This window comes from Nycticebus coucang, chromosome 20, assembly GCF_027406575.1.
Source record: "Nycticebus coucang isolate mNycCou1 chromosome 20, mNycCou1.pri, whole genome shotgun sequence".
Classification (NCBI taxonomy): Eukaryota; Metazoa; Chordata; class Mammalia; order Primates; family Lorisidae; genus Nycticebus; species Nycticebus coucang.
In genome coordinates this window covers 59,055,730-59,336,129 of record NC_069799.1, presented here as the reverse complement: position 1 = coordinate 59,336,129, position 280,400 = coordinate 59,055,730, and the positions used below count along the sequence as shown (strand labels likewise).

Below are 280,400 nucleotides of genomic sequence, written 5' to 3'. Positions count from 1 at the left end.
GTTAAGCAAAAAAAGAAAAATTATCACAGCTACAAAAAAGATTGGGAGGGTGGGGAAAAGTGATACAGCAGAGGTTGCAGGGCTCTATGTGAAGGTTTGTATGTCACATTGAGGAGTTTGGCATTTATGCCTTAACAAGCAGTTTGTCAGATTTGTCTTTTATAAGTTTAGTTCTGGTGACAATATTGGAGCCACATCTTTAGTTAATATGTTATTGTACTAGTCATGCCTCATGTTGAAAGCAGAGGGAATGTTGCCAAAGACAAGAACTTGATGTGATTTAGGGTGTACCATGGAGAAGAAGAAGCATAAGATTTCTACTTTGGGGGACGGGGTGGGTACTGATGCTACTAACAAGTTTGGGGGTGAGTTCAGCTTTGGCAATGTTAAAATTCCAGACAGCCGGACCTTCTACCTGGGTGGTAATTGAAAAACTGGTCCGGAGCTTGGGATAGGGTAATTCTCAGAGTTTGGGATGCAAATGTGGAGTCATCAGCATGAAAATAGTATTTGAATCCTCAGTTGGAGGGGAGATTAACCTGGTGGGATAGCTCAGGAAAAAAGTTAAAAGACCTTGGACAGAGCTCTTGGAAATCGAGAGGTGGAGCTGGCCAGAGGTGATCTCTGCTAAGTCTGTAGGAGATAAACAACCACAGAACCAAACTCTTCCTCCCCCTACACCCTCACTGGGATGGGTCTCTCCACCAGCTGCAAAACAGCTGGAGCACAGGGTGCAAGCCACAGATGCCTCAATTCATTTGCAGCCAGGATGCAAGCTTGGCCCCAGCTGGTCCCGCGGACCTCTCACCCCTCCCTCCCTTTGCCCTAGACTTGAGCTGCTTTCTCTCCTGCTGAGACTGCCCTCTCTCTGAGTCCTCCCCTAAGGATGCAAGAGAACCCCATTCCAGGGAGCCACCTCCCCTGGATTTTCAGGCTCTGTTGTCTCCATCTGAGTGATGGTTCCCCTGGGTTGCATTACCTGGCTGAGGCTTATTAAAAATACACATTTAGGGCGGTGCCTGTGGCTCAAAGGAGTAGGGCGCTGGCCCCATATGGCAGAGGTGGTGGGTTCAAACCCAGCCTCAGCCAAAAACTGCAAAAAACAAACAAAAAAACACACATTTACCTACTGGAAAAGTTACATCTAGCAGGTGTAATGGGTTGAACTGTGTATGCTCCTCCCCCCCACCAGGCAAACATGTTTTGACGTCCTAACCACTGGTACCTGTGACTGTGGCCTTATCTTTGCAGATGTAATCAAAGTACGATGAAGTTGTGCTGGATTAAGACACACCCTAGATCCAGTGGCTTGTGTCCTTGTAAGAAAAGGGAGATTTGGAGACAGCAACACAGAGGAGACACTCTGGGAGTCCAACCAGGTGAAGACCAGGGCAGAGAGTGGGTGACAGCACACCGTGACCACCAGCAACACCAGAAGCTAGAGGAGGCAAGGAAGGATGCTTCCCTAAAGCCTGTGGAGGAGCCCGGGCCTGCTGACACCCTAATTTCACATGGCCAGCCTGTTGAGAGACTACAGTTCTGTGGTTTTAAGCCACCACGGGAAAGGACTCCAGCAGGTCTGAAGTGTGTATGGTGACCTAGGATTTATCAGGTTATCAGGCTCCCTGGGTAATTCTGATGCTTTTGAGGAGCTGCCCTAAGAATTCTGCTTCCCCTGAAACCCAGAGGGATGAAAGACTGCCTGTTCTGCTGCAGCCCACATTCTGCCCACCCCACAGCAGCTTTGGTGACATTACTTTCCTGTGGCCTGCCTTTCTCATCCAGGCTCTTACTGTCCAGCATATGCCACCATCTGAGCCATCTTGTCCATACACAAGTGGCCAAGATCTCATTGTGGGGTGGGGGGCATTCCCATCTCACATCCCCTCCCTCCCTCACTCCCTCCCTTCTTTTCTTTCTTTTCTTTTCTTTTTTTCTATCTTTCTTTCTTTTTTTTTTGACACAGTCTCACTCTGCCACCCTGGATGGAGGGCCACAGCATCATCATAGGTCACAGCAACCTCAAACTTTTGGGCTTAAGTGATCTTCTTGCCTTAGCCTCCTAAATAGCTGGGACTACAGGCACCCACCATAACACCTGGGTAGCTTTTCTATTTTTTTTTTTTTTTTTAGTAGTGGGGGGAGGTCTCACTCTTGCTCAGGCTCGTCTAGAACTCCTGAGCTCAGCAATCCACCTGCCTTGGCCTCCCCAAGTGCTAGTATTGCAGGCATGAATCATCACGCCCAGCTCATCCACTTCTTTCTTTAAACCCTGTACTCCAACTCAAGGGGACCTCTTGTGTCCAAAGTGAGTGGCCCCTTTATCCTTCCATCCAGCCCAGACCCAGCAGTTGCTGTTAGTCCTGCAGCCTCCCGCTCTGCCCTATTCTGTGACCATCTTCACCCCCAAATGGCCAGGCTTAGGTCCCGCTGTCCACTTTCTTCCAAGTCCTGTCACCAGCCAGGAGAAAACTCAGATCATGCTGTTATGGATGTGTGTGCTTCAGTGGCAGTTGGACTTTTCCAACAGCTCAAAAATCCTTGAGTATGTTGTTCCTAATCTTCCTGATTGTCCCCAAAGGTCCGTCCACACTTTACTGCTTTCAAGAGCAGATGCATCTTAAGGAGAAAATGGATGTCCTTGAAGGAACTCCCTTAATTCCCTCCCCCACCTTGCCCCACCCACTTCTGCTTCTGACCACCAGGGTGAGTGTCTTAGAGGGAGGTCTGCCCTCGGTTTGTCCAAGGCGGGTCCTTGCCTGCACCCTGGTTTCTACCCCCAATTATAGCTTATCTTGCCCAGGACTGATGACTACCCCTCTGTGCAAAGCATTTGACAGCATCTTCTCTAGAATTCTCCCAACAGACCCCAGAGGAAGAGACTTTTACATACTTTCCTTTCAGACTTACGGAGTAACTTGCCCAAGGTCACTGTCTTTGTTTGGGTTCCTCCAAAGCATACCTCAAGGCTCGGCTCCTGTAGCTCAAGTGGCTAAGGGGCCAGCCACATAGCACCAGAGCTGGCAGGTTCGAATCCAGCCCGGGCCTGCCAAACAACAATGACAACTATAACCAAAAAATAGCTGGGCGTTGTGGCGGGCACCTGTAGTCCCAGCTACTTGGGAGGCTGAGGCAAGAGAATCATTTAAGCCCAGGAGTTGAAGGTTGCTGTGAGCTGTGATGCCACAGCACTCTACCCAGGGTGACAAGCTTGAGGCTCTGTCTCAACAAAACAAAACAAAACACACCTCAAGACAAGACATAGGGAGAAGGGATAATGTGGGAGGTGATTCCAGGAAATGTAAATCACAAAAAGTAGGCAAAATCACACAGGGAAAGAAAAAAGCCAGAAAGAAAGTTAAGAGCTGGATGTGGTGGCTCACTTGTCATCCAAGCACTCTTGGTCAAGGCAGGTAGATTGCTTGAGCTCAGGAGTTCAAGACCAGCCTGAGCAATAGTGAGAACCTATCTCTACTAAAAACAGAAAAACTAGCCAGGCATCGTGGTAGGTGCCTATAGTCCCAGCTAACGGGAGGCTGAGGCAAGAGGATCTCTTGAGCCCAAGAGTTTGAGGTTGCTGTGAGCTGTGGTGCCACGGCACTCTACCTAGGGGGACAGAGTGAGACCCTGTCTCAAAAAAAAAAGTTAAGGAGTAGTGTGCCCTCATCAGCAACTGGAGTTCAGCCCTGTTGGGGCCAATCCAAGACACCCCTTGGATTGCCATCCCTTGGTGGCAGGCAGAATGGTGGCCCACACAAGGACATCTATGTTCAATCCCCGGAAACTATGTTATAAGAAAAGGAAGAATTTCAATTCAGTTCAATTTCAGCTCACTTCCCTCCCTCAGCAGATAGAATTAACTTTGCTAATCAGTTGACCTTAAGATAGGGTAATTATCCCCCAGGTAATCATAAGCCTCTTTAAAAGTGCGAAAGGGATTGAAAGGGATTGAGAGAACCAGAGAGATGATAGCATGAGAAAGATTCAGCCTCATATTGCAGGCTCTAAAGACGGAGGAAGGGGCCATAAGCCAAAGGAAGCAGGTACCCTCTAGCAGGTGGAAACAGCAAGGCAGCAGATTTTCCACTAAACCTCTGAAAGAGGATGCATCTGAGAGATCCACACCAGACTTGTGACCCACAGGACTGTCACGGTAGCAGCATAAAACTATTTAATTTTTCAATGCCTGCCTTTGGCAGACAAGGAGATGTAGCCTTTGGCCTCCCATCTTCTGTTGGTTAAGCATTGTCCTCTGGTCATAGGATCTGACAAGACTGAAAACTTCAGGGCCCAAAAAGCAGCCACGGACTGCCAGGCAGGCAGATGATTGAGGTGGGATGCTGTCTGTGGTCTGTATCCTGCAGCGTCAGGGGACATAAGTGGTGGGCCAGGTGTCAGTGGTGTTGGCAGGTCCATCACAGAGCTGTAAGCAGTGAAGGCACGACTCAAGCTTGTGCTAACTTTGGAGCCCATGCACCTAGCCTCAGGGCCACCCTCTGCCATGAAGGCCATTCAATAGTCTCACTCTTCTGTTTGAAGTTCTCTGGGTTCCAGATCAGCTCTCGCCTCACTCTCTTCCTCTTGGCTACTTCTGAATCTTTTTTGCTGCCTTCTCCTTCACTGCTCATCACTCCCAAGCACACACCTCCAAAACCCTTCACAATCTAGCTTCTACTTTTCTTCTCTAATCTAAGCATCAGAAGGTGCCCTCTGAGCAGCTTGCAGACTCTGGGCTCATGTCCCTTCCTCAACTCAGTGTCCCAGTAAGTAGGATGCCTTTGTTTACACTTCTTACCTCCTTTGCCTTCTGTCTGATGAATGAGAATAATAACCAAACCTGTAAGATTCAGTTCCAATATTCTTCTCTTTGAAGGTCTTTGGAGACTGGATGCAGTAGCTCATGCCTGCAATCCTAGCGCTCTGGGAGGTCAAGGTAGGTGGATTGCTTGAGCTCAGGAGTTCAAGACCAGCCTGAACAAGAGCAAAACCCCATCTCTAGGCTTGGCGCCCATAGCTCAGTGGTTGGGGTGCTGGCCACATACACCGAGGCTGGCAGGTTTGAACCTAGCCCAGGCCTGCTAAACAGCAATGACAACTGCAACAACAACAACAACAAAAATAGCTGGGCATTGTGGTGGGCACCTGTAGTCCTAGCTACTTTGGAGGCTGAGGTAAGAGAATCACTTAAGCCCAAGAGTTGGAGGTTGCTGTGAACTGTGACGCCACAGTACTGTACTGAGGGCGACACAGTGAGACTCTGTCTTAAAAAAACAAACAAACAAAAACTCATCTCTACTAAAAACAGAAAAAGCTAGTTGTGTGTAGTGGGAAGGGGGGGTGCTATAGTCCCAGTACTCAGGAGGCTGAGTCAAGAGGATTGCTTGAGCCCAAGAGTTTGAGGTTGCTGTGAGCTATGACACCACAGCACTCTAACCAGGGTGACAAAGTGAGACTCTGTCTCAAAAAAATGAAAGAAAGGAAAAGGGCAGTGCCTATGGCTCAGTGGGTAGGGTGCCGGCTCCATACACCAGGGGTGGTGGGTTCAAACCTGGCCCTGGTCAAACTGCAACAAAAAAATAGCCGGGCATAGTGGCAGGCGCCTGTAGTCCCAGCTACTTGGGAGGCTGAGGCAAGAGAATTGCCTAAGCCCAGGAGTTGGAGGTTGCTGTGAGCTGTGATGTCACAGCACTCTACTGAGGGCAACAAAGTGAAACTCTGTCTCAAAAAAAAGAAGAGATCGGGTGGCGCCTGTGGCTCAAGGAGTAGGGCGCCGGTCCCATATGCCGGAGGTGGCAGGTTCAAACCCAGCCCTGGCCAAAAAACCAAAAAAAAAAAAAAAAAAAAAAAGAAGAGATCTTGGATAATCTAGGGAGAATGAACCTATGTTTGGTGGGCAGAGTAATGGTCCCCCCACTGATATCCTTATCCTCAGAACCTGTGAATACATCACGTTACAGGTCAAAAGGGGCATTGCAGATGTGATTAAACTAAAAATCATTTTTTTTTTTTTTTTTTTAGACAGAGTCTCACTATGTCGCCCTTGGTGGAGTGCTGAGGCATCACAGCTCACAGCAACCTCAAACTCTTGGGCTTAAGCGATTCTCTTGCCTCAGCCTCCCATTAGGTGGGATTACAGGCACCCTCCACAACACCCAGCTATTTTTTGTTGCAGTTGTCATTGTTGTTTAGCTGGCCTGGGACAGTTTTGAACCCACCAGCCTTGGTGTATGTGGCTGGGGCTGTTATCACTGTGCTACAGGCGCTGAGCCTCTTTTTTTTTCTTGTCTCACTGGGTAGAGTGCCATGGAGTCATCATAGCTCACACCAACCTCACACTCCTAGGTTTAAGTAATCCTTCTGCTCAGCCTCCCCAGTAGCTGGGACTACAGGAGCCAGCCACCACATCCAGCTAGTGTTTCTGTTTTTAGTAGAGATGGAGGTCTCACTCTTGCTCAGGCTGATCTTGAACTCCTAAGCTCAAGCAATCTACCTGCCTCGGCCTCCCAGAGTGCTAGGATTACTGGCATGAGCCACCTCTCCGGGCAAGTATCCCATTAATTCATTAATGCTACTGTAATTTCAATAATCATCATTCATTTTCAACTGTGGTCTTTTATGCTCTTTGGTGAAACTATACCTTTTTTCTATCTTTTGGCAAAAAAACCCAAAAAACAAAAAACCAAACTTCTTTGTCACAAGAAGTTCAAGGCATGGTCTTGACACTTCTGTGTTTGATCTCAGAAGGAGTGAGGTCATGATTTCACGTCTTCATTAAACAAAGGATGCACCAGAGAGTTGGCCATAGCTAAGAAGCCTTTCAGGGACCCCTGGCCCCACTCTCAGGGGTGCTTACTGTGTGGAGCTCTGCAGTTAGGCCCAGGGAAGATCTCAAAGAATCCTGTGTGCCAGAGTGGTGACAGAAGCAGGAATGGCAGTCAGTCTAGGCATGACGCCAGAGGCATCTATGGTGATGATGATGGACAGAAACGTGTCCCAAGTGTGATGCAGTGAGGGGAATATTCTCCACTGAAATACAGTTAATAAGATGCTTTCTGGCTCTGCACTTGTGGCTCAAGTGGCTAAGGTGCCAGACACATACACCTGAGCTGGCGGGTTCAAATCCAGCCTGGGCCACTTCAAACAACAATGACAGCTGCAACCAAAAAATAGCCGGATGTTGTGCCAGGCACCTGTAGTCCCAGCCACTTGGAAGGCTGAGGCAGGAAAAACGCTTGAACCCAGGAGTTGGAGGTTGCTCACAGCTCACAGCAACCTCAGACTCCTGGGCTTAAGCAATTCTCTTGCCTCGGCCTCCCAAGTAGCTGGGACTACACGTGCCCGCCACAACGCCCAGCTTTTTTTTTTTTTGGTTGCAGTTGTCATTGCTGTTTGGCAGGCCCAGGGACTCGAACCCGTCAGCTCCAGTGTATGTGGCTGGTGCCCTAGCCCCTTGAGCTACAGGTGCCGAGCCCACTCGTGTATTTTCTTTGATTTCATTTTCACATCTTCTCTCTTCTTGCCTCTACTTACTAGAATGAAGTTTTGCATATGAGTTAAAAAAAAATGCTGCAGAGCCACTCTGCCACAGCGTGACCTTGCAGTCATTTCCAGCTTCCTGTCCTGCAGGGTTCTGCAGTTTAACAAATGAAGAGTCCAGGTTACCTAGGTTCAGGTGTGGGGGGGGAGGGATTTCTTCACATTTTTTTCTGAATTAAATGTAATTGACTCTCCTTTGTCCCCAGTGCTTGACAGCGTCTGCCTGTGGTCATGTCATGAATGAATGAATGATGATTATCCAAAGCCAGACCCTCCTCTAGTATTTATTGGGTAGAGGGAGGGGAAGAAGGTGGGAGGTGAAGAAAGGAGAGATGCAGAGAAGACGAGTGTGTGTGACTGTATGTTTCAGGCTGACTGATAAAGTCCAGGAAGAATCGAGTCTGTGTCCCACCCAGGACATAATGAATGTGCCAATCCCCGTCCCTCTGACCCTTCACGTTCCCATCTGCCATAATCTACATGTGGCCATCTTTCCTGGTCAGAGATTCCACCCCACCTGCACCCAGGTGGAACAAAGACCACATTGACGTCACAGAACCAGGACTCCATTTTCCTTTTGTTTTGTGCCTTGGAATAATGTTTCATCTTTGGGTCCTTAACTTCTCACTGACTGCTCTAAGAAATTATTATGATGATGATTATTAATTTTGAGACAAACTCTCAGTATGTCGCCCTCAGTAGAGTGCCATGACGTCACAGCTCATAGCAACCTCAAACTCTTGGACCTAAGCGATTTTCTTGCCTCAGCCTCCCAAGTAGCTGGGGCTACAGGGGCCCACTACAACACCTGGCTATTTTTTTTTGTTGTTGTTGTTTTTGTTGTTTTTAGCAAGCCCAGACAGGTTTGAACCTACCAGCCCCACTGTATGTGGCCAGCGCCTTAACCCCTGAGCTACAGGCGTCGAGCCTGTTATTATTATTATTATTTATTTTATTTTTTTTTTTTTTGAGAGAGAGTCTCACTCTGTTGCCCTGGGTAGAGTGCTGTGGCATCAGCTTAATTCACAGCAACCTCAAACTCTTGGGCTCAAGCGATCCTTTTGCTTCAGCCTCCTGAGTAGCTGGGACTACAGGCACCCACCTGCACATCCTGGCTACTTTTGCTATATTTAGTAGAGATGGGGGGTTCGCTCTTGTTCAGGGTGGTCTCAAACTCCTGAGCTTAAGCAATCCACCTGCCTTTGCCTCCCAGAGGGCAAGGATTACAAGGGTGAGCCACTACGCCCAGCCTCTAAGAAATTATTAAATATTGGATCCAGATGGGGCACAGTGGCTCATGCCTGTGATCGATGTCTGGGAGGCCAAGGTAGGAAGATCCCTTGAGCTCAGGAGTTCGAGACTAGCCTGAGCAAGAGCGAGACCCTGTCTCTGCTAAAAATAGAAAAAAAATAGCCGGGAAGTCGGTGCAGGCACATGTAGTCCCAGCAACTTGGGAGGCTGAGGCAGGAGGATCACTTGAACCCAGCAGTTTGAGGTTGCTATGAGCTATGATGATGCCACTGCACTCAACCCAGGGTGAATGAGTGGGACTCTGTCTCAAAAAAACAAAAAAATGGATGCAGAGCTAAGTCCTGGATACGCTAACTAGAGCTCACCATTTCCAAGCAAAGGAGCAGCTACTTATTCACTTTGTTTCCAATGTTTAATCCATGGCAGGCTTTACACTTTGCGCTAAGATACACCATCTCCCTTAATTATCTCCTCTGGTCAGAGGCCACTTGTGAAAAGAATTACAAATTGAGTTCATCCTGCCCAACTGACTGTCCTTTGACACCTGCCCCGACAGACGTTGCTGAGCTGGCCCTCAAGCTGAACTTGGTTCAGGAACAGACCCGGCTGTGGAGCCAGACAGGACGCAAGATGAGGACAATAAATAAATAATAGTGGAAGCAAAAGAGGTTTCCATTCTCTCTGTGCACCCACATCTGGGACACAGGGCTTGTTTCTGTTTGGGAATGTCGTTCAGGTCTGACCTCCTTGGCTGGAATTTCTCTGAGCGCAGCTGGTCCTCCGCTGTCCTTCATGGTGCTCTGTTTTCTTCAAAGAGAGTGAGGGGGAATGTTTCCTTTCTGAGGCTTGGTAGGGGGCTCCCAGTAACATAGGCACCCTTGTGCTGGCCAAGCAGCAAGCTGCTTCCCAGCCTGGCGCGCCTGTGACTCACCGATGGGGAGGCATCTCCCTGATAGTTTGTTGGTGGCTTCTTGTTGATTCTATTTTTCTGAATATTGCTCAAATCTACCTGTTAGGTAGGTAGGTGGGAACATCTCTTCTGGGGAAGGAGGATAAGGGCAGAGCCACCAAAGCCCCATCTTGGTACCTCCCACCTAAAATCTGTCCCAAGTGATTGCTCACACCTGGGGAGGAGGGCCCACCCTACCAATCTACCAACCACAACTTAGCCAGGCCAAGTGCAGAAGGATGCAGAAGACTCTTTAGCCTGACAGCAGGCGCAATAGTCTTGAAGGTGACCTAGAACAGCTGGTGGCTAATTATCATGTCCCCCCACCCCATGGCTTTTAGAGAGGCTCATAGGAGGTCCATATGCACAGCGAGCCTCTGGTTCCAAGATGACCTCTGAACCAGGTACCTGACCCAGGCCATTTAAAAGAGAACCACGGGGGGCGGTGCCTGTGGCTCAAAGGGTTAGGGTGCTGGCCCCATAGGCTGGAGGTGGCGGGTTCAAATCCAGCCCTGGCCAAAAACTACAAAGAAAAAAAAAAAAGGAGAGAGAGAACCGTGGGCTGTAACCTTTACCTCTTTACCTACTTGCCTTGATAAGGGCTCATTCGCTGTCTGTGGGGAACAGATTTTGTTCTGAAAGCCTATATCTTTCTTATTCTGTAAACCATTTTTTCTCTTTCTCACCAAAGAGAGAAAAGAAAGAGCATTTGTGTCATGCTTGCCCTACTTTGGGGTGTCTGGTCACTTTGGACCAAGAGTGCTCCAGGAACTGAGGACCCAGGCAACTGCCTTGACACCAACACATACAATTTTGTCCTTCTCCGAGGGTTTTACCTTTTAAATTGTTTGAAACCTATTTTATTTTATTTTTATTTTTGAGATAGAGTCTTGCTCTGTTGCCCAGGATAGAGTGCTGTGGCGTTATGGCAGGTACCTGTAGGCCTAGCTACTCAGGAGGCTAAGGCAGAAGGATGGCTTGAGCCTAGGAGTTTGAGGATGCTGTGAGCTGTGATGCCACTGCACTCTATCCAGGGCGACAGAGTGAAACTCTGTCTCAAAAAAAAAAGTTTCCCCAGGAGTTGGAGGTTGCTGAGCTGTGTGACGCCACGGCACTCTACCGAGGGCGATAAAGTGAAACTCTGTCTCTACAAAAAAAAAAAAAAAAAGTTTAAACCAGGTTAAAAGACAAGTCACAGAGTAGAAGTAGATATTTACACCGCATAGAATCAACAAAGGAATACTTTCCAGAATATGTAAAGAATGCCTACAAATTAATAAAGAAATCTATGTCCAATAGAAAAATGACTGAGATATGAGCAAGGTTTCACAACAGAGGACAACCAAAGTGCTGAGAAATAAATGAGAAGATGTTCAGCCTCCCCAGTCATTAGAAGAATGCTAATTAAAATGAGATAACATTTTATATTCACCACATTGGCAAAAATGAAGAGTCCAGTGAGTCCTGACCAAATGCTGTCAGGAACAGGAATGGGGTGAAATTAGAGCTTTCTTATGCTGATGGCAGGAATAAAAATCAGTAAAGTCATTTTATTTTTATTGATTTGTTTGTTCTTTGTAGAGACAGGGTGGTCTTGCTATGTTGCTCTACCTTGTCTTGAACTCCTGGCCTCAAACAGTCCTCTCGCCTTGGTCGCCCATAGTGCTGGGATTATAGGCACCAGCTGTGGCACGCAGCCGGTAAAACCATTTTCAATGATCACATTAATGTACACAGCTATGATTTAATAAAAAAAAAAAAACATTTTCAAAGAGCAGTTGGATGCTGGCTAGCCAAGGTGAAGATGGATACGTCCTCTGACCTCTTAATGCCTCTTCTGGGTGGTTTTGTGCACACAGAGACACATCCAAGGATATTTGTAACAGTTAAAAATAAAAAAGAAATTTCCATCCGAAAGGGAGGGGAAAAACATTGCATACCCATGCATGAGTTTTTGTATAGCAGTTAAATGATAAAACAACTTAAATGTGTTAACATAAGGAAATCTTAAGACATTATGTTAAGGAAATTGTTTAATGAGTTAGGCTCTTCAGTTTAGGATGAAGAAAAAGTCCCGGAGGTGGATGGCAGTGATGGTTGTGTACCAGTGTGAATACCCTCAATGCTCGCAAATGGCGCACTTCAGTTAACATGGTACATTTTACGTGCTGTAGATTTTATCACAGTAAAAAAGCATAATGTTAAGTGACGAGATCAAGCACTCTGTGAGACACATTATAGGAGGCCATAGGTGATGCTTACAAGCAGTAATAACACTGCGAGGTACTCCCTAAACGTGTGCGTCTGTGATAAACGTAAAAAGGCAGGATGAGACGGAAACCACAAAATGCAGGATAGTCTGACTTCTTGGAGGGAGAGGAAAAAATCTGGAGGTTGACTTGATCTGTACCCCTTTTTTCTTAAAAAAAAAAAAAAGTAAGAAAATAAGATGTTTGCACAAAATAGGTATTATATTCTTCTTATTGTCACATCTGCAGGCAGGATCAATTTCTCCCTCCTATGACACCGCTACACTTTAGCCCTGGCAAAAGAGTGAGACCCTGGCAGTGCCTGTGGCTCAGTGAGTAGGCTGCCAGCCCCATATACTGAGGGTGGCGGGTTCAAACCCAGCTCTGGCCAAAATGCAACAAAAACAAAAATAGCCAGGTGTGGTGGCAGGCACCTGTTGTCCCAGCTACTCGGGGACTACTATTATATATATGATATAGGCTTTCTCTGTCCCATGCTATATGGCTGTGGGCATTACACCTGAACAGGTCTTTTTTCTTTTCTTTTCTTTTGGAGACAGTCTCACTATGTTGCCCTCGGTAGAGTGCCATGGCGTCACAGCTTATAGCAACCTCAAATTCTTGGGCTTAAGCGATTTTCTTGCCTCAGCCTCCCGAGTAGCTGGTGCCCGCCACACTGCCCAGCTATTTTTTTTCATCGCAGTTGTCTTTGTTGTTTAGCTGGCCCGGGCTGGGTTTGAACCTGCCAGCCTCGGTGTATGTGGCCAGCGCCCTACCCATTGAGCTACAGGAGCCCTCCATCCCGACCAGGTCTTACCCATAGGTTTCTGGAAGGCCATTTATGCTTCAGGCACCTTGCCAGGTTCTGGGTATTCTGTGATGAACAAAGCAGGCCTTGCCAGGATCTGGGTACTCTGTGATGAACTAAGCAGGTATGGACCCTCCTCTTAGGTGGCATTTTCCTTCCAGAGATGTTCTTCTTTTCTGAGACAGGGTCTCACTCTTTTGCCAGGGCTAGAGTGCAGTGGTGTCACCATAGCTCACTGCAACCTCAAACTCTTGGCCTCAAGTGAGCCTCCCTTCTCAGCCTCCCCAAGTGCTATGATTATAGGTGTTAGCTGCCATGCCCAGCCTCCCAGTGATGTCCTTGTACAGTGGTCTTCAAAGGGTGGTCCCTGGACCAACAGCATCTACTCACCCAGGAACTTGGTGGAAATGCACATTTTGGGACTTCACCTGACCTAGGGACTGAGACGCTAAGGGTGGCAGTCTAAGAGTTCACCAGCTGCCCCGGGTGATCCTGGTGCACACTCAACTTGGGGAATCACTGCTCTCCTATAATGTAAAGAGCATGGCCTCCTCCTTTCTGCATCCAATCTGAGGCAAAGGGGACAAGGGTGTTCTCCAAAAGTTGCTGAAGGGTCCCAGAGGTAAAGAAAATATGCCATAGTCATGGTTGCACATGTGACCTGAGGAGGAGCCTGCACTCTGACTGGGTGCTGGAGAGTGGCCAGCTCTTCCCTCCAGCCAAGCTCTTTGGATCTTCACTCAATGCTGCTCACACAGGGTCACATTCTGCATGTCACCAACCCCCTGCGACAGAGTTCAAGTCTTTCCCAGAGGTTCTGCAGCTCCCATGGAAAAGTGGCACACAGCCATGTACCTGGGCTCACCACTGTGGATACGATACCCAGCTCCTGCCTGGTCAAGACATCCCGCCCCCTTCCTTAGTTGGGCTAATCTTAAGGCTTTTAGTGACCTGGCCCCCTCTGCCTTTCCTCTCTCTTGCTTAAATTATCTCAAGCTCCGGAAAACAGCTTGTTTTCTTGCTCATTGAAGATACTCACCTGTTCTTGTCTCAGAGGCTTATATTGTATTTTATTATTTTGTTTCTTCTTTTCTGTCTGGAATGGCTTCCCTCTGTGACCATCCCCCGCGCACGCACATAGCTTATCATTTCAGATTAGCTTCAGCTGCCATTTCCTCCTTCTCTAGCTGGAAGCAATTGCTTCTTCCTGTGTGTTCACATAATACAGACCTTCCCCTGTAACCCACCCGTTATCTATCACATTCCATCTTGGGGCCTAAGTTGTTTACTTAGGTCGCCTTAGGCTGTAAGCCTCTAACTCAAACATCTTAGTCAAGATTCTTTAATAACATCGAGTACATTTCCAAATTCAAGGGAAATAAATAGGTGCATTTTGTTTTGTTTATTTTTTCGAGACAGTCTCACATTGTCACCCTTGGTAGAGTGCTGTGGTGTTATTGTAGCTCACAGCAACTTCAAACTTTTGGACTCAAGTGATCCTCTTGCCTCAGCCTCCTGAATAGCTGGGACTAAAGGCACCTGCTATGATGCTGGGCTAGGTTTTCTTTTTTTCTTTCTTTCTTTCTTTTTTTTTTTCCTTTGACACAGAGTCTCACTGTTGTTGCCCTCAGTAGAGTGCTGTAGCATCACAGCTCACAGCAACCTCAAACTCCTGGGCCCAAGCAACTTTCCTGCCCCAGCCTCCCAAGCAGCTGGGACTACAGGTGTTCAGGCTATTTTTGTTGTTGCAGCTGTCCTTGTTGTCTAGCTGACCCAGGCCAGGTTTGAACCTGCCAGCCTGGGTGTATGTGGCTGGTGCCTACCCACTGAGCTATGGGCGCCACCTTTTTTTTTTTGAGACAGAGTCTCACTATGTTGCCCTCGGTAGAGTGCGGTGGCATCACAACTCACAGCAACCTCAAACTCTTGGGCTTAAGTGATTCTTTTGCCTCAGTTTCCCAAATAGCTGGGGCTATAGGTGTCCGCCACAATACCCAGCTATTTTTCTGTAGTTGTCATTGTTGTTTAGTAGGCCCGGGCTGGGTTCAAACCCGCCATCCCCAGTGTAGATGGTGGGTGCTCTAACCACTGAGCATGGGCGCCAAGCCAAGTTTTTTATTTTTAGTAGAGTTGGTGTCACCTTTGTGCTCAGGCTGGTCTTGAACTCCTGAGTTTAAGAAATCCACCCACCTCGGCCTCGTGGTGTGCTAGGATTATAGGCATGAGCCACCGTGCCCAGCTGTGCCTCCAAGAAATGTATAAAACCCAGTCTCTCATCCTCAAGTTCCTGGAGATCTAGGGAGTGGAGCAGACTTCTATGAACTAGGTAACAGCTGTCCTAGAGCTTAGGACAGGAGGAGACAGGGACTGAGGCTGCTTGTGAAGAGGAGTGGAGACAGGAAGAGTTGGTGGGGAAGGGGACACTGGAAGCTACCGGAATGATGTGACCTCATAAAAAGGAAGTGCAAAAGGACAGAATGCTGAGAAACAGCAGAGTCATCCTCTCCTACTTTAGGTGGGAAAGACAGAAACTTGTACACTGGGAAAGAGGGCAACACATACAGTTTCCCAGCAGGCGGGGGAAGAGTATGTTTCTATAAGAATGGAGCTGTGAACAGCACCAAAAGTCAAGTAGGCAGCAAAAGGTCACAGTTACTACGAGACTGATTGCAAGGACCACACAAAGTAATCCTGAGACCAAAGGTAACAGCTGTGCCCTGCAGGGTCTCCCAGGGAAAGTACTTCTTAGAATTGACAGCCTGGTTGCTGTTTGAACATCATCATTTCAGTGATTTAGAATGGTGTTTTTCAATCGGAGGACTGCAGATATATTTTTAAAAGATTTATTATTATTATTTTTTTGCCTATCTGTAAGAAGAATGTGTATTAAGACGAGACCTGGGTGTTTTGTGCAGAGTCCCACTTTGGCCAGTAGGAGGCAACATTAGCTAGTGCTCAGTGTTGGGATCCCTGGTGCTGGAGTCAGAGCTGGGGAAGGGGAGAGGAATAGCCTATGGGTCCTGGGCTCACGCTCCCTCCTCTGCATCCTGCACGAGGCAGGAGTAAACGGACAGCTAGACATCTTCAAAACAGGAGCTGCTGCGGGAGTGCCAGGCACCCCTGCACAAACCACAGCCGAATATGACACCATTCTCTCCCCTGACCTGGCCCGGGGAATGTGAAAACTCAATGCTTTTTATAAATAATCTTGTTCCCTTTTTTTTTTTTTTGAGACAGAGCCTCAAGCTGTTGCCCTGGGTAGAGTTCCGTGGCATCACAGTTCACAGCAACCTCCAACTCCTGGGCTAAATCGATTCTCCTGCCTCGGTCTCCCAAGTAGCTGGAACTACAGGTGCCCGCCACAACACCCGACTATTTTTTGGTTGCAGCCGTCATTGTTGTTTGGCAGGCCTGGGCTGGATTAGAACCTGCCAGCTCAGGTGTATGTGGCTGGCGCCTTAGCCGCTTGAGCCACAGGCACCCAGCCTTCTTTTTTTTTTTTTAAGTTTGCTTTCAACTGGCTTTCACTCATCTAGGTTTGAAGGTTTTTATTTTATTATTTTATTTTCTTCCTTTAGCAGTTCTCTTGTCCTTAGCCTCCCAAGTAGCTGGGACTACAGGCACCTGCCACAATGCCCGGCTTTTTTTGTAGAGACGGGGTCTCCTTCTAGCTCACTCCAGCTCAGGATGGTCTTGAACCTCTGAGCTCAGGCAATCCACCCGCCTGACCTCCCACAGTGCTAGGACTACAGGCATGAGCCACCACGCCTGCCTGATCCCATTTTTGTACATGGAAAGTCTGGTATGTCAATTCACAAAAGAGATAAAATGTAAAGTTAGGGGCTCAGTGCCTGTGGCTCAAGTGGCTAAGGCACCAGCCACATACACCTGAGCTGGCTGGTTCGAATCCAGCCTGGGCCTGCCAAACAACAATGACGGCTGCAACCAAAAAATGGCCAGATAGGTGTTGTGGCGGGAGCCTGTAGTCCCAGCTATGTGGGAGGCGGAGGCAGGAGAATCACTTGAGCCCAGGAGTTGGAGGTTGCTGTGATCTGTGATGACAGCACTCTACCCAGGGCGACAGCTTGAGGCTCTGTCTCAAAAAAAAAAAAAGTAAAGTTAGGGAAAGATGATTTGGATATGTGGAGTGTAGATGTAATTAAACTAAAAGAAACACAGGGTGGCACGTGTGGCTCAGTGAGTAGGGCGCCAGCCCCATATACTGAGGGTGGTGGGTTCAAACCTGGCCCTGGCCAAACTGTAACTAAAAATAGCTGGGTGTTGTGGCGGGCACCTGTAGTCCCAGCTGCTTGGGAGGCTGAGGCAAGAGAATCGCCTAAGCCCAGGAGCTGGAGGTTGCTGTGAGCTGTGATGCCACAACACACTACTGAGGGAGACAGAGTGAGACTCTATTTCTAAAAAAATAAACAAATAAACAAATAAGGGCGGCGCCTGTGGCTCAAAGGAGTAGGGTGCTGGTTCAAACCCAACCCCGGCCATAAACTGCAAAAATAAATAAATAAATAAACAAACAAACAAATAAAAGAAACACCACACCAAACTTGTATCTGTAGGTATGAAACAATAGAGGAGCACTCTATAGTATAACCTTAGCACCTGGAAATTGTCAAAAACCAGTGGTCAGGCCAGTTGGCTCATGCCTGTAACCCTAGCACTCTGGGAGGCCGAGGTAGGTGGATTGCATGTGTTCAGGAGTTGAGAACAGCCTGAGCAAAAGGGAGACCCCATCTCTAAAAAATTGTTGGGTGTTGCTGTGGGCACCTGTAGTCCCAGCCACTCAGGAGGCTGAGGCAAGAGGATCTCTTGAGCCCAAGAGATTGCTGTGAACTGTGATACCATGGCACTGTACCAGGGCACAGAGTGAGACTCTGTCTTAAAAAACAAACAAAAGGGTGGCGCCTGTGGCTCAGTGAGTAGGGCGCCGGCCCCATATGCCGAGGGTGGCGGGTTCGGACCCAGCCCCGGCCAAACTGCAACCAAAAAATAGCTGGGTGTTGTGGCAGGCGCCTGTAGTCCCAGCTGCTTGGGAGGCTGAGGCAAGAGAATCGCGTAAGCCCAAGAGTTAGAGGTTGCTGTGAGCTGTGTGACGCCACGGCACTCTACCTGAGGGCGGTACAGTGAGACTCTGTCTCTACAAAAAAAAAAACAAAAACAAACAAACAAAAAACCCACACAATTATATTACTCTTGAATACACTACATCTGCCATTGGTCTGGTGCAGACACTGCAGCTGGACTGTTACGTCTGATGTATTTGCAAATCTCTTCCCAGAGGCAGCAAAGCCTACTGGAGAAGCCAATCAGCCCCTCTCTCCAGCTGTGTGACCTCAGAGACATGGTTCAGCTTCCTCGATCTCCTAAGCACTTGTAAAATTGGACCGATTATAATAGAACCAACTTGCTAAGCTTGTTGGTGAGTTCGAAAGGAATGTCTGGTACACAGTGAACAATCAAAAAGTATTTGGCCTTTTTTTTTTTTTTTTTGAGACAAGATCTTGCTCTATCACCTGGGCTAGAGTGCAGTGGGTGGCATCATCATAGCCCACTGCAACCTCAACTCCTGGGCTCAACCAATCCTCCTACCTTAGCCTCCAGAGTAGGTGGGACTACAGGCATGTGCCAACTCGTGTGGCTAATTTTTCTTTATTTTTGTTTTTTCTTTTGTAGAGACAGGGTCTGACTTGTGCTCTGGCTGGTCTCAAACTCCTGGCCTCCTGCCTCTGCCTCCCAAAGTGCTGGGAGTACAGGTGTGACCCACTGTACCCAGCCTATATTTGGTGTATTATTAGTGGCTGGATGTTTGTCCCCTAATCAAGACTATGACTTGGGGTATTGGATTAGATACCATCTGAATCTCAAATTCTACAATTCTACGGGGTACAATGATTTGATAAAATGTACTTTCATTTTGGTTTTGCTAAGCATGTGGACACTTCATGTGAAAGAAGCTTTTGTGGTATGAATGGTGTTAAAGCTGTCAGAATAATGAGCCACATCCTCATAGGCACAACTCCTTTTTTTTCAATAAATTAACTTCTTTGGGAAGCATCTGGGTAGACACTCCCTAAGTGGGACTCCAAGCAGCTCAAGGGAATTAATGAGTGTTTGGGGACCCTGTGAAGGAAGATGATGAATAGACAATCAAGCATGATGTTATGTGAGGAGTGACTCTGTGGTCACATGTGTTTGGAAACCCTGCCTGCTACAGGCTCCTCTTAGGGACTCACAATGCACTTTAGTGTATTAGAAGCTCAGAGCAGCTTTGTCCAATGGAATTATAATCTCAGTCCAATAAAAATATAATGTGAGCCACAGCTGCGCTTTAAAATTTTCTAGCAATTATGTTGAAAAAGTAAAGTGAAACAGATGAAATGAAATTTTTCATTATAATTTTTAATTAATTAATTAATTTTTGAGATGGTCTCACTCTGTTGCCCTGGGTAGAGTACAACATAGCTCACAGAAACCTCTGACTCTGGGGCTCAAGCCATTCTCTGGCCTCAGCCTCTGGAGCAGCTGGGACTACAGGTGGCCACCACCATGCCCCGCTAGTTTTTCTATTTTTAGTAGAGATGGGGTATCAAACTTGCTCAGGCTGGTCTCGAACAGCTGAGCTGAAGTGATCCATCCACCTCAGCCTCTCTGAGTGCTAGGATTACAGCTGTGCTGGGCCTAATTTATTTATTTATTTAAAGATGGAGTGTTGCGGGCGGTGCCTGTAGCTCAAAGGGGTAGGGCACCGGCCCCTTAAGCTGGAGGTGGAGGGTTCAAACCCAGCCCCGGCCAAAAAAAAAAGACGGAGTGTTGCTTTGTCACCCTGGCAAGGGTGCTATAGCTCACTGCAACCTCAAACTCCTATGCTCAAGAAATCTTCCTGCCTCAGCCTCCTGTATGGCTGAGACGATGTCTAGCTAAGTTTTCTATTTTTTTGAAAGATGGAAGATCTCACTCTTGTTCAGGCTGGTCTTGAACTCCTGACCTCAAGCAGTCCTTTCATCTCCACCACCCAGAGTGCTGGGATTAGAAGTGTGAGTTACAGGTGTGAGCCATCTCAGCGGCCTTGAGATGAATTTTAATAACATATTTTATTTAACCCAATATACCTCCAAATGGTATCATTTCAACATATAACCAAAATTAAAAAAATTATTTAAAATGTCTTACTAAGTCTTTGAAAAATGATGTGTAGTTTACATCTGGGTTTATCTCAATTTGGCCTGTCCATATTTCAAGTGTGTTCAGTAGCCACAAGGTGCTCCCCATGCAAAGGGAATTGCGCTGTAAAAGCAGGAATTGAAGCCAAATAGGCAAATTCGGCCATCAGGAAGGGTGTCAGGGTCCAGCTGATCAAGAACAGTAAGAAAATCACAGTCTTGGTACTGTGATTTCTGGAATTTTATTGAGGAAAACAATGAAGTCCTGGCTGCTGGGTTTGGTAGAAAAGGTCATGCTATTGGTGACATTCCTGGAGTCTGCTCTAAGGCTGTCAAAGTAGCCAATGTCTCTCTCTTAGCCCCATACAAAGGCAAGAAGGAAAGATCAAGATCATAATTTTTTTTTTGTAGTTTTTGGCCAGGGCTGGGTTTGAACCCGCCACCTCTGGCATGGGGCCGGCGTAGTGATAAATTTTCACATGCAAAACTACAACAACAAAACCCAACAAACTGCAAATGATATATATTTAACAGCAGCTGTTTAGCAAGAGACAACTTTAGTTCCCCGTCTCCTCCCAGTTTACTGGTTCCTAACCTTTACTTTGTGTCTTCAGGCCAACATTCTCTACAGCCTCCCATCCTTGTCCCATTTTGGACCAGCTTCCGTCCCCCCAACAGAGGCAGTGTAGACACCACGCTTGTAGCTCTTATTCAAAAAACTTGGAAGTACTTGGTCCCTCCTCAGCTGGCTCTGAAATATTTCCTCTCACATGCCTCTGCAAAAACGTTTTATGATCTGGTGTATTAATCAGTATTGTTCTTTATCAGTGCTGTATAATTGTACCACGAACCATGATCATAAGTCCAAAGACCTTTCTCTGACCCAGTGCTGATAATTGCATTATCTAGGTGAGGGGGAGGCATGACTTGAATCAGACTATGAGTTTTTTCAGAACTTCCAACCTACCATAAAACTTATCCGAAGAGTGTTTGCTTTTCTCTGTCAATTATTTCTCTTGATTTAAAGTCTGTAAAGAATTTAAAGGTCAAATTGCCCTCTAACGTTACTAAATGGATATCTCTTTTTGTTATGAAATGAAGGTGCATAATTATTCCAGAGAAATTTCAAGACACCAGATCTGAGCAGGTTGCTCTCTGGCAGGTGCTTCTGAGCACTGCTTTCCAGTTACCTTCTCCAGTGGACAGTGGAACATTACTAAACTACTGTCTGATTGCTGCTCTTGGAAGGCAGCAAACATCTGCGCATGTCAGAGGAACCTGTTTTATACAAACGTGCACGGCTTATGTGAGGTCATTTTGGGATCGGTGTGCAGACCCAGGCAACTGAGTTGGAACCACAATCTTTCAATAATTTTTTGACCTGGAAGAACTTTCTGAAGCCAGGATTTCTCTTATCTTTTCCCTTTCTTGGCTTTAAGAAAAATATACTTGCTGGGCATGGTGGCTCGTGCCTGTAATTCTAGCACTCTGGGAGGCCGAGGCAGGTGGATTTCTGGAGCTCAGGAGTTTGAGACCAGCCTGAGCAAGAGCAAAACCCTGTCTCTACTAAAAAACTAGCTGGGCATTGTGGCAGGCTGAGAGGCAAGAGGATGGCTTGAGCACAAGAGTTTTGGGTTGCTGTGAACTATGACAGCACAGCACCCAGGGCAACAGTGAGACTCTGTCTCAACAACAACAACAAAAAAAAAAAAAAAAAAGAAAGGAAGGAAGAGTAAAGAAAAGAAAAGAAAAATATATTTGTATTTTGTTGGTTGCACTTTTCAAAAGTCTCTTGTCTGGTTTTTGGTGCCTGAAACAACATTTAAGGCAAAGAGTGTTAATTTTGGTTACTTACTTCCTGGGCTTGAGGTTACTTACTTTGCTTGGACAATGGGGAGAAGAAAGCTGGGCAGGAAAAAATGGCAGGTAAAGAGAGGGGTTAACAGTAACATGTATACAAGGTAAAAAGCCCCACCTTCTCCCATTTGGGCCTGTCTACACCAAAGCGGGGCTCCTGTGACCCCTTGTTGCTTCTTCAAACTTCCTTTCTTCTCCTGATTAGTGTTTGCTCTAAGAAAAGAAGCTGGCCGAGGTAATTGTATATCTGATATGGGTCTAGTGCCCAGAATATATAAAGAGCTCTTATATCTCAACAATAAAATGACAAGTAACCCAATTAAAAAAATAGGTAGAGGCCCTAAATAGACATTTCTCCAGAGAAGATACTACCAAAAAACAGCCAGGCATTGTGGCGGGCACCTGTAATCCCAGCTACTTGGGAGGCTGAGGCAAGAGAATTACTGAAGCCCAAGAGTTTGAGGTTGCTGTGAGCTGTCATGGCCAATAAATACATGAAAAGATATCTACTCAGCACCATTAGTCATTAGGGAAATGCCAATCAAGGCCTCAATGGGGCACCACTTCACACTGGGATAGCTAGAATCAGAATAGCAAGTGAGGCGAAGGAGAAATGCTGCATTTAATTTTCTTAAGACCTGCTTTCCTATTTTCCAAAGTGGCCACCTCATTTTACATTCTTACCAACAACATATGAAGGTTCTTCTAATTTCTACTTATTAGATATGTGATTTGCAAATATTTTCCCCTACTTTATGGCTCACCTTATCACTCACTGGCTAGTTTCCTTTGAAGCACAAAATGTTTTAATTTTGATGAAGTCCTATTTATCTTTTTTTGTACTTGGTTGTTTATGTTTAGGATTGTTATTTTATTTTTTTGAGACAGAGTCTCACTATGTCACCCTCAGTAGAGTGCTGTGGCATCACAGCTCACAGCAACCTCTAACTCTTGGGCTTAAGTGATTCTCTTGCCTCTGCCTCCCAAGTAGCTGGGACTACAGGTGCCCGCCACATGGCCTGGCTATTTTTTTTGTTGTAGTTTTCATTGTTGTTTTGGCAGGGCCATGCTGGGTTTGAACCTGCCAGCCCAGGTGTATGTGGCCAGTGCCCTAGCCACTGAGCTACAGGTGCAGAGCCTGTGTAGGATTATTTTAATCTACATTAATCTCTTTGCGTGTACTTATGTTTCATTATTATTTTTTGAGATAGAGTCTCACTTTGTCACCCTGGGTAGAGTGCCGTGGTGTCATCATAGCTCACAGCAACCTCAAACTCTCGGCTCAAGTGATCCTCTTGCCTCAACCACCCGAGTAGCTGGGACTACAGGTGCCCGCCACAATACTTGGCTAGTTTTTCTATTTTTAGTAGGGATGGGGTCTTGCTCTTGCTCAGGCTGGCCTTGAACTCCTGAGCTCAAGCAATCCACCTGCCTTGGCCTCCCAGAGTATTAGGATTACAAGCGCGAGCCACTGCACCTGGCCAAGTGTACTTACATTTTAAACTTGGGCTTTACCCTTTGCCTTCTGTACAATGAATGCAGGCCTAAGAATCAAGGGGCAAGAGTGCTGAGGGGCAGGGGGACCACTTAATATACCTCAGTGTTAGGAGACACCGGGTCACAGGCCAATACTGAGACAGGTGCCTTAGTACATATGCGCATGGGCATTGCTCCAGGGTTTGACAAATATGACACACACTTGAGTGAAGATAAACTGGGCTGAAGACTGGCATGAACATCAGGAGTGAAAATATTACCTCTCATACCCCATAGCTTTCCCCTTTCAGCCCAAGCTGGAGAGAGAGCTCCTGCTGTGTCCCTTGCCCTACACGTGCTCCCATTAATCCTTCTGCTCGGAGCCCTCACGTCACCCACCACCTGCCCCATCAAAGTCCTATTGTCCTCCCAGACCATCTCCAGTGCAGGTCCCCATGGAGAGGAACTGAAGTCTCTCTTTTTTTTTTAAGCAAGTTTACTTTTTTGTTTTGTTGTTGCCGTTTGGCCGGGGCTGGGTTCAAACCCGCCACCCTCAGTATATGGGGCCAACGGCCTACTCACTGAGCCACAAGCACCACCCCAGGAACTGAAGTCTTGAGCCTCAGTCCTACTGGGTTGACACCCCCACCCTTTCTGGGGTGTCTCTGTTGTTCAGGTTGGAATGTAGTGGTCGGGTCATAGCTCACTGCAGCCTCCAACCCCTGGGTGTTGAAGAGATCGTCCTGCCTCAGCCTCTGTCTGGGATTACAGGTACAAAACACCACACCTGGCTAATTTTTAAAATTTTTTTTGTAGAGATAGGAGTCTCTTTATGTTGCTTAGGCTGGTCTCGAGCTCCTGGCCTCAAGAAATCCTCCCACCTCAAAATCCTGCGCCACTCCCAAAGTGCTGGGATTACAGGCCCAAGCCACCACCCAGGCTGATTCTGTGTATTCTCAATGTTGTGCAACCACTTCTATCTAATCCTAAATGTAGAGGCCCCACACCCCTTAAGTAGTCCCTGTGCATCTGCCTCCCCCAGCCCTTGACGCCCTCCCACTGTGTTCCATCTCTGTGGATTCACCTGCTCCGAACATCACATCTAAGTGGCATCATGCAACATGTGACCTTTTGGATCTGGCTTCTTTCAACACTGCTTTGAAGCGTAGCCATGTTGAACACACATTGGTATGACATTCCTTTATTTATTTATTTATTTTGCAGTTTTTGTCCCAGGCTGGGTTTGAACCCACCACCTCCAGTATATGAGGCCAGCGCCTTACTCCTTTGAGCCACAGGCGCCACCCGCAACATTCCTTTTTAGCTGAATAATATTCTATCATGTTGCCCTCCTAATATTTTAAAAGCAAAGTTAAAGCTACTTATTCCCTGTCCAGACCTGCTTTTTCCACTAGCCTTTCAGTGCATTATGTAACTGCCTCCTGACCAGGGCAGAATGTTGGACTAACAGGAGTGACCTGTTACTCACCATAGTCAAAGCTGACTCTAATTACTCATATTATGGAAGCTGTCCCAATTTAACTCCACTCAAATGGCATCACGAAATCTGGGTACTATGAGAGATCATTGGCAAAATAGAGATGAATGAAGCCTCTACATGGACTCGATTCACGTTTGAGGCTCGTCCCACGCCACCACACCTGGACTCCTGTCAAATTGCAACCACCTTCAGTGAAAACATCCGTATAGCCTGCACTCTGTCTCGTGGGAAAAAATACTCCCTGGACTAGTCCAGCTGGAAGCACCTGTGATTCTGCAAGTTCTCAGCTTACTTCTGCCTGGAGGTGCTAGAATTTGTTTTTTATTGCAACATTTGGGGGGAACAATTTTTAAGTGCACAAGAAGAGTCAGCAGAAATATCAACTCTGGAGCGATGAGGATGGCGCTGTGGCTTTGACTCCAAAGAACACTTGAGACCTAATGCAGGAGGTCCCCAAAGAGGCGTGTGGGGACAGGGACCCTAGAAAGCTGTGGGTGTGGGTTCTAGCCACAGGCTACATCCCTTTGGGTCTCTCCTGACTTCTGATATTTTCTTTCTTTTTTAAAAATTTTAAATTAATATGAGGGTACAAATTTTTAGGTTACTTTTTTTCACTTCCAAGGTAAAGTGAAGTTGTAGTTGAGCCCTTCATCCAATGGGTGTGCTGACGCCCACATATTATGCCCACGAGGTGAGATCCCGCCCATTGCCCTCCCTCCTCTGGCAATCACTCTCCCTCCCTTCCCCGCCCTTCTCCTTCTCCTCTTCCCCTTGCTAGACTAAATTTGTGTTTTATCATTTGTGTGGGCGTGTAATTGTTCATATCTTTTTTTTCTATTAGTATTGAGTACAGTGGATTTTTTTTCCATTCTTTTTTTTTTTTGCAGTTTTTGGCCAGGGCTGTATTTGAACCCGCCACCTCTGGTATATGGGGCCGGCGCCCTACTCCTTGAGCCACAGGCACCACCCCTTTTTCCATTCTTGAGATACTTTATTGGTTGTAGCTGTCATCATTGTTGGGAGGCCCTGGGCTGGATTCGAACCCGTGAGCTCTGGTGTATGTGGCTGGCGCCTTAGCGGCTTGAGCTACAGGTGCCAAACCTCTTGAGATACTTTATTAAGAAGGCTATGTTTCAGCTCCATGCAGGTAAACATAAAAGATGTAAAGTCTTCAACTTCTCTTATGGCTGTATACTATTTCATGGTATACAGATACCGCAGTCCATCCATTCAAGGGTTGCTTCCATGACTTGACAATTATGTTGCAGCTTGGCCGGGGCCGGGTTTGAACCTGCCACTCTCAGTATATGGGGCCACCGTCCTAGCCACTGAGCAACAGGCGCCACCCAACTTGACAATTATGAATTCAGCTGCAATTAACATTCTGGTGCAAATGTCTTTGTGGTAAAATGATTTTTCATTTCTTTCATTCTTCCTCATAGAAACCAAGGGCTCCCCACTACGAAGGTGAAGAGTAGGATAGATTTTTAAACAGAATTTACAGTGACAGCTGAGGAGGGAAGAAGGGTGAGATTGGAGAACGGCAGGAGGTAATTGAGCCATTCAGAGAGCAGATTCCCGAAGGAAGAGGACTGACCTTTCAAAGCCTCAGTTTAATCAGGTGAAAACTAGAAGCAATAGCTGAAAAGCACCACCCAACATAAGGTGCCAGTAGAAAATGTCAGCATTGGCTTCACGTACTGGTGATGCCATAGCAAGGGAGTCAAGATAGGCCACCCTGGGGGCGGTGCCTGTGGCTCACTGGGTAGGGCACCAGCCCCGTATACCAAGGGTGGCAGGTTCAAACCCGGCCCCTGCCAAACTGCAACAAAAATAGCCGGGCGTTGTGGCAGGAGCCTGTAGTCCCAGCTACTTGGGAGGCCGAGGCAAGAGAATCACCTAAGCCCAAGAGCTGGAGGTTGCTGTGAGCTGTGACGCCACAGCACTCTACTGAGGGTGACAATGTGAGACTCTGTCTCTAAAAAATATATATATAGGCCACCCCAGATCTGAAAAGAGTTCTCTGCCCTCCCCACATCTGCCTAAAAACAAGGCACAAGTTTCTCTTTGTGAAGGTGCCCTTCTCAAAGGAATAGGAGAGCGACTCCTCGCAGGAGAGGGAGAGTTGGCACTGGGAGGAGTCACATAAACAGACCTTACTAAAATAATCCTGTCTGCCATTAGCTCCTCCCTATGTACTGTAATGACTACCCCACCATTTTTCTTCCCTAAAGCCCAAACCCCTTTTCTTTCCTTTGTTGAAAGAGTATTTAAGCCTCTGAGTCTAACCACTTCTTAGAGTTTCACTTCTTTAATATAAGAACTCTCTCTCTCTATATATATATATACACACACAGCTTGGAGCCGGTAGCACAGTGGTTACAGTACCAGCCACATACACCGAGGCTGGAGGGTTTGAAACTGGCCCGGGCCTGCTAAACAACAATGACAACTGTAACAAAAAATAGCCAGGCATTGTGTCGGGAGCCTGTAGTCCTGGCTACTTGGGAGCTGAGTCAAGAGAATGCTTGAACCCAAGAGTTTGAGGTTGCTGTGAGCCATGATGCCACCAGCAACATAGTGAGACTCAGTCTCAAAAAAAAAAAAAAAAAGGAATTAGTGGGAATAGCTTTCTTCTAATAAGTTCTACTTATAGACTCAGACTCTAGAAAAAGCATGTTACTACAAGGGAGAATTGATGACACACCTTAAAAAAAATGGGGCGTTAAAAATAGGAGACCCTGATTTAATTTTGCAATTGTTCCACACCGGGGGGTGGGGGATGGGGGGGGAAGAAAACAAGCACTGAGAAATACAATGGTTATGAAAGATGCTCTTTTAGTATGCCTAACAAGGCGCTGCCATGCCAGCCAAGGAAAATATTGAGTTGAACTGGGGCGTGGACAGAATGGAGGCTTGTGTGTAGCAAGGAGATGGTGGAAAGATCTTACCACCTTGGAGAGCACAGCCAGGCTGCAGGGTTACTGAGCCGCATCGGGCAGTTGCACAACCTCCAAACACATGTTTCCAAGCCCTTAAACTTGGTCGCCAACTCCTGAGCTCAAGCAATCCACCTGCCTCGGCCTCCCAGAGTGCTAGGTGTGAGCCTCCACCCAAGTCTTAAACTTAGGACTCCTGAGAGTGGTCAGGTGGCCACTGGGGTGGGGTTGCAGGACATTTCTTTGGGGAGGTGGTGAGATGGTATCTCTGTCACTTGTGGGATCAAGGCTCTTTCACTTTGCCCAGGATCAGCCTAGAAGAGGTGGGTGGGGACACTCAGATAGTGGAGACGGGAGTTCAAAAGAGAAAGAACCCGGGATTGGACTGTAGTACGGATCCAGGGGAAGTTTGTTCGGCTAAAAGGAGGAAGAGAAAAGAAGAAAAGAACAATGCATTGTGTCAGGTAATGTAACTGTGATCACTTGTGAGAAAGAACTGAGAATCTGTGAGCATTCTTTAATTCTCTTCTGGCAAAAGTTTCAGCCAAGCCGAGGCAGATAAAGGAATCTGGGGCTGATGGCCAAAAACCAGAGGTGAAAGAGGCAGGAAGAGTTCAGAAGTGCAGGAAAATAAAAGCAGATTATCATCCAAAGATTCTGTGAACCAGAGAAAAGGTGAAATGACAGGAGGGCCTGGGGGGGGAGAGGAAAGTGACGTTCATGGTGGGGCTGGAGGGAAGTCCAGGTGGCCTGCTGGTGCATGGGTTGAGCAGTTCCCAGGGGTGCAGGTTAAGGGGCGGTGCTTTCCTTCTCCCAGAGCACCTGGTTAACCAGATTAGCTCTTCAACCAGGCCAGACCAGAGGGGAAAGTGGAGGACTGTGTTTCTGGGTGGGCTCCAGTTTTTACACCATGCGAGAGAGAATGCCTGCTGCAGTGACATGTTGCTAATTTTTTGTTATTGTTAAAAACGTTTAAATGCAAAACAATTTAAATTTTAAATGAAACCACCCCAGGTTTGCACAGGAGCTCAGAGCTGGCTGTAACAGAAGAAAGCAGAGAGGCAGAGGGTTAGCAGGGAGGAAGTAAGCTGGGGAGGGCGAATTAGAGAACGACCAGGAGACAAATCTACAGGAAAATATCAACAGCAAGGAGACAGAAGGAGCCCTGCAGACATGAAGGAAGGAAGGAAGACAAACACAGGAAGAGTAAAATCCAAGAAAAAAGGGTAGCGCAGCTCCCAATTAAAGGTGGAAACATGGAAGTTCCCTTCAGGGCAGGGTGTCTAAAATGTTAATGAAAATGATGACACACAAAACTCAAGCAAAGAATTTTTTAAAATATAATTTTTATATTTATTTACTTATTTTTTGAAACATAGTCTCATTGTGTCGTCCTGGTTAGAATGCCATGGAGTCATAGCCCACAGCAACTTTAAACTCTGGGCTCAAGCAATCCTCTCACCTCAGCCTCCCCAGTAGCTGGGACTACAGGTGTCACCGAGACACCTGGCTAGTTTTTCCTATTTTTAGTAAAGACATGGTCTTGCTATTGATCAGGCTGGTCTCGAATTCCTGAGCTCAAGGGATCCATCCTCCATCTTGGCCTCCCAGAGTGCTAATATTACAGGCGTGAACCACTGTGCTTGTCCTGTCAAAATATTTTAGCTGTTTGACTTTTTTTTAAAAAAGAATCCAGTTAAAGTTCACTCGTGACGTTTGATTGTTTCTGGAGAATCTATAGTCTTTCCAGCCCAACCTCATCTTTTTTTTTTTGAGACGGAGTCTCACTCTGTTGCCCTGGGTGAAGTGCCCTGGCATCATAATTCACAGCAAAGTCAAACTCCTGGATTTAAGCAATTCTCCTGCCTCAACCTCCCAAGTAGCTGAGACTATAGGCACCTGCCACAATACCCGGGTCTCAGTCTTGCTCAGGCTGGTCTCGAACTCCTGAGCTCAAACAATCCACTCCCCTCAGCCTCCCAGAGTGCTGGGATTATAGGCGTGAGCCACTGTGCCCAGCCTAAACCCATCATCATTTTTGACATGAGACAAATACTTTTGGGATGAGGTGATTTATCCAAGGCCATTACAAGGAGGAGGTGCTCCATCTCACTTAAGTAGGGTTTTTATCATGAGGATTCTTTACATTTAAAAATAATTTTAAAATGGTAAGTATCAAAGATGTCATCCTAGCTTGGGAATTATTACTCCTCTGTTAGCAACGCAGAGGAACCCCCATGATGTGTCAGTACACTCGACAGCCACAGGTGTTAGTTTGCAACCTCACAGACCCCACGCAGAGGCAGACGCAGTACAGAGCAGGTCCCAGACCCTCTGTGTCTAGTGCAGTGGTTCTCAACCTTCCTAATGCCGCAGTATATTTTCATTGTTGAAAAGGGGTCGCAACCCACAGGTTGAGAAACGCTGGTCTAGTGGCTCATGGGATTTGGCTGACTTTTGAGCCCTATTACCTCTCTACTGCTCTGCTGCCCCAAAGAACCAACACAGCCACCTCTCAGTATATTTTGAAACATTGAATGTATAAAGTTTACTTATTTATTTATCTATTTATTTATATAGAGAGACAGAGTCACAGATGGTACCCTTTCACCAACTAGTTTCTTGCCAGTATTCTCCATCGTTGGTAGTAGAGAATCAATCAGATGCTGCTTTGGGGAAAGAAAAAATTGCCGGGCAAGGTGAGATCGTCGGCTTTTGACCCTTTGGCAAGCACAGACTAATGGGAATCCAAGGTCACAGTCCGGCAGTAAACAGAGAGCGGAGAACACTCAGCAATCAATGGTGAGGGAAAGGACAGATCATGTCAATTAGGAAAACTGACTGTGCTACCAAGGGAGCCGAGAGGAAGGGTAGAATTAGTTGATTCTTTCCCTGTTTTTTTTTTTTTTTGGTAAACTATATAAAGATGAAGGAAAGGTTGGGACAGAGATCACGCTTTATTTCACTGGTTCTCAACCTTCCTAATGCCGCGGCCCTTTAATACAGTTCCTGTGGGTCGTGACCCACAGGTTGAGAACAGCTGCTTTATTTACCTATGTTGCATTCCAGGATTTAGTGCTGATAGATCATGGGTACCTGCCCAAATGAACTTGCCCCGCCCAGACAGGGTCAAGTTCATGGCCCGCCCAGAGAGGGTCAGACTCATGTCCCCAGGAAATAGGAATGCCACCAATCCTGACAGCCCTAACCCTTTCAATCCCTGTCTGCCATAGCCCACGTGTGGATTTTTCCTGGTCTGGAATCTCACCCCACCTGTATTCTAGGTGGAATAAAGGCCACTTTAATTGCACGAATTGGTTCTCTGTTTTCCTTTTGTCTTGCGTTTCAGAATGATTTTATCCTTGGGTCCAGAACCTGTTTGTGTGGCTCTCACCTAGGGCTTAGCCCTGACTCCCCTGTTCATCCTTTCAGGGACGTCCTAGGCTGGGTTACTTAACATCTCTGTCCTTCTTATCATGGGACTAATGGTCCTTCCTCTTTACTTCCTGTGGTCTTCAAGTGAGAGATAAACAGACCCAGTTTGGGGCTTTTGTTGTCTGTATGAATCAGAAGTCCCAAATATAAAAGGCCTTTAGGGAATATCAAGAAAACAGGAGCGCAAGGAATGTTTAAATACAAACCAACACATAGGGTTGCGTGAGGGTCTGTGTGAGAAGGAAAAAGACCAAACCTATGGGGATTAAAGGGGCCATGTCTCTGGAAACTTCAGCGTTCTTGGGTGAGGGGCTTCACAGCTGCAAGCGTTCCTACACACCTGCCCCCTTTCCTTCCCCAGCAGCAGCTGTGTGGCCTTTCTCTTCCTGGCACCCATCACAGCACCCTGCAATTACTGGAACTGATGATTGTGCTCTGGGCGGGAAGGTGGGCAGAGGGCAAGGACCCCCTGGGCAGGAACACAGGACCAAATGTCAGTTTACGTCTGGAGGGGGCGGGCTTGACCTATTACTCCCTGACAGGTGAAGTCACGGATCCCAAGCTGACATCCTTTCCTGTGTCCCAAAAGCCTTAAAAACAGAAGTAACCGCACAATCCGACAACCAGAAAGGACATATGACAATGACGTTTGTCAGAACCATTCGTAATTGCCGAAAACTGGAAACAATGAAAATGTCCAACAATTGCAAAATGGCGGCATGAAACATCATGTGATATTCTGCGATATTATTATTATTCAACACATAAATGAGTAATTGTTAATGATTCGGGGGAAATGAGTGTGATAAAATACAGAAAAAATAAGATTCTCATCTCACTATAGAGGATTTTATCAACAAGGTAAAATAATAAAGGAATACACCAAATGTTATCATTAATTATTTCTTATAATTATTTTTTAAATAATTATTTCTTTCTTTTTTTTTTTTTTTTTTTGTAGAGACAGAGTCTCACTTTATGGCCCTTGGTAGAGTGCCGTGGCCTCACACAGCTCACAGCAACCTCCAACTCCTGGGCTTAAGCGATTCTCTTGCCTCAGCCTCCCGAGCAGCTGGGACTACAGGCGCCCGCCACAACGCCCAGCTATTTTTTGGTTGCAGTTTGGCCGGGGCTGGGTTTGAACCCGCCACCCTCGGCATATGGGGCCGGCGCCTTACCGACTGAGCCACAGGCGCCGCCCAATAATTATTTATTTCTAATGATCTTTTAGCAGTGACCACGATGGCTGGATTTTCTTGCTTGTGTTTTTTGTGTGACAGATGATAATACGACGTGTAGGTTGTTTTTTGATGTCTACTTTCCACTGGATAATAGAGCTGAAATAAATTTTTAAAAAGGGAGAAAATCCATAGCTAACAAGTGCTGAGACTTAAACTACTGTAGGTATCTTTTTTGAAATTTTGTTTAAAAGCAGTTGAGAAGGGCGGCACCTGTGGCTCAAGGAGTAGGGTGCCAGTCCCATATGCTGGAGGTGGTGGGTTCAAACCTAGCCCTGGCCAAAAACCAAAAAAAAAAAAAAAAAAAAAAGAGGATCTTTTGGGCAGCGCCTGTGGCTCAAGGAGTAGGGCGCCGGTCCCATATGCCGGAGGTGGCGGGTTCAAACCTAGCCCCAGCCAAAAACAGACAAACAAAAAAAGCAGTCGAGAGTAGAATTGAAGGTGACAAAACAATCCAATTTCTTTGCCTCCCTTGCTAAATATTTAGCAATTCCCAATACGGCAAGCCTTTTTGATTGGAATTATGCTCATGATTTATTGAGCAGGACCTCTTCCTTTTTATTTATTTTTTTTCTTTTGCAGTTTTTGGCCAGGGCCGGGCTCGAACCCACCACCCCCAGGTATATGGGGCCAGCACCCTACTCCTTGAGCCACAGGCGCTGCCCAGATCCTCTTCATTTTTACACGTTGTGATAAGATGAATGTGTCCTCCTCACAGTTCCCATGTTGAAGCCCTTCCCCTCCTAAGGCTTAACATTATCCTCACAGTATTTACAGATAAGGTCTTTAAACAGGTGATTAAGGCCAGGTGTGGTGGCTCACACCTGTAATCCTAGCTCTCTGGGACGCCAAGGCAGGTGGATGGCTTGAGTGCAGGAGTTTGACACCAGCCTGAGCAAGAATGAGACGCCTCTCTACTAAAAATAGAAAACTAGCCGGGCATTGTGGCGGGCGCCTGTAGTCCCAGCTACTTGGGAGGCTGAGGCAGGAGAAGAGGAGTGCTCAAGCCCAAGAGTTTGATGTTGCTGCGAGTTATGATGCCATGGCGTTCTACCCTTGGTGACAGGGTGAGACTCTGTCTCAATATATAAAATAAAACGAAATAAAATGGTGATTAAGTTAAAATTAGCTGTGCCCTAATCCAAAATGAGGAGTGTCCTTATAAGAAGGGATTAGGATACAGATGCCGCCAGAGGGAAGATCCAGGGAGGACACGACAGCCACCTGCTGGGTAAAAGGCCTCCCAGGAAGCCAACCCTGCTCACACCTTGATCTTGGACTTCCAGCCTTCAGAACTGTGGGAAGATAAATTTCTCTTATTTAAGACCTATTCTGTAATACGTTGCTATGGCAGCCCTAGCAAATGAACACGCATGTAAACCTAAAAAAAAAAAAAAATTGTATAAATTTCTGAGGATCCCAAATACCTCAAGAGAGTGATAGCTATGCAGCAATTAAAGCCAGGAAGTGGGGAAGGGGGTAGGAGGTGGGTGGGAGTGTAGGGGAGGGATAAGGGGGTGTGGGGCAGGTAGAGGGCACATGGCTGAAGCTTTGTATTTAGGAATAAGTAAAGAAAGAAGATGCTGATTTTTTTCTTTTTTTCTTAAGTGTCAAATATAAACTGCCCTCCAGGGAAGGGCACCCCTTCCCATTCCTGCTCTCTTTGTGTGAGCAAAACTAAAGCAGGACTCACTCAGTGTGAGGAGCCTCGGGTCACTCAGTCTCAGGCCCCCCAGGACATTCCCAGCGCCTGTAACTGGGGTCAGAGGCCTTTCCAGCACACCGGGAGGCCCCCAAAGGTAGAGAATACTGCAAAAGGAAATTCCCATTTGGGGACAACAGGAGGGTGGAATCCACATTTCACAGGGAGAAAGTTTCTGAAGGGCTGAAGGGCACCTGCCTTGGGCTGTCGGGCCTCCCCTGGATCTAAATGACTCCCCTGGAGTCATTTAGATTTTGGGGCCCTGTAGCCTGCGACCCTCACTGTAAACCTAAGGCCCCTCCTGCTCGGGATCCGAGCCGGGTAGGCCTGTGGCCTCCACTGGCCTTCTCAAGTCTGCTGTCCACTTTGGCGGCCCACCTGTCCCGTGCCACAGCTGGCAGAGGATTTCTAACAGTTTGGAACGTGTTTCTCAATGAAGCAAGAAAATATTGATCTCTAAACTGAACCCAAATGAGCGGTTTGCCGGTCAACTCAAACTTTGCCTCATAAATGAGAACTTTCAATTTTCCTCCATCCAACGTCCGCATTTCCTGAGCTGCAGGCCTGGAGTGCCTACGGCTTTGGCTCTGCTCTTGTCAGAGAGGTTTAACTGATACCAGAATGGAGCATCCCCAAAAGAGCACAGAAAACATGTTCCCGACTGCCAAGGAACGGCAGGTCTCTGCCCCAGGTCTGCCTGGCTGGGAATCCGGGCTCTGCCCGCCCTACCTGGAGGATTGTCTGAGGTTCAGGCACAATCTTACTGAGGGCCAAGGAGGAAAAGCAGCTGAGGGCAGGAAACCCCTTGGTTTGTCTTTCCAGGGTGCTATCTCTGGCCACAAAACAATTTTTCAGAGATGGTAAGATGACCTGTCAACTGATAACTGTCCTGGTCCTGCAGCCCCAGGCCCTGTGACGGGAAGTGTCATTTGAATATGGTAAAAGGCCAGGCCCTTACTGCTTGTGGGTTATAAATTCAGGCTTTCATTTAAAAAATTAATTTTTGGCTCGGGGCCTGTAGCTCAGTGGCTATAGACTTGGTGTCTGTAGCTTAGTGGTTAGGGTGCTTGCCACATACACCAGGGCTTGTGGGTTTGAATCCAGCCTGGGCCTGCTAAACAAACAAACAAACAACAACAACAACAAAATAATAGCCGGGTGTTATGGTGGGCACCTGTAGGCCCAACTACTAGGGAGGCTGAAGCAAGAGAATCTCTTGAGCCCAAGAGTCTGAGGTTGCTGTGAGCTATGATGCTACTGTACTCAACAGAGGGCGACAGAGTGAGATTCTGTCTCCAAAAAAAAAAAAAAAAAATTAATAAAAGAGAGAAAGAAAGAAACACCAGAAGCACTTGGAACAGTGCAGGGCATATAGGAAGCATTCAATAGAAAAGAATTTCTTTTTTTATTGTGGTGAAATATATATAGCATACAATTTGCCACTTCATCTGTTTTTAGGTGTACTGTCTACGGCATTGAGTGTATTTGCATTTTCATGCGGCCGGCACCACCATCCATCTCCGAACCTTTTCATCTTCTCAAACAGAACTCAGCACCTATTAAACCCTGTGCCTTTCCCCGCAGCCCCTGGCCCCACCATCTACTTTCTGTCTCTTTGAATCTCACTACTCCAGGGAACTCATGTGAGATCACATAGTCTCTGTACTTTTGGGTCACGCTTATCTCACTTCATGTAATGCCCATAAGGTACATTCCCTTCCTTTGTGAGGCCGGATGGTTCCATCGTATGGATGGACTACAGTGTTATCTATTGATGGACACTTGGCTTGCTTTCCGCCTTCTGGCTATTGTCAATAATACTGCTACAAACATTTGTGTATAGATAGCCCTTTGAGATCCTGTTTTCCGTTCTTTTGTAAATACCCAGAAGGGGACTTGCTGGATCATATGGTAAGTCTATGTTTAATCTTTTGAGGACGTGTCATGCTCTCTTCATAGTGGCTACACATTATCTCATGTTTTATTGATTTTTGTTGTAGTTGTTTGTTTTTTTGAGACAGAGTCTCATTCTGTCATCCTGGGTAGAAAGCTGTGGGGCATCATCACAGCTGACAGCAACTTCAAACTCTTGGGCTCAAGTGATCCTCCTGCCTCAGCCTCCTGAGTAGCTGGGTGAGTACAGGTGCCTCTCAAAACACCTGGCTAGTTTTCTATTTTTGTAGAGATGGGGTCTGATCTCGATCCCCTAAGCTCAAGCAATACAACTGCTTTAGCCTTTCAGAGTGCTAGGATTACAGATGTGAGCCACCACGCCCAGACTCATTCTCACGCGTTGTTTTTTGTTTGTTTTGTTTTCTTCGAGACAATCTCAAGTTGTCGCCCTGGGTAGAGTACCATAGCTTATAGCAATCTCAAACTCTTGGGCTCAAGAGATCCTCTTGCCTCAGTTTTTCTCTTTTTAGTAGAGACAGGGTCTTGCTTTTTGCTCAAGCTGGTCTCCAACTTGTGAGCTCAAGCAATCCACCCACCTCGGCCTCCCAGAGTGCTAGGATTATAGGCGTGAGCCACCATGCCTGGCCCATTCTTATGGTTTTAAACACTACCTACCAGCTGGTGAATTCCAGCTTTATGCCTCCAGCTTTGCACCTCCTCTTGGCTGGGGACAGGTGTCAAACCAAATGAACTTTATTTGTTAGAACAGTTATAGACACCTGTCCACCGTTGCCTACCTGCTCTTGTTGATGAGATAACCCCTGAACTTTATCTCCTTGCTCCGTCATTTTCCCCATCTTGGTAAGTGGCACTAACTGAGCCAGTAGTGGCTCAAGCTGGAAAGCTCCGAGCAGGGCCAGCTTCATAACTGGGGGGCCCAGTGCAGACGGAAGATGTGGAGCATCAGCCCAGAGTAGGGAGCTCAACCCCCTTCCCATAACCCTGAGGCCCTAACCTAAGGTGGACAGGCCACCTGATGGGATGGCCGCTGTTGTACTGGGATGTGTTCAGTACCTCGATCCACAGTGGCCAAGAGCCTTCCACTGGGGTCACTGCAGCTCTGCAATCAGGTCACCGCCACCTCTCTACCATAAAAACCACCCACTGGTCTCCTGCGTGAACACTTGCCCCTTTTGGCCCCCGTTTCACACAAGGCCAGAGCAATTTTTTCTGAAATAGTCTAAATTCCCTGCTCAGTCTTAGAGCATTGTTGGCCTCCTGGCCCCCTGAGAATAAGCTGCAGACCCGTGCCGCGCCGGACGAGGCTGAGCACCCCCAGCCTCCACCTGCTTGTCTGTGTATAGTAGGATGTTGACAGCATCCTGGGCCTCTCATCAGGAGAGGCCAGTGGCACTGTCCCTACCCCCACGTTGTCAAGACCAAAAATGTCTCCAGACATTGCCCAGTGTCCTCTGGGTGGCAAACCTCCAGTGCCATCCCCCCACCCCCACCAATTCTTGATCATGGTATCTCCCCTGCCAGGTAAGTATACCCCACCAATTCCTTAGAGCTACTGCCCTGAAGCTGTGGGGCTGGCCCTTCTCCCCGATGGATGGTCCCCCCTCTCCCTTTACCACCTTTATGCATCCAGTGCTTTCTTGCCCTTCAGATGTCAGCTTAAATGTCACCTTCTTAGGGCCCTGCCCGACCTCTGTACCCATGTGAAGCTGGCGCTCAGCCGCTCTCTCTCAGCTTATTCTATTTTAAATTGCTGCATAAATGCATAAAGGTGTCCACTTGCTCTTCTGTTTAATTATTCATTTCTTTACTCTCTGTACCCCTCATTGGAACATAAGCACTTTGAAACCCACAGCTTAATGCTTCCTGTGCCCTCTTCAGGTGCTTCTTGTTTGATTCTCCCCCTTCTTGCCTTTGTGTTTTATTTTATTTATTTATTTATTTATTTTTTTTGGAGACAGAGCCTCAGGCTGTCACCCTGGGTAGAGTGCTATGGCATCACAGCTCACAGCAACCTCCAACTCCTGGGCCCAAGCGATTCTCCTGCCTCCCAAGCTGAGACTACAGCTGCCCGCCACAACGTGTGGCTGTTTTTGGTTGCAGCCGTCATTGTTGTTTGGCGGGCCCGGGCTGGATGCAAACCTGCCAGCTCAGGTGTATGTGGTTGGCGCCTTAGCCGCTTGAGCCACAGGTGCCGAGCCACTTCTTGCCTTTTTAAATGCCCAACTTTCCCTTTCTTGGCCCCCTTTGCCCCACCCACTCACTGTCCTTTTCACTCTGTCTTCATTCGTATCTTGGACTATACTCCCCTACCTCACTGAGTCAACGTGCCTGTAACAGAGACATGGGCTAGACACCAGGACATGGAGGACGCCTTGGTGAGGCTGGGCCTGAGCAGCGGGCTCTGATGGTGGGGGGTTTGGACTACACAGAACAGGGGCGCCTAAGACACACGGGGCTCCTGGAATTGGCTGGGGCCAGAGGGGACATCCCTGTTGGGAATACTGAGGGTGCTTTATTCTGTTCCGGTTTCTCCTGCACTCTAAGTGGCAGCTTCCTTCTTCTCTCCTGCTGTAGACCAAGCCCTGTGCTTTCGGTGAAGCTGGTGGAAAACATCACTGCCTGCAGCGCCCCCATACGCCCGGGTGAAGAAGTCAGGCATTGAGCTCCAGTGTCTCTGTCCCAAACCCAGACCACTAGGGAGAGGATGCCTTGGCTCAACTTGGGGAGGAATCTGTCCTGACTGTCTACCTGTGCCCTCTAAATGGTGGGGACACAGTGGAGAACTGTTGTCATGGGGCTGATGTTCTGCGACGCTGCACTTGCTCTATGTCTGTTACTCAGCACTGTCAAGAGCCAGGCCCTGGCCCTGCACTAGGACGTGACAGTGAGCAAACTGCACAAACACAAGATTGCCTGTAGTGGTGAGTTCATTCACTGAGTCAGTGGTCTAGATGGTCATATGAATATACAGCAGGGGGACTTGATCCAGTGCATGGAACTGGGGAAATTTAAAACAAACGTAAATCGAATGACCTTTATGTTGGGCATGATGGCTCACACCTATAATCCCAGCACTTTGGGAGGCTGAGGCAGGAGGATCGCTTGAGCCCAGGAGTTGAAGGCCAACCTGGGTAACATGGAGAAACCTGTCTCTGCAAAAACCAAATGAACTTTGTTAGAACCGTTATAGATTTACAGAGAAATCACAAATACTGAAAGTTTCCATTTACGCCACACTCAGTTTTCCCCGTTATTAACACCTGACGTGAATATAGAACCAATATTAATATCATACTATGAACTAACCTCAGGGTTATGGGTCTAGGGAGGGAAAACCACAGAGGTAAGGCGCCATTTTCATCAGTGTATCAAGGGTGCATCATATTAACATGACCTACATCTCACTATGGGTGATCAATCACCTTGGTCACCGGGCTGAGGCAGGGTCTCCCAGGTTCCCCTCTCCCGTTTCCTAGACTTCAGAAGGATGTCACTCTGTGCCTTCTACATTTAAGAAGAGGTGTGGGGACGTAGATGGCACGTTCTTGACTGTGTGATTTATTTGTTAACAGTTTTATTGAGGTATAATTTACATGCCACAAAATTCACCTGTTTTAAGTGAACGTTTGATGAGTTTCAGTAAATTTATGCAGTTGCGCTGGAGGGAACTGGTCCTTGAGCTGACATCCAAAGGATGAGAATGATTTAACTAGGCAAAGGAAGAAAAAGATGGCTGAGGCAAAGATGACGGCTTGAGCCCCTGCAGCGATTAGGGCACATCCAGGGAAGGTGGGTTAATTCTGAGTCATCACGCAGGCAGGATATGTTGCCACTCTTCATTCACTGAACTTCATGTTTCATATTTTCTTCAAAACGCTTAAAAGTCAACAGCATTTTAATACTTTTTTTTTTTTTTTTTTTTGTAGAGACAGAGTCTCACTTTATGGCCCTCGGTAGAGTGCCGTGGCCTCACACAGCTCACAGCAACCTCCAACTCCTGGGCTTAAGCGATTCTCTTGCCTCAGCCTCCCGAGTAGCTGGGACTACAGGCGCCCGCCACAACGCCCGGCTATTTTTTGGTTGCAGTTTGGCCGGGGCCGGGTTTGAACCCGCCACCCTCGGTATATGGGGCTGGCGCCTTACCGACTGAGCCACAGGCGCCACCCAGCATTTTAATACTTGAATGCATAAACTCTGGTTATAGGAAACATGCTATAGTCCATGATGCTCAGTCTAGAACTGCTCAGTCCATGATGGTTTATACAAAGTTTTCCTATAACAATAAGTAAATATTAGGATGGTAAAATTCAGAATGGTCCCCGAGGGAGAATAAAATTGTAATAAAGTTTCTTCTTTTTTCAGGTCTTGTTTCAATGAGAATGTAAAATACCTGTATTATAGGTTTTCTGACGAAGTCCTTGATTTATTTCCCTTTGGAAAAAAACACACCTCAACAAAGTGAGAATGAGAAGGTAATTCAGAGGTAGAAGAAGGGAATGGAATTATACTCAGAAATATGTCTTCATGCAAACTTAGAATCTGAAAAAAAATCCAGCTAGTCAAAATGCAACGAGTCTGTTTCCATGTGTGAGGTATCTGAGAGGCTCTCTCAGGACTTCTGGGGACACTGGAAATCCCTGGCATATATGAGCTCCGTGTTAGTCAGGATAGGTAAGGCCATGCTGCTATAACAAAGAAACCTCTTCTTCTCAGTGCTTTCATGCAACAGACCATTGCTTGATGAGGTCAAGTGGCTCTTGTGGTGGCTAAGGGATCTAGGCTCCATTCATCCTGCAATGGTGTCAGCTTCATCAGGTGGCCTCAAAATTTTGCCATGGAAGAGGAAGAGAGAGTATGGAGGATGACTGAAGGGATTTTATGGCCAGACCCAGAAATCGTATCTGCATTCTTCCAGCTCACACCCCTCTGGTCAGAACCCAGTAATGCTGGCTCCATTTGAGGGCAAGGGAGGTTGGGCAAGGTAGTTTTCCAGGAAGCAGAAAATAAAATGAGATTTGGTGAACATACAGTATTGGTTTTGCCGCAAACTCTTAATTCTTTCCTGATTTTAGAAGAGTACATGCTCATGGTTAATGATTGAAACATAGTTGTATAAAGATGAAACGAATCATTGCCCCTCATTTCTCCTCCCTGTCTGTCTTGCCACACTGCTCTCTGTATTCCACGTGCATGGATGGAAGATCCTTTTTTTTTTTTTGAGACAGAGTCCCATTTTGTTGCCCTGAGTAGTGTGCCGTGGCATCATAGCTCACCTCAAACTTCTGGGTTCAGGAGATCCTCCTGCCTCAGCCTCCTGAGCAGTTGGGGCTACAGGTGCCTGCCATGACACCTGGCTAATTTTTCTGCTTTTAATAGAGATGGGGTCTCACTCTTGGTTAGGCTGATCTCAAATTTCTGAGCTCAAAGGATCCTCCTTCCTCAGCCTCCCAGAGTGCTAGGGTTACAGGCATGAGCCACCACACCTGGTCAGGAAGACCCACTGGACATTTTCCTTCTAGTATTGCTGAGAAGTGCCTGAGTGAACTGTTCATCCAGGAAACACTGCAGGTTGACAGAGCAGTGAGAGTATTTTGCTGGGACTTGAGGTCCGGTGCTTTTGTTTATTTTTTCTTGGCTGAGTGTGGTCTTTGGCAGGAGCTGCAGTGTCAGAGAGACCTGGGTTTGGACCTGGCTCTACCTCCCACCATCTGTGTGACTCTGGACAAGTTGTAAACTTTTCTGAAGTGTTATTTACCTCATATTTAAAACAGAGACCTGGCATCTCTCCCATGTGGTATTTGCAATACTACATAATGAAATCTCCTCTGAAATCTCCCAGATTTCTGGGCATCTACGATGTCTCAGTCTCCACAACCAGAAACCAAGCCAACTAGTATTTAAAATGTGCTCAGTGTGACCAAGAAGCTGGGGTAATCCTGGGGCACAAAACAAAATACATATGATAGGGAGGAAAGGAAGAGAAAACACAGACTGGAAAATGTTAACAGGCCTCTGAGGATCTGGAATATTCATTCTAGAAAGAAAGGAGATGTACAGGGAAATGGAGGGTGGGAGGTGTGGAAGTTATTAGAAACATGTTGAGACTGATGAGGCCACTTTGATACCAATTTGCCTGTTCATTAATTATGCAGAGTTCCCACCAACAGCGGCAGAGTCCTGCTGTGGCAGATCTTGGTTTTAATGACCCAGTGGAACAAAATGTTCAGTGATGCTCAATGCTCGGAGGTAGCAGTGTCCCCCGGGAAGGGACTGGGCCTACTCAGTGCTTTAGTTGTTTTGTAGTTTAACGCAACCATGGTCTGGAAACCTAGAAGCACAATTAAAGGCAAATATCAAATCTTGAGATTTGATATTGAGAGGGTGGTGGGAAGAAACAATAACCGAAAGATTAATACTAGAAAGGTCATATTGAAGAACTCAGCAAAAAGGAGAGAGGACAGGGACTCGAACTTGAAACCTTTGGCATTTCTACAAAATTGAAAAAGGATTTATCAGTACGTGTCTGGTCTGAAATAGCAGAAATCTCTTTAGATATTTTAAAGAGAGAGGGATTTAATGGAGGGAGTTGAGTTACAAAGGCGTAGGAAGGACTGAGAGAGCAAAATGGAAAAAGCGCACATCACCCAGAAATTAGAAACCCTAGGGAGCAAGGCACATATTCCATGTAGTTAAACTCTGGATGTCAAAAGCTTCTATCTTCTGATGTGTTTAGAACGGCTCTGTAGTTGTCCTGGTCTTTGTGCAGCCCATAACAAAGGGTGAAATTATAACCCCAAGGTTTTTACAACACGCGATACCCCAGAAGATGCTCAAGGTGATGGCAATGGCGTGGAGGAAGTAACGTGCCTGCTGGGAGAACTGGCTTGAACAACTTGGGCTGTTGGTTGCTCCCTTGGTGTCACCGTCCTCTGAGTCACATAAGCCAAGGTTTTGCACATGGTGCCTCTCTTCTTAGGTACATTTTGGGGGGAGGGTGGACCTGCGCTCTACAGTCACATGTGATGGCAGGGCTAGCAAATAGTTTTGTGGACTATTTGGATTCTGTGAGTTTTTGAAAGAAAGTGATCTGGGAGGAGCATAATAGTGATTTTGTGGCAGGGCGCGGTGAGGGGCATACCCTGGGGTTCTCCCTTAGGGACACCTTGTTTCCTGGGCTCCTCCATCTTCTTCCTGCTCTCCTGGGTTGTCATTTCCTTCTTTCCCATTGATATAGTTTGGGTGTGAGGCCCCTGCAAATCTCAAGTTCAAATTTGATCCCCGGTGTTGGAGGTGGGGCCTGGTGGGCGGTGTCTGGGTCACAGGGGTGGGTCTCTCATGAAGGGCATGTGCCCTCCCCACGATGAGTGACTTCTTGCTTTGTTAGTTCACAGGAGAGCCCGGCACCACCTCTTTGCTCATTCTTTGTTCCTTCTTGTGCTGTGAGACACACCTGTCGGTGCTTAGCCTTCCGCCTCGATTGGAAGCTCCCTGGAGACCTCACTGGAAGCAGATGCTGGTGCCACGCTTATATAATCTGTGGAGCTGTGAGCGGAATAGACCTCTTACTTTATAAATTACCCAGCTTTGGGTATTTCCTTTATAGCATCCCGAAGGGACCAGGACACCCACTTAGGTCTGCTCCCTCAGCACCGTCCCTCCAGGCCTTCACTGGACAAGGTGTTCCCGCCGGCCTCTTTCTGTCCACATTGTCCACCTTTGTGTACACACATGGCATTAACAGGAAGCTCAAATACGTCCCAGCTGAACTTGCCATTGACAATAGCTCTCTTGGCAGAGTCCGTCATTCTTGTGACAAGGCACTAAATGTACCAAGTTTTTCTGTTGTTAAGTCCCTGTTGCTACTCTGGAGCAGGTGGATTGGGCATTTTCAGAGTGACAGATGTCTCTCCTTTGGCATTTATCCTTTACCTAAGCTGGAAGATTCTGCATCAAGAAACAAATGCTTGGCTCAGCACCTGTAGCTCAGTGAGTAGGCTGCCGACCGCATACACTGAGGCCAGAGGGTTTGAGCCCTGAGCCGGGCTTGCTAAACAACAAGGACAACTGAAACAACAACAACAACGACAACAAAAAATAGCCAGGCATTGTGGCGGGCACCTGGAGTCCCAGCTACTTGGGGGGCTAAGGCAAGATAATCATGTAAGCCCAAGAGTTTGAGGTTGCTGTGAGCTATGATGCCATAGTCCTCTACCGAGGGCAACATAGTGAGACTCTGTCTCACAAAAAAAATAAAAAAAAATAAAAAGAAGAAGAAGAAAAGAAAAAAAGAAACACATGCTTCCTTAATTCTGTGCCTCAGGGTTTTCCAGTCTCCCTAGATCAAGGTCAAGTTCTCTGTCTTAAGAAGCTAATTCCAGACTCTGCAAGGTATCCCACATGCTCCCTGATCTACCCCTGTAGGCACCGGGCTATTCTAAACCATTTTCACTCGTAGCTTCTCCTGTCCCATCTCCCCAAGGAATGTGAAATTCTAGGCCACTTCTTAAGGCATGTGCTCAGGAAGCTGACTGCTACCTCTTCTGAATGTGATGGCTAAGAAGGCCAAGACTCAAGATTTCAGGGGTGGAAGGAAGGAAAGGGCTTGATAAGCTCTCACCTCCGTACTGGGAAGAGAACATTTCCTAATCACTAGAGATGACTTATCACTGGAAACAGCACTGAGATGAATAAACAGTACTCTTCTATCATATATTTCTTTGTTACCTATTCACAATTTATCATCCCTGGAAGTCCAAACTATTCCCTTGTCTTTGTCTAGTCACTTCATAATTTATCACCCTTTGTTAAAATGGCATACAAGCCCTTTAGTCTGATCACTTCTCTCTGAGGCTCCCCACCCAGGCAAAAATATCAACATCAAATAAAATGCTGATGCTTTTTCTCTTGTTAATTTGGCTTTCATCGGTTTAATTTGCAGCCCTCAGTAACAGAACATAAGAGGGTAGAAAAAGTTTTTTCTTCCTCTAAATAGGGAACATGGAGACTGAGGATCACTTTCTTCCTGAACTGCTTTGAAAGTGGAGATTTCCAATGGCAAACAAGCTGCATCTTTCTGCTTTTAAAATCTGGAAGGATCTCTGGAATTGATCTTCAGAAGGCCAGGCAGTAAGGTGTAACTAGAATGAGTTTGTCATTCATAATAATGATCATTTGACTTGTAAGTACTGTGCTTCCTTGCCTCTAAGGTACTGTTCCCTCCTTTTTTTTTGTCCTGGTGCCACCCCATGCAGCTGGTACAGGAATAGAGCCCAGAGCTCGGAAGCCATGAGGTGACCCAGCTCACCCCTACACCCTCACCCCAGCAGAGCCTTCATCAAGCCCAGTTCCCACTTGGTGAAATGACCCACGAGCACAGTACAGAACAGGAGGGCCTGCAGAGGGGTACTGCCAGGACATATGATCACTCTGGTTTAAGTAAGGGCCCTGTCAGGGGCTCTACCAAGGGATATGACCTGCCAAACCGGTTTGTAAACCAGCTCTAGCTGCTTTGGGGTGACTGTGGTGTGTCAGGATGAACACAAATCTAGATGCTCAAACAATTCCCTTGATGTTTGGTTTTCTTTTAACTTAAGAAAGTCTTTCTCTTTTCTTCCCTTTTTATCTTTTGTGCAGCTGGTTCTCAGATATGCTCAGCCCAGCTTATTTATCTTGTGAGCTTCAGAAGGCTCACTCTTCCCTGACCCCCCCACCCCCCACCACCATTGCTCCTTTCCCATTCGATTACATCTTTCCTCGGTAATGGGGTTTTGACTGGCCTTTTGTATAATGCTAAGCCACCATGAGACCAGAATATTCTCCCCTTATTTTTTATCAGGTGCTTTTATTTCCTGAGCTGTTTTTGCAAGCGGCCATGTGTCTGATTTTGCTCGGGGTTGGCAAAGGGAACGGGTATTCAGGGAGAGGATTGGATGCCGTGGTCTGTCAATTGGTCTTTAAAAGAAATAAGCAAAAGTTGATCACATGCTGAAGCTCAGGGACAATGCAGAGCTGCCTCCCAAGAGGCCAATCAATTTCAATTAAGAAGATTAAAAGTCCTGAGCACAGAGAGCTTAGTCACATGTTTCTGGATGCCTCGTTCCTTCAGCAGTCTGAAGCAGGCACTGAGCTCCAGACACAAAAGGAAAAGCCAAAGGGGCTCGGTGTTTCCTCTTGGGGCCCTTCCAGCAGTTTGGCTGAACCTTCTTACCTATGCAGGGCTGACTTGCTCAGTGTAGGATGTTTAGCAGCGCTGTCCCCAAAGCCATGAAATATCCGCGTGGCTCTGGACCTACGCCACTGTGCCAACTAGCCCCAGCCCAACCCTAAGCAAAGCTGACACTCCCCCCCACATCTCAGTGGACACAGCCGACTGTGGTGCTCCACAGCCCTGCCTCTGCTCTGCTCTCTAGGCAGAGAGGTGGCCTTCTGTGCCTCCTGGCTGGGGACCTAATTCTCCCCACTGGATCTTCCTCCTACAATGGTCACTGCAGAGATGTTCCTCCTAGGGTTTCAGACCTTCATGTTCCCTAAATGCCCCCAGCCCAGACCCCTGCGGGGCCAGGGTAGGGGTGGCAGAGGAGGAAAGGGCAGCCTGGCCAGGGCCTGGTTGAGAAGGAGGTGGACAAGGGGGCTTTGGCATCACACAGGCCTGCAGACAGATCTAGGAAGTTGACAATTAAGTTGGAGAACTCATCCTAGAGAAAATGCTGCCTACCTAATCACTGAATGTCACTGTGGTCACCTCACGGTACCCCTCTAGGGAAGCTGTGCACTGGTGCCAACACCTGGTCCACCCTTCAAAGCAATTTTGGAATTCTTTTCCTGGAATGGCCATCAGAGCTGTTGTACAAGTTCTGACAATTAAGTTTGTGACCTCCTCCCAGAAAAGGTGCTACATACCTCATTACTGAGTGTCACCATGTTCACCTTTGAAGTACTCCCTTTGAAGCCACCTGGTGACCGAGTGATATTCAGCAATGAGCTATGTAGCACATTTTCTAGGATGAGTTCACAACTTTTCTTTTTTTTGAGACAGTGTCTCACTCTATCACCCTGGGTACAGTGGCATGGCGTTGTAGCTCACATCAACCTCAAACTCTTTTTTTTTTTTTTTTTGGCCAGGGCTGGGTTTGAACCTGCCACCTCCGGCATATGAGACCGGTGCCCAACTCCTTGAGCCACAGGCGCCGCCCAACCTCAAACTCTTGGGCCAAGCAATCCTCTTGTCTCAGCCTCCTGAGTAGCTGGGACTACAGGTGCCTGCCACAATGCTTGGCTAGTTTTTAGAGCTGGGGTCTCATTCTTACTCAGGCTGGTCTCTAACTCCTGAGATTAAGCAATCCACTCCCCTCATCCTCCCTGAGTGCTGGGATTATAGGGATGAGCCACTGTGCCCAGCCTCAAGTTCACAAACTTAATGTCAGACCTTGTATCTCTGATTCTTATTGGCTCTCCTTCGGCACCAAGTTTAAGCATGAGGTCAACTTTTGTTTATTTCTTTGAAAGACCAGTCGACACACCATGACATCCGATGTGACTCCAGGCATCCGAGTGAGCTTTGCTTTCTGCGTTTATTAAAAAGGAGCCCACCTCACGGGGTTCTTGCCAGGCTCACTGGAGGAGAAGCTCGTAATATCCTTTAGTCAGCCCTGTACTGCAGACAGCGGTGTAGTGACACTGGGCAGGTGGAAGGCGGGCCAAACACCTCAGCAGCTCCTCATCTGCTATGGTCTGAATGTTTCCATCCCCCAAATTCATACACTGAAATCCCCACCCCCACCATGATGGTGTTAGGAGTGTGGTCTTTGGAGGGTGATTAGGTTATGAAGGGGGCGCTCCCATGAATGGGATTAGTGCCTTTCTAATTAAGAGGCCTGAGGGTGGTGCCTGTGGCTCAGTGAGTAGGGCGCCGGCCCCATTTACCAGAGGTGGTGGGTTCAAACCCGCCCGGGCCAAAAACTGCAAAAAAAAAAAAAAGAAAAAGGGGGGGGGGCGGAGAAGGGTCCCTCACCACTTCCATCATGTGAGGACACCGTTAGGAGCCAAACGCTGGGGGGATCTGCTGGGATCTGGGACTTCCCGGCTTCCAGAACTATTACATTTTTGCGGCTGGGAGCTACCCAGTTGACAGTATTCTGTTACAGCAGGACTAAGATGCCTCAGCCGGTTTGTGTATGGTGAGGATTTGATGGACACTCTCTGTGAGGTGTGACCACCATGCAGACGTCAGTTTGTGGGTAGCTAGGGCAGGAGTGAGACAGGCCTGAGCGGGAGGCTTGTGCAGGGAGTAGGAGGGGCCGAGCCTACAGCCAGGTCTGGTTGGCCCTTGAGGGCAGGAAGGAGAAGAGGCATTTCAGCAGGGGAGTAGCCCCAGGCTGGTGGAAACCACAGGTATTTGTTGGGCAGGCAAGCTAAGTGGGTCGAGTGGAAGCCAGCCAGCCAGAGGCCTGGGACCAGAAATGACTGCAAAGACAAACAAAGGGAGACTAAAGCCACAGTTCACTTTGCCTTGGGTGACAGCCTCTTTAGGGACTGGCTGTTCCCCACAGGGGATCTTCTCTCTGCTTCCTGTCTTTTGGCTGCTTTCCTGTTAACAGGACAGCCTCAGGAACAGAGGGGGAGAAGGGAAGGTTCTATTTGCATGTACTTTAGTCTATCTGGCTGCTTGTTTGGTTATCAAAAGGGCAGGAGAAGTGACTGCCCCAAGACCATAGGGTAGTAGCAGAACCCCAGACCCTCTGGCGTGACAGGTGCAGGGAGTCTTATGCAGTTGACTGAAGTCATAGCATCCTGCCGTCCAGTCTGGAGGTGTTTCTCCTGTACCCCCAGTGTCCTCCCTGGCCATTCTCTCCAAATAATTGAGAAATGAATGCCAAAGCTATAGGGTTACTTTTATTGTAAAGATTGGGAATGGCTGTTTACAAACTTGGAAAGCATCTGGACCCTTTTCTAAATCAACAACAAAAATAAGTCTTGTGCAGATCTCACTATATATAAAAAATGATGTTTTTTTAAGATACAAATTTATTTTACACATGTGGAGACACGGAACTTATATTTATTTCAAAGAGGAGAGAAACTACTGCTATACGGAGCTGAAAGATTGCTAAGAAAGTAGGCAGTGGGTTTCCAAAAGGAATCCTGGCCTCTGAGAGGGCCCAGGGTTGTGAGAAGAAGGGGATGTGAGCCTCCTTCTCCTTGGGACAAAAGCCTGTGGGAGGGGCTGGGGACCCAGCTGCTGAAGGGGGTGGACCGGACTCAGCTCCCTATGTCCTGGGAATCGGTTTGGCCATGCCATGTCATGGGAACGCAGGCTAATTTTGATAAAGACCCACAGGAAGAACTGTCTACCGGTCGAGATCATCTCAGACACACTGTGTGGGGTGTCACTGGCACAGACAGGGTCCCAATCAGCTCCCTCTTCTGTAACAAAATACCAGGCCAGGCGGCTTCCGTAACGGACACTGATTTCTCATAGTTCTTGAGGCTGGAAGGTTGAGGAGAGGGGAGCATAACTCAGCCCTTAACAGCCCCTCGCCCTACTGGCTTCAGTTTCATCCACAGGAAAATAAGGGGTGAAGCTGAGAACCCCCAGATTCCTCCTGAGCTTCAGGTTGTTAAGACCCAGTCCAGACCTGGGCTCAGGCTTCCAAGCGATGCTGACATAGCGCGTGTCATGTAATCTTCCCAGATAGAAATTTATTTACATAGCACAGGTAATAATAATAACTTCTATTTGTCCCTCTAGGTGTTCTGAGCCTTCAGTGACGGTTGCCACGATGATGTATTACAAAACCAAATGAATTACTCCTTAGGATGGGTAATCCACAGCAACAAAAAACGGGCTTTCAAATCAAGAGGAGGAGATTGGAACACCTTCTTAACAACATTGGTTTATCGATGCCGTGCAAACAAACAATGTTAGAATCTATTGATTCTCTCTGAGATCTAATAATATGGTTTATTCAGATCTTATTCACAGACCACTTCCTCCATGGGCCTTTCATAGGAACTGAAATTCACCAGTTACAAACAATTGGTTCTACCATCCTTTGAAATCACTGAAGTAGATGTGTTTTAGCATACAAAAGACAGCAAGCTTTGTTTGGGAAGCAAGCCCTATTTGCAAAAAATATCTCACTTCTAAACAAAATTGAAAAATGCCTAATGCCAGCATGGTGGCTCTAGTCTAATCCTAGCACTATGGGAGGCCCAGTGGGGTAGATTGCTTAAGCTCAGGAGTTAGAGACCGGCCTGAGCAAGCGTGAGACACTGTCTCTACCAAAAATAGAAAAACTAGCTGAGCGTTGTGGTGATTATAGAGTCTTTCTTGAGGCTAATCAGATTTAGGACCAGTTCCTATTGACACCCGTGAGCAAATAAAAAATCCAGAAGGAGCGAAGTAACACAACTTAAAGAAACAAAGCTGTTCATTTTCCTTTTTTAAAGCATTGAATCCATATTTATATCACGGAGTCAAATTATTTATACATATACTATAGGTTTTGCATTCCCAGAATTTGTTAGCATCCAGAGTATGATAAATTGTACCTGACTTATTTGTGAAAAATCATCTTAAGATTTTTTTCTTTCCAGTGGAAATATATGTAGATGACACCTGGTGGGGCTGATTGAAACTGCTCTTCAAGTGCAGCCAGAAATCTGGGTATTTAGATTCATGACGGATAGTGAAGAGTTTAATCTTTGGGGCAGTATTATTCCATCTGAACCTCGTCTTCTTCATCTCTAGCCCAAATTCTGAACTCAGGGTTTTTTGTAAATATTAAACGGGAAAATGCATGCGGAGATACCTGAGCCCTCCCAGGGTTAACAGTCCAATAAATGTCAGCTTTTATGTCATCATTATTACAGAGAATCTTTGCATGTTCGTATTTCTTTTTTTTTTTTTTATTGTTGGGGATTCATAGAGGGTACAATAAGCCAGGGTACACTGATTGCAATTGTTAGGTAAAGTCCCTCTTGCAATCATGTCTTGCCCCCATAAAGTGTGACACACACCAAGGCTCCACCCCCATTTCCTCCATCCCTCTTTCTGCTTCCCCCCCATAACCTTAATTGTCATTAATTGTCCTCATATCAAAATTGAGTACATAGGATTCATGCTTCTCCATTTTTGTGATGCTTAAGAATAATGTCTTCCACTTCCATCCAGGTTAATACGAAGGATGTAAAGTCTCCGTTTTTTTTATTTTTTATTTTTTTATTTTTTTATTGTTGGGGATTCATTGAGGGTACAATAAGCCAGGTTACACTGATTGCAATTGTTAGGTAAAGGCCCTCTTGCAATCATGTCTTGCCCCCATAAAGTGTGACAAACACCAAGGCCCCACCTACCTCCCTCCTTCCCTCCTTCTGTTTCCCCCCCATAACCATAATTGTCATTAATTGTCCTCATATCAAAATTGAGTACATAGGATTCATGCTTCTCCATTCTTGTGATGCTTTACTAAGAATAATGTCTTCCACGTCCATCCAGGTTAATACGAAGGATGTAAAGTCTCCATTTTTTTCAATGGCTGAATAGTATTCCATGGTATACAGATACCACAGCTTGTTAATCCATTCCTGGGTTGGTGGGCATTTAGGCTGTTTCCACATTTTGGCGATTGTCAATTGAGCTGCAAGAAACAGTCTAGTACAAGTGTCCTTATGATAAAAGGATTTCTTTCCTTCTGGGTAGATGCCCAGTAATGGGATTGCAGGATCAAATGGGAGGTCTAGCTTGAGTGCTTTGAGGTTTCTCCATACTTCCTTCCAGAAAGGTTGTACTAGTTTGCAGTCCCACCAGCAGTGTAAAAGTGTTCCCTTCTCTCCACATCCACGCCAGCATCTGCAGTTTTGAGATTTTGTGATGTGGGCCATTCTCACTGGGGTTAGATGATATCTCAGGGTTGTTTTGATTTGCATTTCTCTAATATATAGAGATGATGAACATTTTTTCAGGTGTTTGTTAGCCATTCGTCTGTCGTCTTTAGAGAAAGTTCTATTCATGTCTCTTGCCCATTGATATATGGGGTTGTTGGCTTTTTTCATGTGGATTAATTTGAGTTCTCTATAGATCCTAGTTATTAAGCTTTTGTCTGATTGAAAATATACAAATATCCTTTCCCATTGTGTAGGTTGTCTCTTTGCTTTGGTTGTTGTCTCCTTAGCTGTACAGAAGCTTTTCAGTTTAATGAAGTCCCATTTGTTTATTTTTGTTGTTGTTGCAATTGCCATGGCAGTCTTCTTCATGAAGTCTTTCCCCAGGCCAGTATCTTCCAGTGTTTTTCCTATGCTTTCTTGGAGGATTTTTATTGTTTCATGCCTTAAATTTAAGTCCTTTATCCATCTTGAATCAATTTTTGTGAGTGGGGAAAAGTGTGGGTCCAGTTTCAGTCTTTTACATGTAGACATCCAGTTCTCCCAACACCATTTATTGAATAGGGAGTCTTTCCCCCAAGATATGTTCTTGTTTGCTTTATCGAAGATTAGGTGGTTGTAAGATGTTAGTTTCATTTCTTGGTTTTCAATTGAATTCCAAGTGTCTATGTCTCTGTTTTTGTGCCAGTACCATGCTGTCTTGAGCACTATGGCTTTGTAGTACAGACTAAAATCTGGTATGCTGATGCCCCCAGCTTTATTTTTATTACTAAGAACTTCCTTAGCTATACGGGTTTTTTTCCGGTTCCATACAAATCGCAGAATCATTTTTTCCAAATCTTGAAAGTACAATGTTGGTATTTTGATAGGAATGGCATTGAATAGGTAGATTGCTTTGGGAAGTATAGACATTTTAACAATGTTGATTCTTCCCATCCATGAGCATGGTATGTTCTTCCATTTGTTAATATCCTCTGCTATTTTCTTTCTGAGGAGTTCATAGTTTTCTTTATAGAGGTCCTTCACCTCCTTCGTTAGGTATATTCCTAGGTATTTCATTTTCTTTGAAATTATGGTGAAGGGAGTTGTGTCCTTCATTAGCTTCTCATCTTGACTGTTATTGGTGTATACAAAGGCTGCTGACTTGTGGACATTGATTTTATATCCTGAAACATTACTGTATTTTTTGATGACTTCTAGGAGTCTTGTGGTTGAGTCTTTGGGGTTCTCTAAGTATAAGATCATGTCGTAAGCAAAGAGGGAGAGTTTGACCTCCTCTGCTCCCATTTGGATTCCCTTTATTTCCTTGTCTTGCCTAATTGTGTTGGCTAGAACTTCCAGCACTACGTTGAATAGTAAAGGTGACCGAGGACAACCTTGTCTGGTTCCAGTTCTGAGAGGAAAAGCTTTCAGTTTTACTCCATTCAGTAAAATATTGGCTGTGGGTTTGTCATAGATAGCTTCAATCAGTTTTAGAAATGTGCCACCTATGCCTATACTCTTCAGTGTTCTAATTAGAAAAGGATGCTGGATTTTATCAAATGCTTTTTCTGCATCTATTGAGAGGATCATGTGATCTTTATTTTTGCCTCTGTTAATATGGTGGATAACGTTTATAGACTTGCGTATGTTAAACCAGCCTTGCATCCCTGGGATGAAGCCTACTTGATCATGATGAATGACTTTTTTGATGATAAGCTGTAATCTATTGGCTAGGATTTTGTTGAGAATTTTTGCATCTATGTTCATGAGTGAGATTGGTCTGAAATTCTCCTTTTTGTTTGGGTCTTTTCCTGGTTTTGGTATCAGGGTGATGTTTGCTTCATAGAATGTGTTGGGGAGGATTCCTTCTTCCTCAATTTTTTGGAATAATTTCTGCAGTACAGGAATAAGCTCTTCCTTGAAGGTTTGATAGAATTCTGGAGTAAAGCCATCTGGACCAGGGCATTTTTTGGTTGGAAGATTTTTTATTGTTTCTTTGATCTCAGTGCTTGAAATTGGTCTGTTCAGGAGCTCTGTTTCTTCCTAGCTGAGTCTACGGAGAGGGTGTGATTCCAAATATTTATCCATTTCCTTCACATTGTCAAATTTCTGGGCATAGAGTTTCTGGTAGTATTCAGAGATGATCTCTGGTATCTCTGTGGGATCAGTTGTTATTTCCCCTTTATCATTTCTGATTGAGTTACTAGAGATTTTACTTTTCTATTCCTCATTAGTCTGGCCAATGGTTTATCTATTTTTTCAAAAAACCAACTTTTTGTTTCATTAATTTTCTGAATGATTCTTTTGTTTTCAATTTCATTGATCTCTGATTTGATTTTGGATATTTCTTTTCTTCTACTGAGTTTAGGCTTAGATTGTTCTTCTTTTTCCAATTCCATAAGATCTCTTGGGAGATTGTTGATGCGTTCTCTTTCTGTTTTTCGAATGTAGGCATCTAAAGCGATGAATTTTCCTCTCAAAACTGCTTTTGCAGTATCCCACAGGTTTTGGTAGCTTGTGTCTTCATTGTTGTTATGCTCAAGGAAGTTAATGATTTCCTGTTTTATTTCTTCCTGCACCCATCTGTTATTCAACAGAAGATTGTTTAATTTCCATGGCTTTGGGTGGGGTCGAGCATTTTTGTTAGAGTTGAGTTCCACCTTTAGTGCCTTATGGTCTGAGAAGATACAAGGTAAAATTTCAATTCTTTTGATTCTGTTGATATTTGTTTTGTGTCCCAGGATATGATCAATTTTGGAGAATGTTCCATGGGGTGATGAGAAGAACGTACATTCTTTATCTTTGGGGTGGAGTGTTCTATATGCATCTATCAAGCACAGTTGTTCTAGGGTCTCATTTAAATCTCTTATATCTTTGTTTAATTTCTGTTTAGAGGATCTGTCCAGCTCTGTAAGAGGAGTGTTAAAGTCCCCTGTTATGATGGTATTATCAGATATCATATTGCTCAGACTGAGGAAGGTCTGTTTCAAGAATCTGGAAGCATTTAAATTGGGTGCCTAAATATTTAGAATTGAAATGTCTTCTTGTTGTATTTTTCCCTTGACCAATATAAAGTGACCATCTTTGTCTTTTTTGACTTTAGTTGCTTTAAATCCATATGTATCTGAAAATAAGATTGCAACTCCTCTTTTCTTCTGAATGCCATTTGCCTGAAAAATTGTCTTCCAACCCTTGACTCGGAGCTTTAATTTGTCTTTTGAAGCCAGGTGTGTTTCTTGCAGACAGCAAATGGATGGCTTGTGTTTTTTAATCCAGTCAGCCAATCTATGTCTCTTCAGTGGGGAATTCAAGCCATTAACATTTATTGAGATAATTGATAAATGTGGTAGTATTCTATTCGTCTTATTTTGTGAGAGTCCATTGCTTAGTTTTATCTTTTGCATCAGTGTGGAGGTTAGGTTCTGTCCTTTAATTTCTGAGTTCTTACTTTGCTGCTGATCCATTGTGGTGGTCAGTGTGCAGAACAGGTTGAAGTATTTCCTGTAGAGCTGGTCTTGTTGTGGCGAGTTTCCTCAATGTTTGTATATCCGTAAATGATTTGATTTCTCCATCAATTTTGAAGCTTAGCTTAGCAGAGTATAGAATTCTGGGCTGGAAATTGTTCTGTTTAAGTAGATTAAAGGTAGATGACCATTGTCTTCTTGCTTGGAAAGTTTCATTAGAGAAGTCTGCGGTCACTCTGATGGATTTGCCCCTGTAGGTCAACTGGCGCTTACTTCTGGCAGCTTGCAGAATCTTTTCTTTTGTCTTGAGTTTGGACAGGTTCATCATAATGTGTCTTGGAGAAGCTCGGTTAGAGTTGAGGCGACCTGGGGTCCGATATCCCTCTGAAAGCAGTGCGTCAGAATCTTTGGTGATATTTGGGAAATTTTCTTTTATAATATTCTCTAGTATGGCTTCCATTCCTCTGGGGCATTCTTCTTCCCCTTCTGGAATTCCTATAACTCGTATGTTGGAACGCTTCATAAAGTCCCATAATTCTGACAGTGAACATTCTGCTTTCTCTCTCTTCTTTTCTGCCTCTTTTACTATCTGAGTTATCGCAAGAACTTTGTCTTCTACCTCTGAAATCCTTTCTTCTGCATGGTCTAACCTGTTGCTGATACTTTCCATTGCATCTTTAAGTTCCCTAATTGACTGTTTCAGTTCCTTCAGCTCTGCTATATCCTTTTTATATTCTTCATATCGTTCATCTCTTATTTGATTCTGTTTTTGGATTTCCTTTTGGTTATTTTCCACTTTATTAGCAGTTTCCTTCATTGTTTCCATCATTTCTTTTATTGTTTTCAACATGTGTATTCTAAATTCCCTTTCTGTCATTTCTAACATTTCTTTATAGGTGGAATCATCTGCAGTAGCTACCTCATGGTCCCTTGGTGGGGTTGTTCTGGACTGGTTCTTCATGTTGCCTGGAGTTTTCTGCTGATTCTTCCTCATGAGTGATTTCTTTTATCTGTTTCCTTGCCCTAATTTTCCTTTCACTTCCTCTTGCTCTTTAAGTTCTCGTGCCTGTGGACTAAGGGTTACAGGACCAGAAGGGTGAGAAGGATGTAGAGCAAAAAAGGGATGAAAGAAAGGAGGACCGAGTGATAAGAAAATAAAAGAAAAATAGAGAAAGGAGAGGGGGTGGGTAAAAGGAATATTGACGAAGAGAGGCACAGAAAGAGGGAGACAGATCAATATAGGTGTACAGTAGGGTACTTTGACACAACCTTAAAAATACCCCACCTTCTGGGGGTGCCCAGTTGAGTGGTTCCCTTGAGTTCAGCAGCTCTTTGCTAACCTGATCAGACACAGTACCCCACCTCCACCCAGTAGAGAGGATAGACAAAAATGCTATAAATCAAACCAAAACAAGCAAACAGAAAACTTTACGGGATAAAATTGGGTGAAAAACCAAATAATAGCAGTAGAAACACTAGCAAAGGCAGCAATGGGAAATTATAATTGAACTAGAAAAATTGAGAAAGAAAAAGGATCTGTATGGAAAAGGTTGAAATTAAAAAACAAAACAACATCAACAACATCAAAATAAACAAAAAAAAAAAACAACCAAACCAAAAAAAAAAAAGAAACAAAAAAATCACAACCAAAAACAAAGCAGTATGTATATGTTATTGAATATTGTCTGGGCAACACGTGATCTTCTGGGGTATGAGATGTTAATCACAGTTCTGATACGCCTGGAGGCTGCTGATTTCTCAAACCCCAGCAGGTAGATACCCTAAATCTCTCTTCAGCTCACTTAAAAGGCACTTTGAACTTGTAAACTTGCTGAGCAGAAGCTTTCCCAGGAAAGCGCTTGTGGCTGGAATCACTGCTGAAGTGGCTATCTACTTACCCAGTGTGTCAAAACCGGTCTCACTCTGCCCCTGAGGGTTAGGGCTGCAAGGTGGCTCAGACCCCACCCTTGGGCTACTTGGTTGCTGGGTTACCAGCTCCCACCCGATTCTAGCTCTGCGACCCTGAGGGCAGAGCTTGCCGGGGCAGATCACTCACAATGGCTCCCTGTGACCCACAGCCAAACACTGTTAGCTCCATCTGGCTCAGCGGCTCAGACTGGGACCCTAGACAACGGCCAAAGTTCTCCGCACTCCCGCTCAGGCTCTCCCCAAGGCAGTTCAACTGAGTGCCAAGTCCAAAGACACCAAAACAATTCACAGGTAAGGGCTTTCTGGTTTGCAGTCTCGCTGCTACTGAACTTACAGTTGCGGGTGGGTTTAGACGGATTGAACACACGTGACCACTTGCCGTTTTTCCACTGTTTTAGTCCTCCTGTTGGGGTCCAGAAGTCTCTCGCTGACTCCCTGCATCCTCACAGGGGTGATGATAGGCAGATCCCACCAGCCAGAGATGCCTGGAGTCCTATCTCCCCAGACTCATGGTGCCCAGATGCAAGGAAGCTGTTACTCGGCCACCATCTTCCCTGGTGCTGGTCAGAGACTCAGGAGCAGGCTCTTTGCACATCTGCCCAGTTTGCAGATCGCATGTTTGTATTTCATTTGTGGAAAAGAATTAAATTTGCTGGGAGAAAAAAAAAAAAAGAGTAAGTCTCGGGCTCCCATCAGTCCTAAAGAGGGAGGTTTCTCCAGAGTTGGCAGGAGAAAGGGGAGGTTTTGGGGGCAGAAATACACAGACATCTCACTTTTTCTGTCTTTCCCCGTTTAGTTTCAGTATTTGGCTTAAAGATCAGCAGGCCCACCTGAATCGAATGACCACTGCCCAATTTTTTCCAAATTCAATAATAATAATACTAATAATTACATTCTTTTATCCATATCACTGTGTCCTATTGTAGCACAGGAAACTGAAGTTGGACCAATAACCATTGAAAAGGAGGAATCCATTAGCATTAGGATCATTTTGGACTGAATGTGCCCCACCGTCCATTCACAAATCCTAAGTCCCAAGCTGATGGCCTTTGTGAGGTGGTTAGGGCAGGAGGATGGGGCTGTCGTGATGGGACTAGTGCCCTTAGGAAAGAACCTGTGTCCTCTCTGGGTTCTCCACCATATGAGGACACAGTGAAAAGATAGTCATCTGTGAACCAAGGATAGGGCCCTCACCAGGACCCAGTGCTGGCACCCTGATCTCAGAATTCCAGCCTCTAGAATTGTGAGACACAGATGTTTCTTGTTTAAGCCACCCAGTCTATGGTAATTTGTTGGTGCAATTTGCACTGACAAAGAAAATGATTTTTCTAAAACATGAGCATCTTGTTTCTTCTTCTGCCTCAGGCTATTAGGTACCAGCATAGCAGGTTGCTATTTGAGTTCTCTAAACAAACAACTGGTCTGGAATAAAGGGAGATATAGATTTCCCACTTGTCTGTTTCCCTCCATAGCTGAAGACTCGACTTTGAGTCTAGTGCCTCTGGGAAAGACCTGCAGCAGAGGGAGGGAACAGTCTGCTGACACAGACGTGGATGTTCCAATCTGCCTCACACCATGCCACCCTCACCTTTCCTTGTCTAAAGATGACAATTGTGCTGCCGTTTATAGAGTGACTATCTCCAGGGCTTAGGCAGTGGTGATTGGTGTGACATTTTGTTGACAGATTTTATTTGTGAATCTCACTACAACCTTTCAAGGTTGGTTGCTCCCATTTCACAGGTAAGGCAACTGAGGTCTGAGCCTCACAGTTTATAAGAAGAAAAGCCAAGGTTTAGGGTTCAGAGCCTGCCTTTTAACCAATTTATTTTTAATGTGTGATTTTTGGGGAAGGCACTTTTGAGGGTCAGTATCCTCCTACGCATGAGAGAGATAAGAATTCTATCTTGTAAGCTCAGGGAAAATGTTCAAATCAGGGAAATATCATCAAACAGAGGAAAGACAGGCTGAGTGTGGTGGCTTGTGCCTATAATCCTAGCACTTTGGGAGGCTGAGGCAGGAGGATTGCTTTGGGGCTAGGAGTTTGAGACCAGCCTGGGCAACATAGCAAGACCTCATCTCTAAAAAAAAAAAAAATTAACCAGCATGGTGGCAGGTGCTTGTATCCCCAGCTACTTGGGAGGCTGAGCCAGGAGGATGACTTGAGCCTAGGAATTCAAGGCTGCAGTGGACTATGATCATGCCACTGAACTCCAGCCTGGGCAAGAGTGAGTGTCTAAAATAAAATAAAATAAAATAAATAAAAAAGTCCTATAAAGGGTGTATTCTGAGAAATAGACCTTGGGAAACTCTGGCCTGCAGAATGAATTTCAGAATCTCTCCAGTTTCCAAGAACTTCCACCACGCGGCTCCAAGCTTCCTCTCCTACTATGCTGTGTATTCGCCTTCAACTTTTGCCAAACTCACTGCCCTTCAGACTTCTGCCATTGCATGTGCCTGCCTTTCCTCACTTGAGCTTTCTCTCCCATGGGCCACTTTGCTGAGGTGACTGCCACCTCCCTCTCTCTGACCACATTCTCTTTGTCCTTCAAGCCCCTCCCCCACAGAGCCTTCCAAAGTCATCACCATCCTCCAAGTTCCCAATTTTGTTGATTGCTTGATACACTCAGACCAAACACTGCATGGTGCCTGTGGTCTCTCCTAGAGCTCCTGGAGCTTCTGTCGCCCGTTTGTGGGTTTAGGGTTCATCTCCTCACTTATCCCTGGGAGCACTGCCCTTTCCTTAGGTTCTCCCCCCACCCCCGCTTTCCCTGGTGCAGGCCCTGTATACTGTGGGTGCACAACAAATAGCTGCCAGTGTGATTAATGTCGTTGGGACTTGTGTTTTTGCCTCCTGCTGGTGCTGCCTGGCCTTCTGGGGCATGGTGTCTGTGGACTCAGCGTCAGTCTGGAGGGCAGAGTGTGTGGGGTCAGCTGCATTGGTCACATGACTTTCCAGGGAGCACGCAGGGGAGCGGAGAGAGATTCAGAGGAACATGCAACTTGGGCCTAAAAAGGACGTGGGGAAAGGAGTTGGCAGGCTGTGTGGCCCGAGGCAGGAGACAGTTCTGGTGACAGGTCCGTCTCTGCCTCTAACTGCCCCCTGCCCTCTGTGGGCATGATTCCCAGCAGCGTGAGTGTTGAACTTTCCCCAACAGCAATGCTGTCAATTTCCCCGTGCTTGAGCCACATCTAGGGGTTCAGCTGTTCCAGATACTTCTGTAATGCCACCCAGGACTCTCTATCCTGAATGTAAGGGGCGGTGATGCTATCACGGGAAAAACTTTGAATCTGCTCCCATTCATTAAGGAAGAGAAGTCCCACATTATTATGTAAGTCGCAAGTTATTCAGAGTCCACTCCTGGCTCTGAGGCTGGGGCGTGTCCGTCCTGTCTCCCAAACCTTCTAGCGCTGTGGTTCCCAAGCTCTCACGTGTATCGGGTCATCTGCAAGGCTAGTTAAAACACACCCATTCAGAGCTTCTGTGGGGCTGGGCTGAGGAATTTGCATTTTGAACAATTTCCAGGGAAGCTGATGCTGCAGACCTGCAGTCTGAGTCCCGCTTTGAGGACCACTGTTCTGGGGCATCATCCCTTCCTTCCGGCTCCCCCAGCCCAGCCACATTTGGCGAATGTCTCCCAATTAAAGTTGGGGGGGCTCTTGGTGATTTCAGAGCCTTTCAGCATCCTGGGCACAGCTAGACTGCCATTCCAGCCCTCTCCCACGCCCAATTCTTTTGGTGGGAAGATGGACAGGGGAGAGCAAGAGGAAATGAAGGGGAAAAGGGTTCTAGAGATAAATAAATGGTAGAGCCAGTATTTTAAACTCTGGCCATTCTGATCACTCTGCTACGTTCCCTTGGAGACATTTTAATAAAGAATCTGTTCTCAGGTTGAAGACACCAGCCACTTCTCATCTCTGTGTGTGTGTGTGTGTGATTTTCTGGATGAGCTAATTCAAATAACACCCTTACGACATATAATCACGTAACCGGCATCCAACACATTTCCCTGAAGTACACCCTACCACACAGGCTCTCAAACACAATGCCTGGGCTTGGATCTGGGCCCTGCAGCTTCTGAGCTCTGTGACTTTGGGCAATTTATTTGAGCTTTCTGTTACCTGTAAAATGGGCATGATGACAACAGTACTTTCCAGCTTATAATAGAGATGAACCGAATTGCTTGCTACCTGTAAAATACGTATGACAGTGACCGGTTCATTAGCAACTCAATAAGCAGCTGCTATCGCTTCTGGCTCAAGGTTTTTGTGCAAACTCAAGTGCAAAGAACATTGAAAAAGCGAATCATGCAGGCTGGGCCCTCACTGAAGTCATTCTGGATGCTTCTGTCCACTAGGAAGGCTACCTGAGGAGGCTACCTGAGGAGGAAAACAGATGGTAAGAATGAAGGAATTGGAGTCATGCTTAGCTGGTTCTAATGTTGGTTATGCCTCTTTAGAGCTAGAATAAATTGCCTCACTTTTTCCATCTGTTAAATGGGGCTAGTCACAGTTTCTACATCCTAGGTTGGTTTTCAGGATTACCTGAGTTAAACCCTAGGAGTGAAGCATTAGAACAGGGCCTGGCCTGCACTGCGTGTCCAATATACATTAACAGTGTTCAGAGAGAGTTGGGTGCTACACATGCGCCCAAGGGTCACAAAGTACGTCACCTGTTAGGTCAGTGTAGAGTTGTACAGATGAATAAGAAGCCGATGAGGGAATCATTCTGGCCTGAGTCTGTTAGGTTCCTGGACTTATTCGTTACAACAACTCACCCCATGTTTCATTTGTCTTAGGGAGTCTCTCTCTCCACATCCCGAAGGCCCGGACGGTATTGCTTTTTGAACTGATGTGTCAAATGCACTCGCACCTCTGATGGGTTTCTTCTCGGCTTGCAACTAATACAGTTTTTATAAAGCAGGTCTCCGGTTCCCTTTCAAGTTAGGATAGGATATCCTTTTCCTGTTAAGCTGCTGAATGATTTTTTTTCCCTTTCAAAGTAAAGTATAAAACCTCCAGAGTTCTGTAAACAGGACCGAAGCACATATTACTGGAGTAACGAGAACCTGGAAGCTGTTTTCACTGGAGTTCGTGTGATGCTGGACTAGCCAGCAGCCGGAGATAGTTTAAGCTTTTTCAGGTTTTCCTAACTATATCCAAGCTGCAAGTATTACATGTTACATAGAGCTTTTCTTCCTGTGCTTTTATTTTTAATTTTTAGAACATGGTACAAGTTCATTTTAGGTTTTAAAAGTCACATACTACGTACAATTCTACCATTGAGAGATAACCACTGTTAATGATGTCCCTTTATTCTTTTTTTTTGTGTGAAAACATACAAATATTTCTGACATGTGGTCAGGCTGATGGTTAATTAACATCCATACCTTTTTAAAGCTGTAAGTGGCTTTTTTAAAGCTGTAAGGGCTGTTGGAGTATATTTTTTGGACATGTTGCGACTGTGTGTTTGTGCTTACTCACAATGGCACCTAACTTTGTAAAAATAAGTGTGCTTTTGAAATTAAAAAAAAAAAAAGCAAGCTGACCATACTATATAATAGCGAGTATACACAAACATTTCTCTAAGCCATTAAATAGTCGCCTATATTATCAAAAAATAACTTCCCTTTCCCTTTTCAATGCAGCACATGCTCATTGCAGAAAAATTAATTCAGGTAAATAAGAAGAAAATTTGAAAGTATCCATAATCTCACAGAGATAGATATGTTTGCTGTATGTCTTCTTAGACTTTATTGTGTTAGTTTGTGTATTTGAAAAAAAAAAGACTCTGAGGCCAGGCGCAGTGGCTCACGCCTATGATCCCAGCCCTCTGGGAGGCTGCGGCAGGTGGATTGCCTGAGCTCAGGAGTTCGAGACCAGCCTGAGCAAGAGCAAGACCCCATCTCTAAACATAGCTGGGGGTTGTGGCAGGTGCCTGTTGTTCCAGCTACTCAGGAGCCAGAGGCAGGAGGATCACTTGAGCCCAAGAGTTTGAGGTTGTGGTGAGCTATGACATCACAGCACTCTACCCAGGGAGACAGAGTGAGACTGTGTCCAATAAATAAATAAATAAATACTTAGTTTGGGACCTGCTTTTCTCAATTAATTGATTATGAACCTCCATGTATGCCACTTATAATGGCTACACGGTTCCATTTAAGGATGTATTATAATCTAAACTGTTTTTGGACTTGTAAATTGTTTTAATTTTTTTTTTCACATTTAAAAATCATATTTTATATATTTAGTCACATAGGAAAATGTTCCTGAGTTAAAGTGAAAAACAAGTTACAAAATTATATACACATAAAACGAATTTAAAATAATGTTTTCTGTAAGTTAGAATTTATATTTTTACATATAAATAAGAAAAACGTGCTCTTTTCCAGCAAACATATCAAAGTGTTACCAGAGGTCATTTCTGAATAAATTGTTTTAATTTTTAATTTTTATTTTATATTTATTTATTTGAGACAATGTCTCATTTTGCCGCCCTTGGTAGAGTGCTGTGGCATCACAGCTCACAGCAACCTCAAACTCTTGGGCTTAAGCAATTCTTTTGCCTCATCCTCTCAAGTAGCTGGGACTATAGGCGCCTGACACAATGCCCAGCTATTTTTAGAGATGTGGTCTCACTCTGGCTCAGGCTGGTCTCAAACTTGAGAGCCCAGGCAATCCACCCACTTTGGCCTCCCAGAGTGTTGGGATTACAGGTGTGAGCCACTGCGCCCCCGCCATCTTCATTTTTTACAAAACTATTTCAATTTTGTTGTGATGAACATCCTGTGGCTCGATCATTGGAATCTTTGACTCTTTTCTTTCTTTCTTTTTGTTTTTTTTTTTTTTGAGACACAATCTTACTTTGTCCCCTTCGGTAGAGTGCTATGGTGTCATAGCTCACAGCAACCTTAAACTCTAGGCTCAAGCGACTCTCTTATCTCAGCCTCCCAAGTAGCTGGCATTACAGGTGCCCACCACAATGCCCAGCTATTTTTAGAGACGGGGTCTTGCTCTTGCTCAGGTTGGTCTCAAACTCCTGAGCTCAGGCAATCCACCAGCCTCGGCCTCCCAAGTTCTAGGATTACAGGCATGAGCCACTGCGCCCATCCTTCTTTTTCTTTCTTTCTTTTTTTTTTAAACAGAGTTACATTCTTGTTCTGGGTAGAGTGCTGTGGTGTCATAACTCACAGCAACCTCAAACTCTTGGGCTCAAGCAATCCTCTTATGGAAGCCTCCTGAGTAGTTGGGAATACAGGCGCCTGCCACAACACACGGCTATTTTTAGAGATGGGGGGGGTCTCACTCTTGCTCAGGATGGTCTCAAACTTCTGAGCTCAGGCAATCCATCTACCTCAGTCTCCCAGAATGCTAGGATTACAGGTGTGAGCCACTGTGCCCGGCCATATTATTTCTTTAAGATAAATTCCTTCAAGTGGAATTGCTGAGTCAAAGGCTATGTAATGTGAACACTTTTGAATGTATTATTCAAGTGCCTTCAGAAACACTGTACAATTAACACGCCCATCAGTAGAGTACAAGAGTTTCTTTCATTAGAAAAATGCTATGATGTTAGGTTTTAAGTTTTGTCAACTGGCTACCCCAAACATTTCATATTGCTATTTTAACTTTCATTTCTTGATCTAATTTTAGGATTTTTTTTTAGAGACAGAGTCTCACTTCATCACCCTCAGTAGAGTGCTATGGCATCACACAGCTCACAGCAACCTCCAGCTCCTGGGCTTAAGCGATTCTCTTGCCTCAGCCTCCTGAGTAGGTGGGACTACAGGCACCCACCACAGCACCCGGCTATTTTTTTGTTGCAGTTTGGCTGGGGCTGGGTTTGAACCCGCCACCCTTGGCATATGGGGCCGGCACCCTACTCACTGAGTCACAGGCACCACCCAATTTTGTAAAATTTTTGATGTATGACTTAAAAGTTTTTGGTGAATAAAATGAATTAATTTTTCCTTGATAATTTCTTCCTGCGGCATATTTGGAAATTCCTGTCTCTCTTCCAGTTTATATAAATATTAATTTAAAAATTTCCAGTATTTTTACTAGTTTATTTATTTTACCTAAATCCTTGCAACATCTAGAATTAATGGCCACATATAGAATAAGGTAGGGGAGGCTTAACTATAGTATTATTATGGTTATTTTTTGCAGTTTTTGGCCAGGGCTGAGTTTGAACCCTCCTCCTCCGGCATATGGGGCGGGCGCTTTACTCCTTTGAGCCACGGGCACTGTCCAACTATATTATTATTTTTGTAACAGCTTTATTGAGGTAGAATTCACATATCATAAAACTTGCTCTTCTAAAGTGTGTAATTTAGTGGACTGAATGCATTTGCAGAGTTGTGTAACCATCACCACTAATTTTAGAACATTTTTATCATTCCACAAAAAAACGCAGCCCCCACCAGCACTCACGCCCAGTGCTGCTCTCTGCCAGCGCCTGGCAGCCATAAATTGTTATCTCTAGGGATCTGTCTACTCCGGACAGTTCTTATAAATAGGATCATGGACTAGATGGTGTTTGTGTCTGGCTTCTTTTGCTTTTCATAATGTTTTCAAGGTTCACCCACATTAGCATGTATCGATACATAATTGCCTTTTATTGCTGAATGATATTCCAGGGCTGGGATATACCCCCATTGGTCTCTGTTCATTCATCAGCGGTGGGCAATTGAGTTGTTTCCAGCCTTTGGCTGTCACAAATCACATTGCTCTGAAAATTCATGCACATCTGTTTCTGTGGGGCTGGGCACTGTGGCTCCTACTTGCAATCCCAGCACTCTGGGAGGGCAAGGTGGGTGGATCACTTGAACTCAGGAGTTCGAGACCAGCCTGAGCAAGAGCGAGTCCCGCATCTCTATAGAAAAACTAGCTGGGCATTGTGGAGGGTGCTTGTTATCCCAACTACTTGGGAGGCTGAGGCAGGAGGATTGCTTGAGCCCAGGAGTTTGAGGTAGCTGTGAGCTATGATGCCACAGCACTCTACCCTGGGGGGACAGAGTGAAACTCTGTCTCAAAAACCTCCCCAAAGTAAATCTTTCTGTGGCTGTATGTTTTCAATTCTCTTGGGTACATATTGTATTATATTTGGGAGTGCAACTGCAGGTTATATAGTACTCCGTGTTTAACTTCTTGGGAAACTGCCAAACTGTTTTCCAAAGAGCCTGCACCATATTACATTCCCACCAGCAGTGTATGACGGGGTTCCAGTTTCTCCACAATCTTGTCATAACTTGCCATTACGTCTATTTGAGCCACCCTGTTGAGTACAGAGTGGTACCTCATCGTGATTCGATTCGCAGCTGACTGATGACTAGTGATGTTGAGCATCTTTTCACCTGCTCATTGCCTTCTTGACCACTGGCACATCTCCTTTGGAGCAAAGTCTGTTCAAGTCTTTCGCCCGTTTTTAAGCTGGGTTACTCATCTTTTTTTTTTTTTATGTTAAATAGTTAGATTTAATTATTTGCAATGTAGTCATATAACGAAACATTGCATTGTACTTTATAAATTTATAGCTATTATTTGTCAATTATAAAAATGAAACAGATTCCAATAAAAAGTGAAAAACAATTAACAATACTTAAACATTTTATTCAAACATCTATTATAAAAATAGATTCCATTACTGATAATAGCAAGAGCTACCATTTATTGTGTATCCTATTGTTCTTTTTTTTTTTTTTTTATTGTTGGGGATTCATTGAGGATACAATAAGCCAGTTACACTGATTGCAATTGTTAGGTAAAGTCCCTCTTGCAATCATGTCTGGGTTACTCATCTTTTTGAGTTATATAAATTCCTTACATATTCTGGATGTAATTCTCTTATCAGATTTACAATCTGCAGGTATGTTCTCCCATTATGCGAGTTATCCTTTCCTTTTTCTGGTGTCCTTTGAAGCACAAACATTTTTCATTTCTATTTATGTCCAATTTATCTATTTTTTTTTATCACTTGCTGTTATGTCTAAGAGCATGAAGATTAATCCTATGTCTTCTTTTATTTTTCTCATTTTAGCTCTTACATGTAGGCCTATGATCTGTTTTGTGTAAGTCTAACCTTATTTCTTTTTTTTTTAGACAGAGCCTCAAGCTGTTGCCCTGGGTAGAGTGCCGTGGCATCACAGCTTACAGCAACCTCCTCCAACTCCTGGGCTTAAGAGATTCTCCTGCCTCCATTTCCCGAGTAGCTAGGACTACAGGCACCTGCCACAACGCCTGGCTAATTTTTGGTTGCAGCTGTTATTGTTGTTTGGCGGGCCCAGGCTGGATTTGAACCCGCCAGCTCAGGTGTATGTGGCTGGCGCCTTAGCTGCTTGAGCCACAGGAGCTGAGCCATCTAACCTTATTTCTATAAATGTCTAGCCAGTTTCCTGTGACACCATATTAAATAATTCATCCTTTTCCCACCAATTAAAGTGGTAGCTGTGCTATCAATGACTGTCACCAATGTCCATTCTCCCTCTTCTCAGAGAAACAGCATCAAAGTCTGGGCTAAGCACAAGGCTAACCAGAGAGAGACTCTATGTCCTTACTGCTGTGAATGCTAGGCACGGCCATTTGGTTGAGTTTTAGCTGACGGCATGTAAACAGAAGTGATGCGAGTAATCCTTCCATGAGGTTTTCCTAAGGAAATCGCTCCCCCTCCAGTAATCTCTTCCCCTTCCCCCAGTCTTAAATACAGATCCACCAGCTTTAACAACCGGGACAGCAGTAATGTAGCAGAACGGCAGGATGGATGGAACTGGGTTTCTGGAGGACGTCATGGAGCAGAGCTGCCCACCTCCCACCAACCTCATGGCTGTTATGAATTAGAGAAAGAAAAAAAAAAAATCAGTATTTCACTTGAGCCACTTTATTTTGGGGCCCCTTTGTTATAGAAACTCAAATACTTTATGCTAATTATTACACCACCTTTAATATATAGATCAGTTTTTCCTTTCCTTTTTTGTAACAAATAAAATTACACATATTGAAGGCATACCATGTGATGTTTTGATATAATATATGCAGATAAATGATCACAATCAAGCTAATGAACGTATCCATCACCTCACTTACTTACTTTTTTCTTTTGTGGTGAGAATAATTAAGATATACTCTCTTAGGAAATTTAGGTAAAACGATACATTATTATTAACTACAGTTACAGGGATCGGGAGTCATCCTTGCACAATGCCGTGCCCATCTTCTCCGTATTGTTCCACTTTTAGTAGATGTGTTGCCGAAGCGAGTTCTTTCTAACTTTCCCTTCTATTTTATTATTTACCATCCCCACAGCGTCAGTGTCTGCAGTTTTATAATAGGTTTGATTATGGGTGGCAGAAGAAGAGTTAAGTTTCTAAGTCTCACATTTTGGGGGGGGAGGGCAGAGTCTCACCTTGTTGCCCTCAGTAGAGTGCTGTGGCATCACAGCTCACAGCAACCTCCAGCTCTTGGGCTAGGGCGATTCTCTTGCCTCCGCCTCCCAAGTACCTGGGATTATAGGCGCCCACCACAACACCCGGCTATCTTTGCTGCAGTTGTCACTGCTGTTTTAGCTGGCTGGGGCTGGGTTCGAACCTATCACCCTCGGTATAGGGGGCCAGCACCCTACCCACTGAGCCACAGGCGCCGCCCAAGTCTCACATTTTTAAAAGCTTTTTGAGGGGCTTTTCTCTTGCATTCCGTCTTTCAAATGGATTCTAATTTTGTCAACTTCCACCCCCTCCTCATTCCCACCATCAAAGTCACTGGGTCCCTTCTTGGTCTTGAGAGTGTATTCATTTTCTGAAGCTGTCGCCTGCTGTCCTGTCTGCTATCAGAACACCATAATCATGGTGTCTGTGGAGTCCTGGCTAGCAAGTGTGTAGGGGACAGTCCAAAATTTAGAATATGTTCACGGCACCGTGACTAGTGAGCTAGTCCTACTGGGGCAAGGCCCGGGAAGGTCTGGCAGTGGTTACTGTTTCCAGGGAACACTGACATCATTGGGGGCCAGTAGGACGAATATCCTTGAACGGTACATGACATGATCGTGGCAAAAAACACAAAGTCTTAACAAGAGTCATAGCTGCCCCTGGCTACCAGTCCATGTGCTAGGAAGCATTTGTGAGCGGTGGGAGTGGAGGAAGGGATGGGTTCCAGCCACTGAAATAGTTCCCAGGAGGAGGGAGCAAGGTTGCAGTGTTCTTTCTACACGAGGGGAGGGCGCGGTTCGTGTGGGTGCTGTTAACTGAGTCATTCTGACTTTCCCTGTCTAGTGGTTAGGAACTCATCACTTTTGGAGGATACTTAATTCTACAGCGCACAGAGTCAGGGCCCTCTGTTGAAACGTGCTCTCTTTCTTCCTTCATTGCTAGAGTATAGCAGAAAGCCGTTTCCCTAACAGAATATGCCATTAGGCTGCCACTTCATCGAACAATTTAGGATGCTCTATTTCCCTTGTAAAATTGACTTTCACTCCTCATTCACATGGAGGGCCCTCCACTTTCTGAATGTGCAGGCCTTGTGCTGGAGGGTACACAGAGTGGAAGTCAGGAAAGCTGATTTTGGGCTGGGAAGGGTGGCTCACACTGGCAATCCTGGCACTCTGGGAGGCTGAGGTGTGTGGATTGCTTGAGCGCAGGAGTTCGAGACCAGCCTGAGCAAGAGCGAGACCTTGTCTCTACTAAAAACAGAAACATTAGGTGTATATTGTGCTGGGCACCTGTAATCCTAGCTAACTCAGGAGGTTGAGACTGGAGGATCCCTTGAGCCCAGGAGTGGGAGGCTGCTGTGACCTAGGCTGCCACCACAGCACTTTAGCCTGGGGCAACAGAGTGAGACTCAAAAAAAAAAAAAGGAACACTGGTTTCTGACCAACTTTTCCATTTAACAGGCTCGTGTCAGCCTCATTCTTGCAAAGTGTTTAAAGGACTGATCTGAAGTAGCTTAGTTTCAAAGTTTCAGTTTCGAGTGTCCTTCAGTTCCCAGGGAAGAGTTCAAAATGGCAAAAAACAAAACAATTGAGAAGGGTATTTGGTATCCAGCCGAACGGCAGTGTGTGTAAAGCGCACTGGGCACTGCCCCATCTGGGCTCCACTTCTAGATCCTTCTTTCACGCTTTTAAACATTCTTTCAATTTCGTTGGTAACAAAATGGCAATAAATAATAAACACACACACACACATATATAAATACCCACAGATACATGTGCACAAAATACACGTCTATATTATTTGGGGGGAGGGTGACCAATTTCATGCATTTGAGGTTGCAAAATACAACAGATCTGTGTACGTTCCAAGTGTTGCTCTGACTCATTCGTGTCACCAGATTCTCAAGGAGCACAGCCTGCATCTCTGCCAATCCCAATCTGCTGACAGGATTTCTCTGCCACCTATGAAGAGTGGTGGGTGGGTGTCATGAGGAAAGGGACATTTTCGTGACCTAAGACTATGGATATGGAAGGAGGGATAGTGTATTCTAAGGCGTTTGTTCTGTTCCACCATACGGCCACCTGTCTGACTGTCCCAGCCCTTCCCTCACTTGGTGCCAACACAGCAGGGGTGGACGCCTCCTCCATGCTGGAACACACCTGGCTCAGTGTTTGGGCTGATGGGAGAAGGGGAGTTACCTTCTGTAACTGGGAGTGCTGGGAGGCCACAATTCACTGTGGTCGGGCCACCAGTCTTTGTGCTTTGCATTAGTGGAAATTGTGGGTGAAACTTTCCACCAGGCCACTCTTGCTTGGCAAGGGGAAGAAGGAGAGTCCTGAAAGTGTTTTCATGGGGGGCCCGGAATCATCAGGGCTTCACGGATAAGACCTCTGATATCATGAGGCTTATATTCTAGCGTATAATGATCAAACACATGAATAAGCAAGATAATTTTAGAGAGTGGTAAGGGACATGAAAGGTAAAAGATTGGATGGTTTGGTGGAGCCTGGGTGAGTCTCTCTTGGTGTGAAGTTCAGCTGACACCTGAGTTAGGAGACATGGATGCTGCTGCAGATGGTGACTGCTGGTGGTCTGGGACAAGTCTCCTCTCTGGGCAGGCTGTGAGGGATCCACAGGCTTGTGTGCTGTTACTCCCTGTGGCATTCCGCCTCTGTCCCTTTTCCTGTGGCACAGCACCAGGGACTTCATCCTGCTCACCACTGTGCCCCTACAACCACATGGGCTCACTGAAAACATTGGAACCTGAGCTCACCTGCCCTCTTCCTCCAGCTCTCTCCTTGTGTTCCCTAAACTTAATGAGTGCAAATGACACCTCCCTCCCCCAGATACCCAGCCATCAGCTAGCCTCTAGGGCCTGCTGAGTCCTTCTCAGGCTCTGCTTTGCTGGTCTGGGGGCTTTTCCAAGAGATTCTTGGTGGGACTCCTGGCTCCCATCCTCCCCCTCCCAGAGAGCGCTCCTGACATCAGGCAGCAGATGGGTACAAAACAGGAATCTGAACAAGATCTTTTGCTTTGAATGCTTTGGAGGCCACCCCATGGTTCTAAGCTCTCAGGATGATATAGGTCTGGGAGCTGGGCTCACTCTCAACCTCTGCCCCTCCCATCCCAGCCCTGGTCTCCCTGAACCACCATGTCTGGCCCTGGGTGTCCAAGAAATGGTGGAGCTGAACATGGAGGCAGCCAGGGAAGGAGCCAGCTGTGTCCCCTGTCACTTCCTGGGGCCACTCCTATAGAAGGGCTCACATCTAGGACAGGTGTGCTGGTGTCCCCTTCCAGAAAAGCCTCTAGTGGCAAAAAAGGGTCCCCTTACCATTGGATTGGGAAGGCTTTTCAGTTGTCCCCAGCCTACCTAAGGCGAAGCACAGATCCCAGCCAATGTGTGGGGCCAAGGGCGTATCAGTGGCCTCTAGCCAGACAGTCTAATGCGGGCCCCTTATAAGCAATTTAAAAAGGCACAGGGGTCCCACAAAGCTAGGGGACATGGTGACAGAAGGGGAGGGCTGGAGTGGGCTCATCCTGCAGCCCCTGCCCAGCTCATGCCCGTCTCTCCTCATGGCAGCCAACACAAGGGTCCCAGAGGCAGACCCTGAATTGCAGATCTGATCGAGCTGGATTCCAGCAGGTGACAGGTGGGCCGGTGGGGTGTAGCGCCACCCTGTGTTCAAAGAGGGGAAGAGAGCAATGATGTTGCAGCAGCCACTTTGCATCAGGGAAGATTGATTTGTCCTTCAGATGTGTTGTTTCCATAGAAGCAGGGCTTAACCTTTTAAGTGAAGATTATATAGCTACCTTAATTCATTTAAAATTAGGCTTCGAGCATCTCAGTACTTAAAGCTCAAGTCTTTCTGCGGGACTTGCTGTGGCCATTGATCTAACCGCCAGATAGAACCTGCGACTTCCCAGCATTTGAAGAAGTTCTGGCAGTGATTTCATTTTTAAAAACTGACTTCATAAGGAGATATAACTCCTGTGGAAGATCACCAGAGTATTAATAAATACCTTGTAGCTAATCAATAGCATTAACTTGTCTTACAAACACAGGACGACTGGCACACAGGCAAGACACACGTGTGTTCAATTAAAGTAATTTATTGTATTCTTCCAGAATGGACGGAAAGAGCCTCTTGGGAGTTGATATCACAACACAATGTTATACACCATTTTCACAACTAGCCTTGCGCTGAATCCTTTTTTAAAGAACATAGTAATTTAAAAAAAAATCTAAATATTTACACATTAATAAAACATATATACAGAAGATTGAGACGTTATCCATAGATAATGGAATTTATTTATTTATTTTTGCTAAGAAAGCCCTATAAAAAGGATTTCTGAATAAAGTCTGAACAGCAGTCATAGTAAGTAAACACGAATACAATCTCGATTTATAAAATATGATTTTACTGTTGCGGTTTTGATGTGTATTTCCAATTTGTGCATCCATTGCACGTTATCTGTGAGTTGAACATTTCTCACCCCTCAAGTATTGGAAACTCCAAGCTGTGGCCCAGCCTTGGAAGGAAGTGCTTTGGAAGGTTCCTGGTGCACATTGAACAGACCCACAGCTGTAAGTAAATGTTTTTACCTTTACTAGCAACATAGTGATCATACTTTAACAGAGTGAAAGGTCACTGATTAATCTTTTCTATTCCTCAGGGAAATATTTCCTTCTGGGAGGCTGTAGACAAATTTTAAAACATATGCTGGAAAGAAACAACAGCCCTGGTTTGAAGTACTTCAAATTCATGAGGCCACTGGATGGAACAGTGGGACTGGTTTCAGGAGGAGGTTACTTATTCGCCAGACGTGGAAAAGGCTAAAAGACAGCATGAGAATAATTCCTCTGAACCTTCCTTGTAGCTTCAAAAAGGAGAAAAATAAGAGACACGCGAACAGTCGAGATGTAACTTGGCTAGTCGTGAGACTGTTTCCACAAGCTGTACCCAAAATCGGTTCTTTTATCACATTGTGGGGATGCCTCACATCTTCTTCAGTGGATTAGTCGGTCTAGTGGAATACTGATCTGCCCCAGGCACACTCCTAGCACTAGGTGTCCTTTCTTGGTGTGATCAGACACCTTGGACAGTGTAGTAAGGAAATTCCACCTCTACCCAGGGTGGGCCACTGAAGGGTTAACTGGCCCCAAGCAACCACCTGTCCTCACCCTGCTCCCACTTCCCCAACTGAAGGGCCTCTCCAGTAACTTGTATCTCCAACATTCAGTCTGACAACATCAGAGCCAGGGGAAGGTGTTAAACTGCTGGCACAGTTTAAACCCTGGGCCTGGTGGCCCCACCATCCAAATTTCTTTCATGCCAACTTCTGGCCTTTGGTCAAGTGTCAAACATTCAAGGCAATTTGCTTTATACACTAAATGAGGTGTAAGTGCAGTATTTCTAGATAACATGGTATTTGAAATTCACCATCTTACAGAAAAAGAAATCTGGAATCAGTATTTCTGTAAAACACATCCCCACCCACAAGGCAAGGTAACTCTTTAAAATAAATTCAGATTTTCATACATTGGTTTTACGTAAAGTGGAGGGCAAGTCTACTCAGAACCAAATAAGCTATGGAATACCAAGAACCTTTGTGGCCAGTTACCACACAACCCTGGACCACTCAGTTAGAAGCACCTGCTGAAATGGTAGTCAGATATCACGGAGATAACCGATGACTCTGAGTTTTTTCCCTTTTAATTAATGTCATTGTGTTGCTATAAATTAGGTGAAACGTTTGTCTTTCCTGAAAATTCACTTAGTTACAAATGGCTATGTGGTGAGGGGCAGGGGTGGGGGGCAACGATGTTATAAATAATGTCACCTAATAGGTCAGAACTCTCCCGTCTCCCCAAACAACTTTCCCATCTTCCAAGCTGATGAAAGGGTGATTAATTTTGGCTTTCACGACTGCTCTCTGGGCACTGGGAAAAAGCCATGCTCCTTTATACCACAGCAAGCAATTTACATTAAAATAAATATGCTTCAAGGCTCTATATATGCACCTTGTGGTGCTGAATAAAAACGGGGACGAGAGAACCTCTTCTTCATAATGAACAACGAACTCATTGGATCTTACGTTGGACTTTTAAAGGGTAACAAATCAACTCTAAAAATGATTTTTAAAAATCTTATACCGAAGTGGAGGCTCGATTATCACATATTACAAACAAAGTATATGAAACTTTTCAAACGTGACAGGTCAACTTCACGGAACACCCATACTTTGCAGAAACCTGAACCACTACATGGAGCTTTGAGGAGATTCAGACGGAAGAGTTACACAGGCTACTCAACAATGTTACTACCGTGAAAGTCTAGGCAATGAAACCTGGTTCTGTGTCTTCCGTGCTTTCTCTCCTGGTGTCAAATATATTACCTACAACAGAGACAAGAGAATGAAGGGGCAGAGACGCTTCTCTAAGGAGCAGTTGTATACTTTTCTACGGCACGGACACGGCTGGAGCTGGGTGTCCTAGACAAGCGAGAATGTACTGGGACGTGCCTGTGTCTCAGAATTAAGTCACTAAGTTGGTGGCCAAGGCTTTACTTGTACTAAATGAACAACTGTAGGAACAGAAATTTGTAATGATTATTTTTTTAAAAAGCCACAAATGTGTGTTATTGTTACGGTATGCTCATATACTGTCCCGTAAGAGAAAATGGCTAGATAAAATATGAGTCACCCACAGAATAAATTATCATGCAGCTATCAAAATAATGCATATGAAGACTTATAATAGGCTTGGCGCCTGTGGCTCAAGCAGCTAAGGCACCAGCCACATACACCTAAGCTGGTGGGTTCCAATCCAGCCCAGGCCCACCAAACAACAATGACGGCCGCAACGAAAAAAAGCCGGGCGTGGTTGGCTAGCGCCTGTGGTCCCAGCTACTTGGGAGGTGGAGGCAGGAGAATCGCTTGAGCCCAGGATTTGGAGGTTGCTGTGAGCTGTGATGTCACGGTACTCTACCCAGGGTGACAGCTTGAGGCTCTGTCTCAAAAAAAAAAAAAAAAGACTTATAATAAAATGAAAAATGCTTGTTAGGTAAAAGACAAAAACTTGGGAAACAAAACTTTATGAGTTTGATCTCCATTGTATAAATTTTAATAAAATAAATATGGAGAAAAGTATGGGAAAAATAATCCAATAATGGTTGTCTCTGGTGGCAAAATCAATTTAAATGTTAGTCCTTATTCTTTTCTCTTTTTTTTTCCAATTCAGTATATTTTTCTTTATTAATTTTTTTTTGGCCGGGGCTGGGTTTGAACGCACCACCTCCGGCATATGGGGCTGGCGCTCTACCCCTTTGACCCACAGGCGTCGCCCTTTCTTTATTAATTTTTAAAAAGAAAAGTATGTAAAGAATGGCAATTTGTGGCAATAATTTCTAAGCCCAGATGAACATCACTTTATTTTGAATTCAGAAGCCCTATTTTAAATTTTAGACAGCACTGTTTTGATTTCACTTTCTCTATACTTTCAAAATGCAAATTGCTCCCAGTTCCTGGGGTGGCTTTTCTTGGTCACGCGGGCACTCTCTGCACACCTGGCTGCAGCTTTTATGTAACTGCTTCTGCCTCTCCTGCTAGTCCCAGGGTGGGCACTTTGGACACCAGAACCCAACACAGCGCTGGCTCCTGCTAGCAGCTCAGAAAGGCTTAGTGAACAGGGTTGAGGGAAAATAAATTAAGAAAACATGTTTCTCCACTACAGAATCTATGTACGTTTTTGCTAAAGCTTAACCGTAGAAAGTGCTTAAACCTAATGGATCGAAACAAACGCTATTTGACCATCTGACTGTAAACCCGCCCTGGCCACTTTTTGGTCACAGAATCACCTAGGGGCTTACAGCCCTTCCTCTGCCCTTCTGTAACATACAGATTTGGAAGGGAAAATGGCCTTTAAAAGGTATTAAGACATTGTTGACTCTCTAAAAGGACAAACTGTTGCCAGCTCAGATAAATGAGATAATGAAGGTCTTTTGTGGGTGCTTCAGGAATTTGAACTAGTGAGGTTCAAGTTCAAGGATGAAGCTACATGTGCAAGAGAGGAGGAATTCACCACCCGGACGGCCTTAACTGGGGCACAGGTAAGGAGCAGGCGTTAGCAGCAGAAGTACATTCAAAGAAGCCAACCAGACAGGGGATTTTACTGTAGAGAGGCAATTAAGAGGCATGCTAAACTATCAGGATTATTTACTTTTATTACTGCAAAGTTTCGGCACCAACCTGTGACTTCTTCTCCCCTTTTCTAAACGATAAACATTTTTATTTATCATGCTGTTGAGCAATTTTTGTCAAATATCTATGAGCAGTCTAGAGAAAAGGCCTGCAGTCGCGGTCTACTGCTTTCTTCATCATGACCTCCCAGCCTTGGGAAAAATTTGAAAAAGGACTCGAATAAATGAGCTTACACTGCAGAGAACTTCAGGCAGATTAAACGACGAACATTCTAACTGTGAAGACTGAGACAATGAAATGGGATCCTAAAGGGAATCAGCACATCCACCATCTCAGAATCTTTGACAAACATGCAGAGAAAAGCTGGCGTTGGCTTAGGTATAAGAGAGCTATACGGTGTCATGGCTGGGTGTTGCGGGAGCTGGGCCCCGGCCCGGCCATCGACCAGCTGTGGACCTTGGGAAAGTCATTTAGTGTTTCTGGGCCTCAGGCTTTTTTCCCTGTAAAATAAAAGGACTGGATAAAAAGAAAGGATGGGGCTAGAGGATCTCTCAAGTTCCTTCTCAGTCTCAGATTCCCTGACATTGTTTTTCGGTTCCCCAAGGCTCTTCTAGCATCCCCTGTGCTCAATTTTCTCATCTGAAACTTCTCCACCTCTGTGTTCACAAAGGAAAATGCAAGAGGTATTACATCCAGGAGAAAGGCTTTCAAACAATGAAACAAAGCCCACCGTCACAAGACACAGAGAGCACAGGTAGTGTAGACCCCAGAAGCACAACTAGAAAGTACCGTGCTCCGCCAGGGGCCCCCGAGCACCCACTTTCATTTTATGATCTGTAGTTTTTCATGCACCCCGTAATTTCAAGGGGATCGGGCCAGGGGTGATAAGAATACAGCTGATAGGAGTTGCCCTGATGCCCAGAGAATGACAGATTGGGAAGGAACAACAGAGATCACATATTTCAATTCTCTTAATTCACAAACGTGGAACTACAGCTAAACAAGAAGATAAATTCCTTTTACACAATGGCTATCCATGGTGAGAACTTGGTATAGGAGGCAGGTCCTTTTTGCACTATGTGGCTCGCTTCATTTATTGTCCATCCATCTGCTGCTTAGCTACTCAAGGTGTCACACACACGAGGAGACTCTTGTCGCCCCTAAGTTCACTAAGTCGCCCACCTGCACCTACAGACTTGGCTTTTGCTGCCATCTTGGGGTATGTTATATCAAAGAACAAACAAGCTAGGGCAGTTCCCACGCCCAATGGATACTGCACTAATACTTGCTGGATTTTATTAAAAACTTACCCCTCGGGGGCGGCGCCTGTGGCTCAGTCAGTAAGGTGCCGGCCCCATATACCGAGGGTGGCGGGTTCAAACCCGGCCCCGGCCAAACTGCAACCAAAAAATAGCCGGGTGTTGTGGCGGGCGCCTGTAGTCCCAGCTACTCGGGAGGCTGAGGCAAGAGAATCGCTTAAGCCCAGGAGTTGGAGGTTGCTGTGAGCTGTGTGAGGCCACGGCACTCTACCGAGGGCCATAAAGTAAGACTCTTGTCTCTAAAAAAAAACAAAAAAAACAAACAAACAAAAAAAAAAATTACCCCTCTCCCCCCTAAATCTAGAGGAAAAAACATGAGTTGAGCTTTTTCGGTTAGTGATTTCTTGGGGTGTCTGGGTTTTCTGGTATTCTATTGAGGGAAGTCAACAGTCCTGAGACCAACTAAGGGACTAAATTGCTCAACACATGGCTCACTGATCGGACGCCTGCCCCTCCGGCTCTCAGGTATGAGCTAGTACACAGGCAGGAGGCCAGGGTCAGGGGCATTACTTGAAAGTCAAATAATGGGAGGTCAGAATTGTGCCCATGGCTAAACACAGCAGCATGCAGCAAATGCTTCAACGTGAGGCCGCACGTGGCTGATCTGGTCGTAACACTGAAAACCTGCCACGCCGGCTGGATGGACGCGCTGGGTTAAAACCAGTATTCACCATTCTGTGACTTGGTTAAAACAGTATTCACTGGGTGTCCCATGACCAACTGCTTGAGGCTCCAAGGCCTTTTGGAGGAGGTGGGGAGAGGACAGGGTAGATGAATTTGACCACACAAAATTGGTGATCCCTGTTCTAAAGTGAAATCCCAGTTCACATTAAGATATTTTCGAATGTTCAAAGGTTTGGAGAGGCAAAATGTTGTGATACTTAGTTCCTAATATTTTCTTTTCTGAGACTTCTATGAATATAACACAGAGGGCGAGAAAAAGGTAGCATATATAATGTGAAAAATATCCCCGAACATGGGGCCTTGAGAAGCCGCGGATCCTCGGGTTCTGGGGCTGCTGCAGGAGCAGTCTGCTCCAGAATCGGTGTCCCTAGTGTTATAAGTGTTTTCAATGCAAATATCTGTGTGTGCTGTGATTTCCAGCGGGTGGTGAGAATGCAAATGCATTTTATTTACCTATTGGCGGTAGGGAAATGCCGTCCAGTCTTTCATCACCGTCAGCTGCCTCTGCTGGGTACACACATAAAACACAAATCTCATTAGTTTCAGGGAGCTCATTTATTTTACTGAAAATGGTAACACAATTAAAAAACTCCAGTGTTTTTTAACGGTTCTCACCTTTTCCCTCCCTTTCAGTAGTAATGTTGGTTCACAGTACAGATTTTTAGTACCATCATTTAAATTAAATAGTTTTTGATGATAATGATAGAAAAACCATTTCCTGTATGAAAGCATTTTTATTTAAAATTTTTTTTCCCTGCTTGTGATTCTTCCAAGCAATTAAAAACTTTAAATAAATCTAATGAACCTTATTTGATCGATCATTGATGATTATAGTGCATATTCACTTATTTACATAGGCTTAAATATCCACTGTCTAAATGTGGTGGTCACGGAAGGCACTCAGCGCAGTTAACTTCTAAGGCCGAGCTGCACAGGTTATGCCCAGAGCCATTCCCGGGGGACAGCCTACGGAAATCTTCAGAATGAACCATTTTGGAGATGAGTGAAACTTCAGCTCATAGAGCTGCCAATCTCACTTTGGCATCAATTCAGTCATGAAGAAAATCATGAAGAAGAAATAGAGATTCTTCACTTCTATGTTTTTTTTTGAGACAGAGTCTCACTTTGGCGCCCTGGGTAGAGTGTCGTTGTGTCACAGCTACAGCCACCTCAAAATCTTGGGCTCAAGGGATTCTCTTGCGTTGGCCTCCCGAGTAGCTGGGACTACTGGTGCCCACCACAATGCCTGGCTATTTTTAGAGATGGGGTCTCACTCTTGCTTAGGCTGGTCTTGAATTCCTGAGCTCAAGCAATCCACCTGCCTCGGACTCCCAGAGTGCTAGGACTTCAAGCGTGAGCCACCGCACCTGGCCCCTATTTCTATGTTTTAAAATGCAAACCTTTGCTTATCTCTGATAGGTATTTCAATCTTTTCCAAAGGTACATCCTGTTAATGCCAAAAAGAAGGTCCCCATACACCTCCTGATAACTGACGGCCTTGTTAGTCTCCCTGCCCTGCTGGGGGTGGGGAGGACATTGTATTATGGTCACTGGGATGACTTTCGTGGGGCCATCTATGTCCCAGGGTCAGTGGGCCCCTTTGAAAGTCCCCTGTTGACTGCACATGTGTGTGTGGGGACACCTTGTGAGGCCAGACCAGTGAGGGCTGCCATTGGTGCTGACTGGTAGAATGCAAAGCTAATACAATGTTCTTTTACTCCTGTTGTTTTATATACAGTTGGTGCTTAGATATAGCTAGAAACACTCAAAAGATTCCCATCTCTTGTCCATCCCCTAACATCCCGTCCTCAGTTGGGTACACAGTGGCATGGGTGAAAGCCACCCCTGTCTGCAGACCTGTCAGATTCACCACAGGGAGAACTACTGAGAGAAGATGGAATATTCCAATTTAGCGTGAAGAAGATCCGAAACCACTAAAGATGATTTTGTAGGTGAGTATTTAGTGACATAAAAATATTCAAGCCAAATAAGAGGATGGATGGCATGATTTTGTTAACATGTTCATAGAAAAAATACAGGATATACTAAAATATGAACTGTGTAGCCAGACGTTGTGGTGGGTGCCTGTGGTCCTAGCTACTCGGGAGGCTGAGGCAAGAGAATCACCTAAACCCAAGAGCTGGAGGTTCCTGTGAGCTGTGACGCCATGGCACTCTACTGAGGGCAACAAAGTGAGACTCTGTCTCTAAAAATAAATAATAAAAATAAAATGCTAACTGTGTTTTCTTCTGGATGAAAGGTTTAAGGATTTTAAATTTTGTTCTTTAGCTTTTAAAAATTATTTTATATGTTAAAAGTAATAAACATGTTATTTTTAGGTTTAGAAGACATTATTTTCTTCTAGTTGATTTGAGAGAGTTAGAACCATGATCTGCATTTCAGATCTCTCCTTGCCTAGAACTCTTCAGTGATAACAACAGTAACACCCCCTCCCATTGAAGTGTACCTTCCATGCCATGAGTCATTTAGCCCTCAGAAAGCCCCAGGAAGTGGCTCTATTGTTATGCCCACTGTGACAGCTGAGGAAACTGAGAGATGGAGAGGTTATGAAACTCACCTGGGCAACAGAGCCAGCAAGTGAGAATACCAACTGTGTGAACTGGTTCTGTCTGGGCCCGTCATCTCCTTGCAATTAATCCAGACATACCACATGTATTATTAGGAACTAAATTTTAAATTCTTCAAGTTTACTTCATTTTATACTTTAAAATGAATTGGGGGTGTGCTCAGAGCAGGGGGCCTAAAGAACGGCTCCTCTGTTTATAACACGCCCAACAGGAATCTGGGGTGATTGCAACGAGGGGCACAGGAAACTTGTGGCGTCCCTATGAACAAATTCCCTACATGTGAAGAAAAGAAAATTAAATGTATGGGATGGATACTGTATAATTTTTTTCGGCTGTACTGTATATTTGAAAAATTGCCTAAGAAAATTTTCAGAAAATTAAAAAAATAAATTAAATGAATTGTGTTTAGCTGCTTTTCATTTAGTTATAAGAAAAATCAGTTTTGTGGCTCAGTGGCTAGGGCGCTGGCCACATACACCGGAGCTGGTGGGTTTGAACCCCGTCCGGGCCAGCTAAACAACAATGACAACTGCAACCAAACAAACAGCCGGGCCTTGTGGCGGGCACCTGTAGTCTCAGACACTGGGAAGGCTGAAGCACGAGAACAGCTTAAACCCAAGAGTTTGAGACTGAACTGTGATTTCATGGCACTCTACCGAGGGCGACATAGTGAGACTCTGTCTCAAAAAAAAAAAAAATCAGTTTTGGGGGATAAACTGATATTCCTTATATAAATCAGCTATCATCACTTAAAAAAAATTAGAAGTATGCAGTTATGTGCTTTAGTAAGAATGGAATACATATAACCAAATATATACACACATACATTATCCACAAATTAGTGTGAACCACCGGTGTGAACAGAGGCCCAGAGACATGGATAAAGAACAGCGCTGTGAAAGTCACATTCAATTATAACATCTATCTGTAACAACAAGCTCACAATACTTCTTCCCTGGTGAAAATCAACTTGTGAAATTTGGAAAAGACTAAGTCCAATAAAAATGTAATAGCAGTGACATCTTTACTCTGAGATCTAACGCAAATAAAAAATGGTGATTTCCTCTCTGAGGAAATCAAGAATCATTACAGTTACAGAAAAAAAATTATTATATGTGATGAGAGCCCCAAATGAATTTCTGTTTGGGTTCTGGTAACTGCCTTGCAGATCTGTGTGGGGAAGTGCAGACTTCCCTAAGCTGCTGGGTGATGAGTTTGCCCAGGCAGAGTCTACACCTAGTCCCACGAATGGAGCCAACTATGATAAATGAGGTTGAAGCTGTGCAGTAGCTATGAGCCGCCGTCTGTGGTATCCTTTAGACGGAACATAATCAAGACAAAAAGCCCCAGTGCAAGTCACGTTATTGATCCAGACCTCTCAGTTCCTATCAGCATCACTAGGGGAACGCAAGAGGCTCTGGTTTCAGTGTGTGAGGGGCCCACGCCAGTGCTGCTCCGGGAGAACGGTATCTAACAGCATTTGACAAAACTGGGAGACAAACTCTATTTGGCAGGTCACTGCTGATGTGCAACCGTGCCTGCCAGGGTTGGTTTGGTCTTACAAGCGCCTTCTGTTTCTCATTCGCAAATAGAACCTGCTGGAAATGCGGAAGGGAAGGGTCCAAGTGCCCATCACAGACTTCCAGGCAGATAATCTGAGCAACTGGTCAGAAGATAGGATGTCCTGGGGCGGTGCCTATGGCTCAAGAAGTAGGGTGCCGGCCCCATATACTGCAGGTGGTGGGTTCAAACCCAGCCCCAGCCAAAAAAAAAAAAAAAACAAAAAAAAACTGCAACAGAAGTTAGAATGTAATGTGTCATATTCTGATCTGAGGGGGCGGGAGGAGGAGGCTATGGTTTGGGTTCTATAGAAATAGGTGAATATGGGGAAGAGTTGAGCACCTGTGATGTGAATTTTTAATAGAAAGGGGAGAAGGTTAAGGAATGTGCTCCCTGGCGAGTGTGCCTGTGTCTGCTGGAGGGAAGGCAGAGGGACAGACATCAGAACTTACAGTAACTGGTCTCAGCAGTGGACAACAGGAGGGACAGAAAGGTGCTTGTGTATAAAACACAAAGCACGGGGAAGGCGCCAGAAGACCAACACTGAAACTGCACTTCCTTGGCTGGGTGCAGGGAGAGCTACGGGGGGCTGCGTCCAGCAAAGCCACAGGGCAGAGCTGCCTGAGGCCTTGGTGGCCCAAGCCCACCACATTAAGCCCAGAGGGCAGGACAGGAGTCTCCTCCAGCTTTAAGATTTAATGCTGTTTGCCCTGTTGGGTCTTGGACTTTCTTGAGACCTGCTGCTCCTTTCTCATTTCCTGTTGCTCCCCTGGGAAGCCGTCCCACGTGTGTGACCGCTGGCTCACACCGACAGGGAATGTGCCTCAGGACGAATCGTGCTTGAGTCCTGCCCACATCTGAGTTAGACGGGACTCCGGACTTTTCAGTTGGTGCTAGAACAAGTTTTAACTCTGGGGCTATTGGGATGGAATGCATGTATTTTGCATGTGACAAGGAAATACATTTTGGGGGCCAGGAGTGGAATGCTATGTCTTCAATATGTCCTCCTCCCAAAAACACAAGTGGGAAACTTAACCCCCAATGCAACATTAGTAGGTGGGGCCTAATGAGAGGCGAATAGGCCAAGTCAGGACTCTGTGCCCTGAGACAGATTCACAAACTTACAGTGAGGAGGGGTTTGTTACAAAAGGCAAGTTCAGTCCCTTTTCTCCCTCTCTTGCCATTTCTTTGCCCTTCTGCCATGGGATTGACACCCTAAGCAGATGCGATCCTCAATCCCGGACTTCCTGCCTCCTGCACTGTGAACCTACACGATTCTGTTCATTATCAACCACCCGGCCTGTGTTAGTCCATTACAGCAGCGCAGACTGGACTGAGATGGAGAAGGCCTCACACGTTTCCTAGCCCTGACCTCACGGACCTCCTCACATCCAGAACACACTTTTCAGCGCTGAAGTCCTTCCCCCAAATTGTCTCACGCACCACCCTCAGAAGCTCAGACACCAGCTGTCTTGGATGTTTGATTTTTTTCATTGCATTTATTTATTTTACTGACAAATAAAAACTATATACATTTATGGTGTATAACATGTTTTGAAATATGTATAGTCATGAAATGGCCCAACAAACAATTAACATACTTCATATGCTTATCACTTTTCTTGTGACAAAAAAATACTTAAAATCTGCTCTCTTAATTATTTTCCTTTTTTTTTTAAAGGAAAAGTTTTTTATTTTTATTTTTTAATTTTTTTGCAGTTTCTGGCTGGGGTTGGGTTTGAACCTGCCACCTCCAGCATATGGGGCCAGCACCCTACTCCTTTGAGCCACAGGTGCCACCCTCTTAATTATTTTCAAATGAACATTATTATTGACTGTAACCCCCACACTGCATAAAAGAGCTGTCCCCTGAACTATTCCTCCTGTCTGAGTCAGATTTTATATTCTTTGACCCTGGTAGGTACCATTCCACTCTCTGCTTCTCTAAGTTCCACTTTCGTAGATTCTATATTCTTTTTTTTTTTAAGAGACAGAGTCTCACTTTATCACCCTCAGTAGAGTGCTGTGTCATCACAGTTCACAGTAACCTCTAACTCCTGGGCTTAGGTGATTCTCTTGCCTCAGCCTCCCAAGTAGCTGGGACTATAGGTGCCTGCCACAGCACCCAGCTATTTTTTTGTTGTAGTTCAGCTGGGGTCAGGTTCTAACCCACCACCCTCTGTATATGGGGCCGGCGCCCTACCCATTGAGCCACAGGCACCGCCCACTGTCGTAGATTCTATATGTAAGTGACATCATACAGAATCTGTCCTTCTGTACTACATTTATTTTATTTAATATAACCTCCTCTAGGTTCACCCATGTTGTCACAAATGACCAGATTTTCTTCTTTTTAAAGTCCACCATGTATACAGACCGGATTCCCTTCCTCCATTTTGCTGGTGGGCACCTGGGTGACTCCGTGCCCTGGCTGCTGGGGACAGTGTTTCTGTGAACATGGGGGTATAGATCTTTCTTTGACAGACTGATTTCCTTTCCTCTGAATATGAACCCAACTGCTGGGTGGGTTTCTGGATCATATGCTAGTTCTATTTTTAATTTTTAAAGAACTTCCATACTGTTTTCCATAATGGCTACACTAACTTACATTTAAAATTTTAATTTTCAAATTAAATTTAAAATTTAAAACAGAGGTTTGTGGCTTCCTAGAGATAATTATTGTTATGTGATGGGAGAAAACTGACTGCAAAGGGATTCTTCACTGGTAAACTGGCCCACTGTCACTTTGGGAAACATGAGACTTCAAATGACAAAATCTAAACAGTCACAATTCAACTGGTATTCACTTTTCCTGGAAGAATAATACCAGAATTGCCAAGCTCAGAATTTTACACACATACACACACACACACGGCTTAAAATCTCTTTCTATTTGATGTGGTGTTTCTGACAATTTTTTTACCTTGAGTAATCTGTTCTTTTATAAAGTCATGCGGATATAAACAAACAAAAATCAACAGGCAAATAGAAACGAACCACAAAAGAGGGTTCAGTTTTTGCACACAGACACATCACACTGCAGATGAGATTAGCTATTTTTTTCACTCGTACTATTCAAACCAAGCGGCCTGACATAATTTTTACTCTTTAGTCTGAAGAAGAGTTTCAAAATTCATTTGAATAAGACCTGAAGACAGCAAACCATGGGATGTCATATAGAGCTTCTCGTTCAAAAGACACTGAGCTACCCAAGAGCAAAGTATTGCCCTTCATAAAGTCTAAGAATTCAATGAAATGCTTCTGCAATAATCGGTTGCACCTTATTCCTACCTGAGCCTCTTTTTAACCTTCTTCTGGCCAGTTTGATTTGATCCTGCAGAATCTGCACCCAGTCTCTTGGGCCAGGGAGTTTATCCACATGGTTAGCTGTACAGTACTTTTCTGTAAAGACTGAAAGAAAATATGAAACACTATTAAATACTTTAACAAGTTAAATATGCAGATCTGAAATAGGAATGTATCCCCAAGGGAAAAGAAAAAGTACATTTCTAAAGGACGTGAGTTCTGCACTGCCTATCTTCAACACCCTTATTACGTTCCTTTGGCAAAGGTGGAGAGTGGCCGGTGCTGGCTGCATCCAAGGCGTTGTGCTTCAAAATGAAACTGCTATCAGTGCCAAGTAAGTAGTTCATATGGAAGCTGCTCCTTCTACTTCTCTGTCTGTGTGTGTCTCACAGAGAGCGAAGAAAATGCTTCCTAAGGGTCCACTGGCCCCATGACAAGGGTGAGCAAGTATGTGAAAAGATTTCGCTTTTTTGTTGGCAATTCAAAATCAAATGCAAAATTACACAAAAGGCGATGTCCTCGTGGTGATTCCTATCTACTATTTATTTTGAGCACTCAGTCACTGCTCAAAATAAATAATCAGTGCTCGAAATAAACACCAATGCAGTGGGTGTCGTGGTGGAAGTTCCAGCTCTATTTCAGCCCTTGCACACTGCCGAAGCTCCCGGCAAAGAGCTACCCTATGCAGCACACAGAAACCACGGAGGATCCTATGACAAAACAAAAGGAAGGCAGAACAATTATCTCAGGGAAGCGCGCACAGCGTGTGACCGCAAGGAAGGTGCTGGTGTTGACATTTCCATCTCACGCTCGTTCCTGAGCACTTTTTAAGTTGTCTTTTCAACTTGCTCTCCGTAAGGTCAAGATCTAACACACGGTCACATCACACTGCCTCTTCGGTATTTAAAATATTGGTGATTTTAATGTTTTAAAAGGTCTCTCTCAATAAGAAACAACAAAAGAAAATATTGACAGATTCGACTACAGAAAACTGTAAAATTTCTACTGAATGAAAAATAAACATTAGAATGAGAAAAGACAGTTGCATTAACTATGACCCCCAAAGTTCAATATCTGTCACTGGAGAAAAAGCTCGTTGAGAAGTCCCCACATACATGTGGGCAAAACATATTTAAAAACATTAGGAAAAATGTTACACTAATGGATAAACCAAAGAACTGCAAAATATACTTTATTCCTGTGAAGTCGGGAAAACATTAGAAAGCAAATCCATGTACCTGATAAAACCGTGGGGATGTGGTACATACAGACATTACTGTCGGCGTGGAAGGCAAAACTCTTTGGGGAAGTAATAATGCTTTGTGATGGGAGACTCAAAACTGCTAACATCTTGGGACTAGTAACCTCACCCCTTGAAATGTATCCTAAGGAAATAATTTGGGAGAAGAAAAAAAGCCATCTATGTGATCTCTCCTTGGGCAGGAAGAGTTAAATGCTATCAAAAGGGCAGATAGATTTGAGGGGGCTGGTGACGAAGTGGGGGGCTCCCCTTCAGGAAGCTATTACAACAGTCTGAATTAGTGAAGTATCTAGGGCCAGGCATGGTGGCTCATGCCCGTAATCCCAGCACTCTGGGAGGCCGAGGTGGGTGGATTGCTTGTCTAAATTTAGACAAGAGACTACATGTAGACAGCTCAGGGTCAGGTTGAAGATGCTGGGTTGAGAGGCACAGATATATATGTAGTTGCTAAAATAACAAGAGAACAAACAGAAAGCACAGGAAACGCAGTGAAAAGTGCTGAGCGGGGCTGGGGGCCCAGCCAGGGACGGTAAAGACCACCGATGCTGAAAAGAAGAGGGGGACAGAGGTGGCCCTGCAGGAGCCGGATGGTCTGAAGAAGCAGGAAGTGTGGGCTCGTGAAGGCCACCGAGTGGTGGTTCTGATGAAGAGGAAGGGCCAGGGGTCTGAGGGGCAGAAGGCAGTTTAGGACATGCCTGCTGAGGGTCAAGCAGGGGCCGGTGGATGGCCATAAGCAACACACCCGGGACACCAGGTCCAGAGGCAGATGACCAGAGGGCAGGGGCTGAGACTGGGTGCTGAGGGAGGAGCAGTGTGGTGGGAGGACACAGGACCTGTGAGAGGAGAAAGGAACACTGCTAGGGCCTGATGGTTGACCTGACAAGAGGGAAACGCCTCCTACGCACAGTGCCTATTTAGGACACTGAATGAGAGGGCTGGTCCAGGCTCAGGATTTTGCTGGACAATTCTGGAAGAACAGGGATACAAAGCACGTGAAGATGCTGGCAAAGGCATTCCCTGCAGTGGGTTAACTCATGCTCCCCCTTTCTGTCACCCCCCAAATCTGGGAAGGAAGCCAAGCCAGAAAAAGGCAGGTAGCCTTGGAGATAGTACAGAGATCGGGGAATGAAGACGGCAATGGGGTCAGCCAGCAGGGGCCACGGAGCTGGAAGCACCATCCGCGACACTGGAGGACAGGACAGCAGCTGTGGCCAGCGTGCGAGAAGGCCATGGCATCGCTGACGGCACAGGAGGCAGATGTTGCCGTGGACGAGGCCCAGAAACCACGTGGCTGGTGTGGACAATGACAATTTGAGGATGACAACAGAGCCTAGAAGCCAGAGGGGGGCGGACAGCTGTGATGAGGGCTCTGGCAGGAATGCTGACCGCAGCCCCGGCTGAGCTGGGGTGATGGTTGGGAAGCAGAATCAAGATGGGGAGACCGGTGACCAGGCAGACGTGGGGCCTGGGGGAGAAGCCTGGGAGATGTGTGGGAGAAAGGGGAGACATGTCCCTAGAATGCTTTCAAATCTGACACTAGGTTATAAATAACTTCAAGGTTTTCATTTCTTTTGTCTCCCTCAAAGCACCTACCAGAGTGTCTTGTTCCAAGTAAGACCTCAATAAACATTTGATAAACAAACAAACATATATTCCAGTTTTGTTTCTAATGGAAGCAAATACAGGAGCTCACAAATTCAGACTAATTAGGGAAACAGTCTATCTGAATTAGTAGAAAGTTTTAATTAACAAGACATTTAAAGAAACGAAGTCTTATTACATTTAGATGCCCATAACAATGTTTACCAAAGAATTTCCAAAAAGTGCTTGAATTCCTGTTTTAATAAACAAAAAAACCCAGTTTGTATTTAGCAGCCTAATCATTTATAGGAAAATGACTGAACACACTGTCTCAGTAGGTAAACATCTCCTCCCTGGGAACACGACTTAAGACAATTAAATTCCATTATCAACTCTTTCCTTGGATCATGAAACGTCATGTGCCCAAAGCATCACACAAGAGAAAGTAGTGTTCCAAATTAACAAAGTAGATCTGGACTGTGCCATCACTGAAATGACTCCCACACGTGGCAAGTTTAGGAGAGCGAGGGGAACACGGACAGTCCTCTCCCACAATGCCAGGGGCTTCAGATCGCACCTGTCTCATCTAACCTTGAGCCCTCGTATGCTGTCACTCACCAAAAAGGCAACCGTTTCTGGTTACTTTTTTCTCTTTTGGTTAAAACTTATGTGGTTTCGGGCAGCGCCTATGGCTCAGTCGGTAAGGCGCCGGCCCCATATACCGAGGGTGGCGGGTTCAAACCCGGCCCCGGCCAAACTGCAACCAAAAAATAGCCGGGCGTTGTGGCGGGCGCCTGTAGTCCAGCTGCTCGGGAGGCTGAGACAAGAGAATGGCTTAAGCCCACGAGTTGGAGGTTGCTGTGAGCTGTGTGAGGCCACGGCAACTCTACCGAGGGCCATAAAGTGAGACTCTATCTCTACAAAAAAAAAAAAAAAACTTATGTGGTTTCAAGAAATCACTGTCTCCTAGGTCTATGTCTGAAGGCAGAGCCATAGCTTTCTCAAAAAATACCTATACAGATAAATATTTCCACTGGGCACATTACATCGGAACTGAAAAGAGACTTTTAATTAGGATTTACCTACAGAAAACAGAATCCTATTATCTCCACTATAATCAGAGACCAGGTCTGAGGACAAGGCCAAAAGCCTGTCAGTGCATCCGTCGGCAAACCGTGGACACGCTGGTGAACAGAGGGCTGGGGGAGCAGAACGCATTTCTGCCATCTGCATCTATAGCTAGCAGTCGAGCTATTATCCTGGTAACAGTTCCATTAGGAGCAATGATGTGAAGAGAGGTATTGCATTAACGCGCTGGGCTTCCTACTACATTAATAGTGGGTCATTAAGAATCATAGTAGAATAATTTGCATTCATCTTTAGAATGCAATAGGTTCTAAAAGAAATTTCCCTCCTTTCCTATTTTAGTATATTAAGGAGAAGTGAGGGCTAATTTAAAATGACTCCAAATAATTCGAAAAAGTGGAATAAGGCCAATAATTACACTAAATAAAAGAGTTAAAACATCTCTGCTTAATATAACTTGAGGTCCCAAGGGATAGGGAATATATTAAGTCACCAGAGAAATGATAAATGCTCCATCTGATTCAGACACGAATGACTTTTCCCAGATGCTGGCATTCATGCGAACCCTGCCCTTTAATTGTATATAAATAATGAATCAGTTTGTGGTGGGGCTGGGTAGATCCTTCCCTAGGAACGTGGCTTTTCGTGTAATCATTGGTGAACACGACAGCATGTAGCAGGTATGACATGTTGGTGCCACTCCAAGGACAGGCCAACTGGCCGTGCACCCCAAACAGTGATCTATCCACAGAATAGTTACTAAGAGGTTTTTATCAGAAGGAATTTTTTTTTTTTTTTGAGACAGAGTCTGACGCTCTGGGTAGAGTTCCATGGTGTCATGGCTCACAGCAACCTCAAACTCCTGGGCATAAGCGATCCTCTTGCCTCAGCCTTCTGAGTAGCTGGGACTACAGGTGCCTGCCACAATGCCTGGCTAGTTTTCCTTTTTTTTTTTTTTTTTTGAGACAGAGCCTCAAGCTGTCACCCTGGGTAGAGTGCTATGGCATCACAGCTCACAGCAACCTCCAACTCCTGGGCTCGGGTGATTCTCCTGTCTCCACCTCCCAAGTAGCTGGGACTACAGGCACCCACCACAACGCCCAGCTATTTTTTGGTTGCAGCCGTCATTGTTGTTTGGCGGGCCGGGCTGGATTTGAACCCGCCAACTCAGGTGTATGTGGCTGGCGCCTTAGACGCTTGAGCGTCTATTCCTATTTTTTGTAGAGACAGGGTCTTGCTCTTGCTCAGGCTGGTCTCGAACTCCTGAGTTCAAGCAATCCTCCCATCCTGGCCTCCCGGAGCTAGGATTACAGGTGTGTGTTACCACTCCCAGGCTCCTAAGGGATTCTAAATTTGGATTTTTCTGGTTATCTCTGCTGGGAAAAGCAGAATATGGTACAAACTTTGAAAGGAAGTCATTATGTCACACAGACATTTTCAGAAGCAGAAGTAGGTTAGAAGATCTTTAATTTCACTATGAAATCCTCTCAAAACTCTGGCCAGCAGTGACAGCCCAACTTCAGATACGGTGACTCAGTTTTAACTTGTGGTCAAACAGACAAGTGGAAATCAAGGTTTACATTTAGCAATGCTGACAGCCAGGTCCTCATTAGATCTGCTGAACCCCTAGAGCTCACGAAAAGCTGCGGACAATAGTCACCACACAGTAGGGGTCCAGGTGACAAGCAGAGTGACCCAACTGGGGACGACTTGCCACGGGGACTTGCCAAAGGAGAGAGCACCACGGGAAGCAGCTTGTCCTCACATCTCAGCCAGGGTAACACAAGCAGGGTCCCTCCCACATCCTCCTCTTTCCTTAGTCCCTTAAAGCTGTCACGTGAAACATGCCCTTGCTAAGCAGTTTATCTACATCTCACCTGGTCTTCACAATAACCAGTAGGGGCAGTGGTATTATGCCCTGAATCACAGGTGACAAGATCACAGTATGGGCAGGTTAAATAACTGGCCTGAGATCATGAAGCAGATACGAATTATTTTCAACGTAAATAACTTGATTTTTAATTAAAAGTTGTGTATGAGCAGGTGGGTATTGTAAAGCAAACACAACAAAACAAACATGGCTGAATTCTAAACACAGGCAAACCCACAGTGAAGTGAACGCGGCCACGCTGGGGCTGAGAACACCAGCGTCACCTCCAACCACACAGGCTTCGAGTGTGGTGGACAAGAGGAGAGGGAACGGTGTGGGGTCTGGGTGGCCAGGGGAGCACAGGCAGGGGCACTGGGTGTGGAAGCGGGGCCATGGCTGGGACAGGTGCACAGGTATTCTGAACTGAGACTTGATGACTGTGGCCCAAATCTTACATGGTTCTAATAACAACATGCGTATGTTCTTCAAGGATACCTGGTGCATCCTTCCCTACTTTCAAGGTAAGTGGAAACATACCTTGCAGGCTTGATCTCCATCCTGACACTCTAATGAAGTAACAATGATGTGGCAGTTGAGAGTGCAGTGAGAGCAGGAGGCGAAATGGCCGGAATCAGGGCTGGCCAAGGGTCCTCCACATCTCGGGGCAAGGGCTCCTGGTCTCAGGATGGGTTCCCAGAACTCTGACTTTAGCAGACCCTCCAGGGGGTCCAGACCTAACCCCAAATCTAGATGCAATTCCTGAACTTGTAAGAGATTGACGAGTTGATTAGAGAGACAATGAATTCATGTGCGAGATGGGGCAGGATGCTCTTTCTGTGTCTGAAATGTCTCACGAAGGCCGACTGGGGAGCACAGAAAAAGATCAAAGGCAGGTGGGTGGTGTGAGGGCCGGCCAGGCTGCAGACCCCTATGGGGACCTGCTGACCCTGCCCGGGGCACAGGTGACAGGGCAGCTCAGGGGACAGGGCAAAGAGTGGGAGCAAGACCTCAGCAGCTCCATTCTTCAGCATTTCCACTGAGAGCACCACGAGAAATCTCTTTCTTAAGGGAACTTAAGTGACATTTTGCTTGGAAACCAAATAGCCTTTTGAAAGAGAGCGTTTTATACAGGTTGGAGTAAAGTCTGACTTTTTTTTGGTAAGACAGGGTCTTGCTCTCTTGTCCAGGCTGGAATGTGGTGGCATCATCATAACTCACGGTAGCCTCCAATTCCTGGGCTCTAGCGATCCTCCTGCCTCCGCCTCCCCAGTGCCAAGGGAGTGTAGCTTGGACTACAGCTGAGTGCCACCACGCCTGGCTAATTTCCCTATTTTTTTGAGCAACAGGGGTCTTGGTGTTGCTTAGGTTGGTCTAGAATTCCTGGTCTCAAGTGACCTTCCCACCATGGCCTCCCAAAGTGCTGGGATTACAGGTGTGAGCCACAGTGCCCAGCTTTGTTATTTTTAAAGATAGGATCTTGCTATGTGGCCCAGGCTGGTCTTGAATTCCTGGAGTCACACCATCCTTTGGCTTTAGTTTCCTGAGTAGCTGGACTTGGGCACACACTACTGTCCCCAGTATAAATGTGACTCTTAACGCACTGCTGATGGCAAATGACTGCCTGCTCAGATGCCCCTTGGCTCAGCACCCTAAGCAGGCCCTGGCCAGCTTCTCTGCTTTCCTGCTGCAGGCCTCAGGTCACCCACAAATCTGAACAGCACATGGTGAGCCACACGGTCGCAGTCATCTCCTGGGATGTGGAGGCTTCAGCGTGTGTCGTCTCTCACCAGCTCCTGCTGATTCCTATGAAGAGCAGTTACAGCGGACAATGTTTTCTGACTCTGTATACAAACTGGGGAGTTCTTCACATTTGAACCTTAACCTCACTGTGCCCTTACTGTAAAAATAACAGGAATTCATGCAGGAAATTATTTATCCAGTATCACAACGTGCCAGGACCACACTGGGTGCTCACAGCCAAGCTCCCTGTCCTCAAAACGCTCACAGGGAGGTGGAGGTAAGCACAGGTAGAAGCCAGAGCGGTACAGGCACAGCTGCACTTTCAGAAGTCAAGTGCCCGGGCCGCGTCGAAGACACCTTGCCTGCTCTTGGGTGGAGGTGGGTGGCTGGAGAAATCTTTTGGATAAAAGGATGGCTGGAGCTGAAACCAAAGAAAAAGGAGAGGCCAGAGTGGAGAAAGAAGGTGGAGAACATTCCAGACACGGGAAGAGCACGTGCAAGTGTGCAGCAGAGGCCCACCTGCAGGTGCCCTGGGCAAGCAGAGCGGCAGCAATCTCAGCACCACACAGCTCAGGTTTATACGGAGGAGGCAATGAGAACTGAGGCCTCAGGCCCACGGGGACTGGAGGGGGTTTCCGGGTGGGAGGTGGCATTTGAAGCCACATCACCTGTATGCAAGTGTAAGGGAGAGTAAGCACTGCTGTCAATAACCCTGAGCTCCACCAAAGTAAAGTGCAGAACTGCTCCCAAAGGCTCCTTTTGCAACCTGGGCCTGCAGGTTCTCATGGAAAAGAAAGGAAGGGTAACAAAGGCAGGCCCTCTGCAGAGGGGCTCATGTGCACAAACAATGACACACAAGCAAAGGATCCCCCAACCCACTGACAGCAGACTCTAGAAAAGCAGGGTGAGACTCCCCTAACTTAGGGTGAAGCTATGCCAAAATAATTGCGTCTAAAATGATTAAGGAAAATAAAAAGGCCAATTTCATAATGGAATCAAATAGAAATTGTAGAAATTAAAAATATAGTAAGTGAAATTTGAAGACTCAAAGAACAGGATAATCACTACATTACAGTCACTGAATAGAACAGAGAGAGCTGAAGAATTACCCAGAATGTGACACAGAGAGACGAGAGATGGGAAATGTAAGACAGGTTAAAAGACACGAGGGACAGAATAAAAAGGTCCAATAAACACTAACAGATGTTTCAGAGGGAGAGAATGAAAAGAACAAAGGAAATTTAAAGAGATGGTAGATGAAAAATTTCCAGGATCAATGAGCCATGAACTTTAGCTTCCAAGAAGCACAACAACCAAGCAGATTAATAAAAGTAAATCCACACCTAGACTTGTAATGAAAGAACTGGAGAACGCTGAAGGCTGAGAGCCTGAAAACAATCGGAGTGAAAAGAAAGATCATCTAGGAAAGAATAACAGGCTGATCAGATTCCAGCAACAGGTCAGTCCAGAGGACCCTGGAGTATCTTTACATTGTAAACACAACATCATCCTCGATCTGTAATAAATGACCCAATTAAACTCCATGTCATCGTCGGTGGGGAGATAAAGAATTACTAATGTTGTACTTAAGGAGGGAAAAAACCCAGCACAGGAGGACAGAACTGGAGGGAGGAGAAAGGGAAGAGAAGGAAGGAGGATCCAACCTATAAGACTTTAAGAATTATTACAACACCTGGGTAAGAACCACGTAGCCTTAGCTCAGATAAAAGATAAAGATGGGGAAAGGACCAAGTATAAACCTGTGAGGGGGGAGCTCAGTACAGAGAGAGATGGAATTACAAATGGGATAAAAAGATGGGGTCAAATGACTAAAAATAGTGAAAAACAATTAAATTAAATCTCTCCCTGGCATTTTAGGCAAAAGCAAATTCCAGGTGGATTAAAGACCTGAATATAAAACAATAAAACTCAGTTGGAAAAAATAAGAGAATACCATGATATTATCAGGGTAGGGAGGACTTTTAAATATAGGCTCAAGAAAGCAAAACAGAAGAGAAAACTGTCAAATCTCAACAGTGGTAGGATAAAAGACATCACGTGTATACTTCTCAGGAGCTGGAAAATAAGACATGATATCTGCAACAGACAACACTAACAGAACTCAAGTCCGTAAGAAAACAACAGAAAGGAAAAATAGGAAGAGGATGGAAATTTGCAGAGAAAAAAATATACAAGTGATGACAAATCAGAAAGTTTGCTCACTCTCAATAGCAATCAGGGATTCCACCATGGAGGTGCCATCTGAGCCGGACCAGATGGGTGCAAATTGGTCTGAGGACATTGGACGTTGGCAAGAATAAAGGAAACAGGCTGTCTCGCGCCTGGCTGGTGGATGTGTCAATGGCACCCGCCAGTGCGGGGAGCCATGTGGCAATGCCCTGTGGAGCCAAACAAGCTGCTCCTGCACGTGGCCACGCGACAGCCTGGTGTTTCCCTAGAGAAACTCACACCCGCACTCCAGGAAACCCAGATGACCACTGCCGTGGGTGACAGGGAAGAGAAGAACCACCCTGGAGAAAGGTCTTTGTCAACTGCTGGTGGGTAGCAGCTGAAATGGATAAACTACAGTTATAATGCATTGATATGGAACCATCTGTAAAACAAAGGACATGTCCAACAAAACCAAGTTGTAAAAATGCAGTATGATGCTCTGCTTGTGGAAGTGTAAACGCACAAACCCCGTAAAATGAACTCATGCAGGGCGGTGCCTGTGGCTCAGTGGGTAGGGCGCCGGCCCCATATACCAAAGGTGGCAAGTTCGAACCTGGCCCCCGCCAAACTGCAACAACAAATAGCTGGGCATTGTGGCGGATGCCTGTAGTCCCAGCTACTTGGGAGGCTGAGGCAAGAGAATCGCCTAAGCCCAGGAGTTGGAGGTTGCTGTGAGCTGTGATGTCACAGCACTCTACTGAGGGTGATAAAGTAAGACTGTGTCTCTTAAAAAATAAACTCATGCGTGCACACCTAAGACCCACCTCAGGTTTCTGTGGGGTGGGGGTGGGGGCTGGGGAGAGAAAGAGGACGGAAGGCAAGCACAGACAGAGGGGTATGAAGTAACATACACTTAGAGGTTCGAAATCTTGGGGGTAAGGCAGAGAGAAAATGAATGTTGGCCAATGTCTCTGCCACATTCGAGATGAACAGGGAACTGTTATTTCCACATCTGAATCTAAAGACTACTGCTAGTGGGGACAACTGTCAGTCTTCGCCAGTCTACAGACCCAGAACGGTCAGCGCTGACCAGGCCTCATTATACTCCTTATACCGTCTTTTGGGAGAAGCACCAAAAGCTATTCTTAAAGGGGAGTGAGGGGAAGCCTTGGTGATTTGCCTTCAGGGAGTAACAATGAAGACAGGCGTCCTCTCACCCTGTAAGGCTCTAGTGAAACATCACCTTCCCAGACAAGGCCTCCCTGATGGATCAACTGGTAAGTTTTACACCAATGCCCAGTGTCCCTTTAGACGGTAAGCTCAAAGCAAGGGCAGAGATCACGATACCCACACACTGCTGGCCCGTAACAGGCAAATGCGAGCCAATGTATGCTTAGTGAAAGAATCAATCTGAGAAACTTTTCTTTGGCTTGTGAACTTCTTTCGAAAGAACTGAAGGAGGCATTTTTTTTTCTTTTTTAAGTAAATAGCCACAGGATTCATTTCAGATTTGGTTTAACAAAAAGAACTGACACTTACAAATGCACCCAAAAGCGACGCCTTTAAATTAAGGAAATGAAGTGCTGCAAACGATAATGTGTTTACTGATAAAATTAGGGCGCCCTGCTGAATTACACCCCCCGCCTGCACACTGGGCGGTCCCCAAATACTCTGTGTTCATCAGCACCAAACGGGGCTACTCTTTACAGCTGGTTGTTATAACAAGAAGGGCCCCGGACATCCACAAAGTTGATCCCAGCCATATTTATTTAATTCTATGCATTACTATAAAATTCCTGAATCATAGACTATCTAGAGACTTTAGGAATTAGTCAGGCCATGCTTTTTTCTGGAGTTGGGAACAGAGCTATGTCCAAAATACTCCTTTTCACTGTCTCAGACTGCTGGGACTTTGAGGTGTGAACAACCTTGTTAAATAACAATGAGTCTCAAAGATGTTCAGCCAGAATCATCTGGAAGGAAACAACATCTCTCGTTGTCCCCTCATTCAATGTCTCTACGTCTCTACTGCAAAGTGCCGCCAGTGGTTTCTCAAATTAAACAAGGTTAATTTTATCTGTTTAAGGAAGTCCACAGCAGAGCTCATTTCTAGTACAACTATTGGGAAATATAATCAACAATTTCCTTTGATGAGCTCCGTGGAATATTTCAAGGGAATAAATCATATCTGCTAAGTATTAAGATTTGGGCAATAAGAGCTTTGATATAATTGTGTTTTACTCTTTACCCCACTTTCATTTTCACGAAGAAAAATGTTTCAAAATCATAGGTTTATAGAAATTCTATTTGGAAGGCACACTGGGACTACTTAGTAGAACTCACTGATTTGCTTTCTGGAGCAGGAGGCTGAGACTTAAGCAAAGCGACACTTGAAAGACTTGCAAGTCGCCAGCTCAGAGAATCAGGCAAGTGGCACAAATGCCCGTGAACCAGGGCTGCTCCCTGCCCAGCACCTAGCTCCACACTGACGCTACTTGGCTCAGCTGCTCTTTAGATAAATGGGTGAGAAGAAGGTTCTTCCCTCTGCTTTTAAAGCTCGGGTTTCTCAGTCTATGAGCTTTTGAAGCAATTCCATGAGGCAGTGCACCCACGGTCGGGGAGTTTGGGAGTATTGCCTTGAGTACCAGGCCGGTGGTGGTGACACATGCGGGAGGCTCGGGGCCCATCCTGCGCCCCACAACCAGCACCTCCAGCTATGACTGAGGCTGGAGAATGAAGAGCAATGAGTGGGGGGCGCCCACCCACCGGACCAGACTGGTGCCCTGTCCTCTGCCCGCACCCTTCCCTGTAGCTGCTGCTCAAAGGCCAGGGGTGAAGGCACTGGGGTGCCCTGGAGGAGGACTTCAGCCCCTGCTCTTTTTCACACAGAGGCAGCTCCCTTCTAATTGTGATCAGGGTTGGGAAAATTTGGGGTTCACATAATGAGGCTGACGAAAAAGTGCTCAGATTTTATTTGATCCTGTCTTTGAGTCACCAGTTGTTATGATGAATGCTGGAAAAACACATGTATGGATAAGCTACGGATGTGTTAATGAGTTACATGGAGTTTGATCTTTGATACTCAACAATAATCGATGCTTTCAGAGTCCCCACTGAATACAAATTTTGTTTTATATTTGGGATCAGCTTGATGTTTTTTATCAACGAGATCATACTAGCCTCGACTGCTACGCAGCATTTATTTGATCTGTTGCTGTTGTTTCTTCTAATCTTCAAATTTATATTCTGCCTTCTCAAAGTTCAGCTGCCCCTTTCCAACCTGTCATGGACAAGTTGCGTAGTTACCTTGTTATTCAAGTCCTATCTGCACCCAATGTGGTGGAATGGTGTTTTGATGTTTAAGAAACCATCTTTTCGGGCGGCACCTGTGGCTCAAGGAGTAGGGCGCCGGTCCCATATGCCGGAGGTGGCGGGTTCAAACCCAGCCCTGGCCAAAAACCACAAAAAAAAAAAAAAAAAAAAAGAAAAGAAACCATCTTTTCCAGGGAAGATAAATTGTCTGATTCCTCCCTCCCTCGTTCCTTCCCTCCTGTATTCTTTGATCATTAGTTACAGAGCAGTGCTATTTCACATACAAAGCAGATATAAAACATGATCTCTGCCTGTAGGAGCTTATGGTCTTGTTGGGAAGACAAGATGTGCAAACCCAAAGAGGGTGACCACATATATCCTAAGTAGCCCAAGACAGTTCAAGCTTAAAAAGCCCCCTTTCCCAAAGAAATAATGAACGGCACCATTTTTACTCTTAAAAACATCCTGGTGGGGGGCGGCGCCTGTGGCTCAGCGAGTAGGGCGCCGGCCCCACATGCCGAGGGTGGCGGGTTCAAACCCAGCCCCGGTCAAACTGCAACAACAAAAAAAAATAGCCGGGCGTTGTGGCGGGCGCCTGTAGTCCCAGCTACTAGGGAGGCTGAGGCAAGAGAATCGCGGAAGCCCAGGAGTTAGAGGTTGCTGTGAGCCGTGTGACGCCACGGCACTCTACCCGAGGGCGGTACAGTGAGACTCTGTCTCTACAAAAAAAAAAAAAAAAAAAAAACATCCTGGTGGGGCGAAAGGGAGGGGGGTGGGTAGAGGGAGGGGGATCGGTGGGATCACACCTGTGGTGCATATTACAGGGGTATTTGCGAAATTTGGTAAAGGTAGAATGTAAATGTTTTGGCACAGTAACTGAGATAACGCCGGAAAGGCTATGTTAACCACTGTGATAAAAATGTGTCAAATGGTTTATGAAGCGAGTGTATGATACCCCATGATCATATCAATGTATACAGTTATGATTTAATAAAAAAAAAAAACAAAAAAACCCAAAAAAACGTCCTGGGGGGGGCGGTAAATGATAGGATCATCCTCCACATAAACGGTCAGTAGCAAAGCAAAGGGTTAAGATTCATTGCTAAATCTCATATAGTTAAATGCTACTGGGATTTCTTGGAAGGGGCTATCAGTATAGGTCAGGGCATCTACGGAAAGTCTCCTGGTAGACACAGTGAGTGAGACTCAGGCTGAACCTTTAAAGAATGAGTTGGATGTGTCTAAAAGGGAAGAGTATGGTAGCTCCAGGGAGAGAAGCATTATCCAAGGTCCAAAATCCAGAGTGTGATGTGTAAGAGATTGTGTCAGGGCGGGGCCATCTTCCCTGGTACAAGTGCTGGGAGTACCGTCTAAAGAGAGAGAAATCAACTTATGGAGTGGCTGGACAAGGCCACAGTTTGGACTTGATTTCCTGGGCCAAGCGGAGGTAAGTAGGGAGATGATGACGTGAAATCCTGCTTTACACTTTTGACTCGGCTGTTAGTGTGAAGTGTGACCTGCAGGGGAAGGAGGGGAGGGGAGGATATTTCAAGACTCTTTGGCAGAATTTCAAGGACACAGCGATACACAGCTGGACTAAGATGGGGTTGGAGAAGACCAAGAGCACTGAACGAGGGAAGGATAAAAACTCTGAGCTTTCAGACTTGAGGAGTAGAATGTGATCCTTTGCTACAAACAATGTGGTGTCAGATGCCACCACCAAAGTGACCACAGTGTGGGTGAGAAGGGCCACCTCTGACCCTTCAGAAAGAGGCTGACACAGGCCCTAGGCGCTGCAGTTAAGCTGCAATGTCCTGCGTGTCTTGGTCTCACTGTCCTGGTTGTAGCTGAGATTTGTCCCCACTTGGCTGCACCTGGCAAAGCTCACTTGAAATGGTACATGTGGTGAGGAAGAGGTGCGAGAGGGGGACGCTTATAGTAACAAATGTCGGATTTACTCTGTGATCAAAGGGTCACACTGATAAGAGGTTGAGTATAAAAAGGTTTCTGAGAAATACTATGAACTGAACATGGAAAGGTGTCAAAATCTAAGAGCAGGATGCAAGAAACAACCTGGGAACACAGGTAATGCATGAGAAGACCTGACTGGAGGGAGCATTCAGTGGGAAGACCTGACCTAGTGCCAAAGGTAGTCTTTAGTACTGCTGCGACTACAGATGTCCCATGATCATTTATACATGGACTTTTAGGGCAGAAATTAGCAAGTGACAATTCCGGAGTCTCGGGTTTTTGATGCATTCCTTGTATGAGATAGTCAATATCTATTATAGAACTGAATTGAAAGAGCTGCTAGATTTCGGGCATCAATTTTGGGCCCAGAAGCTACAAAGAATGCAATTTGACCAATTGCATTGGACTTACTGTACAGTTCTGCGTCCCTACAAGAAGTAAGGAAAAGAGGAGGGCGTGGCATTACCTTAGGAAGCTGGTGAGTATCTTAGATCAGGCAAAACAATTCGGGGAGTTAAGTAAAAACACTATGGAGAAAACACTGTTTTCTGTTGTCAGGGCCACAGCTAGCCGGCACGGTGCCATTGTGCAGACTAGAAGGGTGTCCTTCCTCAAGCTGCTTTACCCTCATTTGCAGAGAAACTGTCATGATAGACAATTCAACAGTGGTGCCATCGCGCTGTGCAATGCTGAGGCGGTCCTCTTCATGCCACAGAAACTTAGCTTTCCCAGCGAAGACTCCTTTTGTCGACTCTAACAATGGTCTAAAACTCAGATTTTGGGAGAATTCAGTAACTGAGATCTGGAACTGAATTCTTGCAAGTTAATCCACAACTGTTCCCTGTCCGTTATGGAAAAGGCTCACGGAAGATAAAGCCACAAACTTCTCAAGAAATCCTACACGTTCCCATTCGCTCCTAAGTAGCCAAGAGATGGATTTCTAGTTTTGAAGAAGATGAGATTCCCTTTCTGAGTGCCTGGATAACCAGTGACTGCAGTAGGATGAACACTGGACTCACTGTGGCCCCCTGGCTCCCGGACCCTGACCCACGAGGTCTGGGGTAAGATCGAGGGAGCATAAGCAGCCACTTTTAGAAGCACAACTCTGGGTGAAAACCCTGGGGGTAAACTACATCTGTTCCATTTTACGGCATCAGACTCAGGATGTGAAATACTTAAAGGTAAATAGGATGCCGTGGACTCAAAGTCCACCAATGAGAATAGGCTTTCAACAGTCTGGAGGCAAAAGCTCTTCACTCAAAGTTTTACTGAATTTAAGCCTCATTCAACATATTCTGTTCATACAACCTTTTCCGTTCTCTTTGCATTTGATGTGACAAGTTCAGATGTCTCCTATTCCGTGAGGCCTTTTCTTAGTGAGCTTAACATCCTGTGTGCCTCATCCCCATTGAGATACTGAACATTTGATCCTTACTCTGTCTTGGAGTGTGGTTCCGTGTTACGGGTCACTGTTCACATGTCTGTACTAGACTGCACATTCTTTAAGGACCAGGCCAGGCCTTTCCCAGCTTTGTCACCAGTTGCTGGCTCACAGTGGGCAGGTTATACACACTTAGGTTGTGAACAGAAATTTCCCGCCTCTTGGTGATTTCTAGGTTTATGATGTCAATGAAAACATTACAAAGGTTTTAGGGTTCTCATGACTTAAACCAGTATCTGAAGGGTAGCAAAGATCGTATCTTTTGTATCACGCTGTTTGGGGAAGAAGCTGGCTAAATAAGGGCTTCAAATCTGCAGCTGAGGTGACTTTGGCCAGGAGCCTGCCACAAATGGATACTACATTTTCCAGATTGTAATAACGCCACATGGTATTTGTTTAGTGATTCCTAAGTTAGAGATGTACTCAAGTCTGGAGATGCCTTTCTTCTGCTTTGGAGAAGTGGGCGATTAGTAAGCAGCCACGTCCAAAACAAGGGCCCTTGTTTGACACACAGAAAAAACAATTTTAACCAACCCCCTGAAGTTCAAAGAATGAGAGCTGTGGAGACAATGCCATGGTGCCACTTAATCCAGGAGAGAAGCAGTGCAGCCTCAGAAGCAGGGTGCTTGGAGGACAGCTGAAGGAGACTGAGTGTCACAGGTGGGCTGTCCTGTGCCGCTGACATTCTCCCTGACTGTCAGACCCACGGGTGGGAGGGCGCTGCTTCTCCAGGCGGGGTCTGAAAACAATCAGGGGGTTTGTTCAAAATCCAGATTTCTAGGACTACATTATACCAGTGGCACCTCTGGGCATGGGACACAGAACTATGAGTTTTGAATCAATAGCCCAGCTGAGTCCAAAGTATTGCACACCCCAGTAAGAGAGGACCATGGAGGAGGCTAAACATCCAGGGCTCTGCATACAGAGCAGCTGAGATTCCACATGACCTGCTTGGCACTGGGCCTCCAAAAAAGTGGGAAAACACAACAATAATTAGGTGATAGCTACAAACACAGCTGAGAGACGAGTTATGTTTCTGCTGTAATTATGTAGTTGTTACATACTATATCCTGTTTTAAGCAGATCCGGTATGTAAAAATATGAACAGATACATCAACAGATGATTATTCAACTTCCAAAAGGATTCTTGAAGTAATGCCTTCCTCAACGGGTTCCAACTGCCAAACATTTAAACTAGAATTTGATTTACGTACAATTCTGGAAGACGAGCCATCTGCAGTGTTCACCTGCATGCTCCTTCCTCATGCTGTAAATGCTAGAAGAGTCTCAGATGTGTCTCTTACCGAGGGGAGGGATCAGACTCCTACTTTCCTTCCTGGCATGGTGGGGCTGATTCTCACAATCTGGAGGAAAAGACTTGCCCTCGGAGCTCGTAAATCAATTGAAGTATAGGTGTTTTTTAACCAGAAATTCACTCTTGAATATGCTTTATACAAGCAACTAACTGGTCATCTTAAATCCTCAGTATGGCCACTTTCCTAGGGGATAAAGGATCCAAAATGCTAAATTTTAAGATAAAGATTTAAAGGTGAGACACCTTTCTTTTCAAATGTTCCTTTTAAAAGGAGTGGAGTGTGCTAGAAAATGCCTTTGGTCAGAGATTAGGTTAAATCAGGATTTATAGTTAAATCCTGACTCCACCACTTACTAGCTGTTTAACTTCAAGTTAAGTTTACTTAATTTCTCAAAGTCTCAGTGTGCTCTCCTATAAATGGAAATAAAATCAACATTGTAGGCACATTCAAATCTAAGCTAATGTTTCAGCCTTGTTCTTATAAGGCATTCTGAGAATCACAGAAAAGCTACTATCCAGAAATAAATAATAAATCACATCAATTAAAACCTATGTGAGGTCAAACAGAACATAGTTATTTGCTTTTCTTGATTAAATCCCAAGAAAATGAATGCTGAATATGGACCCTGTAAGTTTCTAGAGTTGAAGGAATAAAAGGAGAGGTCTGGGTGGTCATTTCTGCAGATGCTGTGAAAATGTGACATCAAATGCAGTCAGGAACTCTAATATTCCCAGAAGTGCCACTAATTTGGGGGGTGGGTACTGTCAACCACGGAGTGTTCCCTCCCAGAGGAGTTCTGATCCTGCGGCTGCCTGGGCTGTCCACCATGCTGCCTTCTTGGGACAGCAGAAGTTCTAGTTGGCTGGAATGAACTAAGAACGGCCCATCGGGTCTTGTCCTTGATACGCACATCCAACTTCCTTTGCAAGAGGATTTGAGACTCCAGTACAGCCTGCAAGTCATAAACCTTTCTCAACAAATCACCGTAAAGCTGAGCTAGAAATCCCAACTGTGGTCCTACAAATTGCCTTTTTTTTGGACACAGTCTCACTTTGTTGCCCTTGGTAGAGTGCCACGGTAGCTCACAGCAACCTCAAACTCTTGGGCTTAAGTGATTCTCTTGCCTCAGCCTCTCAAGTAGCTGGGACTATGAGGTGCCTGCCACAATGCTCAGCTAGTTTTTGTTGCAGCTGTCATGTTGTTTAGCTGGCCCGGGATGTGGGGTTTGAACCCGCCAGCCTTGGTGTATATGGCTGGCACTGTAACCACTGTGCTACAGGTGCTGAGCCAAGTCTGGTTATTTTTTATAGATGGGGTCTCACTCTTGCTCAGGCTGGTCTCAAACTCCTGAGCTCAAGCAATCCACCCACCTCGGCCTCCCACAGTGCTAGGATTACAGGCATGAGCTACCGTGCCTGGCTACAAACTGCTTTATTGCAAATGTATTTTCTGAAGAGCATTCAGAGATTCAGTGATTCTATCACACTTAGGTAACTCTAACCAAGTCTATCTGCTCTGTCTACTCTGTCATAGCAAGAACTAGATGGAGGACCAACTGCAGCTTCAGCAGGTGAGGGAAACATACCCGGGTACTAACCTCCACTCTGTGTGCTGGGTACAAACCAATTCTGAATCAAATCCAAGATCCTAAGCTTTATCCTCAGCACTAAAACCTAAGACATCCATTAATAAAATTATAAAGTTGACTCTTCCCAGAGCTAAAGTGCTCAGGTGAGTATTTCTAATTAAGGATCCTTTCATCAACAATGACTTGGGTCATACTTAGCGACAAATTTTTAATGAATTACCATTAAGTGTTAGTCACTATAAAACAGATGAGATTTATGGGGAAAAATATGATGTCTAGAAAAGCAGCTAATACTTTATTTTCGCGATATTGTCATGGGGAATATTACCACTACAAAAAGCTTTGTTAATAATCCTCACAATAAACTTTTTTTCCTAGTTGATTTCTTTTTCTGCTTATAGGCATTTTACAGCTTTTCATTCATCTTTTCCCTGTTGTTGTTTTAAACAATCTAATCACCTTTGTTTGAAATAAAAGCAATCCCCTACTGTTATTTTAACTTCCATATTTCCCAGGTAATAAGACTTTTTCAGATTAATGCACTACTGGTATACTGTCCCATAAGAGATAGAGTGAGAAAGACTGAATATTTATATTTACAGAATCTTTTTCTAAGTATGTGGTGGACAGCAACAATAAACAACAAGAATGGCCTTGGCTCTGCTGTGTAGAAAGAAACCATCTTATCACATTCCATTCCCAGATGACTCAGATTCAAAAGACTTGGGTTAAGTTTCTCTTTTCATTTCTACCAATAACAAAAAAACTAGATACAGTTATTCTATGAGGCTTTCAATTCAAAGCTACTTCCCAAAATGACTTTGTATTGTCACGTAGGGTCAATAAACTTTTAGCTGGGGAAAGGACAGTAAAGAAAAAATGCATTAGGGAGTAAGAGAGTTGCATTTAAATTTATATTCAATCTTCATTTCTAATTTTTTATTTTCATTGGCATTTTATTAACTGGTAGTAATGTACAACAATGTTTTAATGGCAATCATTCTAAACTAGTTGTGAGAAGACATGAGGATGGATGTTTAATACTAGACCCATTACGTCAATAAATTCAGGTCAAAGTCAAGATCAAAAAAAAAAAAGTCTGTCCCTATTCAACTCACCTAACAAGTATTTATGGAAACCTAGTCTGTGTAAAGAGATCGTTGAAGAGTATAGGGGAGGAGAACCTTTCCTTCCACCCTCTGAGGGTTCAGTAATTGAGTCTATGAGCTAAACGGATAGCAGGAAGATTAACAAGAGAAAAGGTGTACATATTTATTGTGTGCACAGGGGCATCACAGGAAAGAGAAGTGAATACCCCCAAACCAGCGAGATCTACAAGCTGATGTGTCCCCTTCATGGGGGACACAAGAGGGGCATGTGGGCAATGCAGGGAGAGGACATGGTTTTGGGGAAAGATGAATGGACCCTCAAAAGAAGAACTAACAGCCTATGACAAAGTCTGTGCTTGGTGCTACCTGCATTATCCCCTGTGGTCTGTGTTAACTGCCCCTGGTTCAAGAAATTCTCAGGGAGGAGATTCATGACAACTGAATTCCTTTTGGAAGATCTCTTTCAGCAGAAAGGTGCCTAAAGTAAGGCACCTTTTCAGAGGAAGGTGCCTAAAGTTCAGAGGAAGGTGCCTAAAGTTCAGAGGAAGGTGCCTAAAGTTCAGAGCAAGCTTTGGCCTACAGATGCTGGTCCCCAATGTCCTCAGTGCGAAGTGATCGCCATACCAGAGAGGCATATGTTTTGGAGTGGCATTTAGCGAAACTTTTTCAGGTGCAACTGGTAATAATAAAAAATATTTGAGACAAATCTTGTCCTTATAAAAAAATTATCGGAATGAATCAGGTAACAAGGCTGGCCAGCTAGCATGAACACAGTGTTCTTATGAAAAAGACAAATGAAACAGGGGGATTGCTTGAGCCCAGGAGCTGGAGGTTGCAGCGAGCTATGATCTCACCACTGCAATTCCAGCCTGGGCAACAGAGTGTGATCAGGTCTCTGAAAAAACAACAACAAAGACTAACCTGATACTATATTCATACCTGAATAAAAAGTATAAGAATATACGTCATCACCTGTAAAGAGTTAAATTATAGAGGCCTTTTAAGTTTTCTATATATTTTTTATAATTTGGATATTTTTAGAAACATATTTTGTAATCAGAAAAAAATCAAAATATTATGTCTATACTTTCATGCTATAAGGAAACAGTGAATATAAAATATTTGTTCACTTAGGTTGTTGGTGGCTCATGGGTGGATTTGTCTGTTTTAAGTTACTGCACTATTCTAGCAGAATTTTAATGACAGATTTAATTCAACAATAAAGGAAGTGTATGGAAATTTTAAGTCCTTTGATTTGAATGATCCACTTTATTATGTATTAGGAGCAAAGGCCTCACAGCCATTTTTATTTCTTGCTAAGGAGAAGGGCCATGAAGGAAGTGACGGTGTAGCTATCTCTGTGATCTACTTTTTCCAGCTCTGTATGTTTTCCGGTCTAGATGGAAAATGGGAGAAGTAACCTTGGTCAGTCTGCTTGTCATGATCTGTTGCGTTCCATGTGTTATGTGGGTAACTCCTCTGTTGTCATTAAAATGGAACATGGTCATTTATGGGTCTCTAACTTCCAAACACTTTCATAATGTTAATATGCTGCCCTGAAACAAAAAAAAAAGAAAATTAAAACAATCCTGGCTGTATTTCAGAAAAGCGTCAGCAGCCTTGACCTGTTTCAAGATAGCCAGACAAAATGGAAAAGGGGCCTCATCACTTTAGCAAGTCCTAGCTACCTCACTGACCATTTTTCAGATCCTGTAATCTTGTTTTGTGTGGCTGCAGGCTGAATCATCCCTTTCAGAGATGGCACAGATAGTGGTACTGCTGTGGCTTTTCTTATTTACTACAAATCAACTGTCATTTTAAGTGAAAAAATTCTGATGGAGCTTGAGAAATTTCCTGTTAATGAAGGCTGATGTCCTTCTGGCCGTGAACAAAGGGTGTCTGGTACTTGCTAACTCCATTGAAAAACTGTATTATTTGATAAAGTTAATTGTGGATTTCCAAGTATCCTTTAAGCACTAGCAAATTCATTTATTCATTTTGCAAGATAATGGGAGCAAGTGGGGCAGAGAAGGAGGCTCTCTGTCAGTCCCATTCCACAAATCAAACAACGCAGGGACTGAGCCAGCAAGGAGCATCACCCCCCATCACTTATTCTAGTTGTAATTAAGAGCTGATTCAAAATTTCATTTTCACAGTAGTTGTGTTTAGATGCGAAACTTTGTTTATATTCTTTTTGATAGTAATATTTAAATATTATAGAACCTCTGCAAGTTGACCCCCCAAGGGACTGTAACAAAAGTGGTCAACATACAGAGGTGGTCAACATAGGGAACTAGGCCTCTTGTACTGCTATGTACATGTGGTGTATGTCCAGTCTATGAAAATTCGGTCAACTGAAGGATGTAGTCAGTGTAGGGAGGTGGTCAGCTATGGAGGTTCTGCTATACTTGTATTTCCTAAAGTTACATTCATCAGAGTCCTGAATAAGGGAACTTAAAGTTAAAAAACTAGGTCTAGAATGTGGCATTGGACGTGCACAAACATACACGCACCTGCCTGTTCACTGTCCTTCAGTGGAAAACAGACACATGTTCAAAGGCATTGAGGGAAAGACCCTCGGGGTCTCTGCATGCAGCTGGCAGGACTCCATGTCACAAACCAGAGGGAGCAGAGCAGGCCAGGGATGTGTGGGGCTGCACAGAGTTCACTTAGATTTAAAATGTCTTTGGAAGCAATGATCTAGTAAAGCAACTTTTGAATCTTGCAAAGAACAGTTTTACTTTATTCTTTTTCTAAACCATCATAGCTTTATTCTTATTTACAACTGAAAATTTAAGCTGGACTAATATTTTGGTGATGTTCTTGGAAATCAGGGAGAAGAAAAATACCTTCATTTAAAAGTCACATAAAAAACTTTTTGGTTCTCCAGCAGGCTCTTAAATTAACATCTTAACAAATTAACATCACCTTGAAATAGCAAATTCTAGTGGTACTTGGGGTAGGTTACAGAGTTTATACTCAAAAGCCATAAAAATAGCCAAATGGCCAATGGCAAATGAAATTAGCCTCGAGTCAGTCTGGTATCAGCTGATCTTTATGATACGAAGGCAATGCTCAACAAAGAACCCATAAAATGAAATGACGCAGACCAACCTTTTATTGCACCCACAATATTTTGATCTAGTCCTTTCCGGTTGTCATTGAGTCCTCTTTTCCTCTTCCCATTGGGTAAGGAGTTAGCCAAAGTCTTGTCATCAAAAAACGCACACACCAGTTTTCTAAACAGAAGGCTTCCTGAGCGAGTGTAGTTTGACAATATAGAGTCCAGCTGAGATTTAGGCATAAACACATCAAAGCCTTCAGCAAGTTGCACTTCTGGCTACCAAAAAGAACATAAATATTTCATTAAAAGCAAGATTTGAAGCATTTGACTATAGGCATTTGTGTCCTAAAAAAGAAATCACCAGCTATTAAAACATCCATATCCCACAAATGAAATAGTCTCAGCTTTGTGCGCGAGTTGTTTGCAATTTATAAAACCTATGACTGGTTATAATTCACAAAACAAGATGCTCTAAGTCCAATAGTGAGTCCTGTCAAAAGAAACAGAAAGGAAATAGTCCAGAGAAGGCTGGATGACCACAGAGCTGTATCATGCTAGAGCTCACTAGGAAATGAGCCTTCTGGATGAAACACTTTCATTTTGTAAACTAAGACTCAAAGAGACAGTAACAAAAATGACTTAAATGTAATCCCAATGTGCTCAGCATACTAAATTTACTCACCACTCTCTTACACATTAAATAATTTAACTTCTTTCACCTAAGGGCGCAAATACAGGGCTCCTCCTGGCTCTTTCTACTATGCGAGTGCCTTTTAGCTGTGAACTGTTTCTCTCCCCAATGAAAACTTACATAAATTAATACATAAAATAATTAAAATGATAAGCAGGTCTCCAGGCAGTTTAAATACACTCCCCACCCCTACTTTTGAGAAGAAATCAATGCACCGGTCACACTGCTTCCCTGTAGGAACTTCCCTGTAGGATCTTGGTTACAGGATCCAAAGACCTATGAGGTGTCTTTCAACTTGAACTCTACTGTAGGACCCTAACAATGCCAGCTCCATCAGCACAAAATGAACGTTTACAACGTGGCTCTTCATCTTTCACCCGGCTCATGCCCTTTCTTTTCCTTTCTGAACTCATTCTTGCTGGTGGAGAGGGCTAGACACTCTCTGTTCCTGCTGTTTATTCAATGGACATACATGATTGGATTAATCACACTGTATCAGAATTATTTATTGGATTGCAGCCCTTCCTGACCTGAAGCTCAGACTGTTTGGGACCCAGCACATAGCAGGCACTCAATAAAGTCTTGTTGAGTGGATAACAGTTCCTTAGTCATCATTTAAACTACTAAGTCATTTAATTATTTTTGGTTATAATGTGGTAGCTTTAAAAATAGTAACTTCACCATGAAGAAATGCAATTGGCAAACTTTTATTAGGAAAAAATGTCACAAGTCCCTATCAAAGCTGATTCCCACATCTTGTATTGATCACTTGGCAAACCTGCTACCACATTAGTTTCTAAATCATATCAGAAATGCGAGGATTTGGGATTAGTCTCTCTCCTGGAGAGGAGGAATGATATCTTTGTTTTTGTTTTATTGCTTTTCAACATGTCTGGCATACTACAGTCAAAGCAAGTGCTTGGAGCACAGCTTAAATTATTTGGATGACACAGAAGGGAGTTTAGGCACCTTCAAAATGGAATTTTTGCCTGGATTATCCAGAAAGTCATCTTCTTTCTCTGCCTCACTTTGAAACTCAGCGTTAGGTCTCTAAATGCTTGGTAAATGTCGCTATTAAGCGCCGTGCCATTAGATGTTTTCCCTGACCTTTGCACCTCGCTGCTTGCTGGTGGCAGAGGAAGCAGTCTGGAGCCAGAGGCTGTATCCCTAATTCTTAGAACAGAGGCGGCACAAACCAGGCACTCAGTATTTGAATGAGTCAGTGCAGAAATATGAGGACATAGAGAGCTTCACCATCACATTCTAGTAAAGTTTTTATTTCTAACTAGAATTTCATTCTGCATACCCTATGGTTGCATGTAGAGTTTTTACCCTAAATAAATTGACCTCAGATTTTTGCTAAATATCGTATAAAAGCTATTAAAAAATTGTAAGTTTATCTTCTAGATTCAGCTACTCCCAGCTATCGGAGGGTAGAAGGTCTTAACTGACTTGTTCACCTAACCCCCCAGTGTGACCCTGATGCCATTAAACGCCTGCCACCTGCCGCGGGAGGCACCCTCTGGGATTCATCCTGTGGAACCAGAAGGCGGCAGGCAGAACCAGGCACTCCTGTCTTCTCAAAGACTCTGTGGTATCTTCACGCTGCACTTGCTTAGCTGTGTGTTTGGGCTTCTCACCAGAATGGGGACTCTTTTGTACCTGGAGTGCCAAGTGCCCCGGTAGTGTCCAGCAGGTGTTCATCAGAATAAATATATGATATCAGGTTTCATTCTTTTTCAATTATTTATTTATTTTTTTTTTTTTTGAGACAGAGTCTCAGGCTTTTGCTCTGGGTAGAGTGCTGTTGCATCACAGCTTACAGCAACCTCCAACTCTTGGGCTTAAGTGATTCTCTTGCCTCAGCTTCCCAAGTAGCTGGGATTACAGGCACCTGCCACAACACCCGGCTATTTTTTTTTGTTGTTGCAGTTGTGATTGTTTCAGTTGGTCTGGGCAGAGTTCGAACCTGCCAGCCTTGGTGTACATGGCCGGCGCCCTACGGGTGACGCCTCTGGTTTCATTCTTAACGGCTGGTGGCGAGGCACGGTGGCTCACACCTGTAATCCCAGCACTCTGGGAGGCTGAGGTAGGTGGATAGCCTGAGCTCAGGAGTTCGAGACTAGCCTAAGCAAGAGTGAAACCCCCATTTCTATTAAAAATAGAAAAACTAGCTGGACATTGTGGCAGGCATCTGTAGTCCTGGCTACTCAGGAGGCTGGGGCAGGAGAATGGCTTGAGCCTAGGAGTTTGAGGTTCCTGTGAGCTAAGATGTCAACTCTACCCAGGGTGACAAGGGAGTTAAGACTGTGTGAAAAAAAAAAAAAAAAAAAAAAAGGCTAGTGTTGATTCCGAGATCTCTTACCCCTTAAGAAAGGAAGTGGGCCTGAAATCTGCCACGCTATGGCTCAGCACACCAATGTCTTCCTAGAACAGCTCACATACTCGCTCCAGGAGGAAGGGGAGCTGGAGAAAACTATCCAGCTAACTGATTCAGCACCTACTCAGCGAGCAGCGGCTGCGTCAGGAGTTTGAAGGCTGGCTCTGCAGATGAGACATGTAAATGCCCACCCTACAAAGGACAGAGTGACACACTTTGGGAGAGGAATGGAGCAAGCGCTGCGATGGTGCCAGCTAGGATACGGCTGCATGGGGACATGGGAACATAGGGACATGGGGACAGGACAGTGACAGCATCTTAACAGAGCCTCGAAGGGGGGTTTGAGGAGACAGGTGTCGTTGCTGTTCCTGGCATTTGCCGAGGCTCCTCTGTGGACTTCCTATCAGTATTCTGATTTCTGAGGTGCCACCAAATCCAGAAGCTGTCACTGCTTTCTGACCCACTCTCTACTACTACACAAATACTGCTGCTTTGGACTCATCTTTCCCAATTGAGGGACATGAAGGCTCTGCCATCTGAGCACCTTACAAAGTAGTGAGTGGCCTGTAGTGGAGGCAGCAGCGGAGGAGCAAGGGACAAGCTGAGCTCTGTCCCTTCCTGCTGCTCACAGCCTGTCTCCTATTCGGACCTCTCAGTGAGGAGGGGACGAGTGCTAATGCTGCGTCTACCAGGACCAGGAGGCTACGACGCCTTCTGAGAAAAAACACGGGCAGCTCTATTTTCTGAAACAGGAAGAACAGAGGATGTTCCTTAATCTCAGATTTGCACCGTGAAAATCTTATTTCCTCCTTTTTACAAATATAATCATAGTGGATTACTACCATATCATGACCCGCAACTTTGTACACATATATTTAAAAACAGGCTAACACTCTTTAATCCTGTCACTGAATCTCTCCCTTTGGTTTACTGGCTCCAGTGAAAATGAGCTCTCTCTGCTTACTAATGATAGCTGTGACAGAAACCCACTACTCCAAATGAATGTCATTTTCAGAACCAGACTTCCTTAGACAGACTCACTGTTTGACACTTGAGCCAAGACAGACAGGTCGTACATTATTTTACAGACCACTGAGTACTGAAATAATGGAATCATTAAATGATGATATCCAAAGTTAGGGCAGAATTTATGACACAGTCATCATTTTAAGAATCTGAATGCCCACCATAAATTTGGGTTTTTTTTTTTTGAGACAGAGTCTCATTTTGTCACCCTTGGTAGACATCACAGCTCACAGCAACCTCCAACTCCTGAGCTTTGGCAATTCTCTGGCCTCAGCCTCCAGAATAGCTGGGACTATAGGCGCCCTCCACAACACCTGGCTATTTTTTTGTTGCAGTTTGGCTGGGGCTGGGTTTGAACCCACCACCCTTGGTATATGGGGCCAGCGCCCTCCTCACTGAGTCACAGGTGCCGCCCAAATTTGGGATTTTCATGTGTGCCTTGCCTCTTTTAGGTACCTCTGCCACTTAGCACAACAATGTATCAAATGTTCAGCTGTGTGCCATCTGACATAGGACCTTCTGGAGGCAGAAGCTGTGCATCCTCATAATGGCTCTGGAAAATATCCCTGGATCCAGGCCTGCAAATGTTAACTTGGTTGTTTCTTTGCATTTCAGCGGTGGCCTCCCTTTCCTTAGGAGCAGCTGGGGTTGAGGTCTGGTTTGGTAGGGGCTCTCCTAACCATGCCTGGCTAATTTTTCCTTTTGGGGGGTGGAGTCTTGCTATGTTACTCAAGCTAGTCTCAAACTCCTTATGCAATTATCTGCTTATGCAATCCTCCTGCCTCAACCTCCCAAAGTGCTGGAATTATAGGCGTGAACCACGGCACCTAGCCTATGAAAAGAAATTCTATAAAACACAAAACCCCCAAATAATTAATTTTATTTTGCTCATAAATGTGATCTACTTCTGCTTGAGAAAAACTAAAATTGTTTCTGTAACTTTAGGTCTGCTCCAGGTAGACTTAGCAAGAATTATTGCTACCATTGATTAAACACTACCCTTGAGAACATGGCCAACAAGTGGGGTGACCGTAAGAACTTGCGGGCCTGTGGGGCTGGTGCAGCTCAGAACAAGATGGCCTGGGGACACACAGGGCCACGAATCCCAGTGATGTGGCCTCAGCACGCCATGTGTCCCACATCAAGGTTGATGGTGTAAAGTGGACACTTTCTATTCCGTAAAAAGTGCTCGGCCATAAATTCTGTCAAAAGGTACATGGATTCCACATGCTGGCATATATAAGATTAATGTTCGGGCAGCGCCTGTGGCTCAAAGGTGTAGGGCGCTGGCTCCATATGCCGGAGGTGGGGGGTTCAAACCCAGCCCCGGCCAAAAACTGCAAAAAACAAAAAAAGATTCTGTCTCATAAACAAACAAGATTAATGTGGACTGGGTGAAAATTATAAGACATATATATATTTAATGTTGATTGGGTGAAAATTTCAAGACATCATTAAAGAGCCCATTCTTTGTAGATTATTTTATTTGACAAAATTTGTTAGAACTAAGAACATGATTCTAGAAAAGAAAATACAATTTGGTCTCTTGAAAGTTTCCTCATGTACTTGTATAATGAAACATTCCAGTCTTTCAGAGATGTTCTTAGCTTTTTCTTTGCTCAGTGTAATAAATTAATGACTCTGAAGATGAGGGCTTGATTTATGCTAAAGTATTTAAGCCAAAATGTATAACATGTAAGAGCTTAACCACTGCAATCTAGCTTCCTTCCTAACTCCATGGAAATAGCTCCTCCAGGAAGAGGTCCTCTCTGAGTCTGTCCTTGGCCCTGTACACAGGGGAGTCCTGCTCTTCCAGGGCCTAGGACCTTCTGACTGCCCGTGCTAACGCTTACGCCCCTGATAATGTAATTATTGTTTGTGAATTTTCTTCCATGTGCTATGTGAAGGGCAAGGACTATTTCATACATTTCATTATGTTCTGGAAAAAACAGTGATATAATTAGCATGTATTTGCTACTTACTATATTCCAGGGCCTTGACTAACAGGATTTTTCTAATTTAATTTTTATCCTATGAAGTGGTTTACCATTATCACCCCAATCTGCAGATGCAAAAATGAAGGCTCAGGGAGGATGTGAACCCAAGCAGCTGTGCTAAAACTTACACTCACGCACATGCTGCCTCAATTTTAATGTGTCAAAGAATAAATAAAAAACTGCTTGATTTACAAGACTAGCTCTCCATGGATCATTTTATTACTAAAAAACAGTGACTATAGGAAACTGTCTTGTCCAATACTAATAGAGTATTGGGTTGTGAACCCCTGAACAGAGAATCAAATGCTGTATTTAAATCTGAAATATAGTTCTGGACTTCTGCTCTTGTTTCTGTTTGATTTAGGTCTGAATGTTACTTAATGTGCTAATTTAAAGAGGGTCAGATAATCCTGCCCCCAAAGAGAAACATTTCTACTCCCCTTTGAAAAAACTGTTCATTCATGTGTATTTGTTCATTCATACATACAGATAAGTTTATTTTAAATATTTATATTTGTTCCCATAAAGGCATACAGGGAGCACAGCTAAGGTTAACAGGAGAACCAATATTTACTGAGTGCTTAAAATGTGCCAGGCACTGTTCTAAGTAGATTACTTAGAGTGTGGTCTCTTCATTTAGTTCTTCCCACAGGACAATTCCAGGAGGCGAACAGTATTAGTACCTCCATTCTATAGAGAGAAACTGGAGTGAGGTCAGGTTCATGTGCTCAGGGCCACACAGCTGAGATTCCAAAGCTCAAAGCCCACTCAGCACTTCCTGAGAAACTTCCAAGCTCTCTATCAGTAACAATCAGCCGGTAAAGGGAGTGCTTGTCACCGTCACACAGAGCACTGTGCTGGAGCCGCCACCTGCAAGTTCTCTGCAAGACATATGTGGGCTGGAGAGTTCCACCTTTCCTGGCTCTATGACCTTGTGAGGTCACTGGAAAAATGGGAATAGCAATGCCTCGAAGAGTAAGGATTAATGAGACCAGTCGTTTAGCACAGGACAGCCCATGAATATTATATATATTAATATATTAACATATTATTATATTGTTACTTAGTTCCCACTCTTGAGAAGCTAGAGTGCAAGGACAGGAAATCATGTCGCTAATTACAAAATGTCCCATAAAACAGGATCATTCAAGTCACAGCAGAGCCTTGAAGGGAGGTGGGTGGGTACAGGGAGGAATACCTAACTAGTAAACGGCAGTTAAACTGCAGAGGGAGTCCTAATTGAAGCCAAATCCAAGATTCCATGTTCCATAAATTTATTTTGCGTACCGTGCTTAATGCAAACGCAGACATTTTGTCACTTGCAGACTGAATAAATAGTATTTACTGAGCACCTTCTATGTGCTAGGCACTGCCGTAGGGCTTTCTCATGTCCTGGGTATCATTTAATGCTCACAACTTGCAGAGGTGTTGACGTGTCCGTTGGTTTTGATCAGAGCTTAGTGATTTTCTGCATCTGAGTAGGCAAGAGACGATGGCCCACCTGCAATGACCTGAAGCCCCAGGGGCTCTCAAGTCTGCGTCTGTGCCACGGACGTTTAAATCTGTATTTGTGCAATACCATGAGTCACAGAATAAAAACAGTAACTTAATACCGTGTGAATTTACCTTTACAAAAGTAAGAAAGCATAGGTTCCTGGGCCCTCCTTTTATTTTTAGAGACAGAGTCTCACTTTATCGCCCTTGGTAGAGTGCCGTAGCATCACAGCTCACAGCAACCTCCAGCTCTTGGGCTTAGGCAATTCTCTTGCCTCAGCCTCCCGAGTAGCTGGACTACAGGTGCCTGCCACAACGCCCGGCTATTTTTTTGTTGCTGTTTGGCCGGGGCCGGGTTTGAACCCACCACCCTCGGTATATGAGGCTGGTGCCCTACTCACTGAGCCACAGGCGCCACCCTCCTAGGCCCTTTTTTCGTGCCTTCTAGCACTCATCTTTCTCCAGTGCTGGAGGTGTGTAAGGAGATTCAGGATTTTTCAGGATTTTCACTTTTCTTCCAATCTTAAGCTGGCAGCCTGAGCTGCTCTTGCCCCTCATCCCAGAAGTTGCCAGTATTAGCAAGTAACCGGCTTAGCGTTCCCGACAGAAATCTGAGGTTCACCTTCTTCGTCTCTGTGTCTCCTCCAGCCCCTAGTCTAGTGGCTCTTCCTCTGGCGTCCTTCCTGCCCAGGCCCTCCTGCCCCTGGCCTGGGAGACCACACTCTCTGCTCTCTGGCTAGCAGCATCTGCCGGTCCCACCCCACTTAGACAGCCTTGTGAGAGACACTGGACCACTTGCCCCAATCCTTTGACTTTGGACCTGATTTTCCTGATTCTGGGGATATCTTAAGGCTCATCTTCAAATACACAATTCCCACATGCTTATATTTTCTCCAACTCATTTGCAAGACAAATAATAAGATTATTGTCTATTTCCTGTTTTCTCCTCTGGACTTCCACCAAATTCCAAAGACTCATGGCTACACAATAATAAAAGGCTGGAGGATACCTAAATTTGGGTGCCTTGAAATCAGTGGTCTCTTCGTCTGCAGGAGGTAGTGCTCCCAGCTCCCTCCCCTGGGCGGTGCAGGCAGTGAGCACCACCCACAGGGAACATGTTCCCTGCTGGGGAGATGAGCCACCCCACACAGTGTGTCAGCCAGACAAGGAAATGTCCATACAGGTTTTGTGCTTTCCTTTAGAAGCATGCTATTCTTCAGTCAAGAATAATCAGCTCCTGAGTCTTCATGACAATCCTGAACGTGCTTTATCAAATTTAATGCTTCTTGTTAACAAAATAATCATGAACAAGAAGTAAATTATTTTAATATAATATATAAATAAAATTACAATACTGAGCCTGGTCAAGATTATAAAAATTCTATTTTACTAACGTACATAAAGCCCTAGATCTCCCTCAATTTACCTCTAAAGTACATTTGGAGCTTAAAAATAAAGGAGAAAGCTCAGTTATTACCATTAGATCATCCCATTTGGGAAAGGACTTATGCAACTTAAATTATTATTTCCAATACATCAGTATTGGAGACAAAAAGCCTAGAAAATGTAAGAAAACTATAACACTATGATGAAAACTACTTAGCACTGAATGTACTTTCTGTTGTGGAATAATTTACCTTTGTTTCCAAATCTGTGATATTTCTGGGGATTGAACCACACCCCACAGCCTTAGCTGCAACAACATTCTGAGAAATGTTAGTCCAGGGTAGAACATTATCATTATTCATGTTTTTTTGTTTTGTTTTTAATTAAAGTTTTAGTCTAGTTGTAGCATGTGTTCACAGATTAAAAAAAAATAATAATAAATAAAAAACCTTTTAACACCAGGGATTGGATAAAAGTTCAAATGATTTTCTATTCTGAAAAAGGTCACAAAATGATTATTTTTGTCATCTCCCTTTATTAAATACTCAATGTGGATATTTGCCAGCACACTGTCTTTCCACAATTTGTAAAAAAGTAGCATTTGTTTCTTACTCGAAGTTTAAAAGGTAGGGCCCAACTCCAATCCCATATAGGCCTGGGGGAGTTCTCAGCAGGGCTCCCATCCATGCAATCTGCTAATAATAGATCACTCATTCCTGTTTATTTTAAGACTTCTCCCAACGAGCGAGCGGGGTTCACCGACATAAATGCATTTAGATAAAGCTATCATAAACAGAGTATGCAAATGCAAATATAGCCCTTTATTAAAGGAATTCATTTATGGTTCCATGAATGTAAAACAGCAAGTCAGATGGTTATCTCAGATGTCATCCAACATCCTGGACTGCAATAATGTTCTAGCTATAGTATTAAAATAGAAAAACCTTTGCAGAGCATTAACCTATCATTACACAGAGTAAATGGCATGGCACTGCCACCAAATTAGCAGTGTGGCTTGCATCTATAAAATAGAATTAGCACGACTGCTCCTTTTTTATTATTAGTTTGTGTTTCCAGAAAGGTATGACCTTATAACCGCATGGGTCTGTTCATTTATGCCCATCTACAAAGGATTTAATTATATTCTTTTAGTTCTCTACACTAAGGAAATTGAAAACTGCCACTTCAAAATTAAAAATGTAAAAGAAATTAGTGAGCAGATTACTTACGCCACCACCCTTTTTTCAGGGATAAAGAACGGAAATATTCTTAAATAAATAAGGCATACTATTTTCAGAAAAGTAAATTCTAGGCAAGGAGATTATTCCTAGTCATCTTTTTTTCTTTCTCTTTCCCACATGTATTCTGCAAGTTTTTCTAGTTGTCCTGCATGGAGCTAGTCAAAGGGAAGATGTATCATTACTATAAAACTCCTGAAAGTTATATCACATTAGAGTCAGCAGCCAAAAAATATCAACTTACATCTGAGGAAGGTGATTCCAGAACAATGCCAAATCCCAGAACCTGGCTGTCCTGCGTGGAGGCGTGCTCGGTGGCCTGGACACCGGCCTGCTCAGAGGCCACAGCTGTCTTCTTCCCCATCTCTGACACGCTGGGCTTCTGCTTCACAGTAAGAGGTTCGATAGACTTTGGGGGAACTTTTTTCTTTTTATTTCTCTTGCGTGAGACAGAAGTTCGCTGGGAGCACATAAGGGAAATTGGGGGTTGTTGTCTGTTTTGAGTTCCAACTGTGAACAATAAACAAAAATAGGGTACAGGTACAGGCACTTGTGTCTAACTCAGGGAAATGTGTCCCCGGCTTACAAACCAAAGCTGCAACGAGGCTTTACAGGACGGAGCACGCCAAGCAAAGCTGATCTCCCGGTGGGCCTCAAGGCTATCGAACACAGCCCCCAGAGCAATTCAAAGTCCTAAGAGCAGAAAACACCCAGCAGAAAGCCTTGCGGCAAACGCTGGTGACTTGTCGCAGCATTCCGCTGCCACTGGGTCCAACGGAAGGAAAGGATTTGAGCTGTAACTTTACAAATCACATAACATTTTTAAAGACATGAGAACTTGGGAAATTAAATTTAGTTCCAAGCATTCTGGTAAGCCCATGGCAGGAATATTCTGTCACTGGGATTTAACCTGGCCACTTGCTAACAATTCACCGGTGCAAAGACTGACAAAGATAAGATAGTCATGATTATTTGGCCAAGACTGACCAGAAAAAGCAGCATGGAATGATTTTCTGACAGGGACAGGGAGCATGTGGGAAAAGCCTGTCCGTCAGTGGGGCCCAGTCACCCCTTCTTCACCAACTGCTCCACACTGACTACCGGCACGTGGTTTCCGGTCAGCCCACTTCTCTAGACCTCAGCTTTACACAGTTGAAAAATACAAACAACAGGGAGGCGGAGCAAGATGGCAGCCGAGTAACAGCTTCCTTGCATCTGGGCACCGTGAGTCTGGGGAGATAGGACTCCAGGCATCTCTGGCTGGTGGGATCTGCCTATCATCACCCCTGAGAGGATACAGGGAGTCAGCGAGAGACTTCTGGACCCCAAGAGGAGGACTAAAACAGTGGAAAAACGGCAAGTGGTCGCGTGTGTTCAATCCGTCTAAACTCGCCCGCAACTGTAAGTTCAGTAGCAACGAGACTGCAAACCAGAAAGGCCTTACCTGTGAACTGTTTTGGTGTCTTTGGACTTGGCACTCAGCTGAACTGCCTTGGGGAGAGCCTGAGCAGGAATGCAGAGAACTTTGGCCTTTGTCTAGGGCCCCAGTCTGAGCTGCTGAGCCAGATGAAGCTAATAGTGTTTGGCTCTGGGTCACAGGCAGCCACTGTGAGCAATCTGCCCCGGTAAGCTCTGCCCCCAGGGTCGCAGAGCTAGAATTGGGTGGGAGCTGGTAACCCAGTGACCAAGCAGCCTAAGGGCGGGGTCTGAGCCGCCTTGCAGCCCTAACCCTCGGGGGCAGAGGGAGACCAGTTTCGGCACACTGGGTAAGTGGATAGCCACTTCAGCAGTGATTCCAGCAACAAGCACTTTCCTGGGAAAGCTTCTGCTCAGCAAGTGAACAAGTTCAAAGTGCCTTTTAAGTGGGCTGAAGAGAGATTTAGGGTGTCTACCTGCTGGGGTTTGAGAAATCAGCACCCTCCAGTCATATCAGAACTGTGATTAACATCTCATACCCCAGAAGACCACGTGTTGCCCAGACAATATTCAATAACATATATATACTGCTTTGTTTTTGGTTGTGTGTGGTTTTTTTTTTTTTTTGGTTTGGTTGTTTTTTTTTGTTTATTTTGATGTTGTTGATGTTGTTTTGTTTTATAAGTTCAACCTTTTCCATACAGATCCTTTTTCTTTCTCAATTTTTCTAGTTTAATTATAATTTCCCATTGCTGTCTTTTTCAATAATTAGAACTTCATTTTTGCTAGTGTTTCTATTGTTATTATTTGGTTTTTCACCCAATTTTATCCCGTAAAGTTTTCTGTTTGCTTGTTTTGGTTTGATTTATAGCATTTTTGTCTTTCCTCTCTACTTGGTGGAGGTGAGGTACTGTGTCTGATCAGGTTAGCAAAGAGCTGCTGACGTCAAGGGAACCACCCAACTGGGCACCCCCAGAAGGTGGGTTTTTTTTAAGGTTGTGTCAAAGTACCCTACTGTACACCTATATTGCTCTGTCTCCCTCTTTCTGTGCCTCTCTTCTTTTTGTCAATATTCCTTTTACCCACCCCCTCTCCTTTCTCTATTTTTCTTTTCTTTCTTATCACTCGGTCCTCCTTTCTTTCATCCCTTTTTTGCTCTTCGACCTTCTCACCCCTCTGGTCCTGTAACCCTTAGTCCACAGGCACAAGAACTTAAAGAGCAAGAGGAAGTGAAAGGAAAATTAGGGCAAGGAAACAGATAAAAGAAATCACTCATGAGGAAGAATCAGCAGAAAACTCCAGGCAACATGAAGAACCAGTGCAGAACAACCCCACCAAGGGACCATGAGGTAGCTACTGCAAATGATTCCATCTATGAAGAAATGTTAGGAATGATAGAAAGGGAATTTACAATACACATGTTGAAAACAATAAAAGAAATGATGGCAACAATGAAGGAAATTGCTAATAAAGTGGAAAATAACCAAAAGGAAATCCAAAAATGAATCAAATAAGAGATGAACGATATGAAGAATATAAAAAGGATATAGCAGAGCTGAAGGAAATGAAACAGTCAATCAGGGAACTAAAGATGCAATGGAAAGTATCAGCAACAGGTTAGACCATGCAGAAGAAAGAATTTCAGAGGTAGAAGACAAAGTTTTTGAGATAACTCAGACAGTAAAAGAGGCAGAAAAGAAGAGAGAGAAAGCAGAACGTTCACTGTCAGAATTATGGGACTTTATGAAGCGTTCCAACATACGAGTTATAGGAATTCCAGAAGGGGAAGAAGAATGCCCCAGAGGAATGGAAGCCATACTAGAGAATATTATAAAAGAAAATTTCCCAAATATCACCAAAGATTCTGACACACTGCTTTCAGAGGGATATCGGACCCAGGTCACCTCAACTCTAACCGAGCTTCTCCAAGACACATTGTGATGAACCTGTCCAAAGTCAAGACAAAAGAAAAGATTCTGCAAGCTGCCAGGAGTAAGCGCCAGTTGACCTACAGGGGCAAATCCATCAGAGTGACCGCAGACTTCTCTAATGAAACTTTCCAAGCAAGAAGACAATGGTCATCTACCTTTAATTTACTTAAACAGAACAATTTTCAGCCCAGAATTCTGTACCCTGCTAAGCTAAGCTTCAAAATTGATGGAGAAATCAAATCATTTACGGATATACAAACATTGAGGAAATTCGCCACAACAAGACCAGCTCTACAGGAAATACTTCAACCTGTTCTGCACACTGACCACCACAATGGATCAGCAGCAAAGTAAGAACTCAGAAATTAAAGGACAGAACCTAACCTCCACACTGATGCAAAAGACAAAACTAAGCAATGGACTCTCACAAAATAAGACGAATAGAATACTACCACATTTATCAATTATCTCAATAAATGTTAATGGCTTGAATTCCCCACTGAAGAGACATAGATTGGCTGACTGGATTAAAAAACACAAGCCATCTATTTGCTGTCTGCAAGAAACACACCTGGCTTCAAAAGACAAATTAAAGCTCCGAGTCAAGGGTTGGAAGACAATTTTTCAGGCAAATGGAATTCAGAAGAAAAGAGGAGTTGCAATCTTATTTTCAGATACATGTGGATTTAAAGCAACTAAGGTCAAAAAAGACAAAGATGGTCACTTTATATTGGTCAAGGGAAAAATACAACAAGAAGACATTTCAATTCTAAATATCTATGCACCCAATTTAAATGCTCCCAGATTCTTGAAACAGACCTTACTCAGTCTGAGCAATATGATATCTGATAATACCATCATAACAGGGGACTTTAACACTCCTCTTACAGAGCTGGACAGATCCTCTAAACAGAAATTAAACAAAGATATAAGACATTTAAATGAGACCCTAGAACAACTGTGCTTGATAGATGCATATAGAACACTCCACCCCAAAGATAAAGAATATACATTCTTCTCATCACCCCATGGAACATTCTCCAAAATTGATCATATCCTGGGACACAAAACAAATATCATCGGAATCAAAAGAATTGAAATTTTACCTTGTATCTTCTCAGACCATAAGGCACTAAAGGTGGAACTCAACTCTAACAAAAATGCTCGACCCCACCCAAAGCCATGGAAATTAAACAATCTTCTGTTGAATAACAGATGGGTGCAGGAAGAAATAAAACAGGAAATCATTAACTTCCTTGAGCATAACAACAATGAAGACACAAACTACCAAAACCTGTGGGATACTGCAAAAGCAGTTTTGAGAGGAAAATTCATCGCTTTAAATGCCTACATTCGAAAAACAGAAAGAGAGCACATCAACAATCTCACAAGAGATCTTATGGAATTGGAAAAAGAAGAACAATTTAAGCCTAAACTCAGTAGAAGAAAAGAAATATCCAAAATGAAATCAGAGATCAATGAAATTGAAAACAGAAGAATCATTCAGAAAATTAATGAAACAAGGAGTTGGTTTTTTGAAAAAATAAATAAAATAGATAAAACATTGGCCAGACTAACAAGGAATAGGAAAGTAAAATCTCTAGTAACCTCAATCAGAAATGATAAAGGGGAAATAACAACTGATCCCACAGAGATACAAGAGATCATCTCTGAATACTACCAGAAACTCTATGCCCAGAAATTTAACAATGTGAAGGAAATGGATCAATATTTGGAATCACACCCTCTCCCTAGACTTAGCCAGGAAGAAATAGAGCTCCTGAACAGACCAATTTCAAGCACTGAGATCAAAGAAACAATAAAAAATCTTCCAACCAAAAAATGCCCTGGTCCAGATGGCTTCACTCCAGAATTCTATCAAACCTTCAAGGAAGAGCTTATTCCTGTACTGCAGAAATTATTCCAAAAAATTGAGGAAGAAGGAATCCTCCCCAACACATTCTATGAAGCAAACATCACCCTGATACCAAAACCAGGAAAAGACCCAAACAAAAAGGAGAATTTCAGACCAATCTCACTCATGAATATAGATGCAAAAATTCTCAACAAAATCCTAGCCAGCAGATTACAGCTTATCATCAAAAAAGTCATTCATCATGATCAAGTAGGCTTCATCCCAGGGATGCAAGGCTGGTTTAACATACGCAAGTCCATAAACGTTATCCACCATATTAACAGAGGCAAAAATAAAGATCACATGATCCTCTCAATAGATGCAGAAAAAGCATTTGATAAAGTCCAGCATCCTTTTCTAATTAGAACTCTGAAGAGTATAGGCATAGGTGGCACATTTCTAAAACTGATTGAAGCTATCTATGACAAACCCACAGCCAATATTTTACTGAATGGAGTAAAACTCAAAGCTTTTCCTCTTAGAACTGGAACCAGACAAGGTTGTCCTCTGTCACCTTTACTATTCAACGTAGTGCTGGAAGTTCTAGCGAATACAATTAGGCAAGACAAGGAAATAAAGGGAATCCAAATGGGAGCAGAGGAGGTCAAACTCTCCCTCTTTGCTGACTACATGATCTTATACTTAGAGAACCCCAAAGACTCAACCACAAGACTCCTAGAAGTCATCAAAAAATACAGTAATGTTTCAGGATATAAAATCAATGTCCACAAGTCAGTAGCCTTTGTATACACCAATAACAGTCGAGATGAGAAGCTAATTAAGGACACAAGTCCCTTCACCATAGTTTCAAAGAAAATGAAATACCTAGGAATATACCTAACGAAGGAGGTGAAGGACCTCTATAAAGAAAACTATGAACTCCTCAGAAAGGAAATAGCAGAGGATATTAACAAATGGAAGAACATACCATGCTCATGGACGGGAAGAATCAACATTGTTAAAATGTCTATACTTCCCAAAGCAATCTACCTATTCAATGCCATTCCTATCAAAATACCAACATCGTACTTTCAAGATTTGGAAAAAATGATTCTGCGTTTTGTATGGAACCGGAAAAAACCCCGTATAGCTAAGGCAGTTCTTTGTAACAAAAATAAAGCTGGGGGCATCAGCATATCAGATTTTAGTCTGTACTACAAAGCCATAGTGGTCAAGACATCATGGTACTGGCACAAAAACAGAGACATAGACACTTGGAATCGAATTGAAAACCAAGAAATGAAACTAACATCTTACAACCACCTAATCTTCGATAAACCAAACAAGAACATACCTTGGGGGAAAGACTCCCTATTCAATAAATGATGTTGGGAGAACTGGATGTCTACATGTGAAAGACTGAAACTGGACCCACACCTTTCCCCACTCACAAAAATTGATTCAAGATGGATAAAGGACTTAGATTTAAGGCATGAAACAATAAAAATCCTCCAAGAAAGCAAAGGAAAAACACTGGAAGAAATTGGCCTGGGGAAAGACTTCATGAAGAAGACTGCCATGGCAATTGCAACAACAACAAAAATAAACAAATGGGACTTCATTAAACTGAAAAGCTTCTGTACAGCTAAGGAGACAATAACCAAAGCAAAGAGACAACCTACACAATGGGAAAGGATATTTGTATATTTTCAATCAGACAAAAGCTTGATAACTAGGATCTATAGAGAACTCAGATTAATCCACATGAAAAAAGCCAACAACCCCATATATCAATGGGTAAGAGACATGAATAGAACTTTCTCTAAAGATGACAGACGAATGGCTAACAAACACATGAAAAAATGTTCATCATCTCTATATATTAGAGAAATGCAAATCAAAACAACCCTGAGATATCATCTAACCCCAGTGAGAATGGCGAACATCTCAAAATCTCAAAACTGCAGATGCTGGCGTGGATGTGGAGAGAAGGGGACACTTTTACACTGCTGGTGGGACTGCAAACTAGTACAACCTTTTTGGAAGGAAGTATGGAGAAACCTCAAAGCACTCAAGCTAGACCTCCCATTTGATCCTGCAATCCCATTACTGGGCATCCACCCAGAAGGAAAAAAATCCTTTGATCATAAGGACACTTGTACTAGACTGTTTACTGCAGCTCAATTGACAATCGCCCAAATGTGGAAACAGCCTAAATGCCCACCAACCCAGGAATGGATTAACAAGCTGTGGTATATGTATACCATGGAATACTATTCAGCCATTAAAAAAAATGGAGACTTTACATCCTTCGTATTAACCTGGATGGACGTGGAAGACATTATTCTTAGTAAAGCATCACAAGAATGGAGAAGCATGAATCCTATGTACTCGATTTTGATATGAGGACAATTAATGACAATTAAGGTTACGGGGAGGAGGAAAAGCAGAAAGAGGGATGGAAGGAGGGGGGTGGGGCCTTGGTGTGTGTCACACTTTATGGGGGCAAGACATGATTGCAAGAGGGACTTTACCTAACAATTGCAATCAGTGTAACCTGGCTTATTGTACCCTCAATGAATCCCCAACAATAAAAAAAAAAAAAAAGAAAAATACAAACAACAGAGTTCTGGGCAAGTTGAGCAAGTCAGTACAACCTAGTCTGAGTTCCAAAGATGAAAAGCACAGGACGAGCATCAAGTACCCAAGCTGAACTGTACTAAAGAAGCCGTGGAGGGTGAGTCCCATTTCCACAGGGGCACTCTGTGAAGGGAGGTCCGTAACCATTTCACAGCTCTCTGATAGAAGGCTAAGCAGAAGATACAGCATCATTATTTAAATCCTCATGTACTGATACAGCTTCCTAACCTTGACTACAGCATATACCAGCTCTTTCACTGACAGGAACCTATAAAGATAAGCCAAGTGAAAACTCAAGGTCCTGAAACACAAAGAAACACAAATTATCTTTATTTATTTCCTATCAGTGTGACAATACAGATTATTTACACTTTGATCCTGTTATTTCTGTCTCCACACTAGAAAGAAATTCCCAAGTATTAGAAACAAACCAGTTGTACTATGTAAGTGCACAGAAAAGTTTTTAAAGCAGTGACTGGTCTGGGTCCCTGGTTCTTGACCTTGGCTGCACATCAGAATCACTCTGGAGCCCCACCCTGGGGGAGGTGAATCGGCATCCCCAGGGGTGCGGCCTGGGCACTGGTACTGTGCAGCCGGAGTTGAGAACTTGCCTCTGTGTCCCCAGAGTCAAAGGGACGATGGAGCAACAATCATGATGATCTAGACCACAGACCTCTCCAAACCTCATGATTTTAAATTAAATTGAGGGCGGCGCCTGTGGCTCAGCGGGTAGGGCGCCGGTCCCATATGCCAGAGATGGCGGGTTCAAACCCAGCCCCGGCCAAAAAAAAAAAAAAAAAAAAAAATTAAATTGAAAATGTTTTTGGCTTGAAGAACTGAGAGACTATCTTAAGTTTTTCTTCTCCTTTTGTAAATCTAGACATGGCCCGAGCCTCTGGCATCCAGATCTTAACGCTAGATCTTATTTCTTGCCTTCTTAAGATAAAGGTGAAATGTTCTAAATGTAATTTAAATCTAAGTCTTTGGGCAATAAACCTTAAGTAAATCTACCCACACGACACAAATTTTTAAGTTTAAGAAAATTAAAGAAGAGCAATTTATTCAGTTTATCTTCCGTGCTAGCCTGCAGCTTTGGAATCATTTACCTCCCTAATCTGCAAAGGTTCAGGGAAGAAAACACGGTGACAAAGTGGCATTTACTTAATAGATTCTAAAAAGGCTTCAGTCAAGGATTTAAATGGTTGTGATTTGTAGTTTGCCATTTCAATAGTAAGGAGCTTAAGTGACAAAATAAATCATTACAATTTTATACGCATATTTCCTTAAGTGCTAACAAATTCTTCCTCTGAGAAAAGAATGCATACATAATAAAGTAACCTTTCTGAGCTCCTTATTTAGGAGATGTTAACCTTTGCCAGGTTATGAGAACACAGATTATCGTGGCAGCAGAAGGTGAGTCCAATGCTCACTGACCTGGGTAAAACACTTAATTGTTTCCTCGGGATAAAGCCAAATTCAGTACTTACAAAGCTACTGCTTTTCAGAAAGTAGCGCGCCATACTGCAATATGATCTTGGGTGATGGATACATCTAAGTATTAAGCTTTCTATATTAAAACTACATCACTGAATATTAAAATTTTCCTAGAATTCACTAAGTAGCGCCCAGAACAGTTCTGAATGATGACCGTCCTGAATTCCGTTACAATGGAAGGCTGGGAAAGCCAGTCCAGGCATGAATGTGCTGTCAATGTTCCTGCCTTACACTAAGATCAAGTAGCAGTTTCCCCTGACAACATGGAAGGGTCAATGAAATGATTTATTATTTCTTGTACTTGTGACCAAAAACTCTGTTTCCCCCCCAACTGTGAAGACTGGGAAACACAGCTGCCGGCTTCCCACTTCTACGGAGTGTTCCAATGTCTTCAGTCAACATTGATGAGACAGCTCGTGCTGCTCACGACGCACGTGTACACTTACTATCTGTTCTATTTGCAAACGACCTTGAGAGGTAGATATTAACACTCCACTACAGGTGAGAAACTGAAGCCTCCGAGAAGTCACACCGCTGGAAGAGGCGGCTCGGAGAGTCCAATCCCAAACTACAAACTCACCGCTCTTCTGTTCAACGTGCCTACTGGCCTCCTGGTAGTGAGGACAAAAGAGGAGGCTTGTAAGAAAGAAGACAGGATGGGAGGCTCCTCTGAGCTTCCACACCCGCAGGTGGGAGAGGAAAGCTGCGAGCAGAGCCTCAACGTTTCTTGTCTGCTTATGCCCTTGAACACCTTCAGCCCCGAAGGTTGGAGCTTCCTAACGGACTTCTCCACATGCAATGCCTCCAAAATCTAATTAGCCAACATTTGTGAAGTACCAGGAGGTCACGGGATGCGGTAACTTGAGCATGCGTGTGTAAGCATACAGCTGTATTACTAGCAATCAAACTTTTGTTTGACTCGCTCAAGGAATAAAGGGGCTGTAGAGAAAGCTGAGAAAATGGATATTTGAAGAGCATAGCAAAATGGCAAGGTGGGAAGAACGCGGTAAGAAAAGCACAACCAACATCCCAAATGAAGAGGTCAGATATGCATTAAAAATCAAAGGGCGCATTCTGAGGCCTCGTCCGCGTACCTGCTTGAATTTGCATTAATTTCCTCATGGTCTTGAGTTCCTGGAGAATGGCCTGCAACGTTGACTGGCAGTTACAAGTACAGCAGTTTGATCCAACTGATGAATTCACCACTGGAAGTTCTCCTGGGCATGAAAGAAAAGAATGACATACTCTCAACATGCAAAAAAAAAAGTAAGAGAGGAGGGGAAATTAAAAAAACAGCATCTTGACAGGATTTTGAAGCACGTGCAATTATTATGAGCTGTACCTAAGGAAAATGTACCCAATAATTTTCACAACCTAAATTTTGGGTTCTGACTTTATCTAATTATCTGGCTGAGGCAGAGCCTGCGTGAGCAGGTGCTCACGACGTGCCTGCACGGCAGGCCTCTCCACTGTCACACCATTCATCTCAGATTACAATGCCAGAAAGACTCACTCTCAACACGCTCCTGCTAGCTGGCATAAAAAACTAGCTCTGAGAACAGACTTCCAAAAAAATACTGCTCGCTGTGTATAAGTTACACTAAGAATTAAGTGTCTAACTATTAGAAAATAGTTTTTATAGGAAGCCTGATATTTCAAAAGTGAAGAACTGTGAACACGTGAAGACTTTCAGAATACAGTCTGGGTGTGGTGAGGCACAGAGGAGGCAGTTATGGGAGGATGGATTTAACTTGATGCCCGAGAGGGGGCTTTCCTCAACTGTACTAAAAGAAATCCTACATCTTTTCTCCATCCCCACTTCTTACATTTCCCTCACCGTGGCCTCTTTTTCACTGTTTAAATGTAATAAAATGATCCTATTCTGTTTCCCTTATATGTACACAAACTCTTCCTATTGTCCTTAGAATAAAATGGGACACACGGCAACTTGCTCTTGCACTGGGGTTCCTTCCCTCCAGCACCGTGCTCAGTCTTCCGGCCCACTGAGGTTTGCTCATAGCGGGGCAAGGTAAGTTCTGCAGTTTAATTCCAATTACATGCTTTATTACACATTAAATATTACTTCAGTCCTATAACATGCATTATTTGGGATTACTATGGAAAAATTCACAACCATATGTTCCATAGCACAACCATGAAATACAGATTACCTACTGCCTGGAGTAGTACAATTGTTTACATTTAAAATTGCTGCAAACTGGGATGTTACAACTTTAAAATTGCCAAAAATTCCAACAAAATGCCAGAGTAGTCATGCTTATATATGATGCATTCCTACTGGAACTATACTGAGCAATATCTACTTTGGGGGAATTTATGTTTGTAACTTTTATTAACATTAATAACACTTTCCCAAGTAAATGTACCATCCTTGCTGTATCCTGGAAAACAGAACACTGTTTATCCAACGTACTGAAGTGGGGTTTACTAATCTTACACATACCTAAGGGTATTTTATTTCTCTTATTGTCTCTTCCTTGGTAGCAGAGTTAGAATAGCTTTAACCCTAGTCACTGTCCTAAGTACTATAGTTATCACTTTTAGAGGACAAAACTAACCCTTTTCAGCTCATTATAAATCATTTTCTAATTTTAAAGAGGACAAACTTTTTATTTTTATAGAGGAGTCTTTAAAGAGCCATCTCCCTCTAACCTAGAAGCCAGCCAGCATGTGAACTTGATACTAGCTTATGTAATATTGAGAGAAAGAACAGACACCCGGACATCTCTGGAGTCCCTCACTGTCTCACCGCTGTCTTAGGGTGGCTTTTCATGCCTCTGAAATGGTTACTGCGAATTGTGGGTTTAAAAAAAATCTAAACAGTTCTATGTTTCTTGAAAGGTATCATGAAATGAAAATGAAAAAAATCCTTAACTTTTCAAGGAAACCGAAAATGCCTTCCTAGCTTTTCTTGTTCTCTTTGTGAGAGTCACGGATCTGCACGCCTACACGTAATTTACAGAGCAAATAACATCCAGCATCACTGGATAGAAAACTAATACGACCGGAAGAAACATCAAAACTTTGAAAAAAAAATTGAAGTTGATTTTCTTTTTTTGTTCATTTGATTTTTTCCTTGACAAATTAGGAAATTTAAACGAAAGAAACTTTAAAGAAATAGTTTTCAATGCAAATGAAGCAAGTTATAAAATGGGGATCATTTGTTCAGTACTAGAACAGGTGGCTGAAGCCAGGCTGTGTGACGGGGTTACCAGCCCTCCCTTTACATAGGACTCTGCTGATAACAAGAAAAGCCGAGGAGCAAGCAAGAGGCCGCAGTGACCATGCACTATCTGACCAGGAAGCTTCTTTCAATGACAACAGGGAGCCCTAAAGTTCAGCCTTTAGTGATGGTAACATCTGTATTCAGGCAAATGACAGCTCCAACTTCTTCTCTTTTTTTTTTTTTTGTAGAGACAGAGTCTCACTTTGTTGCCCTCTGTAGAGTGCCGTGGTGTCACACAGCTCACAGCAACCTCCAACTCCTGGGCTTAGGCGATTCTCTTGCCTCAGCTCCAGAGTAGCTGGGACTACAGGCAGCCGCCACAACGCCCGGCTATTTTTTCTGTTGCAGTTTGGCCGGGGCTGGGTTTGAACCCACCACAACTTGGTATATGGGGCCAGTGCCCTACCCACTGAGCCACAGGCGCTGCCTGACAGCTTCAACTTCTTAAAGAGTTGAAATCTGTAGTAGGAAATCGTCATTGATAATACTGAAAGCTCCCCCAGTCTTTCCCGATTCTCCATTCTGTTTTGTTTTTTTTTTTTAAACTCTTCATTTATGTCTTCCCTGTCTTTTAAAAGAAGGTGAATAAGGGAGGGTTTATGCTGGGTGTGGAGGCTCACACCTATAATCCCAGCATTTGGGAAGTCTAAGGCAGGAGGATTGCTTGAGGCCAGGAGTTCAAGACCAGCCTGAGCAACACAGCAAGACCCCACATATCTATCAAAAAAAAAAAAAAAAATTAGCTGGGTGTGGCTGTGTGTACCTATAGTCCCAGCTACTCAGGAGGCTGAGGCAGGCGGATCACTTGAGCCTAGGAAGTAGAGGCTGCAGTGAGCTGTGATCACCACATCCAGTTGGGTTACAGAATGAGACCCTATCTCACAACCACCCATACACAAACCGGGAAGGGTTTAATAAACTGAACTCAAAGAGCATATTGAATACGGGCGGCGCCTGTGGCTCAAGGAGTAGGGCGCCGGTCCCATATGCCGGAGGTGGCGGGTTCAAACCCAGCCCTGGTCAAAAACCACACACACAAAAAAAGAACATATTGAATACTTAGAAACAAAACATGCCAGTACAACCCCCTATAAGGGCATCTGAACATCTGATGACGATCCTACCGTTGGAGCTTGCAGAGGGGTGGGGCTGGCTCTGGAAGGTTCTAGAACGGGTGCCGTACTGCCCTGAGAACTGCCCGCTTTGGGGCGGTAGCTCGTTCCATGAACCACGTGTGGACGGGTGGAGGCTCGGTGGGGTCTCAGAGGACGAGTTCAGACGTGCAGGCCAGACCAAGTCCATGTCCTGGGGCTCTTCTTTTAGCTTCTCTCCTTCTTTGCCAACTCGTTGGTATATCCTCCCAGCGCTGTCATTCAGCAATCTTCTCATTCCTGTGATTTGTTTTTTAATTTCCATGCTTTCATCTCCTAATGGAAACAGAGCCAAAGTTAGCACTGTAAATTAGCAAAAGAGAAAAATAGTTCCCTACTTTCAAAAAAAAAAGAGGGAAAAAATCCATCCTTCTCTGGAAATGGGAAAGATTACTGATTCTATAAACTTAAATATCCATAAAAGCAAAGTAGGAAAACTGGCTATGGTGTGAAGAAACCATTTTCCATTTTTCTGGTGCATGCCATCTTAATCTGGTTCTGGTCACTTCTCGGATCATAAAAGAAGTTTCTTCAGTGTGTATCGACGGGGGTACACTTAATAATTCCCTCTTTATAAGTAACTTCTAAGTGAGGATGTCATAAGAAAATAGGCTGAGACGGAAGACCAAGGAGGGGCCTGGGAGGCCCAACTCCTCTGCTCTGACCTGCCAGAGCCACCCCTGTCATGGAAACCCTGCCTGGGCTTGTCTGCTTGCCTTGGCAGGTGGGTGAAGACCAGCAAGAAGGCATGGGGTTCCCTGGGATGCAGGGCTTTTTGAGAATGGGCTGGGTGGCATACCAGCAGGGCAGCACATTGCTCTATCACCTTCAGAGAGAATGACCTAGAGGACAGAGATGTACCAAGTGTCACTGGGGCAAGAAGGGTTTTGTCTTCTCAGTGCTCTGACTCAATCACATCAGCCCAGTTATGTCAAGAGGTCCCCGCCCATTCCAGGTAACTGGCCGCAGGAGCACCAGACAGGCAGAATTGCACCCTCCCCACAGCCCACTCCCAGGCCAAACCCACCTTCCTGGGCCTGGCACAAATACCCAACCACAGCGAGAGGTAAGAGGCTACTCTGAACCCCACCTCACCTACACTGGCTTCTTTATTTAAAATTCTTTTTCCTTCAGGGGATTTTTTTTTTTTAAACCAACTGCACTGGGGGTACATAAATATTACCTAAAGATGAAAAACTGTACAGATATAAAATATTTTCTATTAATAAATATTACCTAAAGGTGACTATAAAAGTACATAGATACGGGAATATAAACACACTCACGCAGTCACTCTACTAAATGCCTCAATTTAGACTGTGAGAAAAAGAGAAGGCCACAGAACATATCTATTAGGAAGAATAGCCTCTGAAAATAAATATAGCACATTTAATATAATGAAGTTTTAATGCACTCTGATCACAATGACCCAGATTTCTGTACAGAACTGGTAATTGCACAATAACCTAGGTATTTTGTGTGGTCTACTTAGGTATTTAGCTTATTAATTATATAAATATTACAATACTAAACAGGAAACTTATATACTACTTACAAATGAGTATCTTCAAATTTAAAAAATGGTAATAAAAATATTAATTTGGTCTTTAATATTGAACATGGGTAAACACCCACGGTGCATCTTACAAGGGTACAGGTGAAATTTACTAGGTGTAGAATATAAATGTCTTAACACAATAAGAAAATACCGAGAAGACTATGTTAACCAGTTTGATGAGAACATTTCAAATTGTATATAAAGCCAGCACATTGTACCCCATGATTGCATTAATGTACACAGCTATGATTTAATTTTAAAAAGGTAATGAAAATATTAATTCAGTCTTTAATATGGATAAACATGGGTAAACACAGAAATAACACAGATTTCTAATTTTTTTTTTTTTAGAGACAGAGTCTCACTTTATGGCCCTCTGCAGAGTGCCGTGGCCTCACACAGCTCACAGCAACCTCCAACTCCTGGACTTAAGCGATTCTCTTGCCTCAGCCTCCCGAGCAGCTGGGACTACAGGCGCCCGCCACAACGCCCGGCTATTTTTTGGTTGCAGTTTGGCCGGGGCCGGGTTTGAACCCGCCACCCTCGGTATATGGGGCCGGCACCCTACCGACTGAGCCACAAGATTTCTAATTTTTTTTATTGTTAAATCATAGCTGTGTACATTAGTGCAATCAAGGGGTACAATGTGCTGGTTTCATATACAATCTGAAATATTCTCATCAAACTGTTCAACGTAGCCTTCATGGCATTTACTTAGTTATTGTATGTAGACATTTGTATTCTGCATTTAGTAAGTTTTGCCTGTACCCATTCTAAGATGCACTGTAGGTGTGGCCCCACCTATTACATTCCCTTCACCCAAACCTCCCCCCTCCCTTTCCCTTCCTTGGCCTTTCCCCCATACTCTTGTGCTATAGTTGGGTTATAGCCTTCATGTGAAAGCTATAAATTAGCTTCATAGTAGGAATGAGTACATTGGATACCTTTTCTTCCATTCCTGAGATACTTTGCTAAGAAGAATACGTTCCAGCTCCATCCATGTAAACATGAAAGAGGTAAAGTCTCCATCTTTCTTGAAGGCTGCATAATATTCCATGGTATACATGTACCACAATTTGCTAGTCCATTTGTGGGTGGATGGGCACTTGGGCTTCTTCCATGACTTAGCAATTATGAATTGGGCTGCAATAAACATTCTGATACAGATGGCTTTTTTATATTGTGATTTTTGGTCTTCTGGGTATAAACGTAGTAAAGGAATTATAGGATCGAATGGCAGGTCTATTTTTAGGTCTCTAAGTATTCTCCAAACCTCCTTCCAGAGGAACATATTAGTGGGAATTCCCACCAGCAGTGTAGAAGTGTGCCCTTTTCTCCACATCCACGCCAACATCTCTGGTTTTGGGATTTTGTTATGTGGGCTACTCTTACTGGGGTTAGGTGGTATCTCAAAGTAGTTTTGTTTCGCATTTCTCTGATGATTAAGGATGATGAGCTTTTTTTCATGTGTTTGTAGACTGTGCATCTGTCTTCTTTAGAGAAGTTTCTCTTCAAGTTCCTTGCCCACCCTGAGATGAGATCACGTGTTCTATTCTTGCTAATACGTTTGAGTTCTCTGTAGATTCTGGTTATTAGACCTTTATCGCAGGTATAACCTGCAAATATTTTCTCCCAATTCTGAGGGCTGTCTGCTTGCTTTACTTACTATGTTCTTGGCTGTGCAGAAGCTTTTTAGTTTGATCAGGTCCCAGTAGTGTATTTTTGATACTGCTTCAATTGCCTGGGGAGTCCTCCTCATAAAATATTCACCCAGGCCGATTCCTTCAAGAGTTTTCCCTGCACTTTCTTCAAATATTTTTATAGTTTCATGTCTTAAGTTTAAATCTTTTATCCAGTGAGAGTCTATCTTAGTTAATGGTTTCAATCTTTTACAGGTTACCAGCCAGTTCACCCAGCACCATTTGTTAAATAGGGAATCTTTTCCCCACTGAATGTTAATTGGCTTGTCAAAGATCAAATAACGGTAAGTAGCTGGATTCATCTCTTGGGTCTCTATTCTGTTCCAGACATCTACTTCTCTGTTTTTGTGCCAATACCATGCTGTTTTGATCACTATGGATTTATAGTACAGTCTCAGGTCTGGTAGCGCGATTCCTCCTGCTGTGTTTTTATTGCGGAGTAATGTTTTGGCTATTCGAGGTTTTTTCTGATTCCATATAAAACAAAGTATTATTTTTTCAAGATCTTTAAAATATGACAATGGAGCTTTAATAGGAATTGCATTAAAATTACATATTGCTTTGGGTAGTATGGACATTTTAACAATGTTGATTCTTCCCAACCATGAGCATGGTATGTTTTTCCATTTGTTAACATCTTCAGCTATTTCTTTTCATAAAGTTTCATAGTTCTCTTTATAGAGATCTTTCATGTCCTTTGTTAGGTATACTCCCAAATATTTCATCTTCTTTGGCACTACTGTGAAAGGAATAGAGTCCTTGACTGTTTGTTCAGCTTGGTTATTGTTGGTATATATAAAGGCTACCGATTTATGGGTATTGATTTTGTAGCCTGAGACATTGCTGTATTCCTGATCACTTCTAAAAGTTTTGTAGTAGAATCCCTATGTTTTCCAGATATACGATCATATCATCTGCAAAGAGTGAAAGTTTGATCTCTTCTGACCCTATGTGGATACCCTTGATCACCTTTTCTTCCCTAATTGCAATGGCTAAAACTTCCATTACAATGTTAAAGAGCAATGGAGACAATGGGCAACCTTGCCTGGTTACTGATCTAAGTGGAAATGATTTCAATTTAACTCCATTCAATACGATATTGGCTACGGGTTTGCTGTAGATGGCCTCTATTCAAGAAATGTCCCTTCGGGTGGCGCCTGTGGCTCAGTGAGTAGGGTGCTGGCCCCATATACCGGAGGTGGCAGGTTCAAACCTGGCCTGGTCAAAAACTGCAAAAAAAGAAAAAAAAGGAAATGTCCCTTCTATACCAATTTTCTTAAGTGTTCAGATCATGAAGGAAATGCTGGATATTATCAAAAGCTTTCTCTGCATCAACTGAAAGAATCATATGGTCCTTATTTTTTAGTTTATGTGCTGAATTACATTTATAGATTTACGTATATTGAACCAGCCTTGAGACCCTGGGATAAATCCCACTTGGTCGTGGTGTATAATTTTTTTGATGTGTTGTTGGATTCTGTTTGTTAGGATCTTATTGAGTATTTTTGCAATATTCATTAGTGATATGGGTCTATAATTTTCTTTTCTTGTTGGGTCTTTCCCTGGTTTGGGGATCAAGGTGATGTTTCCTTCATAGAAAGTGTTGGGTAATATTCCTTCTTTTTCTATATTTTGGAAGAGGTTTAGGAATACAGGTACTAGTTCTTCTTTAAAGGTTTGGTAGAATTCCGACGTAAAGCCATCTGGTCCTGGGCTTTTCTTTTTAGGGAGATTTTGTATAGTTGATGCTATTTCAGAACTTGATATAGGCCTGTTCAACATTTCCACTTTGTTCTGGCTAAGTCTTGGTAGGTGGCGTACTTCCAGGTATTGGTAGATTTCTTTCAGATTTTCATATTTCTGAGAGTAGAGTTTCTTGCAGTATTCGTTAAGGATTTTTTGAATCTCTGAGGGGTCTATTGTTATTTCATTGTTACCATTTCTGATGAAATTAGAGAGTTTACTCTTTTTTTACTGGTTAGGTTGGCCAAAGGTTTATCTATTTTATTGATTTTTTCAAAAATCCAACATAATTTTGGATTTATTGATCTGTTGTATAATTTTTTTGTTTTCAACTTCATTTAGTTCTGCTCTGGTTTTCTTCGAATTATCCCAGAGCTCTCTGAGAGAGTGATCTGTTTTGCCCTCCATTTCTCTTCCTCTTTGAGAGTTTGGGAGCGTTTGAAAGCTTTGTCTTCAGTGTCAGAAATCCTTTCTTCTGCTTGCTCCATTCTGTTACTGAGGGATTCTACTGTGTTTCTCAGATCTTTGAGGGCTGCAACTTCTTGTCTCAATGTGTCAAAATCTTCGATCATTGCGTCTTTGAATTCGTTGAATTCTTGAGATATCTTTTGGGTTACTGCTTGGAATTCTAATTCGATCTTATTTGCTATCCAGATTCTGAATTTGATTTCTAACATCTCAGCTATTTGTTTGTGCATGGGATCTTGTGCTGTGCTGCCCCAGTGTTCCTTGGGGGAGTTGATCTACTCTGATTATTCATATTGCCAGAGTTTTTCTGTTGATTTCGCCTCATGATTGTTTTTCATTGTTGCCTCTGGCCATGCTCAGAGTTGGGGAGGTGTCTCTCCAAGATTAGACCCCAGTGGGATCACTCTATTGTTGCTGGATCTTTGTAGGGAGTGACCCTGTGTAGTTCCTGTGGGGCTGCCCCAGCCAGGGAGTCTGGTTGTGGAAGCAGCTCCGGAGTGAGACACACCCAGATCCAGCAACAGGGCGGGAGGTGGTGCGCACGGTTCTGGGAGTGCCTGGCGCTCATTGACTTTGGCACAGAAAGCCCAAGGCTCCAGCAGTTCCTGGCCAGGAGAAGGGCTCTGCACAGAGGCAGGGAGGGCTCTGGAGGGCATGTGGCTACCAGAGTCCCTGGCCAGACGAGCGGGCCGGTGTGGAGGCAGGGAGGGTATGGGAGGGAGGACGCAGGGTTGTGCGGCTCCCACAGTTCCCATGGTCAGGGCATGCATAGGCCCGGCAGGCGCAGGTTGGTGGTTGGGGGTCGCAGCGCAGCTCTTATAGAGGTCTGGGCGGTGCCAAGCCCAGGAGTTTGAGGTTGCTATGAGCTGTGACGCCACGGCACTCTACCCAGGGCAACAGCCCAAGGCTCCAGTGTGCCAAAACCGGTCTCACTCTGCCCCTGAGGGTTAAGGCTGTTAAGGCAGCTCAGTCCCTGCCTTTAGGCTGCTCAGTTACTAGGTTACTAGCTCCCACCCGATCCTAGCTCTGCAACCCTGAGGGCAGAGCTTGCCGGGGCAGTTCTCTCATAGTGGCTCCCTGCGGTCCATAGCCAAACAATATTAGCTCCGTCAGGTTCACCGACTCAGTCTGGGGCCCTAGACAATGCCCAACGTTCTTCGCACTCCTGCTCAAGCTCTCCCCAAAGGCAGTTCGACTGAGTGCTAAGTCCAAAAACATTGAAACAGTTCACAGGTAAGGCCTTTCTGGTTTGCAGTCTCACTATTGCTTGTACTTATGGCTGCCGGCGGGATTAGGTCGATCGAACACACGCAACCACTTGCCAGTTTTCCGTTTTTGTCCTCCTCTTGGGGTCCAGAAGTCCCTTGTTGACTCCCTGTATCCTCAAAGGGTTGGTTATAGGCAGATCCCACCAGCCAGAGATGCCTGGAGTCTTATCTCCCCAGACTCACAGTGCCCTGTTGCAGGGAAGCTGTTACTCGGCCATCATCTTGGATTTGTCTCTACGGATTTCTAAATTTATATTTCTATGTGTTGGCATATGCTTGAGAGAAATATTTTTATTTGCAACAGAACTATTTCTACTTTAAACACATGTGAAAATTACAACATAGAAACAATAAATCATGTTCTAGATTTTATGAGAATGAATGACCAAGCGTGATTTAGGTAACCCAGAGTCAGCAAAACCTGCCACTTCTTCAAGGTGTGTAGGAACGAATGTGCCTGGAAGAGCTCCCAGAGGAACTGAGAAAGATAAACCCACAGGCAAATGTGGTGTTCATTTCAGCATCCAGATATGTACATTCTGGCTAGTTAACGGCACATTTTGGGGCAGAGGAAGTGCTTTCCTGCGCCATTGTCTACCCTCTACCCTCTCGATGAGGCTGGTCACCGCTGCATCCGAGGCTGCATGCAGACTGGTCTCTACTGGCATAGGCTGGTGGCTGCCTTCCGCTTCCCACCTCCTGTGTGGCTCCCTGCAAAGAGCCACCACAGCCACGCCCCGTGGAAGCCGGCAGCCACCTGGCTCTGGAGTCAGTGCCTACTGGGTTCTTCACCTAAGCCTGGCACATTCCAGAGAAAGGCATATCAGAGGTTCCACTTCTGCTCCACAGATAGACTTGTATGATCAAGTGCTATCATAGGGAAAGGGAAAAGACACAAGAAATCTGGAACCTTCTAAGGGCAAATCTGCTTCTTATGACCTTGGCTTCAGAGTTCTAGGATTATGCCTACAAACATTACAGGAGTGAAAATGCAACCTGAGTTCTGCATAACTTTACTGACAGTTTTCCACTGACAACCAGAACCCTCCACTGTAGGTGGAGGTGAGGAGAGGAGGTGACAGGTGTGAGGACATTCTGGTGGGAAGCTGCCCTACAGCTTTCAGAAACGTGCCTTCCAAAGGTTAAACAGAACAAAACAAGGAAACAGCGACAACAAAATTGGGACAAGGCAGGTGGAGGGACAAAGGAGGAAGGCGTGGTGCTGAGGAGGAAGACCCTGAAAGGCCGGGGCAGGTGGACACCCTCACAGACGCACTCATGCCCTCCCTCGCTGCCGGGCATCTGAAAGGACAGAAAAATGACTCTGCGGTAACTGCAGGGTCTGCTGTGAGAGGAAGGCTGGAGGAGGTGGGGGGTTTCTCAGGGGAGGCGATGGGCTTTGAGGAGTGGCACTTATCCGCAGCAGCAGCAGCAGGGAGGTGACTGCCCTTAAGGGGCCGCCTAGGTGGGGGAGGACCTGGGGCTCCGTTCAGGAGCAGGGACTGGGAGATGACAGGTTTTGGCAGAGAGAGGACAGATGGAGCAGAGGACCAGAAATGAGTCCTGAGGCCTCCGAGAGCATGTGAGCATGGTACAGGGACACCAGAGGTGGGTGCTCGGGAGGCTGAGACTCCCTTCTTGCTGCACTGCCTTGGTCACGCAGTGTGCTCAGACTTCAGTTTCCTGAACTATATCGTGAACCAAAGTTGTCCAGTAGGACACAGGGCTTTTCATAGTCACTAAGGCTGTGACCAAGCTCCCAATGCCTCCAGACGGTGCACGTGTCCTTTTTAGAAGGGGTGCGGGTGTTCTTCTAACCCAACGGAGCCCAGGTTCTTGATTTTAACAAAAGTGGTGGAAAGTATGAGCTCAAGACTGGAAGCCTTAGATGATCTATCTTCCCAGTTCTAATGAATCAATACCTTCTCCACACAGACACCAGGAAAGGGAAAGGAGTGACCCATCCTCTATAGCAATGGGGTTCCCTAAGGAAACCTGTACATTTTCCTAATTTCTTTCGAAGTCTGTCTTATGTCTTCACTTACGCTCAACTTCATGAGGCTCAATCTTTTTAGGAAAACCAATAAACCTTTAACAAAATGGATTCATGTCATGTGGCTGGTTTCTTGGTAAAATAACCTTAACCTAAATCCTTTTGAGAGTTCAGCGGTTATACCTGTTAGACAAAATCTCAAAAGGAGCGGGGCTGAATTCTGCCTCTTTCTAAATTTCAAGGCTCTACTAGATCACTGTCCTTTACATACAAATGTGTATGACACATTTGGTCTTGTAGGCAGCATAGGAGTCACTGCTTAGCATCTCCTTCCACTCGGCCAGGTGAGCAGGAGACACCACACAAACACGACTGTGCTAATCACGTTAAAGGAGACGATGCTTTCTCTCATACACACAGTGTGGAGAGAGCCGTGGCTTTACGCAGCATTGCCATTCCAGAAGCCTGTTCCACCTGGACGTGGCTTCCAGTTCTGCATCACCCACCCCCTGTTCCCCAGTGTGGTCGATCCAGGTAACTTCTGTAAACAGCCACTCCCTGGGGACCACTTCCCCAGGGGACAGCCAGATGCAGCCTGTGTGGCCCTCACACCTGTGAGGACTGTGAAGCTATGCCACAGCGACCACCTCTTGGTCACCAAGAGGCCAACTGGGTTTTAACACTCCCCAGGGGAAACTTGCCTGGATAATACCCTGGACCCAACAACGGCACCAGCCCACAGTCCCTCGTTCTCTCTCCCTGCCTGTCTCTCGGACCTGTGTGTGGTCCCCCAGTGTGCCTATGTACACCTGCGAGGTCTGTAAGTATTCAAAACCCTAACCCCCTTCACACTATGGTGTGACCCCTGACTGGAAGGCCACCCTAGAGGGTCCCCTGCAGGTAGACCCCTGCCTGTGCTCTTTTGTCTAGGCCTCTGGGGCTGGAGAGTTTCATTCCCAACAGGGAGGCTGCAGGCAGACAAGGCAAGTCCACTGCGCCTTCTCACTATGGAGACTCGGGAAGAACAGTCACCATGCCCGAGCCTACAAATGAACCAGCACAGACGTGCGGTAGACATTCCATAAGCCTTTTTAAGTAACTGAAAGAAATGGCTTATCAAAAACCAAATGAAATCCAGTAGAATTAAATGCAACACTAAACAACATAATAGCAAAGAGTGAAAAGGTACCAGAAATAAACTATTTTACAAACATAAGCGCTTCGTAAGCCTCAGAGATACAAAGATCAAGGGGTACAAACTGAAGGTACCCCCGCAAAATCTCTCAACACCTTTTTCCCAAATCCGTTTATATTGATGTGTTGCTCCCCAAACGGTCCTGCTCGTCCCAGCTTATCAGCCTCTTCTGTGTGCTCTGGTCTCCACCCATTTGCAGGTGGCTCTCTCTGCTTCCCGCCTAGAGCGGATACCAGCTCCCCCCTGAGCACTCAGGGCTGCAAGGTTGTCCAATCTTGATTCCACGTGGGTGGGGAAGGAGGCGTTGTCTTTCTTCTGGCTCCCCAAACATGGCTCTCTGGCCGCCAAAGGCAGCTTGCAGAACAGCACCAGCTCCCCCATCCTGAGCAGCAGCTCCACATATAGGAGTTCCAGTCTCACAGGGGACGTGGCAGGTGATAGAGCTGAGGCCTCACATGTGAGAAGGAAGAAGAGTTTATACCGGAAACCAGGGGTTATTATGCTGGGAGATTTTAAATTCGTGATCTCTTTTAATATAAGGATAGTAAATAAAAACAACTTTGGCAAAATGATGGTGAAACTGGTTTGGGTTGAGAAACCAGGCAGAACAGTACTGCTGAAGCCTGTGAATGGTGCCAAGTCTGTGCCAGCATGTGGGGGCAGCAGAGGAGTGAGACGATGGACAGAGATGGGGAGAAGTTAAATCTATGGGCTGGGTGATTAACCCAAGGTGGGGGCCTCTGGCCTGACTGACTGTGTGGACCCTAATATAGGTTGGAGAACTGGAGAAAGACAGCTGCAGGGGAGTCGACACACGGTGAGTCTAGTGAAGAAAATGTAGACCATCGGCAGGCACTGGGGACGCAGCTGTGGGCAGGGCACAGGAAGCCGATGACGCAGCTGTGCTCCCCACCACCACTGGAGGATGTCCATAAGCAGGCTGGTCCTCTGCACAGAGCGAGCCCTGAGTATCCCTGGTGATTTAGGGGGCAGAGGACGCCTTACGTGGAGGTCCTAGGTCTCCTGCTAATCTAGCTGGTAGAGAACGCATGACAGTCAGACAAATACTAAAGGAGATAAGACTTCACTTGTTTCCAAGCTGGCAAAGTGCATCAAACCTGTCCCTCCTTGGTCAGAACCCACTCCACCCTCTCCTGCCTCAGTCTCAAACCTGTCACTCAGAGGTGCCATGCAGGATGACTGACCTCAGCGGAATCTTAAGAGTGGGGTCCAGCCTCCTACACTTAGTTTGGCCAGGCTCTTACTATACTATCATGTCCAGTTTTATTCTATTTTAAAGAGGGCTTTGAGAAACTTGAGGAAATAATGAAAAAAGCCAACAAAAAATATTTTTGTAACACGGAAAGGTTAAGAAATAAACAGCTACTGAGTGAATTATCTCCAAATATATCCTGGGGTATCATGAGGATACTGCTCTTTATTAACAAGCAAAAAATGGACTGAAAGTGCAGCATCCAGGCTGAAGTTCAGAGGCCCCGAAGGGCCAGCCCTCCAGTGGGTGAACGTGAGGACAGTGCAGACCTGTGTGCGGATAGGTGGCGTCATGAATGCTTCTCTGAGTGGCCAGAAAGTTCTGGAACTGGAGAGTGGTAATGGTTGCACAGCACCATGAATGTACTTGAAGAAAAATAAAGACTGGTTTATAAATCCTTGCAATTTTAGGTGATGGCAAGTTAAAATAAGTAGGAAAAAGTTGAGTTTATCTGTGAGGAAGAATAAGATGACCAGGCTTATACTATATGGTCCAAAATATTTCCCCTTCAAAACCCCTGAGGTTGTCCTGGATCCACGCTGCAGGGACAGAGTGATGGCATGTGGACTGAGGGCGGCAGGAGGGAGTGGTGTGGCCTTCGGGCTGCCGTGCAGGCTTCCTGGCCACAACCCGAGCAGGTGAGCTGGAGGGAAAGAAATCTGACATGGACCCTGCTCCCAGAGCACCTGATGCTGGTACCTCATTCCAGGCCCATAGTAGCATGCAGGTGCCATCAGGGTCCCAATGGCAGCCTGTGGGAACAACAGGCACATTCCCCAGGGACACACAAGTCTGAGATCCTAGCTCAGCAGCAGTCTGTGGGACAGCACGATGACTTTCCCAGTGAGCCCTTTTTTCACATGCAATCTTATGTGGAACCCCCTCAAAATAAAGAAGAGTTCTGCTGAGGACTGTGCCAGAACCTAGATTCCTGAAGTAGTCATGGGGGGACAATCAAGAGCCCCAGGGTCTTCACATGGCACAGTCTGATGTCACTGTGAAGGACAAAGGCAGAGGATGGCCACACAGTCATTTAACTGGTTGAGCCAAATGCTGCAAGGGGGAGCCTCTGGACTGCAGGTGTCCCCACGTCTGAGCTGTGAACTGAGAACTATGCAGTGTGACGTACGCGTGGCACTCACATCTAAAGGACAAAGTCCTTCAAATCCAGCTAGATACTACCATTCATACATCCAGTTAATAAATACTTATTGTACTACTACTACATATGAGAGATTAACACAGTCTCTTTGCTTCGGGAGTCTACAGCCTGGCCTGGGAGACAGAGGGACGTCCCACTAACTCTGAGAGGACAACAGCTCACTTCTGACAAAGGGGCAGGTGTGACTGGGCTGGGGCAGCCACAGACAGGACGGGGGCCAGGAGGGAATGCTATGGACCCAGGCTGGGAAACAGGGCTTAAAGAAAAAGGACAAAAAGGGCTCGAGACAGGTATAAAAACCAAAAGGAGCAAAGAACACTAGGATATGACGCAAGAACAGCTGTCGCGGTGGGCTGCCACGCTGCTTCCCGGACTCCTCCCTCTAGAACACCGACCGCCAAAGGAGAACAGCTCCCCACGAGAAGCCAGGCCGAGTCCTCAGAGGGGAAGAAGGAACAAGCCGTTTCCTTGCATGTCTTTATGCTGTATCTTAAAAGTACATGTAAATATTAACCTATACTCTCCTTGTCTCTGTGTTTGATTTTAAAACGATTATCCACCCACCACGATGCGCAGCTCCCTCCGACCCCTGGGACAACGCCAGTCTCTCCCAGCTGCCCGCTGGAAAAGCACAGGCCAGCGAAAGGGTGACTGGGCTGGGGCCCCAAGTCAGGCTTTTAAATGACACCAGCTACACTTCCTAGGAATACACTTACAGTGGCTTTGATTCACCAGACAAACCAAGGAAATAGATAAATGCCTTAGAAATGGTGTGACAAGCGTCTCAGGAGCAAAGGGGAGGAACTATTCCAGACTGGGAGGCCTCCAGCCAGCGTCCTGAAGACAGTGAGATGTGAGAGGTCATTAAAGGGTGCAGTGTCCCCACGGGCTCTGGGGGGGGGGGGAGCAAAGAGAAAACAGCATCCAACAGAGCCTGGGAGCAGAGCAAAGCACAGAGGGCGACGGCGGATAGGCGGACGTAGCTGGAACCGAGGTGAATAGGGCAAAGTCAAACACAAAAGGACCTGGACACCTGACTTCATCCTGAAAGCAACAGGTAATCAGCACAGGTTTCCATAGAAGTGTGACATAACACAATGACAACTGCCTAATTCAGAGAGTCTGTCTGCTTGCCTCTCCCCAAACGCTCTGACAGCAGAGAAAACAAAGTTTTATTTTATAGTAAGTACAGCACGCCCTCCCTGTTTCTCTGATGAGTGATGGCATCTATCCTTAAATGACTAGGTTTGAAACCACCACATCGTGTAATGTTCTAGAATAACCAACTTAAAATCCCAAACATAAATCAAAACAGAAGACAACCAATACTAACAGTGAAAACACAGGCAAAGTACATGAATCTGAAATTCCAAAAAGAAAAATGATCAATAAACAATTTAAAACTCTCCTCTCTAATAATTAAAATAAAAATTAATACGAAATTCTTTGTCTGTAATTTAATTATAGATTTTTAAAGCCCATTTTTGGTGAAGGTACACCATTACGATCATTCTCATACGCTGTTGGTAGAGATGTAATTTGGCAAAACCTTTCTGAAGCAGAATCTGACCATTCCACTTAAAAAAATTTATCCTACACAAATATTCCAACAAGCACCTGTCAATATTCCCTGCAGCATCACTTTCCTAAGGGAACAGTGGGAGCAGTGCAAACATATATCAACAGAGCATTGGATAAATGAACGATGGCTTATCAGTAGAATGAAGGTGTAGTTCATCACTTCACACCTGCAAAGACTGCAACAGACCCTGACGTATCAGAAGTATGTCCAAGACAAACCAGAGCTCCAGGCGGCTGAGCTCATGATTACCCTGTTCACTGCTGAGAAGCAGGGCCTGAGTCTGCCTGGTTCAGACTGGGCACTCAGCATGAGTGAAATAAAGATTCAGTTAAGCAAAAAAGTTGCAACATACCATATAGCATAAATCCATTTTATTCTTCTGTAATACATACAGACCACACACATACACACACACGCACACACGTGCTTCGCATGCCTCTATCATTAACAGGGGTCATCACTAGAGAGTGTGATTGGGATCGTACCTTTTTTTTTATCCTTTTCTTTTCTTTTTTGAGACAGAGTCTTATTACGTCACCCTCAGTAGAGTGCCTTGGTATCACAGCTCACAGCAACCTCAAACTCTTGGGCTTAAGCGATTCTCTTGCCTCAGCCTCCCAAGTAGCTGGGACTACAGGTGCCTGCCACAACGCCCAGCTATTTTTTTGTTGCAGTTGTCATTGTTGTTTAGCTGGCCCGGGCTGAGTTCGAACCCGCCAGCCCCGGTGTATGTGGCCGGCACCCTAACCACTGTGCTACGGGCGCTGAGCCAGGGATAGGATCTTTTACTTTTTTTCTTTATATCTTGTTTTCAACTTCATAAATTTTAACTTCAAAAATGGTTTTGAAATCCTCATTTGAAATAATCTAGAAGAATTATTAATATTTGCGCTCTTTTCCCTGTGAGTGCTCTGAGACTGGGTACTCGGAAGACAGGGAGCTGGTGCAAACTGCATCGGTAAGACAGACAACCAGCAGTGACAGCTCTGGGCAGCAAATCCTGGACGATGCTGGGTGGGAATAACCAACAGGCAGCCAGAGGCAGCAGCAAAAGGAAACGAAGAAAGGTGGCGCTGGGGTGCGGGGTGGTCTGCAGCCCTGGAATACATGCCTAAAATCACTCTCTCATGAAACACATTACAAGTGACGGATTTTAAAAAGGAATTTGGATGCACTTAGGGAAAAGAGTGTTCAAGCTCCCTCTAATGGAGCGCTGACTCTGGCAAGTGCCCCACCCACATTTAATCCTGAGAAGGAGCTGAGCAGGTCTCTGGAGCAAACAGTGGCTGTGAGGTTGGAGCTGGGCTCCAGATGCCTCAGGCTCCTGGGTCCCAGTACTTCTATGCTCTTCTAAGCTGCTTAAGGAACCAGCTGAACAGCAGAGGGGACCCCATTCGGGAGACAGGCAAGCTGGTGTCCAGGCAGATGTCATACATGGCACAGAGCTGTTTGAACTAGCCAGCACGTAACCATCCAGCCACAACATCAGCACACATGGTGGGAATAAGGAAGTCAGTGGACCAAGCCATCTTTATGGATTCCGACTTAGCTGTGCTGCTCCAAACGGAGAATGAGCCTCAGACATTTCCTTTTAAATTGGAAACTTGGGAGGCTGAGGCAGGAGGGTCGCTTGAGCCCACGAGTTCAAGGGTACAGGGAGCTAGGATCATGCCTATGAAAAGCCATTGCATTCCAGCAACACAGCAAGACTCTGTTCCTTAAAAAAACAAACAACAAAAAAATCCCTGAAAATGTGGCTCATGTGAATCCTGCTAGTTCTGTAAAAGCCAAAGATTAAAAACACAGAAAAGTGGAGTAAGAACTTACTTGTGCTCATGAGTCTGTAAAACATATAACAAGAATCTTTAAAGGCTGACAGTACACATAGGAAAAATACAACAAGATTGTAGATTAACAGCTACTCATGAATTTCTATAGTAACATAACCAAAAGCTTGCCTTCATTCCACAAGAGATAAGAGGTTCATAATTTGCTTTTTGGAAAGAGATACCCTTTCTCAATATAATTTGAAATGCTTATCCTCTTCTATTGCACAGAAAACTTCTAAGAGTCCTAATACAGGAACGCAAATCTACCCTCCTTCCCGGATGCTAATTTACATATCTATACCATGGATCAGGTGAGTGTGAACATGATTAAGTACTGGCTATATTACATTTCCTTAGCCATTTAAAATTTTAAAACATTATGAGCTAACATGCTATCATTTTTGATGTAAATAATACTAACAACGATGAAAAATGTATCACATTTGCAATGCTTTCTTCATCCAAGGATCTCAAGCCACTTGGATAACTTTGGGTCCCGTGGTGCCTGGAAAGGGGCATCCTTCCCTGAGTAAGGCTGGTGGGAATTCTCCAGGGCTAAGGGAATGCTAGTATAAAGCTTCCAAACTTTTCTATCATTCACAAGAAGAAATACATTTTCTTTTTCTTTTTTTTTTTTTTTTAAGAAATACATTTTCTATAATGATGTAGAACACATATTCAGATACACGCAGGTGACTGCCACAAAAGTCTCACAAATGTATTTCTCCTGCATGCAGCGTACTCTGATATCCTCTATTTCTTTCTTCTTCTTAGTGCTATCATTACAGTTAGTGTTGCTAACAATCCACTAAATTGATAACCATGCCAAACACTGCCCTCCCATGTCCATGTTTTTGGACCCTGGCCTTGGAAGCCTTCTGCCCTCCACACTCTTTCTGGATCCACCAATCCCCTTTCCTGGCTCCAGTGACCATCTATATGTGAGGACTCCAGCCCAGACCCCACTTCCGTGCTCCAGACCCATATATCCAACGGCCTACCACACAGTCTCACATGGGTATCTCAAAAACAACCTTAAAATCAAGTCTAAGAATTATCTCAACTATCCCCCAGCCTTAGTAAATAGTGCCAACTTAGCTGTTCAAACCAGAGACGTGGGAGCCATCCCATAGCCCATCAAGCACCAAGTCCTGCTTCCTGTAACTTCTAAATTACTCCAGAATCGTTCCCCAGGGTGGTGTCCACTACCACCCTGTTCCCATTGTCACTTGATGGGGCTGCTGCCAAAGCCTCCAGTATTGCTCCCCTCCAGTCTATAGTCTACCCTGAAGCTACAGTGATCTTTAAGACTGCACATCGGATTCAATTGCATGCCTCCATGGGGCACCAGTAAACTTAGGGCAGAGTCCAGCTCCCCAGCAGGGCTCAGAGGCCTCCATGCCTGGCCTCCAGCCCAGCTCTCCAGCCTGGCTCTAATGCCTTCTCTATGACAGTGGTTCTCAACCTTCCTAATGACCACCCCCCCCATCATAAAATTAAAATAATTTTATGCTTGGGGTCACCACAGCAAATTATTTTCAAAAATAATTTTATGGTTGGGGGGGTCACCACAGCATGAGGAACTGTACTGAAGGGTCGTGGCATTAGGAAGGTTGAGAACCACTGCTCTAAGGTCTGGCTGCACATTACAATCACCTGGACAACTTTAAAAAAATACCAGTGCCCAGGCCTTGCCTCAGAACAGTTCCATCAGAAGCTGAGCAGCTTCAGCCCTAAGGAAGGCCTTCCAGAGTGGGTGTGGTGGCTCACCCCTATAATCCTAGCACTCTGGGAGGCCCAGGAGAGTGTATTGTTTGAGCTCAGGAGTTGGAGACTAGCCTGAGCAAGGGCGAGAGCCTGTCTCTAAAAACTAGCTGGGCGTTGTGGTGGGCATCTGTAGTCCCACCTGCTCAGGAGGCTAAGGCAAGAGGATCGCTTGAGCCCAAGAGTTTGAGGTTGCTGTGAGCTATGATGCCATGGCACTCTAGCCTGGGTAAGAGTGAGACTCTGTCTCAAAAACAAACAAACAACAAGGCCTTCCAGTTCCCAGGAGCATGCTCAGCTACTGGTCCCTCTTCCTCCTCAGCCCCAGCCCTGTCCTTTAGCTTCAAGGGCATTTTCTCAGGGGTAGTTCTCTTATTCATAATACCCCAGACCTAGGGAGGCACCTCTGCTATGTCCCTGTGGAATCCTTAATTTTCCGTATCTCAACCTCGTGGGTTGTGACATCTCCTAGCCTGGCACTAGTGGCTACTCAATAAATATCAACAAAATGAATATAAAAATAAATAAGTTCTAGTAACAGATATGATGGGAAGATACAGCCAAGGAGAGCTGAAGAAAAAACAACACTCCTGATGCGCAAGGGATAAACTCACATCTGTGGCAGAATCGCTCCTCCTTTTGGGGTGGGGTGGTAGAGGCCACGTGGGGCCTAAATTCCATCCTGCCACCTTCCTCTGAAAGCTTTCCCAAGGAACACGTCTCATCTTCACTTTCTCCCTAGTTTATCAAAGATGCCACACAGGGACTTCAGTTCCCTACCCCTGACACACGAGAGGACTAAGCTGTTTGCCCAGATGACCAAAGTAAAACAAGGGAAGTGGGTTCGGGTCTGGGCCACCTGGCTCCCCGGAGCTCCGGCACCAGGCTCTCCCTCCCAGAGCAGAGTGACAGAGAGGAAGGCTGAACTTGCAGAGAAACGCTAATGCTAACAACACCCCTGCAGCAGCCCCTCACCGTATTTCATGCAGCACATATGAAGGTACCCATTAAAGTCTTGCTAGTAATTGAAAAAAATTATATATGTGCAACGAGAATGAGTTAATGTTAGCAGAAGAACTTTCACTTTTGCATCTCCTGACTGCCTACTTTTAAGTCATACTGTAACCTTGCATTTTTTTGTGAGGTTCTTTACATTTTATATGTAGGTGTGAAGTCGCGTTTGAGGTATAATCCCATTAACCATATGAGCAACTTCATAGTCTACTATGTTGCATCAACTTTTTCTGTAAAAATAAATTGTTAAGGATATTATTCCTGGAACAGAATAAATTCTTGGAATTACTGAGTAACTTATGTACTGTACCACTGTTCCAAGAACACATTACTTATTTTATCGTGACAAAGTAAAGTTATTATTCTTCTGGCTTCCGTCTCAACAATGAGAAGTGCCGTGAGATGCGCAGACACCTGCAATGCCTTTCAGTTCAACTTTACATCATCCATAAACATCTCTGTTTTGGACACCTCATCCAAACAAATGCTCACAGAATACTCTATGCAGCATTCAATTTCATGAAACTATAAAAGTTCCTTGCTGTTAATTACAGAGACAAATGTCTCATCACACATTCCGTTACCAGATAGCATAATTAGTTTTCTCCATTAACCTTTCAGATGTAAAATTTGATTTCAAGTAAAAGAACACTGTAAAACCCTTGGAATCCAAATAACATAGTATATTTGTACATGTTTGAAAAAAAAAAGTAATACTAAGAAAACAATTTTATGGATTCTCATTTACAAGGATATTGACTGTCTGGAAAAAATAAAAGAGAATCTGTCCAAACTTTGTAATGACTTTTGAATATATTATCAAATAGGCATGTCATAAGCTGTCTTTTGTACAGAAGGAGGCACAGGAACTTGACCAGGAACAGAATGTGGCCTCTGATCCCTCCCTCTGGGCTGTGTCATGTGCTGCTGTGCTGGTTCCGCACGGCCCCTCATCTGTCCCCCTCCACCCTGGCAGCCGCCAGACAGTGGCTGAGGAAGGTGTGTTCAGTCGATGGCAATGGAATAGTTTTTCCATTCAAAACTGTCCATATGATGACTGATCCCACACCTCTGGCCTGCTAAGGACCATGCTGGAGCTCACACACATAGGCATTTGGTTGTCACGATGTCTAGACAGGGTGCCCTAACACTGATGTGCATTCATGCTACCAACATTTCGAGGGTGGGAGGGAGACCTCGTGCGCTGCACAGGACAATCGTGCACAAGGAAACTATCTCAACTCAACAAATTGTCCCCAGATCAGCTAATTGGTGGCAAATTACATTTTAACATGCTTTAGCATGGTATTCATTTTTTTTGTTTTTGTTTTTCAGACTGAGTCTCAGTTGGTAAAGTGCCATGGTGTCATCATAGCTCACAGCAATCTTAAATGCCTAGGTTCAAGTGATCTTCCTGCCTCAGCCTCCCATGTAGCTGAGATAATGCCTGGCTATTTTTTCTATTTTTAGTAGAGATGGGGTCTTGCTCTTGTTCAGGCTGGTCAAACTCCTGAGCTCAAGCAATCCACCTGCCTCAGATTCCAGGCATGAGCCACCGCACCCAACTCATGTTCATTCATTTCTTCAAAAATAGTTATTAAGGGTCTTCTCTGTGCCAAGCATTGCTTATTAGTAATACAATAAATAGTTAAAGTCTTGCCCTGAAGGAGGTTAAGCTAAGGCTGGAAGGACAAGTGAAGGATTATGGAGACAAGGGGAGCAGAGGTCACTACAGGCAGAGACCAGCAGAGATGCGCCAGGGCCACGGGGATGCAAGATTCCGGGCGACAGTCTGTGAGGTGGGGAGAGGCTGGCTGCACACAGGGGCACAGCAATGTGTCCTGCTTCACAGTTTGCCTCTACAGAAGGATATTGCCACTAACCCAATAATGTAGACATTCCATGTCAGTGCAGACATATTCTACTCCTGATGTGTGAGGTCTCGCTAGCTACTAAGCAGGATGGATACATTTCACCACCTGAGCCAGGGCAGGAGCTCAGAGGTAAAAGAGCTGAGCTGGATAGCAAAGTTCCAAATTAGCTGATCTCACCACTTCACAATAAGTTTAAAATCGGATTCCCCTTTCTTTCATTCCATGAGCATTTACTGAGGTCTGCTACGTGACCAGCAGAGTGCTGGGCAGTGGGATATAGGAGCGCTGACAGCCCTGGGGGAGAAACACACCAGTAATGTCTGTGCCTTGCTGCAGATGTGCACAGCACGCTGGGGAAGGGGGGATGGGGGGATCAGGGAAGACCGGCCGGAGGAAACACACCAGCCTGGAGTCTCAGGGAGCAGAGAGGCAGGCCAAGAGGGAGGACAGGCAGGCGCGGAGTTCCCGGCAGGAGGGTGGTGGGCACAAGCACTGGGAAGCAGGGCTGCTGCGGAATGACCAGGTCTGTGGTGACTACCTGGGAGGCAAGAGAGAGGCGTCAGGAGCAAGCCGGGGGAAGCAGACAGGTGGCGGTTCACACAGGGCCTTAGCTGCCAACCTGAGGAGTGAGAGTCTCTGCCTGAAAGTATCAGATGGTAAAGAATTTGGGGCGCTCAGGTTACACACAGTACTCTAAGGCGCCTAGGATAGCCCCCAGGTCTGTGATCACCACAGGCTCAGGCTTCAGCCCTTCCCTAGTCTGGTCCCCTGTCCCCATGGGATGCACTCCTGCCCAGTCACTTTCTCTCCAATAATCTACTACTTATAGGAACAGAATTCATGTGTCACACCTGGGTCTATTTTGAGATGCACAACGCACTGCTCTAAAATCTTTCTTTTACCTTATAGACGTCCATATGATTTCTTCCATTAATTTTTATTCCAGTAAAATCAAATGCCCACAGGAACCAGGGAGGCTAAATTGTCAGTACATCTCCCGAGATTCTGTCTTGCGTGGAGATTTTTTTTTTTTCTTTTGTAACAACCTGGTCATGACCATGTAGGAAAAGCAGAAAATGATGATATAACACACTTTCCACTTACAGGGCAGTTGCTGAAAACAGACAGAGGCAGCTTGTCCTCCAGACAGATGCTGCCCCACACGAGCCGTGCTGAGCTGGCTGCAGGTTGCACCTGGGCCCTGCTCCACCCCTGGCTGGGCACCCTGGGCAGGGCACCCTGGGCCACTGTGTGCAAGGGCCCTGCTCCCTCAGAAACGTGACAGTTACTAAGGGTTATTGTTGGTGTTAATGTACGGTTTTGTGTTCTTAAATTAAGGTAGAAAAATGTGCTTCATGAGGAATCTTGAGGAGACAGCATCAGCTTCTGGCCAGGTCAATACTCTCTTAGGCACCTTTATAAAGCAGGACCAGTGTCACAGCAGAATAAGGAACAAGCAGAACACGTGACTTTTCAGTTTTGGTTTTCAGCCTGTCTGTGGCTTTCACATGTGACTTCTTCTTGGTCTCTTCCAGACTTGAAAAAGAAGCTGCATCTCCCAAATCAATATTACAAATCCCGAATTCTACTCTAGTTTGGTATATTACAAAAGCTTCTTCAAACCAAGTGAGGTATATCTTAGTTTGGTTCACCAAATGTCTGTAAAATCTCGACATAGTATATTTTATAACAAATCTTCAGAGTCCTATACAACAATGTCCAATATATTCGTGCCTTTATGTAACAGATGTCTGAGCACCTATCAGCTGAGTACCCATTATAGACATAGCACCGGGCTAGGTGCTCCCGAAAATCCAAGGAAGAATTCAGGTCACACTTGCCCTCTAGGATCTGACAATTTACATTAGGGGAGATTAGCAGAGCCCTGCAAATAAACAACAGCAACTTAATGTGGAAACTGCCAGCGCTGGGGGAGGATCTGCAGGCTGACTAGGAGCACGCTAAAACCACACAGAAGAGCAAGTAAACATCAGGCAGGCCACGGAAAGTGCCAGAAAAGAGCACTGCTAGTATTCAGTACTCAAGGGTTCGGAAGAGAAGAGAATTTCTAATGTGGAGGCGAAGGGAGAAGGGGATAATAAAAATAAGAATACTGTGTTTTTCGATTCATCCTTTTACCATATAGGATTTGCTATCCTGCTACAGGATAATCTGATGAGGCGGTTGGGGCCAATGTTATCACTCTGCTATAGAAAATAAGGAAAACTCCTCAAGAGTTGATCCAAGGTGTTGCAATACCAGCCTGAGACTCAAAGCAAGGCTTCCTTACTCTAAATCTCACTGCTTGTCACTATGCTGTCCAGGGATGTCCAACCGGAAGCCCACAGGCTGCGTGCTGGTTATGGGAGGACCTTTTTGCTTACTGGGTGGTAGCAGATATTATAAAAATTAAGCACATACTTTTTTTTATTAGTGTTTAAGGCCCAAGGCAACTCTCCTTCCAAAATGGTGCAGAGATGCCAAAACGTGGGACAGCCCTGCAAGGGTACATTCTGCAAAGGCTTCCCGGCTGTGGCAGGATCTGAAGTACTGGAAGAATCTGCACTGGGCTGAGATGCAGCCAGAGACTGGGCTGGTGAAAGGGCAGAGGAGAAGGGAAGACGCATTCACTCCGAGGGGAGATGAGACGGTGGGACACAGCACACGTTGTCACGAGGGCAGAGCGCGAGGCAGCCAGAAAGGCAAGCCAGAAACAGAAGGAATGGGAGGGGCAGCCCAATCAGTCGTTCCCGCCGAGGTGGCCTGGCCAAACCATGGCCAGACCACGTCCAAACCCAGATTCTTGTCTTCCGGTTCTGTGATCTCAGGCAAATGAACATCTCTAAAGGCTCTTTTTTCTCATCTACAAGTAGAAAACCTTCTTGGAGCTGGTGTGAGGTGGAATGAGACAAGATGAAGCACAGCCAGTGCTCAGCACGTGGGAGACGGCGAACTGACCTTGGCTCCTTCTCCCCCAGTGCTGCCCAGTTGAAGCTTCTGCCCACCCCTTCCCTCTTTTGAGGGGTCCCCTTCACATCTGGAGGTCCCACTTTGCTGGTCGAGGGAAAGGAGGTTATGTGAAAGTTATAGACAGGGAGATACAGATTCGGGAGGGTTGGACTATGGACAATGAACCCTCAGTGAAGGAATTTAAACTTGACTCTGGAATCCTTGAGAAGGTAGCTGCAGCCACCGTGCAGGGGAAAGGAGGAGGGGGTAAGTATTAAGACCAGCCCACATGGCCAGACGGACAGATGTGGGGCCAGGACTTGAAGCAGCTCTGACACAGTGAACTGATGTCAGGGACCTGACTTGAAAGTGTGGTCACCTAGTGGTGACGGTGTGGCCCTGGGAAAATCACTTTCATCTCTTGAGCTTAGCTTCCCACTTGTAAACCGTGAGTTAAATACAACACCAAACTCCCGGTATAGCTGGAATAGTGACTAAATGATCAAAGTTTAGACAGTCCAACTACAAATAAAAACCTCTTAACACTTTAGGTAACAAGAGAGACTAAGAGAAAGACTAAGTTTGCACCCACAGCAGCTGAAACACCCTTCTACAAACACATGTTTTTAAAGAAGCCTCAAGAGGTTCTTTAAACTAAGTGTGTCCAACCTTTTTTCTTTTCTTTCTTTCTTTTTTTTTCTTTGCAGTTTTTGGCCGGGGCTGGGTTTGAACCCACCACCTCTGGTATATGGGGCCGGTGCCCTATTCCTTTAAGCCACAGGTGCCGCCCTGTCCACCTTTTTTTCTCTGCCACACACTGGAAGAAGAGTTGTCTTAGGCCACACATTAAATATACAAACACTAATGAAAGCTAATTGGCAAAAAAAAAAAAAAAAAGTGAATACGTTTTGTAACAGCCAATATTACAGATAAGCAAAAGGCCTCACAAAATCAGCACACGGCCCATGGGCTGTATGTTGGACACCCTGTTCTGAACTTTGACTTTGCTTGCAATTATTTTTGAAGTATTTTCTGGACCCATAGTATAATTAGACATATTTTGGGTACCGCATGAAACTACAGAAGCCATTGAGACCAGGACACCCTAACATTCCGTAGAGGCCTGCAGAGGAATGTGGGGTGCACGTAAGGTCTCTGGGTCTCCTCAACCTTCCTCCGAGCAGCTCTGTTCCCCTCCGATCTGCTGGTCTCTGCGGGAGTGCACTCAGCTCAGCAGGTCACGTGGCTAAGGGCACGGTTCTGGACATGGCACACCCTGGCTCACAGCCTGGCCCTGTCACTGAGTAACTCTGAGTAACTCTGTCAGCTCCTCAAATGCTCCATCCATAAAGAGGGAATAACAACACCTTTCTCGGGACAATTAATGGGATAACGGGTACAAAGTCCTCGGATAGTGCCCAGCACGGGCAAGCTCTGGCTAAGCGATACCTGCTATTCCTGGCCACATTCCTAACCCGAAGAGACACTACTAGCTTTCTGTCCCCTTCATCCACCACCAAAAAAGGACAGAACTGCTGTGAAGGAGGACAGGGAGGACTCAGCAGGGCCAGGGGCTGAGGGAGGAGCACCTGGGAGGAGGAACAGAGGTGAATAACAAATGAGAATGACTTTTTCTTTCTAAAAAACGGGATTTTGGGTTTCTTCCTTTTCCCCTCTCTTGCCATCTTGGCCCTTCGTTTTATCTGAGGGCGCTTCTCCCTCCTGTGGCAACACCGCAGTGTCCCCTTCCTTTTGGGAAGAGAGGCCCAGCTTCCCTGCCCTTGGTCACCAAACAAGAAGGGGGAAGACGCAGGCACCTGACTCTAAGTGAAGACCCCCACTGTCCCCCACTTTATACACAGACCTGTCCATTTCTCCAGGGAGGAGAACCATATTATGAGTTGGGGGCTGACTCCCTAACTTGGAAAAGTATGAGTCCGCTTTGGGGAGATTCTGAGGACCCTAGTGGGGACAGCTGTCATCAAGAAAGCCACCCAAAAGAGATTCTAACCTTCAGAGCTCTCCACCCTGCTCAGCCGGCATGGCAACCAGGCAGCGTGCTTCACCTGCTGAGGCTGTGGAACTGGACTGAAGGTCGAAAAGAGTAACTAGAACAGCGCTTGGCACACAGGTGACTGGGGTGCAACAAATATTTGTCTGACAAATAAATGAATGTGACAGAACACTGGAAAAATAAACCTGTTTCCAGTATACGATAGGAAATCTCAACCCAAATCCAATCCGTACAAGAAGACTTCATTTAATATTTGTATTAATTCATTATTGTTATGAATAAATTAACCGTCCCACTAAAATACTCTATGAAAGTGTGCTGCTCCCAGCCAAAGTCCCCTCCAAGCACTGTACCTTAGCCAGGAAGCCTGGGTTCACTCCAGTTCACAAGCAAGTCACTTAACTCTGAGCTGTGGTTTCCATTATTATGGGAACAATGATGTCTGCCCTGACTACCTCACAGGTAAAATCCTGAGAAAACAGATGTGAAAGGATTTTCTAAACTATAAAGCGCAACACTCAAAGTCTCACTATAATACTTACCATTCCCCCAGGACTTGCTCACTCTACCCACCTAGAATCTTCTCCAACTCTCCTTTGCCTATACAAATCTTTGCCGTAGTTTAAGGTCTAGGCTTTGCAGAGCTCTCCAGGTTACCAACTTTGCGCCTGCTGCTGCCCTGATGGTTCACACGGAGAGGCAATGCTGTGGGGTGTTCAAACCCGGGCAGATCTGCACTGGAACCCCACCTGTAGCACCCACTCCTTGAGAAACCTTTGGGGGTTACCCCTAACATCTCTCACCTTGACTACAAAGTGAGGATGATGATAATTCACACAGATGTGCTGTGAAGAGCGAAGTGCTCAATTCAGTGCCTTGCACAGTTACGCTCAAATAACCATAGCTGTTGTGATTGCTGATTTAAAAAAAAAAATTTTTTTTTTTTTTTTTTTTTGTAGAGACAGAGTCTCACTGTACCGCCCTCGGTAGAGTGCCGTGGCTTCACACAGCTCACAGCAACCTCTAACTCTTGGGCTTACGCAATTCTCTTGCCTCAGCCTCCCAGGCAGCTGGGACTACAGGCGCCTGCCACAACGCCCGGCTATTTTTTTGTTGCAGTTTGGCCGGGGCTGGGTTTGAACCCACCACCCTCGGTATATGGGGACGGCGCCCTACTCACTGAGCCACAGGCGCCGCCCTAAAAAAAAAAAAAAATTTTTTTTTCTTTTTCTTTCTTTTTTTTTTTTTTAGAGACAGAGTCTCACTTTATTACCCTCGGTAGAGTGCGATGACATCACAGCTCACAGCAACCTCCAACTCCTGGGTTTAGGCAATTTTCTTGCCTCAGGCTCCTGAGTAGCTGCCTGCCACAACGCCCAGCTATTTTTTTGTTGCAGTTTGGCCGGGGCTGGGTTTGAACCCACCACCTCTGGTATATGGGGCCGGCATCCTGCTCACTGAGCCACAGGCGTCACCCTAAAAATTTTTTTTTGTGGAGACAGAGTCTCATTACCTTGTTCAGGCTAGTCTCCAAGTCCTGGCCTCAAATGACCCTCCTGCCTCAGCCTCCCAAAGTGCTGGTGTGAGCCCCTGTGCCCTGACGATTGCTGTGTCCTGCTCCCTAGCCATTTCCTATCTCCCTCCCAACTGGGTTTTAATTCTTGAGAGCAGGGCCCCTTTCCTAGCCATTTCTGTGACCATCCCTGACCTTCCTTTCATTCTAGAAAAGTGCTGAGTTCATAGTATTTTCTCAAAATGACACTCATGGAATTGATTAAAATGAATTGTTTTCCTTCCAACAGTGCTCAAATCTTTATTGTAGTCCCATCTCGGCCAGCTTGAGAAAGTCAATGCCCACAGGGTAAAGTAACCTCTTTTGACCCTATTATCAAATTAAAAATGTGTGAGGAATTCCCAAAGCACTCAGCCAAAGTACTAGTACTTGTACTATGGAGCCGCCCTGTCCTGCTGGATATGCTGCAAGAGTTAAGAGCCTAAAAATATTCCAGAGAAATATTTGATGTGGGAACCCCCACCAAATTCTGGAATACTCTCTTCCTGGAACACAACTTTAATCTGATAATGCAGATAGTATCAAAGATAACACGTACGTCTGAACGTAGAAAATCCTACATAACATCCTCAGGACCTTGTGTTTGTATTTCATTATAGTGACATAGGTCTTGCATTTTGGAACCAAACTCCTGGCCTCGTAAGCATCACAAAGGTTGCTACACCATAATAACTAATATATTATGGATAGACTCTAGCCATTTACAAAATAAATATGAGTTAAACCTATGTTTTGAGAAGTCTAACTATAACATTGTCAACCCCAAAATTATTTCCCCATCTCATTAATTATTCCTAATTGTTCTTGAAATCACATGTGCATACTCATTTCCACCACTTTTTTTTTTTTTTTAACTGACCTAGAGGTCACAAAATAAAAATATTCTTTGGAAACCAACCATATCAGACTGTCCATGGAATAGGCTAAAGGCTGAAAAATAACCCCTAACATGTGTCCAGGCTGTTCAGTCTTTTGCCTCTTAATGCTGAAGCCCACCTTGACCATTCTGAAAGCGTACCCCAAACACAGTCTTTCAATGGTTTTCTAGTATTATCTTCAACTTGGACTAGGAAAATAGGAAAGCAGCAAGGCTGCCACCTTGGAGAACCCCCATTTTACTGAATCCTGAGCACCAGCACCCTCCTGATCTTCAGCTTACCCTCACATCCTCAAAATGCACTTCACTCCATAGCGCCCTTACTCCTTTCCCAGTACACAGCAGAAAGAGGGGGAACGCCTGCTTCATTGGAGAACTAAATCAAGGACATGCTATTCCATTTGTATGGTACATGTGGATTTTCTACTAAAGGGCAGATTCTTCATTTCAAATGGCCATAACGAGTGGTACTCAAACACAGAATTCCAAACGACCAAGTTTAGAAAACCGAAAACACAGAATTCCAACTGATTAAGTTAAGAAAACTAAAAAGAGCGCAACCCAAGAATATTATCTTTCTGGGCCACAGCATTTCACTCAATTATTAACCTTTTGGCTTGTAGTTCTCTAACAGTAAACAGGTGCTGGGAGCATTACGTGCTTCAGTAAATTCTCTCCCTGGGTGGAAAGGTCTGAGAGCCTTCAAGGATGGGTGGGGTAAGGAATGCTGAGATTTCCCTCCTTTTTTACCTCTTTGAGTATCTGTTTGACTTCTTCTCTTTCTCTCCCTCAGGGCAAAACAGAGAGACCCCAGTGAGAGCAGATTGTACCCTGGCTTTCAGGATGCTTAATTTGAAGGACTGCCCACATCCAGTCTGAGCAGCAGTCCTGCTCCCTGAAGTCTGCGATGGGGCAAGTCTGGCCCTTGCTTTATCATCCTTGACCTTACTTTCCCTCGTGTTCTAACTCCTTGCTGCGGAGCACCCGGCCCTCTCCCTATGACTGAGGTCGCAGAGGTGCCCAGGATGGACAAGGTTGAAGGTGAATGTCACCGTCTACCCTCCACACTGACTTTATTTACCAGTACTTCACTCTCCAAGGCAAAGTTCTAAAGGATTAGGATTTCATTTTGGGCTTGTGGTATGCAAATGAGAAACTGCCTATGGGAAGTCCTTCCTGAACCATATTTGTACCAACACTACACGCAGAAAGGGTGACAACGTCTGTGGCCACCTACCATTCACCGTGCAGCTACGCTTGTCAGGAGATCTTGGACATGCTGCTCTGGCTCTGCTAGTCCCGAGGTGAGCTGGAAGCAGGATGGCAAAAGGAAAGCATGGCTACGCCCCCTGCCCAAAACACTGGCATGAAAAGAACACAAGGCCTGCAACACGAGGAGCCGCTCAGTGAGAACGGGCACTGCTATCAGCAGGTGGTTAGGCGGACAATCTCACTTTTATTTTCCTTACGCTTTTTGACTGTAGATTTAATTTAATTTTGTCATGGCAGGGTTAGCAACCAGGCCACAGAGGTGAAGGAACGTTATAATAAGACAGCACATTAATCCTCTATCCCACCCAAGGCAGAAGCAAAACCAAACAAATAGCAGCTTCCTGGAAATTGAATTTCTGTTATCCAGATGTCAAAGATGTAATACCCCAATTACACAAACTATTGCCAATGAAGCATGCCAGCAAATATGCCATGTAAATGGGGTGAGCCGGGAGCGACAAAACTGCCCAGTCAGCACCTGGCTCTGTGAGCGAGCGATAATTAGCACTGTGTGTAGACACTAATAAACATTTATGTCTGAAATTACAACTTTTAGCAATGTTAATAAGGGATACATTGGCAATCTGTAAAATAAAAGGTCTTGAAAAGAATGTCATACATTAAGCAGTGGCAGACATTTCCCGTTCTTGCACAATCTCTTTCTTTCTTTTTTTAATTTTCCCTAATTGCAAATGGCCATGCTGTTTTATTGAGAAATTAATTGACATAGGAACCTACCTAAAAAAATGGGTTGTGTCTCTTTGGCCTCCCCATTAACCTCGTTGCTGAATTCTGAGACCTTATATACCTCATGGTGATAATCTGGCATGAGAAAACAGGCAAAAATTAGAATTCTAATGACCTCAAGATAGGAATATGCAATAAAGACTAGAATCTCATTCTATATGGTATGTACAGTCTATAATTCACAAATTTACTTTTTGAGAACTCAGTTATTCATAGAATTTGCAGTTGATAATCCCTAAAACTTTGCTTACTCTGAAGTACACCCCAACCTGAAATACTACTTTGAGTTTAGAAATCAGATGTGCTTGATCACAGTTTTCATGGTAAATTGTGCCCACAGATGCCAATTATTCAGCTTCCTTTCTTTGGGATGGCAAGTATGTTAACGGGGAAAAGAAAAATCTTGTCCAATCATGGAACAGAGGAGGTTTCCAAATTTGTTTCCACAACTCATTCTCATGAGCTTATCAAAAGTAAGCTTTAGAGTTACCTAGCACTTTAGTTATCTCAGGTTACCCAGAAAATGTTAGACTTCAAGCTGCTTAAAGGCCAGCGCACATGAAAAATACTGATTTGTTATTTCAAATATAGTATAATTTGGATAAGAAAGCAAGATTTCCGTCTTTTGCACAAGTGACTCTTTTACATTCAGCAACTGTACTTCAATAAGCAACAGTTTATTTTCTAAAAATGCACCTGCAAAGCAGAAAGAAGAATCAGACCTGTACTTTTTTTTTTTTAAAGAAGAAAAGGAAAAACTTGCTATGCCAATCAAAGTTTAAAATCCAATAGTTTTAAAGTTTCTCTATGGAAGCTACCAGGCTTTGACAATTTTCAATTTCTAAAAAGCAGGATCACTTAGAAAACAGAGGTTCCTTCTTAACAGCTATTCTCTTCTTTTGGCCTTAGACCTCACAGGACAATGTGGACAGAACTACTCTCACTTTTAAGATAAGTAGTAAGTTCTCTGAGGTCATAAATAAGAAAGCAGCCTACAGTTCCTGAATGAATCAGATAGCACGAACTCCGCAGTCAACCAGGCAGAGACTTTTAAAGTACAAATAACTGAGTAATCAACGCGGACTTGGGAAAAAATTGACACAGAAAGAGGGAAAAGCCAAATTTTCTTGAACACATAAAACTATTTCAGGCCTCTTTCATTAGACAGTATCCAAACTAAATCAGGGGAAGCAGATAAGCATAGATCTTCAAAAAGTCCATAATCAAACCATCAGACTACTGAACCTTCATCGCAGTTTAGCTTAGCTTTGTAAAACTTGATTACTTGCAATTCCCCTCCAATTTTCACCAGTTTACATGTGACTTCTGCAGGCCTTTGAAATAGCCCTGTTGTTCTCTATTCTGATGCCAACGATAGATATGACAAGGGAAAAGTGGACAGGTTCTGTGGTTTGGCTTTGACCTCAAGTTGACTCATGGACGACATTTAAACAGGGTGAGTCTGAACTCAACATTAGGACTTGTGACATCACCATGAAAAAAGTCACCTGCCCTTAATTTAATGTGACACAACGCATTTTGACATATTTGTACGAATGGTCTTATTACCTTGAGTTCCCATCGTTTTTTAAAAAGTCAAACCAAGAGGGTAAAGAACAAGTAACTGAACACGGACAAGAAAGACGGCATTCAACTTTCCCCTCCCCTGACAAAATAAAAGCCCAGACAGTGTGGCATACACCTGTTAAATCATCAGGAACTAGCTAGATATTTTTTTTAAATGATACTTATCTGACTGCTGTGTGATCTAGCCTAAATACCTTTCTAACCCAAACCAGCTGGCTAGAGTAAAGCTGCTGGATGTCAACCATCCTGCTTTAGGCTTGGACACCTATTGAGCTTCTTTCTCCTTCTTAAAAAGAACAATCACGATTATCTTTTTTTCCTCTTCTCTTTGGAGGGGGGATCCCAAAACAAAACAAAAACAACAAATCACCGGTGCGATGGTCCAAGCTCGGCCTGACGGCCAGGCGGTGCGCGGGCACTCCAGCCCGGCCCGGTGGCACCCCGAGGCGGGCTCGAGCCCCCCGCTGTCATTGTTTGCTAATTTCCTGACATGTCCTCCGACTTGTTTACGTTAAATAACAGCCTGCCTCCCCCCGCACAACTTTCCCCGCCGCCCGGCGTGCGCGGCCGCCGGCCTCCCCGCCCGGGGGCACCGGGGCTCCGACAGGGCGCGCCCCCGGCGTGGCCCCCCGCGGGCGGCCGAGGGCGCGGCGCCGGGTCCTTCCTCCCGCCGCCCCCGCTGGCCGCTTACCTCGGCTCACCAGTTTGAAGCTCTGGGATTTCCTGCTTCTTTTCCTCTCGGAGAACTCCATGGTGCGGGAAGCAGGCGGCGGGGGCTGCGGCGGTGGCGCGGGCTCGTGTCACCGGCGCGGAGCCGCCGGGACCAAGGTCCGCGTCTCGCCGGGCGGGGGGAGGCCGCGGGACGGGAGGAACCACCGCGAGCCCGCTCCGGGGCTGCCGGCGCGGGGCCCGGAGGTGCGGGCTCCCGGGAGAAGTTGCCCCCGCGCGGCGCCGCCCCCCGAGCCCTAGGCGCCCCCCCGGGCCGCGCTCATGCCGGCTGGCTCCCTCCCAGCGTCGCCCGCCGCAGCCCAACTTTCCGTTGGGAGCGAGCCGGGCGGGGGCGCGGCGGCGGCGGGGGTCGGAGCTGGGCGCTCGCCGCGGCCCGCCTGGGCTCAGCCTGCGGACGCGGCGCGGCAGCGGCCCCGGGGACGCGGCGGCTGGCGGGCGGGCCGAGGGGAGGGCGGCGGCGGTGGCTGCGGGCGCGGAGCCGGCCGGGGCGCTGACCGCCCCCGCGGGAGGAGGGGCGCCGGCGGAGGGGGCGGCGCCGCCGGGACCCCGGGGCCACCTGCTGGCGGAGCGGGGCCGCCGCCATCCCCGGGGGCAGCCGCCGCCGCCGCCGGCCTGGCCGCGCGGCGCCCCGAGGAGGTGCGGAGGCCGCGGCGCAGCGCCCCGGCCCGGCCGCCCGCCCCCGGGGACGCCGGCGCCGCCGCCCGGGCCTCCGCTCGCTCAGCCGCTCCTGGCCTCCCTGCGCCGCCGCCGCCGGGGCGAGCTCCGCGTTGGGAATAGTCCCGGGCCGTGGACCTTCCCTGGCCGGCCCCGTCGCTTGGGATACCCCCCGGGCCAGACACACAGATTTTAGGCAAGTTTTCGGGAGAAAAAACTTACCCATCTGCACTCTGCAAGAACACGAGAAGAGATTTTAGAATTTATTGTTGAGGAGAGTATAGGAAAGAGTGAGCTTCAATTCGTTTCCCAGATCTCAGGAGGACTAAAGGGACAGCCCGAACTGTACTCAAGGACAGCACTTGGGACGTGGGCTCCGAGAGGGTGGCTGGTGGGGGGTGGGGTGGGGGTCGGTGGCATTAGGGAGGCCGTAGGCAAGGCAGGTGCAGGGGCTTTTGACTGCAGAGAGAATATTCCAAATAATTGCCTTAAACAGAAAGCTGTTACTAGTTTTTTTGTAATATTCTTCTCTGGGGAGTGGAGAGCGTACTACAGGCATCATTTCTTTCTCAAAACATCTTTCGAGCGGAAAGGAAAAGATTTTACACCACCTGGAAATGGCAGTGCGGGAGCTGGCATGCTTAAAACAACTGCTGCCAAACCCACATATGACAGGGTAAAGAGGTGGGCACCCGTCCAGCAGTGGGACGGATTTTGTGGCCAGGAAAGGATAGAAGTGGGGAAAGGGTATGTTGATAAATGGGATGAGTTCCACCATGGGGCCCACCCTGATGAGGAGACGGCCACACCAGGGGCCAGTCTTAACAGGGACATACAGAGTAGGACAACTGTCAAGGAAGTCGGAGTTTAAGCCAACAGAATAAACAAACATTAAGAAAAGTACAGAGCAGGGTAACCAGCTACCCAGGTAGTGAGCAGGGACAGGTACCGTCCGGAGGTCTTGGGTGGAGTACAGCAACCCTGGGAGGCTGTTACACCTGGCCTGCTGTGGAGAGAGGGGACAGTCCCTTCAGTTCAATAAAACAAACCCGTAAACAAAAGCGTTTAACCTTTTTGGTTGCTGTCTTCTTTGAGATTATATTCTAAAGCTTAGGGCTCCCTTTTCAGCAAATATGTGTGGGACAGGTAAAGTTTTGTATAGATTTCTTGGAGTTCTTAGACCAAGTTCTAAGGAGTGGTAGAAGGGATTAAAATTTTTAACAGTAATCTGGCTGGGCGCAGTGGCTCGCACCTGTAACCGTAGCACTCTGGGAGGCTGAGGCAGGTAGATAACTTGAGCTCAGGAGTTTGAGAAAAGCCTGAGCAAGAGCAAGACCCCATTTTTACTAAAAAAAACTTGCCAGTCATTTTGGCAGGTGCCTGTAGTCCCAGCTAGTGGGGAGGCTGACGCGGAGTGGGAGTGGAGGGGTGGCTTGAGCCCAGGAATTTGAGGTTGCGGTGAGCTATGATGCTATGTCACTCTATCCAGGGTGACAGAGTGAGAGTCTGCCTTAAAAAAAGGAAAAAAAAAAAAAAGGTTCTAACAGTAATTAAACAACTATCCTATTAGGTCTGTTCCTACCTCACTCGTACCTTCATTCCTTTCTTCAAATTCAGGCATAAAAACCAGAATATGTTTTGTATATTTACAAAGAAGTAACCATACTGTTTTGTTCCCTAGGCTGGGTACCCATTGTTTCATTTTTTTTTTTGGAATACCTTTTAAAATGTTATCCCCAAAGCCATAAGGCCAAGTACTACATGAACTTTGAATATTGTTCGTGGCTTAGAGCAGAAAATGAGATCTTTATGCTTAACCTATGATGAAATCAGTGAAGGTGTCATCCCCAAGAAGCAAATCCCTGGGGAAGATATTAACAACTTAGCATTTTCAGTTCAAGTAGGAATATGAATTCCGTTTACTGAAGAGAATATTTTTGATATAGTTAAGAATAGACTATGTCAAAGTAATAGTATTTTTAAATAACACTAGTTTTTCCTTGAACTTCTTTACCTGACTTTCCAAAGATGGTGATGGGTAGGCCTGTCCTGTTCACTTTTAGAGAAAGTCAGTATTTGTTTACTCTCCACTTTGTACAAATCAACACGCTTTTATGTAACACAAAGTAAAGATCCATAATTAGCATTGAGATTAATTATAATATTTCATTAAACTGAGATTGCTTTAAGTGGTAGGTGTAGGGCCTACATTCCAAGACCCGAAGTGGATACCTGAAACTGGTGATAGTACCAAACTCTATATAATACTATGTTGTTTTGATCTGATAACCAAGAGGGCTACAGAGTGTCTAATGGGCAGATATCTTAGCGTGGATACGCTGGACAAAGGAATAATTCACGTCCAAGGCAAGATGAAATTAGATGGCACAAGATTTCATCATGCTACTCAGAATGGTGCACCATTTAAAACTTATGAACTGTTTATTTTGGAATTTTTCATGTAATATTTTTGGATCTCAGTTGACCAAGGATAACTGAAACCACAGATAAGGGGGACGAGCGTATTTGTCGGCTTGGGCTGCCTTAACAAAATACTGCAGACTGAGTGGCTTAAGGTATAGCAGAATGAGTTTCTGCTCTTTTCCTAGCTTGCATTGAGTTACCTTCTTGTTGGGTGCTAATGTGACATGAAGATCTCTGTCTCTCTTTTTCTCACTCCTACAACTTAGGCTACCAATTTTATTTGATTAGGGCCCCACCCTTATGATCTCTTTTAACCTTATTTACCACCTATTAAAGGTGTGATTTCCAAACAGTCACATTGGGACTTAGGGCTTCAACATATGAATATGGTGTGTGTGTGGGAACACAATTTGGTTCACAGTATTGTTTTTATTCAAATATAGTTTTTGTGTTGGGATGTTCTAGAATGTTCTCCCAGAGATCTACTAATTTCTCTGCCTCACACTTCAAATCCCCCCAAAGCTTCAGAAGCACAAGTTTACATGTTACTAGAGTGAGGGAAAACCAGTCAAATGTTCAATGACATCATGCAGGCCAAACATCTTATTATGTGACCAATCTGAAATCCAGTGGATTATAAAGATTAAATCTTAATCTTTAACAAAGATGGGTAATTTGGCCAGAAAACATTAAATAACCTTAACTCTATTCTTAAAATGTTCATTCTGAAACTCTATCCTGAGAGGCATAGCATTATAAAAAGTTTCATCTTTATTTAGATCTCTGCTGTTCAATAGAAATACAATATGCAAGCCATATATGTAATTAAAATTTTTCTATTAGCCACATTCAAAAAAAGTGAAAATAAACAGATTAAAATCATTTTAATAATTTATCTTATTTAACTGAACACATTTTGACATATAATCAATAAAAATATTATTGAGATAGGCTTTTTTTTTCTTTTTTGAAACAGAGTCTCACTGTCACCCTGGGTAGAGTGCTATGACATTATTGAAGCTCACAGCAACCTCAAACTGTTGGGATCAAGCAATCCTCTTGCCTCAGCCTCCCAAGTAGCTGGGACAACAGGTACCCACCACGATGACTGGCTAGTTTTTCTATTTTTAGCAGAGACTGGGTCTTATTCTTGCTCAGGCTGGTCTCAAACTCCTGAGTTCAAGGGATCCACTGGCCGTAGCCTCCCAGAGTGCTAGGATTACAGGCCTGAGCCACCATACCAGGCCTTGAGACAGTTTACATATATATATATTTTTTTTTTTTTTTGGGGGGGGGAGGTATGGTTTCAAAACTGGTATGTATTTACATTTAAAGAACAAACCAAACTAGCCAAAATTCAAGCGCTTCATGTAGTTAGTGGCGGCTACATCATACAGATCAGATTTAGAGAAACTTTATCATTCGAACCATGCCATGTCCATAGATATGACTACCACTTGATTACTGTTTAATTATTTTATTAATAACCTTCAAAAAGAAGATGAGCAGAATGGTATTATTGGGCTTGGGGTTTTTTATAATCTTTGGTTGGATTCTCTGGAATTGAATATCCTGTCACTAAGCAGATTCTGGGACTCCTTCAGGAAGATTTAATAAGTATAAATAGTCTCTTTTCAATGTTACAACACTCACTTCTCAAAAGGGTCATGGAGAGATTAGACAGCCCTACTTTCAGCCTCTATTTCTGTATTGTTGCTGGCCTAACACAAGTTTCCACACTCGTCTACTTCATTGGTTTTAGTGATTGTAATTGAAGAGAAAGGAGGCATTTTTTATAAGAGATTACGTAAGTCCACAAATAATATTACCTAAGATTTATATGGGGCTTCTCTTGTAGGAACGCAAGGATATTTATCCATTGTCTAATTCTCTTAATTGCTCTATGATCTTTATTAATATTGCAACTTTGCAAATACAAAAATCATTGTTCACAGACCTTTGTTTTTTTGAGACAGAGCTGTCGCCCTGGGTAGAGTGCCGTGGCATCACAGCTCACAGCAACCTCCAAATCCTGGGCTTAAGCAATTCTCTTGCCTCAGCCTCCCAAGTAGCTGGGACTACAGGCACCCGCCACAACGCCCAGCTATTTTTTAGTTGCAGTTGTCATTGTTGTTTGGCAGGCCTGGGTTGGATTCGAACCCGCCAGCTCAGTTGTATGTGGCTGGCACCTTAGCCACTTGAGCTACAGGTGCCAAGCCCACAAGACCATTTTTTAGTGAAACTAGAATGGTATATTGGTTTCCTGATTCTTAATATGATGCATTAAACAAAATCTTTTTCTTGTTTCTTTAAAATAAATTTTTTTCTGTTTTTCCTTTTTAATTAAGAACTACCTTATATACAGTAAAGAACTTAAATAGAGTAAAGAATCTTAAGCAGACACCTCCATTATTTTCTTCTACTTATATGTATATCCACTTATATTTTACTTATATGTAACCCCACCCAGATGAAGATAAAGACCTTTTCCAGGACACCAGTGGGCTCCCCCAAGGTGCCTCTCAGTAGATAGAAGTCCCAAGGAAACCACATTGTAACCTCTGTCATCATACCTTGGGTTTGCCTGTTCCTGAATTTAACATAAATGGACTCATACCGTGTGTACCATTTTGTGTCTAGTTTTTTTTGCTTAACATTATATCTGGAGATTCATTCATGCCGTTGACTCTAGTAGTCATTCATTCATCTTCAGGGCTGTATATTATTTTGTTAAGTAGACCCTCCATAGTTGACCACCTCCCTACATTGACCACCTCCTTAAGTTGACCTAATTTTCACAGACCAGACATGCACCCCATGGACAGATCTCGGTACAGCAGGCTTAGTCCCTTATGTTGACCACCTCTCTATGTTGACCAGTTTGTTACAACTTACAGGATTTCTACAGTATATGAATATACCACAATTTGTATTTTACTGTTGATGGATATTCTCATACATTTTTGTTCACGTCTTTTGGTGCACACAAGCACACTTTATCTTGTGTATGTATCTATGAGTAGAACTGTGGAATTACAGTATATGAATACATTTAGATTTGTAGATTATCATCAAAATAGTTTTCCTAAGTAGTTCTACCAGTTTACACCCCTAACTTGCAGTGTGAGAGTTTAGTTATTTCACGTCTTTACCAACACTTGGTATCATCTGTCCAGTTAATTTTAACCCTTTGAAAGATGGTATAATGGTATCTCATTATATCATTAGGATTTTAATTTGCATCCCTCAGGCGACCAAGGCAGCACATTTTATCATGCTTATTTTTCATTTGGACATCCTTTTTGTAATGGGCCTGTTCAAGCCTTTTGCCCACTTAAAATTTTTTGAGGTATTGGTCTTTGTACTGATTCAAAGGCGATCTTTCTGTATTCTGGATAGAAGTCTTTTGTAGGATATTTGTATTGCAAAGACCTTTTACAATCTGTAGCTTGAGTTTTCATTCTTAATAGTCCCTATAAAATTTTTTATATTAAACTATTCTAGCCACATAACTTTTTCTTTTAAACTTGAATCTGTCAGTATATTAGTTTCTCAAGGATGCTGTAACAAATTGTCATAAAACTAGTGGCTTGAAATGACAAACATTTGTTCTTTCACAGAGGCCAGAAGTCTGAAATCAACATCTTTGGGCCAAAATCTAGGTGTCCACCAGCCCGAGCTCCATCCAGAGGCTCCAGAGGGAAACTGTGCCTTGCCTCTTCCTATGACTGTCCTCTTCTGGCTTCGGGAGGTAGCTGGTATTCCCTGGGTTGTGGCCACAACACGCCGATCTCTGCCTCTGTCTTTTTACCACCTTCTCCTCTATGGGGAAGTATCCTTCTGCCCATCTCTTAAAAGAACACTTACCCTGACATTTAGGACTCACCCAGATAATCCAGGATAATCTCTCTTCATAAAACTCTTAATTTAATCACACCTGCAAAGACCGCTCCCCCACCTTTTTTTTCACAAATAAGGTAACATTCACAGGTTCCAAGTATCAGGACATGAAGATCATTTAAGGATCCATTTTTTATCCTTGCAGTAAAATTGACTCCAGAGCAACTAAACCTCAAGACAAGACACTGATAGACAAGGTTCTGGCTGGGGTTTAGGAAACCTGAGTGACAATGCAAATTTTTATGATCTATAGGCTTCAGTCTCTTTACCTATAGAAATAATAGCATATGCCTTATCTATGCTACTAATACAAATTTGTTTTCAGGTAAAAATCCTGTATGTAAGAGTTATTTGAAAAATTAAAACTTAGGGTCGGTTGGTTTTGGTCCCTGTCGTTGCTTGAGATGAAATTGAGTACCTTACCCTTGTAGTGCAATTCTCATTTTTGCTGTTGAATGATACTTGTAGGTTAGTGACTTCCTGCAGCATTAGGGGTGTGTAGGGAATGTTAACCTGAGCCCAGACATTTCAGACAGTGTAGTTAGAAGTTTGGAGTGCATAGACATCTGGGGTTTGAAATTCAGCTTTATTGGTCCGAGCGGTAAAATCTTGGGCAATTCAGGGTCTGGTATAATATAGTACCATACCAGTACTGTATCCAGGGACCATTTAATATAAAGAATTAACTTACAGAAGGTGGTTAGCTACTAAAAGGGGCAAAAAATGGGTCCAAGGGGTACAGAATTAGCAGTTGTAAAACTGTAGCCACTTCCTCTTTGGCTAAGGAAGAGCGGGGTCGTAAGCAAGCAGCAGCAAGCCGACCCTAGGCTGAGATTTGGTCCTTTTCGAAGAACACACAGCCTGTTAAGGCAAAAGACTTTCCCGAAAGTGAGGGCCAGGGCTGGTCTGCAGAAGCAGTCCCCTAAGGACAGACAGAGTGGCCCCCTCTAAGCTGCCTTCTGGGCTCCCTCACTGACCAGAAGAGGGCAAGAAGTTGTGCAGGAAGCACCTTCCCAGGCTGTGGCCCTGTGGAGCCTCTCGGGTGCCCTCTATGACAAAGCCTCCGTCCCGCCACCTCAGGGCCACAAAGCAGGGCTAAGAAAGATGGGTCTGGCCATTGTATATTCTCTTATGCCTTATTTTTCTTTCTTTCTTTATTTTTTGAGACAGAGTCTTGCTATGTTGCCCTCGGTAGAGTGCAGTGGCGTCACAGCTCACAGCAACCTCAAACTCTTGGGCTTAAGCGATTCTCTTGCCTCAGCCTCCCATGTATCTGGGACTACAGGCGCCTGCCACAATGCCTGGCTATTTTTTTGTTGCAGTTGTCATTGTTGTTTTAGCAGGCCCGGGCTGGGTTCGAACCTGCTAACCTTAGTGCATGTGGCCGGCGCCATAACCCCTGTGCTACGAGGGCTGAGTCTCTTACGTCTTATTTTCTTCATCTGGAAACAGGATAGTAACTGTACCTCGCACACAGTAACTGGAGTAAGGTGTATGAGTACCTAGCCCAGCTAGCGCGGTCTCTGTTTGCCCTGCCAGTTGGCTCTTATTTATTACACCGTAGCAGGCCTGTTCTAGGAGATGATACAGAAACACAAGTCAGACATAGCCCAGCCCCTCAGGAGTACCATCTTTCACACCTTGAAGAAGATTGTCAGGGGGCTAGGTGTGGTGGCTCACATCTGTAATCTTAGCACTCTGGGAGTCTGAGGCAGGTGAAATTGCTTGAGCTCGGCAGTTTAAGACCAGCCTGAGCAAGAGTGAGACAACCCCTGCCCCCTCCCATCTGTGCTAAAAATAGGTGGGTATTCTATCGTCCTATACTATTGCGCCTGTTGTCCCAGCTACTTGGGAGGCTGAGGCAAGAGGATGACTTGAGCCCAAGAGTTTGAGGTTGCTGTGAGCTAGGATGATACGGGACTCTACCCAGGGCAACAGAGTAAGACTCTGTCTCAAAAAAAAAAACAAAAATTTGTCTGGTTTGAGCCAGTTCACACTTTGCAGGAGTCCTCAAACTGTGGCCTGTGGGCCACATAAGGCGGTGTGATTGTATTTGTTCCCGTTTTGTTTTTTACTTCAAAATAAGATATGTGCAGTGTGCATAGGAATTTGTTAATAGTTTTTTTTAAAACTATAGTCTGGCCCTCCAACGGTCTGAGGGACAGTGAACTGGCCCCCTATTTAAAAAGTTTGAGGACCCCTGTTCTAAAGTATCTCAAACCCTACCTTTAGAAATTTAAAGAACTTCTTTCCATAGCATAATAATTTTATTTTTTTAAATCTTGCTTTTCTTTTTAGCAGAGAAGTATGCATGATAGCTTTCTGTTTGATTCATTAAATAGGGAAATGAGTGCCAAATGAATGAATTTATTATCGACCACCTACTGTGGGTCAGGTGGTGTTCTAGGCCCTGGGAATACAGAAGATGAGAAAAATTAAAACAAAGTTTCTGTCCTCATGGAGATTAAACTCTAGATGGGGCACTGGGGTAGAGAGGCAATAAATAAATTTGGGATCAATGACAAATATTATGGAGAAAATAAAAGTGAAAACATAGACTTGGTTATTTTTCAAATTTCACTACTTACTGGCTTGGTGCCTGTAGCACGGTGGTTATGGCGCCAGCTACATCCACCAAGGCTGGTGTGTTTGAACCCAGCCCAGGCCTACTAAACAACAATGACAACTGCAAGAAAAAACAGCCGGGCATTGCGGCAGGTGCCTATAGTCCCAGATACTTGGGAGGCTGAGGCAAGAGAATCTCTTAAGCCCAAGAGTTTGAGGTTGCTGTGAGCTGTGATGCCATAGCACTCTACTGAGGGTGACATAGTGAGACTCTGTCTCAAAAAAAAAAAAAATTAACTACTTATAAAGAAGTGTGTGTCCGTGCGTGTGTAGCTTTTGGTGACAGTTCTATGCATATTCTTCCATTCTGTATCAGTTGTGGAAATCAGAACTCCCAGGATCCTAGGAGACCTTGTCCTGGGAAGTTTCTCCTTTGTACATAGAGATTTTAGTTAAATGTGTTCGAGGTTCTCCTTTTTAGACATTTTTTCTTCACATTATAAATAAGTTCAGTCCTTCAGTCTATTGGAACTCATATCACTTTGCACATACACTCAGTGTGCAAGAAAGTCCTCTCTCTATAGGCTGGCCACGGTGGCTCACACCTGTAATCCCAGCACTCTGGGAGGCTGAGGCGGGTGGATCCCTTGAGCTCAGGAGTTTGACACCAGCCTGAGCAAGAATGAGACCCCATATCTACTAAAAATAGAAAAAACTAGCCAGGCATTGTGGCAGGTGCCTATAGTCCCAGCTACTTGAAAGGCTGAGGCAGAGGGATCACGTGAGCCCAGGAGTTTGAGGTTGCTGTGAGCTAAGCTGATCCTATGACACTTCAGCCTGGGGCAACAGAGTGAAACTCTGTCTAAAAAAAAAAAAAAAAAGGCTTGGCACCCTAAGCTCAGTGGTTAGGGTGCCAGCCACATGCACCAGGGCTGGTGGCTTTGAACCCGGCGAGGGCCTGTTAAATAACAATGACAACAATAACAAAAAATAGCTGGGTGTTGTGGTGGGTACCTGTAGTCCCAGCTACTTGGGAGGCTGATGCAAGAGACTCGCTTAAGCCCATGAGTTTGAGGCTGCTGTGAGTTGTGATGTCACGGCACTCTACCGAGGGTGACATAGTGAGACTCTGTCTTAAAAAAAAGAAAAAAGAAAGTCCTCTCTTAATTGTCAATACATTTTGCTTTCTCCCCAGTGCCAGATCAATGTGTTGCTAAACCCATTCTTTCTCACCTGTGTGTCCAAATGCTACCATCTCCTTAGATCAGAGTGAGGCCTCCATGTTTGATTTTCTTTCTTAACCCTTTGCCTCTTTTAAGTATTCACGACTGGCTGGACTCCATCCTGTGAAATAAAAGTAGAAATTTCAGACTAATCTCTTTCATTTAATTCCCCCATTCCAAAGACTCTAGAAACAGGTCTGAAAATTATAGGAACCACAAATTTTAAAAAGTGTTAGTTTGATAAGTCTGAAATTAATGCCTTAATTTATTCACCACAGAATGTCTTCACACATCGCTGTTTTCTGTAATTTATACCATATACTGTCTACTCGAGTTAATGTGTGAAGCATGGTTAAATTACGCCTAAAAAGGAACATGGAAATTATCTCCAAGATGGTGACGGGAAGAGGGTCTAACCAGGAGTAATGGGGCAAAACTTAAATGAGACAAATGGAAACAGAAGTTTTAGGAAAACTGTCAGGTATTTAAGATGTGCCTAACTGGAATCTGCTCCTCAGAAAAAGACTTGAAAACATTTAGAGGACTGCAAATGGAACAGACCAAGTTCGAGAAACTGTTTCTATAGGGAGCTCATATACGTGGTCTAGTAATTGGACTAGATAATCAATAGCCTTTTATGTGTCTCATCTCATCAATTTTCATTCTTTGGTTAATCATGTCGAGGAAGGTTTGCAATAAAGATCAAATGAACAATTCTATAGAAAAAAAGAAACGTATTTTGTCAGTATGATTTCATTCTGTACTTTTCCCCGATGCGTATGACATGCTGGCAGACTTCCCTTCATTTTCTTCTGGCTAATTTAATGCTGGTGAAGGCTGCCAAACTGATAACTTGGGAGACTGAAGTCTATTATGCACTTCCCTAACTTTGTACTTCAGTCTCATTTGAAGGGCGTCTGCAGGAACTGTCAAGGCAAGATGATCTCTGTGTGATTCAGATTTGTTTTGTTTTTTTGAGACTAAAAGTATAGGCCAGACACAGTGGCTCACACCTGCAATCCTAACTTTCTGGGAGGCCGAGGCAGGAGGATCACTTGAGGTTAGGAGTTTGAGATCAGCCTGATCAAGAGTGAGACCTCATCTCTAATAAAAATAGTAAAATATCGGGTGCGTGTGGTGGCACATGCCTGTAGTCCCAGCTACTCAGAAGGCTGAGGCTGGAGGATTGCTTGAGCTCAGGAGTTTGAGGCTGCTGTGAGCTATGATGACACCACTGCACTCTAGCCAGGGCAACAGAGTGATACTCTGTCTCTAAGCAAAAAAAAAAAAAAAGAAAAGAAAAGAAAAAGAAACAAACAAACAAAACTATTATTTTTTAAATGTTAGCATTTTGGAGATGGCATTCATTAATTCATTTAAACTCCTACAATTTCTAAAGCCTTGTGTTCTGGGTTTCAGGTTCTGTGGAAAATATCGATATTTATTAGATTGTTCCTGCCTTCAGTGAATACACAGTTCAGCAGGCTTTTAAAATGAGCAAGAGCAGCTTTTACATGGGCCTAAAACACTAAGAGGAAACTGGACTGGAACTCAGGTCACTGAAAGACAGGTCAGTGATTAGCAGGTGGGGAGAGAGCACACGCAGGGGAGGTGACCAGGTCCAGTGAAAACAGGTCGGTTTCCCTCTACGATGTTTAACAGAATTGTTTTTACTTGGAAGTCTTATTTTGGCAGAATATAATTCCTTCCAAACCAATCACTGAAGAGCTGAAATAATTTGGGGGGTTTTTCAGAGGAGAAGTAAGCTGGGCAATCTCTCACCTGCCCCCCACTGTGCCTCCATCTTCCCTCATTCCTCCTAACATTGGGGTCCCCAAACCCAGCCACAGACTGGTACCGTCTCGGGCCTGTTGGGACCCCGGCCACGCAGCATGACGCGTGAGCACTGAGCAAGAGAGCAAGGCTTCATTTACAGCTGCTCCCATCACTCACCTCCCGGCCTGGGCTCCGCCTCCTGTCCCATCAGCAGCAGCAGCAGATCCTCACTGGAACTAACCCCACTATAAACTGCGTGTGTGAGGGATCTAGGTGGCGCGATCCTTAAGAGAGTCGAATGCCTCATGATCTGAAGTGGAGATGTAATTTGCTTGAATCATGTAAAAACCTATCCCTGGCCCACGTCTGGAAAATTTATCTTCCATGAAACTGGTCCCTGGTGCTCAAAAGTTTGGGTATTGCTGTGCATTCGAAATGCCTCTCCCTGTTTCTCTGCTCTTTTCTCTGGGGCGCTCTGTTCTCACTCAGGCTGTATTTCATCAGTGACACCCCCTGCCCCCACCTTGTGTCCCCATGTCCTTATTCCATTCCAGTAACCAGGGATGGTTGTGGGCACCAGAGGTGCTTACCCACTCAGCACCCACCGCGCCACTGCTATTGACTGCACTGTGCAATCTGATTCCATCCTCAGCTGCGGGGACCAAAGAGGCTCTCCTATCACCTGCAGAATCCTTCGTAGTTGACCATTCAAGAATACTTTGATGAGATCTCTACCTTATGGCAGTGATTTTCAACTGGTGTTCTGGGAAAATGTTTAAAGATCATTGATTAAATAATTTTCAGAAGAAGTTCAAAGCACAGTAAGTATATTCTTTTCTTAACTCTTTTTTTTTGATCAACATAATTTAAGTGTGCCTCGGAAGTTTAACTTACAGGTTCAAGTGTGCCAGGGATAAAAAAGATAAAAAAAAAACTACCTTATGGGATGACAGCAAAACAAAACAAATTGGACAAATCTCTTTTAGTCTCAAACTTAGGTGGGGCTTCTTGTTTTACAATTTGATTATTAGTAACTAATTATCTATATAAATACATTTATACACGTCCAGTCATTTTTTACTAGCTTCATTCAATCATTTTTAAGTCATATAACAAATAAAATTTAAATACATTCCACACTAGCTTTTAAAACAATGATTTCGTCACATGAAGTTACACTGCCATGGTTTCAATATCTGCTAAGAGTTGGAGTGAGATTCCTTTTTCCTTTTTTTATGAGAACCATCAGGATGGAGGACGAAAAAGTAAGAATTAGTCAGATTAGACTGCACTTGTCACTCCATATTTATCACTTCAGATGTTCACTTTTCCATTCTATCTGTACTGGATTGTTCAAGAAAAATAATCGTAAGGTTTTTTTCTTTTTTTGGCCGGGGCTGGGTTTGAACCCGTCACCTCCAGTATATGAGACCAGCACCCGGCTCCTTTGAGCCACAGGTGCTACCCAATAATTGTAAATTTTTGAGCACATTCGTGATGCCTATGTGACATTTCCTTGTCAATGTAGCTACATTTCTTTTCCTTCCTTCCTCCCTCCCTCTCTCTCTCTCTTTCTCTTTCCTTTTCTTCCAAACAGAGTAGGATCTTTGGTCTGTATGTCTCTGTTTGGCAATGGAGATTTCCTTCAGATTTTGACACATTCCTAAAAGTATTTGCTTTGAAATTCTCAACTCCTTTTCTGGAAATGGGAAGAGACCTTGAGCTCATCTATACAAGTGATGCTGACAAGTACCTCTTCACAGGACTGTAGGACGAGCTGACTGGGTCTCTGCCTATCGTACACCAATAAAACATTTTCAGCTCCTTAAGCACTTGCACCCTTCAGACTGCCTCCATCTGACCTGCTGGTTTTAGGGACTGCTCTTTTCATAGTCTGGTGTTGTAGGTACATTTCTGTGGGCAACTCCAGAGTCAACATATACCTAAGAATTCCCCTTGTTAAGCATAAGGTATTCATTCCTGGTTGTTCTACCTCTCACTGAACGTCACAATTTAAGGTTAGCAGATCTAGAGGAAAAAAAAATCAAACAGGGATACTCCATTAAATTTGAATTTCACATGGTGAATACTTGTTTTTTTGAACATGTATGTCCCATGCAATATTTCATTCATACTTAAACACTACGAAGTTATTCATTCTTTATGTGAAATTCACATTTAACTGGGCATCCTGTATTTTGTTTGGTGACCCTATCGAATGGGAATTTCTGCCCTTGCACTTTCTCTATCCTTCAGTCCCCAGAACTTCACCAGGGCTCAGAATATAGAGGTGGGGGTGGGGAGACGTAAAAGAGGATCATGGATGTACATTGCCAGATTTTTGGGCATTTTCCAGGCCTAGAAAAGTGCTGAGATACCAGTCATAGAAACTGGTGGCCCCAGGGATGAGATGGCCCCAGGAATGAGACGGCTGTTCATCAGACTAGTCATGTATCAATCTCCGTCAATACCAATTTACCCCATACTCCAGCAGGGCTGCAGCAAACTGCATCAGCACAGATGTGGCCCCTGAGCTGGAGTCTGTAGTCAGGCCAAGCTGTGCTTTGCGATATCCTAACTGTATAGGTATATGGGTGAGGTTATCCATCGTCCCACCAGCAAGATGTTATTACCATATATACAGTAGAACCTCCATAGTTGACCGCACCTTCCTGCATTAACCACCTACTAAGGTAACTTAATTTTCATAGACCGGACACATACCACATGGACATATCAGTACAGGGGGCCTAGTTCCTTATGTTGACCACACCCACGTGTTGACCAGTTTGTTGCAGTCACTTGGACGGTCATCAGAGGTTCTGCTGTATTTATATTTATTTCCCCTATGTTTTTTGTTGTCACATGGACTTTCCTCTGAAGGGGAGTGATGCTGAGACGCTCTTACGTTCAACCCAGCTACAAGCAGCTGAACTAAAGTGAGGACAGCGGGAGGGAAACCAGGACAGCCAGTGTCCGCTGACGGCTGATCAAACCAGTGTCGGGCAGCAACAGTGAGAAACACAGCACCTCATTTATTCCATCATTATAACATTCCCTGGGAAGAGCTAAAACGAGTATTCCCAACAGGAATGTTAAAAAAGAAATGAACATTATCTGTTCACGCCTTTACGATACTATGGATTTTCTCCTTCCTCCTGTTCTCTTCATAAAATTAAACACACGTGTGACATGATGTGTGTCCAGGAGATAAGCACACTTATATTTTTGCCATGCAAAGTAGAACTTACACTCCAAATCAGTGGGGTATTTTTTTTTTTTAAACTTTCAAAGGTGTTGCCATGGATGCTGAAGTCTTTGCCTCTCTGCCTTTGAACACTGCAAGAACAATAGGATCTCTTGTTTTGGAATTACCTTCAGAGTTAATGTCGAATTGCTCCGATTATCCTCAGCAATGGAAACATCTCCACCTTTAGAGATTGATTTGAGTTTAGGAAACAGCCAAGGATAATTTGGACTTTAGTTTGATTAAGTATGGAATCATCATAGATAATATTTTTGGATTTAAAAACAGGCTAGGAAAACAGTTGACACTTTCAATAGCTCATTAACTGAAATAATTATAAAATAAGACATTCTCAAGCAATGGATTGAGTTGAATAAAAGTAAATGCTTCTAAACAACTATTTCAAAATAACCACTTACTTGGAACTGTGCTTATTAATGTGTTTATTCCCCCATTTGTTCAACGTTAATTCAACAAGCATGCCTTGAGGCCCTACAAAATCTTAGATGCTTGTTCTGAGGGTACCACGCGAAGAAGACTTAGTTTTTGTATTCAAAGAACTTTTAATTCCATTAAAAAACAGATGTGCAGGCTCAGCACCTGTAGCTCAGTGGCTAGGGCGCCATTCATATACACTGGAGCTGACAGGTTCAAATCCAGCCCAGGCTTGCCAAACAACAATGACAGCTACAACCAAAAAATAGCGGGGCATTGTGGTGGGGGCCTGTACTCCCTCCCTTGGGAGGCTGAGGCAAGAGAATCACTTAACTCCAAGAGTTTGAGGTTGCTGTGGGCTGTGACGCCATGGCACTCTCTACCCAGGGCGACATAGTGGGACTGCGTCTCAACCCCCCCAAAAACTAGATGTACAAATGCAAAATTATAGTGTGCAGATCTTATGTGAAACCTTTGAAAGGTTCAGAATTCACAATTTGTCAAATATCTCAGCAAAGTGACAGGATGGTATTTAACTTACTGTGGCTGCATAATTACCCCCAAACATAGCAGATTTCTAATAAAACAACAAAAGCATTGATTTTTCTCATGAATCTGCATTTCAGGCAGGGGTCCGTGGCATCAGCTTGTTAGAGCAGGTGGGGTGCTTGGGCTCCCAGAGCAGGGACTCCCCCTGAAGGCTCACTCACTCGTTCTCAAGTCTGGTGGTTGAGGCTGGCTGGTAATTGAGGCCTCAGCAGGGGCTGTGGGCCAGAACACCTGCAGGCGGCCTCTTCAAGTGGCCTGGCCTTCCTCACAACATGGAAGCTGAGTTTCAAGGACAAGCAGTTTGCGAGGAAAAGGAAAACAGGCAGAAGCCACATGACCCTTCATGACTTAGCCTTCGAAGTCAAGCAACATCTCTTCTGCTGATTGTTATTCATCCGGGCGGTCATAAAATCACTCTCAGTTTCAAGACGAAGAAACGGAGCTCACCTGCTGATGAGAAGTGAAAGTTCTGGAAGAATTTGTGTAATGGAACTCATTCATGTATCTGCAAAAAATTTACTGAATAGTCACCCAGAGTGGAATCAATTTAGATTATAAGGATTTCCATTCAGGTTCTACCAGCGAATGAGTTACCAAGAAATATTTCAGTTTTCAGAGATTTTTCCAGATTTCAGAATTTCTAGTAAGTGATGTGCTGTATAATTTGTGCTAGTGTAAGCTATAGATTTCCAGAACTGATGAAAGAAATACTCAAGAGGGGCCCGATCAGGAAGAGTCTCATGGAATTTGGATTTTATCCTGGCGAGATAAAATTAAGAGTCCTCCTAGGGATTTCAGGCAGGATAAGGACGTGATCATATCGGCCTTTCAGAATGATTATTGTGGTGGGAGGTAGAGGGTATATTGAGATGCTTTGTATGGAGCAGGTACTCGCAAAACCATGACGTGGGAGAAGCAGATGTTGGGAAATGATGAATTTTCTAATTGCGCGGTTGACATTTAATCCGCCAGAAGTAATTCTCTACACCGGATGATATCCAGCCCCCACATTCAGAGATTCTGCTGTAATTGGTCAGGGGTGGGGTATAGCTTTAGTGTTTTCCAAATGCTCTCAGATAACACCAGTGAGAAAGCGGCCTGGATTGAGAACCCATGGCCTGTATGTTTCCCGCTTTGGAAGTTTGAGGGACTTGGAATCTAACAGGGGGGCATGCAAGTCCCGGAAGTAGTAAATCTCAGAGAACTTCTCATCAGTCCAATAAAAACTCAGAGTCATACATTATTTCTGTCCCTTATCTTTCTGAAGAATTCTGAGACTGAAAGTTTGGGGTTCTTTAGTAGGAAATGACTATGTATAATATATACAGGAAATATATGTAATGTAGTTAATTACTAAAAATCTTTAGCAATCAAAAGAAAATTATGCTATTTTTGATAACTGAGCTTCACTGTGATTTAGTCTCCTTACGATAACAAATTTATGCATTTTGATACACTGATCTCATTTATTTTTCTCCAAATCTCTGCTGGTTTAGTAAATTGTTCTTTGTTTTCAAATGACTGGCCTAACATCACACCTCCTTAGGTGACAAAGCCACTTCCTACTTTGTTTTTCAGTCTTTTGTTTTAAGTATTTAGCTCATTGCATCATAACTGCTAAATAAACGCTTGTTGAAAGAATGAACCCAGGATGAATGAACTGTAACATACTTAAGGAAATGACCATAACGGTACGCTAAAATTATCGAGTATTTACTATGCACTGGACATTGTTTTAGCCCTTTGTAGACATTATACATGTGTTCTCTCTCTTTTTTTAATTTTTTAGAGACAGGGTCTCACCCTGACACCTAGGCTGCAACTTCAAACTCCTGGGCACCAGTGATCCTCCCACCTCTGCCTCCCAATGTGCTGGGATTACAGGTCTGAGCCACTGTGTCTGGCCTCAATTTCTTTTTATTAATGGCTTCATGGATATATCCTATCCCATCTTTTTACCTTTAACTTATTTGTTTCTTTGTATTTAAAGTGGGATTCTCATAGACGCTACACAATTGATTTTGCTCTTTAAAAGTCAATCTGATAGGGTGGTGCCTGTGGCTCAAAGGAGTAGGGCTCTGGCCCCATGAAGGCAATCTGATAATCTCTGCCTTTCCATTATCCTGTTTAATCAATTATATTTAAAGCAATGATTGATTTAAATAATTATCTTTCTTTTAAGGAGATCAAAAATGAGAAAAAAGTCCTTCCTATTTATCCACATGTTTAACATTGCTGTATTTTTCTTTTCATTTCGCATGATGTTTCTTCCATCTGAAGAACTTTCTTTAACATTTCTTGTGGCGTAGGTTTGGTGTTAATGAATTTTCTCAACTTTTTTCTGAAAACATTTTTACCCTCATTTTTGCTGAGTATAGAATCCTAGGTCTACAGTTTTTCCCACTGCCACCCCCCAGTACTTTAAGGTACTTCTGGCCTGCCTGGTTTCTGATGGGAAGAATGTCGTCATTCTTTTCTTTGTTTCTCTTTATATAATGACTTTTGGGAGCAGCTTTTAACATATTCTCTTTACCACTGCTTCTCAGAAATTTGAGTATGCTGTATCTTGGTGTAGTTTTCTACTGGAGTTCATGACATTTTTGAGCTTCTAGTTTGCATCAAACTTGGAAAATTCTAGGCCAGTATTCCTTGAAATAGTCTCCCATGTATGACCTTCGTAGGATTCCAATTACAGATACGTTAGACTGGTTAATACTGTCCCATGAGTTGCTAACACTCTCTTCCGTTTTAACATCTTTTTTCTCTTTCTTTCTTTATGACTTTTATGATTAAGTTTCCAAGTTCACTGATATTTTCTTCTATATGTTTAATTAGTTTTAAATGCCATCCAGGGTATTTTTCATTGCAGATATTGTATTTTTCTCTAGAAATTGCATTGCTTTAAAAATATTGACCTTTGGGCTGGGCACAATGGTCCCGCCTAGCACTCCGGGAGGCCAAGCACTCCGGGAGGCCAAGGCAGGAGGATCCATAGAGCTCCAGAATTTGAGACCAGCCTGAGCTAAAGCCAGACCTTATCTCTACTAAAAATGGAACAATTAGCTTGGTGTTGGGGCGGGTGCCTATAATTCCAGCTACTTGAGAGGCTGAGGCAGGAGGGTCACTTGAACCCAGAAGTTTGAGGTTGCTGTGAGCTAGGCTCACACCATGGCACTCTAGCCAAAAAAAAAAAAATTTTTTTTTTTGACCTTTGATCTGACATCCAGTTCAGTCACTTGGAATCAGTTTGAGCTTTTCAAAGCTTGCTTTGCAGCTTTATTAGGATGAGTCAGAGCAGCCTTTAGTCTAAGAATAATTTAGCTCCACTACTTAGGTAATTCTCTTTGGAGAACTCTAGCCTATGCCGGCTGTATGCCCATCCCTGTGTGAGCTCTGTGGATTATATGTCCTACTGCTGCATTGTGGGTCTTTATCCAGTCTTGGGAGCTCCATCTAAACATATGCACGTCAGCATTAGCCAGCGATGTGAAGGGACCCTTTGCAGATCTCTGGACATCTCTTTCTGTACATCTCCCTTCCAGTATACTGCCTCATGGACGTCACTTCCTCAATCTCCCAGAAGAGCAGTTTCTTCCTCAACTCAGTGAGACAACAGGGCGCTGTCTGGATTTCCCATACCTGGGCTGTCCCCTGGACACCAACTCCAGGTATCACGTTGTGCTACAGGGTGAGGGCGCATTTATTTCTCTTCTCTCGGGGATTGCAGGCCTGCATTGCTTATTATCGTATGTCTGAAAAACTAGTTGTGTCATCTATTTTGTGTGATTCCTTTCAAGGTTGTTTATGATAGGAGGGTAGTTCTTATAGTCCTGCAGACTAGCAGCCAAAATTCACTATGCTTTTTCATAAAAGCATGGCTGTTATCGGAAATTTATACTTCTGTATGATCTTAAAGATCATTTTTTCTATTATAAAACCCTTCACCATGTGAAATAAAAGTAAAATATGAACTTAATGTATTACTTTTTTGAATTGACTCTATATTTTTTACCTCCTTAGCCAAGAATATGTTGTGTTCTTCCTTTTTTTGTGTATTGCTTTATGTCCTTCAATAACATTCTATAAATCTTCCTCCATATATTATAGAATTGTTTTGTTTATTTCTAAGACTTTTTAGTTTGTGAATGAAATAGTTTCCTATTTCTTGGGTGGCGCCTGTGGCTCAAGGAGTAGGGCGCCGGTCCCATATGCAAGGTGGCAGGTTCAAACCTAGCCCTGGCCGAAAAAAAAAAGAAATAGTTTCCTATTTCCATCTCTGTCTCATTATTGCATACATAGAAAAAACATCAATTTTGAACTTATTTTGAAAATAGTTATGTTGGGCAGTGCCCATAGCTCAGTGGTTATGGCGCCGGCCACGTACACAGAGGCTGGCGGGTTCAAACCCAGCCCGGGCCAGTTAAAACAACAATGACAACTGCAACAAAAAATAGCCGGGTGTTGTGGTGGGCGCCGTAGTCCCAGCTACTTAGGAGGCTGAGGCAAGAGAATCACTTAAGCCCAAGAGTTTGAGGTTGCTGTGAGCTATGATGCTACAGCACTCTACTGAGGGAGACTCTGTCTGGGTGGCGCCTGTGGCTCAGTGAGTAGGGCGCCAGCCCCATATACCGAGGGTGGCGGATTCAAACCCAGCCCTGGCCGAACTGCAACAAAAATATAGCTGGACGTTGTGGCGGGTGCCTGTAGTCCCAGCTGCTAGGGAGGCTGAGGCAGGAGAATCGCAGAAGCCCAAGAGCTGGAGGTTGCTGTGAGTCCTGTGACGTCATGGCACTCTACCAAGGGCGGTAAAGTGAGACTCTGTCTCTACAAAAAAAAAAAAGAAAAGAAAAGAAAATAGTTATATTGCCACATTTCTTTGTTAATTCTAGTTTATTTATTTATTTATTTATTTTTGAGACAGAGTCTCACTATGTCTCCCTTGGTAGAATGCTGTGGCGTCACAGCTCACAGCAACCTCCAACTCTTGGGCTCAAGCAATTCTCCTGCCTCAGCCTCCCAAGTAGCTGGGACTATGGGCGCCTGCCACGATGCCCAGCTATTTTTTCGTTGCAGCCATCATTGTTTGGCAGGCCCGGGCTGAATTCGAACCCGCCAGCTCCGGTGTATGTGGCTGGTGCCCTAGTCGCTGAGCTACAGGGGCCGAGCCATTAATTCTAGTTTTTAAAAAGTCAATGGCTGTAGGGTTTTCTAGGAAAATGATCTAGTCATCAGCAGAATGCAATAATGTTATCTCTTCTTTTATGATATTTATAATTTTTTTCTTATTTCTTTCATAGAACTTTCAAAAGAAAATGAAATTATTATTGTGACAGTGATGATCCATACTTAATTTAGTTTTTCACCATTTAGAGTGCTGTCTCCTTTTGAATTTTGTTAAATAGTCTTTGTTGTATTTAAATAATTTCCCTCTATTTGACTCAGAGTTTTTATTTATAATGAAATGTCTCCTTGGGAATTTTTTAAAAAATAACAATCATAAAAAAAGAAAAGAAAAAATACAATCATTTATTTTTTCTCTTTTAATTTGACGATACACACATATAATTAGTTCTTTAGGTAGAGTGCCTTGGAGTAAACCCTACTTAATCATAGTGTATTTTTTCATGTACTGGTAAATTCTATTTGCTAATATTTTAGGCACAACTTTTTAATCTACAGGGTGTCTCAACAGTCGCCCATAAAGTCTCCACACAGGGAATATGTACTTTTATTTACCAAAAAAGCTACATGTACATTTATTTACCAAATATCCCTTACAAAAATTTACAAAATATTCTCCACATGTTGGCTACCTCTTTGTAGAATCTGTAAGGAATATTTTATAAATAAAGATACTTGTAGCTACAATTTCCCACTTTCTCTACGTATGGTGACTCGATGGGCGACTTTTGGGACACCCCAAATATTCATAAGCGCGATCATAATAAATACATACTATTTTTCTTAGTCCTGTTTCAGTTTATAATGGTTTCACAAAAGGCATCGGAGAGTTTTCCAAATTTTTCTATAGTTCATAGTTTTCAGATCAGCTGTTCTCAAAATGTGGTCCACTTTGGGGACAGGTGAACTCGAAGCAGTTTTCACAGTAGCACTTGCATTCTTTGGTCTTTTCACCATGCTGGCATTTGCACCAAAGGTATAAAAGCAACATCCCATGAGCTGATACATTAGCATGAATTAAATTGCTAGCCCCAAACCAGACCAATGGGCATACTCTTCAATTCCATACCCTCACACGAAGAAAAAAAAAGGCCAGTTTCACTTAAAACATGTTCTAAATAAAGCCGTCAAAGTTATTAATTTCATTAAATCTTGACACTTGATTAGGCATCTTTTTAATATTCCCCGTGATGAAGGAGGAAGTATACGGAAGCCCTCCCGCTGCATACCAAGTGCGAGGGTTGGCTTTTGGAAAAGCATTGGGTGACTGAATTGCAACCCGAACCAGCTCTTTTATAATGGAACGCTGTTTTTCCTAGAAAGAATAACCAACAGACAAACTGGTTGTCCAGAGTTGGGTAATTTGTAGACATTTTCTTGCAAATGACCCAAGTGAGCCAATCACGGAAAACATCTGACAATATTTGCTGCTGGTGATAAAGCAGAAGCTTTCAGCAGAAATTAACATGTTGGAAAATTATATCTGCTGCCATGAGCTTGATGCTTTCCCAATCATTAAAAGCCTTGTTTGACGAGATGGGGGCGGTGATATTAATGAATATGATTTTTAAAAATATTGTGTAATAAAAATGTGTCAACGTTTGCAAGATCTTCATAAATTATGGAACTAATAATTCCCAAATTCGATTCACCACGTTACAAAATCATGTATGAGCAAAAGATCCACACAAGATTCAAAAAAGAACCATAGACTTTCACATTAAATAGAGGACGGAGAGTTCAATGTAGTTTCAGATTCCACATTGCAACTAACTTTAAAAAAGCTACCGAGGATGGGTGTGGTATCAAGAAAGAATATCCACAATTATCTAATTAAGATATTCTTCCCTATTCCAACTACTTATCTCTGTGAGGATAGATCCGCTGTGTTACCTCAGCCAAAATAATACATTGCAGCAGATTGAATGCAGAGGGAGCTGGGGGAATCCAGTGATCTTCCATCAAGGTAGACATTAAAGAGGTTTGTAAAATAATACTGTGCTTCTCACTAGATCCTTTTGAAATATAGTTATTTTTTCATAAAGGCATGTTGTTTATATTAATATATGATGTTCTTATTATATTATTAAATTATAATATAATAAACACATCATAATAATTATATATTAATTATAAACACATAATATATTCATATATAATAATATAATAAACACATCGTAATATATTATATATTAATTATAAACACATCATAATATATTTTATATTAATTATAAACACATCATAATATATAATTATTAATAATTATTACACCTTCTGGGGGCAAGACATGATTGCAGGAGGGACTTTACCTAACAAATGCAATCAGTGTAACCTGGCTTATTGTTACAATAAAAACAATAAAAACATTAAAAAAATAAAATTACAAAAAAAAATTATATATTATATAATGTGTACATGTAATATATATACATATGTATTATGTAAATACATATGTGTATGCATATTATATTATAATATATAATTATTAATAATAATTACATTTATATAATTATTTATAATTATGATTATAAAAATATAATAATATATTATGGTGTGTTTATTATATTATTAAAATATAATATAAACAATTATATCAAAATAAAATAATATAAATGTATCGTAAAATATTATATATCATATTTTATAATATTATAAAATATTATATTAAAATAAAATAATATAGGGGTGGCGCCTGTGGCTCAGTGAGTAGGGCGCCGGCCCCATGTACTGAGGGTGGCAGGTTCAAACCTGGCCCTGGCCAAACTGCAACAAAAAAACAGCTGGGTGTTATGGTGGGCACCTGTAGTCCCAGCTACTAGGGAGGCTGAGGCAAGAGAATTGCCTAAGCCCAAGAGCTGGAGAGGTTGCTGTGAGCTGTGACGCCACAGCACTCTACCGAGGGCGACAAAGTGAAACTCTTGTCTCTAATAAATAAATAAATAAATAAAATAATATAATAAACAGATCATAATGTAATTAATTATAATATAATTTATAAAAGTTTCTGTTTTTGTTTCTAGTATGGCAAATATTAATGGTTATAACCCACATAAACAAAGCTTTTTGAGGTCCTCAAGGATTTTAAAGAATGGAGGAGTTCTGAGAGCACTAAGTTTGAGAACTATTGGCTTCAACCATGTTAGAATGATTAGTTCTTTAATGATTACATAGATTTCAACAGTGAAAATATCTGGATCTGTGCTTTTTTAAAACAGGGGCATCTAGAATGACCTTTCTTTCTGTCTGTTGCGTTTGCTTAAGTTTTCTCCTCTTCATTGGTTAACTGTGGTGACTTAGTTTCATTAGGAAACCATCCACTTCTTCTAGTCTCAAGCTGCTTGCTATTGAGTTGCACTTAGTGTTTCTTATCTTTCCTTGCATCAGTTTTGCATCCTTGGGTATTTGCTCCTTCCTTAGTCCTATTCTTACATTTTTTTCTCTATTTTTTTCTCCTGAACCCCATCTTTAACTTCATTTATTTTAAATATCCCACTAATATGAAAGCTTTGGGAGAAAGGAAATAGAAGGGGAGACAAGAGAAAATAAGAAACGTCATGAAGGTGAAGGCACTGGCTGGGGTTTACGTCGCCCCCTGACCTGATCCCCGGGAACGTTCAAGAAAAAAAGGTAGCACTGGGGTCTCTTAGCTGGAGTCTCAGCCTGGGCTTCACAGCGCTGATCGATATTTGTAGATCCCCTGGGATCCAGGAACTGCTTCTTGACTTTTAACATTCCTAAATTCAATTCCGTTGGTGTTACCTGTCTTGGGTCGGGCTCTGGAGTAACTCTCACCAACAATATTCACAAAAATGACCGATGTAAAAACTAGAATGCAAATTGAATAATTCTCTACCAAATGGATTAGAAGACCTGTGTCTATGGGTCAAGGCATTCTTTTTGCTTCGTTTGCAAGTGGTTGTGGTTTCTTGGGGAATGTTCTCGGAGCTGCATCTGCAAGGAAATGAGAAGGGCAGGATTTGGCAGAGGGAGAAGCTGGACTGCAATGAGGTTGCAGCTAAAAGCCTCCAGTCATCCTCTGGTGTGCCCCAGAGCTGGAAAGATCCTTTAGAGTTGCCTCAAAGTGAGACTATGGAGCTGGGCCTTTGCATCTTCACATTGGTCATTGGTTGGAGGCATGCATTGGGAGGGGTGGTAACATGGGCTGAGGCGGATCCCTACAGCCCTGCCTGCCCCGTGAAGGGTGTCACTGTGTGTCCTCCACCTGTTCCCAGCAGGTGCAGGACAGATGTGCTGGCCTGAACAGGGTATCTGGGCAGAGCTTCATAGTCTTCACTACAAACATATTGGTTGCAAGATGCACCCTAAGGTCAGAAACATTAATGTATAAAAGAAGAGTACACTTCAAAATGGCAGAAATGTAGTATAAAGATTCAGTTGTGTTTTTTGGAACAGAGATGCAAGCCAGACAAGAGCACTGGAAATCCAGGGGTCCCAGGACTGGTTCTCCCTTGTCTGCCATTCAGGTTTCTTCTTCCAAGTCTATTTTTCTCTTTTGTCTTGATATTCCAAGTTTCTTTGCTAAACAGTATTCTTGGAACCAACCAATATAGGAGGTGCATTGTGGCCAGCCCTAGGCTGGTAAATATTTAAAAACTAGCCCTGTAGGGGGAGAAAAAAGTATGCACATATAATTTTTATTCACATAAAGGATGTGGAGCACAGAATTTATAAATAGTAATAAGCTGCCCAATAATCTTTATTGTAAATCCCATATAGCCAATCAATTATCTCAGAATGCTTTTGTTGATTTTTGCAGAACTTATATCCCCAGCCAACCTGTGATTATAAATGATTAACAAGTCTGGCTCTGTCATGAATGTTGTCTGATATTTTTGCTTAAATTAGCGAATAAGGCAAAAATGAAAAAAATGAATATATACACCAGGATGTCATTTGTTTTTCAAGACGTGAAAGAGTCTTTGTTGAATGAAATAATAATACAGTTCAAATACTGGAAGAGAATCTCCTCATTTTTTTTGTCCTATTTTCTAAGTAATGGTTACAGATAGATATAACACTTTAAAATTTTTCTTTTATCAGTGGCTGATAAAAGGAGGGAGATTTTGCTCCTCAAATAACACTTCATAATCCAGAGACATTTCTGGTTGTCTCAATTAGGGAAGGGGTGCCACTGGCATCTAATGAGGGGAGATCAGGGGTGTACCTTCCACAATATAACATTATCTGGCCCAAGGTTGAAAAACCTTGATCTGTAATATTAATATTTTCTCCATAAATTTTTAAAGTTTAGACAATCAAGAAAACAATAGATCAAGCCCAAATTTGTACTGTTTGCCAATTTCTGTGGTGTAAATACTCCCATTGTGGCTTTTTTTTAGAGACAGAGTCTCACTTTGTTGCCCTGGGTAGAGTGCTGTGGTGTTACTGCTCACAGCAACCTCCAGCTCCTGGGCTCAATACTCCCATTGTCATAGTTAATTTTATCTTTCCGCTTGACTGGGCTACAAGATGCCCAGATATTTGGTAAAACATTCTTTCAGGGTGTGTTTGTGAGAGTGTTTTTGGAAGAGATTAGCATTTGAACTGGTAGACTGGGTAAATAAGGTCTGCCCTCACCCATGTGGGCAGGCAATACCCACCTTATGTGTTGAGAGCCAGAACAGAACCAAAAGGCAGAGGAAAGGCAAATTCTCTCTTTCTTTTTGAGCTGGGCATTCACCTTTTACTGCTCCTGGACATCAGAGCTCCTGGTTCTCGAGCCTTCAGACTGTGGAACTTATACGATCTCCTCTTCTCCCCAGACTTGGACTGAATGACTCCAGTGGCTTTGCCGCCTCTTCAGCCTGCAGGTGACAGATGGTGGGACTTCTCAGCTTCTATAATTGCATGATGAATTCCCATAATAAATCTCTTATTAATATCGATATATCCTAGTGGCTCTGTTTCCCTGGAAAACCCCAGCTAATGTAGTCACTATGGCTGATCCAAGATACCAATGTGATGTCCTCCAGTTTGGAGTTGGTAGGAGGTGTGCAGTAGCCACCATTATGCAACATTTCTACCACAAAGACACAAGTCATCGGTCACCCCGAGAGCATAAACAACAATAATAAAATGACTGAGAAGTAACAGGTCGTTATATGTATCAATTTAATTATAAGTAAAATCATTCCATTTTTAACAATGGCCATGTTTAACAACTGATGTAAATTCTTGCAAATGTAACTATCAGCTCTTGGGGCAGGGACCAGGCTGGCTGCAGTAAGCCCCTGATTTGGTTCTTTACTCAAATGCACATTTGATACAAGCTGCATCTTGGAAAGACTGGCTCAGTTACAATTTCAGTTTTCTAGAGAAGGGACTCGGATTGGCACAAAAGAGAACAGGTACTTGCTAGGTGGTAACGCTACAAAGCTGTCCTGTGTGTGGCTGGACCCAAAAGGAGCCTGCCCCCTTCCCATTAGGAAATTCCCAGGAGAAGCACCCTGGGCAAGGACAGGTCCCTGAGGTGTGCCTGTCACATGCTTCCTCCTCTGCTCTGATTCTCAGGACTCCACTCAGACTGAATTTCTGATTCACTCACTTTTGTCCCCCACAGAAGATTACAAAGTGATATATGAGATCAATACTTCTGAAAGGGTGGTCCCTGGATGGGATCAGCAGCATCCATCTCATTTGGGAATCCTTTCAAAAACCAAACCTTGGAGTCCCACCCAAACCTACTAAAAGACAGTTTCTGAGGATGGGGACCAGCAGTCTTTGTTTCAAAATCCTCCAGGTTACCCCAAGGATGCTAAGGATGGAGAGCCATAGTATTAATTATAATAGCTTTTCTTTTTTGTAAAGTTACGTTCTATCCTTTAAGGACAGTAACAAAACAAATCCAGATGCTCCTGATTAAATTTAGCATTGCCCTCTAGTCTCCAGAAATTATGACAGATAATTTCTTAGGATCATTTACTCCTGAAGAGGAAAAATCTCATCAATCATGTATTGATTTTTTTTACCATTTTTTCTTTTAGATTAGAAGCTGACTCATTTTTAATTTCTGTGAATAGTATAGTCTGATATACTTTGTTACATCATATGCACTTTATATAATTTAACTACTTCTTGATTTCCTGACTACCTGGCAATCTCTTCCAGGTAGGGACTATGTTTTCATTTAGGCCCCTGAACTTAATGTACTGAGCTCATATATAAGACATTTAAATATTGGATCGAGTAATTATGAAAATAAAAAAATTCTCTTCTTTGTCTAATCCTTTGCTTTTAAATGATGGACATTATTTAAAATTTATCATATATAATTTCTAAAGTACACATGCTAGAAAATTTGTCAGTTATAGTTAAATAAATGGAAAATGACTGATATTTGGATTTTTTCCTTCCAAATTATGAGATTTGTACCAGATTGCGGTATGAAGAAGAAAATAAGAATTGCTGGTCCTTCTACTGTCCAGATAACTTTTTTTTCTCAATTGAGACGGAGTCTTACTGTGTTACCCTTTGTAGAGTATTATGCCGTCATAGCTCATAGCAACCTCAAACTCTTCGGCTCAAGCGATTCTCTTGTCTCAGCCTCCCAAGTAGTTGGGACTACAGGTGCCTGCCACAAGGCCCGGCTTTTTTGTTGTTGTTGTTGTTTTTGTTTGTTTAGCAGGCCTGGTCTGGGTTCCAATCCATCAGCCCTAGTGCATGTGGCTGGCACCCTAACCACAGAGCTAGGGGCACCCAGCCCAGATAACAACTTGATACTTTGGTATGTTTCCTTCCAATCGCTAGTTCATGTTCATATGTTTTTGTTACAAAACAAAGAATATTCTACTTTTTTACTAAATACTATATCATGAGCATTTCCCAACCAATGAATATTTTTTAAAATGTGGTTTTTAATGGTCCCATGTTATTAGTTTGTATGCATGAACTATAATTGAACTATTCTCCCATTTAAGACATTTGGGTTTTTTCCAACATTTCACTTTTTAAATAATTATTATGATGAAATGGGATGCATTTTTTTTTAATGAATACACTCTTTTTTAGAGGCAGGATTAACTGGTTATTTTGAGTGTTTCTAAACTCTCCTGGTCATCTTTTTTTCCTCTTATTATATTGAAGAACTTGCTCATTGATTCACTTGTTCAAGAACTCATTTCTCTCACTCTTTGATCTCAGGCCCCCATCAGGATTTAATGCACATGTTTACATAAACATCAAAATCAATGAAAGCCAAAATTTAAAAGGAGGCTGTTACCTATAGCTAATACCTACTCTGGTTTACACTGACAGTTTCCCACCTGGCCATGTTTTCTTTGTGTTCTCTGTAAGTTTCCATCTATTTCAAACCTTCAGGTTTTTTTTTGTCATAATATTTACTCTTTAAATCAGGAAAAGACACTAGAGTATTATTTGCCCACTGAATTTTAAGTGACTCAGGAAACAGATATCCATGCAAAAGTGTTTCCATGTTAAGTTCACTTTCACTTTGTAAAATATCTTAAGATTTTTTTCAAAAGCCCTAACAGTCAGCAAAGCATTTTAGGTCAGAGAGTGAATTCATTTCCTATCTTGATTTATTTCTGGCGAAGGTCAGATATCTTTTATGAAATGTCACTACCCCCCAAAAAACTTCCTAAATTGAGATGAACAATTCTCTATCATCTTTTGTTATGATAAACCATCTCATCCATGATCAATTCATTGATTTCAATGATATTTCTTACCTTTTTGAATGGGAAAAACAAACTTATTAATTACTGTTAAGTTATAACAACTAACATTAAAAAATGCTTCAAGGGCATGAAACCAAAAATGATTGCATTGTAAGCAGTTTTTGGGGTCTTAAAAAATTTCTGAGACAATTTTTTTCCTCCAGTTTAATTTTTTTCTTGGGTTGTACTTAAAAAATATTTCTGATTACATCTGCAATCATGTCATTGAAAATCTTGATTGCTGAACATGTGACCAAAACAGACGATTCCAGTTAGTTTGAGGTAAATGCTCAATTATTACCAAGATTTGTAAGCAATTAAGAACTGAGGGAGGGCGGCGCCTGGGGCTCAGTCGGTAAGACGCCGGCCCCATATATAGAGGGTGGCGGGTTCAAACCCGGCCCCGGCCAAACTGCAACCAAAAAATAGCCGGGTGTTGTGGCGGGCACCTGTAGTCTCAGCTACTCGGGAGGCTGAGGCAAGAGAATCGCTTAAGCCCAGGAGTTGGAGGTTGCTGTGAGCTACGTGAGGCCACAGCACTCTACCGAGGGCCATAAAGTGAGACTCTGTCTCTACAAAAAAAAAAAAAAAAAGAACTGAGGGAGTAGAGACAAAGTTACTACCAAAATGCCTTCAATGGATGCAGTTGTTTAACTTCACAGGAAATTTAACAGGTTAGCAATCAACGCTGTCCTTTCTCTCTTCCCTTATGAACTAGTTTGGTTATATAGCCTTTTCTCACTTTCTAGTACATTAATTTTTGAAAGCAATTAACTTCAGAAGTGCTGATGTGAACTTCTAATATAATAAGTAAGGAGCTTGCCTGAATTGAGGTGTTCTACCAGCAGTATTTTGGACCTGAACTAGCAGGTGCAAGCAGGTAGAATAACAGGAAAAAAATGTGTCATACCGACCTTAATACGATTTAGAACACCTGGGTTTTGATGTAGTCAAAGATCCAGACTTAAAAAAATTAATAATTTTATGAGTCCCTGTCCATTTGCACCTGTCTGCTGGGGACAGCAGAGGTGCGCATCCGGAGGGCACCACTAGGCGGCGCTCACACACAGCCGCTTCGTCAGCGACAGGCGCCGCGGAGGGCGCTCTTCCCTCCTCTCGCTCCCTCGGCTTCCGCCGGAAGCGGCTCCCGTGACTTGTTGTTGTTGGGTATTTGGGCTTGGCTGTGCTGCGAGCAGGGGGATTGCGGCGTCTGGTCGGGTGAGGCTGTGTCTGAGGAACCGGAGAGGGAAACTGGAGCTTTGAGCCGGGCAGCGAGATGGACATTCTGAAGTCGGAGATCCTTCGGAAGCGGCAGCTGGTGGAGGACAGGAACCTGTTGGTGGTGAGGATGCCGCTGGTCGAGTGTGTGCGCGTCTGTGCGTGTGTGTCGGGGTGTCGGGGAAGGGGAAGGTACTGGAAAGATCTGGGGCCGGGACAGGGCTTGCCGAGACCCCTGCCACCGTCCCAGGGAGCCCTCTGCCCTCCTTCCACCCCTCGGCGCCGCACTCGGGATCCAGAGGGATGGAAGCGTGAGAATTGCTGGAAAACTCCAGGCTTTGCCTACTTCCCTTCTTCCCCTCGCACTTTGCCGCCGTCCCCAGTCCCGTCTGTCCGGCGTTCCCCAGTTTTTTTGATAGTTGGCTTCTGTAGCCTCACTAAGCGTTTGTGCCCAACTGGAACGTGGAGGAAGGGCAGTCTCAGCACTTTTCCTTAAAAGTTCCTTGCTAATGGTAAATCCCAACGTTTTCATTCCCGTCTTCCTCCTTTCCTCTTCTCCAGTACGTTCCAAGTCTGTAAGTCAGCTCTTCACTGATGGAAAGACTCCTTTGGACGGGTGCAAGAAAAGAGGAGAAGAATTTCAAACGATTTAGGAACTTCCTTAAGTTGATCTCCGTTACTTTCTTACATGACAATAATGTAGACCACTGGTTCTCAACGCTTTTGGTCTCAGGACCCCTTTACACTCTTAAATGTTATTGAGGATGCCACAGGACTTTGTTCTTGGGTTATTTCTGTCGATATTTACCACGTTAGAAGCGAAAACTGAGACGCTTAAAAAATGCTTGTATTCTTACTGATCATTTGAATAATATTGGTTCACTGAGTTATGCAGGTCGCCCAGCTGTTGACCCATTTCATTAAACACACAAAAAAATCACTTCATTTAATATCCATTAATCTCATGAAAAGCCTCCTTTAGCCTTGGGAAACATCAGGCCCATAATGACAGGTGTAAATTCTTTACACTCAACAATTTTCACGTGAAAGCTGGGATTTTATCATGGGCAAGAAATACGATCAGGTTTTCTGAAGTAATTGGCTCACTTTGTTCAGTTTGCAAAGTTGTCTGCCTCATACCAACGTCTGAATACCCAGAATTTGTCAGGTATTCTTACATGTAAGAGTGGTATTAAAAAGCAGGTTGTTGGCTCAGCGCCTGTGGCTCAAGCAGCTAAGGCGCCAGCCACATACACCTGAGCTGGCAGGTTTGAATCCAGTCCAGTGGGCCAAACAACAATGATGGCTGCAACCCAAGAAGAGCCGGGTGTTGTGGTGGGTGCCTGTAGTCCCAGCTACTTAGGAGGCAGAGGCAGGAGAATCGCTTTAGCCCAGGTGTTGGAGGTTGCTGTGATGCCACAGCACTCTACCCAGAGGGACAGCTTGAGGCTCTGTCTCAAAAAAAAAAAAAAAGGTTGTTTAGTATGTAACTCAGTTGCATAATTGCTTTTCCTCCACACAAACATCATACTTTGGTAGAAATGAGAAGTGCTTTATAACATCCTTCCTGTTTTGTCACAGGATATTAAAAAGATGTAGTCAAGGATCCAGACTTAATAAAATTAATAATTTTAACACTTCATTGGGGACATTGTTAAGTGAAACTGGCTCCCTTTGAACACAGTGACAGTTTAGTGCCACTGCCTTGATTCTTGCTAGGGCTTCAGTGAATTTACCCTTGCTTTTCATTCATAGTGCAAATGTGAGAATGAACAGACAAATAATACTTTAGTATCAAAAATAGTTTTAACTTGGGCGGAGCCTGTAGCTCAGTCTACCAGTGCACCGGCCATATAATACCTAGGGTGGCAGGTTTGAATCTAGCCCAGGTCTGCTGAGCAACAATGACAACTCTAACGAAAAAATAGCCAGGCATTGTGGCGGGTGCCTGTAGTCCCAGTTACTTGGGAGGGTGAGGCAAGAGAATCACTTAAGCCCAAGAGTTTGAGGTTGCTGTGAGCTGTGATGTCATGGCACTCTACCAGGGCAACAGCTTGAGACTCTGTCTCAAAAAAAAAAAAAAAAAGTTTTGACCCCATGGGTGATCTCAGGGTCTTCAGGACCCAGGAGGGTCCGTGGCCTTAGAACATCTGATTTAGATCTTTGGATGTAGTATGTGATTGATGTATATAGTGTAGTGTAAGTTGGAGTTACTAGCTTCGTGGCAGTAATTTTATAATCATTGAAACTTTAAAGACAATTAGAAAAGTGACACTAATTAAACAAAATGTTGTCTAGCAGCTGGAGGGAAGCCTGTACATGTTTTTAACTTAATGTTTTTATCTATACTTTAGGGATCTTTTTGTTCTGGTAAGTGGCTTGGCAGCATTTGTAAAACTAATTTAGGTGTTGGAATGCATAGTTGATGTTAGGAAGGGCCAGGGTGTTGAAATCTAAGTACTTTAAAGGGAAAATTGAATCCCAAAATATTCAGCTCATGGTAAGAGTTTACAGCGTGCATATTTGCATAATCAGGTTCTTTGTCATAGACATGGACAACCTATAAAAACAATCAGTTTAAAAAAATTTGTGATTCTTCATAGTTTTAAATTTATCATACATACACTGTTTTCCTCGTGTTTCTCGTTTTTAATTTGCTACTTGATTTAATTACTCAGATAATCCCAGCCAGAAGATAAGATTGATTTCCCCAATTATGGAACAGGTCAGACCAACAAAGAGTATGCATGAATTGGAACTAAAAATACTGAAATTCATAGTTTTTATTAACAGTAAGCTGCTAGACATTCCTCAACATTGTTCATGTTTGTATGAAAGCCCTGTAAAGCTGCTCTTATTTTCATTTGCAGATAAGGAAACAGAAACTAAGAGAAGTTACATGGTTTACAGGGGCACACAGCTAGCAAGAGATAGAATCTGAGTTTGAACCCTGGCCTGACCCACTTCAGAATCTGAGTTTGAACCCTGGTCTGTCCCACTTCAAATTCTGTTCTGTTAACCACTAATAGATAGAATAGTTATATTCACCTTATGAACATAGACGTGTTGGTATCTGTGATATTTCACTTTGATGGTTCTTGTTTTATCGTAAAGGTACATTCTTAATTTTTCAGATGCACATTTTGACTTACAGTTATCTTTCAGAATTTTTTTTTTAGAACAAAGTTTGTAGAACCATAGATAAGTCAGAAAAGTATATTATTTTCAAATGTGAGTTCCTTCATAAAACCAATACAATAGATAGCTCAAAATATCAAAAAAGGTTTGGAAAGGATGTGGGTAATGAAAACACAACACATCAATGGTTTAAAAAGTTCTGGTAATTTTAATCTTAAAAATGAGCACATAAATGACCTGACACCAAGATGGATAATGATAAACTAAAAACTGCAGTGGAGGCAAATTCATCTCAGCCTATGCATACATTAGCAGCAAGGTTTGATGTTGTTCTTCCAACAATGTTAGACCATTTAAAGCAAATCAAAAGGTAAAGAAGGTGAATAGATGAGTATAACATAAGTTAAATAAACTTCAAAAGAAAAATTGTCTTGAAGCCTGCCTTTCTTTGCTGTCAGAACATCAAGGCGAACCATTTCTACACTTTCTTGTGATGTGTGGTAAAAAATAGATTCTTTTTGACAGTCACAAGTGTTTGGCCCAATGACTGAATAAAGATAAAGTGCTGAAATACAGTCCAAAACCAGATATTCACCCCAAGAAGCTAATGGTGTCTGTTAAGTAGTCTAGTGCTGGTGGTATCCACTGCAGCTTCATGAAACCTAGTCCATTACAGTGGACGTCTGCTACAGCCAGTTGGACAAATGACGAAGATACTTGTGATCCAAGCCAGAATTGGTGGAGACAGGCCAGTCCTATTACAAGATAACACTTGCCCACGTATGTCACAAAAAGCTGTTCAAACTATAGAGATTGGACTCAAAAAACTGTCACCCTCATTACTAATCAGACATTACACCAGCTGACTGCCAGTTCCTCCAGACTTAGGACTATATCTTAAAAGAAAAAGTATTCAGTTCTCAATAAGCTGGGAAAACGCCTTATGCGGTTTCATTGCTACTCGCTCTCCAGGCTTCTTTCTTCACTGCTCACACACAAACAGGCTACTGTTACGATGACACACTGTGCTGATAGTTTAGACACATACTTTCAATTAATTGTACTGCTTGTGTACGAGATATAATAAACTAAACTTTTGATTAGAAATCAGATATTTTTCTTATTTTTTTGGAGACAGAGTCTTACTTTGTCACCCTCGGTAGAGTGCTGTGGCATCACAGCTCTCAGCAACCTCCAGCTCCTTGGCCCAGGCGATCCTCCTGCCCCCGCTTCCTGAGTAGCTGGGACTACAGGCGCTTGCTACCACGCCCGGCCATTTTCTTGTTGCAGTTTGGCCAGGGCCGGGCTCGAACCCGCCACCCTCGGTATATGGGTCTGGCGCCCTAGTCACTGAGCCACAGGCGCTGCCCAAAAAATCAGATATTTCATATTTAATGACCTAATATTTGCCTTCTCCATTAGGGTGCTTCAGATAATACCATCAATTCTTTAATAATGTCTCATCTCTGTATCTGTAAAGCTGATTTTGGAGTGTGGTGGATAAGTCCAGAAATGTTTATAGTGTTAACGAACTTTTAGAAAACCTCTATTCTGGAAGTTTTAAACAACACAAAAGTAGAGAAAATTGTCTGATGAACCCCGTGTACTCTACCTCTAACACATAACTGTAGAAAATGACATGTTCTTAGAAGTGCATCATTATGAAATTTGAGACAGGCCGTGTTATGGTTTATTATTTCACTTGCAGGTAGCACAGTCAGGCGCCACCCTTTGTGATTCACCTGAGCAAGTTTCAGCTTGTTCAGCTTGTCGGTGTTGCTGGGAGGGCTTCATTTGTTTCTGTCTGTGCTGATTTTGTTTATTTTTTGCGTATTTGGAAACTTTCATGATTATACCTAACAAAAGCAAAATCTTTTTCTCATCAGATGTGCCTCTCATATTCATGTATTCCCCAGTTGAATGAAATAGGCACATATACAGGGTGACCATTAAGTTCATGTGCAATTTAAAATAATGTGCAACTTTATGGCCACCCTGTATGTGTGTTTGTGTTTTTTTGACTCAGAAATCCAATTTTATTTACAAATAAACAAAGATGCCATTCAACCCCTTTAAAATATTATAACTGAAAATTTCCACAAAATTCATTTACATAGTTTCAACCTTTCTGCATAAAATTGTATTATGGGATGGGCAAGTAATCTCACAAGATGGTCTAAGGCATAAAAACAAAATAAAATAACTTATCCAGCATGAACATGCTATTGACACAGAGAATGAAGAATTAAGAATCACGTCTTGCAATGTGACACTCCACCAAGAAATGGAAATGTGATAATTTGGGGGGAGGTAAATGCTTCATGATAAATCATCTTCTTTTCTAATATAGTTTAATTGTGATTGTTTAGGATTGTTTTTGCAGGCTAATATTTATGCTAATTCTTTTGAAAAGTCATCATTGTAAAAAGGGTACAGACTTTTCTAGATTTTTCTACCCATAAAAGTATGCTAACACTGGTCTGGTCTCAATACCCTGTATGTGTTTTTACAGTTGGTTTTCCAAATCAGATTCAAACAGAGTCTGCTCATTGAGATTGATCATTATGGCTCTTGGTTTCTTTGAATTGAGGACATTTTCATTTTTCCAACTCCACCCTTTTTCCCCATGTCATTTACTTGTTAGATAGATGGGGCTAGTTTTGTAAAGTGTTCCAGATTTGTCTGATCGCTTCCTGGCATTGCCATTTAGCTAACGCCTCTATTTCCTGCATTTAATCAAAGTGCTTCATGGGTGATGCTCTGTACTTCTCATGGTGCCAGCCTTGATACCTGGGTTCAAGTGTTGGCAGCCTGATCTTGCTGTTGTCACCATTAGCCTTTCTCATAATGTGATACCTGGGTTCAAGTGTTGGCAGCCTGATCTTGCTGTTGTCACCATTAGCCTTTCTCATAATGTTGTAGCATCTGTTGATCATTGCCTGAATGAGTGAGCTTTAACTATGCTAAGTGAGATGTGGAGATATTATTGAGGTGCTGTAATATTACTTTTTATAAAGTAGGGCAGTATCTTTGAGCAAAGTCAACAGTGAAATAACATATAAGGGGCAGAGCTGCAGATAGTAATAAAGCTTCAAATTAGGGACTTTAGATTTCACAATGAGGATAGTTTTATATGTAAGATTTAGAGCTTGTCTCTTTACATCAAATTATATTACCTATAAACCATCTTTTTAATAAAAAGATTAAGACCATTCTGTATCTGGATTATTTTAAGAACTGGCTAATATGGTAAGGTTCCAGATGACAGAAAGGAATTTAGACACACTCTTGGAGCTTTCTTGGTAAAAGGGATTCAAATGTTGGCTATCTATGCTATAATTTTTGTTTAGTAAGGAGAAAATAATTAAAGGTTACCATTTCATATGGTTCATAATGAATCCATTTGAAGAAATTATCTTTGAACACAAACATTAGGAAATTCAATCCAAATAACATGAACATTTGGGAAACATTTTAGTTTCTTTCCTTGGCTGTTGGACATACCTACTAAAATAAACTACAAGAAAAATACTTCAGTATTTCTTATATTACACATCAGTACCCAGACCCATGATGGAGGAGGGGCGGCGTGTTTGGGGAATCAGTGTATCATTTATCTGTGGAACAACAACAAAAAAATAGAATTCTTTTAAAAGTGGAGTGTTTTCAAAAGGTTTCCAAAGGTGCTTGTTGACCAGGAAGCATGAAGTTTTGCCTTGTTAACCTAATTTTTTTCTTTAATAGGAAAACAAAAAATACTTCAAGCGTAGTGAATTTGCAAAAAAAGAAGAGGAAGCATACTTTGAAAGATGTGGCTACAAGGTATGAACACCTGCTTTTATGTTAAACTGTGTATTTCTGAGTTTAAATTTATGCAGCTGTTGTTAAATGACAAAATCATTGATCTTTGTTCAATTTATCAATGTTATACATTAGCCTATAAATGAGAAGCCATCTGGAGAGGTATGAGTTTTGGTTTTTGCTTTTGTTTCTTTAATCTTGAATTTAGGAAAATACATGCATGATTTTTGGCTTGGAATGGTTTGGCTTTTTGTGGATAGCATGAGCTGGCTTGAGATCAAAGCTTGAATTTTTTTTTTTTTTTTTTAAATTAAGTCCTGGATCTGAGACGACCTTATTTCTACCTCCACCACCACTGCTCTCCCTCACCTCTCCCAATAAAACAGTTTTCAGAATTCAAACATTTTATTCATTTATCAGTAGTGATAATCACTGGTGGTATTTCCCCTGATTTCTCCTGAGTATTTTGAGCCCTTGGTTTTGTTTGCATCATTAATAATTCCTCCTGGGTCCTAAGCACCTCTGCCTGAAATACAGCACCCCACGTATTTATATACTTTTGTTGTAATAAGGTATCACATTTTAAACACTCGTTAGTCTCTTGGATAGAAAAGGTAATTTTGAAATATTTTTTAGAAATGTGTTATCTGGAAGGCATTGTACCTACTTGATAATATATTGGGGTTTTTATTGGGAGGGGTTACAGGTTATGAGGTGGAGAAGTTATGCTTGAGTTATTTTAAAGTACCTACTATACCTAGTATAATTTTAACTCAAAAGTTAAGAGGTTCTCTTGAAATAATTTTTGCCAACTTATACGTTTGAAATCAACTTTTTGCTTGTGAAACACCAACATAAAATAATACTGTTGTGCATGTAATTGGGAAAGTTTTGGAAATTAACGTATCTGCCAAAGCATTTCTAAAAGGAAGCATGAGGAATGCAAATGGTATGTATATGCATTTGGTTTTATTTTGTAGTGTTGGGAGAGGGCAGGTATTAAAGAAAAATGTAGTTATTTTTCTGAGAGGTTTTTAAAATATGAATGTTTCTATTTTTTTTTGTTGGCAATTTTTCCATAAAGATATTTGTTTCATTTGCTTCTAACTTAGGAAATGAAAGTACATTTTATGTAAATGACCATTGGGTAGATACTCAGAAGAGTTCCATTTTTTGCTTGCCTAACATTGTCTAATTCATGAGTGTGGTGGCTCACGCCTATAATCTTAGCACTCTGGGAGGCCGAGGTGGGTGGACTGCTTGAGCTCATGGGTTCGAGACCAGCCTGAGCTAGAGTGAGACCCCGTCTCTACTAAAAATACAAAAAAAATCTGAGGCAGGAGGATTGATTGAGCACAGGAGTCGGAGGTTGCTGTGGGCTATGTCTCCATGGCACTCTACCCAGGGAAAGAGCTTGAGAGTCTGTTTCAAAACAAAACAAAATTGTCTAATTCAAACTTGATCTAAATCTCTTATATAGGTTTAGATCGCTAACTTGCTGCGTTCCCAGATCCCTAAATTTAAACCTTTTCGATTTTTTGATAGGAAAATAATTTCATACAGTGGCAGTTTTTATTTAGGTTGTCTCAGGGACAAGGAATTGCTGCTGCTCCTTTTTTTTTTTTTTTTTTCTTATACTACATTTAGAGGAAAGCAGTGAAGCAAAATAATCGCTGTGAGGTAATTGCTGGTAACTTTGAGTCCAGCTGACAGGATGTCTTAGATCTTTTCCCCAGAGCTAAAAACTGCCATTAAATAATTAAATGTGCTTTAGTCCTGAGATTTTTTTTTTTTCTTTTTTGAGAAATACCTGTTTCTATGCGTAAGTAAGCACAGGTTTTTCTTTCTAAAGATGTTTTTAAGTATTTCATTCTTGATAGTAATAACAATATTTTTAATAGTATGTATGACTTCTATTCCTTTAAAAAAAGCTACTATTTTTTAAGGCTTAATGCTGATTTGTCCTGTAGAAATACGAAAATTTAGTTTAGTTTTTTTTACCTCAGTATCAGTTATGATACATGTAACAATTAACCATAAACTAGAGTACGATGAATTCTGTGATCCCCCCCCCCCATACAGCCTTTCTTAACTGAACGTGCATTTCCCTTAGTGCTGGTCATCTTTAATGCTCTTTGATCTCACTCCTGCTCTCAGTAGTTTAGATTGATCTTGTGTTTGGAGGGGAACCATGTTTCAATATCTACTTGCAGACTGCCATGGGTCTTACAAATTGCTGAACCCTGTTTTCCTTAACTGTGACTTGGGCAGAAGATTTGAAAAAATATACGAAGGGATTTTTTTTCCCTGTAGGGTCAGTTAGGCAAGAAGGTCCACTCTTTCTTGGGTGGCATGAGCAGGGAGGAGCTGTTTTCATTTTTTTCTACAAGGCTTATGGCTTACTTTGTGGGCCAGTTCTGCATAGGATTTTTCTATATGTCCAACAGTGATTTCTGTGCATTTGGAATAATAATGTCTTGAAAATCAGGATCAGAAAGAGCTAGGGCGTGAAGCTTCCTAGCTTCTGTTGGAAAGCAGTTCTTTAGTCTTTACTTTGAAGCTGAGCAGGAATCAGAATATCCTGTAAGAGGATTTTCTTTAAAGAGGAGCAAGATGGTTGTTCTTAAAAAAAAAAAAAGACACTTCTTTAGAATCGGGGGAGAAAGTGAATGCAGGTTGTAGCCCTATTAAATTTTGATTTTAGGAACTAGGATCATCATGCCCCTTTTTGCAGCAGGAATGCCATCTCTATTGTGCATGCTTTTTACTGGTGATGTTCCTGAAATGGATATGTTTGGTCAGCTCTTCAAAGCATGTTTATTTTGAGCTCTTTCCACTGAGGAACATTAGAAAACCTTCAATATTTAAAACATGTTTAATTTTCGCGAATAGCTAAGGTAATGAAATGATAAATATTAACTATATTTTAAAGGGTGAATTTCATTTGTCTTGGCTATTAATATAGATACAGCCAAAAGAGGAGGACCAGAAACCATTAACTTCATCAAATCCAGTGTTAGAACTCGAACTGGCAGAGGAAAAATTACCTATGACTCTTTCTAGGCAAGAGGTAAGTTTATGTATGAGCGTTTCATGGAAGAAATTTATTTCCAGTTGTTGCCAATAAGTTCAACATCATTTTTTCCCATAAGATTTACTGACCTAAAAGTGCTGTGCAGCTAGACAGTTTTCTTCATGAAGTTCTAAATCTGTTGCTTTTCTTAAAGTATTATCTTTTTTAAGAGTATATCCTTATAAACTTTAAAAAATAAATGTATATTCCTAAATAAACATTAAATGTATACATTCTGAATAGTTACACTTAAATTGTCTCTTTTTTTTTTTTGGCCGGGGCTGGGTTTGAACCCGCCACCTCCGGCATATGGGACCGGCGCCCTACCCGCTGAGCCACAGGTGCCGCCCAAATTGTCTAAATTATTTTAAATAGTTTATTATTTTGTAACTTGCTTTCCTCTCCCTTATTTAATGGTATAATGTATCTTTCCAGGTAAAAATACAGAGATCTACATAATTTGTAATGACTATATAATTTCCTATTGTTTGCTTGTACTGTAATATTTTTATAATCATTTCTTTCTTAATAGTCATTTAGATTGCTTCAGCATATCCTTATTACAAATAATAGTAAGATGGACATCCTCATACAGACATCATTGCATGCATAATAAAGTGCGATTATTTCCTTTGGAAAAATTTATAAATGTGTGATGTTTAAGGTAAAGGTTATGTACATTTTTGAGACTTTAGATGCTCTCAGACATTGGATATAATCCTCATAACTTGGTCTAAGTTATTTTAGCCTCCAATTTTAAGTAATGTTTTAAAGTGATAGCTAGCTCAAATTTCTTTTTTTTTTTCTGTTTAGGTTCTTTTCATTTTTGGCCCTAACTCAGTCAGTCATCTTTAATCTTTGTGTGTCCTCAGCAGTCTGTCCCTGTTTTGTCCCTTTTTAGTGCCAGTAGAGCTAACTGTAAGTGATAGCCAGTGTCTAGGTCAAGAGATTGTGTATTTTGTCCTTCTCACAGGTCAACACGTTTCACTGTTATTTTTTTAGTTCAGCATACCACAGTTTTAGGTTGGACATTTCATAAAAGGAAACTTTCAGAGGAATGATGACTGACTCTAGAACAGTGGTTCTCAACCTTCCTAATGCCACAACCCTTTAATACAGTTCCTCATGTTATGGTGACCCCCAACCATAAAATTATTATCGCTGCTAAGTATTTTTTTTTTTTTTTTTTTTAAAAACAGCTCTAATTTTAGAAAAAAATTGAATATTCTTTGTCGGTTTGTAAAGTAGGATAAATGGTAGAAGCTTGCGGGAAGTGGATTCAGTTTTGAGAAGCAAAACCTATTGATCAAAACTGGGATGGGATCTTTCATGAAGAGAGATGATGCCTGTTACTCACCAGACGTGGATCTGATGAGGATGTTTTTGAGGTTATTTTTACATTTGATTGGAGATAGCATTGGATGATGTCTTAAATTTCTATTTGAATTGTAAAACTTCCATTAACCCAATGGGACTCTACTTATGGTTTCTATTTTATGCTCTCAGATAAAGTTCTTGGTGTTATTATTTTTTAAAAATTGGGTTAACCTTTATCTTCTTGATATATACTTGAACCTCTGTAAGTTGACCACCCAGGGGACTGTAACAAATTGGTCAGATGTTAACAGATGAAGAGGGTCTGGCTGCCTGTCACTTGTTAGTCACTGGCTGGGATTCTGGAGAACATTGAGAGTAGCCTGTCCTAGACAGTTCTGTTCTTCTATTTCTAAAATCACAGTTTTATACATAAAAGTTTAAAGTAAAAATCACGTTATTCTTTATTTTAAATAACAATAATTGGCATAACCCTTGACCCATAATAAATAATAATCAGCATTGCCATGACCTAAAATAATTCCTAATTTAAAAGTTAATCTAAATTAAACCTAAACCAACCAAACTAGCTATATCATCTCAGCCTTCGTCTAAGTAACTCCATCTTATTGTCACTACATATACTTTCATGGAGGTGGTCAACATAAGGAACTGGGCCTGTGGTACTGATATGTACACGTGGTGCATGTCTGGTCTGTGAAAATTGGGTCACCTTGAGGTGATCAGTGTAGGGAGGTGGTGGTCAGCTATGGAGGTTCTACTTATTTTTTGTTTTTTTCCTCCTCCCTTTTTTTTTTAAAGTGATGAGATTTTATCCTTTTGCCTGTGGAGTGCAGTGGTGTGATCATAGCTCACTGCAGCCTTGAACTTTTGGGTTCAAGCAGTTCTACTGCCTCAGTCTCCCAAGAATGGGACTGCAAGTGCATGCCGTACTGCGCGGCTAATCTTTTACTTTTTATAAATAGAGGTGTGTTGCCCTGGCTGATCTTGGAACTCCTGCTGTCAAACTCTGGGCTTTATCTCTGCCTTGACCTCCCAAAGTGCTGGGGTTACCGACTTGAGCCACCACTCTCTGGTGGTGTGCATCTACACTTAGAATAAGTGTTTGATCACTTAAAATATGTTACTATGTTAGTGTTAGAAAGAAAACTTTAGAGCAGTTACAATTATGTAAAATGAGTACCAGAAACTTATGGGGGCGGGCGTTTTTTTTTTTAAGAAAAAGTAATGTTTTTGCCTTATAGAGAAAGGGAGATTTATATAAGGGGTTTGTTTTTGATTTGAATTGTAGATTCTTAGGTCAGACCATGTTCTAGGAGGTATTTGGTCTAAATTAGGAACAGTGATGTGTGAGTCAAATAGATTTTTAACTGAATTACTTGATTTTCTCTTTCATTCACAAACATCTTTGTTCAGCATAATTGAAATGATGGAAATATCTGAAGATTTTGTATTTCACTCAGAAACATGTTTGGATAATTAAGTTAGCTTTATTAAACCCAGGTTTCAATTTTAAGGAAAAAATACATTGTTTTGAGTTGTTTAATTTTTTTCCTTTCTCAGAAGTTAAATAATTTACTAGGCATTCGTTTGACTTTATAGGTAATCAGAAGATTGAGAGAAAGAGGAGAACCAATCAGACTGTTTGGAGAAACCGATTATGATGCTTTCCAACGTTTAAGAAAAATAGAGATCCTCACACCAGAAGTTAACAAGGTAAGAAATCAGAAGAAAGCTGGAAAAATACCACTGTACCACATAAACTAGAATAGAGTTTGATCGCATTATTATAGGCAAAAATGGAAAAATAGAGTTGGCAGATTAGTATTGCAGGCTATAATTAATTTTCATTAATTTTTTTAAACACATATCTTAAGCATACAGTTTATTGCATGTTGATTAAACACATATAAGGATGTGACCATTACGCTTACAAACTTTCTTTCACCCAAGAAAATTCCCTGTTACCCTTTCTTAACCAGTCCCCACAGCCTTTCTCCTCTACTCTTGGGCAACCACCTTTAAATTCCATCACCATAGATTAAATTTTGCTTGTTCTAGTATTTCATAAGTCTGAATTCAAAGAGTATGTGTCCAGCTTCTTTTGGTTAGCATAACAGTTACTGGATTCATCCACGTTATCGCAAATATCATTAAGTTCCTTCTCATTTCCCAGTGCTATTTAATTGTATGAATATGCCATAATTTATTCGTAGCTTTGGGCTATTAGGGATAAAACTGTATGAACATTCCTATACAGATCTTTTTTTGGAACTTTGTTTTTTATCAGAGAAATATATTACAGCTTTTAGGAAAATACCTAGAGGAAGGATTGCTGAATGAATAGTAAGAGTGGAAGTATGTCAGACCTCATGAGAAATGCCAGGCGTTTCCAGACGTCGGTGTCGGTATTGCTAGACTTTTTAATTTTAACCGTCTGTTGTGTGTCTACTTGCGTCTCACTCTGGCTTGATTCACATTTCCCTGATGACTAGAGATGATGATGAGCATCTTTGCATAGACTTACCTTCTTTGTGCAGTGTCTGTAAAGTCTTCTGTTCATTTTTTAATTGGATTATTTATCTTTTTTTTAAGGAATTGTAGTTCCTTCTATATTCTGGAGATAAGTCCTTTGTCAGATGTACAGCTGTGTTTTGTGACCGTTCTCCTGGTCTGTGACTTACCTATTCTCTTGATGGACTCTTTTGCTGAGTAGAAGTTTTAAATTTCGGTGCAGTCTAGTTTATCAGTTTTACCTTTTATGGTTATTGCTTTTTGTGCTCTGCTTAGATCAGGGGTCCTCAAACTGCGGCCTGCGGACCACATGAGGCAGTGTGATTGTGTTTGTTCCCGTTGTGTTTTTTTACTTCAAAATAAGATATGTGCAGTGTGCATAGGAATTTGTTCATAGTTTTTTCTTTCAAACTATAGTCCGGCCCTCCAACGGTCTGAGGGACAGTGAATTGGCCCTGTGTTTAAAAAGTTTGAGGACGCCTGGCTTAGATCATTGCTTGTCTAAGGTCTCAGAGAGATACTCTTATATTTTCTTCTAGAAGCTTAATAGGTTTTGCTTTTACATTTAAGGCTCTGATCCTGTTTTATGGCTCAGCATAGGGTCTGTTCCATGGTCTCTTGAAAAGCTTGTATTCTTGCTTTGGTTATGCATTTAGGATAGTGTTCCTAATATATAAGATATAAGTTAGGGTAGTGTTCACATGTTCAGGAGCCTTATTCACTTTTTTCTTATTCCATTACTGAGAGATAGGTGTGGTTATCTGTGGCTGTGTAACAGATCACCCTCCAACTTAGTTGTGTAAAAGGATTTATTATTATATAATAAAATATTTTTGGGCTACCCATGACTGTAACACCACCCCAAAACCTGGTAGCTTGAGATAATTTATCATCATCTCTCAGAGTTCTGTGGTTTGATCAGGCTGGACTGGGTAGGTTTTTGCTTGGGGTATATTGTTTGATTGCAGTCAGACAAATCCTGTGCCTGAAGTCCTCTGAAGTGTCACCTGGACTGGTCTGCTAAGCTGGTACCTTCATCCATATGCTTGGCATCTGAGCGGGAGTGGCAGGAATATGAAAGCACCCCATGTGCTTTCTGTTTGCTAGCTTGGGCGTTTCTCACTGCTTTCCTTATTTGTTGCAAAACCACTTTCCTGCTTTACTTGTTAGCATTGCCATCCCAGCCACGCAATTCTAACAATTGTCTGAACACTGTTCTTTGGGTCTGTAAGGACAATTTTTCCTGTGCCTGCTGTGTTCCTCTCTTGTGTACCTTGATTGAAATCTTGTCCTTATGTTTTCAGACACAATTCAAAGATTATATCTCTTCTCTGAACCCATCCTTGGTCCCATTCAGAATTAACTGCTTCCTTCTCAGTGCTCCAATAACTGAACCTTTGTTGGTCCCTTACTGTGTTTCACTAGGATTAGAGCGTGTGCGTATTTATTTCTTCCTGGTGGGCAAGGGCTGTTGTATGTTCGGATGCCAAGTTTAATGCCTTGCTTGTAGAGGTGTTTCAGAAAGAGCACAGGAGCCTAAGGTGTGGGTTCCATTCCTGGGTTATTCATTGTGTGACCATCGACAAGTCTTTTAATCCATGTGAGCCTTATAATCCTCGTTTGTAAGATAAAGGCAATATCTGGCTGACAGTGAGAACTTAACGAGATAACCTTTGGGAGCTCCTGGCATTATGTGTACCTTATGCAGAGCACGTACTCAGTGAGTGTTTAGCAAATTAAAAGTGTTTTGAGTTGATCGTTTCTCTTCTGTGTTTATGAAAGGATGTTAGACAATGATCAGATGCTTCTAATATAATGGCTTTAGGAGTTAACATTTGTAGAATGCTTGCTACGCTCCAGTGACTGTTCAAATTACCCTGTATGTTTATGAATTTATTGTAAGGTTCTGAACAGTCCCAGTACATAGAAAGTGGTAAGTAAAATAAAAAATAAAATCCTCATGACAACCCTCATGGTAGACAGTAGGTGAGGTACCTGAGGCACACAGGTGAGCTGTCCAGGAGCTGGTAAGTGGCAGGGATTTAAACCCAGGAAGCCTTCCCTCGCAACCACTGACCCGCAGCCATCGCATGGCCTTGGAGCCCTGGCTCTTAAACCTGCAGCTGATTCCCAGGCATGTTTAGGAAGCTGACACTCCCTTTTTTTATTAAATGGTCATAAATTGGACCTGTCTGAAATGTGGCTTTTGCTGGTTTATGAGAATCATGGTTGAGATCCTGGGACATAGAAGAGACACCAGTTTGGTTCCATTGTCATTTCTGCATGTTGTGGATGTTCAGAGTGGTTGAAATGAACTTAGACATTGTCAGTAAACTGGGAACGTGGGTTAGGGACTCTGACGGAGACCTGGTTACTTTCCTTAATCGTCATTAGGAAATTACAGCGTTATGAAGATTCTCATTTGGATTTGTCACTCATGTCTGTTTTATGTTTCTGGTCACTAGACCGTCCATTGTGCTTGCATCCTTTTAATTTAATATGTTCATAAGTGTTAACTTTAAGTGGACTGTAATTTTAGTTATATGATAAATTGATGTCTTTGAGTCCCTAGTGTTGCCATAGTCTTAACTGCCTGGGGAGGAAAAAAATGAGTTGTACTTATTGTTAATGCAAAATCACAGGTGAAATACCAGTGAAACATCCTAATAGGTGTACTTTTTCATCTTTCTCAGGGATTGAGGAATGACCTGAAAGCAGCTTTGGATAAGATTGATCAGCAATACCTTAATGAAATTGTAGGTGGGCAGGAACCTGGAGAGGAAGACACACAGAATGATTTGAAAGTTCATGAAGAAAACACCACAATCGAAGAGTTAGAGGTAATCTCTGCACCCAGCCCAGCCCTTTTCCTCTGGAGCAAGTGTTTGGTGGATGATTCTCTGCAGAGCACCCTGCCATCTTTGGTCAGGAAAGGCCCTTCTTTTGTCTCCTGCTTTTATTTATTTATTCCTCTTTTTTTCAGTCTCCACTCACATTCTCTTACTTCTTACTTTCAAAAGTGTCCTTCTGATGTGTTGAACGTGCACTCTTTTATTTGTAGTTCCGTGAAGCCCGCACTGTTTTATGTGCACGTCTTTTTGATAGGAATGATACTGTGTTGTGAAATTCTTTATTTTCTTTACTTTTCTTTTTTTCACTTAGTACCATGTTCTTAAGACCCATCCTTGATACTTTATGTGCATTTAACCCTTTGCTTTTAATTGCTCTGTGATATGCCATATACAGAAGAACTTCCATAGCTGACCACCTCCCTACACTGACCACCTCCTTAACGTGACCTAGATTTCATAGACAGGACATGCGCCACATCCGCATCCCAGTACAGTAGGCCTAGTTCCTTATGTTGACCACCTCCAGGTATTGACCAGTTTGTTACAGTCTCTTAGGTTGGTCAGCTTATGGTATTCTCTGTATTTTACTTTTTCTTCCCCCGTAATGATGGACAGCTAGAATATTCCCAGCTCACTCTTACCACAGACAGCTTTGTGACAAGCAGTCTTAGCATGACCGCTGTGACCTAGAGAGTGGGACTGAGGGGTTTGTGTATGGATACCTACCTCGTCTGAGTGCTGTGAGTTGCTGTCTGGGAAGGGCGTCCCGGTCTGCACTGGCCCAGCAGTGTGTGAGGGGCTCATGTCCTTCCATCCCTGCCGGCACTTGGCAGTGCTTTGCTTTCTAATTGCTGTCACAGTGTTGTATGTAGAGTGATGTATATAAAGTTATATATATCACATATAATGTTTATATAATGTTACTTAAAAGTATGTAAACATCTAGCATGTGAAAAAAATGTGGTTTAGTTTTAAGTTCTTAATGCCTAATGAAATACAAGCCGTTGCTGTTCTCGTTTCCATTCTTCCCTGGCTCTCGCACATGTGACTGAGTGAGACCATAGTTGAGGAAGGTGTCACTTTAATCCCTTCCCTCCTCTAAAACCTGTCTGGGGTTCCTAAATTCTATCATAATTGGTGTGGGTAATCAGTCATGGGCTTGTTTTCATTATTTTTCTTTATTTTTTATTTTATTTATTTATTTATTTGAGGCAGAGTCTCAAGCTGTCACCCTGGGTTGAGTGCTGTGGTGTCACAGCTCACAGCAACCTCAAACTCTTGGACTTAAATGATTTTCTTGCCTCAGCCTCCCAAGTAGCTGGGACTACAGGTGCCTGGTTGGCTATTTTTTGTTGTTGTTGTTGTTGTTGCAGTTGTCATTGTTGTTTTTTTAGCTGGCCTGGGCCAGGTTCAAACCTGCCAGCCTCAGTGAGTGTGGCTGGTGCCACTCAACTGAGTTCAAGGCGCAGCCCTTTTTCTTTTTCTTTTTTTTTTTTTTCAACAACTTAATTGAGGTATTCACATACCATGCAAATCACTCACTTAACACAACTCACTGATTCTTTGTTTCTTTCTTTATTTTTTATTTTATTTTATTAAATCATAGCTGTGTACATTAATGTGATCATGGGGCACCATACACTGGTTTTATAGATTGTTTGACACATTTTCATCACACTGGTTAACATTGCCTTCATAGCATTTTCTTAGTTATTGTGTTAAGACATTTATATTCTACATTTACTAAGTTTCACATGTACCCTTGTAAGATGTACCGTAGGTGTAATCCCACCAAACACCCTCCCTCTGCCCATCCTCACCCCTCCCTCTCCGCCTTCCCCATATTCTTAGGTTATAACTGGGTTATAGCTTTCATATGAAAGCCATAAATTAGTTTCATAGTAGGGCTGAGTACATTGGATACTTTTTCTTCCATTCTTGAGGTAGTTTACTAAGAAGAATATGTTCCAACTCCATCCATGTAAACATGAAAGAGGTAAAGTCTCCACCTTTCTTTAAGGCTGCATAGTATTCCATGGTGTACATATACCACAATTTATTAATCCATTCGTGGATCGATGGGTACTTGGGCTTTTTCCATGACTTAGCAATTATGAATTGGGCTGCAATAAACACTCTGGTACAAATATCTTTGTTATAATGTGATTTTTGGTCTTCTGGGTATATACCTAGTATAGGAATTATAGGATTGAATGGCAGATCTATTTTTAGATCTCTAAGTGTTCTCCAAATATCTTTCCAAAAGGAATGTATTAATTTGCATCCCCACCAGCAGTGTAGGACTGTTCCCTTTTCTCCACATCCACGCCATCTCTGGTCTTAGGATTTTGTGATAATTGGCTAATCTTACTGGAGTTAGATGATATCTCAAAGTAGTTTTGATTTGCCTTTCTCTGATGATTAAGGATGATGAGCATTTTTTCATGTCTGTAGGCCATGCGCCTGTCTTCTGCAGAGAAGTTTCTCTTCAAGTCCCTTGCCCAGCCTGCGATGGGATCACTTGTTCTTTTCTTGCTTATACTTTTGAGTTCTCTGTGGATTCTGGTTATTAAACCTTTGTCGGACACATAACCTGTAAATATCTTCTCCCATTCTGAGGGCTGTCTACTTGCTTTACTTACTGTGTTCTTGGCTGTGCAGAAGCTTTTTAATTTGATCAGGTCCCAGTAGTGTATTTTTGATGGCAGCTTCAATTGCCGGGGTGGGGAGGGTCCTCCTCATAAAATACTCGCCCAGACCGATTTCTTCAAGAGTTTTCCCTGCACTCTCTTCTAGTATTTTTATAGTTTCATGTCTTAAGTTTAAATCTTTAATCCAGTGAGGGTCTATCTTAGTTAATGGTGAAAGGTGTGGGTCGAGTTTTAGTCTTCTACAGGTTGCCAGCCAGGTCACCCAGCACCATTTTTTAAATAGGGAATCTTTTCCCCACTGAATGTTTTTAATTGGCTTGTCAAAGATCAAATAACGGTAAGTAGCTGAGTTCATCTCTTGGTTCTCTATTCTGTTCCATACATCTAATTCTATGTTTTTGTGCCAGTACCATGCTGTTTTGATCACTATTGATTTATAGTATAGTCTGAGGTCCGGTAGCGTGATTCCTCCTGCTTTGTTTTTATTTCTGAATAATGTCTTGGCTATTCGAGTTTTTTTCTGATTCAATTTAAAACGAAGTATTTTTTTCAAGATCTTTAAAGTATGACAGTGGAGCTTTAATAGAGATTGCATTAAAATTGTATATTGCTATGGGTAATATGGACATTTTAACAATGTTGATTCTTCCCAGTCATGAGCATGGTATGTTTTTCCATTTGTTAACATTTTCAGCTATTTCTTTTCTTAGAGTTTCATAGTTCTCTTTATAGAGATCTTTCATGTCCTTTGTTAAACTCCCAAATATTTCATCTTCTTTGGCACTACTGTGAATGGAATAGAGTCCTTAACTGTTTTTTTGGCTTGACTATTGTTGGTATATATAAAGGCTACCGATTTATGAATGTTGATTTTGTAACCTGAGACACTGCTGTATTCCTTGATCACTTCTAAGAGTTTTGTCGTAGAATCCCTGGTGTTTTCCAGATACACAATCATATCATCTGCGAAGAGCGAAAGTTTGATCTCTTCTGACCCTATATGGATACCCTTGATCGCCTTTTCTTCCCTAATTGCAATGGCTAAAACTTCCATTACAGTGTTAAAGAGCAGTGGAGACAATGGGCAACCTTGTCTGGTTCCTGATCTGAGTGGAAATGATTTCAATTTAACTCCATTCAATATGATATTGGCTGTGGGTTTGCTGTAGATGGCCTCTATCAGTTTAAGAAATGTCCCTTTTATACCATTTTCTTAAGTGTTCTGATCATGAAGGGATGCTGGATATTTTTTCTTAAGTATTCTGATCATGAAGGGATGCTGGATATTATCAAAAGCTTTTTCTGCATCAATTGAGAGAATCATATGGTCTTTGTTTTTTAATTTGTTTATGTGCTGAATTATATTTATAGATTTACGTATATTGAACCAGCCTTGAGACCTTGGGATAAAACCGACTTGGTCGTGATGTATAATTTGATGTGTTGCTGGATTCTGTTAGGATCTTGTTGAATATTTTTGCATCTATATTCATTAGTGATACTGGTCTATAATTTTTTCTTGTTGGGTCTTTTCCTTGTTTGAGGATTAGCATGATGTTTGCTTCATAGAATGTGTTGGGTAGTCTTCCTTCTTTTTCTATATTTTGGAACAGGTTGAGTAATATAGGTACTAGTTCCTCTTTAAAGGTTTGGTGGAATTCTGACGTGAAACCATCTGGTCCTGGGCTTTTTCTTTTTAGGGAGATTTGTATGCTTGATGCTATTTCAGAACTTGATATAGGGCCTGTTCAACATTTCCACTTGATTCTGGCTAAGTCTTGATAGGTGACGGACGTGCTTTCGTGTATTGGTCAATTTCCTTCAGATTTTCATATTTCTGAGAATAAAGTTTCTTGTAATATTCATTAAGAATTTTTTGAATTTCTGAGGAGTCTGTTGTTATTTCGTCTTTGTCGTTTCTTTGATTGATAAAATTAAGAGATTTTAATCTTTTTTTTTTTTTTCGTGGTTAGGTTAGCCAAAGGTTTATCTATTTTATTGACCTTTTCAAAAAACCAACTTTTTGATTTATTGGTCTGTTGTATAATTCTTTTGTTTTCAATTTCATTTAATTCTGCTCTAATTTTGGTTGTTTCTTTTCTTCTACTGGGTTTGGGGTTGGAATGTTCTTCCTTTTCCAGTTGCTTGAGATGTCCCATTAAGTTGTTAACTTCCTCTCTTTCTGTTCTCTTGAGGAAGGCTTGCAGTGCTATAAATTTCCCTCTTAGGACTGCCTTTGCGGTATCCCAGAGGTTCTGAAAATTCGTGTCTTCCTTGTCATTTTGTTCCAAAAATTTGGCAGTTTCCTTCTTAATCTCATCTCTGACCCAGCTATCATTCAGCATAAGGTTATTTAACTTACATGTTTTTGTATGAGTGTGCAGATTTCTGTTGTTACTGAGTTCAACTTTTATTCCATGGTGGTCTGAGAAGATGCAAGGAATAATTTCTATTTCTTTAAATTTACTGAGGTTAGACTTGTGACCTAAGATGTGGTCGATTTTGGAGTATGTTCCTTGGGCTGATGAGAAGTATGTGTGTTTAGTTTTGTTGAGATGAAATGTTCTGTAGATGTCTGCTAAATCCAAATGTTGGATGGTTAGGTTTAAGTCTAAAATTTCTTTGCTCAGCTTCTTATTGGAGGATCGATCCAACACTGCCAATGGAGTGTTGAAATCTCTGACTGCTATGGAGCTGGAGGAAATCAAGTTACTCATGTCTGTTAGAGTTTCTCTTATAAATTGTGCATTCTGGTTGGGTGCATAGATATTAATAATTGAGATCTCATCATAGTGAGTATTACCCTTAACAAATATGAAGTGACCATTCTTATCCTTCCTTACTTTTGTTGGTTTAAAGCCTAATGTATCTGAAATAAAATTGCAACACCTGCTTTCTTCTGATTACCATTTGCCTGAAATATGGACGACCATCCTTTCACCCTGAGTCTGTATTTATCTTTTAAGTTAAGATGTGATTCTTGTATGCAGCAAATATCTGGCCTGAGTTTTTGTATCCAGTCAGCCAACCTGTGCCTCTTTAGAGGACAGTTTACGCCATTCACATTAATGGAGAATATTGATAAGTCTGGTAAAATTTTGAGTATCTAGATTTTCGAAAGTTCAGTGGCCATTTTTAATCCTTTTGCCACTGTGGAAGTTGGAGTTTGATCAAAAGTTTCTGAATGAGTTTACTTTTGTGGTAGAGGATTGGGCTGGTTATTATGGAGGATAGGTCTGAGAATATCCTGAAGAGCTGGTTTGGTTATGGCAAATTTCTTCAACATGTGAATGTCATTAAAGTATTTAATTTCTCCATCATAAATGAAACTCAGTTTAGCTGGATACAGGATCTGGGGTTGAACGTAATTTTGTTTTAGGAGATTCAAAGTTGATGACCACCCTCTTCTGGCTTGAAGGGTTTCAGCAGAGAGATGTGCAGTCATTCTAATATTCTTCCCTTTGTAGGTTATGGTTTTCTTACGTCTGGTGCTTTCAGAATTTTCTCCTTCATATTAACTAGTGAAGTTAATTATGATGTGCCTGGGGGATGTCTTATTCGGGTTGAGTCGTGCTGGGGTTCTGAAACTGTCTGCTATCTGAATTTCAGAATCTCTTGGCATGTCTGGAAATATTCTCTTTCATAATTTCATGGAGAAGGGCCTCTGTACCTTGTGAAGCCACTTTATCGCTTTCAGGGATTCCAGTGAGGTGAATATTAGCCTTCTTCGAATTATCCTAGAGCTCTCTGAGAGAATGATCCATTTTCGCTCCTCATTTCTCTTCCTCTTTGAGAGTTTGGGAGCGTTCAAAAGCTTTGTCTTCAATGTCAGAAATCCTTTTTTCTGCTTGCTCCACTCTATTACTGAGGGATTCCATTGTATTTTTCAGATCTTTGAGGACTGCAAATTCTTGCTTCAATGTGTCAGAATTTTTGGTGGTTTTGTCTTTAAATTCATCGAATTCTTGAGACAACTTTTGAATTTTTCCTCGAATTTCTAATTCCAAATTTTCTTCCATTCTATTAATCTTGTTTGCAATCAAAATCCTGAATTTGATTTTGGACATTTCGGCCAGCTATTTATGAATGGGATCTTCAGTTACATCTGCCATATCTTTCCTTGTGGGTGTTGATCTACTCTGGTTATTCATGTTACCAGAGTTTTTCTGCTGATTCCATCCCATGATTATTTTACACCATTTGACTTTTCCCCTGGAGCTTTGCCGAGGATCCGTATAGTGCTATGGCCTGAGAAAATGGGGACCTGTTGGTGTGGTGGGGCTAAGTGGCTCTGTCTTGTTTTCGGCTGGTCTCTGTCTGACCCTAGTGAAACAGTTACTCTGGGTTGAGTCTCAGCTGTGAAGAAATACGAGCAATTAAGTCACCCCACCCCCAACAGGCAACAATTGGAAAAGGAAAATCAAACCTTTCTACAACCACACACCCAGGGCACTACTTGGATAGTCCTCAGGCAGTTGGCTCAGTTCAAAAGGTCCAAATCAATTGTTTCAGTCAGCACCTGTCTCAGGTGGAAGAGTTTAAAAGGTCTCTGGCGACTAGATAGCAGGGGTCTGCTGACAACTCAAATATGACTTGCTCCCGTGGTCCGTGAGGTCAGGAGGTCCCACCCAGCAAATAGATTAGTCTGGGAAGATTGATGCCTCCTTCCCCACCTTGTACCTATGTCACACCCAGTCACTGATAACCCCGCAGGGCTGTGACCCAGTTGCCTCCAATGAGCAGATACTCCAGGGGTTTGCACCTGCCTGAATCACAAGGAAATCTATGTCTCCTCAGCCAGGCCGCTGTTCCCTGCCTCTATCCGGCAGGGGGAGGTGAGGCCTGACAACCTTGGGCGCTGATGGAGGCTGGGGGGGTGTTCACTCAGTTCTAGCCCTGCCCCTAATTGATGTTACTTACCGAATGAACAACTTTGCAGAATTTATTTCTGTACCGGCTAAATCCCCTGCAGAAGAGAAGCTGTGTTGAGTTCACAGAACCTGCACCTCAGGCCCTGTCTTTGCTGCTGCCTGGTAGTTTGTATTTGCAGCACAGTTAGCTGTTGGTTCTACATTTCCTGCTCTCCTTTGCTTAGACTGATGATCCCCTGGGGGCCGGGTGCATCTTAGACTCAGTAAAGCAGTCCTCTGGGTTAGTCCCACCCTGGGAGTCAGTGGCACTGGGCATGCGTTTTCTAGTCTCCGCGTTCCAACCAGTCCGGTACCGCCTCAGGCAAACCCTTTACTCACGGGGCCTGCGTTTCCGTCCCAGATCTGTTCCACTGGTGGTTGCCACCTGAGAAGATGCCCAGCCACCTCTCGTTGCCCAGAGAGACAGGGGGTGTGACTCCAGAATATCCAGGGGTGAGCCCTATTGTTGCCAAAAACGGCTGCTGTTCTGTGCCTCGGGGCACTGCTGCTCCCACCTGGTTCCCACTCAGCCGACTGTCCTCTCCTCCCTCCCATGCTGCAGAATCACCACTGACCAGCTGCAGTCTAGGTCCTGTCCACACCCCTCGAGAAATTACCCATGAATCTGGACTCCTGGGGGATAGGCCTCCAGACCTCAGAGTGAGAGTGGAGGGTAGTGCTGGGAGCTCAGAATTGCAGGTAGAGAATGTATACAGTTTTACACAGTTTTATGTCTGGCAGGAGAGCGCTATGGCACCCTAGTAAGGGAAGTTGGTCTAGTTTTTAGAGGGTTTCTCCCATGGAGTATAATGGGAGGACTTTTGAACTCTGCTGGTTTGTTTATGGGGTACTCTGAGCTGTTCTCATGGGGGAGGGGACTCCCGTCTGCTTGGTGATGGATTTTGTACCTTTTGTTTGTATCCTTGGGGTCACAGCTCGCCTTGGCAGGGTTGATGTGCGTTCTTCAACCTTCTCTCTTGGCGCAGCTCTAATCTGCCAGGTTACTTGTTAAATTTCTGTCCTTTAACTCTCCTTCTGGATGAGAGCCTCTGTGGAAAGCTGGCTTCAGTCTGCCATCTTGTCTCCGCCCCTCCTCACTGATTCTTTAATCCATTCACAGGTGGTGCAACCATAATCACGGTCTGAGGTTAGCACACTTTTGTTCCCCCTCAAAAGAAGCATCATATCCATTAGCATTCACTCCCCTCACCCTTGTTACCTTTTGATTCATAAAAGATAACATGGTGGCTCAGTGCCTGTAGCTCAAACGGCTAAGGCGCCAACCATAGAAACCTGAGCTTGCAGGTTCGAATCCAGCCTGGGCCTGCAAAACAATGACAGCTGCAACCAAAAAATAGCCAGGCATTGTGACAGGTGCCTGTAGTCCCAGCTACTTGGGAGGCGGAGGCAGGAGAATCACTTGAGCCCAGGAGTTGGAGATTGCTGTGAGCTGTGATGTCACGGCACTGTATCCCAGGCAACAGCTTGAGGCTTTGTCTCAAAAGAAAGATAACATGCTCTCTAAATTTAAATGGCAAATCAGTGCTTTTTTTTTTAAAAACTTAAACCTAGAAATTCCATGAGGTTTTTAAAATAAGAATTGAACAGTGTTTATAACAAAAAGCCATGTGTATACTGGTGTTGATATATATTCAGCCATTCTTGGTGCTGGTGATCAGAAGCGTTGTTGCTCTTTCTTCAGGCCTTGGGGGAGTCCTTAGGGAAGGGTGATGATCATAAAGACATGGACATCATCACCAAGTTCCTGAAGGTGAGTATCTCAGGCTGGGGAAGGGAGGGCATTGTGGATGCTTGAAACCTGTTCTGATACTTGTGGATTATTAAGCGTTAGAGGCTGGAAAGGGAAACCCTTAGTAAATGTTTATGATGTTGCTGGGTGCTTGGATATAGCAGCTAGTGAAAGGAACTGTGTGTTTACTTTCCTCGTGGCACAGTTTTTAAAAGCTAGATTATTAATGTAAACACATAGAAAAGAATCACAATAGCAAAATGGACAAGAAGTTAGGGAGTTTCTCGTTTTTTGTAAACATCCTAGGAAGGAATGCAATGGAGATTTCCAGAAGCTGTTGTGAGAGGCTGATGACAATAAGGAAAGGAAGGAGGTGGAAAGGCACTGGCCATGAAAATAAGTAACTACATCCGTAACCTTCCTGAGTGTTTATTTCTTCAGGTCTATAGATGATTGCCTGTTTTTTGCTATTATCTGCTAATTTCATCTTAGTGAACAAGGTAAAGTGAGCGAGTCCCAGATTCTTTTTAACGTTTATTTACAAACTGTGCTCAGGCCAAGAGTTTTGAACGTGAAATGCTTTGACTTATGTACAGTTAAATACAGCACACTAGTCATACATCGAGGATAATGGCTTGGAAACAGGCAGGGCATGGGAACAAGTAGAGCTGGGATTTCTTCTGGGAATGATGGCCTCCCTATATGGTGTTTGCATAAGGGGACGCCACCAGTGGGGTACGTTCTCTTCAGCCATCTGCCGTCCACTTCTATAGAAGTGCTCTTTGTGAAGTTAAACCCAAGGGGTGCTGGGGGAGAGGGATAAGGGGAATGGGTCATGGTTGCTTTATTTCTGTTGGTTTTTTTTTTTTTTCTTTCTTCCTTTAGTCAGATACTTTAGTGGAAATTTTAAATTGAATTTGGCCTTTACTCAGTAGAAAGTCCAGATACTAGAACTTGGAAGATTGATTTAACTGTCACAGTGCATATAATGTGGATAAGTCTAGGTTGGTTGAATTTTATGTAAATAGAAATACAAGTGAAAGTTTATTTCTATCAAAGGATTACCTATTAAATGTGTTAGTCCTTTTTTTGGGGGGGAATAGATTGTTTTTGAGCTAGGAATATATATATATATATATATATATAGACTAGGGAAGTCTACTACTTGTCAGAGGTGCTACTTGTAGAACAAACATACATGAGAACTTAAATGGTTCACTTATTAAATACTATTTGATGATATTTTAATCAGTTGAGACATTTACTTGAAGGGTGGAAGTATTCAAAGTTTTGTGTCTTAGAAAATGTTTAAACTGGGGTGGCGCCTGTGGCTCAAGGAGTGGGGCGCCGGTCCCATATGCTGGAGGTGGCGGGTTCAAACCCAGCCCCGGCCAAAAACCACACACACACACACACACACACAAAAAAGACTAAAAAAAAAAAGAAAATGTTTAAACTTACTGGACCACTGGGTGGCATTGTAGTCTAAATTTACTCATCTCTCCATAGTTTCTTCTTGGTGTTTGGGCTAAAGAATTGAATGCTAGAGAAGATTATGTGAAACGCAGTGTGCAGGGTAAACTGAACAGCGCCACGCAGAAGCAGACTGAGTCCTACCTCAGACCACTTTTCAGAAAGCTGCGGAAAAGGGTAGGCTTCTTGGAAAATGCTTTTATTAGCTGATTTAAAAAATAGAATGTATAGTTTGAAAACCTTTGCGATCTGTTTTTCACTATATATACAATAGCTTCTAAAATCAGTTATGCTTTTTCTCTTTTCTAGAATCTTCCTGCTGATATTAAAGAATCAATAACAGATATCATTAAATTCATGTTGCAGAGAGAATATGTGAAGGTACATTAAACCGTGCTGTGCATTGTAATTGTTATGGGCATGTCTGGGTTATCTGCATAACAGTAACCTTTATTTGGGATGGGAGGATTTTACAGAATAGATTTAAGAGTAAATGTGAAATGAGCTAGTGGTTAAAGTTTTCCATTTGTCACTTTCATTGTTAGGGATTGAATAACAAACCTTGGGACTGCGCTGTATTTTCTTAGTCATTTTTAAAGTAGGTCTAAAGCAGTGGTTCTCAACCTTCCTAATGCTGCAATGTATTTTCATTGTTACAAGGGGTCACGACCCACAGGTTAAGAACTGCTGGTCTAAAGGTTTTTCAAGGCGTGAACTATGCACGTGTATAGGGAATGTTTATTTTATGAATGGGGTTGAATTTTGAAGAGAGTAAATGGTTGATTATGACTTGAAACACATTTTCCCATAGAAATAATGTTACGTAGGTTTTCCCAGGCCAGCTATGAAAGCCCATGTAATCTGTAATATAGCTGAGCTATTATACTGATGATACCATGGAATCTAACCACTCTTTGTAATAGTTTCTTTGGGAAACTGGTCCAATTGAGGCTGCCAGTTCTCTTCTATTTTAGAACTGCAACAATAGCAGACCCCATGCAGGGGGAGACTTTTCTCCCTTGCTCCGTCTCTTTACTCCTGAATGGGCTCTGGGAGGAGGCTGCAGAGTGAAAGAACTCCAGTGTCCAAGGCTCCTGGGGTAGAGTTTAGACAGTGGGGAGTGGGGGACTGCCCTCTGGTGGAGGGGAACAAGAAGAGGAGGGCTCAGTGCACCGGTAGTGGAGATAGGACAGAGTTTGAGGGAGGCTTCTTGTGGCTGTGCCTCCCTAGAGATTAGGAGTGGGGCATTTTAGTTTAGCCATCTCAGTGACAGTACCGGAGTAGTAGAAGGGTGGGAATGGCATTGCTTATTCGCTGCTGTGAGTATCTGTATACTTACGGGAGGAGGGACTGCTGGCATCCCCGGGTGACTGGGTGGTTTGCTTGAGTAGAGCCTTAGCTAAGGAGGCCACTGTAGGGATCGTCCTCCTAGTTGTATGCTTCTTCCTGAGGTTGATTGCATTGGGATAGATGGAGGGGGCATCATTACCGCATGAAGAGTACAAATCACCTGCCTTTTAGAGTGGATGCCTTTCTTCTTAATTTTTCTCATGATTGTGTATCACATCTAGGTGCAAGCTTATTTTGTATAAACTAGAAAAAGAATAAGGAAACTTTAATAACCTATTTGGACAATGTTCTTTGGAATTTGGGGGAATCTAAGATAGTCTCCGAGTTACAAACATCTGATTTATGCACAACTTAGACTTGTGAACTGAGGCTAATACAGATAATAGATAAATGTACCTGTTCCAAATGACATACAAATTCAACTAAGAACAAACCTATAGAACCTGTCTCATTTGTAACCTAGAGACTGCCTGTAAATCTTGGAATTTTTATCGGTTAAGGTTTCATGTTAAAATTTGCACATGTGTATTAGTGATAAATATGTGCATGTGTCCTTTTAAAATTAAGCTTTATGAAGTCTGTTGAGCAGAGCACGTTCAAATTTAATTTTTGGTAGAAAATGATTTTCTGTAGTACCTGAGTTTTTAAAAATCAGCTCGATGAGTATAAATTGGTATAACCACTTTGGAAAACTTCTATGTTCCTAAGACCTAGCAATTCCTTTCTTGCATAAGTGCCCAATATAAATTTGTGCACAGTGACATCAATAAATACAGTATGTATAAAAATAAAACTCAGCTCTACATATCACATAAGTGTTTGGTTTTTGAATTTAAACTCTCTCTGAGGCCTGGCTTTATAAGCTTCTCTGAAACCCCCCTGAAGGTCTTTAGAATCCACTTGCTGTGTATCTGTTTTTCTCCTTCTTTGTCATAGCTAGTCAGGATTGGTTAAGAAAAAGAGCCATTTGTTGTCCTTGGTTTCCGTCTTCACTTTTTGTAGCTGTTCTTTCTAGGTTTAGGGGGGCCAAAGTGAGCTGATCTTATACTTCAGCTATTTGATTCAAAGGCCAGTATTTTCCTGTCTTGTTTACACATCTGTTGTGGATGCTGTGTGAGCATCCCCAAACAGCCCCACTGCCTTCAGAGAACTTGGTGGTACACAGGGAATAGATACTGTTGTAGGTTGGATTATTAAAAACGAGTTATCATCTGTTTCTGCATGCTCACCCATGAAGAAGATGGGAGTCTCAAGGACACCAGAACTCGAATTCCCTTCGATGCATACTACCTGCCAATTCCAGATCAGAAATATATTAATATTAACATGTAAAAGCCACAAAGGAATGTTTGTCTTTTTTGCTTATAACCTAGCTTTGGTTTCTGTTTTTCCATGGATATTTGTGGTTCTGGGCAGGGCAGTCAGTCACCCCATATTTTCATCTCCCATTTTAATCACAGGAATGGTAGTATTTTTATTTATTTTATTTTTTTTTTTTGTAGAGACAGAGTCTCACTTTATGGCCCTCGGTAGAGTGCCGTGGCCTCACACAGCTCACAGCAACCTCCAACTGCTGGGCTTAAGGGATTCTCTTGCCTCAGCCTCCCGAGCAGCCGGGACTACAGGCGCCCCCCACAACGCCCGGCTATTTTTTGGTTGCAGTTTGGCCGGGGCCGGGTTTGAACCCGCCACCCTCGGTATATGGGGCCAGCGCCTTACCGACTGAGCCACAGGCGCCGCCCAGGAATGGTAGTATTTTTAATATGGCCAAAATTTGGATGAAAATTATACCCTAAAGGGCTCTGAAATACTTGAAAAAAAAATTTGGATCAACATGATGTTTTTACCTTTCTGATTTCTTCATGTTTCCTGTCAGGCAAATGATGCTTATCTTCAGATGGCCATTGGAAATGCGCCTTGGCCCATTGGTGTCACTATGGTTGGTATCCATGCCAGAACTGGCCGGGAAAAGATTTTTTCCAAGCACGTCGCACATGTTTTAAATGATGAAACTCAGCGGAAATACATTCAGGTAAGCAGTTTGGAAGGAAACACATTCTCTGATTCCCAAAACTGTGAGTCTTGAGAGCAGTCAAAGAATTGTAATAAATGGGAAAAAGCATGATAGGATTGAAGTCTCCTTTTATTTTTTAAGTAGAGATGAGGTCTTGCCCTATTGCTCAGGCTGGAATGCAGGGTGTGATCGTGGCTCACTCTAACCTTGAACTCCTGGTTTGAGTAGTCCTCTGCCTCAGCCTTCCAAATGGCTGAGATGATAGGCCAGCAACATCAAGCCTGGCTAATTTTTAAATTATTTTGTAGAGACAGGGTATTGCTATGTTGCCAAACTTGTCTCGAATTCTTGGGTTCAAACCATTCTCCCCACTTGGGTTCCCAAAGTGCTTGGGTTATGGGTGTGAACCTTCATGCCCAACATTTTTTTTTTTTTTTTTTAACAGATATATTAGCAAGTAAAATTTGAGCTTGTCAAACAAATTTGACACATAAACTCTCAAATTGGAAGTTTAGTGAAGAGCAACAAATTTAAAGTATTTTATAATATATCTCTGTTTCTTTCAAGGTAGATCTATTAACAGGTATGGAGAGTAAAGACCTGGCTTTAATGCGTGTAATCATTTTTAAGTAGCATATAACAACACTTTAGTCATGTGAGAAGGTCTAACATTATGTATAGTTTTTTTCTTAAAGTTACATATGCCTCACATAAACTTGTTTGCATCATTGTTGTGCTAAACTTTCCTCCTTAGTTGGGGGATAAACATCAACCATAATCTGTTTCTTGCCAAATTGTCATAAATCGCAGACTTAGGACTTTCGCTGGATGGTAATTCTAAAACTTGAAGATGATACTCTGGAAGTTTACTTAAAATTTAAAATTCACTTAAAATGCATAAAGTGCTTCCAGATTTTGTGCCAGAGACCAGTCATTACCGTATTCATGAATTATCTTTTTGTTTGTATTTCACTTCCAAGTGCTGAATGTTAATCGTTGTCCTGCTTTATGCTTTACACGTATTAGCATTTTAAAACATGATTTCAGTCTGACTTCCTAATGTCAACTGTAGACTTCATAGAGTTCAAACATACTTCTGGAAATTCAACCTCATTTTCTTTTCTTAATAATCACCAATGACTATTTTGAAAGCAAAGGCTTTAGTTGGAAAAAAAAAAGTGTTGTTTGGCTTTAACAATAGAAGAGAGTTCTCAAGGATTACATTTCTTAATAGTGTGTACAAGTCCATATGATTTTAGATAAATTGTCTTAAAGAAAGCTTTTCTTTTTATAAATAATGGTTTGATCTCTGCCCTAGCCCATAGATTGATTTTCCTTTTTAAAGTATACCTAGTGTTTATTCAAGACAATTTTGGGTTTTTTGGAAGCCACATAGTGACCTTTCCTTTTTAACTGTTCTCGTCACATTTAAGAAAATTCTAACCCCCGACCCCCAAAGTGATACAGGAAAATTGGTTAGCACATAGTATCTGAAATTTATTCCCATAGACCCAATTCTCTTTTTGGAAATTTACTCCCATAGACCCAGTCCTCTTCCCGTGGGTGGGGCACTGTCAGGTAGACTCAGAGCTCTTCAACAGAGGGAAGCCATGGCCCAATGAATGAGTAAGGGACCCATGTTTCTTTGGGTGGGTGCTAGTGGCATGTGGCACATCTCTTAGTAACCTGGGCTGTCCTGCAACACTTTGATGACTGACTTGGGTTACTGTGCAGAGAAACGGGGTTTATCAGGTTTGCAGATAATAAACTAGAAGGATTAAAATTGTGTATTAGGGTGGAAAAGGAATTGATATTTCAGAAATTCTTGACAGACTAGAGCAGTGTTTTTCAACCTTTTTTATCTCACGGCACACTTGAACTTATAGTTAAACTTCTGCAGGACACTTAAATTATGTTGATCAAAAAAAAGAGTAAAGAAAAGAATATACTTAGTGTGCTTTGAATTTCTTTTGAAAATAATTAATGATCTTTAAAAATTTTTCTGACACACCTAAGATCCTCTCTGAGTGCACACCAGTGTGCTGTGGCACAGTGGTTGAAAATCACTGGATTAGAGAGAAGAGCAGTTTCTAAAGATAGAATATTTAGCAGGGACAACTGTAAGGAAATTTGGATATATAACCCATTTGCTTAAGTAAATAATTTGAGTAGTGGCGATAAGAAAGAATTAGGGAATTTAGTGGACTAAATTTAGCACAATAAAATTGGTAGTGTGTTAAGGCCACAAGAAAGGTTAATGATAGTTTATGCTACATTATTATACCTAATAATTTAGTGTTGGCTCCACAGGGCAAGAAGGTAGTTCAGTGTTGTACCCCTAGAAACTGAAACATCTTATGGTTGAAACTTCTTATGGTTGCTTAGTAAAGATATTCTGATTGAATTGAGTACTCTAGAACAAGAGAGGTGTTAGTTGTTTTCTTTCTAGACCTCGGGATAGGAGACTCTTGCTGGAAATCTGGGCAGGAGGTCAGTAGAACTTTCTGGTGAAAGAGGATTAAAGTTTCTCTGTATAATGTGTAAGTGGACAGATTTGGGGTCAGTGTAAGGAAAATGTTTTTTTATTTTGAAATATAGATTCAAAAGTTGCAAAAGTAATATGAAGAAGCTTTTTAATAGGCACAATTGTCCCAAGGTAGGAGCAGAGCTGGCTTAGAAGAAAGATGGAGGAGATAGCTGTCTCTAAACACTGAGTTAACTGTTGCCTTTTTGGCCCTTCTGACCCTTAGATTTCTCTGATTCTTCTTTGCCATTTTCCCTACAGGCTAGTGCTCAAACCTAAAGTTTGCAACTTGTGTGCCCATGAGAGATAGTCAGATAGCAAGAGACCTCTGGCCTTATGTCTGTCTTCTTTTTCCTATTTTTAATATAGGTACAAATAGAGGCAGCATTTCATTTTCTTCAACTCCGTGTAAGAAAAGTGAACAGTGCAAACACAGTGTCCAGTGTCAACTCATGTCTTGGCCTCTCTTTTGTTGGAGTCACTTGAGCTCATTCTTGCCCTATAGAGTTATGTTTCAAATGTTGCTCAATCTTTTTTTTTTTTTATTAGAAGCAAAATTTTGGTTTTTAAAAAAGTATACTGTGGAGGCTGAGGTGGGCAGATTGCTTGAGTTCAGGAGTTTTGAGACCAGCCTCTTGAGCAGGAGTGAGACCCTGTCTCTAAAAATAGCTGGCCCTTGTGACAGGTGCCTGTATTCCCAGCTACTCAGGAGGTTAAGGCAAGATCGCTTGAGCCCGAGAGTTTGAGGGTGTTGTGAACCATGGCACTCAGCTCCAGGGCGACTGAGCGAGACTCTGTCTCAAAAAAGAAAAGTGTACTTTCCTATTTTTAAAATATTAGGACTACCTAAAAAAAATTAACATTGCATAAGGCTAACAAAATGGCAGTTTTTGATCTGTGTCTTAAACCTAAAGTTAGCTCAAGCAAAAGAATGCTGCCACCTCCGTGTTAGAGTTTTGTGAAATCCTTGATTACAGTTAACTGAGTAATTTACTAAGTTGTCCTATGAATCGTTCTCTTGTTACTTTGGTATCTAGGTGAGGTCGATTTGAATTATTCTAAAAAGGGAACAGTTTAAGTCCAGGGGTTGGCAAACTTCTTAAAGGGCCAGACGGTAAACATCTTGGGCTCTGCCCTTCATGTGGTCTCTGCCCCAGTGCTCAGCTCTGCAGCTGTGGTGTGAAAGCAGCTATCCTGGGCTGTGTGCCAGCAGGATCTGTTTATAAAAGGGAAGGGGCCTGTGGACCATAGTTTGCTGACACCTGGTAAACATACAAACCCAAATCTTTTTACATCACTATTTTGCTGAGGAGGCAATTGTGAGAATCATTTAATAGAGTAATTATTTCTTTTTAATTGAGGTATAATACCCCTTGACAGTGTAGTACTTGAAGTGTGCTAATGTTAATTGTACAGCTCAATGATTGTTGATGTGTGTGATGTATAGGGAGCTATGAAACAAGATCTACATCTGGAACGTTTCCAGCAGGTTCCTTCAGCCTGCTCCCAGCCTGAGCCCCCTATCAGAAGTAACCACTGTTGTGATGTGTGCCGTTATTGTGTAGTTTTGCCTGTTCTTGGACATCATGTATTGGAAACTTGCAATGTGTAGAATTGTATTTTTTTACTATTTTTTAAAATTTAGAAATACTGGTAAGAAATATGTTTTATTGAATATGGTAGAAAACAAGGGACTGTTTTACTGGATTAGGAATTTATTTTTTTGTTTTATGCAAATCTCTGTAGAATTTAAACAGTGGAGAATTTAAACTTTCTCACAAAAGTGAAATACTCCACGGGGAGGGTTTTCTCACCACACAGAGCAACGGGAAGTTTTGTAGCTTATCAGCCTCAAGTGCAGGGTGAGGGTGAAATTGGTGGTAGTAGCTTCAGGGCCTTTGTTCCGTCTGCTAAATACAGATGTACCCTTTGGCCCTGATTTTGGTAAAGCTTTTTTTACACAAACTGTAGGAAGCTCTTGATTATTTAAAGGCTTTTCAGTCATTGCCACACATCTCTTCAAGAAGTTCCATCTTCGGCACTTTTCTTGTAAAGAAGGGAGGGTAGGGCCAGGTGCAGTGGCTCACGCCTGTAATCCCAGCACTTGGCAGGCCAAGGTGGGTGGATTGCCTGAGCTCACAGGTTTGAGACCAGCCTGAGACAGAGCGAGACCTCATCTCTAAAAATAGCTGGGCTTTGTGCTGGGCGCCTGTCATCCTAGCTACTTGGGAGGCTGGGGCAAGAGAATTGTTGAAGCCTAAGAGTTGGAGGTTGCTGTGAGCTGTGACTTCACTGCACTCTACTGAGGGCTGCAAAGCGAGACTCTGTCTCAAAAAAAAAAAAAAAAGACAAAGTAGGTATCGCATTTTGTTGTGTAAATACGGTCCTGTGTATAATGCATGCCCACGTTTTTGTCCCAAACTCTCATGGAAAAAATCTTGTGTTTTACTTCTTTTTTTTAAGAAACAGAGTCTCACTTTATCACCCTCGGCAGAGGGCCATGGCGTCACAGCTCACAGCAACCTCCAACTCCTGGGCTTAGGTGATTCTCTTGCCTCAGCCTCCCAAATAGTTTGGACTACAGGCACCTGCCACAACGTCCGGCTATTTTTTGTTGTAGTTTGGCCAGGGCTGGATTCGAACCCGTCACCCTCGGTATATGGGGCCTATGCCCTACCCACTGAGCCATGGCGCCGCCCTTGTTTTACTTTCTTAATTCAAATTTTTATTTGTTTATATTTAGGTACTTTTTTTTATTATAAAGGAATTTTAGCATTGTTGTTAGCATATTATGGTATAAGATATTTTATGTACCAGTATTCCATTTATGATATTTACGCATCATAGAAGGCCAAGAGCTCCTCATCAATATCAGAAGTGTCGTCCTTCCAGGGCTTCAGGCACCCCAGTCCTGTGCTTACTCTGTGCCCTGTGGGAAGGTGCAAAGTCTGCGGGAGGCCAAAGAGCACATGGCAATGTGCGCTTGAAGTTCATTAGCTGTGTGTGTGGGGGTACCCACCACTGCCTCTGTGCCCTGCGGGAAGGTGCAAAGTCTGTAGGGGGCCAAAGAGCACATGACAGTGTGCGCTGGAAGTTCATTAGCTGTGTGTGGGGGGTCTGTACTGCTTTTGGCCCTGATGGCTGGCTAGTGGGACACCAGGATGCAGAATCACCACCTGTTATGTCTTGGGTGCCTGTCCTGGCCTGGCATGTGGGGGTGGCAAGTGGTTCACTGCAGTAACGTGTGTGCTGCCTCAGCCAGCGCTACTCAGAGGCATCCCAGCATGGGGTTACCTGCACTGCTGGGTACAGCTGGCCCTGCAGAGTGCAGGCTGAGGCTAGCTGTAGCTGTGGGAGAACTTGCTTTTGTTGCAAGTTCATTGTAAGTTCCACAAAACTCTTACTACCATATTCCAGGGTATTAATGTTGCATATGGATATCATTATTGCTTTCTAGAGTTACCCTTTTTTTTTTTTTTTTGTGAGACAGAGCTTTAAGCTGTTGCCCTGGGTAGAGTGTGACGTGGTGTCCAATTCTTGGGCTGAAGTGATCTTCTTGCCTCAGTTTTTCTATTTTTAGTAGAGACGGGGTCTCGCTTTTCGCTCAGGCTGGTCTTGAACTTGGGAGCTCAAGCAATCCACCCTTCTCAGCCTCCCAGAGTGCTTGGATTACAGGTGTGAGCCACTGAGCATGGCTGAGTTAATACTTTTTTTTTTTTTTTTTTTTATTGTTGGGGATTCATTGAGGGTACAATAAGCCAGGTTACACTGATTGCAATTGTTAGGTAAAGTCCCTCTTGCAGTCATGTCTTGGCCCATAAAGTGTGACACACACCAAGGCCCCACCCCCCTCCCTCCTTCCCTCTTTCTGTCCCCCTCCCCATAACCTTAATTGTCATTAATTGTCCTCATATCAAAATTGAGTACATAGGATTCATGCTTCTCCATTCTTGTGATGCTTTACTAAGAATAATGTCTTCCACTTCCATCCAGGTTAATACGAAGGATGTAAAGTCTCCATTTTTTTTAATGGCTGAATAGTATTCCATGGTATACATATACCACAGCTTGTTAATCCATTCCTGGGTTGGTGGGCATTTAGGCTGTTTCCACATTTTGGCGATTGTAAATTGAGCTGCAATAAACAGTCTAGTACAAGTGTCCTTATGATAAAAGGATTTCTTTCCTTCTGGGTAGATGCCCAGTAATGGGATTGCAGGATCAAATGGGAGGTCTAGCTCGAGTGCTTTGAGGTTTCTCCATACTTCCTTCCAGAAAGGTTGTACTAGTTTGCAATCCCACCAGCAGTGTAAAAGTGTTCCCTTCTCTCCACATCCACGCCAGCATCTGCAGTTTTGAGATTTTGTGATGTGGGCCATTCTCACTGGGGTTAGATGATATCTCAGGGTTGTTTTGATTTGCATTTCTCTAATATATAGAGATGATGAACATTTTTTCATGTGTTTGTTAGCCATTCGTCTGTCGTCTTTACAGAAAGTTCTATTCATGTCTCTTGCCCATTGTATAGAGATGCTGAACATTTTTTCATGTGTTTGTTAGCCATTTGTCTGTCGTCTTTAGAGAAAGTTCTATTCATGTCTCTTGCCCATTGATATATGGGATTGTTGGCTTTTTTCATGTGGATTAATTTGAGTTCTCTATAGATCCTAGTTATCAAGCTTTTGTCTGATTGAAAATATGCAAATATCCTTTCCCATTGTGTGGGTTGTCTCTTTGCTTTGGTTATTGTCTCCTTAGCTGTACAGAAGCTTTTCAGTTTAATGAAGTCCCATTTGTTTATTTTTGTTGTTGTTGCAATTGCCATGGCAGTCTTCTTCATGAAGTCTTTCCCCAGGCCAATATCTTCCAGTGTTTTTCCTATGCTTTCTTTGAGGATTTTCATTGTTTCATGCTTTAAATTTAAGTCCTTTATCCATCTTGAATCAATTTTTGTGAGTGGGGAAAGGTGTGGGTCCAGTTTCAGTCTTTTACATGTAGACATCCAGTTCTCCCAACACCATTTATTGAATAGGGAGACATACCCCCAAGGTATGTTCTTGTTTGGTTTATCAAAGATTAGGTGGTTGTAAAATGTTAGTTTCATTTCTTGGTTTTCAATTCGATTCCAAGTGTCTATGTCTCTGTTTTTGTGCCAGTACCATGCTGTCTTGAGCACTGTGGCTTTGTAGTACAGACTAAAATCTGGTATGCTGATGCCCCCAGCTTTATTTTTGTTACAGAGAACTGCCTTAGCTATACGGGGTTTTTTCCGGTTCCATACAAAATGCAGAATCATTTTTTCCAAATCTTGAAAGTACGATGTTGGTATTTTGATAGGAATGGCATTGAATAGGTAGATTGCTTTGGGAAGTATAGACATTTTAACAATGTTGATTCTTCCCATCCATGAGCATGGTATGTTCTTCCATTTGTTAATATCCTCTGCTATTTCCTTTCTGAGGATTTCATAGTTTTCTTTATAGAGGTCCTTCACCTCCTTTGTTAGGTATATTCCTAGGTATTTCATTTTCTTTGAAACTATGGTGAATGGAGTTGTGTCCTTCATTAGCTTCTCCTCTTGACTGTTATTGGTGTATACAAAGGCTACTGACTTGTGGACATTGATTTTATATCCTGAAACATTACTGTATTTTTTGATGACTTCTAGGAGTCTTGTGGTTGAGTCTTTGGGGTTCTCTAAGTATAAGATCATGTTGTCAGCAAAGAGGGAGAGTTTGACCTCCTCTGCTCCCATTTGGATTCCCTTTATTTCCTTGTCTTGCCTAATTGTATTGGCTAGAACTTCCAGCACTATGTTGAATAGTAAAAGTGACAGAGGACAACCTTGTCTGGTTCCAGTTCTAAGAGGAAAAGCTTTGAGTTTTACTCCATTTAGTAAAATATTGGCTGTGGGTTTGTCATAGATAGCTTCAATCAGTTTTAGAATGAGTTAATACTTTTTTAAAAAAATTTCAGGTTATTATGGGGGTACATAGGTTTTAGTTCCATAGTTTTATGATATTTACGCATCATAGAAGGGCAAGGTATGGTTAAACGGAGTTATAGTTTTAATGAATAAGCATAAAGAAAAGAATTAAAACATTTAAATAGATACGAATTAGTACTGCCCATGTATAAGGTACATCCTTACTTTTCTCTCAATGTGCTCAGCTTATTGATCTTGTGGGACTGAGGACTTCATTTGTTTCTGTCTGCCTGTTTTTTACATTTCTTAATTTTTGTGTATCTTAAAACTTTGGTAATGACTCATGTATACATGGCAAAAAATGGTAAGCCGGGGGAGAGTGAGGTGATACAGCAGATAGCTGTTGGCCCTTCCAGCTACGATCACCCTTCCTCACTGTCTTCTGTGCCTCAGAAACCTGACTTTGGTGAACAAAATTGGCAGACCCCCCCGCCCTCTGCCTTCCATTTGGGGCAGGCTATGGGAAGTATTGGAAGGCATTTTGTAGGTGGGAGAGTGAGCTTGGGGGTATTTATTTCTCTGGCTTCCTTCCTGTGGCTGATTATGCCTATGCCCAAGGTCACCGCTTCTCTCAGGTGACTTTCTCTGTACAGGTACCCTCTCTGGGTTCCAGTACCCAGTCTTCTTCCATTCCCCTATCCCCCAACTCTGGCTGGCCACGCCTGTCCAGGATTGCCAGCGCTTAGGTGCTGTGCTGTCTCTTTTTTTTTTTTCTTTTGCAGTTTTTGGCGGGGGCTGGGTTTGAACCTGCCACCTTTGGCACATGTGGCCGGCGCCCTACCCCTTTGAGCCACAGGCCCCGCTGTGCTGTCTCTTATTGGTCACAAGCCCTGCCCACTCCTTTCCACTCCTTCTGCATATCCTCGAAACCATTACCATCACATTATCTAGTTTGAATGTGCCCTTTGTTTTCTTCTGGTTTCTTCTTTGATGCACATAGATGAATTGATCTGTACATTGTGTTATGCGTACATTCCTTTGGCGGAATTCCTTAGAAGATGAAGGAATAATACTCTTCTGAATAATTTTTCTTAAGCTTTTGCTATTACAAAAGGCAAAATCTCCTGTAATATTCTTTTCTGGCAAGTTATTTTTCATAACCTTAAGACTGTAAATTCCTTAGGAAAAATATGATTTCAATATTTTATGTCAATTATTTCAATCCATATTTCAGATCTTGGCATATTTCATCTATACTAGCATTTGTCAAATTATTTGTCAAACATTTGTAAATTTTGTAATGTATTTATGTATTGCCAGAACTAGTGTAACAGAAACATTGATAACTGCAGTTAAGTGATCACAGCTTGATCTATGTGTTGCGTACAAAACATTGTGCTCTCTGGTAAATGCTCCTCTGCATAGGGCTCGAATATATAACCACACATTGAGGGTTTAGTGCCTTTATGCCACAGCCTGGCATTTGTGGCTATGATAAGTCATTTCCTAAAGGCAAGTCATTGCATGGGACTAACAATCATCTACCCATTTAATACTTCCCAGCCCATTGAAACAATACGTTTTTAGAGAAGACTACTGCTATCATTTATTTTGTAATAACACCTTTTAATATCATGGAACACTAGTGTGTTTTGAAAGCAGATTTTGGGGATCTCAACTGGGCCATGCTGCTTTCTAGTGGGTGGTTTAGTTGATGGGAAGTAGGCATCGTTTTACTTCAGGGTATTAAATTTCATATTTCTCAACCATGTAGTTGAAAAAAACAATGCCTCATCACTCTTTACAGTGAAAGCCTGATAGTCAAATAAATGAAATCTTCCCCTAACTTAGTTAAGGTTACATTTTTACTGAACTTTTGAATTATATTTTGTAATTGTAATTTGTTACTTTTTGCAAAATGATGAACCTTTGAATTGGAAATTTGTTTTCATTATAGAAAACAAACATACAGATGAGTAAAAAAGAAGAGCGGCTCTCTGGTTTTTACCGTGAGCTATGTAAGTGTTTTGAGTTAGTCCCAAGCTATTGGTTTTCTGTAATTTTTCCAATAAGTCTTTGAGATACTGAAGTATTTAATACACTTAATACTTGCAGTGGGACTTTTCATTAGAAGCTGTATAGTTAACCTCTGTGTGCCATCATCCCCAGTGGCTGGACCCAGAACAGTTATTTAAAAGTCTAGAATGAGTTATTTAGGTGAATTCAATTTTAATGAAATACTTGTGTGAAAAGAATCCTATAAACAATATTTGAAACATTGGCCTTTTCTGTGTGTGATACAGATGCTAGTTGTAATTATAGAAACTAACTTATAAGCGTTAAGTACACATTTTGTAAGCATCACATTTCAGATCAAATGAGCATTCCTTTAATCTGAAATGAGAATTAATTTGAAACTTACATATCACGTGTTAATTCATTATTAGAACTTCCATAGTTCATAACAGAATTTTAAATAGCTAGATGGAAATTGCCACTTAACTCTTCTCATTTTTAGGATGTACCACTAAATGGATCTATGCGTTCATCTTTAAGACTTTATCTTATAGTGTAGATTAGTGACAAGTATAGAAGTGAATTAATAAAATGTCTTCTTTATACTCAATAAAAAGATTACTTATAAACAAAAGTTCTTTTTATGTTCTATTAACTAATAGCATAAAAGAAAAGACAAATCTAGGTAAAGAGTTGTGATTGTATCTTGGTTTGTTTTTTTTTAAGTTTTTGTTTTCTGCAGTAATAAAAAAAAAATTGCTAATGTTTTTACAGGATTCAGGTTGGTTGTTGTAATAGTTCATTGATTTCTTTGGATATAAACAGCTCTCATTATCCAGGACCAGGATATGTGTTCAATATCACCAGCTGTGTGATGCACCAAACTATATCTATGTTTGACATTTGTATACTATATCTGGAATACTCTGCATTGTTTCCAAAGTTAAATTGTAGTGACATATACATAACATGAAATTTACCATCTTGACAATTTTTAAGTGTATTAGCCAGTTAGACTTTTTAAATGCGGACTGTGTTCCTAAAAACATACTGAGTTTGAAAAATCGGTATAGCTCAATGTTGTGTGGGAGGAAGTTGTTAAGAAGCCATTTAGCTTCCACAGTAGAATCTGGAGAGGTTTGGGACTTGGTGGTATTAGATTTCTAAAAGGCCAGGCCATGGTGCTAGAAACAGGGAGTGGATGAAAATTAGGATGACTACCCCAGGAGTTGCTTTCTGGCCCTACACAAGTGGGGCTCCCCACCCTTTTTCCACTGTAGCAGAAATTGGGTTTACTTTCTGAGAGATCTGTACTTCTCAGGCAGGGTGAGATGCAATACTGGAAATGAGAATTAAGTGAAAGTCTAAATATTGGCAAGGGAGACCTCTAATTCCTGTTCCCTTCTGGATTCCTCTGATGCCGGCAGCAGGCTTTTACTCCCTAGTTGGGTTGTTGGAGGGCTCTTCTCTGTGAAACTGACCCAAGAGAAAAGATCTAAATTGCTAACACTTAGTGTTACTCCAGTGAAAAGCCCAGCTTGCTGCCATAGCATCCAAAAATGAGGTCCTGTGACAGGCCCGGCCCATTCAGGGAATTTCGATTCAGCTCTGCAGTGCCTTACTCAGTGGTGTGAGTATTCTCCTAAGAGTCAGCAGGCATTTGGAGAAAGTCTCCAACATGAAGACAGAGACCAAAAACACATATAGAAAAAAGTAATTCAGAGAAAAGAATTGGAATATAGGGAACAGGAAAAAAGTCAATGGAAATCCTTAGATAAGGTGTAGCCATGAAGTAAGAATACTATGCTACCGAAACAGCCAGAGAATCAAAATGGACCCTTACAAATTAAACATTATAGTAAAAATTTGAAAATTAAGTTAGAGGATTAGAAGATAAAGTTGAGGAAATACTAAACCTAGGAAAGAAAATCTATAACGTTTGTAGCTGTTTGAATTCCAGAAAAGAACAGAGAAATTAGAGGGTAGGAAACACAGAATTAATGCAAGAAAACTTACCAGAGCTGAAGGACATGTTTCCAGAATGAAAAGAAGAATATTCTTGGGACAGAGCAAATGAATGGGAGAAGCGTCACACGAAGGCAGAATATAATAATGCGATGTTGGAAGGCAAGGCTGCAGGGAGGAATTTTTAAGAGCTTCAGAGGAAAGAAATAGGTTACTTATGAAGGCTCAGAAATTAAAATGCCAACCTGCTTCTCATTAACAGTACTGGAAGACAGCAGAACAGCACCTTGGCAATAGCTAAGGGAAACAGTTTCCTACACAGAATTCTCTTCCCGTATGAACTATGATATGAAGGGTGAATATAGGCGACCCTGACATTTTCTGATGGGTAAAGTCTCAGGCATGTAGCATCATGTGTACGTCTTTTCTAACATCATTGTCACAGCCATGGTGCATATGCTGGGCTTCACAGCATTTTTCAGCAACACTGCTATGGACGCTTAGTTTCCTGTCTGTAAGTGGGGAAACTGAGGCATAAAGAAGCAGGGTCTTGGGCAACACAGCGAGTCAGTGATAGAATTGGGGTTTGAACCTGGATAGTCTTGACCCCACCGTGTTACACTGCTTGAGGATGTCCTCTGCCCAAATGAGGGAAACAAACGAAATCATCCAGGAGTCAGGATCCAGCACAGAGCAAGGTAAAAGGAATTCCCAGGTGAGAGGTGGAGGGCTGTTCTGGGATGGTGGCAGTGCAGGTAGGCCTGGATAGGAGCAGGTGGACAGAGGGCTCCAGGAAGAGAGCAACCTCACAGTTGGAGGATGGATTAGACGAGGAAAGAATGGGGGGGAGGGGTACACGATGTGGTTCTGCCCTGAATGATGTCTGTGTAGCCTTTGTGAGGTGAACCCTGAACTTTACTACCCCAAGAATTGTGATTTGGAGAGGGTGGAGGAGAGAAGGTGCTTTTTAAGGGTGTGTAGCATCAGTGGGTGTGCTGTGAGAGTGAATCTTCAGCCTGCAGAGCAGCAGGTCCGTCAGTAATGTCTGAAACCAGAAAACCAAGCACTGTCAATACAGTGTTTAGAAATCTAGTAAATGCCGGAGGAAGCTCTTAAAAGATTGGAAAATGTTGCCTCCGGGGAGTTGGAATTAGAAATTGGAGAGTGAGGCAGAGCACTGCTCATATTTCTTAAAAGAATTGTGTGATATTAGCAGCTCTAGTTCACAGATTTAAAGCCCCCCACACCTTCCTTTGCTTTATTTTCTCCACAGCACTTGGTCATTATTATTATTTTTGTAAATTATGTTTCTTTTTTGTTTTCTCTTATTAGCATGTAATCTCAGTGAGGGCGGGTATTTTTTCTGGTTTTTTCCCTACCATATTCCTTGACCCCAGAACAATGCTTGGCACATGATAGGAGATAAATAAATATTTGTTAAATAAATGTATTGCCTTCATAAAAATAAAAAGTCAATTAAAATGCCCCATTTCTAAGCTGTTTGCCTGGAGTAAACTAAGCTGAGCAGCTCTTTGTTTCACTGGCGTAAGCCTCAGTAAGCAATTTGAAACTAAAACCCTGAGAGGTCTAATTGAGACTGTTTGTTTCCATTTCGGGAAATACCCATATGTTGTCCTGAGATTGTACACGTTGGAAAAATTGCTATGTTCTATCAACTCTTAGTGAAAAAATTTATTATTTGGCTCTGTGTTACTACTTATGACTCAAATGGTCCAGCTTTACAACTTTTGGCAGCTGAGATTTCAGGCAGAGTACTAGTATATATATATATTTTTTTTTTTTTTTTCTTTTTTAGAGACTAGTATATATTTTTAAATCATAGTGTGCTTAGTGAGTGTAAACAAGCATCACAAATGACTTCTGTAAGGAGCACACCCCTAAAATTCCAGTTTTTACAGTGTAAGGAAAATTACCTCCATCAGTCTTACCATCAGTCTGCCTTCCACTTGCTCGTAACAGTTCTTGCCATGTTTTGCTGCTGACTGGAGCTATTTGTGTTTCACCAGGGGGTTCTTTTTCTTAGTTTTGCCTCTTTTCACCTATTCCTTCAGGAATCTTAAGATGCCAAATTAGTGATATCACCTATTTTTCCATGGCTACAAGTCACAGTTCTGCATATGTATGACTAGAAGTCATAGCAGGCAAGCTGGACTGTGAGAAGGACTGTCTTTCTCCTAACACAAATACCTGCTTAGCACAGGGACCGAAAAACATGAGGAGCAAAGCAAATTACTATTTTTTTGAGACAGAGTCTCACTTTGTCGCCCTCAATAGAGTGCCTTGGCATCACAGCTCACAGCAGCCTCAAACCCTTGGGTTTAAGCCATTCTCTTGCCTCAGCCTCCCAAGTAGCTGTGACTACAGGCGCTTGCCATAGTACACTGCTGTTTTTTTTAGAGGTAAGGGCTCGCTCTGGCTCAGACTGGTCTCGAACTTAAGAGCTCAGGTGATCTACCCACCCTGGCCTCCCAGAGTGCTAGGATTATAGGCAGGAGCCACCGTGCTTGGCAAGTGAATTAGTTGCTTGCTCTTTGCATCGCCTGCAGAATTCTTTCTTCTTGGAAATCAGCTGAAAGATAGCTTCCCTTCATGCCCGTAATTCTTTTTTTTTTTTTTTTGAGACAGAGTCTCATTTTGTCACCCTCGGTACAGTGCTGTGATGTCACAGCTCACAGCAATCTCCAGTCCTTGGTCTTAGGTGATTTTCTTGCCTCAGCCTCCCCAGTAGCTGGGACTACAGGTGCCCACCACAATGCCCAGCTATTTTGTTGTTATTGCAGTTCGGCTGCGGCCAGGTTCAAACCCCCCACCCTCGGTATGTGGGGCTGGGGCTCTACTCACTGAGCCATAGGCGCTACCCACAATACACCCCTAATTCTTAAAGTGTAATATAGACACTTCTTCAATACACAAAGGACTTTAAGTAAAATACTATTTCAAAATCATGTTTCTTTGATATTGAATCTGTTAGATGGTCGCTCAGTTCATAGACGTATTGTCATCCCTCGGTGTCCTCTGAGGATTGGCTTATTTTTTTCCCAACATTTTCAATCCATGGTTGGCTGTATCTTTGAGCATGTAAGCCTGGATACCGAGGGCCAACTCTTTATATTTGTGTTGTCTATTTACCTGTGGCGCTAAACTGGTTTCGCAGGGATTTTGTTGCTATTTTGTCTTGTTTTTGGTGATTTCACGGAGCTTAAGAGTTTTTGGAATACTTAGGTATTATAGCATAAGAGTTATAAATATTGAATGATTTATATACCTGTGCTACATTAGTGTATATTTTAAGGTAATTTTTTATGCTTTCTCTCAGATTTCCAGGTGCTTTCTTCTGTTACTGGGTTGTGTAACTATGGCACGTGCTCTGCTGTCTCCCTTGGGTCATGAAGTTCTTCATTATTTAATGAGTAAATGGTGTTTCAGTATCATACTGAGGGAAGAAAATGGACTTGGGAAGAATACTAGTTAAGTACCTGGCAGTGTGCAATATACAGTTTCATATTCAGCATTTAATTTTTACTCTAGGCCCAAATATAGCCATTGGCTTGTGAGGCTACAATTTCATTGTTCTTGTTATTGTGATGGGAACTGGGTGGTTTTAGTTTTTGTGAACCCAAGGTAGGAAACCTCAAAACAATTTATGCCAAAATTTACTTTGTTTGGGTCATTAAAGTTAAGTGCTGTTCTTCTCTGTTGTTACTGTTTGTAATAATTATCAGTGTTTCTCTAGATAGAGTTCAGTAAGACATTTAGCAGTCTTTCCTTATAAACAAGGAGATTTGTAGGTTGATGGATCTAACAGTTGGTAGAATTCATTAATGGTTATGGACTCTTCCCGAGATTGTTTGGAGAGATCTGTGGTGGTATGTTGCAGGTTTCTGGACATGTCCCCAACCTGTTTGTGAAGGATATTGGGTATTTGGATAATGATTTACAGGACCTGTTTACTCAGTGGCAGATGAGAAAGCTAAAAACAAACAACAAAAAAACCCCCCAAACCAAATGGCACTTAAGGATTTTAAGATCACAGACCAAAGGATGTGAAAGAGACTGAATGAAATTTAATAATGATGGTGCTAGTTATCACTTTAAAAAAAAATCACTATAAAGTTCAACACTGGAGAAGAACTGTCTAAATTGCAGAAGAGACAGAAATTGGCATTTGAATTTTGTGAGATCAAGGGGAATTAGCTGTGTGTGTTGTAGTTGTCTAAAAAGAGTCAAAGGTCATGATTATAGATGCCCAAGGTCCAGAACAAGGGTGGTGTATTTGCTGCTTCTACTGGATTCTGCAAAGAATGGCCATCTCATGTTTGGAATGTTATATTCATTTTTTACTGTTACATGGAAGTGTTTCATCCTATGATATTTGGTACTTATAAAAGGATACATATAAACATAAGAATTTACCTGAAAGCCTATTGCCAGCTTAAAAACTAGAACATTCTGAAGACCACCAATCTGAATCCCCCCCCCCACCTCAGGGGTAGCCATTTTCCTGCATATCGGTTGGTCATTTCCTTTTGCACAAAGCCGTTCTGCCATGTTATGTATTTCTAAGCAGTATGTATTTTCTGCTTGTTTTGAATCTTATTAAAATGGTATTATAGTGTATATAGTAATACTTCAGTGCTTTTTTACATTCAACGTTGTTTCTGAGATTCAAATATATTTGGTTTCCTCAACTAGAGTTCCTTATTTCTACCATAGAACACAGAAGGTAATTTGAGTGACTATTTTCTCAATTCTCTGAAGTGTAGTAAGTAACTCCTTAAGTTTTAGTTGCCTAGGAGAGAAGTTACCTTATTACCTATAACGAATGCTTTCGCCTGGGCATTTAGACCTTAATTCTCTGTTGGAACCTGGTTGACACAGTTTGAATTGTTACATGTAGCTATAGTTAATTCATTTTTACTATTGTAAAATATTCCATTTGGGAGCACACTGAAGTTTATTCATATACTCTCTTATGGATGGAAATTTGGGTTGTTTCCAGTTTTGTTGTTTTGCTATTGTGACCAATGCCTTGGTGAATATTCTTGTGCATATCTCCAAGTGCTCATGAATAAATGTTGCTCTGGATGTACATCTGAGTGAAATTGCTGGGGACTGCTGCATTTTAATGGGAACGTTGACAAACTGGAGTCCAGAGGAGGGCAATTAAGAACAGTTTAACCATATCATGACCAACCTTTATTTTATTTTTTTAGGGATTGAAGAGGTTAATGACCATTTGCCAGAAGCACTTTCCTACAGATCCATCAAAATGTGTGGAATACAATGCTCTATGAGAACTGCGTATGGTGTGCAAGCAATAGTGAGGAACTTAAGGAAGCAGAGTGTGGACTTCCGGAATTACCAACAGGAATGAGGAAAGAGGAAAACTGGAGTTTCCAGCCTCTGAGTTCTGGTACAACTTGATTGGTTTTAAGAACTTCGATGGCTTTCGTATCACATCTGATTACGAACTGATTCTGTGTCTTGCCTTCGTTTTAAATATTGAAAAATTAAATTCTGAAGACTTTTATTCACAATTTAAATGTGTAGAAAACAGAAAAGGAGGTTTAAAATGACCTTTTGCCCACTAGACTTCAAAGTTGTGGTTAGAGATTGAAAAAGAAACATTTAAGGATGGACTTAATTGTTTTGGTAAAATATGTTATTTGCACATTGTCTTTTATGTTATATTTATAAAAAATATTTTTATACATTTCAACAAAAATATAGAACCATTGAATGAAACTGTGCAGTCCTTAAATGTTGCTGAAGTTTTGCTGTCATACAGTAGGATTTGAATATGAATGTCGTTAAAGTTCGCTCATGTTAATTTCCTTGTGTTTCAAAGCTTGCTTTTATCTTCTAAGAGGTAGAAATTTTACTATTTGTCATCTCTCGGAAAGAATTAACAGGAAATAAAAGTTTGGAAATGTAAAGATGGTATATTATACCAACATAAATTCAAAACACAGTAACCCCAGGTCAAGGTGGGGCAACGGGCTGTGAAGCCAGTGAGAGTGGGGGATTGTGAAGGTGCTGGTAGGCGTGTGGCAGACGTGTTCCCCTCACACTCCGCCAGGCAGAGGTGGAAGGTGCCAGTAGTGATGCCACCCCCGAGACAGAATGTTCTGATTTTGCATAGAGTCATACCTAGGTCATTGTGACTGATCACCGTGCTTTAGAAATTGAGAAGACTCAGTTAATAGAGTAAGGTGGGAAAATAGGCAGTTACCTGACCAAGTGGAAGTGACAGTTATTGAACAGTGATGAGTGGAGGTTCTAAAGGCAGAGTGTCCCATCTGCACATTTCAGCTGTCTGCCTGCCAACTGTGTGACCTTGGGTAAGTAACTTTATCTGTCTAAGTCTCAGATTCATCATCGTAAAATACGAGTTAATAATGATACTCATTCCTCACAGCTCTATTGTGTAAATAAAATAACAGAATGTCTCAAAGATTTCCATACATACATAGGGAAAATGGGAAATTGTAGCTTAATGTACCTTTACTTACAAAATATTCATTATAAAAATTTACATATTATTGTGTTGATAAATACAAAAACTATAGAATGTAATATATGAGTTTGTTAATTTTCCCTGTGTATGGCAGGCAACCTTTGGATACCTGTAGAATGATGAAGAGCTTCGAATGTATTAGTTCTGTGTCATTGTCATTATTAGAGCCCTGTGGTTAGGGGCAGTGGGAACTCACGTGCCTTTAACAATACTAACGATGGTATTAGCAGCAACAGTAATGGTTGGGGGTCGGGGATCATGCTTTCCCGAACCCAGTTGACCTGGTTCAATTAATTGCCAGAGCTAAAAGTTAAAATGAGGCACAGTGCTAATTGAAAGTAAAAATGAGTGGAAACTGAGAATAAAACTGAAGCAGCACAGGCAGCGTGAATAAGAGAGCAAAGTCACTCGCGGCAGTTTCGGTGTAACAAAGAGAAATTTTATTTAGGAAGAACAAAGAGAAAGTGTACAGCACTTCCAAAGAGTTGGAAGTGGGTTCCTCATGGAGAAGAAGAGGTGAGAGTGAGGAGAGGCCAAAGCCTGCAGGGGTGTAAATACCCTCTGCTTGAAACTGGCTGCAAGTCTGTCATCTGCCTCTCTGAGCCTCCAGCAGTAGCGCCCTACCCTAGTGGTTGCTTCACACCCACATCCTTATGGGCCCTCCAGACTTCCTGGTTCAGAGGGCCAGGTTTTCTAACCACCGCCCCTTGAAGCCCCCTTTTTTGTGTCCCTTTTCAGTAATAATGGAAACATTAATTATACATTTACTTATCTGGGCCGTGTGGCCAGCTGCACTTTGAGCCAGTTCTGAGTGTAGAAGGTCTGAGGATAAGGTGGGAGCTAAAGGCTGCTGAGCATGTGGGTGTAGAATCACACTTTTTTATTCTAACTTGTTTGGAAGATTCAAAACCAGTTTTGGCCACTGTGTTCTTCAGCTGTGCGTAGACGCAGCCATATCTGCTGGTTACTTGCATGGTGAATTGCATGGGGCTTCTCTGCCCTCCACCCTAAGTTTAGAAATCTTCTCTTATGATTATTTGGCACTTAGGGGACCTTAACAGCACAAATGAGAGACATCCTTTCATAAGGTAACTACCTAGACTTTGATCATCTGGTCTTATGTAGGACTTGCTTATGAATGTTGTGGATTGAATGCTCCTCAAATTACCTTTTCCTTACAGTCAGACCACAGCATGGCAGTCAGTTAATTTCTTGTGGTCCTCCCTTTTGCTGTTAACATTCCATGTAAAGAAGAAGCTGGATTACATGACACCAGTACCTCCTAATATTGATCAGTATAGTTAGAGGGTTTGAAGAAAAAACGCAGGGCTGTGGCTGTTAACCTGCAAGGCTGTGGCTGTTAACCATTTGGGGCTGGTAGGGAGGGAAGCAGGTTCAGAGATGTGGATCGCCTCAGAGAAAGTTTCCCATTTTCCTGAAATTAAAGATCTTCGGATGGTTGCAGATATCATGAGACTGTGCAGAAAAATAATTTCTCCCATTCTCTGAATTGTGAAAATTTTAGTTCAGCAGAAACTACTCCGTATTTCTGGTTTTAGCTGTTTATAAAAGAATAAAGGATATATCTTTTGAAATCAATCACAGTCCTGGAAGAACTAGATTTCTCTCTGCCTCCCCAGGCTCCTATCCGCAGGAGGTGTGCCTTTCTGGATTCAAATTGAGTAAAACATTGGTTTTTCCTTCAGAAGTAAATAGTGCATTTTCTAGGAGTGTCACTGCCAACTGCAAAGATGGAGCAGTGTTTTTCTGTGTTGCAGCACGGAGCCTGCGGAAGTCTGGAAGTCACGGCTGTGATTTCAGCCTTTGGGGGGAAATTAAGAAAATAGAGCTGAGGCCAAAGACAGTTGACACAAAGGGAGAAACAGAGGACCGTCCGGATCTTGCGGGAAGAAGGGAAGGGTCCTGAGAGACCAGAGCCAGGCAGGCAGCTGTCACTAATGGCAGAACTTGATGATTTGCTGTGGGCTCTGACGCCCAGAGAGAATTTGGAGGACTAGGAAACAGGATTGATAGCAGTATGGCTTTTAATGCTAAGCTCTTCCTTCTGGCAATTTCCTGGCCTACTCCAGCACTTCAGAGCACCCTAGGGTTTGATCTCAGTAAATAATTTAGAAGGGCAACCATCTACATTGGAAAGAAAGTAATTATTTATTTTGAAAGTAAGCAGCTTGGAAAAGGCTAAGAACAGTGTTTCAGAATTTTTGGTAGATTTGAATTTGAGGACTCATATCGCCGGCTCCTTTCCGCCACACGGTTACTCTCTTCACCCACCACCCACTTGGGCTTCTTAACGTAGAAGGCTAGCAGAGCTCAGTGGGCAGTTTCCAGGAAAATTGAGATGCTGCTATTTCCTTTGTCTGAATATCTTGAAAAGCAGTAACAGTGGTTGTCTCCTCCCTCCCCCAGTGTATTCCCATGAAGCCTCTGAAAGAATAACTTCATCCCGTAGAAATTGATGGCATGGTGTCATATTGGGAGTCTGGAGCTGAAAAGCGCTTTCTCGCGGCATCTTGATAAAGAGCTTCCAGCTGTAGAGGGGGCAAAAGTGCCAGCGCCAGTCCCCAGGGTGCTGCTCTGGGAACACCGTTATGGCAACTGGTTTTCATCACAGGCTGCAGTTCTGTTGGCTGAATCATAACCACATGCTAGTCCTTTAATGATTAATAGTGACCTTAACATGTTTTAAAATTTAAAACTGAGTTATGGTGGAGTAACCAGGGGAATGCTATATGGCTAGTAGGATGGCCGATCCCATGGAAGATTTTGGAACCATGTTTGTTAAAAATCAGGATTTTTTTACGTTTGTGGAAACAGTTTAATCTGAAAGCATTGCTGTCTATTTGTTTCCTCCCATTGCAGACTCTGGTTACCTTATACAACTTACTTAACTAATCCTTGTGTTGCCAACAGCGGTTACGCTAAGTAGACCACTTTCTATTCAATTTCTTCTTCCCCGTGCTTAAGCACCAGCTTTCTGAACTCTTCCTCCCAGCATTCGTGTTTAACACATCCTTTCACCGTGGAGAGCAGCTAGGAAGTTTCGAGCAGTTTTGTGAGTGTTATGGGTGATGTCAGATCTTTCACGAAGCTCCCAGCTGGCCGTGGTAGCCGGCTTTCTCTTGGCTTTCTCAGCTCACACTGCTCTTCCTTTCAGACTTAGGGATGTTATGACCCGGCAGTGTTGCCGTTTGAGCCTGGCTTTCTTGAATTTCTGCTATCCAGGGAAGTAGGATAGTTAAAGCCGTAGAGTTTGAAACTATTTAACCACAACTCACAGCAAACGAATAGGCGCTCAGAGATAGGGTGTTACATACCACGAGTACAGCTGGAACGATGGCGCTGGCCATGCTGTTCACGAGGCATTCTTAGTGTGAGTTTCTTTTAAAAACATGCCCATTGTTATCCTCTAAATTGGTTCAGAACCCATTAATGCGCGGTGACCAGCAGTTTGAAAAAAACAACTGATGAAAAGGAATTACCAGAGTTAAGGAAGGAAGTGACCTGTTACATGAATTCAAGGCAAATGGACTATGTCTTATTTTTTTCTTTTTTTTTTTTGAGACAGAGTCTCCTGTCACCTGGGTAGAGTGCTGTAACATCATTGCTCACAGCAACTCAAACTCTTGGGCTCAAGCAATTCTCTTGCCTCAGCCTCCCAAGTAGCTGGGAGTACAGGTGCACGCCATAACATCAAGCTAGTTTTTCTATTTTTAGTAGAGACAAGGTCTCTCTTTCTCCAGCTGTTCTTAAACTCATGAGCTCGTCTCACGTTGGCCTCCCAGAGTGCTAGGATTACAGGCGTGAGCCACTGCACCTGGCTTTTTGTTATTTTATTTTTTTTTTGGAGAGATAGAGTCTCACTTTATCACCCTCAGTAGAGTGCTGTGGCATCACACAGCTCACAGCAACCTCCAACTCCTGGGCTTAGGCGATTCTCTTGCCTCAGCCTCCCGAGTAGCTGGGACTACAGGCGCCCGCCACAACGCCCGGCAATTATTTTGTTGCAGTTCGGCCAGGGCTGGGTTTAAACCCACCACCCTCGGTATATGGGGCCGTCGCCCTATCCTCTGAGCCACAAGTGCCGCCCTTGTTGTTGTTATTTTTTTTAATGTTAAGATAACACTTGGCTTTCAAGGTTAGTGTGAACCTAAAGGTTATAAAACCTGAAAACTTCAGATGCTAAATAATACTGAAGCAATACACATTTCTTAAGTTTAAAGATCTGTCCATAGAAACAGAACCATGCACGCAGTATGTAGGCCATCTGGAAGAAAATGGCAACAGGGACATGGCTTGGGCTGCACCTTGGTGGGTAAAGCCAGGTTATTATACCGTAAATTGGAGGTCACCTAAGGTATGAGAGAGGGCAAGGCCAGGATGGGTAGAGGAGTCTAGTATTAGATGTCAAGTATCTGTTTGGAAAAGTGTTTTGTTCAGCCCTTTGAAATTTTTCCAAGACTCACGTAGTGCTTGATTATATTTCTTTGGATGTAAATTTTTTGTATTGGTAGTATAACATATATACAGAAAATCATAAAAGTGCCACATCATGATAGATTTTTCACAAAGTAGACATATCTCAATGTAACTAGCACCCGAATCAGAAAAGATAATACTGTCGGCAGCCTAGAAATCTCTTCACGCCATCTTCTGGTCTCAACTGTGTTCCTGATTTAAGCGGCCTGATTTCTTACAATTTTTAAAAACATCTTTATTGGTAGATCATTCATACACTATGTAAAGTGTACAGTGGTATTTAGCATATTCACAGAGTTGGACGACCATCGCCGCCATCCAGGTTCAGAACATTGTCACCACTCCAACAAGAAACCCTGCTCCCATTTGTCATCACTCCACACACAGGTGGTTTTGCCTATTTCTTAAATCTACCTGTCTGTGGATGGAGTCCAGACAGTATGTGCTTGACTTCTTTCGTGTTTGACTTCTTCAGGTCAGCTGGAGTTTGATTTTCATCTGCCAGCTGTAGTTGTGGTCTGTTCATTCTTTGCTGTATCCCATAATTTATCCATTCTGTGGTTGACGGGAGATTTTCCAGTTTTTTTTTTTTTTTTTTTTGCGGGTTTTGGCCGGGGCTGGGTTTGAACGTGCCACCTCCGGCATATGGGACTGGCGCCCTACCACTTTGAGCCACAGGCGCCACCCGAGATTTTCCAGTTTTTGTGTGGATGTTTCGTATGCATGTCTTGGTGAATATAAATAGATACATTTCTGTAGCCTCTAGACCAAGGTGTGAAACTCCCGCTTTGTTGCTCAGGCTGGTCTCAAACTCCTGGTCTCATGTGATCCTGCCTCAGCCTCCCAAAGTGCTAGGACTATGGGCATGAGCCACTGTGCCTGGCCATTTATTCATCTTTTCCCATTGAATTGCTTGCCTTTTTCTTACTGATCTATAGTTCTTTATATATTCTGGCTAGATGTGTGTATTATAGATATTTCTCCCACATTATTAGATGTAGGTACTTCTCCCATTCTGTGGCTTTTGTGTAGGTTACTTTTTATGCAGTGGGGAAATAATCTTAGGACTAGCTCAGATACTGACATAACCTTTGTCAGCTATCTTTGGCAGATAGATTTAAAAATCTAATAACATGTCAAGAATGAATAACAACTTTTCCTCTTATTTAATGATGTCATCATAGTGGCATGCCTGAGAGTATGGGATTTGAAAGAAGAGGAAATCGTGAATTTCTGTACATTTTGTTAAACTTTAATTGTCTTGGATTATTATCTAAGACTTGGCTGTTTTTGTTTTGCTTCTTTTGGTGTGCAAGTTCATATGCCATATGTGTGTGGTGTAGGCATTGCTTGTTGCTTACCCAGTTTTCATTCTCTCTTCTTTATTAATAGACCCTTAATTGGTTTAGTGCTGCAATGTGCACAGTTCAAATTACTTGCTGTCCCAGGAGGACACGTTATAGTCAAGACTGGTCATGTGGCACGGTTCTGCCAGTGAGATACAGATGGAGGGCTGTTGGGTGAGACTGCCAAGGAAATGATTGCTTTTTTGAGGAAAAGAGACAGACCTAGCTGATGCCCATGTTGTCCTGGGCATGATGTCCTTTCCCTGTGGTCATGATGCGTAGACACTTGGCAGCCATCCTGCAGTCTTGACAGTGATGACACTGCCAAGATGGCGGAGCAGAAGGTAAAGCCAGGTTTTTTGGTGGCATTATAGAATCATTGTAGAAGATTAGAACCTCCGTATTAAGAGTTTTCTAGAAAACAGTAGATGAGAGAGGGATTTATTGTAAGGAATTTGTTCACGTAATGATGGAGGCTGAGAAGTTCCGTGGTATGCTGGCTGCAAGCTGGAGACCCAGGAAGGCTGGTAATGTATCTCCAACCCAAATCTGAAGGCCTGAGTACCAAGAGGACCAGGGGTGTAAGTTCCAGTCTAAGTCCGGAGGCCTGAGAACTAGGAGAACCGATCACTCCAGTCTGAAGGCAGAAGACTGATGTCCAACTCCAGCAGGAAGGTAGGCAGCACGTTCTTCTTTTCCCACCTTTGTGTTGTATTTAGGCCTCAAATGGATTGAATGATTGACTCAATGTTGCCCATGCTGGGAGGGCAATGTGCTTTACTCACTTTACCAATCAAATGTTAATCTCATCCAAAAACACTCTCATAGACATACCCAGAATAATGTTTAAATAAATATCTGTATACCCGTGTCCCAGTCACGTTGACACATAAAATTAAGCATTGCACCTGCCTTCTTCTGGGCCTCATGTTATATGAGAGCAATATTGGGTAAGCTCCCACAATTGGGTTTCCACTATGTTCCGTTTAACTCAGTCCCTAAGGAATACGTTTACATGCATTACTCGAATTCCTCGGCCTTCAAAATCAAGACTCCTGGCAAGTGTGTCATGGTGCTCTGAGGTCGTGTCTGTCTTAGCTAGAATGGAACCTGAGTTTGCCACATCCTCCTGTGATATAGATGCAGAGCATTCGCAGTTTCCATTATAGAAAAGCCACAAATCAAGCCCGTGATAAAGGCAGCTCAAAGACGCCCAGGTATCCGAGCAGATGCCAGAAGGAGTTCTGGGTTGTCCTCGAGATTCTTGGTCACCCAGTGTATTGGATAGAAGCTTTGAGCTTTTTGTCCATTCTTATGTTCTTTCCAAATCTCCATTATAGTAAGAAATGATTTTGGGAGGAATAAACTTATTTCCTTCTGAATAGTTATCTGTTACAGATGTGAAAGATGTTTGAGAAAATTGTGTGACCTCATCATTTTGGGAAAAGCAGCTTGATATGCTTTGACTTGTCATTGCTGTAGTTCCTTCTAAGACAGCAACTCGTGGTACACTAACCTGGGCCAGACGAAGTGCATGTGGTTTTCGTTTTTTTATAATTTTAAAAAATTCTTTATATATACTAATTAACTATTCTCTATATATTTGAAAATTGAAAGTTTGTTCAGGATATCATAGCGGTAGATTTAAGAGGCCTTCAATGAGATTTTAGAGTTTAGTTCATCGTTTGACCAGGAACTTGTAGAGTGCTGGCTGGGCACAACTCAGAGAGGGGACGGGTTAGGTTTCTGGTCAGTCAGGGTGCTGGGGTGAAGCTGTTGTCTCACACCGGCCGTACGCTGTGTCTTGAGGTCGCAAGCCACATCTCTCCTGTGCTGGCTTTGTTAGTGGTCACTAATAGACACACTTGTGCAAGGCTGCAAGCTGGAGGAGGGAAGAAGGGATCTGCTCTTTTCTAAACAACAATGAGTGGCACAGCAGCAGTTCTCCAGTTGAGTGGTGGCGGATAATTCCTGAAGCAGTAGTTGGTTCCAGTGTGCAGCTTTTCCACACTTGCAGATCCAGCCTTGGAGATGAGAGCACTATCAAGATGGCACCTCTCTCTTCTGATGTTTGAATTCCAGCTCTGGGGGGGTCCTGCCAAGTTTCTGAGGCACCGGTACTGGTTGGCTAGTATGTACTTCTGAGAAGTTTGACTCCAAGCTGCTGGGGTACCTTCAAGCTCCTAAATGTTAATCCCAGGCTCCTGCTGTTGGTTCCCAGTCCCGTGCATGGCAGCTGCCTCTCGAGGTCATCATCTCTGTGACACCTGAGTGTCCCCTCTGTGCCACTCCACCTCTTTATCTTGTTGATAGTTGTCTATAGTAAATCATCTCTGTTCAACTAAGTGGTGTGGTCTTGGTCCCTCATATAACAGGCAACCAGGCTTTCAGCTCCTAGAAAAGGGGCGTGAGACCTAGTGCTCTTCCAAGCAATCCCCAGGGAAAATTCCCAATCTATGAGTGTCCGGTGTCATCTGGACCCTCGCTACGGTCTCACTCTGGATGCTTTGTGCCTCTGCTCTGTCGGGGCCCTGCCCTGCTACCCCTCCCATCTCATTGGGAGGGCGGCCTCGCCTTCCTTGCTCACCCCAGGTTCAACTGTGGAGGCAATCTTAAGGTCTGCTTCTGCCTCCAAATTCACCAGCATTTTTTTTACCCAACTTGGAGGAAAAGGTGTCACAGGTTAAATCATCCATTCTTCCTGTTTTCTTATCTACAGTGTTACAGAACTTTTTTTTTTTTAATTAAATCATAGCTGTGTACATTAATGCAATCATGGGGAGAACTTTTTATTTCTCCCCTCTACTCCTAATGAAATACAAATCTAAAGGCGAGGAGTTTGCATCTATTTTGTTTGCTGCAGATGTCAGGTGTGAGAAAAAGCAATCACATGAGATTCCCAGACTTTCCTGAGCACTGGGATGCTGGAGTTGTCTGAAACTGAGCTGAGGAAGCCATCAGGGGTCAGGGTTGGAAAGGACAGTCAGGAGATCAGTTCTGGACATGTTAGCACCTTAGATGTCCACGTGGGAATGTTGTGTGGGCCATAGGATGTGCATACTGGGGATAAATATAGGTAGCATCAATATGCAGCTGGTGTATAAAACCATGAGACTGAGCAGCTACAAAGACTAAAATGGTCTGTGAGAAGGAGTCCAAAGCCTGAGCCCTCGGGTGCTCTAATGCTAAGAAGTCAGGGAAGAGAGACTAGTATCAAGGAAATTGAAAAGGGGAACCTGGAGTGTGATAAGAGGAACATTCCTTCCTTCACTGGCCCAGAATCCAAGAGAAGAAAGTGCTCCAGTGAAGCCAAGAGGAGGGACCGTGTCCAGTGTTGCTGGTAAGTCACATAAAACGAGAACAGGGAGTTAACCATTGGCTTTGGCATTGCAGAGTCATCCTTGAGAGTGGGTTTGCGAGAACATGGATCGGTAAAGGAAACAAAAGGAAACTACTAGCTTGTGGGGATCAAAGTTCACGAAGAGAAAAGTTGAGTTTCTGCCGTTATAAACCCACGGACCCTCACGGTTACTCTCCACTCCGCGTATTGTCCTGAATGCAGTGCAGGCCCTTTGGCTCTTGCCTGAGTAAATTTTGGCTCTGCTGGGTGCACAGCTTTGTGCAAGCCATAGAAGGTTCTCCCGCCTTTCCCTGCTGTCTCTGACCACGCCCTTCTCGAATGAGGTGTCAGTGAGATGCCCTGTGTGCACACTTGCTGACCTCTTGTCCCTGGGAATCGCTGAGACGCTGGTGGCCTCCTTTGCTCTGTGTAGCGGTCATGTGCCTGCTGCTCTCCTCCACGAGAGTGGAGGCCTTTGAGGGCCTGGCCTTTCCACCAAACGTTCAGTGAAATGACTGAGGCCAACTGCCTCCTTGCCAGCCCTCACATGGTTCCTTTATGGCCTCTCTTAAGAGTTTTACATGAGAGCATTTCAAACTCATATTCTCTAATAATGAAAATAGTAACTGGTAGGAATTACCTTGTTGGCACTGGAGAGAGAGAGAAAGAGGGTGGGAGGGATGGAGAGGTGAAGGTAGGAAGGAGTGGGAAAGAGATGGGAATATTCTCATTTTCCTGTGTGTCAGTTGCCTTCCTGTAATGGATCTTAGTGAGGAGATAATCAATTAATTTCCCGAGCTGTAATATATTTACATGTAAAAGACTTACTGAAGTTCCTTTAGTTTCTTTTAAAGTGTAGATGATTGTGAGACATGCCCTGGTTGCTTCCCCAGAGAAAGGAGGCATTAGGCTCTCTCAGGGGCAGTTTTTCCAGCTTAGGGAGTGGACGATGCTGTCTTGAAGGGCTCATTTCCAGATGTGGCTCGGGTTCTCAGTGGCTCATTTTCCTTCTGCCAATCAGCCATCTCTAGTGGCTTCCCATCCAGGGAAAACTTTCCATCTTGGTATGTTCTTGGAGGCTAGACTTCCAGTTTTGTGCTGGTGGAGAGTGGCCTGTTGGGTCAGGGGGTCAGGGATTGGGTTGTAGCAAAGTCCCTACTCAGCCAGTTTTCAATCTGCCCACAAATGGGGACTTTCATGCCTGCAGACCCAGTGGGCAGTTGGCTTTGGTGACAGGATTTAGAGGGTGGGCACAGAGGGTGACGGCAGTGGTCCTGTGTGATGGACTGTTTCCAGCTTGCACAGAATCAGAGACAACAGAGACAGATGGAGGACGCTCCCTCAAAGCCTGGATCCCTTTGGTGTTCTAGGGGACAGTACACCTGGCTGGTACGTATTATACACGAGCAACTGTTTGTAATGAGCAGTGATACAAAGGCAGAAATCGTATCCTGACCTCTAATCTCAGGTAGCAGGAGGAATACGTAATTTAGACTGTATTATCTTGCATATTTAACAAAAGGAAGCTAGAATAAGATGGAATTTGTTTCAGCCAAACCAACCAAGCTGTATCTAATAAGCCAGTAAGAATACCATCCGTAGACTGACTTCTTGTTTATTTTATTTATTTATTTATTTTTTTTGTAAAGACAGAGTCTCACTGTACCGCCCTCCGGTAGAGAGCCGTGGCGTCACACGGCTCACAGCAACCTCTAACTCTTGGGCTTACGCGATTCTCTTGCCTCAGCCTCCCGAGCAGCTGGGACTACAGGCGCCCGCCACAACGCCCGGCTATTTTTTTATTGCAGTTTGGCCGGGGCTGGGTTCGAACCCGCCACCCTCGGCATATGGGGCCGGCGCCCCACTCACTGAGCCACAGGTGCCGCCCTTCTTGTTTATTTTTGTGAGACAGTCTCAACCTGTCACTCTGGGTGTAGAGTGCCATGGCATCATCATAGCTCACAAAAACCTCCAACTCTTAGTCTCAAGTCATCCTCTTGTTTCTGTTTTCTACTTTTAGTAGAGATGGGGTCTTGCTCAGGCTGGTCTCAAACTCATGAGCTCAAGCAGTCCATCTGCCTCGGCCTCCCAGAGTGCAAGGATTACAGCCGTGAGCCACTGCGTCCGGCCTCATAGACTGACTTTAAGGAAGGAGACCAGTGAGGACAGAGGCACTTGAATTCCAAATTCCCAGAGTATGGTTAAGAATTTATCACTTAGAGCCAAAGGAATAAAATTTCCAAGAGGCAACTGGGATCTTTTCATTTTGAAAATGCTTTAATAAGTGTTGACAACACTGTTCTGCAAAATGTAAAGTACTATACAAATTCTTAATACAAAAAGAATAAATTAAAAGCAGATTTCTTTTTTAATTCTGCAACTTTGTCTACAACATACATCTTTTTCATTGATTACAGTTGAACAGAATCCAGTAAAATCATTTTACATGCTCTACAGTCAGTTTCAGGAGCAACCTAATCTTCCCCCCCCCATTGTTAAACTAGAGTCCATTTTACACAACTTGTAATAAACTATTGACGTTAATGTATATGTAAAACTTTACACCTAGTTAACTAAGCAGTAATTGGTCATCTGATAGCACCTGGATGGGGTTTGCTATATTTTGAACTAATAATGAAAACAAATAGGAATTTTTAATAGTTTTAACACTCATCTGCATATAATAAAATTAAAAAAAAATCAACCTGGCTCACAACATAGTCTGATGTTTGTGTTTTTACCAGTCCTCTGGCTTAAACAGGTGATTTCTCATATGCATCCAAAGAATCCAATAGGGACTTTGTATCAGACCAGGGGCTTCATATTTCATCTTATTTTGTTTTAAAGAAATAGGGCTATATAAAGAGTTTGCAAGTGCTTGTATACAATAACTACATCGTTTCCCAGCACACTGATCATTAATCATGTCAGTCTCAAAGGACTAACAATGTATGTACATTTTTTTGTATTAACTGAACACAGCTAAACAGTAAAACCTGTTTTACTTAATCTCTGTCTTTACTACCAGACTATCATGATGTTTGTTAGAACTGTATTCCTGCTCCTATTCCATTTCCTGCTCCCCTGATTCTAAAACATAACCCAAGTTTTCACAAAGGAAGAACTTTTGCCTCTCATTCCTTGTAACTCAGGTGGGCTTGATCTGATTTACTTCAGACTGGCTTCAAACTACTATCCACGTTGTATAACTTGTGACAATGTGACCTCAACATCTTCTCTATTTCTTTTATGATTTTTCCTGTTGCACATAGTCCAGTCTGATTATTCACGTATCTTCTGATTTGGGAGAAAGAAAAATGGCCCAATGTATAATATTTCCAAATAGGGAAGGAAAAAAAAAAAAACTCTAGCTCTGACTGTCAAAATAAGAGCAACAAAAAAAATCCCCCAATCCATCCCCAGAATCACTTAGTAATGTCATAATCAGTTTCTGTGTATCCTGCAGGTATACCCTAACTGTGTTCTGGGAATCGTAATCCTCTTCCACACAAGCTGGGATCACCAGCAGTGCTGGGAGCTGCAGAAAGCAGGCCGTGAGTTGTTCACAGAGGCCAGTGGAGGAGGCCGTGGCCCACCTGGTCCCTGCCTGCTGTGCACACCCTGACTCGGCTCCCAGCACATTCCAGGCTGCCGCAGAGGGAACACCGTGAGTAATTGCTTTGTTCTAGTATCCAGTCTTACCCGCCTGGTCTGGTACGTCTATTGTTATTCTTGGATTACACACACATGAAAAACAAAGAATTTTCTTACGCTAAAACTAATTTCAGTTCTGCTTTCCCACAAAACTACCCCCACCCTGGCTCCTGTCCCTGGCTGTCAAATGCCTTTCCAATAGGAAGTCATCACAAGTGAGAAAAAAACCCTCGCCCCCCCACTTGCACCAACAAGCACAGCTTACCACCTCCGTGTAGACCTTTTTGTGCCATCTTGAACAACCCAACTAAGATTGTGCACTTGTTATTATAAAAGTATTTTTGAGACCTTTGAAGATTGATGGCTTTGAGACCTTTGAAGATTGAAGCATAGCTTCACACACATGTAAACGTGCAGCTCCCACACATGTTATTTTACTTCCTTCTTTCTTCCTCTTTTGGTATCTGCACACAAACGTGGTGCATCAGAGTAACTGACAATGTTGTAGGTACATGGGCCCTTCGGGAGCGGATTTTTTTTTTTTTTTAACCCTGCTCTGCCTGTTGGCTAGTAGACACATGAGTCAAATCTTTTCTACCTAAGGGCATAGTTGGGGTCTTAGAATAAGTGACACATAGAAGTCGGATCTGAGCTCTTTGTCACACAAGTGCTGACAAACATAAAATGAGCCACGACAGTTAAAACGCTTGAATGGATTGCAATGTGCTTTTCCCTTGGTTTCCCATAAAAAAGAAAATGAAACACCTTGTGCAAAAAAATAGGATACACTTTTACTGTTTGTTTTAATGAGAGAACCACTTTTGGCAATTATCACCTTACGTTTACAACAGATCCCAAAAGGAAAGCAGCAGTTGAGTCTTGGGCTGAACCACCTGCGTAGACCAGGGCTAATCGTACATTCTGCTACTCCCTGGGGGTGTCTCTTCCTTGGTGTCCAGACTGATGGAGAGTCTGCATCAGCTGTGCCAGCCAAGACTCCCTCGTCTTCACCTTCACACTGGGTTAGTATTTCAGGCTGTCCACAGAGATGTGGACCATTAAGGGAGGAGGAGAGCCAGGACGCCAGATTAGAGATGGTTGACTTTCACTTGTGTGTAGTAGCAGTTTAGAATGTAGAGGAAGTTTCCTTGCAGAAAGAATGTCTTCCTCTTGGCCCCTCTCGTGTTTTTATTATTTTTTGTTTAATCTTTGGCAGCATAGAACTGATTGTGGTCCTCTGATGCAGTCTGCAGTGTGGTGCTTCCTTTTCATCTTCCCCTTCCCACCCACCCCCAGCCGTCTCTCTAAGGAATATTTCAGGTAGGAGCTGAATATCCCACCAGGTGTCCTCTCCACGAAGTGCTTGGTTGGCCTACAGGTGGCAGTCCTTCCAAATCACCCTGTCCTCCGCCCCCGTCCTGTCTTCCAGTGCTGCTGCTTGTCTACAGGAATTTGATGCTGGCCGGCCTCCCTGATGGTTCCTGGCCTGGGGGCTGTCATGGCAGGGGAAGCTACCAAGGTGCCATTGAGGATTGGTGTCTGGCCCTCTGCGGGCAAGAGAGCCAGGGGACACACAGTGGGACCGGAACCTTCCAGAATGTCTCCTCAGTCAGGTTTTCAAGGGTGAGGGAATGCGGAGACAGGAGAAGAAAAGTGCTGAGGGCCAAAGCTGGTGCAGGGTGACAGTGTGTCTGGGTAAGGCAAATGAGAGGCAGTGAGGTGATCTCAGAATGGCGTTGAGGCGGTCAGATCAGGCCGGGCTGGCTCACACGAGGGTCCCGGGCTTGGCTTTTTCCTGCCCGTACCACTGGACATCAGCTAGTTCTGGATAGAGGGAGGAATCCAGGAAACAGCTGTCATTGTAGCTCCTGTGGGGAACCAAGAAGGGAGACACTTAGGGGAGAAGGAAGGGCACAGACTGGCCTCTCTTCCCCTGGGGCCCAAGCTGGCCGTCAGTCTTCCTGAGAGAGGAGCTCCATACTCCCAACAGCTCTACAGACAGCCACAGACTGTCTGAACCTCGAATAATGCAAACTCTTAATCCTCAAGCTGAGCTGGATCCAGGAGTCACCTGGGAGTTCTCGAAAATACTCAGGTTTGGGCCCCACTCCAGAGATGCTGCTTGAACTGGTCTGGGGTGCACTTGAGCGCTGGGAGCTCTCTAAGCACCCCAGGCCCAGAACTCCACAGCTGCATCCCTTGGGGTGACTTTCCCACACAGTGGCTGCCTGGGTCATCCTGCATGAGACCTGGGGGTGACCAGGTCTCACTAGTAGATTTTTATTCTGTCCTAGAAGAACATTGGAAATGTGAGGTTTCCCTAGAGTGAAACTGAGGTGATATTTTGAATTGAGTTTTTCCAAAAAAAAAAAAAAAAAATCACTGCCGATTGTGCTTTATTCTAAATAACATGTATTATTTTGTGATTATAAAGAAGCGTTCATTTAAAATATACAGGAGTATATACAGAAATAGATAAGTGGCTTTTAAAACAAGTCTATTTCAGGTAGGCGTCACTGTGTTGGCTGGATGGAATTCATTCGTTAAAGTCCATAATCATTACTAGAGAGCCATCACTGAGGAATAATCATCCCTCTGCTGCTCCTTGGGGACAGCCCCTTCCTAACCGCACCAGGGTGCCACCCCACACCTACTCGGGGGAACAAGTGACCCAGGTGGGCCAATGACAGTCCTCCAGGAATAGTCCCTGGTGCAGGGACGCCAGGACAAACAGCTTTGAAACGATGAGAATGAGCTCATGGGAGCAGGAGGCAGAACGAGAGACAGGAAGAGAAGCAGCGACCTCTGCCGCAGCTGCCGCAGCCCCGGTGTCCTCGGTCTTTCACTGTTCTTTCTCACATGTAACTAAGGCTGATGTGGGCGCCGTGGCTCGCGCCTGTAGTCCCAGCACTCTGGGAGGCCATGGTAGGAGGATTGTTGGAGCTCAGGAGTTCGAGATCAGCCTGAGCATCGTGGCAGGTGCCTGCAGTCATAGCTACTTGGGAGGCTGAGGCAAGAGGATCACGTGAGTCTAGGAGTTTGAGGTTGCAGTGAGCCAGGCAGAAAAGAAAAAATTGGATGGAAATCTTGGTTCTGACACAAACACTATCTTTTTAGGACAGACTTTTCCTTAGGGGCTTTGCAGAATATAAGGAACTACACTTCAGTCAGTGTTTCTGAAAGGAGTCCTGGGAGGTGCCCTAAGGAAATAAAATGTTTGATGGACAAATTAGTTTGAGGACTCTGCCCTTTTGGAGCAGTACAGTGTATATGTACATATGTTAAAGGCACTGAGAAGTCCTGCATTGTTTTGTTTCACCCAGAGCTCCCCAAACAGTATCATCTTAACCTTTTGACTGTAAACAATGCCTATAGGTGTTCAAACAAGTTCAGTTTGGTGTGAATGATGCCTATAGGTATGTTTCATTTCTGAGTGCTTTGTGGGGGCAAAGGGTTAAATAGCCTCATATTATAAAATGTGTTTGAATCTTTCATATAGTATCCTAAGTACTTTCTGGTTGAGACTGTTACTGTTAAAAAGTAGCTGAGTACTAATTGTTGTACTTATCACAAATATGAAGTGCTTTTGTGACCATATAATCTGCTTCAGAGGAACTAAAAGTCCACTAGTCCACTATGTATTGATCCCAAGACCTCAAGGGAAGGCCACTGGGTTCAAAGCTTTGGTGTGTGGATAAGGCAGTGGATTAGGAAAGTGGTCTGTGGTGGTTTAGTCCCTATGTGACGACAGAGTCTCAGTCTCGGCTGGACCACAGTACTCTCCTGCTGTTTATCAGGGAGGCTTCTGGGTCACAGAGTCCCACACGGGCGATTCCATGGAGATAATATCAAGTTCTGTATAAGATCATCTAGTTTAGCACATTACCTTAAAAGAAAGCCAGCTGTAGGCCAGGTACAGTGATGGCTCATACCTGTAATCCTAGCACTCTGGGAGACTGACACCAGCCTGATCAAGAGTAAGACCCTGTCTCTACTAAAAATAGAAAAATTAGCTGGGTGTCATGAAGGGCGCTTATAGTCCCAGCTACTTGGGAGGCTGAGGCAAGAGGATCCCTTGAGCCCAAGGGTTGAGGTTGCTATGAGCTTTGATGCCATGGCACTCTACCCAGGATGAAAGAGGGAGATTCTGTCTCAAAAATAGGAAAGGAAAAAAAAAAAAAAAGCCAGTGTAGGCTGGGTGTGGTGGCTCACTCTTGTAATCCTAGCACTCTGGGACGCTGAGGCTGGTAGATTGCTTGAGCTCAAGAGTTCAAGACCAGCCTGAGTAAGAGGTTAAAAATAGAAAAATCAGGTGGGTGTTGTGGCGGGTCCTATAGTTCTAGCTACCTCGGAGGCTAAAGCAGGAGGACCACTTGAACCCAGGAGTTTGAGGTTGCAGTGAATTGTGATGCCACAGTACTCTAGCCTGGGGCAACAGAGTGAGACTCTGAGGTCTCAAAAAAACAAAGAGAAAGCCAGTGTAGAAAATAGGTAAACCATCTCTGAATGTCGGGCCACAGTGTGAAAAGCACTGGCCAGCCTTCCTCCTGCCTCTACAACAACCCAGAAAGGGCTGACTCTGACTAGTGTGGCATGCTTATTGTATTCAGGTTAAATTTATTTACTACAGGAATAAAAGAAGAAAGTATGAAGCTGGAAGAAAAGACGTATTCATCCAACCTTTCGCTGTTTCACACAGACCATTAAGAAATGGTCCCCACCATTAGTAATATACCTAATGTAGTTTTCTGTGTGTGTTTTTTGAGACAGAGTCTTCCCCTATCGCCCTGGCTAGCATAGAACGGCATTATTACAGCTCACAATGACTCCGACTCCTGGCTTAAGTGATTCTCCTGCCTGGGCCTCCAGAAGTGCTAGGTAATATGTGGTTTTGAAAGCCATAAATGTTACTTGATGTCGGTCTTTTATTCTCACGTTTGGCGAAGAAACCTTTGTTCTCTCTGCTCCGTGCCAGCCTTGCCCCTCATTCAGCACAAATTCAGTTCGAGGCTAATAGCCAAGAACTGCCACGTGCTGAGAAAGCGAAGTTAACAGAGGCCATTTAGGAAGCGTTTATTCTTCACAAATACTATAAGCAGGGGGCCACTAAGTGGTCACCTCAGTAACTGTAGGTCAGTTAGTCACCGTCTTATGTGCTGGGATATGAGAAAGATCTAGAAATGGTCTCAAAGCCTTAACCTTAGACCTGATCCAGGGAGGGGTGACTTCTGAGGGCCACTGCCAGAATGCCCCTTCTCAGTTTATACTCAGGGATGTGCAGAGATGTGAGGCCTGCCAGGGGTACGGTCTAAGGCAGGGCGCTCTGATGACAGGTGGTGAATTCATGCGCCTCCGTCATCCACATCTTAGTGAGGCTTGTGCTTTATAACTGCTTCACCTAGTGTTTTATCTGCACCCCCCACCCCCACCACCCTAAGATCTTAGAGGGAGGAATTTCAATGGAACTATTTTTATATAAATTTTGTAAATGGATTTTGTCAATGTCCTTTTCACCAATTCTTTCTCTTCATAGTTTATTAATACTTGATAAGGCTGTCTAGCCGGCTTAGGTGCTGCTCTCTGTATTTCAAGCTGTTGTGACTGCACTTCCACAGCAGCCCTTTAAAACTGGCTTAATTCTCAAGTTCCCACTACCATTCCTCTCAGCAGATGACTGGGCCCCCCACTCTGGGGGAAGAAAAGGTGATTCTTTCTACTGCAAAAAGGTTGCTTTCGTGGCTTCATCCTACATCTCTTCTCTGGCAGTGGACAGTGAGGTGTCCATCTTCCTTTATTCTCCCCAGCTGCAGTAAAAATTGTCCTAACTTGCTTTTCAGGCTGAAGCCTTGGTCTTTCTCTATGGTGGAGTGAAAACATTTTTTATCTAAACGCTGCCCTCTGCCTTGTTTCCACATCTGTGCTTTTGCCCTTAGAATGGCCTCTTTTGATCGAGCTCCCCCGGCTAAGCCCACGGCAGGCCTCTGAGGCTGGGCTTAGTGTAGCATCTCCACGAGCTTAACAGTGATGTCCCCACCTCGGAAGTTCTCAGAGAACTTAACACGTAAGTACAGCAGTTTCTCATTTCCCTTCGGTATCTGTCTCCTGATAGATCAAAAAATTGAACCCTGAGTATATTCCAGGAACTGTGCTAACAGTTCCAAGAATTCACATTCAAGAATTTGAAACCTAACAGACTTACAACTACTTATCCATGTGTGTGTGGTGTCCTTATCAGTTGCATTATCCCTTGAAATGCTATTGGATTTCACCATCTGTGTCCCAGTTAGGAACCAGACCAGGTATGACTGTTTCCTGCAACCTAGAGTCATGCTTTGCCTTCACCTGGGGATCCTGATAAATGCAGACTGCGATTCAGTAAGCCAGGTGGTGCTCGGGTCGTGTCTATTAAGCTCCCGTTGTGGTGACTGCATTTTGAAAAGCAGAGTGGGTTCTGCAGCGCTGGGTACAAAGTGCAGATGTAACTCAAGAATGGCAGAGTGAAATTCTATTGATCTTCAGGTGATCCTGGATCAACTCAGTCCTTTTCATGGGCACCAGTTACTAAACTAAAAAACGTCTACAGGTATTTGTATGTACACAGAGCCCAGAAAAGTCTAAACGTACTTTATGAGTCTTTTCTCAGAAGCAGGATTGGGAATAGCTAATAACATCTGATGGAAGAACATATGTATACACATACAGTTCCCCATCATTTGGGTGGCCCCTTCTGGAAACTACGACACAGGGAAAGGCAACACACAGGCGGCACATCTGGGAGGCACAAACGCATGGGCAGAAAGAACAAAACATCCCCTTACGATACCTCTATTCATCAGGACTTTGGTGAGTTGGAGACTCAGACCCATCCATAATGGGTGAGTTTGTTGTTGCTTCTCTGAACAAAAGAGGAGAGGAGGAGGAAGAGAAGAGATGTCATGTTAAAGAGAGGAACTGACACAGACGTGATTAGTAGCTTACTCACACACTGGAAGGGCCAGTTGATTAGACACCCAAGGGTTAGCGACAAATACATAACACAAGTCCTGCAGAACATCCAGTCCCCGTAAGACCTCTTTAGTTCTGTTAGGAAGACAGGCTTTGGCACTTTTTACCTATTGTCTCATTTTCTTATCACATTTCAGAGAACGGTAATTGTTTGTTAATGATAATTCAACTTCATCAGGCAAAACTGTTTACTTCAAGAACTAAAAATATCTTTTTGTTTCTAATTTGTCTTGAGTCCTTACTAGGTACATGTGGTGAAAGAGGGAAGTTTCAAGACCAGCTTAAGGGCAGAGGCCTGTGAGGGGTGTTTGTGAACTTCAGAACCTGTTGCCATCAGATAAAACAACCATATACAGTAGAACCTCTATAGCTGACCCCTCCCTAAGTGGCCCTAATTTTCACAGACCTGATATATGCTGCATGTACAGATATTGCCCAGTTTGTTACAGTCCCTTGGGTGTCACCTTGCAGGGTTCTACTTTATTTGGATTAGGTGAGACTGGACAAGACCCAGACAATCTGGAGAATCTAGAGGGGTATCTTGAGATTTGGTGTTTCTTATTTAGAGGAGATGGTCTAGCCCAGGCATCCTCAAACTTTTTAAACAAGGGGTCAATTCACTGTCCCTCAAGACCGTTGGAGGGCCAGACTATAGTTAAAAAAAAAACAAAACAAAACACAAAACGATGAACAAATTCCTATGCACATATCTTATTTTGAAGTAAAAAACAAAACGGGAACAAATACAACTCACACTGCTTCATGTGGGCCGCAGTTTGAGGACGCCTGGTCTAGCCACTGGAGGTATGTGTACAGAAAATGTGTCATTTCTTTTATGCATTATCTTAGTGAGACTCTTGGACCCTAAATCTTGCAGAGGCTGCCTGTCCACATAGGCTAGAGCTGGGGTGTGGCTGGTGAGTGGGTGCTGTTAGTGATCTGTAATAAGGACAGAGGGGTAGCTAATGCCCAAAAGACAGACCAAGAAAGAGTGGACGTAAGAATACTGTAGTTGGGACTACAAATTCCCTTCATTCCAAAAGAATAAGAGAGACAGCACAGAAGATGTAGTTCAAGGATTGCCAAACTTGTGTGTATGCATCAGAATCTCCAGCTGGGCTAGTTAAGACACAGCCTGCTGGGCACCACCCTTGGAGTTTTGGATTCAGTAGGTCATAGGTGAACCCAAGAATCTGCATTCCTGATGACAGCTCTCCTCTCTCCCTGGCTGACTCATGCTTCTAGTCTGGGGACAACACTTGGGAAAGCAAGGGTTTAGGGTCATAGAGCTGAAGTTCCGGCTCCCTCCACAGCTGTCTGACTGTGGGCAATGCTCTTATTTTTTCTGACTTTCATCTTTAAAACTTGCAAGCTTGCAGTGGGGATTATAGGAACTCATGTACTAGAAGTGCCCCACCTCTGAGTACACAGCAAGCACTCAATCAACGTTAGCTCCCCTTTTCCCTTGCCAAAAACTAAGGCTCCAAAAAACTTGGTGTGAAGTCACTACAGATAAATTTGAAGAAACAAAAATGGCAAGTGTGGGAGTCTGAAAGGCAGTTCTAGAACTGTGGTTTGCTCACAAGTCAACTCACGGACAGCTGTCACACTTTTCCAGACATCCCAAATGATGCTCCAGGAAACCAGAAACTGTGGAGAAAGCTGGGTATGGGGACCCTTTACTCCTCTAATCAAAAGGTGTTGACAAAATGCAATATTCACTTAGAGGTGCTGTCTCAGGAGCAACAGAAGAGGCAGGGATAGTAGACTCAAGCAGGTTGCCTGTGTCTGCCAGGCCTTCCAGTAGTTATGATGCTATGTGCCTACATTTAAAGCTGCACAAGGAGCAGACCTTTGGTTTCATTAATTTTGCTGTTTGTGGCTTCCATTTAAAGGAAAGATTTCAAGGTACCTGATTGCCTTTGCTGATAAAGAACAGGTGGTTGGCCAGGACAGAGCCTGACACCCAGCCAGCAGGCATGCTCAGAACATCTGGCTCAGACTGGGCACACAGAGGTGCTTAATTAGCTCTTTCCCCCACCCCTGATGCTCTTGTCTGGCATGTTGAGTTGGCCTGGATATAAACCAAATCCAAGCTATCTGGAATTGTGACTGAAGAAGCAATATTTCAGTTTTTGTTTCCACCTACTCATGTCCCAGGGACCGTGGCCTACCCTAACAGAGCACAGAGAATTCACCCTTCTATCTGAAGGGACAGCCAGATAGAAGGAAGGTGACAGCATTTCATGAGGAATTTCCCCAGTAATAAACCCTCACTGTTCGCTTACTGACATATCCTTATGTCACCAGGATCTTAATGTTTATGATACTCTCTAGCGCATGCAGTCTGGAGCCTGGAGAAAGCAGGTCAAGGCCTGGAAGGAGAACTCACCCAGTCTGCCAGGTTAGGATGTGGTGGGGACTGCTTGGGGGCGTGGCTCCAACTTCACTCGACGGCGTTGAGCTTCTCTGGCTTTGAGGTAAGGCAGCTGTGTGCAGGGGGGTCAGAGAGAAGACAGGGATCAGACGCAGGTGAAGGAGCTTGCAGCTTGTGGCCCATACCAACCCTGTGGCCAGGAGTCACCATTTCCAGTTATGCTGCATATGGCCCTGTGGCAGGGTCTCAGTGGGGAAGCATCTATGCATCCTACCCACCTTTGCATCCCACCCATTACATTTTTAAGCTGACCTGGCATCCTAGGTCCCTGCTTTGCCACCAGGAACTGGCCATAGGGATGGTGGCAGCTTCCATAGTAGAGAAGAACCTGAAGCCCTGTAGGCCCTTGAGGGAGATCTGAGCAAGGCCTCAGGGCACTTTCAGGAGTGGGCCTGTATGAAAATGCTGCTCTCCCTTATGAACAGGTAGCCTCTGGAAAGAGCCTCAGAGCTCTCCTCCCACTGTGTCAGGCTCATCATTTCCCACTTGGAAGAGGGCAGAGCTTTTTGACTAGGAATTTGTCGTTGTGGATAGCTCAGAGTCTCCCTGGGAAAATTACATCCTTTGCTTTCTTGGGAATTGAAATCGTTTCATCAGTAAACCTCAAATACAGCTTCTTAAAATTTTTAGTGTAAAATATATTCCAAAAGATCTACTTACTCTTTATGTAGAGCAAATCTCTTACAGAAGCGCTACAATTTTGATAGAACGTAAGTAGTCTTGCCCCTTTGTCAGTGATTTTTTTACAAACCAGTGGTTTTTCTAACAGGGTCACAGACAATCATGCTTTAAAAATAGTTCACATAATTTACTCACTCTCGAAGTCCTCCTGAGAAGTCAATGGAAAATTTCATTTTACAGATGGAGGGACAGAAAGAAGGCTCCAGGACCCTTAAGTCCATGGTACACTGACGATTGCCTGAATCATTTTAATTCTGGACTTTGGAGCTTATCTTTGGGCCAAAATGCACCATATTCAATGGGTCCATGGATGTAGGGGCAGAATGCCCTGCTCTCTTGAGGCCCCAAGAATCTCTCCTTCACTCCCCAAAGGTGACCGTCCCCCACATTGCCTTTAGGTCCCTGCCCCCTGATCTTTGCCTTTATATAAAATCACCCTCTTATTTACTGACTTGGCTTTCTTCCCACTTCTTCTGACTCTCATTGTGTTCTTGAGATACACCAGAAATAGTAAACTCACTCCATTTCCCTTCTTCTGAGTGGTATATTATTTTTTCCTTATTGAGGGAGAGGGAAAGGATGGGTTCCTTCGCTTTTTACTAGACTCAGTACTGCTCATTGTTCTGAGTACAAGAATATAAGGTAAACCTTAGCTTGCTTATGGACATTTTCAGACATAATATCAAGGATACCGAATGCACTTTGCAAACGTCACTTTGTGGCTGTAACATAACATCATTGAAACCGGAAAGCCAGGAGCAGTCCAAGGTTATCTACCAAGACATGGGATTGTCAAAGGCAGAACTCCAGCATCTCAGCTGTAGCCAGCCTGTGCCCCCCTGGGGAGGCACTGGCCAAATCTCAGGGCGGCATGACCCAAGCCTACTTTCCTTTGTGAGGCTATGACTGGGGTCTGAGAGCCTCTGACTTCCTAGAACCTGCTTGTCACTAGGGTAAGGGTGCACCTTTGGCTGAATAACTCTGAGGCACAACTTCAGGTACCTTTCTTAGCTTTCTGTTCTTGTATAAAGTGGCTAAGGGAGGGGACGGGGGAGAGAGTTGGCCCAACCCACTCTGGAGGTGCAGGTGACTGCATGCTCAGGGTGAGCGGTAGGGGCTCCGTGAATCTCCCACTTCTGACAACCAGGCCCCCCGACCACCCGCACCTGAGATCTAAGCTCCCACTGCCCCCCTTTCTCACCTGACGTGGCCTTGCACATCTGGGGCATCCTGGTGACCCTGCTGTGCGCCACGAAGGTGCTCTGGGAGGAGGTGCTGTACTGCGAGCCGCTGTCGGAGGAGGTGGAGCTGGTGTGCGACAGGCGGCTGTGCTCCTTGTGCGAGGCAGTGGAGCGCTGGTACCACTGGCGTAGCTCGTCCGAGACGGCGGTGCGGCCCGCGCCCTTGTCGTGGGCGCCCTCGCGGCCCAGCGAAGGAGTCCGCAGGATCTGTGAGCGCGACGGCGTCAGGCGGCCCGCATCGCCCTCGTCGCAGCCGCCTCGCCAGCTCTCCTTGAACAGGCCGCCGGCCGTGTAGGAGTTGGATGTCTTGAACTGCGCCTTGACGCTGTAGTGGCCCTCCTGGTCGCTCTCCAGGCTGCGCACCACCACGGGCGTGGCGCTGCCCTCGATGTACAGCGGGTACTCCTTGATGCGGTATTGCGAACTGGGCTGGCTCTGGCTGTGCAGGTACACGCCGCCGCCCGCGGCCCCCACGCCGCCGCGCGCAGCCAGGTTGGGCATGCTGCCTGAGCTGCCCGCGCCCAGCGCGCCTGCCGCCCGCGCCCGTGCCCGCTGCCGCTGGCGCGCCTTGGACGGCGAGTCCTCGGCCAGTGTCGAGTAGTTGGCGTTCATCTGTGCCGGGTAGTAGTGCTCCGAGCTCGAGTGGCTGGTGCACGACGAGCAGTCGTCCATGGGGTCTGAGCCGTTGCTGCTACGAGTCCTCGGGGTGTAGAAGTCGGGGCTCCCGGTGTCGTTCTCCGAGCCCAGGAGCTTGCCCTGGGACTCCAGGCTGGAGCTCCGATGTCTAAAGTGCAGTGCGAGGCTGTGCAGTCGCGTGGGGCTGATGTCCACTGACCTGCGGGGAGACGGCCTGGTTGGGGGTCCTAAGAGGGATGCACTGGGGACCCCACAGGCTTTGGACATGGGGAAGAGCAAAACCCACTCAGGCTCAGAGTGGCCTGGGAGTGGAGGGGGGTGGCATCTGGGGACCCACAGTCTGAGCAGGGCTGGCTACTGGGGGTGCCTGGAGGCGAACCCGGGCCTCGCTTTGATTCCCAGTGGGAAGTGAAGCCAGGACTCACATGAGAGTTTCCTCTGGAAAAAGCTGGCCAGTACCAGGCAGGTTTTTATTTTTAAAGGTGGAAAATGAACTTATGGATACAAAGAACTCCCAGAATCACTATTCTGGTGTTATTTTAAACCAGATGAAATGCCCATTTTTGTAGCCAGAAGAGTCCAACCCGGGCCCTTGCTATGGTTTAACCAAATACTGTTAAAGAAATCCACAAAAATAGATTCCCATTTCCTGTGCAAATTTGAAAATGAAAGCTTGGCGGAACATTTGAAAAGTGAATGATGCAAATATTCACCATGCCATTACTTTGTCTACACTCCACTCTGCTTCAGTATCACATGGCAGATGATGTTGCCAGATGTTGGGACTTTGTGTGACTTTCACAGCAACCTCCCAGCCAAGGACAGGAAGATTAAGTTCCAGCTGTGACCGCCACCCGGGTGGAATCAGAAGCTCCCACCATGTGACCCTCCACAGCCTGGTTTTTCATCTTTTTAGAAAATACAGGTGTGATTCACCAAAGCCTAATTTTTGCCTGTTTCTTTTGCTGATTATGAATTCATATCCTTAAGGCACCAAAGGAAGCCCAAGATAAATTTAGGCCTCAGTAGAAAGTTATAAGAGGACTATCAAATAGAGATGAGGCCATCAGAGTGAGGTTGTTCTGGTCCCAGCTCTTCTGCTAACCCAGCCAGCCTCTCCTGCCTGCAGGTAGATCAGGAAAGCTCCTTCCATGCTGACTGGATTCCAAGTGCCCCCAGGATGTGGGCAGTGGGCTGTCATGGGTCTCTTGGCTAATGGGGCTGACTGATGTCAACTCAGTGGTTTAAAAATTCAGCTTCACTGATCTTCCTAGGTTCAAGTCCTAGCTCACCTGTCACGTGGGCCAGTTTGGGGCCAGCAATGCCTACTTTTACAAAAAGGAAGGTCCAGTCTGAGGAGGGAGATGGCCAGAAAGCCTGGACTCACCTTGTGGAATGGACATAGTGGGGACTCCGGACCCGCAGGTCTGGTGTGGATGGCATGCTGGACTGGGAGTTCCAGTGAGGGAGGCTGTGGATGGGGCTGTTCTGCAAGGAGCTGCTTCCCCCTCCTGCTTCGGCGCAGCTGCCCGTGCTGGGGAAGCGCTTGTGGCTGCTGTGAACCCAAGGAAGCCGTGTTGTCACTGCTGGACAGATAGCACCTCCAAAGGGCTGGCCAGCGTGGGACACAGATCTGGGTGTGGGGAAAGCTCTCCCAGGACTCCCACCTCACTCCTGCACATCTCTATCATGTGGGGTCCTGGTCCCTGAACCTCCCCCACCCCAGAAGACCCTAATCAGCCTGCTTTGTAATGGGCACAGTGAGACTGTCCCTTAAATCCCTTGGCCTCACAGTTTGTTTTCCAAGTGACAAATATTTATCTCTTGAAGCTTTATCGGGTGTAATGAAAGGAAATGAGAAAAGCAAAGAACTGGACCCAAAATTCCTTCCCTCAAAACCTTTTCTACGATGTCAGCCCAGTAATGAGCTGATATTATGCAGTTCCCATCACAGCTGTTTGGCTCCAGAATTCTGCTGGGTGATGGTTTAAGGTTCTGAACCCTTCAGGGATTCCTTAGAGTGGACTCTCACTTGCCATTTTGGAGTAGTGCTGCCTAACATTTCCTAATTAATTCCTGTGGAATTTAGCAACATTAAAGCCATCTGCCATCACCTTGATGGTGAGCCAAAACTCCAATTTCCCCTTGAACGACCAAGCTGTACCTCAGCAGCATCAGCAGCAGGGGGCACTGTGGGCATAGCACCAGGGAAGGCAAACCCAGGAGGAGGAGGAACCACGTGGTGCTGGATTTTGTGCCCCCACTTTGATTCTTCCAGAGCATGGACAGTGGCCTCCTTTGGCCTTACTCAAGCCCCAGCTCACCTGGAATGGCCATGGGAGGAGCGTTTCTTGACCTTCTCATAGGGCTCATCCAAAGAGGACTCACTCCACATCTTGGGCTTTATGGGGGACTTGTCATAGTCGCTACGGTGATAGTGCATCTGCCTGAGGCCCTCCAGGGACTGGGGAGGAGGTGGCCTGTTGTGCGATGGTGGCCGAGGAGGAAGTCCCTTGTGAGGAGAATGTAAGGGGGATATTGTGCTGGTAACCTGAGAGTCTTCTGCACAAAGAGAGAGAGAGAATGGTCACCCTTTCCACAAGACCAAGACACCCCACCCACCTGTACCTCACCTGGCCCCTAGGGGCCACACAGCCAAATCTACACCTTTCCTTTACCCATGTAATGAAGAGCCCTGGGACTCTTCCCCAGTTGCCAAGACAGGTTGAGACAGGTCAGGCCAGCCCTGAGCAAACCAAGTGTCAACTGCCCCCAGAATTAATTGCATGTGAAGAGACCTTCTGTCACTTCTGATTAGATACAGATGGAGTGAAGTCTAAATTTTATGAAATACCATCAACAAATGATCATGTTACACCAAACAGCAAAGCATAGTTATTACCATATTGTAAGTTTTCTTTCACTAGAGACCAGGCATCTGATTTGCTTTGGGGCAGTCTGAGCCCCAAAGAATTTTGCCTGTTTTGTTCACTACTATGTCCTCAGTGCGAATGGCAACTCACACACAGTAGGTGCTCAGGACGTCCTGGCTGGAAAAAGAAATGAATGAAACGACAATCTGTCCAGGGTAATTATCTGCTGGGCGGGTCTGGGTATCTACTCTGCTTTTTTCCCAGAGCTATCTATATTCTCTTTGGTTCTTGTATACATGTATTTTAATTTTGAAACTGCCTTAAATTCTCTGGGAAGGAGATGGGCTATGAAGATTAAGTGCTACTAAATTATTCTCTGCCTTCAGGGGAGGGATGATCCTCAGGGTGATAGAGGCCTGTGGAAACAGTGAATTCAGTTAGCCCAGGAGAGGCTGTGGGAATGGCTGGCCTTGAATGGGCAGAGAGGAGGAAGGAGAGAATTTGAGCAGGGGGTGAGGGGAGGGCTCTGGTCAGTGTAGCGACCCTCTGCGTGTGCCGTGATGAGAGGGAGCCCAGCCTGTGAGGGCCTGGGTCTGCAACTGTTTAAATAAGGATGCATCAGTGTGGAAAAGTCCTGTTTTAGAACTATTTGCCTGGCAGTACTGAAAAAGGAGAAAGGCAGGGAGAAGGCACTGGATTGGGGAGGGGGGGTCCCTGGGAAGACATCGGGACAGGGTAGGTTGGCACTGAGAAGACGGAGGAGGGAGCACCTCCACTTTCTCAGAGAAGGCTGGGGGTAGGAGCTGGAGAGCAAAATCACACAAAAACAAACCTCCGACCCCCTAACTGCCTTTCACCTGCCCCTAGATCCATGGGCAGCTATCATGCCCTTCACTCTGGGTTCTCCACTCCCAGCCGTGCACGTCCACTATGCTTCCATTCCTACTTTGCCCTCTCAAATCAGTGAAGGAAGAGTCTGGAAAGAAGGAACCCGTGATGGAAGCATGGGGTGCAAAGGGAGGTGATAAGGCCTCTTACGATGTCCAGGGGTCTGGAACAGGGGGACAAAACCTGAGTCACCAATGATGCCTCAAAATCAGATAACGACATCATCTATTGCACTAGATTGTTCTTTTCCCCTCCCCTGGAGAGAATGGGCTAGGATCTCTGATATTCCAAGCAAGCCTCCCTTTGGCCTCCAGGCCTGCCCCACCCAAGGAATGAAGCAGATGATAAAAATAGTACAATCTGATTTCTAACAGCAGGGCCAAGACAAGTCTGTAAATCACCCTCCAGGCTTTCACCCACATCAAGACCAATCATTATTATTACTGCAATTATGATTATTACCATAACTAGGATAGACCTTTTATGTTTTCCATCTGAATAGGCACTTATCACTGCCTACCCGAGGTTTCCCTACAGGGCAAAAAAAATTAACTGCCACTTAATATATTTCCATGTAATTAATGCCCTTCTCTGCTGGTGCTTTGGTTTAATATACACAGGAACATTCTCAGAGATGATTCTGTGTTTGGAATTCTTATTTCACCTATGTTTGGTGATGGTGGCAGCCACAGGGAATCAGTTCTGCTTTTCAAAGAATTTTCCAAAAAAATATTCTGGGAACTTCCAGGTTTTAAGAATCCAGTGTATACTATGGAGTACTACTCTGCCATTTAAAAAAAATGAATTAATACCTTTTGCAATAATCTGGATGGAACTGGAGACCATTCTCCGAATTGAAGCATCTCAAGAATGGAAACAGAAACGTCATCTGTACTCACTATTAAACTGGAACTAATGGATGAGTAAAAGTCAGTGGAAATCAAGCAGGGGGTTGGGGGGAGGAAGGAGAAGGTCAAAAACCTTCCTAACGGGTATATTGAACACCATCTGGGTGATAGGCACACTCACAATCCTGACTCAAGTATAACAAAATCAATACATGTAACCCAAAACATTTGTATCTCCCCCTCAGTGATACTTTGGTATAAAAAAGAAGAATCCATTTTCAGTTGAAATAAAGTGTGGCATGAGGTTACAGAAAGTGGAAGTGGGAAAATTAAAGCTACAAAAAGTAAACTTGCAAAAGGGTAATTATTATGAGGTAACTCAGGATCAGTGGGTTCTAGTGAAGAGACATTTGCCTGCCTTGAAAGGGAAAGGACAGGAAGACATGATAACCACAAGCATTTGGAATGTGATACCACAAGGGGAAGACGCAGGGGAACTCAGTAGAGTAAAGGGCTTTGGAGAATATTGTTCTGGGAAGAATTTAAGGCATCTTAACGTGTCAATTCACAGGCAAATAGATGAGTAGTAGAAATTTGTTGTTATTTTGTTCCCTACCATCTAAGCTCCGTTCTGCTAACAGATTCCTCATGTTTCTACTGTTTTATTTGGTGTTAACCTTTCTACTTCTGGGTGTGGACCTAAGAGATGATATTGGCCACTCAGAGCATACCATGCCATAGTCATGTTGATAAATTCTAGGATGAGCCACCGATCCTGTCAGAGCCAATGATCTATGCAATGCTCTTGGATGCTTCTGCTTGAGCTGAGGAGAAATAAGTATATTCTCCTTTCCTGCTGGAATTGGAACTATGGAACAAAGCTCAAAATGTTGGGCGCCACCATGAAGGAGAATCTGCCAAGGGTAGAGCCAACACTAAGATAGTAGCATCAGGGGACATATCCTGATGACTGAGTTTGAGCCCCTGAATCAAAATTCATCTGCCTATTGTCTGTCCCTTACACTTCCATGGTACATAAACCAATAAATCCCCATCTTGATTTTTTTTTTTTTTTCAGTTTTGGCCGTGGCTGGGCTCGAACCCACCATGCCTGGTATATGGGGCCAGCGCCCTACTCCTTGAGACACAGGCACCACCCCAACCCATCTTGATTTTTTTTAAAAAGATCTCAATGCGGAATCAAAAGACATTTTTCAAGCCCTGACCAGGTGTCTAAAGGGCCATCTCCTCTTATTTTCACTATTGTCTTAGAAAGCCAATAGGAGGGTTTGTTTCATCCCTTCCTACTATACCCACACTCTCCTCGAGGGTTTTAAGCATTGATTTGTAATCCAATCAGTCTCTACCCTTTTCTATCAGATATTATGAATCCTCAAAAGGAAACTACATATGGTGTTCAGAATTCTCCATCTAGTTAAAAATGTGGTCTTGGCTACTCAAAAAGTAAAGCCCCACTCACTAGATAATCACCTTGACTGTTACCTCTGGGCCACTAAAATTCTAGTAACCACCTGTTTATGGCGCGCCTACCCACTCCCAATCAGATGAGTGAACACTGGGAGATGAGGGAGCCTGCAGGGAACCCGGCTGCCTCTTGGACCTGCAGTCCTCAGACCACATTCAGAGTCAGCCCTGTTTCACCTGAGCTCCGAGTCCTTCCAACAGGAAGTGGATCACCTACCATCCTCAAGAACAAGGGCGTCTGAAAGGGAGCTATCTTCACTGGCAATATTTCCATCTGAGGAGACAAAAAGCAAATGCCCATGAGCTTAGCACATTCCTTCAACAAAGCCCCAAACTGTGTGCTCACCACTCCCTCCTATGCTTCTCTTTCTAATCAGGAAGAACCCACGAGATACAATAAAAATGCTGTGGGGCATTTCTTTTGTGATGGGGTCATTACCTCATCCTCCCCGCCTGCCCGATGTCACAGTGCGCCCCAGTCTTTGTGTTTCTGTGTTCTTGTTTCATGAGCTCCTGCAATGGGGCCTGGCTTAATATCCCACATAAAGGCTGCCCCAGCCTGGTTAGGCCACCTCATTGTCCCAGCACAAACTCAGGGCATGTACAAACGAAACCAAAGGAAGCCAGCTGCTGTTTATTCTACAAACGTGAAACTAGGGGAGGGAACTTTGCTTTGGTCTTATGGTGGTAAATGGCTTCTCAATAAACTTCATAAGTCATTAGTAGAGAAAACAAGTGTGCTAAATACAGACTCCGTCTCTCCAAAGCTTGTTTTTATAGACATCATTCAATTAAACAGAACACGCCCAAAGAGACATTAAATAATCCTCCCTGTTTCACTGCTGGGGAAACTGAGGCACAGGCAGAGATGTGCACATATGTTAAGGGAAGCTGGTTGGTGTGAGGTTACTCCAAGCCCTCAGAATCCAAGTTTAGTGTTTTATCTCTTGAAATAAAATAACATGCTGAGTAACTAGTAAGAACCTTAGTCACGCCTCTACTTTAAATGGGCCCTTGGATGTTTCCACGGAATCGGGACTTCCCAAGTGCCTTTGTGGGGTTAGACAGAATCTCAGGTGGGGTATAAGAGAAGGGCTTCCTGGTGGGTCTCAGTTAGTGAGGAGGGGAAAGGATAGCAGGGTGAAACGGGGAAAGATGTTATTCCAAATTTGCTAGAGCAAAATTTTTGAAATTCTTCTTTTAAACTAGGGATTCGCTTTATTCCTATTCCTCATCGGACCAAGAACCTTGGCTTCGGCCTCTGAGAATCTCCAGCACAACTCTGCTTCCCTAGTACGTCACAATGCACTTAGGTTGCCAAAAAATGTACACACATTTAAACAAAGAACTGTATTGAAACTGTAATACTCAATATAATACCGATAACAAAATATGAATACAAGTCAACGCTGATTTCTATAATGACAAGAGGTGCTCAGAGTACAACTATATAACACCTAGATGACACGTCTTGTAATAATGTGTATACACATGTATATCTCTGGCACCCCAGTATGTATATCTGTGCTAAAACAGACATAACATCAACTTTACCATTTTAACTATCGTAAAGCATGCAGTTCCTCTGTATTAAGTCCACTCACAGTGTCATGCGACCATTACCACAGCCATCTTCTGTCTGGATAACATTTCCATCTTCCCAGACTCAAGCCTTGTGTCCATTAAGCAATCACTTCTCACCCCCTCCCCCAGTCCTGGTGATCACCGTTCTGCTTTCTGTTTTCCTACAGAAAAACTAACGTATTTAAGACATGGCTAT

The 280,400-nt window shown here is 43.6% G+C and overlaps 3 protein-coding genes, 1 long non-coding RNA gene and 1 other non-coding gene across 25 annotated transcripts in view; 3 read left to right on the top strand and 2 right to left on the bottom strand.

Moving 5' to 3' along the window:
• Positions 1–57,886: 57,886 nt before the first annotated feature.
• On the bottom strand, positions 57,887–166,423 carry BEND7 (BEN domain containing 7). Of its 10 annotated transcripts, none has more exons than XM_053572832.1 (9): positions 165,954–166,156; positions 163,667–163,750; positions 133,794–134,096; positions 130,517–130,639; positions 120,331–120,596; positions 109,925–110,150; positions 86,349–86,468; positions 79,363–79,416; positions 57,887–57,939 (listed from the first exon to the last, which is right to left on the bottom strand). In XM_053572832.1, exons 1-9 carry the CDS (start codon positions 166,012–166,014, stop codon positions 57,914–57,916), a joined length of 1,263 nt encoding a protein of 420 aa, XP_053428807.1. In that variant the 5' UTR covers positions 166,015–166,156; the 3' UTR covers positions 57,887–57,913. The 10 variants fall into 10 exon arrangements, with proteins under 10 accessions (XP_053428807.1, XP_053428812.1, XP_053428806.1 ...); XM_053572837.1 differs by lacking the exon at positions 57,887–57,939 and adding an exon at positions 72,799–75,103 and having other exon boundaries at positions 165,964–166,423; XM_053572831.1 differs by lacking the exon at positions 57,887–57,939 and adding an exon at positions 72,799–75,720.
• Positions 81,648–81,778, top strand: LOC128573236 (small nucleolar RNA SNORA11). The gene has a single exon (XR_008376390.1). It is a non-coding gene; the product is annotated as a small nucleolar RNA SNORA11 (small nucleolar RNA).
• Positions 166,424–178,187: 11,764 nt separating the features above from the next.
• LOC128572848 (uncharacterized) lies at positions 178,188–193,918 on the top strand. Its single transcript, XR_008376262.1, has 6 exons — positions 178,188–178,327; positions 179,186–179,354; positions 184,554–184,648; positions 186,307–186,452; positions 189,825–189,926; positions 193,729–193,918. It is a non-coding gene; the product is annotated as an uncharacterized LOC128572848 (long non-coding RNA).
• A 3,850-nt stretch (positions 193,919–197,768) lies between these two features.
• Positions 197,769–246,850, top strand: PRPF18 (pre-mRNA processing factor 18). Of its 4 annotated transcripts, none has more exons than XM_053573072.1 (11): positions 197,797–197,983; positions 204,742–204,819; positions 204,934–204,960; positions 207,764–207,868; positions 210,809–210,922; positions 214,414–214,560; positions 223,836–223,904; positions 225,393–225,533; positions 225,666–225,737; positions 228,583–228,738; positions 246,386–246,850. In XM_053573072.1, exons 1-11 carry the CDS (start codon positions 197,918–197,920, stop codon positions 246,464–246,466), a joined length of 1,056 nt encoding a protein of 351 aa, XP_053429047.1. In that variant the 5' UTR covers positions 197,797–197,917; the 3' UTR covers positions 246,467–246,850. The 4 variants fall into 4 exon arrangements, with proteins under 4 accessions (XP_053429048.1, XP_053429047.1, XP_053429050.1 ...); XM_053573075.1 differs by having other exon boundaries at positions 197,849–198,017; XM_053573073.1 differs by lacking the exon at positions 204,934–204,960 and having other exon boundaries at positions 197,769–197,983.
• Positions 246,851–259,128: 12,278 nt separating this feature from the next.
• Positions 259,129–280,400, bottom strand: part of FRMD4A (FERM domain containing 4A) — a 607,160-nt gene continuing 585,888 nt past the window's right edge. For 7 of the 9 annotated variants that reach the window (XM_053572753.1, XM_053572754.1, XM_053572751.1 and 4 more), the window contains 6 exons: positions 278,838–278,894; positions 274,851–275,088; positions 273,914–274,081; positions 271,851–272,725; positions 269,924–270,020; positions 259,129–262,394 (listed from right to left, as the gene is read on the bottom strand). In XM_053572753.1, coding sequence (XP_053428728.1) covers positions 262,292–262,394; positions 269,924–270,020; positions 271,851–272,725; positions 273,914–274,081; positions 274,851–275,088; positions 278,838–278,894 — 1,538 coding nt within the window. In that variant the 3' untranslated portion in view covers positions 259,129–262,291. Of the gene's footprint in view, positions 262,395–267,349; positions 267,422–269,923; positions 270,021–271,850; positions 272,726–273,913; positions 274,082–274,850; positions 275,089–278,837; positions 278,895–280,400 lie in introns of all 9 variants that reach the window. The other 2 variants (XM_053572752.1, XM_053572748.1) reach the window with 1 other exon arrangement.

Bases quoted from the DNA above. Each gene is read 5' to 3' on its own strand.
- BEND7 (XM_053572829.1), bottom strand. From the start codon at position 166,014: ATGGAGTTCTCCGAGAGGAAAAGAAGCAGGAAATCCCAGAGCTTCAAA. The intron at 130,640-133,793 runs GTAGGATCGTCA...TTTCATGCCCAG, and splicing joins CCCCTCTGCAAGCTCCAACG to GAGAACTTCCAGTGGTGAAT. The intron at 110,151-120,330 runs GTAAGTTGATAT...TCTTTTTGGTAG, and splicing joins TGGAATCACCTTCCTCAGAT to CCAGAAGTGCAACTTGCTGA.
- PRPF18 (XM_053573072.1), top strand. From the start codon at position 197,918: ATGGACATTCTGAAGTCGGAGATCCTTCGGAAGCGGCAGCTGGTGGAG. The intron at 225,534-225,665 runs GTAGGCTTCTTG...TCTCTTTTCTAG, and splicing joins TCAGAAAGCTGCGGAAAAGG to AATCTTCCTGCTGATATTAA. The intron at 228,739-246,385 runs GTAAGCAGTTTG...TTATTTTTTTAG, and splicing joins CTCAGCGGAAATACATTCAG to GGATTGAAGAGGTTAATGAC.